General features: G+C 38.1%; 2 protein-coding genes across 12 annotated transcripts; both read right to left on the reverse strand.

Annotated features, from left to right (window-relative positions):
* Positions 1-34,802: 34,802 nt before the first annotated feature.
* aebp2 (AE binding protein 2) lies at positions 34,803-56,016 on the reverse strand. The gene is made up of 8 exons (XM_062994633.1): positions 55,306-56,016; positions 43,307-43,517; positions 40,864-40,971; positions 40,570-40,756; positions 40,355-40,479; positions 39,279-39,346; positions 38,207-38,320; positions 34,803-35,612 (listed from the first exon to the last, which is right to left on the reverse strand). The coding sequence occupies exons 1-8, from the start codon at positions 55,794-55,796 to the stop codon at positions 35,600-35,602; spliced, it is 1,317 nt and encodes a 438-aa protein (XP_062850703.1). The 5' UTR covers positions 55,797-56,016; the 3' UTR covers positions 34,803-35,599.
* Positions 56,017-58,967: 2,951 nt separating this feature from the next.
* On the reverse strand, positions 58,968-205,600 carry plekha5 (pleckstrin homology domain containing, family A member 5). Of its 11 annotated transcripts, none has more exons than XM_062994632.1 (29): positions 205,491-205,600; positions 205,303-205,379; positions 204,576-204,633; positions 119,477-119,560; positions 103,790-103,910; positions 102,539-102,643; positions 100,589-100,661; positions 97,653-97,753; positions 95,837-95,952; positions 94,234-95,151; positions 92,644-93,094; positions 87,462-87,533; positions 86,046-86,165; positions 83,097-83,150; positions 77,200-77,262; positions 75,711-75,791; positions 74,975-75,124; positions 72,628-72,729; positions 72,427-72,535; positions 72,286-72,317; positions 70,317-70,487; positions 69,234-69,354; positions 69,028-69,143; positions 67,815-68,015; positions 67,158-67,247; positions 66,895-67,016; positions 66,673-66,809; positions 64,072-64,184; positions 58,968-59,881 (listed from the first exon to the last, which is right to left on the reverse strand). In XM_062994632.1, exons 1-28 carry the CDS (start codon positions 205,580-205,582, stop codon positions 64,087-64,089), a joined length of 4,035 nt encoding a protein of 1,344 aa, XP_062850702.1. In that variant the 5' UTR covers positions 205,583-205,600; the 3' UTR covers positions 58,968-59,881; positions 64,072-64,086. The 11 variants fall into 11 exon arrangements, with proteins under 11 accessions (XP_062850702.1, XP_062850692.1, XP_062850694.1 ...); XM_062994622.1 differs by lacking the exon at positions 70,317-70,487 and adding an exon at positions 80,450-80,530; XM_062994624.1 differs by lacking the exon at positions 70,317-70,487.
* Positions 205,601-239,608: the final 34,008 nt, after the last annotated feature.

Genomic DNA, 239,608 nt, shown 5'->3' on the forward strand with positions numbered 1-239,608 from the left:
TCTATTTTTTTAAGCCAACCTCTGGATATGATGCCGAACACGTGGACTCAACTTCTTTGGTCGACCCTGGCGAAGCCTGTTCCGAGTGGAACCTGTCCTGGAAAACCGCTGTATGACCTTGGCCACCATGCTGTAGCTCAGTTTCAGGGTGTTAGCAATCTTCTTATAGCCCAGGCCATCTTTGTGGAGAGCAACAATTCTATTTCTCACATCCTCAGAGAGTTCTTTGCCATGAGGTGCCATGTTGAATATCCAGTGGCCAGTATGAGAGAATTGTACCCAAAACACCAAATTTAACAGCCCTGCTCCCCATTTACACCTGGGACCTTGACACATGACACCAGGGAGGGACAACGACACATTTGGGCACAATTTGGACATGTTCACTGTGGGGTGTACTCACTTATGTTGCCAGCTATTTAGACATTAATGGCTGTGTGTTGAGTTATTTTCAGAAGACAGTAAATCTACACTGCTATACAAGCTGTACACTGACTACTCTAAGTTATATCCAAGTTTCATGTCTATAGTGTTGTCCCATGAAAAGATATAATGAAATATTTGCAGAAATGTGAGGGGTGTACTCACTTTTGTGATACACTGTACACCGATCAACATTAAAACCACCTCCTTGTTTCTACACTCACTGTCCATTTTATGAGCTCCACTTACCATATAGAAGCACTTTGTAGTTCTACAATTACTGAATGTAGTCCATCTGTTTCTCTGCATGCTTTGTTAGCCCCCTTTCATGCTGTTCTTCAATGGTCAGGACTCTCCCAGGAATACTACAGAGCAGGTATTATTTGGGTGGTGGATCATTCTCAGCACTGCAGTGACACTGACATGGTGGTGGTGTGTTAGTGTGTGATGAAGTTTTTAAACACCTCACTGTCCCTGCTGGACTGAGAATAGTCCACCAACCAAAAATATATATCCAGCCAACAGCGCCCCGTGTGGCAGCGTCCTGTGACCACTGATGAAGATCTCAAAGAGCTGCAATAGATGAGCAATAGGTGAGCGATCGTCTATGACTTTACATCTACAAGGTGGACCAACTAGGTAGGAGTGTCTAATAGAGTGGACAGTGAGTGGACACAGTATTTAAAAACTCCAGCAGCGCTGCTGTGTCTGATCCACTCATACCAGCACAACACACCACCACCATGTTATTGTCACTGCAGTGCTGAGAGTGAACCACCACCCAAATAATACCTGCTCTGTGTTGACCTGGGAAGAACAGCATGAAAGGGGGCTAACAAAGCATGCAGAGAAACAAATGGACTACTGTCAGTAATTGTAGAACTACAAAGTGCTGCTGATAAAATGGACAGTGAGTCTAGAAACAAGGAGGTGGTTTTAATGTTATGGCTAATCGGTGTATATTCTAAACTAAATCCACAACATGATAAAGTGTGCCAAAAGTCAAGTGGTTGTAATCTTAGCTGTACCCACTGTACATATGTTATTTACACAAGTGTTAGCTTTTCAGAAATGTGTTGTATTTTGAATAATTAAAAATTATTTAGATGTAAAGCGAAATTCATTGTTCCCTTAATGTACAACAAATAACGCCACAATAAGGTGGGTTTGTGAGCTATAAACTGGGTCTTAAACAAATTGGGTCATTGATTTTACAATTCTTTTAACATTTTGTGTTGTAATTTGCTGATTGTTGTTTGACAAATGCTTTCTCATTTAATATTTTTCTATTACAAGACAATATTTACTGTTATGTGTCATGATGAATACAGCTAAAGGAGAACAAACAAAACAAAAAGTAAACAGAAGTTCTAACAATATAAAATCTATGTGCTATTCTCTTTAAACCCTCAGATGGCATTGAATACTGTCATGCTACTGTGATAAATATAGCCACATGGGAGTACCTTGGAATATGTAGGTAAACAAAAAAATTGTCACTTTTTGTCACAATTTGCTGCTGTATCAAGAAATGCAACCTGAAACACTGAAACTAGATTTCTGACCTGAAACCTATGACACAAAAAGAAAGCCATACATCAGTTCTATGCAAAAATCTCAGAGCGCATCTCAGATTGACTAAAAGACAGTGGAAACATGTGCTGTGGTTTAATAAGTCAATGTTTTATGGGTTATGCAACTCCTAATAATGAGTTCATTTAAAAACCCAAATCAAACTGTGCAAACTGTCCTTTTTAATTGTATTATTATGGGTTAGGTTGTGTAATGTGTCAGCTGCTGAAGTAGCAGTGAGTCACGCTAAGAGTCCTTCTGCATTGCCACTGCATTGACTGGCAGTAGGGACACAGAGGTGCAGATAATTGATGACCCCTGCCTTGTAAGGGTTAATTCACTCCAAGTGGAAGTTTTTCAACATATTACAGTTTCTCCCTCTCAGACTTGTCAGCTTCACTGTTGGCAAATCTGCTGTTTCTCTTTAACCATGATACCAGGATGCTAGGTCTGGTCCAGTTTTACACTGGCATGCAATGCCAGCATACTTATCACTTTCTTGTGAACTCACCTCTGAGTCGCTAAATTTTGGACTCCATAATGAAACCACCCTGGGAGAGAGAGCGGATTGCCCCAGAGGTGGTGTGACATCCTGTTTCTGGAGCTGACCCACTTGCAAAGCCGCGCTATGCCCGGGGTGCACCAATTAGTGTGATTGGGATGCCTCTCATGTAATGCTGCTCCCGGTTAGTACTAAGGGTTTTCTATCATTCCCTTTTTCTGAGAACTGAGTCATCGGATACAGCTAGAGCAGCCTGTCACATTGTGTCAACCAGTTCTCACTTCTGTGGTATCCCTGTTCTATCCACTTTCTCTGTTGTGGGCTGCAGATGTTTTTGTTACTTTTTATTCGTTATTTTGGCCACCTTATTCATTTGCGATCTTTTTGTTAGTGGCTTTTTAGCCACAGTATTTTTCTACCTTAGTTAAATATCTTGCAGTTGGGTTTTTATGTTCTTGCAGGTGTGGAGCTTTACCTTAAATAGCAAAGCTTGGCCAGTCTTATTACAGTAGTTCAATTCTTTACTTAGTTTTTTTTTTTTTTAACTTATTTACAAAATGGACACATTGTTTTCCTAATGTATTTAAGAAGTGTAAGTAAATATAACTTACCTAAGCAACAAAACCAATTATTTTTAGCATAAAATATTGTTAGTTACTAGAATGGAATGATAAGTACTTTGCTTCAGAATGTTTTACTTGTCATTAAGTGACTGGGACTTTTGGAATGCTATTGGTCCCTGGGTGATGTCTAAAGACCATAAATTTTAGTACAGGTTTTTTTCTTCTTCATACACACCATTAGTCATGTGTTTCCTCTTTCTTTGGGAGTCTTGTTTGTTTAATGATTAGCATGAAAGAGGAACATTTCAGTAGCAGACATGGACATTTCTTGCCAGAAAGAGTCATCATTTAGCCTAGAACCAATGTCAGCTCTGATGTACATACAGACTATAAATGAAGAGAAAATTCTTGAGTACAATGTTAAGGGTAACCTTAAAGAGCTTGATTAAAATTAAAACCACTCACTACCTTGTATAAAATAAGCAGAAAACAAGAATAGAAATACAATAATAAATCATAAGCCCTAGTTAATTAACATAATTGCTAAACATGAAAATTCTTAATTGAGGGTTAATAAGTAACACTTAAACCAGTCTTTAATTTTCTGTCTGTTGACCCGTAAGTACACTCCCAATGGCATTTGACCTAGACTAACTTCATATGGGCAACAGCTGTTCCCCCAACCAAATCACAATCCCAGATGCTTCAACATTGTCTATATAGCAAAGGTACACTAATGTTTTTTTCCCTTATTTCCTTTCCACCACTAATAACATAAAAAATAAAGTAACAAATGAGTGTTTTAACTCGGCTGATCTTTATGTTGCCAAACACTGCAAGGTGAACAAATAACATAATAACAAAAAAATATGTACATGAATGTCAGGACTTAAGATTATTTAGCAGAACATTGCCCTGAGCATCACACTGCATACACTTACATAATGTACAAGAAAATTCTGATTCTTACGTGCCCATTATAGGTGCTTTTGGCAATGGACGGGTTTGTGGCTATTGACAATTAACTGGATTGGTTTATGGCTATGGTGCCCCATATGCAGCAAGCTGCAATGCATTGTGTGTTTTGACACCTTTTTATTTTAGCTAGAATTTGTTTCTTCAGCTTTTTGTGCTACATTGCCTTTTAGAATCCATTCACAAAGCCAGGTCCATAAATACATGGTTTGATGAAACTTTGGTTTCTGAAACTCTACCTATAGGCCTGCAGAGCCTTAACCCAGTGAGCATCTTTGGAATTAATTGCAATGAGTCAAGCCTTTAACCAGCTTCAGTAAACTGTAATTATTTAAAAAATGGTCAAACATAAGAGCATTTCAGTGTCTTTGTTGAAATATAACATCATATTACAATCATATGGCCATTTTTGTTCTTATTGTTAATCAATTTGTGCTTGCCGTACTTTATAGAATCTGATGTGAAGTATTCAGTATTAGTGTTATTAATGTATTAACGTTAGGGGTTAATTTTTAAGCTCTCCCACTTATCAATGATGTAACTGTAACTAATCGTGTAATCTATCTTTTTAATCCTTACTTAAAAACACCTTCCTTTATGCTAGTCAGCTGAGATAATGGTGTTCAATTGAAGAGGCTGTTTGCTTTAGAGCCACATTGCACATAGTAATAAACATGATTCAATAATTCATCATTCCAACACTTCCTTTTTTGTGACCCAACAGAATGGCAATTTATTTCCATAACTTTTTCAAATAAGGCTGAATAAAGCTATAATTCATACCTGTTGGTAAAGAAAGGCTGGTATACAATGTAAGCGCTGGATGTTTGTTCAGCTATTACTTTCAGGACTGCTTTTAAACAAACACAATTAAACTGTTTTTAAGTGTATTAAGGATATAAAAGCAACCCACATTGCTGATCCAGAGACAGTTCTTAAAAACAAACTAGAACATTGATGAAAGTCTCATCAGAAGATTAATTATGTTAATATATTTGCAGCCATTGTTCACCTTGTATAAATATCACCATACCAAATACTGGTATAAAACATTCTTCTACATTTTACAAGATTCAACTTTTCACTCAGATTGTTATGTTTGTTATATGATTTTTATCTGAAATAATTGTATTTAATTTGGGCTAGTCTCTGAGTTTTGAATGAATATGAATCTTATATATTTCTAATATAAATTTTTGAATAGTCATTTTGTAGTCTACACCTAAAATGTCTTAGATCCACACTTAATCTGTTTCATGGTACATTCAGTGTAGTACATTTTCTGAAGTACCCCCGAGCCTATGTGGTTATATATATATATACTATATATATATATACAGTATATATACAGTGTATCACAAAAGTGAGTACACCCCTCACATTTCTGCAGATATTTAAGTATATCTTTTCATGGGACAACACTGACAAAATGACACTTTGACACAATGAAAAGTAGTCTGTGTGCAGCTTATATAACAGTGTAAATTTATTTAGAGGGTGAGGGTGTACTTCCCTCAAAATAACTCAATATACAGCCATTAATGTCTAAACCACCGGCAACAAAAGTGAGTACACCCCTTAGTGAAAGTTCCTGAAGTGTCAATATTTTGTGTGGCCACCATTATTTCCCAGAACTGCCTTAACTCTCCTGGGCATGGAGTTTACCAGAGCTTCACAGGTTGCCACTGGAATGCTTTTCCACTCCTCCATGACGACATCACGGAGCTGGCGGATATTCGAGACTTTGCGCTCCTCCACCTTCCGCTTGAGGATGCCCCAAAGATGTTCTATTGGGTTTAGGTCTGGAGACATGCTTGGCCAGTCCATCACCTTTACCCTCAGCCTCTTCAATAAAGCAGTGGTCATCTTAGAGGTGTGTTTGGGGTCATTATCATGCTGGAACACTGCCCTGCGACCCAGTTTCCGGAGGAAGGGGATCATGCTCTGCTTCAGTATTTCACAGTACATATTGGAGTTCATGTGTCCCTCAATGAAATGTAACTCCCCAACACCTGCTGCACCCATGCAGCCCCAGACCATGGCATTCCCACCACCATGCTTGACTGTAGGCATGACACACTTATCTTTGTACTCCTCACCTGATTGCCGCCACACATGCTTGAGACCATCTGAACCAAACAAATTAATCTTGGTCTCATCAGACCATAGGACATGGTTCCAGTAATCCATGTCCTTTGTTGACATGTCTTCAGCAAACTGTTTGCGGGCTTTCTTGTGTAGAGACTTCAGAAGAGGCTTCCTTCTGGGGTGAGAGCCATGCAGACCAATTTGATGTAGTGTGCGGCGTATGGTCTGAGCACTGACAGGCTGACCCCCCACCTTTTTAATCTCTGCAGCAATGCTGACAGCACTCCTGCGCCTATCTTTCAAAGACAGCAGTTGGATGTGACGCTGAGCACGTGCACTCAGCTTCTTTGGACGACCAACGCGAGGTCTGTTCTGAGTGGACCCTGCTCTTTTAAAACGCTGGATGATCTTGGCCACTGTGCTGCAGCTCAGTTTCAGGGTGTTGGCAATCTTCTTGTAGCCTTGGCCATCTTCATGTAGCGCAACAATTCATCTTTTAAGATCCTCAGAGAGTTCTTTGCCATGAGGTGCCATGTTGGAACTTTCAGTGACCAGTATGAGAGAGTGTGAGAGCTGTACTACTAAATTGAACACACCTGCTCCCTATGCACACCTGAGACCTAGTAACACTAACGAGTCACATGACATTTTGGAGGGAAAATGACAAGCAGTGCTCAATTTGGACATTTAGGGGTGTAGTCTCTTAGGGGTGTACTCACTTTTGTTGCCGGTGGTTTAGACATTAATGGCTGTATATTGAGTTATTTTGAGGGAAGAATAAATTTACACTGTTATATAAGCTGCACACAGACTACTTTTCATTGTGTCAAAGTGTCATTTTGTCAGTGTTGTCCCATGAAAAGATATACTTAAATATCTGCAGAAATGTGAGGGGTGTACTCACTTTTGTGATACACTGTATATACAGTGCCTTGCAAAAGTATTCGGCCCCCTTGAACTTTTCAACCTTTTGCCACATTTCAGGCTTCAAACATAACGATATGAAATTTTAATTTTTTGTGAAGAATCAACAACAAGTGGGACACAATCGTGAAGTGGAACGAAATTTATTGGATATTTTAAACTTTTTTTAGAAATAAAAAACTAAAAAGTGGGGCGTGCAATATTATTCGGCCCCTTTACTTTCAGTGCAGCAAACTCACTCCAGAAGTTCAGTCAGGATCTCTGAATGATCCAATGTTGACCTAAATGACTGATGGTGATAAATAGAATCCACCTGTGTGTAATCAAGTCTCCGTATAAATGCACCTGCTCTGTGATAGTCTCAGAGTTCTGTTTAAAGCGCAGAGAGCATCATGAAGACCAAGGAACACACCAGGCAGGTCCGAGATACTGTTGTGGAGAAGTTTAAAGCCGGATTTGGATACAAAAAGATTTCCCAAGCTTTAAACATCTTAAGGAGCACTGTGCAAGCGATCATATTGAAATGGAAGGAGTATCAGACCACTGCAAATCTACCAAGACCCGGCCGTCCCTCTAAACTTTCAGCTCAAACAAGGAGAAGACTGATCAGAGATGCAGCCAAGAGGCCCATGATCACTCTGAATGAACTGCAGAGATCTACAGTGGGAGACTCTGTCCATAGGACACAATCAGTCGTACACTGCACAAATCTGGCCTTTATGGAAGAGTGGCAAGAAGAAAGCCATTTCTCAAAGATATCCATAAAAAGTCACCTGGGAGACACACCAAACATGTGGAAGAAGGTGCTCTGGTCAGATGAAACCAAAATCAAACTTTTTGGCCACAATGCAAAACGTTATGTTTGGCGTAAAAGCAACACAGCTCATCACCCTGAACAAACCATCCCCACTGTCAAACATGGTGGTGGCAGCATCATGGTTTGGGCCTGCTTTTCTTCAGCAGGGACAGGGAAGATGGTTAAAATTGATGGGAAGATGGATGGAGCCAAATACAGGACCATTCTGGAAGAAAACCTGTTGCAGTCTGCAAAAGACCTGAGACTGGGACGGAGATTTATCTTCCAACAAGACAATGATCCAAAACATAAAGCAAAATCTACAATGGAATGGTTCACAAATAAACGTATCCAGGTGTTAGAATGGCCAAGTCAAAGTCCAGACCTGAATCCCATTGAGAATCTGTGAAAAGAGCTGAAAACTGCTGTTCACAAACGCTCTCCATCCAACCTCACTGAGCTCGAGCTGTTTTGCAAGGAAGAATGGGCAAAAATTTCTGTCTCTCGATGTGCAAAATTGATAGAGACATACCCCAAGCGACTTGCAGCTGTAATCGCAGCAAAAGGTGGCGCTACAAAGTATTAACGCAAGGGGGCCGAATAATATTGCACGCCCCACTTTTCAGTTTTTTATTTCAAACAAAAGTTTAAAATATCCAATAAATTTCGTTCCACTTCACGATTGTGTCGCACTTGTTGTTGATTCTTCACAAAAAATTTTAATTTCATATCGTTATGTTTGAAGCCTGAAATGTGGCAAAAGGTTGAAAAGTTCAAGGGGGCCGAATACTTTTGCAAGGCACTGTATATATATATATATATATATATATATAACATGATGTTTTCTCCTGTGATGCTGTCTTAGAGCTCAAAGGCAACGCACAATTAACAGTAGTTTCCGGCATTGCGCGACACATACTGAGATCTCTCCAGATTCCATGAATCTTTTCACAATAGTATGAACAGTAGATGGTGAAAGACTACATCACATTACAGACTGTTCACAGTAGACATTGTTTTAAAGCAACTTTACAGCATCCAGGACCAAAAGACCAAAAAGCCCCTGCTGAGCAAGCCAGGGGTGGCAGAGACAAGGAAAAGCTCCTTTTAAAAAGAAACCTTGGGAGGAACCGGACTCAACAGGGACTCATCCTCCTTGGGTGGCCTGAAGGTTAATTTGGAAAAATTACATTTAAACTAATCATGGATGTACAAAAATAATTTTAAACAACAGTTATAACTAGTAAAAAGAAAAAAAGAATTTGAGATTTTCATCATTCAGACCAGCCAGTGGTAAAATCTAATAGTGAGTTCTGAGCATTTTGAGTGCAGACATGGCAGATTCCTGTCATATCTAGCAGGAGTGGTATTGTTAGCATAGCAGCCTCCAATTTGCAGACTTCAACCTCAGGTGGTTAAAAAGGTTTTTGTCAAAATCACCTTGGGGTAAAAAAGAACAAAAGATTTAGCTAAAATGTGATATAGAATTATTAATAGTAATGTCAGTTTTGCAGAGAGTAGCACAAGACTCCAGCAACCCTAAATATTACATCATAACTTAAAACGAGAACTAGATGGTAACACAGCCATGAGGGCTCTCATGGGACATTAGCGCCCACCTCCCCCACCACCAACAAACCTCAGTGATCACATGAGAGAGGCATAATAACAGCAACCCAACATCCCTGATTACCACAAATCTTTATAACCTTTAACCCCTGAGCTCTGCGACTTAGTCGGGGTGAGCAGTTCCTAGAAATCAAAACCAGGCACAGTCAGATAAGCCAACATATCATAACCAGGCAAGCAATAGCAAGAGAACATGAGAGCACCAGACTGCCCAAACCCCGGACCCCCAGGATCAGAGCCACACATTCCTGGTTTGGAACGACTAATCAAAAGCTTGTTTTTAATCTGGACTTGAAAATTGAGACTGTCTGAATCACGAACAAAGGTTTTACTGTTTCATGATGCAAAATTTTGGTCCTACTGCAGCAGAAATCTGTTTTAAGATGATAAAGATAACTCTCTAGCCCTTGTCTAGCTTTGGTTGAACGGACTGACACCTAATGTGATCTTTTGCTGTGATAGCCCAGCTACCTCAAAGCTCAACATTTTTACTCACTGTACTTGTATGCATAATTTATTTCAATTACCTTAGCCTTTTTGTCAGCTTAAAACATTACAATTCTTCGATACAATACGTCTCTAATCAGCAAGGTGTTATTTTTTAAAATGAAAAATTGCTACTCACTGGAGGATTTTTATGCATCATTCATTATGAACTTCAGAGTCTGTTTATGTTAAAAAAAAATCTAAGTTTACGCAGTTGTCAGGCTTCCACATGAATTGCTGATTAGATCATTATATTAATGAGAAAGTGTACTTGTATTGCTAATAAACTGACCAGTGTAAAGAATAAATAAAGAATAAATAAAATAATCATGTAAAAGTAAAATAAAGAAATACATTCTGCTTTTATTCAAGTCCTTAAGTTGTATTTAAAAGTATGGTTAAAATCAAGTTTTTTAAATTATTTTAAAAATTACTGTTTATTTCCCAGTATGAGTTTTTATACTGTGTTTCTATGGTAGCATCTCTCCTCTGTCCCATGTAAAAACTGCCAGTTTGAAAGGGTCAAGGCTGCATGTTGCATTGAAACTGATTGGCATAGTGTTCAACAATGCTAAACCCTTGCTTATTTCTCTGGCTAAAGTATTTTTATTAAGTTTGGCAAACTTCATTGTAGCATCTTGTTTCCATGGAATAGACTCGTCCCCTGGGCACTGGCTTTCCTTTTTGTTTCCAGGCAAAAAGTTCTCAGACCAGCCAATCTGTTCCCCAATCTAATCTGTGAGTGCAGGAAGTGCATCAGAAATGTGTTATTCCAGTCTGCCCCTCCAAGCAAAAACATACTCTGTTCACTCCTCTTGTGTACAACATGAAGATAAGCCTAGACCTTTAGGAATCTCACTGAATTTTTCTATTAATTTCTAGCTTCCATTGGCCCACTGTGTCTGGGAGTTATGAAAGTACATTGCTGATATAAATGTTGGATAACAAAAAATAAAGTTCGACGGAGACAAGCAGCGAACTCCAACACAGCAGAGGTTCACATAACCTACAAAGAAGAACAAGCCTGCCAACAAGGCAAATAACAAAACCAGAAAATCAAAAACACATGTGTACAGTCTTGGAATTACTAGGCAAAGGTCTGAGAAAAAGCAAAAATCACTACTACTATTTTTTCGAAGCCTTGATTGCTTGATTTATCTAACAATATACATACTCACACATATGTTTATGTATGTATGTATACACCGATGAGGCATAACATTATGACCACCCTCCTAATATTGTGTTGGTCCCCCTTTTGCTGCCAAAACAGCCCTGACGAGGCATGGACTCCACTAGACCCCTGAAGGTGTGCTGTGGTATCTGGCACCAAGATGTTAGCATCAGATCCTTTAACTCCTGTAAGTTGTGAGGTGGGGCCTCCATGGATCGGACTTGTTTGTCCAGCACATCCCACAAATGCTCAATTGTATTGAGATCTGGGGAATTTGAAGGTTAAGTCAACACGTCAAACTCGTTGTTGTGCTCCTCAAACCATTCCTGAACCATTTTTGCTTTGTGGCAGGGCGCATTATCCTGCTGAAAGAGGCCACAGCCATCAGGGAATACTGTTTTCATGAAAGGGTGTACATGGTCTGTAACAATGCTTAGGTGGTATGTGTCAAAGTAACATCCACATGGCTGGATTGCCTTCTTCCCATAGTGCATCCTGGTGCCATGTGTTCCCCAGGTAAGCAACACACATACACCCGGCCATCCACGTGATGTAAAAGAAAATGTGATTCATCAGACCAGGACACCTCCTTCCATTGCTCCGTGGTCAAGTTTTGATGCACGTGCCCATTGTTGGCGCTTTCGGTGGTGGACAGGGGTCAGAAACTTCAATTATTAATATACATTATCAATATCCATTGTCCATAATATTATCCATAATATACAATATATACATAATATCCACTTCTGCATTTCAGGCCTGTAACACATTTCAAAAAAGTGACGTTCAAGCATTTACCACTTTATGTTGCCATTCCTTCTCACAACAGTATCGACAAAACATTTTGCAACCAAGGATACCAAGTGATGAAGTGTTTCAGTTAACCTATTTTTCCTTAACCGTGGCTTTGTAATGTGTGTAATGTGTGAAGCATGTGGTCTTGTTGAAAAATGCATGGATGTCCCTAGCTTGCACCTGTGCCGTTCAGATGACTTGAATTGTTTAATCCTGTTATGCATTGTGTAGGAAGCAATAAGCAAATCCCTTCCAATCTTTTTTTTTTTTTACATTTTTAACATTAAATTAGAGATCCTTTGTCCATCTTTGCTACTTAAAGACATTTCCACTGTGTAATGGTCCATCCCAGATACCTCTGAGCCCAGAACTCGACACAGCTTCTGAACCTGGTTTACATGTTCAGGCTTCTGTTTTGCACAGTAAAGTTTTAAGTGGCATTTAAGAATGTACATTAAAAAAGTTTGCCAAACTAATCCCTTGCCCATGTGGTTATATCAGCTATTAATGAATGATGGTTCTTGATGCAGTGCTGTGAGGTCTTGGAAATCACTGGTTTTCAGCTTAGTCTTGCACCCTTGCCCTTTATGCACTGAAATTCCTCCAGGTTTCCTGAATTATTTTATCCTATTCTGCACTGTTGAGGGAGAAAGATGCAAATTTCCTCCAATCCTTTTTTTTGGAACATTTTAGAATTTTAAACATTGCATTAATTTCTCATGCATGACAAACTAGAGATCATTTGCCCATCTTTGCTCCTGAAAGTCTTATTTCAATTATTTGTTACCTCATTACTAGCCCTAAATTGCCCTAGTCCCAACTTTTCTTGGAATGTGTTGCAGATGATATATATGAATAAATGACAATTAAGTTGACCTGACAAAACCTGAAATATCTGCAATAAAATAAAAGTCAAAGTAAATGTAAGAAACACTGCATTTTTTAAATTTGCATATTCCATACTGTCCCAACTGTCCCGATTTGCACACACATCCGACAGTTAACATGTTACTTATTTTGTGCTCCCTACACAAACGTTCCTATTTTCACACATTAGTATTTGTCATAAAAAGTCTTAATAATCAAAAGCTTTTTGGCTTTTCATTTGCTGCCTATGTCAAAATGCCTTCTATTAGACCTAATTTACAGCTATTACATGTCATTATTCTTTTCCTCTTCCCTAACTGGTTTAAAGGACTTGTAAAATACTGAGCAAAAAAGCTGTTTATAGTCAAACAAACATTTTTGCATGATCACAAAAATTTTTTGCAGCATATCACTTAAAATAAATGTCATCTTTGCTGAGTACTGGTGGCACCATATTCGACAGCAATGACTGCAACAAGGTAAACTTTCTGTAACTGTATATTAGTCTTTGCCATGAAAGAATTTAAACTAAACTTTTCAAAGACATTTTGTAGAAATGTTTTTATTCAGGAATTTTTTTTATTTCTAAATTTTATTTACTCAAAAGTTTTAATACTGTTTTCTTCAAGCCATTTAAGTGTAAACTTGCTTTTGTCTTTTGGCTTACTTTCCTACATAATGCAGTTTTGAATTAGTTTTGGCTAATGGGCAGATTATTCATTTCATTTCATCCTAATAACTGTTTAATAAAAAAAGTGAAATAGATTGATTTCTCAGTTACAGCAAGTTGTCCAGATATTATTAATGTTTCTATTGGTTACCAGTGGTTTTATTCTTTTTGCCCTCCTATGCGTCATATGTTTGCTTAGGCTCTTTGACCTCAGCTGAGTCTAGAGACATCTGTGGTTATTTAAGTATCTGGGATTCTTTGGGAATTATTAACAGGCTGGTCACTTCTGGATTAAAAAAAAACATTGTTTTTGCTTAATTTAGAAATAATGGCTCTCATTGTGGTTTGGTCGGGTCCCAAAGCATTAGGCATTGCTTGGTTAATTTATACTCTTACATTTTCTGAAGATCATGGCATAGTGTTTAGAAATTTAACTTTAGAAATTTAAAGTGACTACTTCACTTTAATAGCAATATTGTAGGAAGTGGGACTAATTCTACAGGACTAGCTGAATTCAAGCCATGCTGATCTTAGTAAGTACATTGTTAAAACTGTTTAACTAATCACTATGATTATAAACATGTTGGATAACTAAATTTAAACTTAAACAAAATTGTTATACACACTGTGTTGTGTTTCTATTTTTGTTTGTGTAATATTGTGTTTTAATTAATAAGCTCAAATTATTAAGCAAAACTATGTGACAAAATATGCAACAACAAAGGTAATCATAAAGAAGCAATGTCTCATTCTGGACTTGTATATAGTAAGGTTGCTTTTAGTCTCTGGTTATTATGAACAAAGTCTCTTCCCATGCTCTACTGAATGTCAGGTCATCCATTATTTTAGACACAAGGACACAGTACCAACTGAATAGTAGAACAACTCTCAGAAACAACCTGACAGATGTTTACAACAGGGTCATAAAATAGCAAAATCAGGAACATTCTCAAAGCATATCTCTTTTAAAACTCTAAATCTATTTGCCAGTTGGATGGACAAGTAAAATCTATTAAACATAAAAGGAGATAGATCCAAAAAAGTTAATCAGTACCTTAGTGGGTCAAAAGCTTTTTTGGTATCATGTACTACTGGCAGATGGAACAAGTAACATAGCGTTATTTGATAGTTATTTATATTGAATGAAGAAATGTTTATATCTTAAAATAGAACAAATCTTATAAAACCTCTTTCCTCCGCTAATGCTATTTCTCTTATATTCCCATCATAGTCTGCAACTTACACAGTCGAATCCATTAATCTCTCACCATGATTCATTTACTTTGTTACAAATTACTTAAGTAACTTAAGAAACATGATACATTTTTATTACTTTATACATTTATTACTTGATATTATTTTCCCACACCTACAATATTTTTATATATTTCTTGTCTATTAGAAAGCATTAGGCCTAAGGAGGGATAAACATTAGGATGGATAAGTTTATGGTCTTATTAAATGTTAGGTTGAACATGTTAAAAGTTTATATAACAACACCCACTAAGTGGCAGTCATAGTAAAACACTTAACTTTAGTTATTATAATAATAACTTTAACTTATAGGTATTTATTTAAAAAAAAATTTAAGTAGGATTTTTTACTTTTCACCTCTACTTACTGTTTAAACATCTCTTCTTTTTTCCACAGAGCATATGAGCGAGAGAGAGAAAGAGACTGAGAGCATACAAGTGTAAAAGAGAGAACAGCTGATTCAAATCTAAACATGAAGCCAGGCCAGTGTTTCCAGCACATATACAGTAGCGCTCCACACCATTAGTGAGGCTGTTGTGACGCAGGCACTCGGCTGAATTAGCCTAGGCTGATTGCATTAGGCACAGTAAACAGTGGGTTCAAACAGGGTTAGCTTTCACGCTGCTGCCAAACGTGGTGATGAAGTGTGCAATCACATCCTGGGGGAGCACATTAACTGTAACTCTGCTCAGTGTGCAGATGGAAATCAAGGTCCTTATGAGTCCTTTCAACAAAAGAAGGGAGGGGTCTGAGCTAAATATTCTCAAGACCCTCACAAAACTATCAACGAAAAAATCTTTAAGTCTAGCAGACCAGGAATCATTGTGTGATAATACGGTATTCAGTTAATATTCAAATTTGTGCCATGTATTAAACTTGCAGAACAAAAGGTTTGTAGTCCAAAACTTTTTATTTTTTTATTTTTTTATAAAATAATTCATAATTCTAAGAGAATAAAACAAATTCAATCATTTAATCTTTCTAAGAGAATAAAAAGAAACATTAAGCTAGTTAAAATCCTAAAAAGGTGCCACTGCATGGTTTTCAGACTCAGTGGTTTTGGTCACTTAAATAAAAATACAAGACTTTGAAGTGCGTTAGTGGAAATGTAATCTAAATTCTAAATTAAAAAATCTGAAAAATAAATGAGTACAGCAAGCTGCTATTCATCAAATAAGTAGTGTATACTGTATCTTTGTACTAAAAAGTTACTGGGTCGGCACAGTGGCTTGGTGGGTAGCTGTGTTGCCTCACAGTAAGAATGTCCAGGGTTTGATTCCCAGGTGAAGTGGTCTGGGTCCTCCAAAACATGCAGTCAGGTTAATTGGAGATACTACAATTACCCTGTATGAATGAGTGTGTGCCCTGTGATGGCATATTCAACCACTTGTGCATGTTATGTAATATGTTTCCATTAAATGCTTGTATGAACATAATAAAAGTGCACCTCTGTGATACAAAGGTGTTTTGCATAGGTTCAGAAAAAGAGATAATTATGTTGTAGTGCTTCTTGTTCACTATGTAACTGTTGTTCAATTCAGCCATCATGTTTGGGGTGTTTGGGGTGTTGTTTAATAATTTTGTCTGCAATAAATTAAGAAAGCCCTTTTATCTTCACTATGATTTCTACTTCCTGTATGAGAGCTTCTAAACAATGACAACCTTATAATTTAGTAATCACATGAGCTTAGAGAAAAAAATGGCCAACTGTTTAATAATTCACCCCTTTAGAGAGTTTATTCAAACCCAGTGCCAATTTTGAATGTTGCCCTGCACCCAGTGTCCACTGGGGAACGCCCTCCATCCTTACAACCACTGGTCGACCCACCCAATTCTTTGAGTCCCATTAGATAATCAGTCTGTCATAGGTTTCTGTCTCAGCCGGTTACAGTCGGTTTCCTAGCTAGTCTGTCTGTTATAGCCAGTTCTCTGTCTCGGTCTATTCCAGCCAGTACCCTAGTTAATCAGTCTGTTGTAGCCAGTTCTCTGTCTCAGCCAGTTTCTACCGGGTCCCCTAGCTAGTCTGTCTGTCATAGCCAGTTCTCTGTTTCGACTAGTTCTAGCTGGTCTCAAAGCTAATCACTCTGTCGTAGCCAGAAGAAATAGTCAACTGTTTAATAACTCATCTCTTAAGAAAGTTGCAGACACTTCCAGGCAAAGTTTTTTTGAAACTGCTGCTGTACAACAAATAACATCTGTTATCCCAGAATTAACCAACTAAAATATTGAGTGAACATACAGGGAGTGTTTTTTTGTTTGAGTGTTGTTTTGGATGTCGTTGTTTCAGATTTTTTTATGTGTTGTGTATGAATTTATGCTAAGCTTAATTGTGTGGAAAAATTGTGTTGCTCTTGCTGAATAAAGTTTTTACTTTGACTTTCACTGACAACATACAGTTCCCTCCACAAATATTAATAACACATAAACAATAGCTGCAAAAGTATTAACGTTAATTAAGCTTCTGATGAGTAGACTAAGTTTAGCCCCCCCTCTCTATTGTGTCACAATGTCGGTACCTAAAACACATGGACTCAAAGTTTTTGTTTTGGTTGCGTGCCCTTTCTGTCTCCACCCCTTCCCTCTGATTAGTCTTTGTATAATTAGTCACAGCTGTTCTTTATTTCTAACCTGATTGCCCTGTGTATATATTACCCCTTGTGTTCAGGTTTGCTTTGTTGGTCATTGTGGTTTATTCCTTCTTCCCGTCCCTGCTCCTGTCCTTGCTCCTGCCCCTCCCTAGGGACGTCACTGGTCACCTAATGCCCACAGTAGAAGTTGCTTATCTCCTAGTACCTGCTGGGTACATCAGTTGTCACCCAGTGTCCACTGTGAATGTTGTCTGGCAACCAGTGCTCGATTGGGAAGTCACCCATTGTTTAGCTCCCACTGCTTTACACCACACCCAGTGTCCACTGGGGAAGGCCCACTGACAGTCGACCCGCTGAATCATTGGGATCCCCTAGATAATCACTCTGTCATAGACAGTTCTCTGTCTCAGCCACTTCCAGCCAGTTCCTAAGCTAATTAGTTTGTCATAGCCAGTTCTTTGTCTCTTCATTGGCTCCTGCCTTGCTTTCATCTTTGCTCCTGTCCTTGCTCTGGTCTGTGATCCATTGTTTGGTTAGCTTAGATTAGTCCCCGTTTAGAATTAGCCATAAGCGTATGGTTTAGTGTGTCGTGTTTGTTCTAGTTTAGGTTAGTTTAGTTTAGGGACTGTTCCTTGTTTTTGTGATAATAGCATTAGAATTAGTGGCTTCCATAGCGAGAAATGGTAAAATCTTCTTGATGTTGTAAAGAAAAAACCGGCCCGATCTTGTCATGTTGGCTACATTAGGATGGAAAGACAGCTGGTTATCCAGGACAACACCAAGGTTTTGTACGTTATTCAATGGTTTGCTCTTTTTGGCCAAGCAAATACTCAAAGACCATTTTAATGCTAAGTCATTGCCCACTTTAATGCAAAGAATTTTAATTTCACAAAACTAAAATTTGCTCTGGTGGAGTACAGGCTCTACTAGCATATGCTAAAGGCCATACCTCACCATCCTGTTTATGTGACAGTACTGCCCCAAGGCCATTATGGATGGCATCTATTTCAACTATAAAGAGGAGATAAAATTTGGCATAGGCCAGCACTGGGGCTATTACCAACCTCCCCGCCAAATCTTGGAAACTTTGTTCATAGGCAGGGGTTATGGCTTCTTTCAGTGAAGTCTGTATGCTTGGAAGCCAAACGATGAAGGGGAGCAATCAGCTTGAAAAACCCTTTAATAATAAAACTAACAAAGCCTGGAAAAGATCTTACTTTCGTAACCCAGCTTGATACAGCAGCAATTCATATCAACTGTGTGTTTGGATATAACATGGCCTAAATATTTCACTTCAGTCTTAAAAAATTACACTTGTCTAACTTTACTTTGAGACCTTATTTCTCTAAGCAGCCCAACACCCTATATACCCTATATCCAAGTGCTCATCTACAGTGAAAAAAAATGCTTCATCATCAAGGTACAGTACAAAGTCTGAAAATGTTAAGCACCAAACATTCGCGCCATCAGTCTTTGGAAGGTGCTTGGTCTATTATCCAGAGAACATAAGGCATACAATTAAATTAAAAAAGGCCAAATGGTGTGCAGAAGGCTGTTATCCTTTTCAGCTTTAGGTACCTGTTTGAAGCCACTTGCCAAGTCCATGGTGGAAAACCACTTTGCACCAGTCAGTGCATCCAAGCATTCTTCAATGTGAGATAGAGGGAAAGCATCACTTTATGTTTAGCTGTTAAGTTGGTGGTAATCCACACACATTCTCAAGATGTTATCTTTCTTCTCATCCAACACTACCAAAGAAGCATAGGGACTGCCACTCTCACAAATTACCTGGGCATCTAAAAGTTGGTAGATATGGGTCTTAACAGCCTCATAATCTAAAGATAGGATAAAATGATGACACTGTCAAATTGGCACACCATCAAGAAACGAAAGAAATGTGAGAAGTATGCAGCATGAGAGCTTAAAACAGAGATAATACTTATGTTATTGTGACAATGATTAGCAAACTGGCCTGGCTTTTGACACCTCCTACAAATTCCATTTTGTGTAGGCTATTAATCCCTTGGAGGGTTTCTAAGAAATGAGACCTGTTCTGCTAGCTGACTTAGCTGTTCTTGCTGCTTCTTCATAATTTCTTTTCATTCTGTTATTTTAAATGAATGATGAATTGTAGATGATGGCTTGACTAAATCTGCCCTGTACTTCCTGCATAGCACACAAAGAAAATACTGAGTAGCTCCTACTTCTAACTTCAGAAGAGCAACATTCCTGCTCCGACTGTCTGGCTACATCTCTTACATCTAGAAAAGCTGGACCCTGGTGTAGTTCTAATGAACTGCTTCAACACCCCACAACATTTAATACATGCTCAACAGCACTGCAGAATCAAACATACAATCCAAGGAGCTCTTAACTATCCTCTCCATAGAAGAATAGTGCATAAGCATATTCTTGCAATGTCTCTCCATCCAGCTGCTTCATAGAAAAGAATTTCTCCTGTTATGAAAAATATGAACAATCATGTGACCCTCTTCAGGATCATCTCATTTAGCCCTGTGTCTGTACAAAATTTCATCCTTGGCCTCTCCCTCTAAATGATCATAAATAAAAAAGTATGAGTTAGTTGTCTGGCCCAATTGCAAACATGGACCTCCTGAGCCCTCTATGTTATATGCATATTACCCTGGAGGAAATGACACTTTCTCTATTTTGAAACATACAAAGGAGGTTCTGGGACAGCACTAACAGGGATAAAAGGTCTAGAGTCATTATGAGCAGCATTTCCAGTCTCTGAAACCGACACCGCAGGGGCTTGAACTTCCCGCTCCTGCTGCAGGCACTCATTATTGGCTCGCAGTTGTATTACCTAGTCTCTCAAATTTTGTAATTTACTCTCCATGGCCAACATATACTGAAAGGTAAAAGATACAGTTGATGGTGAATAAAGGAATTACTGCAAATAAAACCAATGAACAGCATTTCCACTGCTGCAGGTCCCCTCTAGACTTCATCAGGAGGACTCCAGGAACACCACTACGCTTCTGCTGTTTTATTTTCACATAAAATTATAGGTAAAGGTAAGGGCAAAGTACATCTCCTTCTTAATATTTGTAGCATTACAATGTAAATGAGCAATTGTAAAAAAAAATACACGACTTAATAGTAGGACAAGTCTCCTAAAATGATCTCCCTTCCAGGATTGGACAGGCAAATATGGTTGATTGTGAGGGAGAATAAGAATATTGATATCTCAAAATAACTCACATGTGCACACAATCAAACATCACAAAGGCAAATATGAATTAAGAGAAACCAAATTACACACAACACCATACAACCCATGCAGAAAGAACATCCTAAAATACAAGCACCCGCTGCATGACCACTGCCCACCTGACCTAGCTAGATCAGGAAAGAGAGAAAAACAACCAATTACTAATTAACTATTTCTTCTAATCATGAGAAGTTTAAAAGGGGATGAATGAAACTTGATTCATCAATAAAAAGGTGCATTAAATCTTATTGAAGAGCTACGAAGACATTCTTAATTAAACAAAGGATTGTTATTTAAAATGCAAACCCCGTCTCACAGTTTCACAGTTCACTAGTCACAATGCTGTATAATTCTCACACTGTCATGGTTTTAATTTAAAATGCAATACAACAGTTCAGGCTTTAGTGAAACAGTGAATATCATTTTCTCTCTGCCAAGTCAGTGTTATGCTTCTGACTATGTCATATAAACAATTTGTCTATTTGGTGGCGCTTTTAAAAAGTCAGCATACTGGGTCAAAGTTCAGTCAGCAGTAAACACCAGTCTTCAAGTGTTCACATTTTATAAATTCAGTTAAACATAATACCAAAATTATCAATAGGATTAGCCAAAATTTAAAATTAAAACTTTAATATAATTTAATTTATATTTGTTCACATCACTACAAAAAACACTGTCTTAAAGCTGCTTTATAAAGATCAACATCTGAAACCACAGGGTTGCGGTGGGTCTGATTAAATGGGGGAAGGTAGGAATCACCCTGGACAGGTTGCCAGTCAATCACAGGGCACACACACACACACACACACATCACATCGCATATTCACACAATTTTTAGTAAATCAAATTGGCCTGACAGCATGTCTGCAGAACTCCTGTGTAACGAAACAGGAGCACCCATACTGAAAACAAGCAGGGAGAACATGCAAACTCGACTCAGAAAGGACCCCGGCCACCCAGCCCAGGCCCTTGTTGTTGTGAGGCAAAAGCACTATTCACTGTGCCGCCCCTTTGACAATTACTAAATTTATGAAAACATTCCTTCCTTCATTCAGTTTCATTCTAATCAGGGTTGCAGTGGGTCTGAAAAACCCTGCAAGTACACTTGGAACAGAGCATCAATCCATCAAGTCACCTAGAGGGACTTTTAAAGCAAGTTAAATCTACATATTGTAATGGAGGGTTACTTACAGAAGGTTACTTATTCTGTATATGTCAAACAAGATACAAAAGACCAGCTTCATGTATGCTTCCTAACTGGCAAACAGAAAAGCCACACATGCTGTAAGTGCTGAATTTTACATGTGCATGAATCTGTAGATAATTCATGACAATTTCTAAATTTAGATATAGCTGCTAACACATAGTCACAGAAGCATCATTTAAACTAAAGGAATATGTGGCTCCACTATTTTGGAAAGCAATGTATTTTAAATAAATCTGAATCTAACAAACACAAAAAACATTGCATCTCTAATATATTGTGACAAATACCCAACGCAATAGTAAATTGCTCATATTTTATTTAATAAATAGATATACTAAAAACTGTGACAGTAACACAATGTAAAATGTGACACAGTAAGTACAAACCCTACTTGAGAAAGGTTGGGACAATAGATTTTCCAGAACAGAAATGTTTTCACAGACCAACAAATTTAAAATGTGATGTTGTCAGCACACATGCTGTCCCAAGACGTTCACTGTGTTTTCTATTAATAACACTTTTTAATGATTTGGGAACTGAGGATACTAATTGCTGCAGTAACAAGTGTAACGTTAGCCCAAATGTTTGGGTCACACAAATTCAACAGCCGTGTCCAGCATTCAGCATTAAGCTTTTTTCTGGATTTCCGGAATCATTTTACAATATTATATAAGGTAATATGTAAAGTAAAATACACAACTGTGAAGCATGGTGGAGGGTCCTTGCAGGTTTGGGGCTGCATTTCACCAAATGAAGTTGCATCATCCATCATGCAATACCATCAAGGAGGCGTCTTGGCTCAAAATTTATTTTGCAGCAGCACAACAAGCCCAAACATACAACCAATGTCATTAAGAACTACAACCCCAAATCAGAAAAAAGTTGGGACAGTATGGAAAATGCAAATAAAACAAAAATGCCTTACATTTACTTTGACTTTTATTTGATTGCAGACAGTTTGAACCTGAGATATTTCATCTTCTTCAATCCCTCAGATGGAGCTGCATCAAGAACCACCACTCAACAACAGCCGATATAACCACATGGGTGAGGGATTACTTTGGCAAACCTTTGTCAAGCACTACAATACCGAGTTACATGCACAAATTCCACTGTGCCACTGTGATAAAAAGAAGCCTTATGTTAACCATGTCCAGAAGCGGCTTCAACTTCTCTGAGCTCAGAGGCATCTAGGATGGACCATCACAGTGGAAACATGTATTGTGGTCGGATGAATCAGCATTCCAGGCCTTTTTTGGGAAAAAAATGAACACCGTGTGCTCCGGACCAAAGACAAAAAGGACCATCCTGACTGTTATTAGCAACAAGTCCAAAAGCCAGGGTCTGTCATGGTATGGGGCTGTGTCAGTGCTTTTGGCAAAGGTAATTTACACTTCTGTGATGGCAGCATTAATGCAGAAAAGTACATTGAGATCTTCGAGCAACATATGCTGCCTTCAAGACGTCATCTTTTCCAGGGACGTCCATACATTTTTCAACATGACAATGCAAAACCACATGCTGCACACATTACAAAGGCATGGCTGTGGAGGAAGAGGGTACGGATACTGGACTGGCCTGCCTGCAGTCCTGACCGGTCCCCAATAGAAAATGTGTGGAGAATTTTTAAACGAAAAATGCAATAACGACGACCCCATACTGTTTCACATCTTATAACGTGTTTGCAGGAAGAATGGGGCAAAATAAAAACTGAAATACTAAATGGCTTTGTATCCTCTGTGCCAAAACATCTTTTAAGTGTGGTGAAGAGGAATGGTAACATTACAAAGTGGTAAATGCTTTACTGTCCCAACTTTTTTTGGAATATGTTTCAGGTCTGAAATGCAGGAATGGATGTTTATTAATAAATGAAATGAAGTTGAACAGACAAAACATGAAATATCCCAGGTTCATCCTGTCTGCAATCAAATAAAAGTCAAAGTAAATGTAAGAAACTCTGTGTTTTTTATTATTTGCATTTTCCATGCTGTCCCAACTTTTTCTGATTTGGGGTTGTATATTCAGCGAAAAGAAAAACAAGGAGCCCTGGAAATCATGATATGCCCTTTTGGAGACTTTTGGAGAAAGGATGTTTGACTTTCAGTTATTCAGTGGGTAGTTAAAGAAGAACACTGTAAAGTTTCCAAGCTTATAAAACTGTGCAAAAAATTTTATTTCAAATGTTTGATCTTTACGACAAAAGATAAAAGGGTCTCATCTGTATAAAGGTTATAAATCTTACGTGGGCCTTTCTGTGTCCATGATTTGAATCTAGGGTCAAATTTACTTGGGGTAAAGAGTGTATTGCCCCAGATGGAAGAAAACTGGGATGATTTAACTGTCTCTGCTAAATATTTGTGTGTTTTATACCAAATTACAACAGTATTTATGACAAATGACATAAAAAGCACAACAGTGTATTAGGGAGCATTAAACCTCCTCTATCATGTGGAAGATATACACCGAGTTCCAAACTGCAAATGATATATCAGTAGGATTTCATTACTATGAGTATTTAGGTTTTAGTTTTTCTAATAAAGTATCCATTCATCTATCCATCCATCCCAAGAGATTGTTCCACATTAATAAACAAGGCATGAAAACAATTTATATTTCAGAAAAAACTGAAGAGAGATCACTAAACTGTGAAAAGATATGAGAGTGATTCAGAGCACAGGCAAATACGGTCAGATAAGACTTATTAAGAAAGTTTTCTGTAAGACAAATTAATCATATTATATAAAAACACTACTGTTGAGCAACAAACAGGGACTGCTGGAGTCTTCAGACTGTCAAGAACCTGTCAAGGCAGTTATGCATAATTCTGTATTTCAGCCACCCCAACCAAAGCTCACAAACAGAAGCGCTTGCAGTGGGCTTCAGTTTACATAAAGAATACTTGCCAAACAATTTTATTTACTAATAAATGCTGTGCTGCACTTAATTGTCCAGATGGATGGAGTTCTGGATAGTGGGTAACTGACCAACCATTCCAACAAGTCTGTGGCGTCAATAAGGAGGTGGCAGAGTAATTATTTGGGCCAGAAAATTGGGAAGTGAAATGGCATGTCCCTAAAGGGACCCTGAGGGTGTTAAAATTACCTCTGCAAGATATGTGGCATCCCCAACCATTTTCTGTCATGCCATTTAAAAAATTGTGCCTTCTAAATTAAATCATTTCCATGCAGGAAAATGCACCACCCCCATGCTATGGTTATAGGGATATAAGGAGAAAAGAATCATGTTTTGGCCACCATCACCTCCTGATCTCAATCCTAGTAAGAGCCTGTCAAGCATCCCTAAAAGAAAGATATATGACAGTGGCTGTCAGTATGCCTCAAAACAGCAGCTATGGGGGCAATTTTATTTGTTTCTGCAAATAAAAAACAAGCAGAAACTATACATGAACTTACAAGTGCAATTAACGAGATAGTTGTTAAAGCCATCTTAAAAAGGGCTCAAATACCAATATGTAACTTCATCTGTAAATATATTTTTTAACCTTGTGTTCATTTTAATAACCTATCTGTCCATGCAGAAAATAACAGATTTCTATTTGAAATTATATAAAAGTCTTTATATCCCATTAAATGTTTTTAAAAACTGCCTAATAATAATTATGCCTAATAATTTTGAACAACATATTTTGTGTTACCTATCCAGAGAAACCTAATGAAAAGCATTTTCATCCTACAAAAATGATGGTTGAGGAGAAAGAGAGATAGACTGAAACAGGCATAAAATTGGAGAGTACATTAATTTTGATTATATTAACGCTTCTAATTAGGGAAGAAGGGAAAGACATCCATCTAGATAAACTGTATTGTTGACATGGAGATTTTGAATGTCTTCAACCTAAGTTTATATAAACATATGACGTATGACTATAAATAAAGGTTAAAAAGAATTAACAAATTACAGATTTTTGTTTTCACTGCACTTTACAAAATGTCCCAACTTTTCTGAAAATGGGGTTTGTACATATGAAAATTAAGACTTTGCAAAGCAAAAGCTATACATTAACCACAATCAGAAACTATTCCGAATTCTCTATGCTTTAGCTCATCTGAAATGGACTGACACAAAGTGTAAATGTGTCCACACGTTAATTTATTCTTAAAAACAACCACTTCAAGATTCAAAAGGTATAAATTTCATGATATAGGGGTGTGTTAGTGCCAGTGACATAAATGGGTTAAATAAACTCAATGGTAAACATGTCCCTGTCCCAACTTATTTGGAATGTGTGGTGGTCATCAAATTTTAAATGAATGGATACAATGGATATAGTAAGTATTCATACCCCCTTGACTGAATTTATATAACTGTCTTTTTTTTTTAATTAGTATAATGTTTTATATTAGTGTAAAATTAGCAATTTACAATCTTTGCACACCTGGATTTGGGTAGTTTATCCTATTCCTTATAAAAGATCTTCTTATGGTTGAATATTGGATGAGAGTGATCTGTCTACTGCCATCTTCAGATCTCTCCACAGATTTCTGATAGGGTTGAAGCTTTGGCTAGGTCATGGACATTCAGAGACATGTCATGTTTAAAGCTGAACTGTTGTTCCTGCCATTGTGAAGTACCCCCACTGCCCAAGGAGTTACATTTTTTTTTTGTCAAATCAGATTAAAGGATCTTTTTCCTCATTCTTAACATGTCCTTTAGCATACACCACACTCAACAGTGTCTTCTTTCGTGCCACTACACTCTTATGTGGGGTACACTACTTATGCTCTTGTGGGGTAATCACTTGACTTTTCTGTATTTCTTGGTTATTGCTATGAGACAGTGACAATTGCGTGACTTTTCTTTTCCTGTGCAACTCAATGCCCCCTTCCAGCCAGCATGGACTAATCAGCCCACAGCACACATTTCATTTTTGCGCCAATCCATCTCAAATGAGTTTGAGACAAGCAACCAGGGTTTTTTGAGTCTATGTGTTTTTTATTTATTACACAAGATTGTCTTTATTTTAATAATGTTAAGGACTGTAGATGGTAAAATCTCTAAACGCTTTGGAACTGAGCATGGAAAAAACATTTTCCAAGTGGCAAAATTCTGCCTGTAGCTGCTCATAAACTAAGCCTATAATCAAATTTTTGTTTAGTAACATTTCACAGCATCCTGGTCTTAGTTTTTGTAAGTTGTCACTATGTCAACTTTCTTGGAATGTTTTGCTGGCATCAAATTAGGATTTTTTTGTATTCATACAAACAAAAATAGAAGTAATATAGCAAATTTTTTTTTGTTGTTTTTCAATTATAACCTATAAGAAAGACATTTTACCTACTGTTCCAAACAACTGTTTTTAGAATTAATTTACTTTTTCGTAAACATTTAACTAACGAGCAATTTTTTTCATATTACAATGGTCAAAGCAAGACTTTTTCATGACATTTTTGTTAGACTTCTAAGATATGTGCTGACTTCAGACCTGCTGGGAACACACACACAGTTCAAGTCATGGGTCAAAGAGCACTGCATTCTTGAATAAATCTGGGGAATGTATGGTTTGGGATCAACACCAGAGGTGTCAGGACATGACATGTGAGCACTGCATAAGCAACCATCGATCCAACCTACTCCTGAAACACAGGTGGAAATAGCTCTTTTTTTACTGATAATTCTAAAGTGCATTAATGATTTTGGAAGTGAGTATTCCATTTCTGGAAAGTTGTATAAAAATGCAATATAAACAAGAATCTATTATTTGTTTTCTTGTGCCTGCAACACAAAAAAAAGTTGTGATAACTTTATTGGTAACAGGTGAGGGTATGATTGGGCATAAAAGAAAGATCAGTCTTTGCAAACAAAAATGGGTTCTGGCTCACCAAACTTTATGAAAGAATTGATAAAAAATAAAAATTTAACTTAAAAAATAAACATATTTCAACACAAGATTGCAAATTATTTAGGCCTTTTAGCTTCTGCTATCTTTACTGCCCTACAATTCAACAATTCAATCTAAAAAATCTCAGTCTGTAAATATGATCAATTATAAGCAGTTCTCTGGGTCAACTTAGACAGTGGGAATGTGTGCTCATTTGAGATTTTTTATAAGAACACAGATGTCAAGATCTTTAAAAAAATTTTTTTGATTTTGTAGGACAACTTGTCATAATCAAATGAGTTTGTAAAATCATGTTGGTTTATGCAGCAGGACCAAACTTGAGCTTTTGGAGTGGCAAAATCATGACTTGAATCCTTTTGAGAATTTGTGGAAGGATCTTAAATGGGCAGTTCATGCTCGGAAACCCTCAAATGCAACATAAGTTGCATTTTTTGCAAAGAAGAGACGGCCAAAATTCCTCCACAGTGATGTAAAAGACTTTTTGCAAGGGGCAATGTTTTATTGCAGTTGATACTGCCAAGAGTGGCACAAGCAGTTAGTATGTTTAGGGGGCAATTACTTTTTTACATGAGGGATATAGGTTTTCAATAAATCTTCAGTAAATAGACTGATTAAGTAAAAGGAACATTTTTGTGTTTACTTGTGTTGTCTTTCTCATATATTAAAATTAGTTGTGAGATTTGAAACATTTGAAACATGTGTCAAATAAGCAAAAATAAAATAAACTGAGTAATGGGCAAATACCTTTTTACAGCACTGTATTGAAATTTTAGAGATTTATGATCCCATCAAGGTGACGTCTTTTCACAGGAAGTCCATGGTTATTTCAGCAAGACAATGCCAGGCCTGATTCTGCCCTCACTGCAACAACAGTGTATTTGAAATTTTGGACAGCACAGTTTCTCAAAGAGTAGCACTGTCGCCTTACAGCAAGAAGGTTCTGGGTTTGATTCCCAGGTGGAGCGGTCCGGGTCCTTTCTCTCTGGAGTTTGCATTTTCTTCCCGTGTCTGTGTGGGTTTACTTCGCGAGCTCCGGTTTCCTCCCACAGTCCAAAGACATGCAAGTGAGATGAACTGAAGATACAAAATTGCCCATGACTGTGTTGAATGATGAATCTTGTGTAACCAGTAACTACCTGTTCTGTCATGAATGTAACCAAAGTGTGTAAAATAAAATAATATAATAAAATCAAATAAAAAATAAATATTTGTAATTTGTAGACACAGAGTTCATGCGTTTGGCTTGCCTGTAGTCCAGATCTGTCTCCTATTGAACATTTATGATGTATCATGAAAAGTGGAATCAGTAAATGGTGACCACAGACTGTTGAGTTAAAGTCTTGTATCAAACAAAAATGAACTAAAATTCCACTTGCAAAACTGCAACAATTAGTGTCCTCAGTTACCAGTTGAATAAAAAGTTGTATTAATAGTTGTATCACAGTGATAAACATTCCTCTGTCCCTACTTATAGTGTGTTGCAGGCATCAAATTCTAAATTAGTTCATATTTACAAAATACAATGATGTTGGGTAATGATTTGGTGGGATTTTTGTACAACCCCAAATCAGGAAAAGTTGGGACAGTATGGAAAATCGTCGCTTCCGGACATGGTTAATATTAGGCTTCTTTTTTGCACAGTAAAGTTTTAATTGGCATTTGTGCATGCAAATCCGTATTGTAGTGCTTTACAAAGGTTTGCCAAAGTAATCTCTTGCCAATGTTTTTATATTAGCTATTGTTGAATGATGATTCTTGATGCAGTGCCATCTGAGGAATCAGAGGTCACAGGTGTTCAGCTTAGGCTTGCACCCTTACCCATTATGTACTGATATGCCTCCAAATTTCTTGAATCATTTAATGATGTTATGCACTGTATAGGAAGTAATATGCAAATCCCTTCCAATCTTTCTTTAAACATTGTTTTAAACACAATTTAAACTCAAGATCGTCTGCCCATCTTTGCTCCTCAAGGAACAATCCATGATTACACACATCACATAATTATTTCATTTTTTACTCATTACTAGTCTTACATTGCCCCTGTCCTGACTTTTTTGGAATGTGTTGCAGTCATACAGTGCAAAAATGGCTGTTTATTAGCAAATAAAATCACACCGAGCAGATGAAACATGAAATATATTGAGTTCATACTGTCTGGAGAAGAAACAAACTAAATCTTGACTTTTGTGTCCCATGCTATTTCTGCATTTTATTTGTTAATACAAATGCTTATAGATAACTGCATGTTTCATGTCTTGTAGATCTGTGCAGGTAAAATAGTTCATTCTATGAAGAAAGGACAATTAGTAATGAGTTGGAAAATCATTAACTAGCTAACATGTAAATCAGAGTTTTGCTAGTGCTGATGGCAAAAACAAAAACAGTGTAATGATTGTAGACTATAAAGGTATTTTCACTAACTCTTTTATTCTGTGTACAGTGTAAACACTTTATTCATGGTTAAGCATAAAATTGAGCTCAGTCCTGTTGGGGGTGTCAGGGGTTTAGTTTGTTGCTACAGGAACTGGCAGTAATGGATTCCTGGAAAATCAGGCCATTTTGAATAAGACTGTAAATGTATAACTTTTAGTGAGTAAATTGAATCTGGGTAATTATTTACTTTTCCAGCATTACAATCATCCCAGGCATACTTGGACCTTTAGGTTAACCAAAGCTTGGTTTAGTGATAGGTCTTGGAATGTCCTCAGGTGACCATCTCAGTTACCCCCAGAAAGATAATACAGAAACAAACATTGGTAAACTGAACATGTTTTACATAATAGACAAATACTTTAATAGAGATCTTGTGCATACCTCCCAAAACGTTTATGTGTGGTTATAAAGTGAAGAACAAAGTTATGTTTTCTGTTCTGGTTAAATATTTAGTAATAAACTTAGTTTTACATTTATGGCATTTAGAAGATGCTTTTATTCAAAGCAACTTACAAGCAACATAACTAATGCAAGCAAATGAGAGTTAAGAGTCTTTCCCAAGAGCAAAAGAGAGGCCACTTGACAAAGGTGGGACTTGAACCAGCAACCTGATCAATAGCCCAGTACCTTAACCACTTCCACTGCCGTTTTACATTTGCTGTGTACTATGGCCTTGCTTAAAATATTATATTCTGTTTTACTTACTAGACTTTGCATTTTGTGACAGTAAATGTATTATAGTGAATTCAAAAAGTATGAGGACACCTTGACTTATTACACATTTTGTTTTGAGTAAATTTAATTTTAAATGAACAGAATTACCAGAGCTGTATGCATTAATCCACACTTAATCAACATCAAAGTGAAAACCTTTTTTAGAATTTTTTGAAAATTAAAAAGTCAGAACTAAAATCTCTTATTTACAAATGTATTCGGACCCTTTGTTGTACTCCAAACTGTGGTCAGATATAGCCTGTTTGCTTTAATTATCCTTTAAATTTGTTAAGCACTCAACTGGACATATTAGGACCCATAATTAACGCTACATTGTGACAATGAAAAATAAGTCAAGAAGTCCAAGGAATTGTCTGTTGATCTCTTTAGTCAAACTGTTGCAAGGCACATGTCAGAGCAAGGCTATAAAACAATTTCTAAGGCTTTGAGTGTTTCTAGGACCACAGTAATCTCAATAAGTTTAAAAAGAAAGAAGCTTGGCACAACCTTCCTAGAGTTGACCAACTGGCTAAAAAATTGGGCATCCGGGCAAGAAGGGCCATGGTCAGAGAAGTAAAAAAGAACCCAAAGGGCAAAAGTCCAGTGCAAAGATGAGAAAACATGTTGGATGGAAAATCATCTCTGCAGTCCTCCATAAATCAGGCCTTTATCGCAGAGTGGCAGGACGGAAGCCACTATTGAGTAAAAAGCATATGACAGGAATCTGCTAAACAGCATCTAATGGACTCTGGCAACATGAGGAAAAAGATTCTCTGGTCTGATAAGTCTCTTTGAGCAGAACAGCAAGCACTGTGTCTCATGAATCACATCTCCTGTCTAATCCCATCCCTATGGTGAAACATGGTGGCAGCAGCATGAACCTATGGAGGTGCTTCTCAGCAGCAGGGACAGGGTATTGGTAAAAAGTAAGGGAGAGTTGAATGCAGTCAATTACAAAAACATCCTTGTAGAAAGACTTCTTTAGCGCGCACACAAACTCTGGGGTGACAGTTCACCTTTTAACATGACAATGACAAAGCATACATCTAAAAACAATACTGGCATGGCTTTGGGGCAAGACTCTGAAAGGCTTTAAGTGGCCCAACCAAAGCCCAGACAGAAAAAAGATGCTTCCACAAAGTGTTAAATAAAGGGCCTTGTGAATAGATTAGAATAGAATGCCTTTATTTGTCATATATACAGTACATATACAGGTGTACAGTACAATGACATTCTTTTTCCGCATATCCCAACTTGTTTTTGGAAGCTGGGGTCAGAGCGCAGGGTCAGCCATTGTACGGCGCCCCTGGAGCAGACAGGGTTAAGGGCCTTGCTCAAGGGCCCAACAGTGGCTGCATAGCAGAGCCTGAATTAGAACCGACAATCTTCCGATTGATAGCCCAAAGTTCTACCCACTAGGATACCACTGTCCCTAATACAAATAAACAAGAGTGGTTCATTTGTATTTCATTTTTGGAGAACTGTAAAAACATGTTTTACCTTGCCAGTAAAGGGGATTGAGTGTAGATTGATGGGTAAAATGGCAATTATACCCAGTTAAAATTAAATCCATAACAAAAATGTGCAAAAAATGCAGGGCTCATTCTGACTTGTGTACGTCATTCTGAATGTGTACGTCATTCTCCATCTAATGCACAATTAAAACTGAAACTACAAAAAATAAAAACAGCTGTTAACAATGGGAATCCATCTTTTTAATGGAGCTGAACCAGAATGATGCTATCATGTTGACACACTTATGACCAGACAGGAGAGAGACAGATCTGTGTAAAGAAATGGATATAACATCACAGGAAGCACAGTAAGTGACCTCAGTGTGAGAGTAAAACACATACAGCATAGAATATGAAGGAAGAGTAGCAACATAAAGAGAAATACTTCTTCATTCCTTCAGTCGACACTGTGCTTTGGTGGATATCAAGATAGACAGGTATATCTAGGTCAAGTTTGGTGACAGATGTGTGCTGAATATGAAGCGTTAAAGAGAAAGTAGAAGCAGTTTTATACAGTAAAAGTATATTTTCTCCCTGGTATACAGTACTGTATATATACACTCACTGGTCACTTTATTAGTAACACCTGAACATTTGCAGAAAGCATCTCAATGCACAACAAACTTAACCTTGAAGAGGATGGGTTATAATAACAAAAACCACATCAGGTTCTACTTCTCTAAAATAACTCGATGTTGATGCCAAATATTATCATCTGTATCTCACAGCAAGATTTATGATGTGGTTAACTTTTTTAACCTTTAGATTGTCCAGTTTGGTAAGCCTGTTTTACCATAACTTCCATTACTGTTCCTGGCTGACAGGAGTAAACGCCATTGTAGTCAGGTTGTAAAGTGTTAATTTGAGTGACTGTAGCTTTCCTGTCTGCTTAAACCACTTTGGTTATTTTTCTTTGACTTCTACTAATGTTTCCACACACAGAACTGTCACTTACTGGATTTTTTCCTCAGAACATTTGTGGTAAAATTTAGAGTTGTGCATAAAAAATGCTTGGTAGTTTCTGACATACTCTAACCAGGCTGTCTGACATCAACTACTCCACAAAGTCAGAAGAATATTTAAGTATTTTATTGGTTTATAAAATATGTGTATTTCCTTAGGCTACAAATTGCAAGAGTGGTAGCCTAATCAATTATGCTAAGATTAAATGTAATTTCTTATGTTTAAACCAAAATTTCCTGCAGTAACAGCATCCAGCCATGTGCATGTTTATTTGCTCAGTTTTGCCATTTCCAGCCTTCAATATAAAAACCCTACTTTTGAGCATTTTAATGGCAATTAAGAAGCTGGTTATCATAGTTTTTTTTACATTAAATACAAGAGGTGAATAACATGAAATAAAATAGCATGACTAAAGTGATTGCTTGCCAATTAACACCGTGTATACTATATAAAAGAGCCATCACCGTTGTGAGATTTTAAAAGAACAGAAGTGAACTAACAGACGAAAAAGAGTGCACAAACTGCAGGTGTATCAGTCACAACTCTCCTTAATGGTTTAAGGAAATTATTCTCAAAAGTAACTGAATTGTAAGTGAAACATAAATAAACAGCGTTAACAAAGGAAAAAACGTGAAGGAAGTTGAAGCCTATTTGTGGGGATAAATACCCTGAAAAATAATGGCTGAAAAATACCCACAGCACTGATTAGCAGATCTGTCATTTAGGGCCAGTGCATAAAGATGCATAACTTAGTATAAGGACAAAACATTTGCCACCCCAGAACAACTGTAAATGAATTTATACCTGCCAGTGAATGAGTTAACTTTAAAATGTTCATTTCCAGAATGATACTGCCATCATATACATGGCTATTGCTTTAAAATTGAGTAGAGCATCTTAAAGATTTTCTACTTTCTAAGTAGACCTCAGCATCCAACATGAAACTGTTTAGGACTAAAATGTATGTATTGCAGGTAACAGTGGCTCTGCTCCATATTAGCTTTTTGGGATGAACAGATGTTTACAGGTTTATAAATGCGTGATAACACATACACTGATCAGCCAAAACATTAAAACCACCTTCTTGTTTCTACACTCACTGTCCATTTTATCAGCTCCACTTACCATATAGGAGCACTTACAATTACTGTATGTTGTCCATCTGTTTCTCTGCATGCTTTGTTAGCCCCCTTTCATGCTGTTCTTCAATGGTCAGGACTCTCCCAGGACCACTACAGAGCAGGTATTATTTGGGTGGTGGATGATTCTCAGCACTGCAGTGACACTGACATGGTGGTGGTGTGTTAGTGTGTGTTGTGCTGGTATGAGTGAATAAGACAGAGCAGCGCTGATGGAGTTTTTAAACACCTGACAGTCACTGCTGGACTGAGAATAGTCTTCACATAGATAGTTCTTGTTTATTTTTCATGACTTTAATTGCACTTTCAAGCTCTGGTTACATGAATTATAGATTGAACAGAAATGGTGTGGGCCAAATTAGAAACATTTTCATAAAACTGTTACATTGTGGACTGATCTTGAAACAAACACACAAAAATGCATACTGTTGCATCATTTTGTTTTTACTACAAATAAAAAAGAGTGAGGATTCAACAGTAGATTGGGCTGATTTACTCCATAGACTACAGAGCACCTTTATTATTAACCAGAAAATTGTTCTACAAGTCTAAAATGCTAGTGTTAGCTGTAGCACCATTCTTTGAGATCTCTTTAGGGTCCTTAGCTTGTATAAAGATAGAATAAGGTCACAAAAATTCACACACATGAACATCATTCTCTTCTATTATTGTCAGAATACAGTAGCAGTATTTAAACACTGCAGTGAGAAGTACTCTATGTAGTCATTCAAATAATTATATACTAAACAGCTATCCCACACTACCACTCTGTGCAGTAATCATTTCCTTAAATGTGTTCAAATATTACAGGCATCTACAGTACAGTAAAATTTTGCAGTACAAAAATATATTACAAATCTCCAAGAATATTTACATGGGCTCTTTCCCAACAAATTAATCTTTAGGATTTCTACAAAGCTGAGAAAGCTGTGGACAAAGACAGAGCAATTCATCTCTAATTATACAGTAGTATAATCATAAAAAAAAAAGTATTTTAAAGTAGCACCAGTCAGAGTTTTGATATTGTGCAACTTTTTCCTCTTCAAGGGATGAAAAAACATATCAATTTCACTGCATGCTTTGGCAGACTTTGGGCACTGAAAAGGAGCAGTAAGAGCTAATGGGGGAAAAGCAGGGTTTTCTGTTACTCCTGCCTCTACAGATCCACTTGTCCACTTGAGTTTAGGAACGTCAGCAGGCAACGAGTCAAAGAACTCTCCACCTCCTAGAAAAACATCCTGAAAACAAGCAAATCTACAATTTAGTATGCAAGTCATGGAGACACTTTTACTTAACCTAAGTAAAATGCATGATTAGGGGAAGTTTAAAGACTAATAATTAACGTTAAAACACAATAAATACAATACTTGTCTTGTCCTAATACTTAAAAAATATACAGCTGCACTTGGAAATATACAACTCCATCATAACCTTCAGCTGAAATAAATAAATAAAAAAAACATCTAGTTTTCTTGACAAATGCCCTTATGCACTGTAAATCAACCCCCAGTTCTGTACCTGGTGGAATATCCTTTTGACGTTGATAACCTCTAATAAGTGACTTCAGCTTCTTAAACCTCTCACGAAATCTTTTCCCATTCTTCTTGTGAAAAAGCTTTAAGCTCATTGGGGTTTAATGACTTTCATGTAACAACTCATTTTTAAATACCATCCAAGATTTTAAATAGAATTTAAATCTGCAGATGCCAAGGGTTCATTTTCACCACAGGAGGCATAACATTCCTCAACATGCCTTAGTATTCCTGTGAATTCATGATGCCTGTCACATGGTCAATACTTTCAGTTCCTGCAGCAGAAAAGCACCCCCACATCATCAGTGACCAACCTCCATGCTTGAGTGTAAAGATATTATGCTTCTGGTTATAAGCCTCGCCAATCTAGCATCAGACAAACCACTGATTTATATGTCAAAAAAGGTCCAGGGTTGAATGATCCCTCTACAGAACTGTGTTCCAGAACTCTGCAGGCCTATCCAAATTCCTTCTAGCACATTAAGATAACCCTTCTAGGTCAAGAGTGGTGTGTGTTGTCGAGTCTGGCCATGAAGTGCATTTTGTTAAATGATCTTATTGGTAGTACCAGCCTTCATCAGGTCACCCTGTAAGTCTTAACCCAAAGTAACTTGAGAGGTTCCTTTATTGTCCTGATTTCTAAGGTGTTTGGACAAAATTTTGGGCTTTTTCCAACAGCAAGGCTGGTCTGCTGCTGTGCTATATGTTTGGAACTTCTGGACAATACTCCCAATGGCGTCTCTAGGAACGTTCAAGGTCTTATAGCCATTTGACCCTTCTGTACAATGAAATGATCTCGTCTCTCAGCTTTTGTAACAGCTCCTTAGTTTTTATAAAGATTGCAACACACCGTGAACACATCTTTGAGTGGAGTTTACATAACACATTGGACCTGAAGCACATTAAGAGCTGTCATTGTGTTCCCAATGATTTAGTCATGTTGTAACATCTGTGACAGTATTAAAATATTCTGCTACTATAAAATACTACATCATTCAAAAAGACTTGTACATACTAATAAATTCTTATATTTTCATTGTTAAAGTCACACCATTTGTTGAAGTGAGTGGAGCTAATCCTGGTTTAAATAGAAACGTTTACTGTCTGTGTGTTGCTTGGGAAGCAGGAGAACACTGTGTAAGTAAAAATCTGGTGCCATCTGGTGGAGGTTAATGGAAAGATTTTAAAATTTCCAATTGGCATCGCCTTGATTAAGTACTTGTTGGTGTGTTTGAAACAGCAGCAGTAAATGGTTTCTTAATTGTAGTAGGGTGTAGTAGTAGAGTGCCACAGAAAATAATTGTAACAAACAAAAAAATAAAATAAAAATAACACTAGCAAAGCTAGTGAAAAAAAGCTCTTTATCAATGAGATAATAAAAGAGCCAGACTGGAGTTTGCAAAAGACCAAGAGGATTGTACCGTAGAGGGCAGGAGTAAGGTTGTCATCTCTGATGAGTCAAATTTTTCACTTGGCTCAGTAACTGTTTGTCTAATGGTTAGACAGACATGGAGGGGCCTACAGACTACAGTGTAAAATTTAATGCAAGATTGTTGGTTATCAGCACGGCTAAAAAGGGCAGATCTGTCTCTATGAAGGATGCATAAATCAAGCCATGTAAAAGGCTGTTTTTGAGGAAATCTTGATACTTTCTGCCTCAACAATGTTCCCCAACTTTGAGAACAGATTTTTTTCTTGGCAGGACAACGCTCCATTCCACACAGCCAGGCCAATCTGATCAAGTTGTCATGGCCAACACAAAATCCAGACTTAGACCCAACTAAAACCCTTTGGAATGTGATCAGGAGGAAAACAAATTGTCACAATTAATGAAAGAAACCAAAGCTGCACGCTCTGGTGTCACAGCGGTAAAGCACCATAGCACACCAGAGCTGACATCTCGAACATCCCAAATTTAGCTCTGCTACAAGCTGGCCACGCACCTATACGGACAATAATTGGCTCGTTCGAAGAGTGGGAATGCTGGGGAAGAATTCTCATGACTGCTGCAGTTATGACCTCTGCTAGCTGATTCGCAATTCGGATCTTCATATGAGCCTGCCTCGTGCAGATTAAAAAGAAGCGGTCATCTGCAGCACGTGTCAGAGGGGGCAGGAAGAGAGGTCAGCAGTAACAGACGAAGCAAAATGTGACTGAATAGAACTAGAGGAAAATTGGGATTTGTTGTGTTTACTTCCTTAACGTTTACAAGGCTTTAATTAGCTGATTAGTTTCCGCTAAAATAAAGACAATAATATTCCTACATACTTAATATAAACAATGGAAATGTTGTATCTCACCTGTAGACATTGGGGATCAGTAGCACAGCTGTGTCCTGGGGCAGCTGGGATAAATGCACCACTTTAGTCTTCATCTGTGGCCGGTCACTCTCACTGACCCAAGAGTCTGGCAGACTGTACAAAAGAAAATTGTAAAAACACCAAAATTTTAGTAATGTATACAAACAGAACTTGATCATTCTCAGTACCAGAACAGAAATGCCATTAAATCTTATTTTTGAACTATATAAACAAAATTGCTGAACAATGTAAACATTTAGGCTATTTACATGACTCCTTTTGATTCACACCTAAAACAATTTGTTAAAACAGTGCTGGATCAGTGTTTTCAGCATGACGTCACTAAACCCCATTTATTAGGTTAACAGAGCAGGCAGTACCACCAAACAATTTGGCCTAGAAATAAAGAGCAATCATGTATTCTATAAAGCTCAATGTTCTAGTTTATGCAGTACATTTACATTATGGTATAATTATCATTGTTATTTGATTGAGTCTCAACATTATTTTGGTTTGGACTTTGTGTTGGTATTAGGCCAATACTGTAACTTATCACTCACTTTGATTAAGAAACATTGAGCTTATAAAACCCTATTGGAAAAAACAGCACAGCTTTCGCTTTGTCCAGAGCTGTTTGTCCAGAGGTTTAAGAAATAGTTTACATACGCTTATTTTATTTACCAAATAAAATGACAGATTTAACAACATGTACAAATGACAGGGAAAATGACAACAAATGACATCACTTTCTGTTTTATCAAGTGGTTTGTGCTAGATTAGTTAAGCATGTACAGTATGTTTATCTTACTGCATAGGAGTTTGCACTAAACAAAACCCAGATTAAATGCAAACATACTTAAGCTCCCTAATATGCCATTGTAAATAAAGATTACATTTAAAAGGCTTGGTTTGTTTGGACTATGTGCACAACACTCACAATGGATTGGAAACACAAACACACAAGTATAGGTCAGCTCTCAGAAACAAGACAAAGAAAAGAAAAAAAAGAGAAAAATAATTAATTAAATTGGCAAATATGCCAACTGGAGTAAAGGTTTCTGGGTCTACTCACATATCTTCTGGAGTCCAATGAAGCAGCACCTTTACTTTTCCAGACTCCTCCTTCCGCTTTGCAATGACCTACCAAAAAATGATCCATTATATTAAGCAAAATCTTTAAAGATAGAAGACATGGTAATATTTTGGTCAACAGTAATCTCTACATTACATTGTCAAATGTGGTCTGGGGGCTTCTGCCATTTTCTTATTTGGACAGTGTTTGGACTCAATTGTTTGGGATTATCTTTTAGGCATTATATGGTAATGCACACAATTAGATTGGTTGCTCCAATTGTTGGCCGTGCAACTAGTCATTGGGGAGTGCACTGGTAATAATCAGTTTGATGAGAACAGCACACTACAGAAGCACTTATGACAGTTAGGCAGAGTCCAGGGACCAATTGACACACTTCAAGCTGAGGGTTTGGGACTTGATCAGGAGCCGAACAGCAGCAACTTAAAAAAAGCAACCTGCTCATCACTAGTCCGACTAATCTTAACCACTAAGCTACCACTAACAGGATGCCTTTGATCTACAATGTCTGCTGCCAGCTGTACGGTAAGAGTTTCATACTTATTAAGGAATGCAAAAATGTGTGGGTTTAAACATTACTTTTTATTGCTGTAGAACAACCAACAAATATATGGTGCAAACACTCTTTTCTGATAGTGTTTCCATACTTCACAATGATAATACCTCAATAAATAATGCAAAAAATTTGGTTTATGAATGCCATAGTTTCAGCAAGCACTTACTGTGTTCCTTTCAACCATAAGATTTAAATATCATTAAACTAACCAACAAGTTCTGGAGGTTAAACTCTTTACCTTCACCTTAATAAACAAATGGTGGTTCTATGCCATATAACCTCCTTTATATGAGTAGATTTTGACATGTTTTCATTTTTTGAATTAGTTTAAATGTAAGAACATTCATAGCATTGTAAAATGTGGTATGTGAACATGTAAAACTACCCACAAACATCATTTCTCAAGATACGAGCAGAACACATGAATTATTATAGATAAGGTAGCTGTGTGTACGTGTCCTGTAATCAGCTGAAAGTATTAGTATGTGGTATGGCTCACCGTGCTATGAAACACCACGCTGTGGCCCTTGCCCTGGCTCTCAATGTGGGTTGCCAGATTAAGGCAGATGGCACGATGACGGATGGCATCCATCGTCTGTGCGTCAAAAAAGTCATGTGGGCGTGCTGAAAGGACCAAATTGGGTAAGAAAAGAGTCAGGACCCTGGAGTTTAAAAAAGCAGACAAAAAACTTCAGAAAAATCATCAACACATACGCAATGATCTCCTGTACTTGTTCTTTAGCTTTCTGCGTTTGTTGATGCCTGCTTTAGAAGGTGACTCTTCCTTTAGTTTGGCTTGGCTGGATAGTTTGGATGAATTCTGAGAGCTGAAGTGTGTAGGCACATGGCGAGCTAGCCCTCCCTGAGAAGCAAATGTGGCATTGCAACCACCCACTACACACTGGAAGAGACACATGGCAGATAAGCATCAACACATAAATGAGAAATGTATTGCTGAGTAAATATTAGTTATTAGATAGTGTGTGTCAGAATGAGAATCAGTCCTACCTTAAAAGGTTTGTCACCACTGTGGGACAGCATATGTCGTTGGAGCCAGCTCTGGCTAGTTGAGGGCGTATTATACACCTTACACCCCTTCCACAGACACACAAACACCTACATAAAAGAAAATACACACTTTGCATAATTACAGGGCATCACAGCATATTACCTATTCTGTCCCAAGTGCAGCTTTCGATTTAAAGGTGCAAATCTTTGGTGTGCACTGCATGAGGGTGTTAAGGTGTAAAGGCATTAGGGACAGAATTAGCTTTGCTGCGAGAATCAAACCCACAGCACTGACAGTGAATTACATGATCAGCTGTCACATTACCAAGCATTGTGTAAACAAATCAATAATGGATAATACACTATATGAGCAAAAGTATGTGATCAACCATAACTTTAATTGTTTCAGCCACAACCGTTAACAGGTGTATAAAAATATTTTTATATGCTTCCAGCTTTGTGGCAACAGTTAGTGAAAAAAAACACTTGACCAAGTGCACAAACCAAGGTCCATAAATACTTTGTTCGACAAGCTTGGTGTAAAGGAACTCCAGTGGCCTGCAAAGGGCCCAGAACTCAATCCCAATTAACATCTTTATGATCTGGAATGTCAACTGCAAACCAGGTCTTTTCATCAAACATCAGTGCCTGACCTCACTAATGCTGTTTTGACTAAAATGGCACAATTTTTCAAACACAGCAGCCTTCTTAAAAGAGAAAAGGCTGTTATAGCCAGAGTGGCCAGTGCATGGATGTAATGTCCATGTTTTTAAAATTAGATGTCCACCAAGTTCATTGCTAGGTTTGTTTGTTTGTTTATTAGGATTTTAACGTGATGTTTTACACTTTGGTTACATTCATGACAGGAACAGTAGTTACTCAGTAACAGTAGTTACACAAGATTCATCAGTTCACACAAGGTTATATCATAGACAATTTAGTGTCTCCAATTCACCTCACTTGCATGTCTTTGGACTGTGGGAGGAAACCGGAGCACCCGGAGGAAACCCACGCGGACACAGGGAGAACATGCAAACTCCACACAAAAAGGATCCGGACCGTGCCACCTGGGGATCGAACCCAGGACCTTCTTGCTGTGAGGCGACAATGCTACCCACTTAGCCACCGTGCCGCCCCATTGCTAGGTATTCACATACTTTTGGCCATATGGTGTATCTAATAGTTGGCTTAAAAGTGCCTGGAATCCCTCAGAAGAATCTGGATTTTCATGAAAAGTCTGCAGATGTCTTGATCTTTTCAGCCTTCTGCTATTGCAACCAACCCAAGAGAAGTAAAGATAACCATAGTGTAGAAACTGTGTTTGAATGGTTAGTTGTTTATCATACAGTGGGGCCAAAAAGTATTTAGTCAACCACTGATTGTGCAAGTTCTCTTACTTAGAAAGATGAGAGGTCTGTAATTTTCATCATAGGTACACTTCAACTATGAGAGACAAAATGAGAAAAAAAAATCCAGGAAATCACATTGTAGGATTTTTTAAAGAATTTATTTGTAAATTATGGTGGAAAATAAGTATTAGGTCACCCACAAACAAGCAAGATTTCTGGCTCTCACAGACCTGTAACTTCTTCTTTAAGAAGCTTTTCTGTCCTCCACTCGTTACCTGTATTAATGGCACCTGTTTGACCTCATTATCTGTATAAAAGACACCTGTCCACAGCCTCAAACAGTCAGACTCCAAACTCAACCATGGCCAAGACCAAAGAGCTGTCGAAGGACACCAGGAAGAAAATTGTAGACCTGCACCAGGCTGGGAAGAGTAAATCTACAATAGGCAAGCAGGTTGGTGTGAATAAGTCAACTGTGGGAGCAATTGTAAGAAAATGGAAGACATACAAGACCATTGATAATCTCCTTGGGGTCAAGATCTCATCCCCTGGGGTCAAAATGATCATGAGAACGGTGAGCAAGAACGTGGCTGGGTCTTCCAGCATGACAATGATTACCTGGTGAAGACTTACAGGAAACGTTTGACCTCTGTCATTGCCAACAAAGGTTATGTTACAAAGTATTGAGTTGAACTTTTGTTATTGACCAAATACTTATTTTCCACCATAATTTACAAATAAATTCTTTAAAAATCCTACAATGTGATTTCCTGGAATTTTTTTTCTCATTTTGTCTCTCATAGTTGAAGTGTACCTATGATGAAAATTACAGACCTCTCTCATCTTTCTAAGTAGGAGAACCTGCACAATCAGTGGCTGACTAAATACTTTTTGGCCCCACTGTAAATGTCTAGAAGACGGGTTGGGCTGATGTGCAATATGTGTAAAGTTTGTGTCACTTCATTGCTTGGCTGAGAATGAGAAAGGTACTTCACTTACTAAAGACTAATACTAAAACTAATATTTGACAGGTATCAAAGCACCAGTTTATTGCTTAATAACAACGAACACAGGATACAAGTAAGCATACTTACCCCTCCACGCTGACCATCCACATGAACTGAGCGGATGTGCTCAGCAAGGTCTGGGCTGCTGGTGAAGAGCAGTGGGCACTGGTCCCAACAACAGGGATATGATGAACCTTTGGCTGATGCTGAAGCTGCTCCTCCATGGCCGTTCATCATCGCTGGTGTGGAGCGCCCACTGGATGCTGTGCTCTCCATATCCATTAGCGTGCTGCTAATACTAACGCATAGAAATAGATAACATCAGTTGACACAACATGAAATGATCATTATAGAATACCTTCTGGACAGGGTGACAGTCTATCGTAGGGCATCACACACTCGCTGGCTATGTTAACATGCAAAAGTTTTTGTTTGTTGCACTAGAAGATTCTGATTAGACTGTTTATATGTGCAACTGTCTTGTATAATTTAATCCATACAGTATGCATATAACTAGCACCCACTAGTGTATTTTGGAAAGTGAAAAAAAATTAATGTCACCAAAAAACTGCCACGTCAATGTCCATACAGGGTGCTCGGGTGGCACAGCAGTAAATTATGCTAGCCCACTACCAATGGGATCCAGGGTTTGAATCCAGGATAAAGCCATTGTAAAACATTAAAAAAGAAATTAAAATATCCATACAAATGGACATTCACATGGTAACATGAAGAACTGAAAAGTTTGAATAATTTAAATATAAATGATTGGAACAAAAGAACTCTCGAGGTGTTTGGCTAGTAACAGAACCCTACTGTACTCCAGTTCCTTTTAAAACTACACTTGCATCACATAACTAGTACCATTATCATAGTTTTTGTAGACTATATGCATGTATAGAAGTGACGCAAGCAACAGTCGCATGTACACTTTTTGTGCATCTAAAATAATTAAAAGGCATGTAAAAACCTAAGACCATGCTTTAAATAGACAATATTAAGTAAATGTAATATTAATAGTCTCTTAACTATTTGGAGTAAACCTATTTAATAAATACTATTCAGTTTATAACAGAACCTTGTTTTTTAGTTAGGGATAATAAATCTGCCTGTGTAGTGGCATAATGAAATGTGCAGATCCTGAAAAGCTTTTTTTTAAAATATTTACTATAGTGTTAATACAGAATATGAATGCAAATTACCAGTCATCATTTGTCAATGGTTAACTGGTAAGCAACAATCTTATAGCATCACAATAAATTATAAAATGTTTATATAAAAAAATATTTAAACTACAGTATATCTAATAAAATGCATAGTTGCCATGTATCACATTAATAGGCTGATTTGTTTATTTATTTATATAGAGCAGTAGGTTTTTATAATTACATTCATTGTTATAAATATCTACAGTAATGCATGCCCTAAAACACTCTTTGGCACAATTTTCTTTAAAACACTGACAAATCTATCTGAATTCTAATGGGAGACAGTGGTTTAAAATGTGGTAATGTAGCTGGAAACACATGCTGCTTAACCTTGGTTAACAAAATAAAAATCTTTGTTAAAATGCGCCTCGAGTTGAGCCCCGCGCTCCCCTACTACTAGGGGGTCAAATCACAAATCTGCACTTTCGCATAGTTTACCCTCTTAGTCTGCCCCTTATGCCTACTGTCCAAACCTTCAAAATCATCACGAACATGAAACATCTGATAGTGTGCGCATCAACACCATCAGTGGTGTGTAATACAATCTGACAAGGAGGGGCACAGATTAGATGAGCCACCCACTGCAGCTGCATGAGCTTTTTATCAGATATTGTTCGGTCACCTGACACTAGGGTTTTTTTCCGTTAGGTATCAGACATAAACTATCCTGGACATTATTGTAACCAATATCTGGTATAGGGCAAAACCTCAGAGTTACTGACCTGAGACGTGTGTGTGTGTGTGCTGGAAGGTCGGATGACCCACCCCTCTCTGGCTATGGCCTGAAGTATTCAGTGGACTACAGCTTACGATTAACACCTCCCAACCCCCTCTTAATAAAATGCCTTTGTCCATCATTAGTTTACATTTGAATGGTCTGGCCAAAAGTAGTTCATACCATCTGTAGCCTACCACTATATAGCATTAGGCTCAGCTAAAACTAATTCCACACATGTTGAAATAGTAGAAACCACATACAACCCCACATCAGAAAAGGCTGGGACAGTATGGAAAATGCCAAAAAGTGTTTCTTAGATTAACTATGAATTGTTTTCATTGCAGACAGTATAAATCCAAGAAATATTTCATGTTTTGTCTGGTCAACTTCTTCTCATTTGTTAATACACCTCCATTTCTGCATTTCAGCCCTTCAACACATTCCAAACAAGCTGAGAAGGAAGAAGGCTGAGTCTTTGTGAAGCAAAGATGGGGAAAGGATTTTTAGTTTTTCAACAAATGTGTGGGAACATTATTGAAATGTTTAAAAACTATTTACCTCAAACACTGGGAAAAAATTGCACAATTCTTCCTCTACAGTGCATAACATCAGTAAACGATTCAAGGAATCTGAAGGAATTCCAGTGTGAAAAGAGCAAAAAAGATGGACACCTGTGATCTCCAAACCCTTGATAAAACTGCATTTATCAACAGCTGATATAACCACATGGACAAGGAATTACTTTGACAAACCTTTGTCAAGCACTACAATACAGAGTTACATGCACAGATGCCACTATAAAATTTTTTTAGTAGTGTGCAAAAAAGAAGCTTTATGTTTATCATGTCCAGAAGAGGTGTCGAGTCCACTGGGCTTAGTTGGAAGAAATAGATATATTAGTACATTCTAAGTATATTATATATAAATATAGATTACATACTTTCGTGGAAGTATATTTGGTTCATACAATGAAATAAAAGTCAAAGTAAAAGCTTTTTTAATTTGCATTTCCATTCTGTCCTAGCTTTTTCTGATATAAGACTTTAGTAAAAATGTAGGCACACTTTATAGATGAAAAACTATGGGGGTGGTGGTTAATGTAATTAGACATACTATGTATCTACTGCACCCATAACCTTTACACAAAAATATGCAAATGTGTATTACATTTTGTGTCATGTTTTAGGGTGAGAGCTAATGACATATGTACAGCATGTAGACTATGTTAAATAAGATACATGTAATTAAACTATTAAGAAATTATTTTTGTGAAATTTATTGAGGAAAAACATTTTGGAGGGAAAAAATCTTCCCTGTATGACCACATCAGCAAATCAAATGATTCATGACCAGCTCAAGTTAGGTTCCTTTTAACATAATAAAATGTGCTCAGATTATGCCCTAACATCAACCCCATCTTTAGTGCTGTTGTAGTAGGGAAACTATTTTGGGCACTTTTTAGCGCCATTACCACTTGCAACTGTCTGATACGTTGTGCTCAAGATCTTTTTTGGTTTTTGTCTAATAAATCATAAGTGTTACTTATCCAGCCCTCTGCACCTTGGTGAAAAATCTTTCAGACTGTGCCTATTTACTTAACGGCATCTTGCATCTGTTTTTATTCAATGTGCCATGGTTTTGTTTGTCAAAAGGTTGTTTCCAGTGCCAGCAAGGTGAAGAAATCGTCTGCCATTACATTTCTTCCTCTCCCCAGGAAGAGCTCCACTAGACGCATCACAATATTTTTATTGTCATTAACAAAGGTGTTACTGTATTAAATAGGTTTCCATTTGCATAATTCTTGCGAACTCTTCAAGTTGTATCATAACGCAAAACTTACTTTTGTAATGTGTATTTGTTCTATTATTCATGATTTAAATAACACAAATGCATATTTTTTTCTGTTTGGAAACTCTTCACAAACGTACCAGTGCCAAAAGGGCCAGTGATAGCTCAGTGGTTAAGGTACTGGACTAGTAAACAGAAGGTTGCCGGTTCAAGCCCCGCCACCACCAAGTTGCCACTGTTGGGTCCCTGAGCAAGGCCCTTAACCCTCAATTGCTCATCGTGTTCTGCTCATTGTGTAAGTCGCTTTGGATAAAAGCGTCTGCTAAATGCTGAAAATGTAAATGTACCCAGAAGTGCGAGTGTGTACAAAGTTAAAATTTGTGAGTAAAAGAGAGATCACTAACTCCCCTCTCAATTCAAATTTAGTGTCAGCTAATGGAAATAAAATTAAATTGCATTTTAACCACCAGCATTGAGTTCTTTGTCAGTCATCAGTTAACCCGATTGATCATTAACATCGCTAATAGAAAATTTACAGGGCTTAATGTTAAACATTAACAATTTTGTCTAAGGTTTCTATTAAAAGGTCTGTGATGTGTATATAAAGTAAAAACTACTACAACAGTTGACTTAAGGCTGCTACACGCTAACTTGCTGTAAAACAGCAGCTTGCATTAAATCCTACCAGAATGGTCTTGGTCATGTCTCATTTACTTTAAAAAAGTGCACTCAAACAGCACAATTTTACTATATTCAGTAAATTTATGTGTGTTGTTATTATAAGGAATTTTAGAAGTGTCTCTGCTTTTGTGTTGTTGAATATTTCTTTAATGATCTTTGCTGATACATTTCAGTAGTAGGTGTTAAGACTGTCATGTTATAATTTAATGCGCTCCTGCGCCTTTAAGAGACAACGTGACATCGTAGTCATGGCAACTAACTTTAACCTTCGCTAAGAAGCCATGTGACTTTTACGGCAAAAGAACGCGGGGTAGCGTAGTCAGTAATGTAAACAATAATAAATAAATACAAATAATTATATTGCAATATAATACCCAAGCATTGTCTGTAAGTAGTGGCGTTTATATTCTCAGTTGTTAGTAAAGAGTATATATAGTAAGAGTATATTACAGCGTTTTAGTTACAAATTTACCGTAATTAAATACTGTTGTTACCGTTACTATAGCAATTAGTAACTTTACACAATTTTTACTCGTTATTTTACGTTTGGTTAAATCTCATATTGTACCAGATGTAACACTTGACTACAGCTGTGTGCTTTTACTGTATTAGGTTCTTTATTGTTTTTATTGTTTGTATTTTTACTTCATTTTGATGCACACAGTGTATCACACAGCTGGGAAGCAAATAAACCGACTGTATTCTGAAGAGAGCTGTCTGTCTGTCTGTCTAGCTGAGAAAGGGGGATAAACTATTAGTGAGGACAGAATGATTGTCTTAAAAATACACTGTAAAATCCTAAATAAACTGCATCTTTCAAAATGCAGGCTTATTTTGTGACCTGCAAAGTGACACATCCCGCCAGTAGATGATGTTACACATATTTACACATGATCCTAAAATGTACAAGAAGATAATTAAGAAAATTAAGCATAAGGAGGAAATTTAATGAAAGTGAAAACAAGTTTGTGCTTCAGGAAGAGAAACCGGTGCGTCTCTTGTGTTATGAGGCTGTGTCTGTGGTAAAGTAGAACAATATAAATGCAGAATTCAGCCTCCAAGAAAAACAGCAATGTGACTGCAATCACAAAATGAGTTTGATACCCCTGGTCTAGGGTGTCTAATATGGCACCTTGTGTACACCATCTGGTCCCTGTGATTTTTGAGATGGACTTTTTTTTCCCAATAATGGGATTTACCTCATGTAGTCAGATAGTCTGCCATGCATCATACTTGATTTGCCATTTTCTCTTGACATTTAAGTTTATTATGGGTATTATTTAATGTTCTGTTTTATCCAAATCTGCCAATTGTTTGATGCAAATCCCCCCTTTACTGCTATAGAGGGATAGATGTGGGAAGACCCTTTAAGTCCTAAGTGTTTAATAAGTTGTCGGCTTGTGTCTTTTTTAAACACTTCACCAATATGCCTGGATCGCAATTTCAGAATCTTTTACTGTTTCATGGATTCCTGTGATGCCTTTCAGAATGAAAAAAAGCGAGAGCTTGGTAAGCGGCATGCACTCAAATAGGGACTCCAGTATAATACATTTCTGCCAGCTCTTATTCACCAAGGTGAAGGTAAATCTTGTCATTAGGTAATGATCCAAGTCGCTGTCAATCAATTTTTTGGGCTTTTTGCTATCCATTGATGCAGGTTTTGTAAATCACCATTCCTACTCGCCAGGCTCCTCAGAGCCTAAAAAGGGGTTGCACAGAGATGCGGATTTCCAGCGTTTGTGCAGCAGAGCTATAGTAATGTTATACACAAACAACAGATGGTATTGTTGATGATTGACCCTGAGCTAGCACCTTCTAGGGAGTTTTCTGTGAAAATACCACCCAAGGGATGTCTTGGATGACCAGACGACTGATTAAGGCTGAGTGGGCCACTCCAACCACCTGTCTATGTGAAGTATAAGCCAAAGTACTATGTTGGGGACATGGTACCACAGTCACCACAAGGTGCCCTATTGATTGACCTCCTACAAACAGCAAAGGAAAAGCTGGGGACCTATTCTACCCTGGGTCTTTACAGACTGTGAAATACAAGATAATCTGAGTGTAATCCTTAGTGTCACTGAAATTTCCTATAGATAGTCTGCTCACTTAAAACCTTTGCAACACTGTTATTTTCAACCATACAATTTAGAGTTTATTTACTTAAACCGGGAGAGGCTTTTAATGCCAAAGCTGCTCAAACCGCAGTTTTAATAACATTTAAAATGACTGTTAAAATCCTAATGTAAAGTACTATGCATGTGAAATTTCTTGGTTTTAAAGCAGGCCAAATGTCAATTATTTTTTCCACTTGTTTTGGATTTACTTCACTGGAAAGTTATTGCTCATGCATTATAGTGTTTGTGATTTTTCTACATAATGAAATTTCGTTGATCAGAATTTAAAATAATGTAAATGCATTAGCAAGTTTCTTTATTCAGGATACAACTGCAGCCCTCTACTGAGAGGATGCATGTGTCAACAAAAGAAGTGCATGCGCAAGGGCTGTTCAGGGTATGTTACAAATCAGCAGTCTGAACTGTGTGTGGAAAAATATCTGCAGCGCTGCTCTTTAGTCATATCAAGTGAGATCTGGTGAGATTTGTATACATCATAATTTGATCACCTTTAAATATCCAAATGCATAAAATCATAAAAGACAGAGATCGAGAACTGGATCAGAAAATGCAAGTCGTCTGGTATACTATCATCAATTATGCTTAATTTAAATGAGTACTTGAAACAAGGCATCTTTCTTTTCTTCTAGCAGCTATAAGCAGAAGTGTCTATCATTGTAAAGTATTCATCATCTCTACCAAGACACCCAATGCCAACAATCATAGGACTTTCACAGATTGGGCCCAGCTTATAGCAAGATACAATAAAAAAAAAGACATACAATGCTGCAAGACATGCTACAAGGTTCTGTAATGCAATTTCTAGTGGCAAAAGGACTGATCTATTTGTTTTTTTTCCCAGTTTGTTCTGTTTTATTCAAATTCAATTTAATGCCAGACTTTTCTGCGCCAGTAAAGGTTATCCAGATAACCTTTATTATTAGAGATGGAACGATCGATCGGCTATGAATCGGTATCGGCCGATTTTTAATCAAAATATGCTATCGGCGATCGGCCGATATTTCCTAAATGTAGCCGATCCGATCGTGTGATATATAAAAGATCACGTTAAGCTTAACAGCTCAGTGGATTAATCCAGACTTTGAGCTACAAAGCACCAACCATCGCATCAAAATTCGTCAACAATCGTACAGAAACCATCGTGAAAGCTCTTCATTACCTAAAATAACATCATTAACGTTGTGCATCATACATACGATGTAATTTTGCTGATTGTAATATTTACTTTAAAAAGATAATTCAACCCGGTCACATCTGAGTCGATTCTATCAGCACGTTATATAAACTCCTGGTTCACTTTGGTAAATCGTAAGTGGTTCTTGCTTGTGATGTAGATGAGAACAGAAAACGTTAGAGCCAATCGGAGGCAAAAGTTTATTCATTACCAAATTCGTTAATTCAGGATCATCTGCTGAACTTTTAGGATCATCAGAAAACTTTTAGCTGCTTAGACGGAACAAGTCTGACTCGGTTACAGATCTGTGGTAATAGCAGTTAAATTAAGCTTTTTAATTAAGCTTTTTAATGTAAGAGAGTCACACAAAATGTTCTGTATTAGTTGTTCATTTAAAACCACGACATTAATTAATAACAGTAAACACGGAGAGATGACTGAGAAGAGAAACTTACGCTTCGCGAAAAATGAATCGACTCGTGAATCACTTTAAGCGATACTGTGAACAGATCATTTGTCTTAAAGGCACAAACACACACGCACTGCTCCGGTTTATCTTCACTGTAAGGCTCTTTTTAAGTTTTTTTCAGACTGAACTGGATAACATTAAACCTGCGTGTGTGTGTGTGGTCAGTTAGACTAATGAAATATGTCTCCTGTGGGTAAAAAAAATAATTGTTTGATGTACTTCATTTACTGCTAAATTTGCAACCCCCCCCCCCCCCTCGGATCGGCTATCGGCCGATATCCCTGAAAGGAGATCGGAATCGGTGCCAAAAACCCCGATCGGTACATCTCTATTTATTATAATTCTGTATTAGTAATATCCAAGAAAAAATTTTCAATGTTGTCTTTGATTTAAATTGGAGGGACATTTTAAACACTTAATACTGCCCAGTATTACCACACTGCACCGTCAACCTCTGCCTCATGAATGACATCCATGCTGGCCAAAGAGGTCTACAGACTAGCACACACTCCCCTCTGACACATGTGAAGCCACCAGGAGCTTTTTACCAGCCAGTGGTAGATTCCCAAACAGAACCAGAACATGTGAAGACTAAATACGCTAGACTGAAGTCTACCACTTATATACACTAAAGGACAAAAGTATTAAGATAAACCTCTTAATTCGGGTGTTTTATTATAAGTGGAAGTGCTTGGAATACACAGCAACCAAGTAAAGTTACAAAGCGTGGTTGCAAAGTGCTGAGACACTGCATAACAGTCAGCAATGCTCTGCAGACTCAATAACTTGGAACTGAGTTCCAAACTTCCTTTGGCATTAACATCAGCACAAAAATGATGAGCAGGGGGCTGCATGGCATCCATGACCGAGCAGCTGCTTGCAGGACTGGTTGATGTAAATTGGATGGTGAGTAAAGCATGTCACCATGACTCTGGAGCACTAGAGGTATGTTCTGTGGAGAGTTGGAAGTCTATCAAATTGGCACAGTCTGCACTATATGCAGTTCAGCATATGCATTAGCTTTTTTTTGTAAACTTGTTTGTAAAATAGTGAGTCTGTTTAGCATTGTGGTCTTGGCTCCGTTTTAAACATGGATAACTTTCCAAAATTAGATAAAGTGTATTGCACCATCTTATAGACATTTTAAAATGATGAATATATAGAAGTAGTGAAGCTCGATGTTTGTGTATGGTTTAAAGTATATACATTGTGTGTTAGGACACAATTACAATCTGCTTTCAAAGCACTGCAGCAAGAGTGAGCTGTAGTGGCTGTAAGTCTTGTTTGTGCTCAGAGAGTGTTTCTCTCTGGTCATGACAAAGCAGCTGATTAAAAATTTTCACAATGTTTTCGTCACATGTTTTGGCAGTATGTACAAACATATTTTTGTGGGATTTGTGGGTGAGTCAATTGCACTGATTAGTACTGAAGTTTCTAAGCAATACAGTAACAAGCTGTAAGAAACTGATGCTTAATTTGATACATTTACATTTTTAGTTTTTCCAGTGTGACTTCATGTTTTCCCTACCACTGAACACTGCTACACTATATCACAAAAAACCTACATAAACACATGGCGTCAATGACATCAACCACTAGTGTGATTAATCCAGACACAAATAAAAATAACTACAATCCCAACTCCCTTCATTGTGAAGAAACTTTCACTTGCTAAACTTGAATGAGTTCCAAACCAAACCCATAAGTGGTTGCATTTTAAGAAGTGACTTTACATTAATGAATCCAAACATTAGGACCACCCACCACAAAAGTGCAAGGAAATGACTATCTGATAAAAACAGTGCATGTCACAGTCAAGGATGTGTTAACCACTGGGCTGATGATTGCTTGTACTGGATGCAACAGAAATAAGCAGGCATAAACACCTGAGTGGCTTCAAAGTGTCAAAATATTACGGCCAGATGACTGGGTTAAAATGCAAGCGGTGCTCACAGGCAACAGTGTTGAGTACTCACAAACAGTGGCCTGAGAAGGGACAAACCATAGACTGCCAACTAGTTGTTGAGAGGGCTACTGAAGCTTAAACTGCAGACATTTTTATTATAGGTGATGAGATTAATGTGTCAAAAGTTGATCCGCTGTTGATATTTTGGTACCAGATATCACAGGACTTCTTTAGAAGTCTTGTGGTGTCTATGTCTCAACAGGTCAGAGCTAATATGACAGCATATTAGGTGAGTGGCCCTTATGTTCTGGCTCACTGGCACATAAGTAACTAAGTATTAAACTAAAGGACAGGATTAACTTCTCTAATCATGTTGTATAATTGCGAAGGCACTGTTTGACCCGAAAAATGTTAAAAACTTATGAAGTCCTCTTGAACATCATGTGCCTGCTGGTTAATCCAAATTATACAGTATTATTTGTATTTTAAGCCATTTCTGTCAGTGTGGACATACATTTTATATACCTATATGTAAATACATGTATGCTATTGTTGTTTTGGTTGTTTTATTTGACAAAAAATAGGAACATTTAATTTTTTGTTAACAATTGCATTATTAATAAAGGTTATTTTGTTTGTTGTGATTTTTCTTAATATATGCTAGGTCAAAAACTAAATGAATACATACATCAACTTAGATTATTACTTTGGTAGTGTAAAGTGTAATTTTTTAAAAACTTTTTGATCTCCTAATGTTTTATTTGTCCTAATGATGACTACAGTCGATGACTTCACTGGCCATACAAATCTGACTATTTAATTGCATCTATATATATATATATATATATATATATATATATATATATATATAGATGCAATTAAATAGTCAGATTTATATAGTCAGTATATATACAGTATATATATATATCCCACTGACACTTTCTATGGATATATATAAACCAAACAGGTTTGGCATAAATTATTTGTTGCAACGTGTGAAGCCATGTTCAGGCAGCTGATAATTTTTGTGGCCTAAAATCCAGCTGTAAAAGCTTACTTTTAGCACAAGGTGACAGTCTTGAGTTTTCGTCCCATCTTTGGTGAAGGACCACTGTTCAATTTAATTTTTAATGGGTGCGGGTTTTTTAAATCTTCCTGTGGTTTAATATATATTTATATTAAAATCAAATAAACTAATAAGCTTTGGGTCTGAGCTTTTGTAGAAATGTTAATGTTCTACCCAATCAGATGGATACATTCCATGTGCAAAAAATATGAGGGAGTGGATGTAAACAAACAAGCTGCTCTGACAATTACAGACACCAAGTAAAAGAGAGATGTTTCATGTGGTCAATCAGAGACTCTCATGCAAGAGAGAGCCATGGTTCAACCTTAAATGGGCAATAGAAGCCAACTCCGAATTCTGTAGGGTGAAAAAAGACCCCCCCACTCCACCCACTTGCAATTGCAATTTCAAAGGCAAAAGTAATGGACCACATGCACCAACTATATCCACTCTTTTAAACAGGTTTCTAGCAAATTATTTTTTAGAAATGTCCACTTTTTTGATGAGTTACCGATATTTTAAAACACGTAGTTACTTTCACTGTTTCTGAGAGATCTTGAGATTATTCGGGTGATCATTCTGAAATTATTTTAACGTTTGATTAAAAGCTTTAACATTTATTTAAGTAAAAATGTTAATGTTAAATCATCTGCTATGTTTTAATTTTTGTTTGCTACATTTGGCTTTAAAAAATTAAAGATCAGCCTAGAGATGAAATCGGCCTAAAACTCTGTCCTTTAAGTTACCGGATGTAGTTTAGCACATGTATAAAGCTCTTTACGATGGAGCTGGTACAATCAGGAAATACATATTTACAGCTAAAACGAACAACTGATCACTGGCTGTTGTCATTGTTAGTGTCAGTCAGCTGAAGCTTACATGAATGTGCTGGGGAAACAGCCCACGGTTATCAGGCAGCAGCGTGTACAAGTACAAACCTGTCTTCTGAATCCATGCGACTAAGTGGTTCTCCATCAGACGATGACATCTCTACACTGGCTCTGCGTTTCAGCTCTCTGCTGTTTTTCTCAGCTCCATCTTCAACTTTACTCGTGGCGCTTTCGGGTGGTGAGGACACGTTCTCCTCTCTTTGTTCTTGCTTCAGCTCCCCCGTCACGTCTGTCGAACAATCGCTACTACTGGCGCTTTTGCGAATCGATACATCAGATTCAGTGTCCATTTCCTTTTCTCCCTGACTGTCCCCGCTCTGTGCCTTTTCGGTAGAGGGGGTTTCCTCCGATTCGTTACAAGTCGTGTGTTTGTCTTCGACGTGCTCGCCATTCTCGTCCATCTTTACAGACTCGCTCTCAGCCGGTTCCTGATCCGGAGCGCAGAGGCCCTTGTCTTTCTCGTCGCCGTTTGTAGTGCCGTTTTGTTTGCTGTGATTCGGGGAGTCTTGTTCAGACGTGTCGGAGGTCGCAAAAGCCATTCTTAGCGTCAAAAGCGCGTTATGTAAGTGGAACTAAGTTTAAGTACAAAGCCGAGCACAATTGTTCGTTCTCTTCGGGCAGCTACAGGGTGAGCATACCGCACTAGGTTGAGCTGGGACGTGAGGGGCGGAGCTAGCAGTGACGTACTGCGCTGTGCCTCCACGTGTTCGGACTACTTAAACAGTGCGGCTGTAGGAGGAGCGGCAGCAGCAACAGAGAATGGAGGTTAGTGTTAGTGTAAAGCCCCGTCAAACTCCCCGCGGAATTCCCGGGTTTACTGTTATTATGTTCAGCTTTGCGGCATTCCCACAAGCAGCCTACACCGTTATTATAACTTAGAGAAGTACTTCTCAGTCGTGTACCCATCGGATCCCCTCATTTCCGCACGTAACTGCGCAGTCTAACACGATGCACAGTCTGTAGTTTTATGCTTTTGCATGCAGAAAACCCACACTGGAACTCGGCAGGGTTTCTTGTGGTTAAAAATATTAACTCCATAACACAACGATTTGCTTCATTTAAATACACAACCCTATCCATACTTTTAAAGGTGGCTTTTAGTTAAATAAGCTGAGTTAGTGGAGTGCAGACAAAAGACAAATACATTTTGCCAGATCTAAATTATATTACGAATGAATGGATTTGCTTTTGTTATTTTTAAGACTACTGAAAGTGAAAGTGTAGAGTTTTTTTATATACCCCTGGGGTTCCACCTGCCCTAATTTGGGAAACAGGTTTGTACTTATCTGAACTGAAAGTAATACATGATTTGCATGTAAAGTAAGTCACGATAATACCACAAATACAGATAATAAAGTAGGTAATATTGGACTATTCAGCCTCCCAATCAGAAAATAAGGTATGCGTGCGCTGAAAGGTTAAAAACAGTGCACTTGGCCTTAATATACAGAATAACATAGAAACATAAAACGAACAATAAATTACTAAAATAAGTAAGACAATTTTACGGATATGTCATCAAGAGTAAACCTTGTTAAACCATGTGTTTATTTACACCTGTTAGCAACAGGTGAGGATGGATCATCTGAATGTAATTAAGAACAATGTTTACATTTGTTGACTGTATTTTTCCCGAAAAGCTCAATGTTTAAGATAATAGTTTTACTTTGCATAAATAATTTTAGTTAAACATTAATTACAAAGCTACAGTACATCAAAATATGAACTTTTTAAAAATAACATTTTATTGGATAAAATCTGTGTAGTGGTCTGAGTAAAACTTTTATTTTGATAGTCAAATGATTTTTTTAAGTAGTCGGTTTGGGCTTTTTATTGACTATTTAAAATAGATGCAACTCAAAATAAAACAGCTTGGGGGCAGTAGCAATTTGTTGGCGTACTGTGGAATTGCATTTTAATATCTATTAATTGACCTCAATTAAACTGCACAATTTAATGATAACACTGCTTTAATAAATAAGGATTTGTTTTGGGATTTAATAAACTCGGACGTTTAAAGTGTACATTCCCCTCCTAACAATCAAGTTTATTTACTACACCCTTTAATCACATTATCAAAATCTGCAAATGAATGTTTTTTAGATTGTCAATATGTCAGTAATCGTGGCATGTCTACCAGAGCTGCTATGTCTACAACCATGTTATATACTTCAGTAAATAAGTAAACTTACAGCTAACCATCTAGACATGAAAAATTTGAAGTCTCAAGGGCATTCCCTGTGAAACTCGTTGGACTGCCTAAAATTTAATGGAATTTACAGTGAAACAGATATGTAAACAGTTTTTTATTAAAAATACTTTAAGTTTTATTTAATGAAAGTCAAGTGGAATTGTTTGCATACTACAAATAATTCCAGGGACAGTAGATACAATACAAATGAAAACAGAAAATGATTTGTAAACCGTAATTTACTGGTATTTAATCTAATAAAAAAACAATAATATGGGGTAATGTTTTATCTTACTGTTATTGTTTTTTTAATTTGCAAATTTCTATTTGATGTCTGCAACACACTCCAAAAAAGTGAGATAAGGCAATGCGAGACCAGGAAGTTTGTGGAATGATATACTTTTTATAGGTAAATTGGTAATAGAGGATACTATCATTACTGAAAATGAAATGGGCATTAAAAAGGCTCAGATGTATAGAATGATGAGTTGTGTTGCATCTCCTGGCCAAAAAACTGCAACAACATAGTTATGTTAACAAATAATGTAATTTGTAAATTTGCTCAGAAAAACCTCTGTGCATAAAAAGCATGGCTTGTAACCTTCAAACACTTACTTCAATAATGTATCCACCAATTTAATTTAAGCAGAAAAAATACGACTGCATCCAAAACACTGGGTCAAGCTCAAGCTGTTTTAAATAGTTCTAGAAATTATGGACATCATGTTCTTCTGTAAAAGAAAAAGATCATTTTGATTGTTAAAACACAAGGTCTGTTAGTGCCATCAATAGCACTAAGGAGCACATATACATTTTGCAGCAACATACATACTCATCTTTTTCAGGGTCATTATAAGAGAGTGCAGGTGCTAGACCGGCCTATTTGCTGTACAGACCTCTCTGTGTTGCACTGGGACACAATGACACCTGATACACTTCATCACTTGGTATCCTCGGTGCCAAAACGTCTTTCAAAGTTTTGAGAGAGGAAGTGGCAACATTTTAAAGTGGTAAATGTTTTATGGCCCCAACTTTTTTTGGAATGGGTTGCAGGCCAGAAATGCAGGATTGGATGTTTATTAACAAATTAAATGAAACTGACCAAATAAAACATGAAATATCTTGGGTTCAAACTGCAATGAAATATAAGTCAAAGTAAATGTAAGAAAGACTACATTTCATAAATTTTTATTTTTAAAGCCAGTGGTGGCTTGAGACTTTTGCACAGTATTGTATGTATTTAAAACTATCTATTTACCTATATATATACCCACATACACAGAAGAAGCCAAAACATGCATGTATACACAGTTATACATGACATTTTATGTACCTTTGAGATGGGTATGTGTGCTATATATAATGTACTGTATATTATATATTAAACAAAGTAGTTAAATACTTTTTTTCTCTTCACTGTAAGATAGGTGTTAATATGTTTTAATGTTATTCCAATTTAAGTTCTAATTAGAGTTCTAAATAAATAAAGTGCACAATCTAAAGAAGCAAAAACCCACCATTTATAACATCAACATTTATTTCACATGGTATAAAACAGATGAGAGGTTTGCATATTGACTCCTCTGGTAACCTTTGATAGGTTTATGTTTTGCTAATTGTATGGTCTACCTTATATACAATGTGATCTTTACATCTTCTACATTTGAACACCAAACCCCTAGTTATTGCTTTTAACTTATACATGTGCTATACTCCTCTAAGTTTGGACCCTGAAATGGAAGGAGACCACAATAAAACATTTTAAATACTCTTTTAATACTTCAGTTAAATATATTTCAGCCATAGAAATATAAAACGAATGTTCATGAATATTCTGTTGAGAAACAGTGCTGGAGGATTAACAGACTATCTAGCTTTTAGAATTAAAATAATATTCTAGTATGCAGCAGTACAGCAGCACTTTATTGAAATAAACTGTCACTGTATGTGTTCTATACATAGATAATTTGTAGTCAACACAGTATAACTGTAAAAATCAATGGGATGTTATGCAGTGCAAAAGATAAGAGTGCTAAAATTGGAGTGTTAATTACACTGGTAAAACTGTAAAAGAAAAATTTAATAATGAAACAAGCAGCATGGAAGTAGCATGAATGTGTGTACATGTGAGAGTACCTAGCTGATGCTCATTTCTTCTCCTCTCTTTATACAAACGCCTACTTAAACAATTAAATAAACCGAGTTTAAGCTTTATAAACACAATTAAACCTGGAGTTAAGAACAATATAAAACAATAATATTAATAATTATAATATAATCTGGATTCTTCAGTGGCAGTTGGCAGATAGAATAATGTCTCTGGCTCAGCAACTTGGCTGTTGGTGCAGCCTCTCTTTGCAATGCAAGGCTGTATTTTGGCTGTCTGTTGGAACCTTCTTTACATGGTAGTGTTCAGTGATATCAGCGGCTGAGCTGGTCAGAAAAAGAGCAGAAAGAGCATAACAGACATAAATAGTTACACATTTTAGTGGAATTTGTTTTAAAAATTATGTAAGCCTAAATCTAACATTTATATTTCACAGTGATGGTCAAAAAAAGCAAATGTCTTTATTCTGAAATAATAAATCTGGGAATTTTGTGATTTTCTTACATGGTACATGTTCCAATATTACAAAATAAATTTAAATCCAAAATGATCCAACTTTTTTACAGTGACTTGCACACATATTTACTTGTTCGTTTTCACATTTATAACATATTCTGAAATAACCTTGACTTCAAATAAAATAGCAGAGTGTGGTAAAAAAAAGTTATAAAAATCATTCACAAATAAGATGCAATAATTAGAGGCATATTTTAAAAGAAGATCTAAAAGAAGGGTTGATATTACAAAATTTTAACATCCCAGCAAAATAAAACCCATTATTAAATTATAGTAAGAAACCAGGACCAGAGATGGTTTTGAAGAGTGTTATTTGGAAGATAACTTTGAAGCAACTAGAGAGATTTATTTGTTTATTTGGATTTTTACCATCATGTTTTACACCCATTGGTTACATCCACGACAGAAACGGAAGTTACTTGTTACACAAGGTTCATCATTTCACAAGGTTATATCGAACACAGTCATTGACAATTTTGTATCTCCAATTCACCTCACTTGCATGTCTTTGGACTGTGGCAGGAAACTGGAGCACCCGGAGTAAACCCACGCAGACACGGGGAGAACATGCAAACTCCACACAGAAAGGACCCGGACCGCCCCACCTGGGAATCGAAACTTCTTGCTGTGAGGCGACAGTGCTACCCACTGAGCCACCATCCCGCCCCGAAGCAACTAGAGAGAACATTTACATTTGCGGCATTTAGTAGACGCTTTTATCCAAAGTGACATACAATTATCACTGAGTACAATTCAAGCAATTGAGGGTTAAGGGCCTTGCTCAGTGGCAAATGACAATGGTGGGGCTTGAACCGGCAACCTTATGATTACTAGTCAAGTACCTTAACCGCTGAGCTACCGCTGCCCAGATATGCTTAAATATGAGAAGCGGTTTACAGGCCAACCATAACCCAGATACAGAAGGCATTATTAAACAGAAACATTAAAAATCCTAAAAGGCATGTTGGAGACTCAGTAAATGTGGGTAAAAACAATTTCTGGTCTAATCAGACAGTCGCTGCTCATCACGCTGAGAACACTGAAGCGTAGTTGGCATCATATTGTGGTGACTTTCTTTCTTAGCAAGGACTAAACAACTGGTCAGAGTTAAATACAAGATGGATAAAGCTAAATGCAGGGCAATCCTAGAAGAAACCTGTTCTAGTCTGCAAGAGACATAAGACTGGTGCAGAGGTTTACCTTTCAACAGAATGGCAACCCTAAGCATATAAGCAAAGGGGATGTTTGAAAACCGAAGAACCTTAATGTTTAAGAATGGCTGAGTCAAAATGCAGATCAGAACCCAGTTTGATTAAGCTTAAATTTACTGTTCCCCAACATCTTCCATTTAGTACGAGCTAATATGATCGTATCAAGAACCATATTCTAGACTTACAACTGTAATTGCATTGAATTGGTTCAATCACAATTCTTTAACAAGTCTCTTGTTTAATTAATCTTTGTGACCTAATCAGCTTAGTGGTTAAAAAACTAACTGGACTCTTGATTGAAAGGTTGCTAGTTCAAGTCGCACCAAGTTGTCACTGTTGCACTCTGGAGCAAGGCTTTAACAAGACTCTACATTGCTTGCACTGTAATGGCTTTGTCATCTTCTAAACACCATAACTGTATTAAAAAATAGTGTGCACATTTAACACGTAATAAAATCAAATCTTAACAATCCTAAAGATCTAACGCTAAAAAATGTAGATAGAATCAAGGGAAGCAAATACTTATACAAGGCACAATACATGCCTTTAAAAAAAGGTGCAATTAAAAGATTTATGAGCGGTCTGGCTGCAAATTATGAAGTTTAATCAAAAAGCTAATTACTGTTCTCTTTTAAGCATTTCCTCTAAGGTGCTGATTTACAATGCCACAAAATAAACAGCACTAATGTCTAAGTGGGTTACATGTAATTTAGTAAAACATGATTAAAAAATAATCCTCAAACATATGGAACAATGTGTAAATATGGTGTTTGCTTGTTCTTACTGAGCATGCTAGTTTTAGATCTTATTCCGAACAGGCTGTCACGTAGCCAGTGCGAGCAAAAATTTAAGCTGTTAAAAACACCAAGTGATAATACCAAGTTGTAGTTGTAATTAAGTGACAGCTTACTTACTATCTTTTTTTTATTTTTTAAACATCCTTAAAGTCGGACAAGCGCCCAGGCATTAAGAAACTGACATGCACTGACATGCTTTTCTTTCTTTTTTAAATAAATAGGACTGCATAAAATAAATTACTATAAAATTTTTAGTCCCAGTGAAAAACCTCCTCTGATACACTACACTTACCTGTATTAATATATTAATATTGCTATTTAATATGTTTTTGTGGGACATGGCACGCATGACCATGCAGTATTCAGTCTTGCACAGACCTCTAAAACATAATGGCATTGTAAGATAAGCAATGACTGTATTATTTTGGCCTTTGAATCTGTTAATATGCAGTCAAGGTACTAATTTTAATTTGTTATTTAACAGTGTAGTTGCATGAATCCTAACCTGTATTTTGCACCGTAAAGGTAAAACATTTTTTAAATTCCTTTTTTTGGAAAAAAAACCTGACATTATATACATTCACACACAGACAAGCCTGAAACAAAAATGTGAAAAAATAAAACACATGTTTACAGTTTTAACACATTTTGGCACACGTGTTAAAATACACACAAAACACACAACTGTCCAACACATGTATGTGTTGTATGTGTTAAGACATATTGCAGAATGCTGTGGTTAACTTATTGCTAACCTGTTTCTTTCACCAACACAGAAACATTAAACTAGAGGTAAATTAGACTTAAACAGGTACAGTAAAACTAATGTGCAGACAAAATGTATTGTTCCAATATTTGCTTATTAAAATTTTTTTCCTTGGAAAACTCATGATACAGGTGTCTGAACGCTGCACATTTTTCACCTGGTATTAAAGCTGTTTCTGAGATTACCAGCAGAAACCTTGGAGTGTTTTTTTCAACTTTTATCATGGCTCACAAAGCAGCTCAGTTTCCCTGTGCTGTGGCATGTAAAGTAATTTTTTTCTTAACAGTTACTGATAATTTTGCATATGATAAGTGGAGAGTATTTGTTAGTACGAATAATTCAGCGCTAGAAGGGCACATCTGGGCTTTAGGAAAGACTAGTGACAGTGAGAGAAATGCTTAGAAACAATGTTAGCAGACTCAAAGGCACTAGTACTGAGGCACTAGAGCCTTCATAGCAGGCCAACTGGGTGATGTCTCTGCGACAAGCCGTAGGGCTAAGCATCAAACCTTTCAGCGACTCACCTGCTGAGAAACCTATTAATAACACTGCTCTGGTTATAGAAGATTCTCAGCTTCAACACATGCAAAATGCTCCCCCCATAGAGACACTATCAACCAGCTGTATTTCGGGGGCCAGGGCGCCCGACGTCAGAGAAAATGAGTCCAGAGTCTGGGTTTAACATGCTGGCTAATGTTAAACGTAATAGGGTACACTAATACATGGAAAGGTATTATGGCACAGAGAAATGAATTTGAAGTAGTTCTGCAGAAAGGTTGCAGATGTCAGACCACTAGTTAAGCTATTTAACAGAGTTAAATAATCCAAGGATTTAAAAATGAAATTGTTTTAATAATGGTAATTTTAATCTATGCGATAAGAGAGAGAGAAGTTCCAATTGGCCATAACTTAATTGGGTTCAAAAAATTAAGGAAAAGCAATTTTATTGTTTAGGAATTTATTCTTTAGACTTCTAACTGCACCAAGTAGATTTAGATTTTTTTTTCCTTATTTTTATGTACTAGACTACAGTTTAACTACAAAATGTATCCTAAATAATACAAAGAATTCTTGCATGATTTATATTGATTCCTTTAGTAGAATATTTAGTAGAATTAAATGCTACCCTGTTGCTTTGCATATACTGTGAATAGATTCTGCATGAATGCATCTAGACAACGTTCAGGACAGTAGGACAGGGTCTAAGTTTGGTGATTAGGGCTTACTGTAATGTTTCGCCACTACACACACATGAAGTGAGAACCATCAGGAAGCTGCGGTGGGGAAGAAGGAAGAGATGAAGAGCTTGGAGATTGAGGCGAGCTGGAAATGTTGTTCACTGCAAACCATTTAACAAGAAACAAAACAAAAAAGCCACAATAAACAGCCAAAACATAACAAGCTGTTAATAATGCACATACATAACATGTGAGAACACACTTAACGAGCGCAACACACACAAATGGTCAAATAGACAGGGAGACAAATAGACAGGTTCAAAGACAAACTACAAAATTCAAAAAGTAACATAAAGCCGTAACACGTTTGCTGAATAAATATGCCTACGCTTTCTATTAAGCCCATACTCAGAAGTCTTGTTTAACATGTTTATAATACTTGAAAACTAATAAAACGTCCATATGAGCAATCCTTAAAGTGGGGAAAAAGTGCCAATACTCCTCTTATTCACATGTTGGCATGTGTATCAGCATTAAGCAACAATAAGCAATAATACTTAATAATAATTAAGTATTACATTCAGAATTAACAGTACTTTGACTAGCATTAACGTTATTTATCTTGTACAAGACTTGCCAAGAGAACTGGAACAAGTGAGCGTCACATACTGTCCACTGGGTAATGCAGTTTATATACAGTCATTATAAATGGCCAAGAACCTGATATGGAGAGGGCAGGAGAGGGCAAAAAAGAGCACCTGCAGCATGTGAGAAGTGATGGTACGCAAAAAAGAGTTACGGTAAACCAAAGAGTAAAGCGTAGAATTGACGGTAGTGTGTACTGGTGAGTACCAGCCCACTTTGAGTCCTATTATCAACTATTTAAATGCCTCAAAAAGCATTTATAATATTTTGTCCTGACTTCAAATCATTCTGACAACTGTGACTGCTCATTACAATGATCAGTGTTGCGGTGCACTACCTTTAAAACTAATATTAACCTGTGCATAATTACAAAGCATTGAGTGTTTTAAGTAAATGAATGATTTGCCTCTGCTGTTACTGGCAATGGAATAAATTATTAGAATAGAGACACACTATTTTCATACACTCTTTTTTATTTACACATCCTAGTCAGTTATTACACAATATATGCCTTACTGCACTTTTTATGTCTACTAAGAACCTTGCTTTAATGCTTTGTATAAAAAGGCTTGCAAAATTAAATATTAAAACCATGTAAACCTTAAAAATTTATTTATATCATATAAACATTACTAAATACCAGCTATTAAGCTCCCCTGTACTGTGCTTTAATTCAGCCACACTATGCTAATGGTATTTAAATTATATTATACTTGAATCTCATATTTCACTGCCTTAAGCAACCACTTGCTTGTAAAGTGCCATGATTATTAGCGTACATATATACTCTGGGAGCACTTAATTAGGAACTGCTGTCTTAAATGTAAATTCATTGGCCATTTTATGAGTAACACCTACCATATGGATACAATGTGTGGGTAGACATTTACTGACTGAAGTCCATCTGTTGTTCTGTTAACTTTCTCACCCCTCTCAATGAATATTGAAGGACCAATTCATGCAGCACTTCAACAATACTAACAAGTTAATGGCGTGTTAGTGTGTATTGTACTAAAATGTGTGCAACAGCTGCAACAGTCTTGATGGTATTTTTAAACACCTCACTGTCAATAATGGGAGCCTGGAATATAGAGCCTGGAAAGTGTTCACTGATAAAAGACTAGAGGAAGAATCACACACAGTATGCATAAAAAAGAAGATAGATTTAGGATTTGTTCCTACTAAGAAGCCAGTAGCAATATATAAAAATTCCAACAACACAGCTGAAACTGGTACCCTCATACTAAGAATGCTTCATCACCCAAATAATATACAATCAGTGGAAATCCTATGGGGTCCCTTTCTATTAATGGATAGGGTAGGTGGGGTTAACAGAATATACAGAACAACAGATGGGCTACAGTCAGTAATTGTATAACCACGCAGTGCATCAGTATAGTAGGTGTAGCTCATAAAATGGTTAATAGATTTACATTCAAGGCAGGTGTTCCTAATAAAGTCTTTGGTGACACCATCTACTGACATTTTAATAGGTTAAACAATTGTTTTGCAATTTTGGATGAATTACACATATTTATTTAAACCTTATTGATTTCTATTTATTGCTTTTGGATGCTGTTGGGACAACACTCCCTTATGCATTTTTTATATTGATCTAGCATACTGGGTATTTTAAATGTTTTGCTTCATCAACTTATAATGGATTGCATTTCAGTAAACAACCTATCACCATGTACAAACTCATGTTTACTCACAATTTTATTTAGAAACAGAGCTACACACAGGAAAACCTGGAAACCTGGCTGTGAGCTGAAAATAGACACGTAAATCTGAATTTAAAACTATCTTTTGTTCTTTAAAGTCATTAAATATGAATATGGTGTGTGTTTAAATAATGAGCTTAGAGTTTGAGTACACTAACTTTGCAGTTTAATTATTACAAATAGCACCTGATTAAACAAAATCATGGCATTTCATTTACTCAGCAGATACAAACGAAATTGAGCTTTAGCAAAGTAAGTGGGAAAGAATGCTTAATTTTACCTGAAACCATTGTGCTGACTCTGGAAGTTGTAATATTATGGGAGTCCTTAATGACCCGATCTTGACTCCGTTCGGAGAGATTTTCCTCCTCGTCATTTTCCTCTGTGCCCACTCGCACCAACATTGCTGTCTGCAGGCTAAAAACACACACACAAAAAAACATTAGCTGTGTACACTAGTGATATGTAGAACACAGAATAGACATCATTAGCATCCACCCACCTGTCCTCGGTGAGCAGGGTTTTATGATGGTCTGCTGAAGGTTCTTTCGGTCTCTGCTGCTCTGGGCTTCTGCTGGCTTCACAAACCTTTTCACCAGGCTCAGAGGTGGACAAACATTTATCCTGATTAGAAAGAAGGGGTGATAAAATGTTGCATTGTGGGCTGTGACAGAAGTATAAAGAAAATATGTCCAGTGGAATGTGCTATAGGGTTCAGTATGTGACCATTTTTACAAGCAAAAATGCCTTAGCATTCCAATTTACCCCATTTGTTTTGCAGGTCTCTTTAGAAGTAATTGATGCTCTCAGGTGGTCAGGTTCTCTGGCTGTCATCTCCCTCCTTTTTGTGCCAGTCTAAACATATACAACAACAATGATAGCATGCTAGTAATTACAAATCCCTTTCTGAAAAGAGCACTGTTCAATGTGCTTTCATGAGCTTTCAGCCCTCAACACGTCAACTTTCTAGGGAAACCGGACTTAGCCCATCATCAATCAGAATTATACATCATGACCTGGTGCTGCAACAGTGAAAGAATTTATGAGCAAAGTTATAGGTAAAGGTACAGAGGTCACTTTTTGACTCACAGTATATATGTGACTTTAATAATTACTCTGTGAATACTGAATTTGATGCTTAAGAAATTTATTCCTGGTTCCTTGTTCAATGTTGAATGTTGAAATCTTTTCTTTATACATTTTTCAATTAAATAAATATAAAATAAATAAATAAAGTAATAAAAGCATACGTGGTGCCTTCTATTATATGCTAAAGAGGTTTCTTAAATATTAAAAAATCAATTAGAAGAAAGAGGTGGTGAATAAACAATAACGCTACCTACAGGGTGTAGTGCTACCTGTAGATTGTTCTAATACCTGCAATCCTTTATTATTATAAATAAAGTAAGCAAAATGTGCTACCTGTAAGGTGTAGTAGAAAGGTCTGTCTTTAGTGAAGGAAAGACTGCGAGAAAGTGAGCCATCCTCCCTCCTCCTCTCCCGTTCACGCAGAGTGCCCTGCTGATGCCTCCGAATCCGCTCCATCTGCTCCTCAACACTCATGCGCTGGCGAGTTCCCTCTACACCACTGCTAATCTGATCCACTACACTGTGTGGACGGTCCTGATGAGAACAACAGAGGGAAGCAAGTTAACAAGTACACACACTTGTGTGCATACACAGATGTGGACACACATTAAGAGGTTATGTTCAAGCTTTGTTTCTTTCACACATGCAGGCTTCACACTGTAATTCATAATATTTTATTTCTTTCTTTAGTTGATCGTCTGCATCTTCTGCAAATGTAATGCTGTATTAGTATTATTTCATTCAGACTAATTCAAATATGATTAATCTATAAATCATTAAGAATTTTGCCCTGTTTGTGCAGGATAGAGACAATCAGCATATGGGAAAATTTTCCTTGGTCAATTGAAACAAAAATGAAACTTTTTAGCATAAATGCACAATGTTATATTTGGAGGAAAAAGGAAAAAAACTTTATTCAAACTCTGGAGCATGGTGCTGGGAACATCATGGTTTGGGGCTGCTTTGATTTGTGATTATTCAGGTAACAATACATTCAAGGGTGTGTTAAAATATTTATTTATTATCTTATTATTATTGAAGCTGAGTGATGCAAAAGACAGTGACTCAAAGCTCACAAGTAAATTAAAGATAATATGTGTTTTGGAATGGCCAAGTCAGAGTGCTGTAAACTGCTATGAAGATGACGTGACATGAGCTAAGAAGGGCATATCATCCTCCTGGATGATATGCAAATTATATTTACAGCTACAGGATGCGTTTGATGGAGGTGATTGCTGCTAAGGAGGTATCCACAGTTTATTAAATGCAAGGGTTCACATAATTTTTCTCCCTGCACTGTGAATGTTTACTCAGTGTGTTCAATAAAAGATAAACAGTGCAACTGTTTGTTTATTAGTTTAGTCAGATTGTGTTTGTCTATAATAATGACTTGGATGTCAGTCAGACCACATATTATTAAGACTCACAAATAGGACTTATAAAGGTTCACTTGCTTTTTCTTGCAACTGTAATTCACAGTAAAATGACATTAAAAGAATGAATGTTAGCTTAACAGTTTTAGTTAAGTGTATAAAAAGGGACTTACTGTTTTGGGTTCAGGCTTCTTGCTCTTCCTCAAAGTCACATATGAGGCGATAGTGGAGGACACTGGCATGGGCGACTTTGTCCTGGGGCTTGCTACTCTCACAGGATAGGACACACCTAGAAAAAAAAAGACAGAAATATGTGGGGTTTAGTAATGATTACAGGAGAACTGGATTTGGTTTGTTATGCAGAAAAGTGTTTAAGTACCGTTAGAACCAGAGGGCTCTTTCTCAGTAGCTTGTTCAGATTTGTCCTCTCCATTGCTCTCATCTACCTCAGTGACAGTAGTCAGTTCTGGTTCACTTTTGTACAGCCTGTAGTCTGGGCCCTGAGGGTACATTACAATTTTATAGCATTCTACACATTATAAATTTATAGAACTCTATTACTCACATATCTGGGTGTACGCACACACATACACATGTGACTAAAAATGTATGTTGGATAAAATGACCAATGACCAGATGATGTTTAAATGGTGGCCCATTCTTGGCACTGCAATGACATGAACATGGTAATGATAAGGTGGCTGTTCTGGTATGAAAGTCCTACCAAAACTGCACCTGATAGACTTATACAAGAACATCACACAGTACGATGTCATTTTGATTATAGTCATTATAATGCACAGAATGGTCAATCAACAAAATGATATCTGATTAGTCTGGGTCTTTAGGGGTCCATTTCAATTGATAAACTGGAGTAATGTGTTGGTGGCAAAGTCTGGCAATAGATGGGCTACAATCAGTAATTCCCAGTATACCCACAAAGTTCATCTGTATGGATGGTGTACCTTTTAAAGTAATCAATAAATATTGAATCTACATTACTCCTTTTTTGTTCTGGCCATCTTGTAAACTTGCTTAGTGATCATCATCTTAACCCATGGGATTTTTAGCATTTTTCTGAAGCCTGAATATACTGTGTGTGTACTATGGATTGACATCACATTGTGGATTACAATATCAGGAGCTAGTCTGAGGGCATTGGAGGAAGCTGACCCATCTGGGCAGCCGACCGCCGCAGAGCGATGACAGCATAGTGACATGACATGAATAGGCTTGTTTCGCTACCCTGTGACGCTGTGTGAGCAGCAGGACAAGTAGAGGTAGTGGAAGGCTATACATGTCTCAAAATATTTGCCCCTTAACATAATAAGCTGTTTTCAGTTAAACATTATGAACTCAAGCATGGAAAACTCAGTGGGTAGCACAGCGTAAACAGATGACGTTATGTTGGGGGCATGGGATGGAATGGAAAGTTGGGATGGAAGATTGAGCTGACTCTTACGCTATGGCTGCCATTGCGCTGGACACCTTTGCGTTCCTCTGGCTGGTGAGAGGTTGTGCGAGGTGGATGAAATTGGGCAGAGCTGGGATAAGGCTTGGGGGGCAGGCACAGGTGCTCTCTGCCCTCATACACATGTGGAAGTGGAGGGCGTGGGGGCAATAAGCCTGACGCCTATGGATCACAAAGATCACAAATCCTGGTCTAGTGATGTGTTTGAAGGTATATAGTAGAGCTTAATTAATACACTGCTATCACTACATTCATTTTACTCATCCGTCTGGTTCTTTACAGTAGTACTTTCTAAAAGGTGTCCTACAGCCAAGCGCTAAATACCCTAATCATTCCTTTCCTGAACATTGTTTACTGTACATTTTTATACTGCAATGCTTCATGCTGGTAAAATGCATTTGTACCACAGGTACCTAAACTGTATTTGTTGTTATATACTTTTTAACAAAACATGGAAATGTTTTAATCTCTATACATTTACAAGCTACATACAGTGTATCACAAAAGTGAGTACACCCCTCACATTTCTGCAAATATTTTATTATATCTTTTCATGGGACAACACTATAAAAATAAAACTTGGATATAACTTAAGAGTAGTCAGTGTACAGCTTGTATAGCAGTGTAGATTTACTGTCTTCTGAAAATAACTCAACACACAGCCATTAATGTCTAAATGGCTGGCAACATAAGTGAGTACACCCCACAGTGAACATGTCCAAATTGTGCCCAAAGTGTCAATATTTTGTGTGACCACCATTATTATCCAGCACTGCCTTAACCCTCCTGGGCATGGAATTCACCAGAGCTGCACAGGTTGCTACTGGAATCCTCTTCCACTCCTCCATGATGACATCACGGAGCTGGTGGATGTTAGACACCTTGAACTCCTCCACCTTCCACTTGAGGATGCGCCACAGGTGCTCAATTGGGTTTAGTCCATCACCTTTACCTTCAGCTTCCTCAGCGAGGCAGTTGTCATCTTGGAGGTTGTGTTTGGGGTCGTTATCCTGTTGAAAAACTGCCATGAGGCCCAGTTTTCGAAGGGAGGGGATCATGCTCTGTTTCAGAATGTCACAGTACATGTTGGAATTCATGTTTCCCTCAATGAACTGCAGCTCCCCAGTGCCAGCAACACTCATGCAGCCCAAGACCATGATGCTACCCCCACCATGCTTGACTGTAGGCAAGATACAGTTGTCTTGGTACTTCTCACCAGGGCGCCGCCACACATGCTGGACACCATCTGAGCCAAACAAGTTTATCTTGGTCTCGTCAGACCACAGGGCATTCCAGTAATCCATGTTCTTGGACTGCTTGTCTTCAGCAAACTGTTTGAAAAAAATTTGGCCACCATGCTGTAGTTCAGTTTCAGGGTGTTAGCAATCTTCTTATAGCCCAGGCCATCTTTGTGGAGAGCAACAATTCTATTTCTCACATCCTCAGAGAGTTCTTTGCCATGAGGTGCCATGTTGAATATCCAGTGGCCAGTATGAGAGAATTGTACCCAAAACACCAAATTTAACAGCCCTGCTTCCCATTTACACCTGGGACCTTGACACATGACACCAGGGAGGGACAACGACACATTTGGGCACAATTTGGACATGTTCACTGTGGGGTGTACTCACTTATGTTGCCAGCCATTTAGACATTAATGGCTGTGTGTTGAGTTATTTTCAGAAGACAGTAAATCTACACTGCTATACAAGTTGTACACTGACTACTCTAAGTTATATCCAAGTTTCATGTCTATAGTGTTGTCCCATGAAAAGATATAATGAAATATTTGCAGAAATGTGAGGGGTGTACTCACTTTTGTGATACACTGTACATACATAAGAGTAATTATCTAGACTAAAAAACAATTAATCAAGACAAAGTCCCATTAGCAATAGTTTATCCACTGGGCTTGGTTTTATAGTGCAAACTCCTGTGAAGTGTTGCGTCGTGTACATACCTCACTCTTTTGAAGACTGGAGAGTGAAGAATCTAAAAAAAAACAATGCAGTATTAGGAGAGAATTAGGAGTAAAAACATCAGAATACAATAAAATGTTGCTTGTGTTTTATTTGAAAAAGAAAAATGATGAAAGTCACACTTGTATCAGTGCTTCTCTTTGGCTTATTCTTGTACAGTGCGTCCATGACATCCTGAATTCTCCACAACTCCTTCTGAATCTGTACATGCTGCTGACTGGGGGGCTCTGTCTGTAAGCACACATACGTACATTACTCTTGTTTTTTTTAATGTTTTTATTTGTTTGGTCATTTTATGTTCAAACATTTTAAGGTTAGTGTACCTGCGGACTGCCAAGTGCCTCCAACTGTTCCAGCAGGTTCTTCTTTGCTGAAATGACATCAGCCTCTAGCTTATCATACTCCTTCCAGCTTCGATCCAGCTCCTGCAAAAATGTTTGGATCATATAAAATATGTTTCAGACTTTTGTAATCTATGTCAGCCCCAGCTGTTTAATGGGGTTTAGATCAAAACATAATTTTTGTCATTTTAGGTACTCCAGTGTTACATTCATTCATATATGCAGGCTACTTTCCACTCAGGATTGGTGGGACCCCAGTGGATAGCGAGTAGCTTCAGCAACCTCGGAGTACACATCTCTGAGGACCTGACCTGGACTCGACACGCTCTAGTTCAGGTGAAAAAAGTCAGACAACGGTTATACCACCTGAGACAGCTGAGCAAAATTAGGTTTTCCCCAGTGATTCTGAAAACTTTCCATTCAGAGGAGCTGACTGACTTATCTTGTCCTTTTCTCTTTTTCAATTAGACAACTGGACACACTAATTTATAGATCAACTGAAAAATACAACGATTAAAATGAGAAATCTGAGACAGTAAAATTAAATATAGCTCAGAGTATTTTTTTCATGGCACCAGTGTTAATTTCATTGACGAATGATTTTCGTCATAGTTTTCGTCAACGAACCTTTTTTTCATGACGAAAACGAGACGATGACTAAATAAAAACTACATAAAAGGATAAAAACTATGACGAAATGAATCGACACTTTCGTCAACGAATAAAAACGAGACGAAAATGTTTGGCAGGGATGACATCCAATCAGAACTGATTTAGTTTTGTGGAAGGTAGGGACAAGTTAGGAAGAGATCCAATCAGAACTACTTTAGCGTATGTGGAGAGGCGGGACAAGCCGGGTAGCCATCCAATCAGTACTAATCTTTTGCAGTACCGCGTCAAGACCACACTCGCACAAATTTGATCTAAACCCGGGAAGACCAGACTAGACTGTGAACTGTCTTTACTCATGGAACTAGGTCAACTCCACAATGTCAACAGGGAGAAAGAGGAGAGCCGATATATGGACACATTTCTCATTTGATGTCGTGAAAAACAAGACGATGTGTAAACCATGTGGGGCGACGATCTCGGGTAAAAACGACATCTGGCAGCAGTGCAGTATAATGGCATCATAATGGCACTGCTGCTTTTACGGTACCCAGTTTTATAAAAAATTTAATATGCAATTAGTTATAAACAATGCATATATTTTTCAGGCAGAGCAGGCCTACTGGTCATTAATATTTTGTTATTGTTATGCTCAATAAGCAGGGTCAGGTAAATAAAGATGTTGTTTGAAATAAGTTAAATCTGTTTTTGTGTGTATTGCACATTCAAACATTAATAATATTCCATAACTGGTTAAAAATGTTTCATTTTGTGTAAGTGTATATAATGACTTAAATAATTTAAGGGAACTGATGAAAAAGCATTTACATTTTACACCCTTTATATTTATTTTAGGGCGGCACGGTGGCTAAGTGGGTAACACTGTCGCCTCACAGCAAGAAGGTCCTGGGTTCGAACCCCAGGTGGGGCGGTCCGGGTCCTTTCTGTGTGGAGTTTGCATGTTCTCCCCGTGTCAGCGTGAGTTTCCTCCGGGTGCTCCGGTTTCCTCCCACAGTCCAAAGACGTGCAAGTGAGGTGAATTGAAGATACTAAATTTGTCCATGACTGTGTTCGATATAACCTTGTGTAAATGAATAACTACCGTTCCTGTCATGAATGTAACCAATGTGTAAAAACATGACGTTAAAATCCTAATAAACAAACAAACAAACATGTACGTATTTTAGTCGACTGAATCGACTGTAGATTTAGTCGACTATATTCTTATGATAATTAGTCGACTAAAACTAGACTAAAACAATTCAGATGACTAAATTATGACTAAAACTAAATTAAATTTTTGTCAAAAGACTATGACTAAAACTAAATCAAAATTTGCTGTCAAAATTAACACTGCATGGCACTAAAACTTTTCAAATAAACACATTGATTTATATTTCATTACTCTGATGAAACTCTAATAAATAACACAAACATACAAAAGAGGAAAAAGTATTTTGCTAGTAAGTTGGCATGTCTTAACACACTTAAAACTTTGTAAAATCAGGGTCTGATTAGTTAATCAAAAACAACTGCCAAGAAGAAAAAAAAAGGCCAATATGCACCAGTCTTATTCTGTTTTTCTGTGTTGTCTTAATTATTTAAAGATTCTTGGAAAACAAATCTTCACAGCAACACATTGTAATGCAGTGTGCTGGGTGCATGTCTGATAATGCTAAAGTGTATGATTGTATTCTGTGTGAGAATGCTGTTCACTCACAGTGTTGACTCGAGACACTTCTCTACAGGTGCTGAGGAGGCCGCTCTGCAGTACGTCTCTCTGCTGGATGAGGCTCTGCACAGCTGCTGGATTATTAGCACTAATCTCAATCTCTTGACTTGCTGACAGAAGGGCGGTTTCCAGAGTGTGCTATACAGGCAAAAAACACCCAGACAAACATATATACACTGTAACAATTTAAGTCTTGGGAAACCGGTTCTAATTTTTTAATTCATGTGTTTCAGCCAAAACAATAGTTAAGAGTTGTAATAAATCAATTATATAAAGGATATTATATGCTTCCAAATGTGCAGCAACAGTTTAGGGAAGGCCCTTTCCTGTTCCAACATGACTGTGACCCAGTGCAAAAAGCAAGGGCTTTCAGTCTCACTGAACAGCTTTAGAATGAACTGGAACATTAATTAAAGCTTTCTTGACCAACACCAGTGCCCAGCAATACAAATGCACTTTTGACTGAATGGGCACAAACTCCAGCAGTCATACTACAAAGTCTTGTGAGAAGTCTTTTCAAAAGAGTGGCTGTTGTTATAGCTGAAAAGATCACAGAGGCCATTCTATTTCCATTTCTAGTTTAATGTCCAGTAAACTCATGATCAGGTGTCCAAATACTTTTGGCCAAATAAGCTTGGACTTTCCACATAGTTCTTAACTTTTTTTTAGAACTAAAAAGCTAATAAAGCAAACAATTGTGAGTGGGTAAAAAGTTCAGATTTACCTTCTCTCTATGAAGCTGCTGTAGCTTTTCTTCTTGTGCCTGTACAACCTTGCCTTGTTCACACAACCTGCTAAGTTTAGTCTGAAACAACAAATTCAGATTTGATTATATAACATTCTTATTATGATGTACAGTGCTAAACAAAATGTTTAAGATATGTTTAATGCTGACTGTAGTAGTAGCAGATATGTATTAATTATATCATTAAACATTATCATATTCTTCATCATTTACAGTATATCATTCAACATTCCTATTAGACAGTAACTAAAGACAAAGTCCCCATGCCACTGGCATACAGTGCATACAGCATCCAGTGTGGCACAAGACAGCTCATTTTGTGCATTTAAATTCTCAATTAACTTGAAACAATGTTTCAAATCTAGTGATTGTGAAGACTATTTAAGTATACAGAATTGTCCTTGTGACTGTTGTATGGTGCATTATTATACTGGATGTAGCCAATATAAGATGGTAATCTGCGGCCTTAAAGGGATACACGAGATGAGAAACAATAATTAATTTTATTGTGGAATTTTAAAGAAGCTGGTATGAGGGGGTCCAATGTGTGGCAAGAAAAAATTTCCCCCACCATTACAACAGATTCTTGTGGCCAGTAAATGATAACTATGCTAACAACAAATGCATTACATCTGTTACATCATTACATCAACTTTACATCACACGATAAAAGGAACAAATTACTCAAGAATTCCACTTGTATCTATTAAAAGGTGGCAGGAGAATATGGGCTCTGTCCAGTTTTGTAGCTAGATAAAGAGATAGGTAGATTTATAGGACAACATCTTTTCCCCAGAAACCCCATGTCTGTTTCAGCAGGACAATGCCAGGCCTCATTCTACTTAAGTTTCAACAGTGTGGCTTTGTAGACAGTCTGCAGTCCAGATCTGTCTCCTACTGAAAATTTATGGTTTATCCTAAAGAGGAGAATCGGATGAAGGAAGAACGGACTCTCCAGCAGATCAAGTCTTATATACATAATTATTGCAATAACGGGCAAAAAATCTACTTGCAAAACTGCAACTATTAGTATCTTCAGTTGACAAATGCTTAAAAAGTATAATTTTAAAAAATGTGATGTGACCCAGTGGTAAACATGCCTCTATTCCAGCTTTGTGTGTGTGTGTGTGTGTGGCAGGCATCAATTTCTAAATGTATATTTAACAAATAGAATTACATTATCATTAAAAGCAGTGAACATCTTTTTTTTTGTCCTTTTGTCTGTTGAATAAAGGTTTAAGTAAATTAACAAATTACAGTTTTGTTGCATTTTTAGCAAGTGTTGCAACTTTTCTGAAAATAGGGTTTAGTACAAGAGTAAAAATAGAAGCTTCTATAGATTAAAATTTACTAAAGAAATCTTCATCCCATGTTAATTATTTATTAATTTATTTTTTAAAATAGCTAACATAGGAGAATTTTAATACCAGAGACTTTAGCAACAGTTGGAATATTATTGTGAACTTACATCAATGTCGAGTTCCTCAGTTCTGTAACCATACATGTTCTCCCGGTATCCATCAAGACCAATCTGCAACAATAAAAAAATAGTTAAATATATGGCTGGAATCACTTCATGTTTGATACAAACCTTTAGGTGGCTAGAACTACTCATAGCCTCCAGTAATAAAATCCAATTCAGTGCAGGGAAAATAAAAATAACATAATGGTACAATCATGTGGTATTGCTTCAGTTCAATCGATAAAACAGTATCTTCCCCAATTGTTTAGATTTTAAAAAGTGTTACAGAATAATGTTTAGCCACTGAATCAAATTTTATATAGTACAGATATGGGTCAATGACATAATGTGTATCTAATCGGCCATCCTTTTTCTGTTTCTGCCCCCCCAAAGGGTAAAAACGTCAGATGGTGCAACAATTCCAAATTGTCTACCAAAAATTGTAACACGCAGCATAATAGCACATCTTGATACTAGTCTAATAATTGTAAAACTTTTGTCCCTAAAGTCAGATGTTTGGGACACAACTAAATATGCCTGAAACACATACAAAAAAGTTAGGACAGGGGCAAATAAAGGTGAAAAGTTTATAGAATATCCAAGACTGTTTTGAAACATTTCATTATAAGCAGGTGGACAGGTGAGGTTGTGATTGGGTATAAAGGAAGAATCAACCAAAGTCACAGTCTTTGCAAGCAGTGGTAGCTTAGTGCTTAAGGTACTGGACTAGTAATCAAAAGGTCGTTGGTTCAAGTCCCACCAACACCAAGTTAACACTGTTGGGGCCCCTAAGCAAGGCCCTTTGTGCCAAACTTTCAAAATAACATTTCTTAACAGAAGATTGCAAATAATTAAGATGTCTGCTGTACCTATTATTGTAAAAAGATTCAGTGAAAACCAATGAAATTTCAGTCAAAGTAGGGCAAGTCCATTAATCATTGAATATGCACAACCTTCAAACCCTTAGACTGCACTGCATGAGAACCCGTTAAGCTGCCATATTAAATATAGCCACATGGTTTAAGGAGTACTTCAGGAAACCATTATCACTTAACACAGTCCACTACTGAATCAAGTAACACAACCTGAAACTCTGTTATGCAAAAGGAAGCCCTTGCATCAATGCAGAAAGGTCGGCAAGTTCTCTGGGCCCAAGCTTATCTCAGTGGAAACTTAGACAGTGGAAACTTAGACAGTGGAAACATGTGGAATTTCAGCAAATGATGCAAAAGCCAACATCTTTCATGGTATGGGGTTGCATCAGTGCTCAAGCCATGTGTGACTTGCATATGTGTAAAGGTATCATTGACAAAAAGGCAAATATTAGGATTTAAGAATGACACATGCTTCTGTAAAGGCAATGTCTTTTCCTCTGAAGTACATGCAAGAAATTTCTGCAAGAAAATGCTAGTCCTTACTGCCTATCAGCAATCCAGATCTGTTTCCTATATTATATGTATTGCACTTTATAAATAAGAAAACAGAATCACAGTGAAAATCTTGAATCAAGTTAGAAAAGGCAAACAATGCACTTGCAAAACAGCAACAAATAGTGCCCTCACTTCCCTACCCATTGAAAAGTGTAATTAATAGGAAAGGTAATGTAACACAGTGGTAAACATGTACCTGTCCCATCTTCTTTTTTAGTGTGCTGCAGGCATGAAATTATACATTTGTTAATATTTACAAAATACATTGCAGTCTTTCTTTGTACTTTTGTCTTTAGTTAAATAAAAGTTCAACAGAATTAATAAATCACAAGTTCTTGTTTTTATTACGTTTTACAAATTGTCCCAACATTTCCTGAAATGGGTTTTGTACAAAAATCAGCCAAACTTTTTGGCTACTTACATAAAACATTTGAAACAATAAATATACACTAAATATGCAAACAAAATGCATATTTTTAATACCACTGACTCACTGTATTTAAACATGCTGTATTTTAAATGCCATATTCAAACATTTCTGCGTCTATCTGTCACTGACCCATATACAAATAGTTGTAATTGTGATAATAACCAATTCTCACATACACTGATGAGAAAGAAAGTAGGGAGTGACAATGAAAGGTTGTCAGCAGCACTTTTATATACATACATGTCTTAAAAGTGGCAGAGGTGGGGCATGTCATCAGCATACACAATGTTTGTAAACTTTTGTTATAGGACACCAGAAGCACTAAGGGACATACACATTTAGACACAAGCTTCCTTATAAAAATACTACACAAACTACCACAGAATGCAGCAGACAAATTATATAAACAATAAGCATGGCTGATGTTTAGATCAACCATCTAGTTCTCAATAAACACTGGTCCTGGATGCTACTAATAGCAGCTGAAAAGTCAAGAGTAGTGAGAGTCTTCTCAGCTAGAAAGATAATGAAGCAAGATCAAATCTAACTGTTTAATGTAGTAAGTAATCTCCTCAGCCCGAATTAACATTTAAATATCTGACATGCTTGTACTGCTCAGGTTCATGGTCAATACAGTCCATTGCAAGGCATCTCACTGTAACTCATTTATTCAAACATATGGGCAAATAAGATTAGTAAATCCACCTACTGGCATGTAGGTTGGAAGACACTGGGGTAGACTGTGGCTGATCAGGTGTACCCGAACAGCCCTAGTGGCCAGATGGGAAAAAAGTAAAGCATATACTTAGTCGCTGTTCCATTAGTTAATCAGCATTTTTACATGTCTATAAACCAAAAATGCCACACACTAAAACCATATTGTTTGTGGTTCATTGCACTATTAAGAAAACTACGTAAGTAAAAAAGCCATTGCATCCAGTTCTTTAGTATCTCCATGGTTAAAATCCAAACAAAACACAAAAAACTTGCCAGACTCTACAGAGACAGTAACCAGACAGGAGGACTGAACTTGCACTTTAACTGTGCACAGCCAAACAAACCCTACCTGCTGCATGCCTGATAAAAATTCAGCTGAAATGTCACCTTCTGTTTGACCCAGCAACAGCAGTAAAAGATGGCTGCTAACATAAATGGGCAGCACGAATGATTTTGAATGGGGTGAGACTGGCAGCTGTTGAAGAGTTTGCATGGCAGTGTGGAGACCACAACACATTTAAGCCATGCTAACACCATTTGCAAACAAAAAAAGAAAAACAATGAAATGTTCTGTAATAGACCCAACATTGGGTGAGACAGTGAGGGAAAAGAACAGGACAGCAGGTCTATGATAAGTGATAGGGGGGAAGTGTAAAACCAGGGTACATCGAGACCTTACTTGCTGGTATAGTTGAGGCCTTGGTGCAGAGTTCTCAATCATTGTGTGAATCATGAAGATTATGGGCTCATTCTCCTTCATCTGGTATAGCGAGGAGGAGGAACAGCATTCAGCATATAACAGCACTACTACAGATTGCTAGAGTGCAGGTGTGAGTGTGTTTATTTACATCTGTCCTATACTATGGATGCACTTATTACCAAATTAAATTTTTTACATAGAACCACTAAATATAAAAAGAATTAATGCTATACAAAGGTTAGTGCTTTTTTTTGTAAAGTATTATGAAATAGCGAATGCAAAGGGACATCTGTTTTTATATTATTTATTTTTATATTTATAATTTGCATTTATATTGTGTTGGCTGCTGATAAAATGACCATTGGTACTTTAAACCCTACACCAATAGTTCTCATTTGTAATTTGTTCTTTTTTGGTTATAGTATACAAATAACAGACAAAAACACTAGAAAAATATTTTCCATTTATGAATTAAAAGGAGGTAAGCATCCAGTTATTTGGAACCCTTTATATATATGGTTAATTGTGGGTCTGTAAAAATTGATGGTACAAGCATTGATAGAAGCTGGCTAAGCACTTTTCAGTCTTAGATCCATGCACAGTCTTATTTAAATGACAACCCTGGACAACCAACAATTCTTAAATAATAATTATTTCAGCAATTATTCTTTAAGTGTCTGTTAATATTCTTGCTGAATATAAGAAAAACAAAGGAAACCACAATACAATATATGTATATATTAGTTTGTTACATTGTGCAATTAAACAGTTTTTTTTTTTAAAGAATTGTTCTGACTTTAAAAAAACTAAAATTTTACCGGGGGGAAGGGGGTGTCCAAACTTTTGCATTGTTAAAAATAGGCATTGCCAGGCAAATTATAGGGCATCAGTTAACCACCAAATCCAGACCAGAACCCCTACACATTACTGTGAAATCTATCATGTAGCTCATTAACAGAGTAGCATCTGAGTAAATGTTTGTTTATTAGGATTTTAACGTCATGTTTTACACTTTGGTTACATTCATGACAGGAACGGTAGTTACTGATTACACAAGATTCATCAGTTCACAAGGTTATATCGAACACAGTCATGGACAATTTAGTATCTCCAATGCACCTCACTTGTATGTCTTTGGACTGTGGGAGGAAACCGGAGCACCCGGAGTAAACCCACGCATACACGGGGAGAACATGCAAAACCACACAAAAAGGACCCAGACCACCCCACCTGGGGATCGAACCCATGACCTTCTTGCTGTGAGGCGACAGTGCTACCCACTTAGCCACCGTGCCACCCATTTGTGTAAATAAATGAGGATGATGTTTTAAAATAGGCAATTTAACTTAAAGTTAAATTACGAGGATTTAAACATTATCATGGATTCTACAGTTTTATAATTTATATTAAAAATTTATATATTTATTGTTATAAACCATGTAAGAGTTTTATTAAACACAATCTTTATGTTACTGATTTAATCCTAAATCGTGATTAAGGGTTTCATATAAAGTGAACTACCTAGGAAAAATAAATGGAACTGAATAGGTTACTGACAACAGAAAACATAATCGGTCTTGGTTTGGATACTCAACCCTGCAAACAACACTATCAGGAGCCATGTTTATGGGTACCCAAACTAAGCACCACCCCTCAAAGAGAAAATCTGGTGTAAACTGAAAAAGCTCCATGAACAACAGCGATCATAAAGGGTTTCATCCCAAACACATCTGCACACCATAGACACTGGATTAGAAATATTACGCTCTCACTTTTATTACATATCTTACAATTTAGGTGAATTAATTAGCTTTGAGATAAAGTGAAACTTACATGTTGAGCTATGCTAGCCAAATGTCTTAGCTAATAAACAGAATGCAGGCCTATCTAAATAATTTTTTCTCTAAATTTGGCAGTAAAAGCTATAAAAAATAATTTAATAACATCATGTTATTTATTATCAAAATCTAAAAATGTGACTTGTTATGCACAGACCTAATGTGGGACCTTGTTTAATATAATAGCTGTGCGAATTTAATCGATTAACACATTCGATTAAATTCCAGTTTTCCAGTAAAAATTAGGTTATGCAGTCATTTGCTGAATGGGAGTTTATTAAAGCTAAACGGAGCAGAGGAGGGCACATTCCCCTAAAATAAGTTTTAGACAAAAATAGTACTTGCAACCACTAGAGAGTGGCGTTAGATCAGTTGTCACAAAATAAATGTATCCAGTTTTACATTCTTGATTTATGTCTGCTTGTAGTTGGGTGTGCTCTGATGTTCATTTATTTAGTTATTTGTTTATGTTTTGTTTGTTTGCATAGTTCATGCTCTGATGGCTTTATAATTATTTAAACAACAGACAGAAAATTTAAAACTGCAATTCTGAAAGTCCATTAACAAAAAAGAAACCACCAGCAATAAAAATAGTAGGAAGCAGAAATAACATGCATCACTACAAGAAGAAGATAGTAAGACAAAAATGATAAGAAGAGGTAGAAGCGAAAGAGAGAGAGGTAGAAGCGAAAGAGAGAGAGAGAGAGAGAGAGAGAGAGAGAGAGAGAGAGAGAGAGAGAGAGAGAGGGAGAGAGAGGGAGAGAGAGAGAGCAGGAGAAAGCCCTCACCTGTCTGTCCAAACACATGAGATTCCTCTGGCGATGATGAGAGAGGATCTTATTCTAGAGAAGGTTGTTGAAAGGAGAAAGAAGAGAGCTAACCATAATGAAAGCAGTAGTGAGTTCATTTCTGAGAAAGAAAATAGCCTCTCCTGCAGGCAAGAAATTCCAACCAGAGAAAATATACTGAGGCTAAAAGCCTGAAAATCAGTTATTGGTGTCAGCAGTAAAAAGTACAGTCTAGGGTTTTAGCAACATCGTCATGCACTAGAGAAACTGAGAATATGCACACAAGCAGAATTAATAGAAGCACCTCAAAATACCACAGCATGGAATACAGTTAATATGAATGAGATACCAAACTATCTGGACAAATAGTTTTTGGACTGTCTCTTAAGTGAGAACAAACAAAACACATACAGAAACACTTATATTTATCACTTTGGGTTTCACACAGCCACCAGATGTGTTTTTACTCTAAAGCAAAACATGTGTTGGCAACCAGCTGATGTTAAAAGTGATTTACACACAGCTGCTATTTTATCCTCCTATCAGAGTGAGCTCTCTAAAGTTCCTTTCCCAGAGAGCTTATACTTCACTGGGGTGACAACACAGTAATGCATATACACCGATCAGCCATAACATTCAAACCACCTCCTTGTTTCTACACTCACTGCCCATTTTATCAGCTCCACTTACCATATAGATTTGTTGTAGTTCTACAATTACTGACTGTAGTCCATCTGTTTCTCTGCATGCTTTGTTAGCCCCCTTTCATGCTGTTCTTCAATGGTCATGACTCTCCCAGGACCACTACAGAGTAGGTATTATTTGGGTGGTGGGTCATTCTCAGCACTGCAGTGACACTGACATGGTGGTGGTGTGTTAGTGTGTGTTGTGCTGGTATGAGTGGATAAGACACAGCAGCGCTGATGGAGTTTTTCAGCACCTCACTATCACTGCCGGACTGAGAATAGTCCACCAACCAAAAACATCCAGCCAACAGTGCCCTGTGGGCAGCGTCCTGTGACCACTGATGAAGGTCTAGAAGATGACCACCTCAAACAGCAGTAAAAATTGAGCAATCATCTCTGACTTTACATCTACAAGGTGGACCAACTAGGTAGGAGTGTCTAATAGAGTGGACAGTAAGTGGACACAGTATTTAAAAACTCCAGCAGCGCTGCTGTGTCTGGTCCACTTATACTAGCACAACACACACTAACACACTACCACCATGTAGAGAAACAGATGGACTACAGTCAGTAATTGTAGAACTACAAGGTGCTTCCATATGGTAAGTGGAGCTGATAAAATGGACAGTAAGTGTACAAACAAGGAGGTGGTTTTAATGTTATGGCTGATCAGTGTATATTTTTTGGACGATCAGGGATGTTTGGTTTCTGTTGTTCTGCCTCTCACATACAATCACTAATGTTTGTTAACAGTATGGGAGATGGGTGCTGATGTCCTGAGAGAGCCCTCATAGCTGTCGTACCTCCTAGTTCTCCCTTTTATACAGTAGTGTGAGTCGGAGCACAACTGGCATCTTATGAATAATCTTGTCAGCTTCTATTTTTTTTTTTTACCTCAAAGTGGTTTTGACATGAACCTTTTCACCCACCTGAGGCAGCAGCCTGTAGGTTTGAGGCTGCCATGCCAACACTGCCTTCCTGCTGGATGTGATGTGAATCTGAAGTGACTGCGCTCACAATATCCAGAAACTCACTATCAGACTTAAATATACTCTAGGCGACCCAAGTATGATGGGCCCCTGTTGAGTCTGGTTCCTCTCAAGGTTTCTTCCTTATGATATTTAGGGAGATTTTTTTTGCCACTGTTGCTCTCGGCTTCCTCATTAGGGGGTTTTGCTTGTGGATTCTGTAAAGTTGCTTTGAGACAATGTCTATGGTAAAAAGTGCGATACAAATAGATCTGAACTAAATGGTCACTTCAGAATGTACTGCAACCTTTCTCTTTCTCGGTTTGTCTCTATCTCTTAAACATGCATACACACACGCACACACAAATCCAACAACAACTAAACAAAACAGTCCCTCTATTCGATGTTCCCTCTAAAGTCACATTCTCACACACTTGCATGCAAGCTGCTTAGAAAGTCTGCATGTGCTATTTGGGTAATCACTGCTTGCCATCTACCTGCCTGTTTGTTTGTTTTTTTCCCTCCTGTCCAAAGGTCCAGGGCCGACAACCACAGAAAGCCTTTTTCCCTAAACACACATTTCGTCACCGGCCCCGGGAATGTGAGAACAGATCCTCTACAACACTGTTGTACAATGTTACAAGAATGTATTTTATATACAGGCTATGCAAATATTAAAAGAATATTAGTGATAACCACAAGTATTTCACTAATCAAGCTTCTGATAAGAAAGAATCTGCTTAATTGTTTAAACATTACAACTGCAATTCTTTTATTGAATTTCTTTGAAAAATTTGGAATGTAACGTATGTAACTGCACCAAATTGCATGCTTTTATTTACTATAATGCTTGTCAATGAAAGCTTTGTTGACTATTTTTCTAATACAATTAAAGCTGAAGTATCTAAAGTAATGTTTTATGTTAAATGTTCAATTGTATTTGTGAAGTGCTTTAACTAGCTGCTTTAATATGAGGACCAAACAATTTTCAATCTACTATCTCTAAAACTATTACAAAATTCCACCATAGTGACAGAAAATAATAAAAAAAAGTCAATATGAATTGCAACAAAAACAATTAATTAATTAATAATTAGACCCTCAAAATTAGCCAGAAAAGTAATAATCCCTCAACAATCTAATATTTTTATCACTGTTAATAAGGAGGGAAGACAAATTATCCAAAACTGAAGCGCTGCACAACAGCATGCAGTAAACACAAAATAGCCACAAAAAATCTTAACATTCCTTCACTCTGCAGTGCAGACAAGCACAAAAGGTAGTCCAAGGCTGACCTTTGGATTGCTGGCATCAAGGTTAAGCTGCATTAGCTGAGCAAGAGTCTGCTCTCTGACGCTGTTGAGCTCGGCCTGTTGCCGCCGCAGCTTGATTAGCAGTAGGGTCAGCTCCTCTGGCTGGGGTTGCAGAAAACAATATAAATAGGGCATGTGGTTAAAACTGTATTAAAACATTAAACTATACTTCAAGGATGGGTGGATGGGAGCTGACAAAATATACTTTTGGCCTTCCAGTTTAGTATTGAAGATCATAATTGATAAATATTTAAAATATATTTCAATGAAATTAATACACCCAATTGATTGATACTTTCTAACCTACCATTCGGATGCCAGCACAACAAAGTTTAAAAAAGGTTTTTGCCCTGCACGTAGAATTAAACATTCTTAACATGCTGACATCTGTAGCCAGTTTATGGCCCAGTGAATTAAGTTACAGATCATTCATGTGTTTCTGAAAACGTAGAAAATTTATTCATTAATTAAGCCAAAATTATGTGAACACCTGGACATAAGCTTTTTAGACATCCTATTTAGCAATACGTCAGTTAATTGGCATTGAACAAATTTTGGCTTTGGTCTCTTTTGTTGAATGGTCAGATGTGTAACAGCACCTATGCCGCTGGGTGATGCATCACATGCCAACTATACGAGCAGAGAAGACCTGAAGTGTGTGTGGCAACATGACTGTAATAAGGCTACCTACAGTCGGTTTTTGGTGTATATAAGCAATGTAGCAACTAATAAGGAGAAAACAGCAATTAGGTCTAAACTGCTAGCCCACCACCACAGGGTTTCAAATGCCAGTGGTGCTATCAACCTGGCCGGGCATCTAAAGGGCAAAATCAACTGTGCCTGAGGGAGGGATGATTGACGGTGTTTCTCTTCACTGTCACAGCAAAATCAGTTTCTCTTTATTGTGGCCTAAAATGATTCACCCCTCTCCATATACAATATGTCTCTCTGTAAATATTCACTACTGGTGGGTAAAAAAAGTGGCTGGCTTCTGGGGCTCTTTTTAAACCTTAGTGTTGCGAAATAGCTTTAAATTGTCCTTGGAAATGGAAACCACAGAGGGGACCAAACCAACCCAAGATCATTTGGGTTAAACATTGTCTGGTGTATGTAGGTTCGGTGTATCAGTTATAACCAGTTACATCTATTGTAATTAAACTGTTTTTCCTGCTTCTATATTTATTAGTTTATAACTGTGAGGCTTGTTGATAGTAGATTGTTGAACTTCAAAACTTCAGAGAATAAACTATGTGTCAACTGGCCTTTATTTAGAACTCTGTGTTGTTCCATGTATTTACTGTGGATGGTTGAGTGTTTAAAGGTAGTAAATTATAGAAACAAAGTAAGCAAAAAGTAAGAACACAAACAGAAACAACAGAGACACAAGAAACAGCATACCGTTTTATCCTGAAGGGACTGTGGAGTGATGCTCTGGGCTGTTGAGGCCCGGCATTCAGGTGGATATGCATACTAACAGAGAGCAGAGAAAAGAAAAGAGCAAGAGAACAATAAGAAATTTAAACACATAATATACAGATCAGATAAGTGTTCATTCCAGCACTTATCTACTGCATGTACTTTCCCATTTTGCAGCTGGTATTTTATATCCCATTCATGCATGCACTGTTGCATTAATTTACTGAAAAGTGTGACACCACTGCAAAATAAAGATCATGGAAAAACTAGTTTTACCATGTCAAGACCTATTACAACAGCCTGTGATTTAATGAAATATCTCGTGTGAACATAAGCCAGAATATACCCGGATAAGATAGTGATTCAACAAAGTAAAGAAAGAGGAGCAAAGTTAAAGTCAGTTAAGACCTAGTGTGTAACTTCTTTTTCATGGGAAATGTGTGATTAATGCAACCTGGTAAATTATCTGCAGGTGCCAGGAAATTATCCAAGTTTGGAGTGTGACAGAATTTAGAGGCAAAGATGGAAGCAAAAAGTAGCTACAACATACAAACATACATACAAACCAATACTTTTATACTTTTTCTATTAAAATTTTACCAGTTTAATTTAAATCAAGGTTTAGTGACAATGATGTGGTAGTGACATGAATTATTGATACGTGTGTAATGTGCTAGAGATGGTGCTAGTCTATTACGTGCAGCAGTAAAGCAGGGTTCTTTTTTTAAATGCCCCAATGGCTGAACCTTGTTAGCCAAACAAAATTCTTTAACCGACAGCGCAGTGACGGTCCTGTGGTCAGGAACCAACTGACACAAGTCTAACAACATTACACTGATACATACACACAAACACAATGCATTCATACCAGAACCACCCACAATATAATGATACAATAATACAGCGCAACAAACACCACCATGTCAGTAAAACTACTGTGTCAATACTGTGTCCACCATCCAAATCATATCTGCTTATGGGCGGTCAAATGGTGGTACTGTTGAATTAATAGATAAATTATTAATAAATAGGTAAGGGAGGCCATTTACATTCTGCATAGATTCAGATAGATAACACTCAATAAGTATATGCTTACATTGTGCACCTATAAAGTAGGTGTTAAAAAATTATACATAATAAATTAATTTTATTTTTATCAACCACTTTATCCTGATCAGGGTTGTGGCAGGTTGCAAAACAAAATACCCTGGACAGAATTCCCTGGAAATCCAGATCTCAGCTATGGTGGGCTAGCATAAAAGACTCCTACATCACCTGAGCATGTACCATATTAAAATATGGCAAAAAATTAAAAGAAAAGCACAATTTCTAGTCAGTGCTTTTAATGTTTTGCAGTTTTGACCAAATAGGTGCCTGCTCAGCATCTAAATAATACAACTTAAAAATATTTTTTTTTAAAATAAAAATATTTTCTTACATTGATACAGTATAGGAAAACCTGTCCTGGTGACCAAAATTTATAGGATTCATTTAATTACACATAGCTTCAGCCAAACATCAAACCTTTCTGTATCTGGTGTGATTTCACATTTTGACACTCATGTTTAGACTTTAAACAAAAATGCTGAATCTTCAGGTGGCTTTCAGCAAACTGTATTAGCCAACAGCCAATCTTTTCTGGATTTTAAAAATACAATAAATAAATAGTATTGATAGGCATAGCTTTTTTATTTCAAGGTGACACTAGAAATCTTGCATACCATGGTGCAGAGGAATCTAAACCACGGTATGAACAACATACAATGCTGTCACATTATATAAGCTAACAACATATAATACTGTGTCTCAATCTGCATACTCATTCCAAAGAGTGCATCAAACGAGTACACGTGCAATAGAATTGTGACAGTTTTACAATCTGTTTTACAGCAGCTGATACTTTATTGCTACTTGTGCTTATTAGCATGTACTTAAAGCTGCATCTTTGCTGCATGAAGATTTCTCACAAAGCTTTTTTAACCTAGAGAAATAAAAACAAGAATGCCGCCTCAAGCCAACAAGCTATGTAAAATCGAGCGATGTGTTATAGATTAGTTACAATGATAAGTAGCAGCGGTAGTCCATCCATCATCCATCTGTTACACGGAGCTCTTTCTCACCTGGAGAAACCTAAGAGCACTGTGAGAATCACCTTCTTCGATTTCTCCAGTGCTTTTAACACAATACAGCCGGGGCTCCTGAAGGACAAACTGGATCATGTTGGAGTGGACAGTCACCTGTCCAATTGGATACTGGACTACCTCAGCAACCGACCACAGTATGTGAGGGCACGGGACTGTGTGTCTGATATGGTGGTCAGCAGCACAGGGGCCCCTCAGGGAACGGTCTTGGCACCATTCCTCTTCACCCTGTACACGGCTAACTTCATGTACAGATCACCGGACTGTCACCTCCAGAAGTTCTCTGATGACTCAGCGATTGTCGGACTTATAAACAATGACGAGGACAGCGAGTACAGAGGACTGATTCAGGACTTCGTGGACTGGTGTCTGCAGAATCACCTCCAGTTAAACGTGGGAAAGACCAAAGAACTGGTGGTGGATTTTCGCAGGTGCAGATCCACCTTGCCACCGGTGAACATCCAGGGAATGGACATTGAGAGAGTGGACTCTTATAAGTACCTGGGTGTTCATCTAAACAACAAACTGGACTGGTCAGTTAACACTAACGCACTTTATAAAAAAGGTCAGAGTAGACTCTACCTACTCAGGAGACTGAGGTCATTTGGAGTGCGGGTGGCACTCCTGAGGACTTTCTTTGATACAGTGGTGGCATCAGCCATCTTTTACGGAGTGGTATGCTGGGGCAGTAGCATCTCTACAGCGGACAGGAAGAGACTGAACAAACTTATTAAGAGGGCCGGCTCTGTCCTGGGGAGCCCCTTAGACCCAGTGCAGGTGGTGGGAGACAGAGGGATGTTAGCCAAGCTGGCATCCATGCTGGAGAATGACTCCCACCCCATGCATGAGACTCTGGCAGCACTGGGCAGCTCCTTCAGTGATAGACTGCTTCACCCTAAATGTGGGAAGAAGCGGTACCGCAGGTCCTTCCTTCCTGCTGCTGTTAGATTATACAACCAGCACTGCTCCAGATAGATCACACACACACTTTAAATTATTATTCATTAAAATGTGCAATTTTTTCCCCATGTGTAACTATTACAATGTGCAATATTCTCACGTGCAGTTATTTGTAAATATTTTTCAGAGTTTTTCTGACTTTTTATTATTATTGTTATACATTGTACTATTTTTATTTTTTATTGTCTATTTTTGTACTGAGTGCTGTACTATCCCTTTGCTGCTGCAACAATGTGAATTTCCCCATTGTGGGACTAATAAAGGATTATCTTATCTTATCTCTTATCTTAGTTTACTGGTTAAGGGACTAGACTTGTGATCAGAAAGTTGCTGGTTTAAGCCCCACCACTGCCAAGTTGCCATTTTTGGGATCCTGAGCAAAGCCTCTAACCATCAGGTGTTTGCATTGGAATTGCTTACAATTGTAATTTGCTTTGGATAAAAAGCCAAATACTTATAACTGTTACACTGGCTGGTCTAATAAAAGCACTTGTTGCTAACTGCTTAAATTGTATATCTGTTCCTAATATGCCACTTGTCAGTTTAATCCAAAAGATTAACTGTTGTATAAATCTTATATGCTACATTATACAAGCATAATCAAAAATTATAAAAAAAAAATGCCATTTTGGAAGAGTTACAAATGACACATATGACCCTATTAATTTGACACTTATGAACCATGATCTAAAGAGCTTGAAAGAGCAAACACTGAAATTGTGTGTATGCCCATGTTCACATCAACAGTGCAGTGAAAAAGTATTTGTCACCAAAGATAGACAAAACAAAGATAAACACAAAACACAAAATGCTCATTTTAAATGATGGTTTCATTTATTAAAAGAAAAAGGCTGTTCAACCCTACCTGGCCCTATGTGGGAAAAAGTAATTACCCTCTTAGCTACTAAATCAACCAGTTAACCAAATTCAATTGACAAGTGGGTTCAAATTTACTAGCCACACAGTGGCATGATAGCTGCCAGACCTTTTTAATTTAAACAACACTTAAATAGAACCTGTCTGGCAGTACCTGTGAAGCAGACTGGAATGTCTCAAAAAGCAGCACATGATGTCCTGTTCTAAAGAGATTCAAATACAGATGCAAATAATTAAAATCTACCAGACTGGAAATGATTACAAGGGCATTTTAAGGCTCTGTGACTCCAGCAAACCACAGTGAAAATCATTATCCACAAATGGAGAAAACCTGGAACAGTGGTAAATCTTCCCAGGAGTGGCCGTCCAATTTCAATTTTACCAATACTGCATCAACACCTCATTTAGAAAATCACAAAATAAACCAGGTAAACCTCTAAAGAACAGCAGGCCTCAGTTAAGGTTGATGTACACGATTCCACAATGATAAAGACACCGGGCAAAACTGGCATTCATAGAGGAGCAAACCACTGCTGACCAAAAAGAACACAAAGCCTTGCCTTGCAATTGACAAAAAAACATCTAGATGACCTCCAAGACTTTTGGGATAATATTCTATGGACTGATAAAAAAAATCCTGACTTAAATCCCTTTGAGATGTTGTGGCAAGACCTTAAATGGGCAGTTCATGCATGGAAAACCCTTCAGTGAAGCTGAATAATAAACAATATTTCAAAGAAGAGTTGGCCACAGTGGTCCAAATCCTCCACAGAGATATAAGACACAAGTTACTGCAAACGTTTGCAGTTGTTTCTGCTAAGGGTGGCACAACCTGTTATTGGGTTTCTGGGGACATTTACTTTACCACATGGGTGATATAGGTTTTGAATAAATCTTTATCTTCAATAAATGATATGATCATTTAAAATGTGTATTTTGTGTTTACTTGTGTTGTGTTTTTTATTTCATCTATTAAAATTAGTTGGAAGATACAAAACATAAAACATAAAACATAAAATGTGATAAAGTGGCAAAAAAAAGAAAGCAGGTGGGGGCAAATATTTGTTCACTTAAATCTGTGATTTTCACTGTTTTTACCAAATCATGAAAGGTCAATAAGCTACCAGTTATTACAGTTGAATCTGTAAATACTTTTGTGCTGGAGTTGTGCTCTGATAAATTCCTACCTTTGTAAGACGTGCCCTGTGGCGTCGGTCAAGGCTAACATCTCCACGGAACACAGGTGAGGAAACTTCCGAGCAGGTGCTGGGGTTGTAGGGCTGGTTGGGGGAGACAGGATGGTACATGGCCAGTGATCCGTGAGAGGGTGACGAGGGAATGGACTCAGCTATTTGGCTCATGGTCGAGGGGCTGGGCAGTGTGCTGTAGCCCATGCGGCTGTAGGCCTGCCTCTGTTGCCACTCGTACAGTTGCCACAATGTGTCGTCTCGCATAGAGCGCCTCTTTGCGGCTGCCGTGGGCGGCAGTGCACAGTCATACACTGAACCTGCAACGCTAGAGATGCTGTCTGGCCGCAGCATGTTACGTGGAAGCGTCCTGTAGCCCTCGGGATACTTTGGCACCACTTGCGTCCGATGGCTAGGCATGTTTCTGGGCAGTGTCTGATAAAAGGTAATGCTGAAACAGAAGATGTAAAAAAAAAAAATAATAATAATTAAGCAGTCAAAATGATCTAGCAAACTTTGTTTTCACACTGGGAGTGTCAATACATGACAAAATGTCAAAAAGTTATACATATGAATGTGAAAATCAGCTCATATGGCACCTTCCTAACCCAGGGTAACTTTATATACCCTCCAAAAATGAACCTAAATACTACACAACTTGTATTTACATTCAGATAATTATGGTTTCACTGATACCACTCCTTTAAATGACCAATGCTCACACTCCCACCTGTATGACAACCATACCTAAATTTGGGCCTTTGTATTCTATTTTGGGGGACAGTGTTAGCCTAGTGGGTAGAGCTTTGGACTGTCAATTGAAAGGTTGAGAGTTCGAATCCCAGCTCTGCTATGCAGCCACTGTTGGGTCCTTGAGCAAGGTCCTTAAACCTCTCATCTTCAGTGGCGCCATACAATGCCTGACCCTGCGTTCTGACCCCAGCTTCCAAACAAGCTAGTACAAGGGAAGAAAGAACCTCTTACTGTACACCTGTATATGTATGTATGACAAATAAAGCCATTCTATGCAAGAAGCAGCAGTGTGACAGACACTTTATGTGGCATGACTTTCGGGCTATGAAATATAAAAGACTTATAAAGAATATAATGGCCATGGTGACAACAAGGTAGCTGGGACAGGTGTTAAAATTCAGTAATTGTTTTTACCTGTATTTCCTGAAAAACATGTTAGCCATCAACATCATTACATATGTATGTTTGGTGTTTTTAAATTTTTTTTTGATGATTACAGTACAAAGCCTCTGGAAATGATAACAAATCAGAATCAGCACAATAATTTTGCGATTACCCAATTGCACTGCTAAGATTTAAACTGATCTCAGCAGTAGTGGGCTAGCATATTTTACTGTTGAGCCACCCAAGCGGCGAGCCATAATTCATGGTATAATAATGAATAATTCAGTTATAGCTAAGTTAGTGCTGCTAGTGCTACATCTACACATGCACCAGTACCGGGTGAATGAAATTATAGTAATTATTCTAAAACCTCTGACAAGCTAGTTTAAGCTAGTGTTGTGCATTGGACAACTTATATCAAAGAGAGAGCACAAAAGGAAGAGGGTACTATACCTCCTAGTATCCTCATCCTGGACCCGTGTGCGGTGTGTCCTAACCCACTGCTCAAGCTGCTGCATAGAATTGGTCCTACTTAGGCCCTTCTGAGGATCTGCAGGCTCCTGACTCTGAAGTGATGCCCTCTGTTGATCAGCATTATCCATTTCCTCTGGACTCCGCTCCTCTCCGGAGCCATTCACTTCAGGTGCTTTATAATGAGCTGAGCCAGCTCTGCTCTGTTGCTGCTGCTGCCAGGAAGACGAAACAGTGGCAGCAATGGCAGCTGTGTGTACAGGCTGCAGCTTGATGCTGTTGCTTTTGGTGAGTGAAGGCGCCATGCTCCCATCCTTCTGAAAGCCATACTTGTCTCCTTCTCGATGAAGCCTTGGCTTCTCCGTTTCTTTCAGCATAACATCCTGCGTCGATCGTCTTTCATCTTTTTGCAGATATTTTTCACAGTCTTTCTGCAAAGCCTGTATCTTGCTTTCCAGCTCTTTGTGCAGGGCGGCATTTTTCTTAAGAGTGTATCTTTGCTCATCGTGCTGCAAATATTGATCTTCGTTGTTTGAGAGGTTAAACTGTTCATGATTTTTCTGTGAAGTGTAATTATTTGTATTGTTTTTTACACAAAACTTTTCCAGTTCTTTCTGAGGCATGTATTTATCTCCATCCTTCTGAGGAGCATAGTTTTGTCCATCGTTCTCATAAGCATACTTTCTGCCTTCTTTTTGTAGTGGGTCATCCTGAATTGCATTTCTTTCTTTCTCTCTATGGATCTTGGGCTGTTTCTCTAACTGCTTTTGCTTCTTGTCCTCAATGTGAAGGTTCTCTCGATTCCTCTCATTGTTTCGGATCTCAGGCTGAGTCAGACCCCAGTGATTCATGTTGTTTATCTCCAAAGAACTGTGTGGGTCTACCTTGATCTTCTCCATTCTGATCAATAAAAAAAATGGGAAAAACTGAGATGTCAAAAATGCACAACCAATAGAACTGAGAAAGAATGTCTTATAGTATAAATGTATTACAAGAAAATGCTCTGAACATTTCACAATCTATGCTTTGTTTATTTTTTGCTGTAAGACAATACAATACGCATATACACTTTATTTCTAATAACCTGATGATCAGATATGAATTAAATTAACCTTATGTATAAAGTTCAGATGTTTTGTAAAATGCACTAAAAAGAATCTGTGATTTGTTAATTCTCTTCTGTCTTTATTTAACTAATAAAATAAAAAGAGATGATTTCTAATGTTTTCACAGATCAGCTTTATTGTATTTTGTACAAAGAAACACATTTCAAATTTGATGATTGCAACACACTCCAAAAAAGTTGTGATAGAGGCATGTTTACCCCGGTGTTCCATCACCTTTCCTATTAATGAGACTTTTTAAAAGTTTAAAAGAGGACAATATATGCACTATACACTTTAACGCTGTTAGAAGGAAAATGATGTAACACAGTGATAAATATGTCCCTGTCCAATTGTACATAATTTGTACATAAATAAATACAGACAGTGTGTAACATTCATATATGATTCATATACTGTCATCAGATATATGAGTGTGTATCACTCATTTACTAAACACTCATTTAATAAGCATCTTATACCTTTTGATTGGCTCAGTCTGAACCAGTGCAGCATCTGTCATCACTTTCATCCAAGACTCCATCTCTTTAGCCGTATCTGTGCTAAAGTAGTATGACCTCATGTTTGGGTGTGTGGCCTGCCCAAACAAAGACAAGTAAAACAATGACCTGAAAGAGAAAAAGAAAAAAAAGAAGAAAATTTAGTTTTAACACAACTGACTTTAAATGACATGATTTAAAGTCACTTACGAATGTGCTGCGTGACGCTGAGAAGCATACAAGTTTAATAATTATGAGTTAATTAACAAATAATTCAAAGTTAGAAGCAACAAGCTAATATGTAAAGGTGAATCTACCCAGCACATATTTCCAATGTCTTTGGGTCCATTTGAGATTGGCTTGGGTCTAGAGAACTCAGCAGCATTTCTGCATAGAACTGATGTATGGTTTTCTCTTTGTGTAATTTCTCTTTTCTCTTCTGTGCTTAAAGGTCTTTTGAGGTCAAAGGGCATATTCAACAGTGGTTCCAGGCCTTTCCTAGAGATTTATTTGTTGTTGATTTATTGTTTTGATAATATTACATGCTTGTTTGTTTGTTTATTAGGATTTTAACGTCATGTTTTACACTTTGGTTACATTCATGACAGAAATGGTAGTTACCCGTTACAAAAGATTCATCAGTTTACAAGTTTAATGTCAAACACAGTCATGGACAATTTTGTATCTCCAATTCATCTCACTTGCACGTCTTTGGACTGTGGGAGGAAACCGGAGCTCCCGGAGGAAACCCACACAGACACGGGGAGAACATGCAAACTCCACACAGAAAGACCCGGACCGCCCCATCTGGGGATCAAAATAATATTACATGTAGTAGATGGTAAAATACCAAAACTTTTGTAAAATACCAATCTTATGTTTAAAATATACCAAGTTTTATGCTTGCTAATAGACAGACATTTGTAGCTTAGATTGTGCTCTGTAATTTTCTTCTGAACAGCATATTATTTTATCTTAAAATAAGGGAGCGGCAATTAAATAATCTCACTCACTCACTTTCTTAACCGCTTATCCAATTAGGGTCATGGGGGGGTGCTGGAGCGTATTCCAGCTTTTCAATAGGCGCAAGGCACACAGTAACACCCTGGACGGGGCGCCAGTCCATTGCAGGGCAGACACACATAAACACACATACACACACCCATTCACCTATAGGGCAATTCAGTGTCACCAATTAACCTGCTGCATGTTTTTGGACTGTGGGAAGAAACCCACGCAGACACGGGGAGAACATACAAACTCCGCACAGAAAGGACCCTCTTTTAAATCATTTTTAATTAGGGTATATAATTCTTTTGATTTTGTAAAACTGCAATTATACATCAATAAATAATCTAAGATAACAGATTTAACATGATATTTGGTAGTTACAATGTGCAGAATTGCAGAATTACTCACCATAATACCATCTTCTCTCAGAGAACTGGTCCAGTTTTTACAGTCTCAGAAAACGGAAGCCAAAACAACATGCAACAGGGTAAAAAATATGTTAAATCTAGTTGACACAGAATTAATAGATTAAATAACTGCTACCAAAATTACAAAAGTAATTTTTGGTTATAACCACAGTAGTACAAATACTATATCAACAATGTTTCTTTATAAGTTATGTTGTGTTCTCAGAGCCCACATAAAAAAATATATTGTTATTAATAGTGTTGACTAGCTGACAAGATTATTACTCAAACAATAGTAATAGTATTCTAACTCAGGCATATTTTAAATAATGTCATAATTATTTGAGACAGTAAATAAAAGATGAATTACAGACTCAGACCTTGAAGGCATATTTCTTGCTAATGTGATCATCCACAGACAACATTGAGACATGAAAACTGGGTAAAAGGATGCTTCCAAGGATTCCTTCTTCCTTTTCATCTGGGAAGCATAAAATAAAATACATTAGAAAACTATCGGAACTATGTACAGCAACAAAGTCATGTTATTAAAGGATCTATTTACAAATTCTACACTGTAACTTTCAATACAACTACTACAACTGGAAATCCATTTATTGTGAAATAAAAAAAATGCCCAATTTGGCAGTACAGCAAAGAAGGTTTAAGATTGTGTCAAGTTTCTTCCATTCCAATGTTATTAAGTGCCACAGCAATGGCGTGAACACTTTTGTGAATAAGAGATGTCAGTTTATGTCTTTCTTAATATATTTTGAATATTCATTTTCATGGTTTACATTAGGGGTGATTAAGTGTTGACTGATGGGTAAAAATGGCAATTCTATCTGTTTAAAGTAAAGGGGTCTGAATATATTCTAAATACACTGTTACAGCACCAATAGGATAAGAAGAATGTAGGAAAAAAAATCAATATAAACAAAAAGTAGTAGTGAAATTTGTATATATTAATAAAATGTGATCCCAACCAGCAAAAAAACAAATCTTATTTGGTACTATTTGGTATTTAAAGTTTGGTGTTTTCCTAATCTACATTTAAATGATTTTAGAAAAGTATGTATTTGACAACTTGGTAAAGTTCTCAAAGGCCTAATGTGGTAACTTTTAATTTAGCAATTTTCCACAGTCAAACACAGGAGGTTCTTCATTCCAGCATGATTGTATTATAATTCAACAGAAGAAAACTGCGTGGAGCTACTGCCACACCCTACCTACTGCCATGCGCTACTGCCAAACTGATTTCATTCAGTTTAATCGATATTCTGAATTAGTCACACCCTTCTTTACGAGAAGGGGATAAACAAAATACCAATACCAATAAAAATGTAACAGCAAGAAAGTGGCAATTCAGTAGGTGGAAGAGGTGGAATAGGAGGGAAAGAAAAGTATTTTGCATGCCAGTGTGTGCAGCATTAGCAGCCAGAGCACGTCTCGCACACCTTAAAAATCCTACACTCCATCCCTAATCATGCAATAAACACTTGTTAACCTCTCAGGTCTTGGCATAAAAGTGCTGCTTGATTGCTCTAGAGAGCTGCTTAAAAGCACTAATAATGAGAATTGAGCTTTTTGATTATTCTACCTATTTTTCATTGACAACAATGTAAAATGAAATATAGTTCCAATATACACTGATCAGCCATAACATTAAAACCACCTCCTTGTTTCTACACACACTGTCCATTTTAACAGCTCTACTTACCATATAGAAGCACCTTGTAGTTCTACAATTACTGACTGTAGTCCATCTGTTTTTCTACATACTTTTTTTAGCCTGCTTTCACCCTGTTCTTCAGTGGTCAGGACCCCCACAGGACCACCACAGAGCAGGCATTATTTAGGTGGTGGATGATTCTCAGCACTGCAGTGACACTGACATGGTGTTGGTGTGTTAGTGTGTGTTGTGCTGGTATGAGTGGATCAGACACAGCAGTGCTGATGGAGTTTTAGAATACTGTGTCCACTCACTGTCCACTCTATTAGACACTTCTACCTAGTTGATTCACCTTGTAGATGTAAAGTCAGAGACAATCGCTCATCTATTGCTGCTGTTTGAGTTGGTCATCTTCTAGACCTTCATCAGTGGTCAGGACACTGCCCACGGGGCGCTGTTGGCTGAATATACTTTTGGTTGGTGGACTATTCTCAGTCCAGCAGGGATAGTGAGATGTTTAAAAGCTCCAGCAGCGCTGCTGTGTCTTATCCACTCATACCAGCACAACACACACTAACACACCACCACCATGTCAGTGTCACTGTAGTGCTAAGAATGATCCACCACCCAAATAATACCTGCTCTGTGATGGTCCTGGGAGAGTCCTGACCATTGAAGAACAGCATGAAAGGGGGCTAACAAAGCATGCAGAAAAACAGATGGACTACAGTCAGTAATTGTAGAACTACAAAGTGCTTCTATATGGTAAGTGGAGCTGATAAAATGGACAGTAAGTGTAGAAACAAGGAGGTGGTTTTAATGTTATGGCTGATCGGTGTATAATTACATTGTTTATAATATTTATGATTAAAAACGGTATAAAGGCCATGGGGAAAACAGAATTTTATTTACAATTACTTGGATGACAGTTAAGTTTACAGTTAAGTCTAAATTTTCTTAGTTTGCCAGGCTTACTTAAAGGCTTAAATGCCACTTTTATGTCAGACATGTCAGGCTAGTTTGTATACTGACATATGTATAACACTTCATTAGCAGTATATTTAAAATAAAAGCATTTAAGAATGCCTGGCAGGAAATTTATAATTTGTCTGACATTTCATTCTGATTTTAAGGTCGTTCTACCACAACCTTAAGTGCAAATGTTCATAACCTCCACAGTAACATAAGAACTCACATTAGGTAAGATCAAGGTCTGCATGTTCACACTGTGTTAACCTACTGAATACATTTTCCAGTGCTCCATACAAAGTTCTGTATTAAAATATGGCTGATGAGGGATATGCAAAACAAATCCAATTATCTTGCCATATAATACATCCAATTATTCGTTTATAAATTCTAAGGAATATCTCCACTCAATTTTGTGGAAAGTAATTCCATAAAAGCATTTACAGCAAGTTACAGGGGTATTTGATCCTTTGATATGTTTTTTCTTCACCTGGTATACTGTCAAACTGTTCTTGTATTGGTAGTGTAAACAACTGTAATTCTTTGAACAACAGTCAGACATCCGTCTTTTACAACTCCCCTTAGTGCTTAGCACCTAGCATTGCAGTTAGCATTTGTTTCGAAAGTAAAGATCTATATGACAGACAGCAGGATCAAAGCTCACTACAAGCTCACCTTTGTAGTAGAAGAGACACATGTCAGAGAGCACAAACCACCTCTTCTTCCACATCTTCATCCCTGCACTGTCCTGCAAGAGTTCATGCCATAAATGTCAATTATCATGATGAGTAGCAATTCGTAGCACATAAGGTACTGAAAACCAAGCAGCTTTTTCTGTGCCATAATTCATTGTCTTTATCCTGACAGACTACAGAAAACTGCCGTTTTATTACTTAACAAAAACTTTTTAGAAATGTATTTATCTATTCATTTTTGTCTGTCGTCCATGCAAATTATAGTGACTTTGCTATTATTTATTCATTTTTCCCCCCTCTTTTTCTCCGGTTTTCCCCAATTTTCTCCCCTAATCTAGTCGTATCCAATTACCCTGATTGCGTTACGCTTTACCGCTACCAAAACAACCCTCCACTGCTGACACACACACCCCCTCCGACACGCCTTGTGCACGGAGAGACACACCATGATCAGCATTATTCCCCAACTCTGTGCAGGCGCCATCAATCAGCCAGCAGAGGTTGTAATTGCACCAGTTATTAGGAACCCTGGTCCGGGTCATCCCACCCTGAACAACAGCCCATCACTGTTCATGTCAAGCCGGATGGCAGTTTGTTTGTTTTATTAGGATTTTAACATCATGTTTTACACACTTTGGTTACATTCATGACAGGAACGGTTGTTACTCATTACACAAGATTCATCAGTTCACAAGGTTATATCGAACACAGTCATGGACAATTTCGTATCTCCAATTCACCTCACTTGGACTGTGGGAGGAAACCGAAGCACCTGGAGGAAACCCATGCAGACAAGATGAGAACATGCAAACTCCACACAGAAAGGACCCAGTCCGCCCCCCCTGGGGGATCGAACCCAGGACCTTCTTGCTGTGAGGCAACAGTGCTAGCCGGATGGTTGAGATTTGATACGATTTATGCGAAATTCCAGCTCTGGTGTGCTAGCGTATTTTACCGCTGCACCACCTGAGTGGCCTGGCTTTGCTATTATTTTTAATCATTTTAATATTAAAATATAAGACACATTGCATTTGTTTGTCATTTTGCTGTAATCACACAATCTTGAAAAAAAGGATTTTGCATTAAAAAGTAACATGATAAACCAAACTAGAAACAGAGAATTTTATGTTTAAAAAAGCAAAAAAGGGTTAAACCAAACTAGAAACAGAAATAAAGATTTTATGTAACATAAGTATTCATTAACAAGGGGGGCAGAGCAGCTTGGTACATACATCATTACTATAATACTTAGCTAGGCTAAGAGCTAACATTTAAATGCTGTATAATGTAAGAGTTTTAAATTATAATTATATTATTTATCATTAAAAATGACCAATGAATACACTTAAAAAGCAGAGTGTAGTAACAAGATCATTCTAGCTTTCATAATAAAACAGTTTCAGCAAAACTGGTAGTTGCTCCAGATAAAAGCTTCTACCAAATCAATAAATGTAAATAATCTAAATCTTCATTGATTTTCCAGATCAAAGTATTGTAGTCTGTCTTAACATTCCATTCTAAAAGCTGCTATAACAGCCTTTTCTGGGAAGGCTTTTGTGGGTGTGTGTGTGTGTGTGTGTGCATTAACGCCCCAGTTTATCTTAAAAATGTTCATTGGGGTTGAGGTCAGGGCTAGGAGCAGGCCACTTCAATCGGTCCACACCCAATTTTTTAGACATTGACTAATATTTTATTAACATATAAACATAAATAGATGTATTAAAAGACAAAAACACAACCGTTAATGCTATGTATTACAGCATTTTTTAAAACAACATTGTACTTATCCTCATGTCTTATTGTAATTGTGTTATAAAGAGATTATCTGCAGAAAGGGGTATGCACATCATTCATTCTTCTGCACATGTAAGATTTTTCACATCCCTCATTGACTGAATAGATTTAACTTCTTTAAATATATCAGTCATACCTGTTTGTACATCCAGTTGCGCTTCACCACAAGAGCATTTGGATTTCTCCTTATAGAGTTGGATCGCTTTCCAAAATTGTGGACTTTTTTCAGAGACCTTGATTGCTATAATGAAAATAACAAACGACAAATTAAACACACTAATAAAACCATTGTATATGCTTCTTTTAATTCATTACTATTTATTTTAAGCTCAGAAGTTAAAAGCTGTCTTTGAGGTCACAGTTATCCACTGCCAAATCACCAAATAAACACAGCACATTCCTGTTAGTGTATGCTGGTGACTGCTAGTGTATTATATGTATGAATAGCTGAACTATGACTACCCAAGTCACTTTGGACATATTTTTTCAATTTGATACTTTTCTGAACTAGTTTTCTCTGTATTGTGCATCCCTGCTCCTCTTTATTATTATTTCTATAGATTTCATAATTTGTAAATGCAACATCTGTGAGGCTTTACTCTGCATTCTCATGATATGCAGCAAAACTGCTTTAGCGCTGGTAGTACCAGTGTCTCCTATAAAGTGAGGCAGTGCCACTTACCTTGCTTTGACACTTGTATTTTTACAGCTTGTTGCTGACCTGTTCAAAGCGCTGACAATGTGACAAATTGTTTATATGACATAAACAGAAGCGATTCACAGACATAGCAGTGAGAAACTTTTCTGTCATAAAACGTTGTTGTATTCAACACTAAATCTAGCATTACAATGTGATTACATTGTGGGTTTTCTATGCCTGGACTCACTTGTCATGGCTTTGTAGATCTTCAATATTTTTATTTACCCCTAGATTAACAAAACCATAAAGTTTAATAAAGCAATTTCATTCTGTTGCTAGTTTTCTTTCCCCAAAATTGTTTTATGTCTACAAATAAAGACAACTGCAGAGCTTTTCTTTCATTAAAATACATTACATACAAAACTGCATGTGAATAAACTGTCAATACTGTCAGTCAATACTGTGTTAATTATTTCAAGCTTCGCACTCAATCAGTCAGCAGAAAGTGGTTTTGTTGTGTATGATGTGAAAGGCTTAAATGCCACACTAAGCAGTAATAAGCTCTTGGCCCCAGGGTGATTGAAGTGCAAAACGTTTCATATGTGAAAGCCACCTGAACTGGCGGGAGTAACTTTGTTGGAATCTCTTTTTGGAGCTAAGCAATTAATAAAGACACCGTCTTTAGATTAAAGTGGCTGATTATTTTGATCCACAGAAAAACAGACATGCAGACAGACAGAAACTTACTCTGACTGTAGGACTGCTTTGGTGTGTTGTGTAGTCTGAGCCCCCTGTGTAGTTGGATGCCTCACTCATGATGCTTGTCGGCCGCTCCTTCTTTTCAGTGGCTGGAGCTTTGGGTGCTGGCCTGAGGAAACACAGAAGTGGAAATAGATGAAGAAAGTAAAGACCCCTTCAGCAAGTCCAAACTGTAACCTTTATTGGACATATCAGTAAAAAAGATGCAATAAGGGCTGCTATGTGTATGCTCTTGACCAGTGCAGCCACTGTCCTTCTTGAGGTGTGCCTGAACACAGGGCTAAATTATGGACAGTAAGTAAATCAGTGTATTAACTTATTTCACCCTCACTGCAACCGTCAAAATATATTCATTACAGATTTTAAAGAAAACACTGTCAAAACAGCTCTGGTTTAATGAGACATGGACTTTTACAAAACATCTGAAAGAGTCCTGTTGTATGTTGTACCAGTACATTACCAGCAGGTCCTGTGTGAAATGGACTATCCTACTGCACATTCTGGTGCCATCTCTTCAAAGGGTAAATGATGCACATTTGCCCAATCATCTACATAATCTTGGAGGAAACAACATTTATATTTGCTTTTAGCTGCATCTACTATTCAAAGAAACCTTTATAAAACAATTACAGCATTTAAGGGTATAGGGCCTTGCTCAAAGGCCCAACAGTGGCAAACTTTTGATTACTAGTCCAGTACTTTAATCACTGAGCTACCACTGTCATTAAGCAATTGGGGAGTAAGGATTAAGTCATAAGACACAAACATGGTGAATAACATTGCTAAGCAGTAAGTGAGGCATATACAGAGCCATGTTGCAAATGAACTGGAAATTAAAGCACTGTCTCAAGTCTAGATATTAACTTGTTTAGACAGGCTTTTTTCCAATGGATATGCTCCTAAGTAATGTGACAAATCTAAAGATACATGTACGTAGATTTGTGGTAAACTGGGATGTTTACCACAGGTTTACCGGTGGTGGAAAGAAGTAGGCACAGATGTCCTAGGTCACCCTCTTGTCTAGGTTTACACTAAACGCTAGGGGGTCTCTAAACCACCTGGAGGTGTAATGCACAGTCTAATGCTTCAGGCCTATTATTGCAATCTAATAATACTTGAGTGTAGCCTGATAGACCATTCTTCAAACATGCTGTGTGGCATGTTGCAGGTTTAAAGTCATTCTTAATAATTTCTAATAATTAGGTTCTTTCCTCAACCCTTAGAACATGTTCTATAAAAAAGTGGCAACTAAATCTCATTCTAACTCATCAAAGTGTAATCCACTGCCAGTGGTGTGTAGTAATGCAAAGATAGCTGAAAAAATGCTTTTAAAAAGACTTGGGAATGGTACAATTTGGGTGTAGGAGGATGACCATTACAGTGGATGACCTAGCCCAGAAAACATTGCTTAGGGATGCAACCAAGTAGCCAGTGGCACTTTGCTTAAAAAAAAAAAAAAAAAAAAAAAAAAAAAAAAAAACCTCTGAAGATTCTGACGCCAATTGTAAAATGTTTTTCAGTCAGATGAGACTAAGACTGAGCTTCAACGCCAAACACTACATTTGACAAATAACAAACACAGCACAATGGATGCCAACAGTGAGTCTGAAGCCTGACATGTTGACAGCCCAAGTGCTTTTATTTAAAGTGACTAACAAGTGAAGCTAATCCAAACTAGGGGACAATGAGAGGTTATAGGGTTCAGTGCTTAGTTTCAATCTTAGAATAACTGTTTAGGGATGAAAATTGATCTATAAAATCCTTGGACAGAAGAAATTGTATTTAATGGCTGGCCTATATTCCTCATGCTGCAGAGAAGAAATGAAGTCTGAAGGGAGCCAAGCTAACTGGAGCAAGGGAAATGAGAGAGCTGCTGTCTTGCTTCTGGGTCATTTCACAGGTGAAAATGAACTCCCATGATATATAAAACGGAAGATGAGGACCTACTGTGCAATAATTTAATAATAAATACAGAGTAAATGTATTTGTGTTCTAGGATTTGATTGGGGATGTGTGTGTGTGTGTGTGTGTGTGTGTGTGGATTTACTACTTTGCACAATGACTTAATTTTTCAGTGCAAACACAACTGACACAGCTGTATCATGCACACATGCGTAATGTACCTGACATGCACAGCCACTGTTCACAGAAGCAGATAGCTAGCCAAGAATGATCACTTTCTGTTTGTTTTCTAAATAAAGTAGACTAAGGGATCTAATGGCATAAAAGCTTGCTTAGTGCAGTCATATCAGTCAGTAGGTTGGCCAGCCAAGGTATCTCTTAGGCAGTACAATTGATTTTTAGTATGAAAGAAACAAATTGGTTTAAAAGCATGACCATACTGAATATAAGTAATTAGTTTTAAGGCTTAAATATTAAAACTGACTGAACTGACAGGTGGAAGAGAACTAAAAAGTAAACAGCATGCAGAGCATTGCCATGGGATTGGGGTTGCTTTGTTGCCTCAGGCATAGTCCAGCTTCTTTGGAAGCTGGGGTCAGAGCCAAGAGGGTTAAGGGCCTTGCCTAAAAGAGCCAGAATTCAAACCCACAACCTTCCAGTTGGTAACCCACAGCTCTTCCCACTAAGCTACCACTCTCCCTTTCATTAAAATAAATAAATAAAAAGTAATCATCTGTTCTATTCATTGTAAATAAAGAATAATGAATATAAAACACGTCTGTAGGTTCAGCTATTTTTGAGAAAAAGATGGAAGGGTAGCAGTAATTTAATCTTTAAGAATGATTTCTTCAGGGAGAATTTCTTCTGAAAAACACTAGGACAAAAAGCACCAACAACATTAGTGGAATTGTACAACAATGGCTAACAATTCACAAAGCATTTTGTTCAATGCACGTAAGCAGAGTATCAAATCAGACTAAACAAATTAGCAGACCAATTAAATCCAAATAAGCCAGCATGTTTTAGGATTGTGCAAGCAATGTTACAACCAAGTTATCTTCTCACCCTGAAACCACAACTGATCCTTAATACAGGCAAATCCTGGCTTATAGCAACCAGGACAAATATAGTATCTGTTCCTTATCAAGTAATACTATCTGCAGGGCCAGATTTATCATCTTTTACAGCATTTCCTATAAAGACAGCATCTCCTCTCCTATTGCAGGGTGTTGTGAAAGCCCTACAGATAAAGACTAGATCATTAAATATAATTCATTTGCAACTGAAACCAAACGACTGTACACCAGACTTCTCCTACTGAGCCACTTGATTGATGGAAGATTCACGTTTTATATTAGATATGCGCCACAGCAATTGGACAGCACACATAAATCATGCATCTCCCAAAGTAGCACCTCATAGCAGGCAATTAGGCAATTCACACAATGCTGTGGGTTAACGTTTGAACAGAATTAATGAGACAGAATGACAAAGCTAACAGAAAGATGAATGAGCCTAGCGATTAATTTCTTCATCAACACAAAACAACAGTGGGATCATAAAACTCTCTGTTAAAGGTTCACACAAATAAGGATAAAATACAGGGGAAACAGATTAATGATAAACAATCATAAAACAATCATACTCAAGTGTACTACAAAAATGTTCCAGTGTTGTTCCAGTTCTCTCCTGATCATTAAGATCTAATTGCCACAGTGTCTCTACTTTCTGACTCCAGACCCATTAAACCTAAATATAGTCTTAACATAAATTATGAGCCTGTACTTCAGCTCTACATTAATTAAACTGTGCATTCTTTTAAAAGTTTCTCATAGACATTTCTAGTGTATACATCCTCATATAAGCTTTAGCAATTTAATGAGATGGTCTTAAGGTAACTAAATTGATGTGCGTTTTAATGTCAGCTGAAGGAAACCAAGGTTCACTCAAGTAGAAAGTACTAGAGCACTCTAAAGAGTTAGCCAGACTTAAAAAAAAATTGGCAATAGGCTGATATCTACATGCAAACACTATATTATTAATTTAATAACATCAAGAATTACTGGCAACCTTGCTAATGACAAATGAAAAAAATAAAATAAAATGTACTTGTATATCTGGTTGTTTAAAAAAGCCTAACAAAAATATAAACTGCCGAGCCAAAACATAACGACCACCCCAAAAAATTACGCAAGACAATGCCTATTTCGCAACAGTTGTGCATGTCACGGTCAGACATGTATTAAATGTTGTGCTGATGAATGAAGCAGATATGACCAGTATAAAGACCTGAGTCACTTTAATAAGGAAAATAATCATTATAACCAGAATACTGGGTTTAAGTATTTATTCATTTGCTGCATTCAACTCATAAAAACTTTATTTAAAGCATAATCTAACTATACAGAAAAGTTTAGTTATAAATACTTTTTGTTTGCTGGGGTGGGAGTAGATAGATATATAAACAGATAGACAGACAGACAGACAGACATACATACAGATACTTTTTAATTGGGGTGGAGGGACTTGAATTGTCCAGTTCAGATACATATCATACACACCTATTAGCCATAAAATTAAAACCTCCTCCTTGTTTGTACACACACTGTCTATGTTATCAGCTCCACTTACTATATAGGAGCACTTTGTAGCTCTACATTTACTGACGATAGTCCACTTTTTTCTCTGCATGCTTTGTTAGCCCCCTTTCATGCTGTTCCTCAATGGTCAGGACCCCTACAGGACCACCACAGAGCAGGTATTATTTGGGTGGTGGGTCATTCTCAGCACTGCAGTAACATTGACATGGTGGTGGTGTGTTAGTGTGTGTTGTGCTGGTATGAGTAGATAAGACACAGCAGCTGATGAAGTTTTTAAACACCTCACTGTCCCTGCTGAACAGAAAATAGTCCACCTACTAAAAATATCCAGCCAACTGCGCCCTGTGAGCAGCGTCCTGTGACCACTGATGAAGGTCTAGAAGATGACCAACTGAAACGGCAGCAATAGATGAGCGATCGTCTCTGACTTTACATCTACAAGGTGACCCAACTAGGTAGGAGTGTCTTATTGAGTGGACAGTGAGTGGACACGGTATTTCAAAACCCCAGCAGCGCTGCTGTGTCTGATCCACGCATACCAGCACAACACACACTAACACACCACCACGATGTCATTGTCACTGCAGTGCTGAGATCATCCACCACCTAAATAATACCTACTCTGTGGTGGTCCTGGTCATTGAAGAACAGGGTGATACCGGCTAAAAAAGAACGCAGAGAAACAGATGTAGTCAGTAATTGTAGAACTACAAAGTGCTTCTATATGGTAAGTGGAGCTGATAAAATGGACAGTGAGTGAAGAAACAAGGAGGTGGTTTTAATGTTATGGCTGATCGGTGTATATACATATTTAACTAATTTACCACAATAACTTTTAATTCTACTCTTTTTTACTGAACCTTATTAAGAGTAAATAAAGCTGAATTAATGATTATCATAGCCCCTTTATTCAAGTGTTTGGGTGGGGACTTTACCATTGTGGTGAACAGAAGAGTCTGACATAATTTTGACTAACCAGCCAAAGGAAAAGCTATCACAGAACTACGGTTCAAGGCTCATTTATCAAAGATGTCTTCCAATACCAAAAAGAAAATTGGCAAAAAGAAAATTGGCAAAAAGAAAAAATGCAGTAGCTGGGCAATTTATTGAACTTCTGCAAGATCACAATTGGGCCATGAGGACATCATTGAGGAGTGTGAGTGGAACAATCTGTGCAGAGCTGTATTCTTCTGTAACCTTGTTATAGGGACACCAAGGCTTTACTGCTCCATTTATACCCATTAAGCTCCTCATTAAAAGAGTTTCACTCCACTTTTCCAAATTCTCAAAAGTTCAGTTCTGTGTCAGAAAAACAGGATGCACTCATGCCAGTGACTCAATTATTCTGCAATGCATATTATCTATATATTGCTGCATGCGCTTGTTTGACAAAAAAACACCACAATAGATTCTAAACAAATGCATCAATCATTTCCTATTTTCTACGGCAATATGTCCAAAGCATCTCCTGCACCCAAACTGGCTGAGGTAGGCTGCAGGCTAACACAAGTGAAGTAGTTGACTGGATAGTGTGATGTCTCTCACTAAATCACAGTCAAACCATCGAGTGTAGCGTTTAGTACAAGTTTCTCTTCTTTGTTTTATTTACGTATTTATCTTTTATACTTCATTAAAAAAAAATGTTTTGCCTGTTTTAGTGGCCAAAAATTATTATATTTAATCATTTAAGGGCGGTCAGTGGGTTAAAAATGAGTTCCATGGTCTTATCAGTACTCTGACTGAATGCAGTTTACTACTTCAGGACATGACAAGACACAAGTTTGGATTGTCTAGATGCTTAAGATCTTGGAAATCTTATACTCATTGCCATTTGGTAAACTGAAATCATTTTTTATCACTCAAACTATCACGAATCTCGATCTATGAAGAGTTGTTTGTGACAACTGTGACTGCTGCTGTTCTGCGGCTCTGCGTCTCCTTGTTGGGTTTTAATGTGGGTGGGAAGTAGGGGTGATGAATCGTAACTCTTAATCGTAACTGTTAACTCGTAACACTTATCCAAAATTCATTACATACAAAAGTAATCGACAACAATACAGAAAAAAAACGCAGCAACTACTTGTCCTGCAAGTGCTAAGTGAGAGCTGGCCAAGGTTTAAAGGATTAGAATCGTTATCAGCGAATAACCAAGCTCTCCCGTTTTGTCATTCAAAAACGGGTCATGAGAACTGCAGGACCTGTAAAAGAAACCAAAAACTTAGATCCAGCTATATTCAGGTTGAATGTCTGACAAAGGTGCAGGCAGGCAATCTACTATATGTGAAAGCTTTTGCAAACATCAATATGAAGTCTTTCAAGTACCCATCCCTCAACAACTGTAAAGAGTCATTGAAGAATAAGAAGACATGAATTAGACTGAGATAGCAAAGGAAATGTCAACACAAGATGGCATCAGCGTAAGACATGTTACCATCAAGAGACACAGCAGATAGTGCATGTCCCCTTCATAAACAAAATAAATGTAAGCCTCATGTGGTTTGAGAGCCTCAACAATGGGCTGTGACACTCAACCCCATAGCCATATGCCTTCAGGAATCTCAGTTAGTACCAGGTAAATGCCCATCATTGCAAGATTTCACCATCTATAACAGCAACAAGCCAAACCTGCACAGACCAACTGGTGGAACAGCAATCCTGATCAGATCCAATGTCTCAGACTGCCATATTGCAGTCAACACAAACTTGCAAGTAATGATTGTATGTTTGTCAAATGTCCTCAAGGGTGCTATTATGATCTGATCTATATACACCTACCCCCTAACTAGAATTGTACCTGGTATACCATAATTGTACCTGGTTGACCATACAGACTGGTTGACCAGTTAGCCTCCCCAGCCCCCAAATGCTTTGTTGGGGGACTTCAATAGCCATAACCCACTGGTGATGGAGAAGTTTATTGGCAACAACAACCTGAGCCTGCTAAACACCAACAAACACCTACCTCCATCCTGGCCATGGCAAGTACAGTTCCATAGACCTGTCTTGATGCAAACCAGAACTCTTGTTAAAACTTTCATTGAAGATTTGGGTCGACCACTGTGGTAGCAATCAATTTCCAATCGTCATTATACCAGAGAGACCTGTACTGCTGCAAAAAGGCCCAGCAATAAGAAGAATAAGAAGATCAATCCAGATCTGTCTCCTAATAACATTGTATAGTGCAGCATGAAGAGAATAATCAGACGATGACAACCACAGTCTGTTGAGCAACTGAAGTTTGGTATCAAGAAGCAATTAAGAAACATTTCATTTGCAAAACTGCAACAATTAGTGTCCTCAAATCTAAAACCATTAAAAAGCCTTATTAATAGGAAAGGTAATGTAACACAGGGGCAAACACACCTCTATGCCAACTTTGGGAATGTGTCACAGGTCTATTTTTTGAAATGTCCATATAATTAATAGTTAGATAATTTGTAGGATCACACTGAGACTGGGAGTTAACATTTTTCTTTCAGCTTTCTGTAAATATGGGTCTGCACAGCAGATCTGGTCCGCATACCAAACTTGACACAGGTTCCTGAAGCAACCCTCCTATTTTGATCCTGCCTGGAACCGGCCCTAAGAATGCATTGACAAGTGCGCCTCCCGATGACTAGACTGTTTTAGACAATTGCACCACTAAGATTCAAACCTTGGCTCCCCAGATCTCAGCAGTTGTGAGCTAGAGTACTTTACTGCGCCACACGAATGCCTACTGGGAGTAAATGTGATGCATTGAAAACAGATTCATCCATTCAATACTGAAAGTACAGCATGAGTCAACAGACCCAACTAATCTAAAGTGAAGGAAAAATCTAATTGCCTTAATGTTGTATTTATGAATGTTAGACTTATTTAAGTCAATTCAATTTTATTGTCATTATACAATACAGGGTTGTACAGTATAACTGTCAGGCTACATCTCCGGTGCAGACATAAAATACATTAGTGCAAAGACAATAGACAGAAAAAAAAGTACAGACAAGGTGCACAGACAAGGTCTGAGGTAGAGCTCAGGGGTTTGGTGTGCATTGACTGAGGTGTGTCACAGTTGTTATATTTACAAAAGTGTATAGTGCAGGTACATGAGTGTACACAGCTTAAGTTCAAGTAAGTAAGGGCTACAGCTCAGATATAGAGTTCCAGTTAAAGTGCAATATGCAGTGAGAAAGAATGTGTTAAAGGAGCTAGATATACAGTGTATCACAAAAGTGAGTACACCCCTCACATTTCTGCAGATATTTAAGTATATCTTTTCATGGGACAACACTGACAAAATGACACTTTGACACAATGAAAAGTAGTCTGTGTGCAGCTTATATAACAGTGTAAATTTATTCTTCCCTCAAAATAACTCAATATACAGCCATTAATGTCTAAACCACCGGCAGCAAAAGTGAGTACACCCCTAAGAGACTACACCCCTAAATGTCCAAATTGAGCACTGCTTGTAATTTTCCCTCCAAAATGTCATGTGTCTCGTTAGTGTTACTAGGTCTCAGGTGTGCATAGGGAGCAGGTGTGTTCAATTTAGTAGTACAGCTCTCACACTCTCTCATACTGGTCACTGAAAGTTCCAACATGGCACCTCACGGCAAAGAACTCTCTGAGGATCTTAAAAGACGAATTGTTGCGCTACATGAAGATGGCCAAGGCTACAAGAGGATTGCCAACACCCTGAAACTGAGCTGCAGCACAGTGGCCAAGATCATCCAGCGTTTTAAAAGAGCAGGGTCCACTCAGAACAGACCTCGCATTGGTCGTCCAAAGAAGCTGAGTGCACGTGCTCAGCGTCACATCCAACTGCTGTCTTTGAAAGATAGGCGCAGGAGTGCTGTCAGCATTGCTGCAGAGATTGAAAAGGTGGGGGGTCAGCCTGTCAGTGCTCAGACCATACGCCGCACACTACATCAAATTGGTCTGCATGGCTGTCACCCCAGAAGGAAGCCTCTTCTGAAGTCTCTACACAAGAAAGCCCGCAAACAGTTTGCTGAAGACATGTCAACAAAGGACATGGATTACTGGAACCATGTCCTATGGTCTGATGAGACCAAGATTAATTTGTTTGGTTCAGATGGTCTCAAACATGTGTGGCGGCAATCAGGTGAGGAGTACAAAGATAAGTGTGTCATGCCTACAGTCAAGCATGGTGGTGGGAATGCCATGGTCTGGGGCTGCATGAGTTCAGCAGGTGTTGGGGAGTTACATTTCATTGAGGGACACATGAACTCCAATATGTACTGTGAAATACTGAAGCAGAGCATGATCCCCTCCCTCCGGAAACTGGGTCGCAGGGCAGTGTTCCAGCATGATAATGACCCCAAACACACCTCTAAGACGACCACTGCTTTATTGAAGAGGCTGAGGGTAAAGGTGATGGACTGGCCAAGCATGTCTCCAGACCTAAACCCAATAGAACATCTTTGGGGCATCCTCAAGCGGAAGGTGGAGGAGTGCAAAGTCTCGAATATCCGCCAGCTCCGTGATGTCGTCATGGAGGAGTGGAAAAGCATTCCAGTGGCAACCTGTGAAGCTCTGGTAAACTCCATGCCCAGGAGAGTTAAGGCAGTTCTGGGAAATAATGGTGGCCACACAAAATATTGACACTTCAGGAACTTTCACTAAGGGGTGTACTCACTTTTGTTGCCGGTGGTTTAGACATTAATGGCTGTATATTGAGTTATTTTGAGGGAAGAATAAATGTACACTGTTATATAAGCTGCACACAGACTACTTTTCATTGTGTCAAAGTGTCATTTTGTCAGTGTTGTCCCATGAAAAGATATACTTAAATATCTGCAGAAATGTGAGGGGTGTACTCACTTTTGTGATACACTGTATTACTGTCCATAATGTTGAATCATGAAAAATGAGACTCAACAGTGTTTTAAAAAGACTGAACCCAAACATAAGTGTAGAACAGGGTAAAGCGTTATCTTTTTGCTCTAAATACCTTTGTGTGAAATTTTGCTGTTAATTCCACTCTATTTATAAATGCATGTCAGTATAACAATGGTTTAATGATAAGATTTATGAAACTCTCTTCTAATCAGCTAAAACAGTTTAATAGGGAAGGAAGGTCTACTCATTCTCAGCTATTTTTAGACAAAACAAAATGAAATCATTTTTTAAAACAACAAGCTAAAAGCAACTGTTTTACACTTTCATGCTGTACCGTGTAGTGTCAGTGTAATATTCTCACATGCTTTAACACCATTGAGGGTAAAAATAAAGATGTTAAGCTCACTGGCACCTGCTTTACTGCTGCATGTGTTCTCAGTTTTTTTAACCAAAGATGCCCACATCTGCTACACTTGTACGGACATGTATTTACTAACAAAACATTAAAAAGAACAATTTGTTCTTGTTTTAGACCACATAACCTTAAAAAAAACAAAGAAAATACATCTACGAATGGCCATATGCCTCTGAAAGCCAAGCTGTAATGGTCAATGCGCAATCAGGCGCAAAATGAACACAAAACTAATCATGATATATTTGAATATTCTAAAATTAAATATTAATTTTGATTATATATTTTTAAAATATTTAAAATATGATTATATCAGTGCGCTGGCTGAACTCAGTCCTAGTTTCAGGCTATCAGTCTCTCAATTACAACAGTGTATGATGTCGGCCAGATGAGGCAGAAAGGTATTTACTTGAGGTTATTTAAAACCTCCTAAACGTCTTCACTCTGCTCTTACTGATTAAGGATGTTTTTACACTTGCACTCTAGTTCTAGACCTAATTCCATTTGGACCCATAATAAGTATATCTGGCTTACTGTATAAGTAATGGTACCAATCTTTAGTCTGCCTGAAAATAGATATAGACCCAAGAAAAGACTGGACCATGTGTGAATACATCCCGCGTTAATAGGCAGACATGAAATGACATGAAGTTCTTGAAATGTGTTTCAAGTTTTTCAAGTTTTACAAAAGTAAATGAAGTAAATGAATCAAGTAAATGATGCTGTAATTACAGATAAACAAAGTCATTTAAATAAAACAAATTTTCTTTGTATATAAGTAAGCAGCTTTGACTAACAGAATTCACAGAAATAGTTAATCGCTGACAAGCAAAAATTCAGAAGTACTAAGTACAAAATTAAAATACTGAAAATATTGTTAAAACTGAATATTATTAGAATAAATCACAGTTCGATCCCAAAAGTATACACGCCTACTTTATAATCTATACATGTGTGTTTAGGACTGTAGCCAACATCTCTGAATGAGGTCACAAGAGAAAAATCCATCCGGCAGTGGCTGAATAAAAAGTAGGCTCAACGGTATAAGAACAGGGAGGATGGCTCTTCTACATACAATGCACAAAAAGCATAAAAAGTGCACAAAGCACAGATCTTTAGGGAGTTCACTGCTTTTTGGTGAAACTTCATGTTTATAAAAGAAGAAGAAAAAAAATACATTTCGAAGAAAAGAACACTATGTTTCATATGACAGGAGGTTCAGTGATGTTTGGGGTTGCTTTAGTGTCTCAGAATTACTGAAAAAACCTGTCTGTGGTCATTGCCCTTTACATTAGAGATGCATGAGTACGGATACTAGTATCGGGTATTAGCCCGATACCGCGCTCATTAACTCGTACTCGTACTCGCAAACGAGGCTCCGATACTAAACATCCGATACCTTGTGCCTAGTGCACGTTGCTGTGTTAACGCAGGGATTTTCAACCTGTGGGGCGCGAGTGCCTGACCGGGGGGGGGGGGGGGGGGGTCATTTTTCACCCACGGGAGACAGATTTAATTATTCTCACTGACCACGCTCACACGCACGTTTAATGTTATTTAGTTCCGTTTGAAAAAAAAAAAAAAAACTTCAAAATAGAGCTAACAGCGAAGATAACCGGTTACAAAAGCAGCGACCGCTGTTATAGGACGTGTTTGTGTTCAAGACTCTGTTCACAGTGTCGATACAAGTGATTCAGGAGTCGACTCATTTTAAGCTTCTTTTCTCAGTCATCTCTCCGTGTTTACTGTTATAATGAATGATGCGGTTGTAAATAAACACCAACTACTACAGAACATTTTGTGTGACTCGCTTACATTATAAAGCTCAGGCTTAATTATACTGGTTATTACCACAGAGCGGGAGCCGACTCAGAGTCGTTTACGATTTACCGAGGTGAACCACGAATGTATGTGCTGATAGAATCGGCTCAGATGGGATCGGACTGTATTATCCTTTTAAAGTAAATATTTCAATCAGCAGAATCGCATCGCATGTATGATGTGCACAACGTTAATTACGTGCGTTTATTAATGAACGTTAACGTTAGCTTGTCAGAAGCTTTCTCAATGATGTCTGTGCGGTGTTTTTTTTTTTTTTTTTTTTTTTTTACAATTAGTGATGGCAACCCAAGCAACTGTTCCACTGCACTATTTTACACTAAAAACTACACTATTCCATAATGCTCCAGATTGCATCATTCTAAATAGGTATCGGTATCGGCGAGTACTAAAATACATGTACTCGTACTCGGTTGGGAAAAAATGGTATCGATGCATCCCTACTTTACATAATTAGAAATGTCAAATTACACTTAATTAAAAACAAATAAAGGCATTCTACTGTAATTTCTGGTGTTACTGTACAAACCCCATTTTCAGAAAAGTTGGGACATTTAGTGAAATGCAGTAAAAAGATTCTGTGATTTGTTAATTTACATTTACATTTTCGGCATTTAGCAGAATCTTTTGATCTAAAGCAACTTACAGTATACAGTCTAAGCAACTGAGGGTTAAGGGCCTTGCTTAAGGGCCTAACAGAGGCAACCTGGTGGGGTTTGAACCATCAACCTTCTGCTTACTAGTCCAGTACCTTAACCACTAGGCTACAACTGCCCAATTAATTGTCTTGCATTAGGGCTGCCGTGATATTTTAAGTCAATGCATCGTTTTTAAAACTGTGCTTATAAATAGAGATGTACCGATCGGGGTTTTTGGCACCGATTCCGATCTCCTTTCAGGGATATCGGCCGATAGCCGATTCCGTTGGGGGGGGGTGTTGCAAATTTAGCAGTAAATAAAGTACATCAAACAACAACATCAGACATATTTCATTAGTCTAACTGATCAGTCTGAAAAAATCTTAAAAAGAGCCTTACAGTGAAGATAAACCGGAGCAGTGCGTGCGTGTGTGTGTGTGTGTGTGTGTGTGTGTGTGTGTGTGTTTGTGCCTTTAAGACAAATGATCTGTTCACTGTATCGCTTAAGGTGATTCACGAGTCGATTCATTTCCCGCGAAGCGTAAGTTTCTCTTCTCAGTTATCTCTCCGTGTTTACTGTTATTAATTAATGTCGTGGTTTTAAATAAACAAGAACTAATACAGAACATTTTGTGTGACTCTCTTACATTAAAAAGCTTAATTAAACTGCTATTACCACAGATCTGTAACAGAGTCAGACTCGTTCCGTCTAAGGAGCTAAAAGTTTTCTGATGATCCTAAAAGTTCAGCAGATGATCCTGAACTAACGAATTTGGTAATGAATAAACTTTTGCCTCCGATTGGCTCTAACGTTTTCTGTTCTCATCTACATCACAAGCAAGAACCACTTACGATTTACCAAAGTGAACCAGGAGTTTATATAACGTGCTGATAGAATCGACTCAGATGTGACCGGGTTGAATTATCTTTTTAAAGTAAATATTTCAATCAGCAAAATGACATCGTATGTATGATGCACAACGTTAATGATGTTATTTTAGGTCATGAAGAGCTTTCACGATGGTTTCTGTACGGTTGTTGACGAATTTTGATGCGATGGTTGGTGCTTTGTAGCTCAAAGTCTGGATCAATCCACTGAGCTGTTAAGCTTAACGTGATCTTTCATATATCACACGATCGGATCGGCTACATTTAGGAAATATCGGCCGATCGCCGATAGCATATTTTGATAAAAAATCGGCCGATACCGATTCATAGCCGATCGATCGTTCCATCTCTACTTATAAATGATCCTTTTTAATTTCTACAACGTTTCTATTCATATAACCGTTCATATGATTTTCCTCAGCACTACTTGCTGCGTGCATGACCTAAGTCGTATTTGGTCCAGTCACTGGTTGGCGGCATTAAGCACAGTCTTAGAAAATGCTGTCTGCAGCAGTCAGAGGCCGATTGTAGAGCTTTCAAGGAAAAGCTAGAAGTTTTTCAAGACCCAAATCATCAAAAGCTTTAAGAATACTTAAATCTGGCACAAAACAAAAAGGTGGTTTGTACACTGTGCAAAGCTTTGATGGTACCACAACAGCACTAGCTCCATGTTGCACATCTATATAGTTTCATTAAACTTCTTAATCGCGGAGATCCTAGAATACCGTATTTCTTAGCGAGTTCAGTTAGGGTAAATTTTTACTTCTATGTTGTTTCATTAAGCTTCTTAATCATGGAGATCTTGGAATACCGTATTTCTTAGCGAGTTCAGTTAGGGTACATTTTTACTTCTATACTGTTTCATTAGGCTTCTTAATCGCGGAGATCTTGGAACACCAAATTTCTTAGCGAGTTCAGTTAGACTGCCGCGCACTTGCTCAGTTGGGCTCGTAATTTTTGCGGTTGCCCCGGCACTTAAAAAGCTTCTCATGAGCCCTAACGCTTACCACTTTGTTTACATCACTTAGAATTTGAAGTAAGTTTTAAATTAATCTGTAGGTTAGAATCTGGGCTCATTCTGTCTTTACTGCACGTTGGACTGAATGAGACGTGCCCACCTCTATTTTGTTTCTGCTTTAAGTTTAAGCACTTTGCTTTGTGTACGGAATGCCATAAACACATGCTGCACTTTGTTTAATATGGAGCACTTGAGAATTTGATAATATGGACATAAACCCTGTTTACATTTAGTTTTGTGCCATATTATTATGCCATACAGTTTGTTGTTAAAATAGCTTAAATGAGATTCTGAATGACATTTTTTGAAGTAAAATTAATCGTTAGATTAATCGATGAAAATAGTCTATAAATTAATCGATAGAAAAATAGTCGTTAGTGGCAGCCCTATCTTGCATCTTTATTTAACTGACAAAAGTATAAAGAAAAGATTGAAACAAAAATTATCAAATGCTTTATGGTTTTCACACAAAGCACTTTTCACACAAAGCACAATTTCTATCAGCACAAGCAAAAATAAAACTAAATTACTTACTGTTCGTTGACAACAAAGATGCAGTTATCTTGTGATGGCACACCAGTGACCGGATGTTTACATGTTACTTTTCTCTCATTGTGACTGAGGGTAGAGAAAAAAGAGCACAGAAAATGTTTTAGTACAGTTAATTGTAAATCATAGCATTTCCAACCACTTATATGAGAACCAGTTAATAAAAAAAACTGATTAAAGTTGATTTTGAATACAAAGGTATTTAAATCCTATATAACCTATGTTAAATGTTATTATCCCCTAAACCTAATAACTGGTTGTGCCACCCTTGTCAGTAACAACTGCAATCAAGCGTTTGCAATAACTTGGCATGGTTCTATTTAAGTAAGGTTTAAATTCAGCAGGTCAGGCATTTTTCATTCCTGGGTTTGGCTCGTGAAATTAAACTTGAATTACATTTGGTTAACTGGTTTATTTAGTAGCTAAGGAGGCAATTACTTTTTCACATTGGGCCAGGTAGGGCTGAACAACATACTTCAATAAATAAAATTATCATTTAATATAAACATTTTGTTATTACTTGGGATATAATATTATTGTATAATATTAAAAGTAATTTAATAATCTGAAACATAAGTGTGATAAACACGCAAACATGAATACAGTGGGGGAAATAAGTATTTGATCCCCTGCTGATTTTGTAAGTTTACCCCCTTACAAAGACTTGAACAGTCTATAATTTTTATGGAAGGTTTATTTTAACAGAGAGAGACAGAATATCAACAAAAAATCCAGAAAAAAAAACATTAAATAAAAGTTATAAATTAATTTGTATTTAATTAAGGGAAATAAGTATTTGATCCCCTACCAACCAGCAAGAATTCTGACCCCCACAGACCGGTTATGTGCACAAAAGGCACACAAACTAGTCCTGTCCCTGTATAAAAGACTCCTGTCACAGAATCAGTTTCTTCCGTTCAAATCTCTCGACCACCATGGGCAAGACCCAAGGACGGATTAAGGATAGTCTGGGCCCCTGGGCAAAGAGTTGCCCAGAAACAACCCCCCCCCCCTCGCGCCCCCCCCCCCCCCCCCTCCAAAAACATAAATAAATTAATACATTAAACAACCTGTCAATAACTAACCCTAACACAAGAATCTATTTTATATAAGTTTCTTTCTACTCTTCTTTCTTGCAAAGTCATCCACTAATTCATCAAAATTAAGCTGTCTGACCAAATCTGATTCAATGGCCAGAAGTGACAGGGAGTTCAGGCGGTTTTGGCGCATCCTAATCCTGAGTTCATTCTTAATACGAGCCAGTTTGGAGAATGAACGCTCCCCTTCACAATTTGTGATAGGCACAGTCAAAAAAAGTCTAAGTGCTATGTAGACATTTGGAAAGGTTGACTGTAAATTCAAATTTATCATGGTTTTGAGCATTTTACTAGGACATTTTTCTTTTTCTATTATGAATGATTTGTATTGTATCAATTCATCTGCCAGGCTCATGTTCAGATCTGAAGGATATGCTGCAGCGAGTGAGTTAGCCTTTAAAGTGAGCTCACTGTTGGACATGTTGTCAGGCATGAAAAGAACATGAAATAGCTCAGTTAAGTGTGTGTATGCATTCAAACTAGGGCTGTCACACGATTAAAATTTTTAATCGAGATTAATCGCGATTAAAGAACAAAATTAATCGCGATTAATCTCGATTAAAAATTTTAAGCGTGTGACAGCCCTAATATATATTTATTCATCTCAATTAATCGCAAACTAATAATTAAGCAAAATTTGAACAGTTATGCACATTGTTATTGCAAGAACGTGTTTACCAATAAAACATTCATAAATGTTTGACCAAGAATGGTCTGAATGACCAAGATGGCGGCGTGTTAACACGCAGCGGCCGCTCTGCGGTCGAAAAACTGTGTTTTTTTGTTGTTTTCAGGAAAAGTTTGTAAGTTTGTTTAGGACAGTTTTGTTTATAAACGTATGGAAACCACTTTTGACTTAGTTTACAACCGCCAGACACTGCTACAATTGAGAAAACAGTCAGAAACCAACCTGCAAGATGATCTGCAGCGAACTCTGCATGAACTCTGCCTACTTCGCGAACCAGACCTGCAGTCCTCGGTGTTACCTGAAGCAGGTGATCGGGGGAGGGGGCGCCGCAAGCGGTGCTCGAGGAAGCAGAAGCGTGGAAAGCGAGCCGGGGTCCGTGCTAGGCTAAAAGCTAACCCAAGCCGGCCGGCTCTACCATCGTTATTCCTCGCAAATGCATGCTCTCTGGAGAATAAACTGGACTGTATCAGACTTCAGCGAACTACCCAATGTGAGTACAGGGACTGTTGTGTTTTAATTTTCACTGAAACATGGCTTAGCGACAACATTCCAGACAGTGCCATTCAGCTAGACGGGCTAGCATCGTATCGCGCCGATAGAAATGCAGCTCAGTCTGGTAAAACACGAGGAGGAGGCGTTTGTGTTTACATTAACACCGAATGGTGCAAGGACTCTGTGCTTGTTGTGGCGTACTGTTCTCCGATGGTGGAATTTGCTATTGTTAGATGCAGACCTTTTTATTTACCACGGGAATTCACCAGCGTGCTTATTGTCGCGGTGTATCTTCCGCCCAGCGCGAACGCGAAGGAAGCATTGAGCGAACTTTACAGAGCCATCAGCGAACTGCAGAACACTCATCCAGACGGACAGTTTATTATCGCTGGGGATTTTAATCATGCAAATCTCAAGTCTGTTCTCCATAAATTCCATCAGCATGTGGACTTTGCTACGAGAGGAGCGAACACGCTGGATAATGTTTACACGAACATTGCCGGTGCGTACCGGGCGGAGCCCCGCCCCCACCTCGGATACTCAGACCACATCTCTGTAATGCTAATTCCAGCATACAGAGCACTCGTCAGGCGCTCCAGACCTGTACAGAAACAGGTGAAAACCTGGCCAGAAGGATCCATCTCTGCTCTTCAGGACTGTTTTGAGTGCACTGACTGGGACATGTTTAGGGAGGCTGCAACATACGGCGATTACACTGATCTAGAGGAGTACACGACTTCAGTGACCTGCTACATCAGCAAATGCATTGAGGACGTCACTACCACTAGAACCATCACTTCCAGACCCAACCAGAAGCCGTGGATGACTACAGAGGTGCGTGCACTGCTGAGGGCCCGAGACTCCGCTTTTAAAGCAGGTGACCAGCCGGCTCTGAGAACAGCGAGAGCCAGACTGTCCCGGGCAATCCGAGAAGCAAAGCGCGCACATGGCCAGAACATCCACAGCCACTTCCAGAACAGCGGTGACACACGGCGCTTGTGGCAGGGCATCCAGGCCATCACCAACTACAGGACGACTCCACCCGTCTGTGACAGTGATGCCTCCCTTCCAGATGCGCTGAATGACTTCTACGCTCGGTTCGAGGCGCAGAACAACATGTTGGCGAGGAAGATGATCCCACCTTGTGACGACCAGGTGCTTCGTCTCACCACAGCGGACGTGAGGAGAACTCTGCACAGAGTCAACCCACGGAAGGCTTCTGGACCAGACAACATTCCTGGCCGAGTGCTCAAAGGATGTGCAGACCAGCTGGCAGATGTATTCACTGACATCTTCAACATCTCCCTGAGCAGCGCCATCGTTCCAACGTGCCTCAAGACGACCACCATCGTACCCGTGCCAAATAAGTCATCTGTGTCATGCTTCAATGACTATCGTCCCGTAGCACTCACGCCTATCATCATGAAGTGCTTCGAGAAACTAGTCATGAGGCATATTAAGACCCTACTGCCTCCCACCATGGACCCACTGCAGTTTGCGTACCGTCCTAACCGCTCAAAGGACGACGCCATATCCACTACACTTCACCTGGCTTCTACACACCTGGACAGAAAGAACACTTACGTCAGGATGCTGTTCATAGACTTTAGCTCAGCATTCAACACCATCATTCCTCAGCATCTAATTGGAAAGCTGAGCACGCTGGGCCTGAACACCTCTCTCTGCAACTGGATCCTGGATTTCTTGACTGGAAGACCTCAGTCCGTCCGGATCGGTAAGAACACCTCCAGCACCACCACACTGAGCACCGGCGCTCCCCAAGGCTGTGTGCTCAGTCCACTGCTGTTTACTCTGCTTACGCACGACTGTACAGCAATGCACAGCTCGAATTCCATCGTTAAGTTTGCAGACGACACAACTGTGGTGGGACTCATCAGCAACAACGATGAGTCAGCGTACAGAGAGGAGATACAACATCTAACGGACTGGTGCCAAGTCAACAACCTGTCTCTGAACGTGGATAAAACCAAAGAGATGGTCATTGACTTTAGAAAGACACTAAGGGACCACTCCCCACTGCACATCGACGGCTCATCTGTTGAGATCGTCAAGAGCACAAAATTTCTCGGTGTTCATCTGGAGGAGAATCTCACCTGGACCCTCAACACCAGTTCCATTAGCAAGAAAGCCCAGCAGCGTCTCTACTTTTTGAGAAGACTGAGGAAAGCTCATCTGCCACCCCCATTCTCACCACGTTCTACAGAGGAACAATCAAGAGCATCCTGAGCGGCTGCATCACTGTCTGGTTCGGAAATTGTACTGCGTCGGACCGCAGGACTCTCCAGCGAGTAGTGAGGACAGCTGAAAAGATCATCGGGGTCGCTCTTCCATCTCTCACGGACATTTTTAACACCCGCTGCATCCGCAAAGCTCTCAGCATTGTGGACGATCCAACCCATCCATCACATGGACTTTTTACTGTGCTCCCGTCTGGGAGACGATACCGCAGCATCCGGACTAACACAACCAGACTGTGTAACAGTTTTATCCCACAGGCAATCAGACTCCTCAACTCAGTACTGTAACAATTTCCTCCGGAAATGTTCTGCTGCCACACACTAACCTGTATTGACTATGTTACTTGCATTTTTTGCACACCTCCTGGAACTGCACAAGTAATTTCTGCACCTTACTTGTATTTTTGCACCTTATTTACTTTTTAGGCACCTTATCGGCATTGCCAATTTTACGCTGCTAATGTACAACATGTCACTACCTCATGAACCATTGTACCATCTATTCACCATCATGTACTAACACTTGTCTTTAGTCCTGTCTTCTAATTACTTGTTTAGATTAGGGATAATTAGGAATATCTTTTGTAGTTATTTATTATAGGATTTTTTGTATTTATTGTTGTATTTACACTGTTTTGTATTGTCTTGCACTTTTTGTACCGTGTTACACCGTGATCCTAGAGGAACGCTGTTTCGTTTCAATATGTACTTGTATGTAGCTGAAATGACAATAAAACCTCTCTGACTCTCTGACTGACTGATAAAATAGAATAAAATTATTAAATCAAAATTCATTGTAGAAAGCACATTATCTGACAAGAGTGAGGATCTTTTCCTGTTCATGACCCTGACACTGAAAACAGGTGCACCAACCATAATGTTTTGATCTAATATAAGGCATCAATAAAGCATCAAAACACAGATATGATTATTTCATAGATCTATTAAGAAAACCCTTTAATACTGTGTTTGTGCAGAAAGAATACTGGGAAATACTGTTCTAAATTACCATTTAAACATCTATAAATACCTGAAACAGTCAAGTTAGCAGACATTATCTATAAGTAATTGACTGTAGCTATATAAAAAAAGTGTTAATTAAAACAGTCCATGTAAACGCTTAGTCCATATAAATATCAGATACGAATGTGTTTTTAGAAAACTACAAACATCACAAATATAAATCATGTTTATAACCATGTGATAGAATGACCTGAATAAACTGTAGAGATGAAGCATTACGCAGAGTTTCACTTTTTACCGGAGGGAAGGATTCATTCATCTTTTCGTAAGTGAAAACCGCTAAAAGTAGTTTTTCATCGGACAGTTCATGCGCTTTACATCCTAATTCATCTGAAATACAGTTAATTACCACAGAGACACAAATGTATGTGGTACAAAGAGCCAAATAAATATAGTTAGATTAAAAATTTTAATCTTGAATTAAATGATTAACGACAGCCCTAATTCAAACTGCTCGAAATTGCTTGTCTTAAATTTAAATAATTGCAAAATTGCAAAATTAATTTGTGTCTCTGCGCTTAAGAGAAATTGAACATAATAATTTTGAAACAATACAAATTCAGAAACATTAAGTAAGGGCCTGAATCGCATATTTGCAACGAAACGTCTGTTATGAAATATGGTAGCTTGCCTGGCAATTTGTAGGTCCCTAGAAAGTCAAGGAGCCATGGTAAACGACTTCTATGGAAGTCAAGGGCCCCATAGCAGGGGCCCTCACGATCAAGGGCCCTCTAATGGTATGCCCTGCTCTTCTCTAGGGCCCCCTGGTAGGGGCTCTCATAACCAGGGCCCTCGAAAAATATGCCCCCCTCTTTCCTAGGACCCCTAATAGCCAGAAGTCGAAGTCAGAGCAGTGCCACAACGCCTCATCCATTTTCATAAGGGGCCCAAAAGCATGGCTAGGGCCCCCAAAAGCATGGCTAGGGCCCAAAAGCATGGCTAGGGGCCCCAAAAGCATGGCCAGGGGCCCCAAAAGCATGGCTAGGGCCCCCAAGAGACCCTGGGGTCAAAGTCCATAATAGTCAGAGGATCCTTAAAATGGAGGGCCCTCGGAAATAAAAATAAATTGTATCATAAATGTTGATAGGCATCGCAAAATGTTTTGGGCCAGGGCCCCCCCGGGGCCCCCTGACCTCAAGGGCCCCTGGGCGCTAGCCCCACTGGCCCGGTCAGTAATCCAGCCATGGCAAGACCAAAGAGCTATCAAAGGACGTCACAGGGACAAGATTGTAGACCTGCACAAGGCTGGAATGGGCTACAAGACCATCAGCAAGAAGCTTGGTGAGAAAGAGACCACTGTGGCGCCATCATTCGAAAATGGAAGAAATACAAGATCACAGTCAATCACCCTCGCTCTGGAGCTCCATGCAAGATCTCACCTCGTGGGGTAAGAATGATTCTGAGAAAGGTGAGGTCAGTCCAGAATTACACGGGAGTAGCTTGTCAATGATCTCAAGGGAGCTGGGAGCAGAGAAATGCTGGATATGACCCCAAGAACACCATCCCCACCAGGCATTTCTTTGCCTCCAAACACGGCGAGTGGAGTTGATGCCAAAGAGCTCAATTTTGGTCTCATCTGACCATATCACATTCTCCCAAGCTTTCTCTGAATCCTTCAGGTGTTCATTGGCAAACTTCAGATAGGCCTGTACATGAGCCTTCTTGAGCAAAGGGACTTTGCGGGCACTGCAGGATCTCAATCCATTACGGCGAAGTGTGTTACTAATGGTTTTCTTGGTGACTGTGCTCCCAGCTCCCTTGAGATCATTGACAAGCTCCAACCGTGTAATTCTGGACTGACCTCACCTTTCTCAGAATCATTCTTACCCCACCAGGTGAGATCTTGCATGGAGCTCCAGAGTGAGGGTGATTGACTGTGATCTTGTATTTCTTCCATTTTCGAATTATCGCACCAACAGTGGTCTTTTTCTCACCAAGCTTCTTGCTGATGGTCTTGTAGCCCATTCCAGCCTTGTGCAGGTCTACAATCTTGTCCCTGACGTCCTTTGATAGCTCTTTGGTCTTGCCCATGGTGGTCGAGAGATTTGAACGGAAGAAAATGATTCTGTGACAGGAGTCTTTTATACAGGGACAGGACTAATTTGTGTGCCTTTTGTGCACATAACCGGTCTGTGGGGGTCAGAATTCTTGCTGGTTGGTAGGGGATCAAATACTTATTTCCCTTAATTAAATACAAATTAATTTATAACTTTTATTTAATGTTTTTTTTCTGGATTTTTTGTTGATATTCTGTCTCTCTCTGTTAAAATAAACCTTCCATAAAAATTATAGACTGTTCAAGTCTTTGTAAGGGGGTAAACTTACAAAATCAGCAGGGGATCAAATGCTTATTTCCCCCACTGTACATAATAAAGGACTTGCGTGTCACATATTATATTAACACACAACATAAGGACTTGGAAATAACAGAAGAGCAGCTGATTATATAATAACCACCACTGCTTAATGAATGTAATCTTTTTTAACCATGTCCCTCAACTGTGCAGACTCGCAACCTTAAATGATTCATCAGCTACAAGTGCTGCCAGAAATCAGTGCCGCCCACTTCTAAGACCTCTGAGCCTTTAAGAGAAATAGATTTGCAGATAGCTGTCAACAAGCAAGGAGATAAACGTTTATTTTAAGGTTTACTGTGAGATGAGCAATGACTCAAGCCTAAAATGGCAGACTTGTCATGCTGTCACTGTTTTACAGACAGCTGGAAAAGCAGCCATTCATTTTAGTGGCAAGTGAGGCACCAAGCTACTACTACGGAGGTTTCAGTTAAATCAGAAAGATCTAGCGCATATTCATTTCAAGCATATTTTAATGAATCACCATTAGACCCAATCTATGTTCAATCTTTTATGCCATTCATAACCCATTAAGCTTTGGCAGTGAAACATGTTTCAGCATGAATATTTTAGATTAGAACAAGACCATAAAGAAGCAGTGGTTAAGAGCATCTGAAATATGTAATAAAACAGAATTATCAAGGCAGTGTGACTATTTACTGTATCAGTGTGATTACTTCTTGTATATCTCCAGCATGTCATTTTGTAGACACAGTCTAAGCCAGGGGTGACCAATATGTCGATTGCTATCTACCAGTCGATCGCACAGTGTATGCTGGTAGATCGCTCCTCATTCAAACAGGTCAATGTGATTGACATGAATCGTGGCAACTGTTTTCTTTTAATTTGCGGTTTGTTACCATAGCTACGCCTCAGCCCACCTAAAGCACAGCTAATCTAGAAAGTTTTCATTCATCAGTAGCCAGTTGCATTTTTCCTTTTGTAACCTACACTGTTTGAGAAAATGAGTGCGCATTCAAGCACAAAGAAACCACAAACGTTTCTATTCGGGCAGGAACACTGCAAAGAAGCTGACGGATAAATTTTAACCCTACAATCTGACATTCATATGAAGTCAAGGGCCTCTGCTGGACAATTCTGGAACTTGCTGACCGAGGAAAAATATCCAAACGTAAAAAAAAAATGTGCCACATATTTGACAGCATTTTTGGATCAACATACTTGTGTGAATTAGCCATTTTCCACATGAAAATAATTAAGTCTAAATATCGGTCCACCCTTACTGATGAATACTTAAAAGCCTGCTTGAGGACTGGCATCAGCAGCTATTGTCCAGACTACATAACCCTGGCTGATAGGGATGTCCCGATCACGTTTTTTTGTTCCCGATCCCGATCTTTAATTTTGATCCCGATCCGATACCGATTCTCAAACCGATACTTGTATTTTCTAGATATTGTCTAGATAAGAACTAGATAATACTGTTTACACAGTGCACACTTCAAGTACATTACAGTTATTCAAATTATTCCAATGTATATGTTTAACAACTGAATAGCTCTGCAGTGCTATAGGAAAAAAATTGCCTGCATCCAAGCTATTGCTTAATGTTCTTTTACAAAATAAAAGTAAACAAACCTAGTGCAGCATTGTAGTAAAAATGAAGTGAGATAATTACAGTTTCACTTTGAACTTTATATTCAAAGAACATAATTCTGTTTAATGCAGTGATACACTAAAAATGAACAAAAATCTCCACTCACAAGTGGTGTAGCAGCTTAACTTGAATATAAAAAAACAAATAAGTTACTTAACAGCATTACAGTAAATGAATACCAAAATAAAATGGAAAGTCACTCTTTTGTTATGAAGGAAAGCCAGTTCTTAAAGTGCTTGTATTGTGACAATGGTTTGATGGACGGGTCTACGCAGAGTGAGTGTGTTTTGACCCTTTGGGGCTTCCATAGTGCATGGGATAGCGTGCTCGGCTCTGGCTGTCCGCTATTCGGAACAGAATAAGTTAATAAAGTGTTTTGCTCCTGACAATTTGTGAATATACCGTGTATTTTATTTCTTTATTAAGCGAGTGAATCACTACGACGCTCGGTTACATAACTAAGCCAATCAGAGTGCTTGATACTGAGATGTCGTTCAGTCTTGTAACACGTAAACTCGTAAAAGCTGTATGTTATGGTCCTGAAGTTTTCATACTCAGATTAAAAGTTATTGTTTTGTAAACCGGAGTGATCCTCGACTCACACACCATATAAACAGTAAAATTCTACAGTAATGAACGCAGCTCTGCTCCTACCGCCTCGTGAAACACTCGCATTACAGACATTACACCGCTGTTGGACTCGTTTCACTTTCCAATTTAAGGTATTTCCACACAGCGGACATGCTGACGTAAAACAAAAGATCGGGTTATGATCAGCATTAGTAAAGCTGATTTCCGATCAGTTAAAAATGCCTTGATCGCCCCCGATCCCGATCTGTGAGATCGGATCGGGACATCCCTACTGGCTGACACCATTCAGTGCAAATAATCAGAATATGGTTAGTGTAATTTTTCAGTTGCTTGCCCTGTAATGCTGAATATCAATATAAGCAACTAAAGCGCATTTAAAAAAGCATTAAAGCTTTTTTGAAAAATGATGAGGCCAACCTTAAAAAGTGGATCGTGATGACCTGTTGACTAAAATAGTAGATCTCAAGCCACTAAGCCACTAAGTCTAAGAAATCACTTCTACCCCATCTACTGCTAATAAATGCATACTTAATGGCTAGTGACTCCAGATACTGTTGATGAAGTAAAAAATACAATATGCTGCAAAAAAAAGTGTAACAATTTCAAATAGAATAAGAGAAAAGTAAATCATATCGTGGCTATACCATATACAAATATTTTACTCTACTTAATGTAATAGCTTTGTGGAAAATTAGCGTAACCAAATTTTCACAAGGCAGAAGCACACAGCTGCTTCTAACATCACCAAAATGATAAAGTATCTAAAGACCAATTAACACTGGAAAGGCTTGTGAAATACAGACACTCTGGTTTTAGCAAGCTTTTTAGTTCACACTGAAACCAACACCTTTTCTGACACCTCGTCTCTTACTAATTTGCTCACGTATATTAGCAAGAAGTAGATACTATAGAAACTCGGTAGTCAGGTGATTATATTATATGTAAAAGGAAACAATTGGACTGGCATTACAACCCACAACAAAGTTGGGACAGTATGGAAAATGCAAATAAAATAAAAACAGTGTTCCTTACATTTACTTTGAATTTTATTTGATTGCAGACAGGTTGAACCTGAGATATTTCATGTTTTGTCTGCTCAACTTCATTTCATTTATTAAAATACACTATATTGCCAAAAGTATTCGCTCGTCTGCTTTCACACGCATATGAACTTGAGTGACGTCCCATTCTTAATCCATAGGGTTTAATACGATGTCGGCCCACCCTTTGCAGCTATAACAGCTTCAACTCTTCTGGTAAGGCTTTCCACAAGGTTTAGGAGTGTGTTTATGGGAATTTTTGACCATTCTTCCAGAAGCGCATTTGTGAGGTCAGACACTGATGTTGGACGAGAAGGCCTGGCTCGCAGTCTCCGCTCTAATTCATCCCAAATGTGTTCTACTGGGTTGAGGTCAGGACTTTGTGCAGATCAGTCAAGTTCTTCCACACCAAACTCGCTCATCCATGTCTTTATGGACCTTGCTTTGTGCACTGGTACGCAGTTGTGTTGGAACAGGAAGAGGCCGCCCGCTTCCAAGTTGGCAGCATGAAATTGTCCAAAATCTCTTGGTATGCTGAAGCATTAAGAGTTCCTTTCACTGGAACTAAGGGGCCGAGCCCAACTCCTGAAAAACAACCCCACACCATAATCCCCCCTCCACCAAACTTTTCACTTGGCACAATGCAGTCAGACAAGTACCGTTCTCCTGGCAACCGCCAAACCCAGACTCGTCCATCGGATTGCCAGACGGAGAAGCGTCACACCAGAGAACACGTCTCCACTGCTCTAGAGTCCAGTGGTGGCGTGCTTTACACCACAGCATCTGACGCTTTGCATTGCGCTTGGTGATGTAAGGCTTGTATGCAGCTGCTTGGCCATGGAAACCCGTTCCATGAAGCTCTCTACACACTGTTCTTGAGCTAATCTGAAGGCCACATGAAGTTTGGAGGTCTGTAGCGATTGACTCTGTGACCTCTGCGCACTATGTGCCTCAGCATCCGCTGACCCCGCTCTGTCATTTTACGTGGCTACCACTTCATGGCCGAGTTGCTGTCATTCCCAATCACTTCCACTTTGTTATAATAGCACTGACAGTTGACTGTGGCATTTTTAGCAGAGAGGAAATTTCACGACTGGACTTGTTGCACAGGTGGCATCACGCTAGAATTCACTGAGCTCCTGAGAGAGACCCATTCTGTCACTAATGTTTGTAGAAGCAGTCTGCATGCCTATAGGTGCTTGGTTTTATACACCTGTGGCCATGGAAGTGATTGGAACACCTGAATTCAATGATTTGGATGGGTGAGTGAATACGTTTGGCAATATAGTGTACCTCCATTCCTGCATTTCAGGCCTGCAACACATTCCAAAAAAAGTTGGGATGGGGCCAATTTAGGGCTAGTAATGAGGTGAAAAAAATAAATAATGATGTGATTCCAAACAGGTGATGTCAACAGGTGATTGTAATCATGGTTTGGTACAAAAGCAGCATCCAGGAAAGGTTGAGTCTTTGATAATCAAAGATGGCCAGAGGATCTCCAGTTTGTCAACAAATGTGTGAGAAAATTGTACCTCAAAGAAAGATTGGAAGGGGTTTACATATTTCTCCCTTTACAGTGAATAATATCATTAAACGATTCAAGGATTTAGGAGGAATTTCAGTGCGTAAAGGCCAAGTGTGCAAGCTTAAGCTGAACACCCGTGATCTTCGATCCCTCAGACGTCACTACGTCAAGAACCACCACTCAACAATAGCTGATATAACTACATGGGCAAGAGATTACTTTGGCAAACCTTTGTCAAGCACAACAATACAGAGTTACATGCACAAAGGCCACTTAAAACTTTACTGTGCAAAAAAGAAGCCTTATGTTAACCATGTTCAGAAGCGGCGTCAACTTTTCTGGGCTCGGAGATGGTCCATCTAGGATGGTCCATCACACAGTGGAAACGTGTATTGTGGTCAGATGAATCAGCATTCTAGGTATTTTATTTTGAAAAAAATGGACTCTGTGTGCTCTGGATCAAAGACAAAAAGGACCATCCAGACCAAAAGCCAGGGTCTGTCATGGTATGGGGCGGTGTCAGTGCTTTGGCTTTTTCTGATTTGGGGTTGTACTTATTACATAAAGTTTCCGATAACAATGACCCTAAGGCACCCGGGTCGCGGAACGGTCTATTACACTAGCCCTCCACAGCTGGATCTGGGTTCGAATCAGAGCTTCTATGTGCAGGCCGGGCGTCCAAACACAGCCTACATGATTGGCTGGAATCCCAGGAAAATCCCAGTATCACTGTATTAATTTTAACGTTTTATGTTTTTTTGTTTTAGACATAAAGTCTTCTCTTGAAAATATTTAGACAGATAGACAGTAGACAGATAGTAGAAACCTTGCTACATTCCAAAGCAATAAATAGAACAGAATACACTAGCTGTCTTTTAATATGATTAGTAGTGTCTGTGTGATATGATTATTATTAAAAGCTGTCTAAAAATAGCACAGCAAAAAATTAAACCAGAATGATTAGACACATTTAAAAGCTGCATGCACAGTTCATATGATTTATTTAATTTACTTATGTGTTTTAGTTTATTGTAACAGTGCTTTAGTATTTTTATATATTTTATATATTTTTTATTATTTTAGATTTCTATTTGAGTTCTAAGTGGAAGTGAGTTTAAATTGTTTAAATTTTTATTTTTTTTTCATTTTTCTATGTGTTTGTGAAATGAATGCAGGGATATGCAACTGTTTAGCAGTTGACGTTATTTTGGTAGATTTTAATTTTTATAATGGGCTTAATAAGTAAACCGAATGAAAAGACAGGACCGTTATAAAATCCATCCCTGGTGGCATACGGCTAACAGGAACATCACTAAGCTTTGTAAAGTTCTATTTCTATATTCGAATTATTAAACATTTACAGATTGATGTCTCATTCTCATGCAGAGGTCTTAGCACATCTTCAAGTTCAACATACTAGTCCACTATGCCAGCCAGAAGTTCAGAAATGCTGAGGCTAGACTGCAGTGTAGACAGCTGTGAAGTGGTGAGGTCTTGCTAGACTATATGGCACAGATGTGACTGCACTTGAGCTTGCAGTGCCATGTCACCTTTACACTGCCAGTTTGATGTTGTAAGACCTCACTATTCAAAAACAGTATGACTATATCGCTAATGCTACTGTCAAGTACTCTTGTTGTATTAAAGTTCATCTTCTAGAACAACAAAGCTGAATAAATCTGATAAACAGGTAAGCAGTGTGTGGGCATATAGTTGTTTATTCATACTTGCCCAGCAGACAAGAAACTACACCTACATAACAGATAAAAATGCCATTCCTAGGCATGTTCTCCTCAAAACAACCACATGTACCTCTTCAAATGAACAGTACAGCTTGATTTCTTCATGGCTTTGTGTATTGTACCAGAACATTTAATCAAGGTTCAATGTTTTTTCCATTTTATTAAACTTTCATTTTTTTACCACAGCTTTATCCTGGTCAGGGTGTCAGTGGGTGGCTTCCATGGAATCACTGGGCACAATGCAGTAACATACCCTAGACAGAACGCCAATCCAGGACAAATACAAATCTAAGCAGATAAATCCTTCATACCTGCTTATTTAATTTGTGCTGGAATGTAAAGGGTTAAACAAGCCCTTTTCTCTATCAGAATTTTGCCACCTGTGATTGGTGTTCCAGCTATAATTTTACAGAGGGCCAAACAGTAGTAGTTCATTGAGAATCGTATCTTTCCTCTAAATGGGTGGGCTTTGTTATCGCTAACTTTATAATAATATAATAAAGAGTGCAGTGTACAGCATGTGCAGCTTGTGTGATGCATTATTTGTAAGGAGGATTTGCATTTAGCTTCAGAAATGAGGTATTTTGTTTAGATGACACTCTTAATGCTGTTTGCTTGTTGTATTTCTAAGGCTTAACTATCATCTTAATTTTGTTTTTAATTTTTGCACTACTTTAGAAGAGGACACAGTAAACTTAGCTTGTTTTTATCTCCAGGGGCTTTCCAGAGAGCCGAGGTTTGAGGGTCACGATTTGTTACAGCGTAATTTAGTGCTGTGCCACCCGAGCACGGGTTATGTATTTCATGGATTAGGGTTAAATTCAAATTAGGAAAAATATTATTTGCACATTTGTGTGCATGTTTACTTATAATGAATGACTACTGGATCATGCCCTTAAATACAGTCATTGTACAGTATTTATTCAGTTAAAATTATTCATCTGCTAAGACATCGTGAAAAAAAATCACTAGCTACCAAATTCTAATGTGACTAAAATCAATTAAAAATTAAAACCCTAATTTTAAATAAAGATGAATTTTAAACACTGTGCAAAACAGCATTTTATGAGTGTGTGGGATACAGCAAACACTAACCCCATCTTTCCTTTCGTGAAAAAAGACAGCTGTACTCAACCACTGTAAACTAAAACTTGCCTGCAGACAGGCCTCTGTGTGTGTGTGTGTGTGTGTGTGTGTGTGTGGGAGAGAGAAAGAGAGAGAGAGAGAGAGAGAGAGAGAGAGAGAGAGAGAGAGAGAGAGAGAGAGAGAGAGAGAATGTGAAAGCATTTATGGATGGGTTTTATTTTAGGGAAAAAGAGAACATATCAATATTCCATCCTTCCCAGTGTTTTCTGTGGTTTAAGAAACCAAACTGTAGCAACAACACACACAGCTAGATGTACAAAGACGTACGCATCATAAGGTTGCCAGGCATGTTTCAAATATCTTCAAAGACTTTAAAGCTTGTGCATGACTATATGACTAAGACCCAGTTTGCATTACAAAACACTAAAGAAACATTTTAAAAACCACACCCTTTCTCTGAACCATTTAAATAACTCTCATTAATACTTTTTCATTGAGCGATTTATCCAAAATGTTGCGGGTCAAATGTTATGAGGAAACTGAGTACTGGGCAAGGATACACTCTGAACAGGACACCAATTAACCACAAAGCACCTACACCTACTGCACCCCTGTGCTGCCTAGTTCATATGTGTGTGTAATTTCATCACGTCAGTTCGTGTTTTTGTGCTGACCTTCCCCTTCACAGTTCACATGCATATGTATGAGAAAATCAAGTGCACTTTTCCAAAGAACATGATGCATAAACTGCACTTTTAGGTTTGTACACCAGCTGGTTCTATTATGCAACGTTTTTCACGCAGAACACATCCTAACTGCTCCTGAAACCAGGAGCTAAAGGAAGTAATGTGAAGTACGGTATAGCTAGTGCTGGAGTTCCACGCAGCTGCTTTGTGTCAATAAAAAGCAGCTTGTACAATGAACTTTCTGCTCTATCCAACTGTCTATCTGGCCATCTGCCACATCTTCAATACACATGCTTTATTAGAAAATACTAATAAACTGAATGTTAGCTCTGTGTTGCCAAGGTGACAAGTGAAGGCCACATTCAATAAACCCATTCTAATTTCTCACTTAGGATGACACATTTCTAGACTTGTCCAAAAGACACGTTACCTGTGGCACCATAGAAACTTTTGTCCACAGTAACAAAAGCAATATACTCAATTGAGCAGCAGAGTAAACCTGCTGGTCTACTCCAATGTTACATAACATTACATACACACAAATGTGCTTTATTTTCCTCAGTAAGCATGCAGTTCCAGTGAGACCACATTTTAAGTGCCCAACTACAGGTGCATAAGTTACAACATCTGATTTTTTTGTATTTCAAGGAAAACAGTCTCACAAGGCATAGCTGACATGGCAAACACAAACAGCAACAGCAGTAAAGCTGAAGCTCACTGACAGATATAGAAAAAACTTTACAGAAACAGTTAAATACTCCAAAAGAACAGCCACAGAAATGCCCAGAGAACTGAATGAGCGACTCTATGACCCGAATCTCAACAAAACTTTACAAGAGCTTTACTAAGCAGGAATAACTGACAGCTTATATCTTAGCTGGTATTTAAAAGCCTTTTGCATCAATATGCAATTTGTCAATGAGAGATTAAAAAGAATTTTGTATTTTACCATGTACTGTACATGATGACATGAAAAGATTCAGGGAACAAGGCCAGAAATCACTGTTAAATATGTTTGACACAGAATGAAAAATTGTCATGTTACTGTAATAAATATAATTACAAGGACTCTGGAGTATTTCGGAAAAGTTGACACTTAACACAGGCTACCACTGTTAAAAGAAAAAAGCAAACCGAATCTCTATTATGCAAAGAGAAAGCTATAAATCAATTTTGTGGAGAAACGCCACCAAAATCTATAGACCTAAAAACTGTCTGTGATGTGATCTGACCAATTTATATTTTAGCTTGTTTTTGGAAAAACGGACATCAAGTTTGCCGTGCCAAAAATGACAAAGGTTTGCTCTCAGCAAAAGGGGCAAAGACCAACATGTGTCATATTATGGGGGTGCATCAGTGCCAACAGCATGGGTACCATTGAAATTGAGGTGTATATTGGGATTTTACAGAGACATGTGCTGCCATCAAGGTGACAGCTTTTGCTTGGAAGTCCATGGTTACTTCAGCAAGACATTGTCAGACTTCATTCTGCATGCACTATAACCGCATGGCTTCGCTGACACAGTGTTCGTGCTTGACTGGTCCTGTCTGTCTACAAATAAAAATGTATGCATTATGAAGAGTAGAAACAGACAACCACAACCATGGACTGTTGAGCAGCAAACGTCTTTAAACAGGAATGGGCAAAAAAATCCCCAGCAAAACTGCAACACTTCATGTCTTCAGTTGCTGAACAATTACAAAGAATAACTAATAGAAAAGGTGATTAAAGGTAAACTAGTTGATCGGTGAGAATTGATCAACTTCTCTGGAAATGGGGTTTGTATATACTATGACTATTTAGCAGTAACTTTAAATATACTCAACTGAGCCAGCCAAAAGTAAATCATGAGAATTGCAAACAAAGCCATGTTTACAAAGTACTTAAGAGGCTTAATGAGAAGAATGTGTAAACCATTCCAAAACTGGGTGAAGGCCAATGTTAAAGAAACCAGTCATACTAACTGGACTTGTGTTTGCCATTCTTCTATTCTTCTGAGGACTTCATTTGTTCTACTGGTGACAACTCATGTATTATAAACATTATGCATTGCCCCCCTTAGTGATAATAGTTTATAAGCATACATTTTGTGTAGATTGTGTACAACACAAATCAAAAGCTTTGAAAAGTAAGTGTGACTGATAAGTGTATAAAAAAGTCGTCTGTATTATTATTATCCAGTTTGAATTATCAATGTGTATGAAGCTGATTTTTCATTGAGTCTGCATTCTACACTTTTATATAGCTCATCTCAGAAAGAAATATAATAATTTTTTTTTTGTTTTTGTTGCTTAATGCATGGATGGATAGGCTCTAAACACTTAGAACTGGTAATCCTAGCTGCATTTTTTTCTGTAAGCTCACAGCCTCATTTGCCGCAGTTGTTTTTGCAGAAAGCCAATGATCCAGATAGGGCTGCAACGATTAGTCTACATAATCGATAACGTCGACTATAAAAATTTGTCGACGTGGAATTTCATTGTCGACGCGTCGTTATTATTGCAACGCACTAAAGGAACTGCAGGGGGCGCAGCATCGCTTCCATGGTGCAGCGGGGAGTTTATGAAGACAGAGAGGCAAAGATAGAGAGACCGAAACTTTCTAAAGTATTTCAGGAGCATTTCAGCCAAAATAACCCAAAGAAACTAGCTGAACGCAGACGCTACAAAGCAGAGTTGTGGTTTCACACCAGCACTACGGTGAAACGCGAGCACCCTGCAGCCGTGATGACCAGCGTTATTCCGGACACAGCTTTGTGCTTTAACCAACGTAGTTAATGTTTGTTAATGCTAGAGTACTTGTCGGAAAACTTCCTAAGAGTTTGCTATTTTTCAGGTTTGTTAGCTAGCTAACACATTAAGTGCAATAGTTAATCAGTAATTTATATGAGTAACGTTATATAACTTAACATTATAGCCTAACGTTACCCTGTCTAAAACTGTGTGTTTACTCATGTTTTATCTAATGCAAAATTTAGTGGAAAGATCTGAAACATTTTAATGTGACAAATAAGCTTAAAAAAGCACTGTAAGTTTACCTCATGCTTCCTGTTCAGCAACATGTGTTCTAATTTAGTCATTACATATGCTGTCAGCCTAGTTTAGGAGGCTTTTCAAGATGACAAATCCTGATGTGTTATTTAAGACTTATGTTTCCTCCTGTAGAGTCTAAACAGTGAGTGCTTATTTAATTATGTTTTTGTCATTTATTTTGTGGATACCTGATATCAATGTGAAATATAATAAAAATAAATTAAAATGTTGATCTAAAAGCTGTTCTACAGTACTATACTACAGATCCATTGTTTACCAGCATCGTACCAACTTTTTAATGCCATCAGCAAAAATGTTTTTGGTTGAGCGTGTAGCCACTGATGCACCGCTGCTGTCACATCATCATCATGTAAAAATCTTCTTCCCCTTAAAGCTTCTTTGAGCGGTTCAAAAAGGTGCAAATCAGATTGCACTAAATCTGGACTATAAGTGCTCTCTCAGTCTCTCAGACACGACCAATTACTCATCCTCCCACCCTTTGCCAATGAAAATATAAAAGTGCGGAAACTTTTTGAAGATCCCTCGTATATCTCTGGTATTGCGAGATGGGTAAAAAAAAAATTCTCGTGATCCGGAATCCAGTACCATCTAATCACTGTATGTCATTATGTAAGTTATGTATGTAATGGCTTGAGACGCTCTGCACAAAAGCTTTGGACTGGGCACAATCATCTAAAACTAAACCTCTTTTTTTCTAATCCTCAATGTGTTTTTTTAGCACCTATTCTGAAAGCACTTGCAGTGAGGACCCCAACCGAAACTCAACTCATTTGCATGTGCTTTCATGGTGGACCTCACAGAATCAAGCCTAATTTTGTCATGTGTGCATATTATGGAGAGCAACTACGTCATTGTGTTGTTGAGCACAGTTAATGATATTTGAACTGAGTGTTTATTCATCACTTTTTGTGTATTATTGCAACCCTTTACAATGTCTTTAACATGAGACTCATATCACGGTATCGACTAAATGTGACTAATTATGCAGCCCTAATAAATATGTACTTTTAATGTGTGTTTAGTTTTACACTAAGTTTTATTTTACTGATGTGATTGATTTGTTGGCATGTGTGTTATTGTTATAGTGTGGCAATGCACTGTGTTCTGCAGATGCTATTTACAGCTCGTCACAGACTGTTCCTTATTCCTTACTCACTCCAAGCCCAGTAAATTCAACTAGCCAATAAAATACATCTGTTACCACAAAACAGCAAAGAGCATTTCCAGTGCTCCAATTAAAAATATTCCGTTAGGGGGTCCCACAAGGCCCTGTCAAACAAAAGGTTGAAATATGAACTGACACTAATAGCTTCATTAGGCCTATGTGTGACAACTCATTTTGCTTAGCTTTTCAGTAAATTAGGAGTGAGCCGTGTAAAGATAAGGATGTTGGGTTACTGCAACATAGCTAGTACATTCACTCTGTGATGTAATCTCTCACTGAACAGTGCAATTTACATAAAATCAACTGGAAAATACCACGTTTAGTGAGAGATCATACATAATGACAGAAATAGAATTTTTAAACTTAAAAATATCAGGATTAAAAGGTTCACTACAGTGACATAAAATGTTGATATTAAATAGAAACACTGGCTGATACCATCTCTGTGATGAAACATGGTGGTGGTAGTGTGCAGAATTACTTTTGGTTGACGTTAGCCCACCACTGCTGAGATCTCAAGCTTGAATCTAGCTATTGACCGGCCAGGTTTCCACACAAGACACGACTGGCTGTGTCTGAGGGAGAGAATGGTCAACATTTGCAGCCTCTGCTAGCTGGTCGAAGGCACCGGCAACAAGGGGTTATTGATAGACAGTATGATATTTTGCATTCTGTGAGACTAGAAGGTAAAAAGACGCATTTCGAAGAGGACGCATTTCGAAGAGGGCGCCTGGTAGTGTGCGGGATGGATGAATGCAGCCAAATACAGAAACCTCCTTCAGAGAGTACATAAACTGTGTGGTGACAGCTGATCTTTCAGCAGATAAGTAGCCTGGTTGCTTCCAATGCTATTGAGCAGTTAATTAGGATTTTTATTATCATGTTGTACATTTGGTTACATTCATGACAGGACAAGTAGTTTCAGGTTACACATGATTCATCAGTTCAAGTTCAATGTCAAACACCATTACAATTACATACTTGTTTGACAACAAAAACAAAACCTTTAATATTCCACCCAGCTGGTTGACAACAGAGCTGAGATTCGAACTCGCAACTTCAAAATGTTAGCACTGGGCACCCAGGGTTGTGTTATTTTAAAGAGCAGTCAAAGCTATTACACTCTGAGCTTTTGCCCTTTATTGACATTTGTCCTTTAGTGTGTTAGTCTTTTTTGGCATAATTACAGTGGAAAAAACGTTTGTCTAATACATGACAAATGTATAGTTCAAAAGGGTAAAAGCAATTGCACATGGGCTGGATTTATGGCTATTTTTATTTGACTTAGTTTAAAGCATTATAATTTATTAATGAAAGCAATAATTAAAGTATGTTTATTAAACAGGATCTGCATCTTTACGCCTATACTTGGGTTTCCAAATCTATTTTGACAGGTAGATTGTCTTACTCTAGATCAGTGTGCAAAGATAGAGGGACAGTGAAGTAAATTGGCTAACATTTGCCAAAGCATATTAAAGCTACAATAAATAAAGGGATTGTGCCTTTGGTAATTAAACTCCTCTGTCATTTCATGTTAACATTGTTTATGTTTCTAATTTAAAAAAAATAGAATACCTTTTCCTGTTGCTAATTTAAATGCAGTGAGTGATATTCTCTTAAGGTTATAGAACAGCCGATGGTTATGAAACAGCAGAATTCTTCGAGCACTATAGTGCCACTTACAGGTTGAATGTAATGGGGGTCATAATGCAGTACCATTTACAACTGAATCACTCATAAATCACTCTGACATTACGAGATCAGAATGTAGGCAGTTTATGGAGCTCTTATACATTAAATCCTTAATATGCAATCCTAACAGTGCATGTAAATGTATGTGTGGGTGAGTAATTTTTTTGTGTACCTGTGTGTGTGTGATGAGTGTGTGAATACAGGCAAAGGTTTGTGCATTTACATTTAGAGATGAGCTACTTATGTAATGTGAATATGACATATCCAAAAATCAAGTTAAAATGTTTTTATTAAAGAAAAAAAATCCAAGACTGCCATTACAATACATGGAATTAAACAAGTGTATGTAAACAGCTTATGTTATCAATCACATTATAAAAAATAAGTCACATTTGGCTTTTTAAATATTGAAGTGAAGAAGAATTTAAACAAAATGAAATTTATTTTTGCCCAAAAGCAATTTTGAACCAGCTAAACCAGCTAAAAAGGTTTTATGCTCAGGTCAGACTCTCTCTTAATAGCCATTGCACAAGAATAAACTTAAATAAAAAATAAATGACAATACAAACTTGAAACACTGGAAGCATACTCTTACTGATAGCCCATTTTGAAACCTATTTTTCCTTCTTTTGACTGTTCCTGTATTTAGGAGTCACAACAGAGGATCATTCTGGTTCTTGCATATATAATTTAGCAGTACATGAGTTATGCCTGATGCCCTTCTTGCCATAACCCGCCTTTTTTTTTTTCGGGCTTAAGGCCAGCAGTGAAAGCACACAGACAAGTGCATCTCCCAGTGGCTATGCTTTTTACCAAACCCACTGCCCTCTGACATAGCTGCTGATGTCTATGTAGAAACATTGCTGACTCATCTAACTCAAACTTTTTATTTTTCAAAAAACAATATCAATAAAGTGAAAGGAACTTTACTTTAATATTGGCAAGAGAAAGAAACATTTCAAATGGGGAGAGAACACACAATGATTCAAAATTTCTCCATTTTTAGCATGTCTAATTGCCCGATTGCATCATGCTTCCTCTCCACCAATGCTGATCCCTGCAGTGATTGAGGAGAATGAAGCTTACCCATGCCCCCTCCGACACGTAGGCAGCATGCCATATGCATCTTATCACCTACACTTTGACCAGTACAGTGCAGCTCAGTGTTGTGTATGGAGAGACACCCTGAGAGCACTCTTTTCTCATCTCTGTGCAGGTGCCATCAAGCCAGAGGTCTTAATTGCACCAATCATGAGAGAGAGACCCCATCCGGCTTAGTCCCGCCCATATCTGAACAACAGGCCAATTGTTGTTCATGTGGCCGCTCAGCCTTAGACGGCAGGCAGAGCTAAGATTCGATACGATGTATTCGAGATCCCAGCTCTGGTTCTAGCGTGTGTTTTTACCGCTGCGCCACCTGAGCGGCCGATTTCATTTCCATTTTATGTTTATTTACAAACAACTCTGTTTAAGCATGTGTGGACTGTCAAGAGAGAATTTTGAGTGTTGATTAGAAACAATATCGATTTTTACTCCTGACAGACCTAGTATACTAATTATTTGACATTGATTTACTTGTACTGTCAAATCTGCCAGCAAGGCCATGGAAATACAGTGTCGACAGAAAGCTCTCCAAAAGAAATAAGAAAGCTTAACACGATGCAGTGCTGAGTTAATTTGAAAAAGCAATACAGCATAATACAAAGAAATAATCAAGCAGCCCAAACTGTTCTTATTATAAACAGAGCTAAATATTGCTTTAAATTAAATCTTTATCAGTTCAATGAAGCAGCAAATGAACAATGATAATGAAAGATGTAGTATTATAGAGTAGCAGGATTTTTTATTACTGCCATGTGACAATTATTCAATCCCTACATAATGTTGCTGATCTTAAACCTACTGCTAGTCTGTATGAGTTCACCTGTCATGTACAGCAGCAGCAAACCTGCCTGGCCATGGGAGAAAGGACCACATTTTTTACCAAAGGCTTTAGAAATCGCATCAGGACAATAAAAGAAAAAACCCCAGTGTTAATGCAAAAGACTTACAAGATAATCTAAAGGCTGAAACAAAACTGTCAGGGGCAACCATAAGATAATAACCATAAGATAATAATCATAGGATATGACTTCATGACAAGACTCAATGACACTCTCTTGACCAAAAAACACAGGAAGAGTTAAATGGAATACACCAGAAGGAATTTGGATAGGCTTGCAGTATTCTGGGACACTGTTCCATAGAGTGGCGAATCAAAAGTGGAACTGACTATATGGATCAGAAGTTTGTATGTTATGCCTTCTGTGGTAAAAAATGAACCTTGGCGATTACTGAACTTTCTAGCAAGACACTGATCCCAAGCACACATCCAAGTCAACCTAAGCTTGGTTAAGGAATCAGTTCTAGAATATCATGAAGTGGCCCTTTCAGTCTCCAGTATTCCGATTATTTATCAGAGGGTATAAGGGCAAAAGAATGTTTCACCAAGTACTGATGCTGGGGGTTGAATAATAGTTTATCAGAGGGTATAAGGGCAAAAGGATGTTTCACCAAGTACTGATGCTGGGGGTTGAATAATAGTTTATCAGAGGGTATAAGGGCAAAAGGATGTTTAACCAAGTACTGATGCTGGGGGTTGAATAATAGTTTATCAGAGGGTATAAGGGCAAAAGGATGTTTCACCAAGTACTGATGCTGGGGGTTGAATAATAGTGCACATGGGCCGGTGTTAAGAAAACTAGATGTTATTTATTTCAGACGGAAATAAACAGAAACCTGTTTACCCACCCGAGGTTGAATCCTGCAAGTCGAGACTGCTGTGCCAACAATGCTGCTCCTGCTAGATGAAATGGGTACCTGGCGTGTTTGCACCAAAAATGTCAAGGACCCACTACGGACTTATCACAGACTGGACTGAACAATGAAGAACTTTAATCGTTTTCATTATTATTTTTTGCTAGTTATAACTTTTAGTTCAATTTAATTTTGTGTTTGTATGATTTTTGTGTAAATCCTATTTATTCAAATTATTCTCCAGGCCACCCAAGGAGGATGTGGGTCCCTGCTGGTTTCTTCTCAAGGTTTCTTCCTGTATTTTAAGGGAGTTTTTCCTTGCCACTGTCGCCCTCGGCTTGCTCAACAGGGGTTTTTGGTCTGTTGGTCCTGAATACTGTAAAGTTGCTTCGAGACAATGTCCATTGTAAAAAGCGCTATACAAATAAATTTGACTTGACTTGATTTATTTAAATTAAAAATAATGTTTTATTACTCAAAACCATAAATAAATATTCTTTCTTTGTTTACTGGGGCTTCTTGTTTTCATGCAATTCTATACACATTACTATAATCCCTTTTAAGGGATGAGGGGGCTTAAATATCTCTGACTGAAACTTTAGAAAGTTTACACAATTACTTTTTTATGGTTAAGGTAATTACTGCAAGTGTTCGGGGGTGTGAGTGGGTAGAAATGGGCTAAAGAGCTGAGACATGATAACAGAGAAGTAGTGCCCTGTTTTCCATTTCACATTCACCTAAAAACAGCAATCAGCAATGAGGAAAAAAAGCTAGCACTGCCTTTAAATGGTGCCCAGGTAGGAAAATAAAGAAAAATAAAGAAACTTGTGTGTTGTACTCTGTGTGCTTATTATGTAATTCCCTTTAGGCTCCTTAGGCAGGTTTGCAATGTATATAGGGCACAACTTATAAACTTCTGGTTGCATAGCATTCAATCACTATAACTTGACAGGTACTGGCAGAGTTCCAGTTTGTTTTCTCTTCAGGCTGTGTGCACTGTATTCCTTGTATCTTGTAAGGATTAGGACATATGTAAAATAAAAAATTTTTGTACACTTGTTATTGTCCACAGACAGTTCAGGCTGGATTAGGTAAGCAGGAGTTGGAAGTTAGGTTGGCAATAAACTACTCATTCTCAGTTTTAATTACTGAAGGGTATACCTGCTTTTAGGGCTGGGCGATTTTGCAAAAAAAAAAAAAATCTCGATTATTTTAAAATTATAGCCGATTGTCGATTACGATTTCGATTTTTTTTTTGGTCTTGTATAATGCAATTAAAATAAGACTCAAATTTCTTTTTTTGCATTGTAATTAAAGGCTGCAGTAGTGCAAAAATAGTAACAGCACCACCTATAATTATCCTTTTAAGGGACTCAAACTTTATAACAATAACGATATCACAATAATTAAAACAAAATAGATCTAAATGATCTATATCCTTATCTATCTATATCTAAGAATAGCTCACAAACAACTTTAATTTTAAATAATGTTCAGCAGAACCTCCTTACATTAGGAAAAAAACTACAAAAAGTTATTTACAAGTTTCTTAAAAGGAACACGAGCCTGTACTGTGCTGTTTCCACCACTGAGTGAGTCTGTATCAGTATCTACATGGGGAGGCATCAAGTGATCACTCAGCTCAGCTTTAATTTTGTCCTCTTGTGATTTGGGGGGTGGATACAACATTTTAAACATTTAAGGATGTGTAATGTGTCATTTTAGTCCCATAAAACTTTCAAACTGTATTAACCACTATTATGTGTCGTAGAATGATTCGATTCTATTGAACGGCCCTTTAAGCCAAAATAAAGGAACCGATTCGCGCATTTGGGAGTCGTTACATACATACGGCTCTTTAAAAGGAACCGAGACAAAAGATCCGACTCCCTATCGCAGAATTCACTGCAGCAGTTTCCCAGACGCGATTTTTTTACTCAGTAACGGATGTGATTTAAAATGTAGCGAATTACAATTCTTAGTACAAAACTTACTTAAGTAAAAGTAAAATTACAGGCTGTAAAATCTACTTTAAAAAGTACAAGTACACAAAAACGACTCAATTACAGTAACGCGAGTAAATGTAATTCGTTACTTTCCAGCCTGATCGCGCTCATCGGCTCCGTATTTTGATTCAGTTCAGCGGTGTTTGATTCAGTGAATCTTAATTAAACTCTTCTGTTTGTGTTTCGTTTTGCAGATCGTGTTTGCGCTCCTTATTACTGATTCTAACCGTTACCGTGTATAATCCTTGTTGTCTTCCGTTTACTGTTTTGGTTTTCGCTGGTTTTGGACACTGTTTTCACCCTTTTTATATTAAACTTTCCCTGATTTATATTCCGCGAGCGTCTGGTCAGTTTCTGCTTCGTGACATGTTGGTATTTTAATTAAAATATAAAGTATGTAAACAATCGGGATTGTCACATTCTAACATCGGGTGAAAACGTTCATTCGAATTAACCGAATTAATCGTGAAAATCGCCCAGCCCTACCTGCTTTATATATAAAGTATACAAAACTGAAATACACACTGTTGTTTTATGTATGTGTAGATGCCTGACTGATAGCACTGATCTCCAACTAGCATGTGTTGGAGATTCAGCCATAAAGTCCTTGGTTGTTGGGTGATCTTACAGTTGCTGAGACATTTGTCTTAACGACATCTGGCCATCCTGTAAGTCTTGCAGTAACAAAGGGATTTTTTTCATTCATTGTCCTGATGAGATTGCTGCACGAAATTTTAAGCTTACTCCCACAGAACTTTGGAGCTTCTAGACACCCCAATACTGTCTAGGACTGTCCTAAGATACACCGAGCAGCCATAACATTATGACCACCTCCTTTTTTTACACTCGCTGTCCATTTTATCAGCTCCATTTACCATTTAGAAGCACTCTGTAGTTCTACAATTATTGACTGTAGTCCATATAGATGTAAAGTCAGAGACGATCGCCCATCTATTGCTGCTGTTTGAGTTGGTCATCTTCTAGACCTTCATCAGTGGTCAAGTGGACACTGCCCAAGGGGTGCTGTTGGCTGGATATTTTTGGTTGGTGGACTATTCTCAGTCCAGCAGTGACAGTGAGGTGAATAAAAACTCCAGCAGCATTGCTGTGTCTGTGACACTCATACCATCACAACACACACTAACACACCAGTGTCACTGCAGTGCTGAGAATGATCCACCACCCAAATAATACCTGCTCTGTGGTGGTCCTGACCATTGAAGACCAGGGTGAAAGCAGACTAAAAAGGTATGTAGAGAAATAGATGGACTACAGTCAGTAATTGTAGAACTACAAAGTGCTTCTATATGGTAAAGAAGCTGATAAAATGGACAGTGAGTGTAGAAACAAGGAGGTGGTCATAATGTTATGCCAAATCGGTGTATATACCAATTTGCCCATACCTATTTTTGGTACCATGCAATGATCTCTTCTCTCAGCATTTGTGACAGCTTCTTAGTTTTCAGCATGGTTGCAACAAACCTTTAACACATCTCTAGTGGTGTTTATGTAACACATTAAGGATCATTATTGAGTTTCCAATGGTTTAATCATGTTGTAACCCACTTTTAGGTCATACAGACTTAGCAGTGGGTTTAAGATAGTAGCAGTATTATGTAGGGGTTGAATAATTGTTACATGGCAGCATTAACAAGATATCCAGTTACTCTGAAATACTCTATCATTCATTTGTTTGTTCTTTTCGTTTGCTGTTTCTTTATTAGATTTACATTTAAAATTAAATGTAGCTCTGCAGTATGGTTACAAGTTATAAATCCTTATTTTTATTGGGGGGTTGAATATTTCCAATTGCAACTTTACTTAGCTAGTTCAGACAGTGTCACTAAGATGCACAGTGTTTAGAAACTGAGCTTTTTTTGCTATACTTCTTATGAATCAAATGACTGAAGTCCCTGTATTTTATTTACCAATGAAATGATGTTTGCTTATTGTTTAGTAAAATCTGTATTTTTGTGGCACTAAGTAAAAATGTTTTTTTGAGGAGCAATTAAGATTTTGTAGCGCAGTTGGTTCTGACATGTTTTTCATGAACCAGAATGAATGTTGACATAAAGAAATGGAAACATAATATATAGCAGGGCTGTACACACATCACTTGTTAATGCTTAGACGAGAGACCATCTGCTGGTTCAAAGTAACCAGTTTAGCAAATATCTAAGATTGGCAACAAGTGAGAATGGAGATTGTATAAGTCATAAATTAATACAGGTTAATTATTGATATGAAAACATTGTAGCCCACGGTGCCAAGGATAAAATAACACAAAATTAACAACTAGATGTAAATAAATGTACAGTACATCAAACATGCAATACAACAGGATTGATTTGGATGGGAGCGCTGTGTCTTTAAATATCCGTAAGTTTCGTTTTCGTGTGTGCGAGTGTATCGGGCTTCACCGTAATTCGAACAGAACTGAGTGTGACTGATGGTGGAGTTTTTAACAAGACATGAACTTCCGAAGTATTTATTTACTGAAGTCAGGTGTAAAGCTGTTTAACGATCACAATTTAGGCTTTAAATCGCGGTACTAAACAGAGAAATACAACAACATGAACGATGCAGAGCGTCACACCTGAAGCCTCACTAACTAAACTGCAAAAGCACCAAGGACTTTTTATAAAGTTTAACACATCCAGATCTGAAGCAGTCAGCACCAGCTTTGTGATTTTAAAAAGAATATCCAACAATAACAAAGGACTGAAAAACAAATGAGACTCATTAGACTCAAAACAAAATAGTTTAAAAACCTGCACATTTGTTTTTTTGTTTTGCTTTTTATTTGTTTAAAAAGTAAAATAATGTTGATGTTTTTTCTCTGCCTACTTCTAATTTTCTGATTGTAACATCTAAACATTAACAGCTTATTAGAACTGTACAATTTACTGCTTCTCATAAAGAGTGGGCAGTTGTAGCCTAGTGCTTAAGGTACTGGACTAGTAAATACAAGGTCGCTGGTTCAAGCCCCTCCACTGCCAGGTTGCTGCTTTTGGGTCCTTGAGCAAGGCCCTTAACCCTCAATTGCTCAGACTGTATAGTGTAACTGTAATGTAAGTCGCTTTGGATAAAGACGTCAACGCTAAATGCTGAAAGTGTAATGGAAATGTAAATAAAGAGATAACATTTATATTGAGCAGAATTAAGTTCACCTTATTGGTCTGGCCCTCCACAACAGTCCCAGTTTCTTATGTGGCCCCTTGGAAAATTTAATTGCCCACCCCTGCTATACATCATAATATTATTTAAACCATACTGTTTAAGTCACTGCTTTGAAGCTAGCAATTTTATTGTTAACAGTGTATGCTGTCATTCATTATTAAGACTATTACATCTAAAAGCAAATAATTGTATTACCTCATGTTTTGCCAAGGAAAGTACTCATCAGTTTCTCAAAAGCATATTTACCCTGCTACAACTATTATCAATAAGGAGTAATCAGTATAACCGAATTCTAAAGTTATGTAATATCCTCTATTACATAACTCCAAATTGCAGTAATGCTATATAATACAGTATAAAAGCATTTTAAAAAAGGTTGTGCATGTAACATTTTCCTGCTTTGATGAAAGCTGGTGAGCATTTAATATAGAACGCATACTTTGCATGACCAACATTGGAAATGACAACATGGAAATCAGTTCTGCCAAGCTGGTTTATGATGACAAGCAATACAGTTTGTGCCAGTTGTGAAGCAATATTTCTACCAGTAGATGCATTTGAACTGTCAGATGGTATGTTAAAGCACTGGTAAATATAAGGTTGCTGGTTCAAGCCCGACTGCTTCCAGGTTGCCTTTGTTTAGCCCCTTATCAAGGCTCTTAACCCTCAATTGCTCAAACTGTAGTTGGTCACAACTGGCACAAAAAAGTCACTTATTGGCTTAAATGTAAACTTATATATCTTACTAAATAAGTTACCAAACCCTATCACAAATAAAAGCTCTACTAATATAGTTTTGCTTCAGAAAAATGTATCCCACTGCTTTGAATAAACAAACATTACATACATATAGCAAACCAGCAAAACACCGAAAGCAAATGATCAATAAACAATTGAATTAGGTCGAATTTGAAACATATCAATGTATTATACCTTTGTTACTTGAGCTCACCCAGAGATGTAACACTGATGGTAGATTTGACTGAAATCAGATGCATTAAGAAAGAAAAACGAAGCATCTAATTTTTTTTGTGTGTGTGTGTGTGTGTGAGAGTGTGTGCGTGTGCGTAACAATGTGTTTAAATGTCCATGGTCGTTGTCCATCAAGTCAGGTTCATCAGCCAATGAATACACAAAGAAACCAGCGATTTTTCTCTTTAGCATCTCTCAAACAAAAAGCCAGCAAACAGAAAAACAGAGTAGAGAAAAGGACTCACAGATGGAGGGAATGATAAAGATGATGCTGCCTCCACAGTGTCGGTTAAACTGCATCTCTCATGCCTCTCTGAGCTGTGGGGCTCAAACTGAGCATGCTCAGAACAGTGCACACACAGCCATCAGAGGCATCACTTAGTCACTTCAGCACAGGATGTTGACCATGCTTTTAAACATTATACACAACATCCTAACTCATTAAAGCTAAATGCATTCCTATCAAAGCAAACTTTGCTTTGCTTTATAGCTCTGATTGTTTCTGCTTGAATGTCCATGACTGAGAGGGTTGACCTGTATGTGGTGTCCTGCTTTTTAGCATCCTCTATAACAGGGCCTAGGCTTAGCCCAAAGGCTAATACAAAAAAATGTGTGCAACTAACTGGATCACAGAATGTTATCAGGGCCACTGGAAGTCAAGTGGAAATGTGTCTGTATTATTTCTATAATCCAGGTCAAAGATTATAGACTTGAGTATACGACTGTTCATTGTCTTTAGGTTAATAATAATGCTAGGAAAATACAACATCAGAGTTCAAGTTCCCTAGGTTTAAAAATGAGATAATTAAACTAAACATTTGTATAGATTTAATTGAGTAGCTGGGCTGATCAAATAAACAAATGTAGGGCTGCCACTAACAACTATTTTTTTATCTAGTAATCTATAGACTATTTTATCAATTAGTCGATAATTCTAACGATTAATTTTTTCTTCAAAAAATGTAATTCAGAATCTCATTTAAGCTTCTTTTATTTTAACAACAAACTACATGGCATAATAATATGGCACAAAACTAAATGTAAACAGGGTTTATGTCCATATTATCAAATTCTCAAGTGCTCCATATTAAACAAAGTGCAGCATGTGTTTATGGCATTCCGTACACAAAGTGCTTAAATTATAGCAGAAATAAAATTCAGGTGGGCACATCTCATTAAGTCCAACGTTCAGTAAAGACAGAATGAGCCCTTTCACTTAAAACTTTAAATTCTAAGCCATGTAAACAACGTGGTAAGTGTTTGGGCGCGGTCACATAAGAAGCTTTTTGCGCTTTGAGCGTCGCGGCAACCGCAAAAATCGCAAGCCCAACGGAGCAAGTGCGCGGTGCATGTAAATGCGCTCTAACTGAACTCACTAAGAAATTCGGTTTTCTAGGATCTCCGCGATTAAGAAGTTTAATGAAACAATATAGACGTGGTGCTAGTGCTGCTGTGGTCCCATCAAAGCCATCTTTTTGTTTTGTGCCAGTTGTAAGTATTCCCAAACTTTTGATTATTTTTGTCTTGAAAAACTTTTAGCTTTTCTTTGAAAGCTCTACAATCGGCTTCTGACTGCTGCAGACGGCATTTTTTAAGACTGCGCTTAATGCCGCCAACCAGTGACCAGACCAAATACGACTTAGGACGCAGCAAGTAGTGCTGAGGAAAATCATATGAACGCTTCTATGAATGAAAACATTGTAGAAATTAAAAAGGATAATTTACAAGCATAGTTAAAAAAATTATGCTTTGACTTCAAATATTGAAAATGCGTCAACGTCATTGACTAGGTCGACCAATCGCAGCAGTCCTAAACAAATGCTGACTTCACATAGCAACTTAGCCAGACACAGCTGTTTATTCCACAGTCACAGAACACTGCTCATAGTTTATAGCAACCATTAGCGTGTTGCTGCTCCAAACATATCATAATAACACAGTTTTTTTGGGGAAAATGACCAGACAGAGCTTCTGTTCTCATCTTGGTTTAAAGTTTTAATAAAAATGCCCTCTCAAGACAGTCACTCAAAACAAAAACAGAGATACAATTACAAATCTGCTTAGCACTATTGCTGCTGCTGCTGCTGAACAAGTTATATTTATGTCTGAAACATAAGGAGTGATGTCATTCTTTTTCTGTTGCCAAAAGTTGAAACAATTTCTCGTCCAAATGGTCAAAAAAAAAAACCTTCTTAATTATTTGCTAGTAACAATGATTGACTATAGCTAAGGACATCTGAGCCTATATAAATGAAAACCATTTGGCAGCACCTATTCAAAAGTACATGGAACAGTAGTTTTTTGCCCATGTTGAAAAGGAAGAAAGAAAACCCAGACTGTGAGGTATTTGTCTGGAAGCATTAGGGTAAAACAGGTCTGTCATTAAATAGAAGCTGCTGGAACACAGGTGTCACTGGTCACAGTCAAGTGTTTAGAGGCTGCCATGCAATAATAAAGCCCCTGCTTTAAAATCAGCACCTTATAGTTTGCTGCTGATTAAATGGACAGATAAAACAGAATAGAAACAAAGCCTTCTTTCTTACATATGTAGTTACAAACACGAAAATAAGAGGCCATGCTACAAAGGTAAATATGATAATATAATTAATAAGTAAATATGATAAGATAATCAGTCTCTCTATACTGCACACCACCAAGTATATAATCCCAAGTCTCTGTGGCAGCAGTAGCTCAGTGGTTATGATACTAAACTAGTTCAAGCCCCACCACTGCCAAGTTGCCACTGTTGGGCTCCTGTGCAAGGCCCTTAATCCTTAATTGCTCAGTTTCTACTGAGTTGCTTTGAATACAAGTGTCTGCACATACAAATGTATATAAATATATATATATATATATATTTCACATAACATTTAAGAAAAACAATCTTTCTTTAATTTTTTAATATAGAAGTGTGCTTTAATCATTTAAAGAAAAATAACAACCAGAACTGTAATCCCAGGACTGTCGTAACACATACGTATGTATATATATATATATATATATATATATATATATACACACATACAGGGGTTGGACAAAATAACTGAAACACCTGGTTTTAGACCACAATAATTTATTAGTATGGTGTAGGGCCTCCTTTTGCGGCCAATACAGCGTCAATTCATCTTGGAAATGACAAATACAAGTCCTGCACAGTGGTCAGAGGGATTTTAAGCCATTCTTCTTGCAGGATAGTGGCCAGGTCACTACGTGATGCTGGTGGAGGAAAACGTTTCCTGACTCGCTTCTCCAAAACACCCCAAAGTGGCTCAATAATATTTAGATCTGGTGACTGTGCAGGCCATGGGAGATATATATATATTATTTGTTTTTGATGTTGGTAGTGGAGAGTTTTCTTGGATATTAAATAATGTTAGTAGGGCTAGTAAATGTGGGTCATTCTTATTGCTCTATTCATTGCCCTCTAACAACCAGCAAATGGGAGGGCTGTCAATGTGGTACTGGGCGCTACCATCAGGATAGAATTGTTTCATTATATTGATCAGGTGATCAGTCCAAAAATGTTTTGAATGGTAATGAAGCAGTCTACCAATACATCACCCAGTCACTGAATGTGTACTTTAACCACTTAAAACAACTGCCAATTAAAAGACTTTGTAATTAAAGTGTTTTTAAACACAGCAAAAATCATAGCACATCACAGCAAAAATCATAGCACATCACAGCAAAAATCATAGCACATCTGGTAGGATGCTAATGCTTAACTGTATCATACAGTACGCTCTTTTTTAAAAACCGCTAAGCTCATTAGAATTGTCCACTCACTTTTGTCCTTTGATTTGTCACCCATCTATGAATTCCTTTTAGACAAACACAAGAGCAGCATTTCACAGAAGAAACTGGGCTTGTAAATATTTAAGATCATGCCAAATATGCCTGGATTAAATTACATCTGTTTGCCTACAGTTAAATGGAACACAGTGAGGTTTTTTGATTTTCTGAGATCTGTGAACAGAATAAATAGATAAGAACTAAAAGGCTGCGGTGCACCTCTTACATCATACAGAGGAAGTGATAGACAGAAAAAGCTGAAGACGACTAACAACCACCATCAATGCCATCTGCACATTAGCACTGCCTGGTTGCTATAGCTACCATCTGTCTGTAATGCGTGCACACACGCACACACACACACACACACACACACACACACACAAAACACAGCAGCAGCAGCGTTGGCAAAGGGCAGCATAGTGTAACCAAAGCACAAACTCCCCTGGTGGCATGCCCTTTCCACAATGACACAAGTCCTGCTTAAAATGCAAAAAACCTGACCACAGCAGATTATAGCCACATACACACACGCACACTTCATTTTATTATGACCCCACACAGAAGTCCACATAGTGCCAAACATCTCTTGTTCCCTTAACCTGGTCCTAAACCAGCACCTACATTGTGCTGTTCAGGCACAAACTGCATTGTACTCCTTAATGTTACAACATGACATCCTGGGTCCATTAGAAGTCTGTGGCCTAAACATGTTTGCTTCTGGATATAACCATTCATTCATTTTCATGAATTTCACGAATTATGAAACCCAGCAATACAGCCTGGAAAAGGTGTAATTTATGACTGGGTGACACATCTAAACGTCAGTAAGAAGATAACAACAACACGGCAATCACTACAACCATCTTGCTTTTTGGGAACTGAGAAATATTAAAACATTTCAAACAACGTACACATTAAAAAATTTAATAATACAGATGTAATGTTCTTTATATTTTGTAAACAGTAAATGTTTTTTAGCCTTATCTACACATTACATCAGTGACTGTATAATGTCAGTGACTGCTTTAACAATAGTGATCCCAACTTTAAAATGCATACAACTTTGTTTTAAATGACATTGACTCAAATTTAAATCTTACCTGGTCAAATGGGTGCATAATTGAGCAGGACATGAAAAGGAGACAAAGAAAGAAATGTGCAAATTATTATAGTAAAGATACAATCAGTTTTGAAACTTACAAGGATTGCCAAAGTTTAGAGAAATGTATTTATAATTTAGCTTCATTATTGACTGAAAATAATGTTAGGGGTGACCTGGGGATTCCTGAAAAATCTCACTGACATTTGCCTATTTTTTTTTTTTATGACTTTTAATACCAGAGCCTTAAAACAACAGCATTTTCATAGTATTAAAATGACTTTAACACCTTAGCAGCCTAAATATTAGGGAGCATATTGCAGAATGAGGGTAAATAACAAAGCCACTTGGAACCGAGCTTCTGTCTCTGTGTGCATACATTTCATTATAGCACTTAGGTGTTAGTAAAGCTGCATGAATTAGCAAGTGGGATGCAACTATCAGTAAAAAGTTGTAACTAAAGCACAGTAGTGCATACATGCCATGTGCTTTTGTTTCATTTTACTCCATTATGGTCCTAAAGAGCATGGTTTATACAAAGCAAACAAACAACAGGTGAACAGACTGAATGATCCAGAATAAAAGAGAAGGGACAAACCGTCACCAGACTGGAAAGAAATACAGGTCAGGACAGCTCAGTAATGAAATTAAATAAAACTGGGTGCCGCAAGAACCTTGTTTGGTTCCCTAAAAAAAAAACATTGTAGTATAGTCTGTTAACAAACTGCATGCTTAAACTAACACATGTGGATGTGTGTGTAATGTTGTGACAAAAATGATCCTAATGTCCCAATATAAAAATAGGACTACTAATCTGCTAATCGAACTGATGTTCTTGGAGCTTTAAGATACTGGCTGCATCTATTTTATTGACTAGCCTTATTTATTCTTTTCTTGTAATGGGCCTCTACTCATTTTGATTAAAAAAATAATAACACTTGAAGTGCTAAACTAGCTCTGATTAAGGTTTTATGTTTATGACTGTTTTACATTAATGCCAAATGTATTTAAATGGTTTACCATTAAATAACGGTGGTCTGCTATTAGTTTTTTTACTACATTTGCAGCCCTAGGTCTGTCCTCTACTTTCTTTTTCTATTGACAGCTTTACGTACTGATGCTAGTATTTCTATTTCAGACGTTTTGAGAACACCTAGAGCATCTATTTGGTAAAAATTCAAAACTATGTCTCTTTCAATCATTTTCCAGCTGCAACCAAATACCACACAGACATTATTTGTGTAGTTGAAAATGTACTGTATATGTCTCACATCAGAGCAGCAGGAGACAAAGAGAAAATTATGCTATGCACTGACTTGTTATTTAGCCATTGGAAAACGAGCAATGACGCTCACAAAGTAGAAGATAAATAAAGAACTAGTTCCCTCTGCTGGACTACACTTGCTAGCACATGACTAAAAGAAATTCCAGTCTAGCATGTAAACCATGTACTATTTTAGTGCGAGCGACATAGACTTAAGACTCTTAATAAAATAAAGGCTTTCTGCCAGGCTAAATACAGCATTTTTATTTTACTTAATTAAACAACACTGGCAGTATCTGTTCAATTTCAAGACCTTCAGGATTAAGACGTCAAAGACTGTAATCTGATCAAAATCAGGTTTGAGCAGTAATCTGATCATTCAAACTGTCATGTAGACACAATAATGAAATCATCAATCTGATTATGGCCATTTTCAAATTTTCACTAATCTGATTAAGATCCCTGGATATTAGCATGTAATCAGTTATTGGGGGATTATTCTGTGTGTTTTTGTAGGGGAAACTACACCATCCTGCATTAAACTGCATTCTAACAAAGTTCTGACAACAAAGTGAATATCAAATGGAAATGTGGTTACTATGCTTGCATACTTTATAGTGCACTAATGATGTAGAGCCCTGCCATTGTTAAGCAGTTTAAAGCTTTAAAAAATAAAAACATTTGAGGAACAGAGTGATTTAAAAATAAACAAATTACAAACTAGTGACGTTGGAATAAATGTGCTTTTAACCAACCTCCAAAAATAAACTAAATAAAAAAAAAACTAAAAAAAAAACTGAAAGAATATAATGCTGGTGTAGAACAATGAATGTGTGTATCAGTGCAACTTTTATTTAATTAGAACTAATTTTATTTTCATGTTTTTACCACATCTTCAACCTAGTCAGGGTCGTAGTAGACACCCGACTGGCCAATAGCATAGCTGGGGTTTAAAACCCTGGATCCAAGTGGTAATTGGCCAGTGCAATCTACTAAAGTAGAAACTACTAAATAATGCAGAGCATGTTTTTTAAACGTTACATTACATCGTGCAAGTAGTAGATAATTCGGCTCGGCTCCATAGTTAATAATTAATGGGTGTTGTTGGGTAGTTATAAATCTAACAGTTATATGTGTATATGTTTTCTGCATCTTTCCTCATATTTCTCTCAATCTAATCACTGCTATATTCCCTACTGAAATTGACTTTCTGTTTGTATGTTTGCTCAGGAAGACCATCATGCGTCACCTCAGACAGAGAGCCACGCTATGGTCGCAACTGTACATTAACAATGAGGCCCTGTCAACCTCCCTCCCTCCCTTAGATCCGGCTAATTGTGCCTGTTTGGACACATGGCAAGGTTGATAGCAGAGATTCAAACTTAAGAGCTAGAGACCTTAGCAGTGGTGTGATAGCAAATGTTTAAATAAACAGTAACCCAAACCAGGATGAGATGATTAATAAGGATACATAATGTGAACATAAAATAACATAAACACTAAACTAGTCCATCAAGAAGTAGTGACAATTCAGAAGTGATTCAGAAAGACACAATCATTTCCCAGCAGCTTCAACAACAGTGGTGGGACATTGTTGCTTAGATTCTGTCAGTTTGCTGCAACGAACTACAGAATTACATCCTTAGGGAAACACATTTCCATTATTTATGTGATTCGAATAATGCACATTTTAATTACACTGCTCTTCTAGCGATTCCATTAGCACAAGTCAATACAGAGGCCCTATCAGTAAGTGGAAGGAAACACATAGGAAACCACAGCTTTGAATTACTTCCTCAGTTTGCTGACCAAAAGGCAAACCTTCAAAGGCATGTGGGAAAAAATCACTTCGTCAGTACCAGACAGTATACTGTGGTCCCTGGTGAAAACAGTTCAGTTCAGTCAGACACTTTCTAGAGTAAAGCAGTGGCAGTAAATGTTTTAAACTAATGCTGGAACTTAATTAAAGCACAAGGTAAGTGGAAAACTGTGGAGACTTTGTTTATACTGCTAGATTTTTCAGTATGCTTTTTTTTTTTTTTTTTTTTTTATACAAATAACCATCCAAAAAAAAAAAAAATAATAATAATGTTTTAGCCTTTAAATGATTTAAATGCATAATAGTTATCTGTCTTAGAATTGAAGAATGCTTTCCCAGGAAGGATAACGCTAATGACAGGAGTGCAGAATTCAGCATAACACCTGTGATGTAAATATATGATGCATTTAACTGTTTAACTGTTTTATCCTAGTCAGTGGGTGCAAGGCAGTAATACTCTCGGTAGGGCGCTAATTCATTTATTTATTTTCTATCTTCAATTCACCTCACTTGCATGTCTTTGGACTGTGGGATGAAACCAGAGCTCCCGGAGGAAACCCACACAGACATGGGGAGACCACGCAAACTTCACACAGAAAGGACCTGAACCACTCCACCTGGGAATTGAGCTCAGGACCTTCTTGTTGTGAGGTGGGCGCCAATTTGTCGTAGGGCATTGGCCACACCTTCCTCTCCCCAGGAGACACAGCCAATCATATCTGTTTAGATGCCCAGTTGGCCGATAACACTGCTAAGATTCTAGCCCAGATCCCACCAGTACTAGGCTAGTGTAATGGACCGCTGCGCCAACAGGGTTTAGTCAGCGTTTTATTTAAATGCATGTTTTTCTCCGCTATTACTAACTGTCTGTTTGCAGCCTGTCTCAAACTTTGTGTGGCTGGCAAAAGCACTTCTTTTTAAGCATACCAAGGCTGAAGTCTTATTAGCATCTCCTTCCTTCTGTCTGACTTTCTCTTTAATTGGTCACCATGGCAGAGGTCTTGACCTCATCACTCTCATAAACACAGTGACAATGAGGTCATTCTGGTAGCTGCTGTCAAAACAGAAGGTGCTGAAGCAGCAGTAATAAATTGGTGGAAAAGTCCAGGCTCAGCAGTTTAAACACATGCTGTCTGTTCTATTTAAATTGTAGACTGGTTTTAACTGCAACCAATTGTGCTGAAATAGGGCAGTGTTGCAATGCTGTGTCTAAAAACATAGTTTATAAAAGAATTTTTACCTGAACAATTTAACCGTAAAAACGTTATTCCATTAGTTACTCAATCAACCATCATGTCATTGATAAGTGGATCTGTTTAGACTAGACACCCAGGTATATTGCCAGCCCTGTTAAACCTTCTCAGCAATGTGAACAAGCAGCAAATTTCAGAAAAGATAAGAAGCTTAGTTGATAAAAATGTGTTTCCTATGTCTGGAAAGGATTAAATTGCTATTTCTATGTCTCTGGAACTTCAGTGAACCAAAATGAATTATTTTTGGGCCTTTTTAGATTGCATCTACTGTTTCTGAAGCACTGCTGAATAATCTGATCTAACCACCAGAACCTGTTATTAACAAGCATTTACTGCCGATGATTTCATCGTTTAAACACAGCACTTAAATACAGTGCTTTAACACTGAGTGGAAAAATGGAAATAATACAGCTAGGAAAAACACATAAAAATTTAATGGAATGGTAAATGGTAGAAAGAAATAGATAATATATTCAGCCATGCCTCCTTTCTGCAAAGAAATCCTAAAGAGCTTTAGGATGGTCGAGCAAACTTAAAAGATAAAAGAGAACACTGTGAGAACAGTTCCATTCTTTCAACTATAATTTGTCTTTTTCTATTTAATTCCCATGAACTATCCCAGTTCTGTCCAAATTCTGTGAACGTTCTGATGCTGTGAAAATGTGAGGAATATTCTACAGCAGCCCTTCTTTACTGGGATGCCGTTACAAATATTCTGATGTTGCTGAAATAATAAAAGGAATTAAAATGTCAAAAATTGAGTTACACAGTTCGTCATTGTAATGCAAAGTGTTAGCTGCCTTACACATCCTTAACATTTCATACATGCCCCTTGTTGTTTTCTCCATATAGCAATGTTAGAGCTTGGTTCAGCCTATGACTATGTAAAGGCCGACGTAAAAAAGCCAAACACTACGTTTTTTATTTTCATCCCCAAACCCATGAGATACATTACGAGAGCGTTATGTGCAGCACACAAACTAGCAATTGTGAGTGGTAAAGTACATCTAGCGGTTGTGTACATCGTCTCAGGCTCAGGTTTCCCATTGATGTTAAGTCATATTTAACCCACATCCTTCTTTCAATGACCATTTGTGTGTGTGTTTGTTTGTTTGTTTGTGTGTGTGTGTGGGTGTGTGTGTGTTGGTCGTCAGAGTAATGCAGAAATGTCTTAATAAATTTTTGACTGGGGTAAGTTTGCGTACTTTTAAAGGGTGCTGTGACTAAAAGGTTGAGAAATGCTGCTCTACAGGACTCAAAACTAACGTGTGCTACCAACACCCTGATGCAGACAGAAACAGGGAGGCAGTACGACAGGAAAAAAGAGCACATGATTGGGTAAATGGTTAGGTAACATGGCTCTTGTGCAAGAGCAGTGGGGATAACAGCAAACAGTTTTTTCATCACTAAACCTATGGATGTCCCACTTTTTCTGATACAACAGTGTCATTATAGCTCCGAATAGAGTCTTACACCAACACTAATTCTATACTGAAATCCTCCCACAACCAGCCTTTTCAAAATGCCAAAGGCTTGATTACCACATGTTTTTGGGCTATTCAGATAAGAGATCTGTGCTGTATTAGCCAACATCATTACACAACACATTACAGGTCATCTGACTGGTGATTTTACAGCTAATAAAAAATACAGGAAAGGTGTATGGTGTTAGTCACACAATAAAAAAGCTAAAGCTGAATTAGTCAACATGGCTGTAGAGAAATGTAAATCTAATCAGCCATTATTAACAAACAGATTTGGGGAAATATGAAATGGGGGCTGTTACTTATACTTACCTATACTGGTGGCCACCCAGGTATAACCTGTGTTAGGGAAACCATGCAAATACATGTGAAAGCTGTAAGAAGTTGGGGAAAGACACAAGCTAACTGTAATTGAGATGAAACTACACAAGCTTGTCTAAGGAGGTCTGCTCCACCATGAATAAGTTATGGAGACAAATATTCCCACATTTACTAATGGGACAGAGAGCACAGGGGTAAAGCATTACTAGAGGGTAACACTGGTCCTGAATATATTCTCATTCAGTATTCTACTGCAGTGTTTAGTTCTTTTAAACATGCTGCAGTATCCAAAACAAGTCTTCCATGCCATACATGCATTCATCTATTATTTATATAGAGTAGGAAAAGCCTCAGTCGCTGAACTGATCTCATTTAAATTAGGGTAAGTACATGTAACAAAAAAGCTAAAGCATAGTATCGACCAAAGCTCTTAAATGCTGCCAACCAATAAAAAGAGCAACACCTTGCAGTATTTATTGCTGTGAAAATATATTTGCCTCCTTCCCTGATTTCTTCTATATCTGTTGATTTGTTACATTTAAATATTTCAGATCTTAACTAATATTAATATAAAATACAGAATACATGAGTAAACTGTAGCTTTTAAATAATCACTAAATTTAATTAAAATGTACTGTATATCACCCATGTGTAAGAGTAAATGCACCCCCCTTACCAAAACCTAACCCAAAACACTTGGGTGTGTCAGCCTTGGCAGTATCAGCAATCAAATGTTTGCGATAACTCGTGATAAGTCTTTTACATAATTTTAACCCTCTCATTGAAATATTGTTTTAATGTGGCAGCAGTGGAGAGTTGCCACAGCATCTCAATGGGGGATTTAAATTAATTAACTTCTTTTGAGCCATTCTGAGGTGAACATGCTTGTGTGCTTCAGATTATTGTCTTTATGCATAACCCAACTGCGCTTGAGCTTAGATCTCAAACTGATAGGCATACTTTCTCCTTTAGGATTCATGGTTTCATCAATTATGACAAGTTGTCCATGTTAACTTAAATTTGGTTAACTGGTTAATTTAGTAGCTAAGGGGGCAATTACTTTTTTCATATAGGACCAGGTAGGGCTAAACAGGGTGTTTAGGTTGTCTTTGTCTAATAATAAGAGTAGCTTGATGATCTGAAACATAGCAGTATGACTAATATGCAAAAATAGAAGAATTGAAGAGGGTGTTAAGTACTTTTCCACAGCACCGTAGTTACTAGACACAGCAAAAGTATGTCTGCACAAATAATCATTTATTATTTATAGGTCTATATGTAAAGCTGTTTAATATGACTGGTGCAACCCAGTTTGTACACACACGTCTTTTAAAAATGCCAGTGCCAATGTCCACCACCACACTGCTATACACATTTAAAAAGCTTTAAATGCACCAAGTCAAATACCTTTCATTAGAGGAATGTATGCGATTAACCAACCGATCATTTATGCTTAAACATAAAATCAGCAATAGACAAATGCATTGTTATACAACTGTTGAAAAAAGTGCAAATGTGCTTGTGTGTTTACAAGTACATTCCATGGCTACACTAATAATACACAATCATCACAAGTTTAATAAGAGTTTGGCATTGCAAAGTATCAAAAAACCTTTTTCCTTTAACGGCCCTTAAACACATCATTTAGGACATGTGAACCAGCATTCCATCCAGTAAGCTGTTGGAAAGATCAGGATGGAACCCTAGTTCTCAAACTGTGGCTGCATCACAGTAAAATAATGCTTTCCACACACATAGCAAATTGTTTCTAAATATAGAAGTTGTACATATTTTATTTTCGGATTAAATAAGTATTAACTCTATACAATCTTTTCAGCTATAAAATAGGCACTTCTCTGAGAAAGCTTCTCACAAGACTTTGAAGAATGTCTGTTGAAATGTGTGCCTATTCATATATATTCATATATACATGTATACATTTCCATTTTGGGCTGCAGTTCTGTCTTAATTTTATTTCATGGCTTTTTAGCCACTGTACTGTCCTGCTCTGGTTAAGCATCCTGCAAATTGAGTTCATTTTCTAAAGCTCACAGGTGCAGGGCTCCATCTGTCGCCTCTATAGCAAGGCCCACTCTGCCCAGTATAGCATAAACAGCAGAGCATAATCTCTAGCAGCAGACGTATTATTTTGGACCTTCCTGTTTCTAAACGGCAGGGCAGAATATTATAAGGCCACCTTTACATGAAAATTCTAGGCATTCTAGGCAGTTAATTTTTCCAGAATAAACCGGAAAACTCATTACTACTAAACTACATACTACATATATAACTAAAATATAGAACAGAACTGGTGATCTTAATTGTCATGTATTTAGTAGAGAATGATGTGAATTAAGATGTAGCCGGTGGTGCTGCTAACTTACAGCTACCATGTATACAGGATAAAAGAACTACAATCATATACTGTTGTAATGAACAAAATATTGATAAATTAGTGCTGGTTTGGATCGTTGATTTAAAATAATGGCCTTGATTTGGTTCACGGAACCAAATTAATAAAGGTCAGTTTTTGATTGGCTGATGCATGATTGCATTAATGTGCATTACTATTAAAGCTAAAACGTGGTACACTTTTTTACAACACATTTATACGTACAAGCCAATTCCCCAATGCACTCACTACTTCCAGTGCATGCATAACACTCATGCTGCCTAAGGGGGGTAGCAGGGTGAACCACTCTTAAAATGTGTTTTTAGCAGGCTTTTCTGAAAGTAAAACCTTAACACTGAATTTTAAACCTTTGTTGTGTTACTTTTGTCACCATATCTGCTGATATTTTCTGTTGAATGTGGTGTGGGGGTGTATTTGTTAGACAGATGAAAATGGTGTATGAGTAGAGTAAGTGTACGTGTAGAGAGGATTGGTATAGAGCACTAATAATAAAAGTCTGGCACAGAGGCCAAAACTGTTGCTCTGCTGTTAAAATTTCAATTTGTGGATTAGGGGGTTTTAAATTTTAAGCCTCTTACACTTAAATTTTTTTTTGCCTCTGGCTATCAGCCAGTTGGCAAGATACTGTTGTCAGTGTCAGGAACAAGCACAGAAAAATACATGATAAAAACCTGACAGTTCAGTTCTCAATCAAAAGTAAATGTCTCATGTCAGTGAGTGTTTGAAAATGTTTGATTTGTTAACTTTTTCAGTTAACCACGTCGCCAACATGAGGTGCATGAAAGTGAACAGTGAAAACTTGCACGGTGCTTAGCCACATGCACAACCAGACAAAACAGAATCAAAACAGCTGCTGCATTTCTTGTCACCTGGGAGCTGGCTTGTTTGGGTGATGAATTGGAAAAACACTTCATCTAAACAAGACTTTATTGTGTATGTGCGTGTGTGTGTGTGTGTTTGGGGCACAGCTTTGGAAGGGTTAGCTTTTACAAAAATGACTGATGTTCTCTTTAAATGATGTGAAATGTGTAAAGGACCCTGTCTGGGTCAATGGTAACAAGAATGGTTGCATCATTCTAATATGCACAATAAAGGACAAAAGTATGTGCACACTAGGGTTGGGCGATATTGCCGATTTTCATACCGTCATACCGTCTTCAAAAAATACCGCGGTATACGGTATTACCGCGCAGGCGGGGGCGTGTCTGTCTGTTAGTGATGGGTCGTTCGCGAACGATCCGATTCTCTTGAACGGCTCTTTGAAATGAACTAAAGGAACCCGAGTCGCGACTCTGAGAGCTGTTATATAGGGTGTGTTCGAAAAGCTAGGGAGCTCTCTACATATTTTTTTATTTTATAATGACTGATTAATTCCGTCTACTGATGCGAAGTGGAGTAGGTGAAATACAGCCGATTAAAACTGCGCAGTTATCACGGGGAGCGAGCGACACACACACACACACACACACACACACACACACACACACACACACACACTCACACACTCACACACACACACAGAGATAAAGAGAGCGCTAGTAGTATTATGACAAATAATTGAGAAAAATCTCGTTTAATGATGTTAAATCTGATTGGTTCATGGCGTGTATGTTTTAAAGCAGAAACAAACACAGGCACAAACACATCTCTGCACAAGAGAGGATTTTTATGAAACTTAATGCAATGCAACCAGTCTGTCTCTTTCCTGTAGTTTCCTTTTAAAATAAATCTTTTTTCTCATTGAAGTGTTGTTTGAATTATGCCTACATTTAAGGCAAGGTAGCAAAATGTTCGTGATCGTTCATCATTGATATTAATATCAGGGCTGTCTTATACTAAGCTAACAGTTAGCATTTTGCCATTCAAACCAATGGGATGGGATAGCACAGTGCGCAAGCATGTCAACTCACAAGCTCGATTTTTGCAAATAAAAACACATGTGCAAGTTTATACAAGTTCAATAATCATCAATAATCATTTATTTACGTTTGAAAATAATTCCGTTTCTCCGCACCGTCAGCTATGTTTTAAGCCAAGGACACTTCCGATGCTCACTCGTTCTTGAAATGTTAAGATACCGAACTACAGCTTATTAAGGCATCTAAGGTTTCAAACAGCCTCCTTCTCGGGAGCGCGCATAGGATGACGTAAAACGCGTCTATGTAGAGCGCGCACTAGTTTTTGTGTTATCACCTCAGTGATCACCTCCACAACCAATCAGCGAGCTCCAACCGCCTACCCCTCCCACCCCTCCCTTACTGTGGATGCGCGCATGTCCTAAAGTCTCCGTTTTTAAGGTAAACCTGAAGCAGAAATTTGGCGCTTCACATTTTTTTTAAAATACCGTCACCATTTTTAAATACCGTCATCATTTTTAAATACCGCGGTATACCGTAATACCGTCATACCGCCCAGCCCTAGTGCACACCTCGTTGTGGTGTTGAATTTTAAATAAAAAGACCACACAATCAATGTTCTAATTCATTCCAAATGTGTTTTAGATGGAGTTAAGGCTCTGTGCAAGCCAGTTCACACAATTCACACGAACGTACTTATAAACCTTGTTTGACGAGTTTAGTGCAATAATACTGGAACTGCCCCAAACTGCTGCACAAAGTTGGAACCATGTCATTTATTGAATATGACTGATTTTATCCATGCTATTTTTCACTTGGACTAAAAGTGAATTTTTTTCTTTCCAGCAGCTGCCAACTTCTGAAGAGGAGAGACTAAGGCTGCATTAACACGATACATGGCAACACCACTTTAGCGCTGGCTGTGCCATTGTTTCTTATGGAGAGATGCGGTGCCACTTGCGGTGCCACTTGCGGTGGCACACAATACGTACATTTAATGCTTTGACGTTTTTTACTGTTTGCTAATATGCTTAAAATTGAATCTGATTGAACTTTGACCTGGCCTTTTCAAAGCACCGCCAATGAGACAAATTGTTTATATAATGCAGTCAGAAGTGAAGCACAGACATTACAGAGAAACTGATTCTCACTATGTCACAAACAAGATTGTATTCCACTTTAAATTAAAACAATGGCAGAAAATACAGCATGGTAACTTGTGTAGTGGGACTGGGTTTGCATTTTAGATAGCAATCCCACGTTTAATAACCCTGGAAACGTTCGTGGCTTCGTAGCTCTTTAATAACATTTATTATGTCCTTTGATTGAATAATAAAATTTAATACACCTGGTTCCCCCTTTTCTTTTTTACCCAATTGCGTTATGCTTCCTTTCTACTGGTGCTGACCCGTCCCGATTGAGAGCAAAATGACACACACACCCTCCGACACGTGTGCAGTAGCCGACTGTATCTTTTCACCTGCATGAGGCGAGTTTATATGCAGATCCACCTTGTGTACGGAAAGCCACACTCTGAACGCATTATTCCTCAACTCTGTACAGACGCCATCAATCAGCTATCAGAGGTCATAATTTCATCAGTTAGGAGGTCCCTATCTGGCTCCCTCCCTGTATGAAAAACAAGCCAAACGTTGTTCATATAGCCGCCCAGCTAGATGGCAGAGCTGAGTTTCAAACCGATGAGTTCAAAATGTTAGCTTTGGTGTGCTAGCGTGTTTTTCCGCTGCGCCACCTGAGCGGCCCTCTTCCCCTTTTTAATGTTCTCATGTCTTCAAATAATGACAACTGCTTGAGCAAACATGTATCTTATACAAAACTGCATGTAAATAAACTGTTAATACTGCCAATCAATATTATGTATTGTGTAAGCTTGGCGCTCAGTGGAACAGCCAGCAGAAAGCTTTTTGTTTTATCATGTGAAAGGTGTAAATGCCACAGTAAGCAGCAATATGCACCCAAGCATGCATTGCAGCGGCCAAATGTGGCTTCAGAATCCAGGTTTTAAAAATCTCTGAAACATTTCTGTTTGATCGCTTCACGTCTGTCTGTAATTGTAAATGTATACACTGCTAGTCAGTAATATAGAGCACAAACCTGAAACCTGAATAGGGTAGGACGTCTGGCATTTGTATGATTGTTGGCAAATAAACTGCAGTTTAACAATAGAACCATTGAAACATTTTGAGTTTTGATGGTTCAAATAGCAAGCTTTTGTTGTGTCAATCTGAACCAGTTTACACGTAACACAAAGTTAAGAGTTTTGAGGATTAGGGTTAAAGCTGGATAGAGATTACAATTAAAATGCACTTTTAACTTGTAATGTGGCACATATGTACTGCAGATGAAACTAAAAACAGTGTACAAAACAAAAACTTGCAGATTTGTAAAGACTTATCACTGTCTTTTCTCCATCTATACCAACCACTATCAGCATAGTCCTGAGAACTGTCTTAAATCTTACTGTGCTTTCACCAGGTTAGGACAGCAGGGCAATGGTTGCTTAGTGGTTAACATACTGAACTAGTGATTAGAAAGTTGCTGGGTCAAGCCCAATCACTGCCAAATTGCCATTGCTGGGCCTCTGAACAAGGTCATTAACCCTTCTTGCACTGTGTTCGTGCACAAAGATAAAACGCTTCCACAAAAAAGCATCGACTACATGCCATAATTGTAAATGTAGGTTTACACCAGAGTTCTGTTTGGCACTGTATGGCACCAAGTAAAAAGACTGTTACTGTTAATGAGTGTAAAAATCCTCTAGAAATGGCGAGAACTGACGTCTAAACACTGCAAAATGTTTCCCCTTCATAGTCACCAGTAAAAGCAGTTGTCTTAAAATAGAGAGGCTAAACAACCAGGAAGTTGTTTTCATGGGGAGAGGGGTTTACAGGAATGGAAACAGGAAGTGTGTCACTACGAAATTCCTGCATGCCTGATTTAAGCTCTAGCCTGTGGCATCATGCAAAGCCCCAAAATACACAAGAGCTATAAAGCTTCATGTATACTTTCTCTCTCTCCTCTCTCTCCCTCTCTCTCCCTCTCTCTCTCCCTATGTCTCTCTCTCTCTCTCTCACACACAGTAATAAATAAAAAGAATGCTGAAAGTCCTACAACTGTTATCACGTTACAAGCGCAAGGAAATCGTTCCAAACACCCACTCATGTATACAAGCTGACGGAAGAACAATTATCTACTTCTACTTACAAGTACACACATCAACCAACAGCCTCCTTTTCTTCTTACATCTTGCTTATATATATATATATATATATACATATATATATATATATACACTACACATACACTAAATTAGCTACACAAACTTATTAGCCAACTTATTTAGACCAAAACAAAAGTTTTCACAGTCGGTGACCCCACTCAACACAAAGCACAGATTCCATTCCTGTGGTTGGGGCAGTGATTTAGAAACAGGCTTGTCCTGTTGGGTGAGGCTGACTCACTATATGTCATTGCCAGCTAACACCAGCTCAATCTTTCATATTGAAGACAACAAGCAGAGCTTAATATGCAAACAAAAACCACAACAGAAGAGGCATGAACTGTAGACTAAAGACGAGTCCTTGAGTCCTTGCTGGAAGCATTGCCAAATAATCTGTTACAATATGTTCTGTTTCTGTTTCTAAACAACATAGATATTGTATACTTTGTATAGATAATTCATAAACAAATAATAAGTAAATTAAATAATGTGTATTAACCTACACAGTTTTTCACCTAATGCATGTCATACAGTTCTGTGAAGTTTTAATGTCTGTAAATGTGTGTTACTTCTACAAATAAACACATTCAGAATGTCCTAACTCCTGGTGTTAACAGATAAAAGCCTCTGCATTTACAAGTATGACTTTAAAAAGTGTCTGGGTAACTACAGTGACCAATGTTCGCATTAAAATGGTGCAGAAACACTTGTGACATTTCTGTTGACCTTACTGGCTTACTTTTGGGGGTCCCAAAGATCCCAGTGTTGCATGGGTAAAATAAAATTACATTGAGTTAAAAATGAAGAAAAAAGTACAAATTTAAACCTGAACATCCTCCTGTGTCGACTCAACCACCTGCACGTCCTCCCTCACCGCATACATAAAGCTTTTGTTTGACCTTCCTTTCCTCTTTTTGCCTGCCGGCTCCATCCTCAGCACCCTTCTCCTGATATAGCCCCTCTTGCACATGTCTAAACCATCTCAATTCTGTGCCCATTTGTCTCAAACATCCTACCTGTTCTGTCCCTCTGCTAAACTTGTCCATGTCCATCCTTGTTACTCCCAATAAGCACTGGCATCAACCTTCAGCTTCTCTCCTGTCAGCACCACCGACTCCAAGCCACACTTGTGTTTATTTAATTGAACAGCAGTTCCTAAATTCTACTAACGAGACTGTGAAATCATTATCTAGCTGTACCATGAGATTTAATTCGGAATTAGATTACACACATACATTAAATAAATAATTAAATAAAAAGTAATTGTCACAATTGTAAAAGGACACAGAGGAGTCATTAAACCAATTGACTCATTCATATTAAGCTTTTAGTTGTAGTTTACACATTCCATTTGATAGCTCAGGTCTGTAGCCAGAATAGATATGGTGTTCATTGCAGAATTGTGTGTCCTAGTGCTCGACCAATGTTGCATTATAAGCTCTAGCTTGTTTAATTCTGATTGGCTGAATTAAAAGTATAAACCAACATTTGCTGAATGCCCCTTTTCACGTTGCATGCTGCTGATAGTGTGATAAGGCACTGGTCTAGCTAAGGCTCATCATAACGTCCCATATTTCTTTGTTACTGCTGTTTCTTCTCATAGATTATACTTTACTATGTACTTACAGTACACAAACAAAGGCCATACAATAAATAATGATAGCCTACTTGTTATTTCTTCATCGTTTGTAAACGAGGACAATCAGAGGACAATATTTATATTTATGTGGGTCTAGCTTGTGCAAGTTACCAGTGCAGCAATTCAACATTAAGGGAAGGGTCAGCATTTACAACATCTTTCGTGCATCAAACCATGTTTTGTCAAATAAAAATGTCAACGTGCATCAAAAATCACTTAGTGTTTAGCTGCACCATGCAGTTTAGCTTCACCATGCAGCTAATTCAAACCATAAGAATAAACACTGTACAACACATTATGCAGCACCTTAAGGCACTTTGCTTGCTCAGGTGGCTCTTAAGCTCTCGAGTTTAAATTTTAACTGTGCTAGCGATTGGCCAGGCGTCCAACAGGCAAAATTGGCTGTGCCTTAAGAAAAAAAGGGCCGATGAAGTTCTTCATTGCTGTCGCAATCGCAGCCTCTGCTGGCTGGTCATAGACAAAGACATAAGAGTGTAATGGCACTAAGAGCAGCATAAGGTGTCTGTCTGTTTGCGGTAGACCTCTTTGTGAGGCTCAGTATGTGAAAAAAGCAGCCAGTGAAGGGGGCGACTCTACTTTGTCAAGATGGGGATGTGCAGCAATCAAGGAAGTTGGAAACAATTGGAAACAATTAATTAAACCCTTAAAATGCTTATATCTGAGCACTAAGACTGATGGCACATTGTTGACAGAAACATTGGCAACACCACAAAGAAATGATCTGGGTTAAACTTGAAGGGACTTGCCTAAACCTTGGGAGAAATCTTAAATGCAGTTAAAAAGGAAGCCATGGCTAATTACACTGGCTTTAAGCAAACTGCCCATCCTACCAGTACACTGACTTATGGGGAGTGCAGTGTATCCCAATCTAATCCTGAAACTGTAATGGTTAATGTCTTAGTTTTTCTGTGCTAGCATTAATTTTGCGTTGTCACTGGTCCCAATGAAGGGTCTGCAATAAAGCAAGCTGATTGATGCTCAAAGCAGTTGTAGCTGTAGAGCTAATTACATGGCTCTTTTTGGCAAAGCAGGGCATGCAAATTGAGGGGAGAACCAGGGCCAGAACCAAACACATGCCACAGCATACCAGGATAAAAAGAGTAGGCACACTAACCCCAATCCAGTGCCACCACAACAAACCCTGACACAGAGACCTGTATGTATGCATGTATGCATTATAATAGCATTGCATAATACAGAGGCCATATGGTTTAAATGATACATAATTATGAGTTCAAAATGTGATGGACTTTTGTGTTTATGGAAAAAAAGATTGTCTCAGTGCCATTTGATAAGTATAGCCTTGTAATGAGGAAGGATTCATAAATCCTAAGTGTTTAATTGAGCACTTGCTTCACGGTTTTTTCTAACCAGATTCATTAGAGAAATGTGTCAACAGAAGCCTTTCTAATGTGATAAAGTGAAATGAACAGCAAGAGGCAGAAGAGAAATCCACTGGTCAGGAGTTATTAAGATGAAAGACAGCAGACAGGATTGTAGCAGCAATTTGAAAATGTAATGCTACACCAACACGTAATTAAAGAACACTAATGACAGAAAAATTCAACTAATCCAGCAAAAAACATGACATGCATTTTACCCAAAACATAATTCACACACAATTCAGGCACAAAGCATTCATGAACAGTTTTATACTAATGAGTATGTAAATGATAAATGATCTCAAAGATCAGTTAATGGATAGATAGATATAGTTTATTTGTCATATATACATATACAGATGTACATTTTGAACATCGTGTAAAAAGTAATACAGAATATATCGATATTTAGCCCTAATTGCAAGGCATTCCCCAGAAGAGTAGCAAGGCCACATTTGTTTATCTTTTTGGAAGATACCCAAAATAAATCCATGAGCATGGGCAAATTGGCAAAAAATAAATCCATGAACACACCAAACAGAGGCAAGGTTTAAACCCAGGTTCCCATCACCCTGCTGCAGTGCTGCACCCACACAACCTTCTGCATCACCATGCCACCCTAAATATTAAGTTTAGATTAGAAAATCTACACCACCTTTAAATTGTTACATTTACATTTTAGTGACAACATTCTTTTTTACTTACATTTGTATACGTTCTTTTATGTTTTAGCATACAGGCAAAGCCAAAGCTCATTGCTCCCAAAGAAATAACATCAGTAAAAGCTAAGAGGAACAACAGTGATGATAACTGTTTTACGAGTATTAATACTAATATTGCAATGATTTACTGTCGTCTTCAGAACTTCAGAGAGTTGATACATAAAAATTTTATTTCATTTCAAGTATATCATTTTCTTTCAGCACCACCTTATCCTGGTGGGTAAGGTGGGTGTTGTGGTGGGTACGGTTCCTCCAGAAAAACTGGGAGCGAGGCAGAAACACACCCAGACAGGTCGCCAATCAATAATGGGGCCCTGGCCAACCCTCCCCTTCCCACCAGACACAGCCAGTTATGTCTCTGCTTAGCCAGATCTCAGTGGTGATGGGCTAGCATTGTAGACCTGACCGCCCACTGTAATAACAGATAGATGTAACTAAACACACAACACGCCTTATCATATGTATGTCAACGATTAGGCCTGTTATAATTCTTACAAAATTACCAATCTATTTATTTTTATATTCATTATTAGAGATGTAGATTAATTAACTTTTACAACCCAACAAATTAACACGACGTATACATATTATCAAACTGCATTGCCAATATAGTTTCATGTATTTTAATGTAGCTCAGGGCCTAGGAATAATTTGTAACTGTGTTGTTTGCTGTCCTTTAGAACTAGATTTACTGTGTTGTAATCTCCTGGTACTGTATACTTTATACTCTATATATTTAAAAATCACTGCTGTGCCAAATGTCAACAGTAAATGGAATTTCATTGTACAACACATTGCAATTATATTTAGGACAATTAATCAGCAGCAGTAAAAATTTCATAATCGTGTCAGGTCTTCATAAATCTATCTCAGAAACATAAAGCACAGCTTCACTGGTACAGCTACAGTGGTAGCTTGGTGGGTAGAGCCGTGTGGGTTTAAATCATGGCTCTGCCAAGCAGCCACTGTTGGGACCTTAGCCCTCTCGGCTCCAGGGGCGCCATACAATGGCTGGCCCTGTGCTCTGACCTCAGCTTCCAAACAAGCTGTGATATGTGGAAGAAGAATTTTATTGTACTGTTTATGTGTCTTTGTATATATGACTAATAAAAGTGTTCCATCTGCCCTGGATTATCTGTTGTGCAGCCACACACACACACACACACACACACACACACACACACACACACACACACACAGACACACACACAGACACACACACACAGACACACACAAACACACACACACAGAGCCATTTAAGACCATATCACTCATGAGAAAACAGACTGGAAGAGACTTCAAGGACACTTCAAGTGATGGGAACCTCTTCTGTTATTGTTAGATTGAGTGGTACACACACCATAATCACATGCACATGGGATATAGTGCACTGCTGACTTTCACCCAGTCCAGATGAAGTGACCTTAACAGCATCCAGCATTATGGCATGTTCAATATTGAATAATAATAATAATATATTTGTATTTACTTGGGGAAATTACTTCTTTTTTTTTAAATAAATGCTGAAATATTTAGTATTGTGTCATTTTGAACTGGTTGTCCAGTAATGTGGTACAAAGCGCTGCTGCAAATGTGCCCTCTACTGCCTGGTGAAGGTGTCTGCATGAGTAGTATAGGGCGTGACTCTCTGTAAACGATACAGGTGTGAAAACACTTTGCTGGCAGGAGAAAAGAAGCGAGCAAAAACTGCACAGGTGTCAAAGGTAGCATGTGATAGTCTATGGTTGTCCTTGGTCTGTGCGAGGGTGGAACAAATGGTAAGGGAATTGCAATTGTGAAAGGACTAACCCAAATCTGATTTGTAAATCTGCATGTGCTAGAATTCAATAAGTGCAAACAACAACAACAACAATTAATTGAATTATGATTATTAAAAAATTAAAAAATACTATGCTAACATAAAGTGTGCACATTTTTGCAGTAATGCAATAAATCATGCAAATAAGGTGGGAATAGGGGTTGTTGTAAGATAACAAAAATTCAAGCCCTTAAAATCCCTGAGTCACTTAGCAATATGGTTAAAAACCTGTGCACCTGGTTTTTAAAGCTTAGTAAGAGTCCAGTGCAAAAACCAGTATGATTATGCCTAACTGTGGTCCTGCATGCTGGACTAAGGAAAACTCAAAAAAAGAGGTAAAACAGAGCGGTCAGCATGAGTTCAAAGCACCCTCAATCCTACAACAAGCAGCAAGCTTGTGATAGCTGAGGCAGGTGATAAAACTGCTAAAGCCAGCACCATTCATGTAGCAGTACAGTGTATCCATTATAACTGGTTATTAGAGAAGCAGTGGGTAACTGAAAAGGTGGAAAATAAGCACAGTGAATGAGAAATGCTGTAACTGAAGAAGATCCTGGTTCTGCTGAATGAGTCTGGCCTGCCTCTGTTGCAGCACATGATGAGGTCATTTCTTCTGATGGCTCCCCAATGGACAGTATGTCACTTACACTGACTCATGTCACGAGGAGCTTAGAGCTTAGAGGACAATGCTATAAAACAGGGCTTATCATCGAAGTCCTGATGAGCAGAGAGGGCCTAAAACTCTGCAGGACTGTGAGGTTTAAGGACTGGAGTTGGGGAAACCCTAATTTTAAGAACTAGCTTATTTAATAGAAATAAAAAAAACATATTGGTGTTTTATTTGGTTTGCTCAAACTTTTCTTGCAAGCTATTCAAAGGCAGATTTATTGCTGTACAGTGTATTTCACCAAATTCTAAACATAAACACATAAAATATTAGTACAAATGTTTCAGTAACAATTCTTTTACAGACTTATTGGTTCAGGGAAGGCAAATCTTTCCAAATTATTTTAACCTTTAATCATTCATTAATAGTTAGAATATAGCGCCTCAGCAAAACATAACACATCACTGTTTTCATATCAAAACCTCTATATGCTTTATTGACTAAAGCATGAGTGGAACTAGCTCAGCATTCAGAATGCAGATTTAAATTATAACCAAAAGCTATTCTTTACAATGCCCAATCAGATATATTTTTTTATTTTCATGTGTTACCATCACTTTATCCATGCTTATAAAATAAGAGTTTCACCTTTTATACTGCACTGGAATATTATGCAAAATGTTAATATCATTATATAAAAAAAATTATACTAACAACATTACACAATAATTCACATGTTTAACATGCTGTCAGCCTCCATACTGATGCAAAACAGCTTCATTTTTTAAACTTTTTAAATTTCATCCACCGCTTTATTGTGGCCAAGGTCTCTGCAGGTACTGGTATCAACAAAAAACACTGAGCTCAAAACAGGAATACCCTAAACAGGGGGCACTAATCCATCACATGGCTTAAACCCCAAACCCTCCTCAATCATGTCTATGTAGATGGCTGGCCGGCCTGTAATACAGCTGAGTTTTGAACCAGGATCTCAGTGGTGGGAGGCTAGCATAGTAAACCACTGTGCCACCGGAGCGCCTGTTTGTTATTTAACTGTTTAATAGTCCTGTAGTTAATGATTTAAATAATATAAATGCATAAAACATTTTTCTGTTAAGTGTTGTAAGCAAAACTGGTGCACTTAGAAATTTCCTGCAAAGGATTAATAAAGTATCTATCTATCTATCTATCTATCTATCTATCTATCTATCTATCTATCTATCTATCTATCTATCTACAGTGTATCACAAAAGTGAGTACACCCCTCACATTTCTGCAGATATTTAAGTATATCTTTTCATGGGACAACACTGACAAAATGACACTTTGACACAATGAAAAGTAGTCTGTGTGCAGCTTATATAACAGTGTAAATTTATTCTTCCCTCAAAATAACTCAATATACAGCCATTAATGTCTAAACCACCGGCAACAAAAGTGAGTACACCCCTAAGAGACTACACCCCTAAATGTCCAAATTGAGCACTGCTTGTCATTTTCCCTGCAAAATGTCATGTGATTTGTTAGTGTTACTAGGTCTCAGGTGTGCATAGGGAGCAGGTGTGTTCAATTTAGTAGTACAGCTCTCACACTCTCTCATACTGGTCACTGAAAGTTCCAACATGGCACCTCATGGCAAAGAACTCTCTGAGGATCTTAAAAGACGAATTGTTGCGCTACATGAAGATGGCCAAGGCTACAAGAAGATTGCCAACACCCTGAAACTGAGCTGCAGCACAGTGGCCAAGATCATCCAGCGTTTTGAAAGAGCAGGGTCCACTCAGAACAGACCTCGCGTTGGTCGTCCAAAGAAGCTGAGTGCACGTGCTCAGCGTCACATCCAACTGCTGTCTTTGAAAGATAGGCGCAGGAGTGCTGTCAGCATTGCTGCAGAGATTGAAAAGTTGGGGGGTCAGCCTGTCAGTGCTCAGACCATACGCCGCACACTACATCAAATTGGTCTGCATGGCTGTCACCCCAGAAGGAAGCCTCTTCTGAAGTCTCTACACAAGAAAGCCCGCAAACAGTTTGCTGAAGACATGTCAACAAAGGACATGGATTACTGGAACCATGTCCTATGGTCTGATGAGACCAAGATTAATTTGTTTGGTTCAGATGGTCTCAAGCATGTGTGGCAGCAATCAGGTGAGGAGTACAAAGATAAGTGTGTCATGCCTACAGTCAAGCATGGTGGTGGGAATGCCATGGTCTGGGGCTGCATGAGTGCAGCAGGTGTTGGGGAGTTACATTTCATTGAGGGACACATGAACTCCAATATGTACTGTGAAATACTGAAGCAGAGCATGATCCCCTCCCTCCGGAAACTGGGTCGCAGGGCAGTGTTCCAGCATGATAATGACCCCAAACACACCTCTAAGACGACCACTGCTTTATTGAAGAGGCTGAGGGTAAAGGTGATGGACTGGCCAAGCATGTCTCCAGACCTAAACCCAATAGAACATCTTTGGGGCATCCTCAAGCGGAAGGTGGAGGAGCGCAAAGTCTCGAATATCCGCCAGCTCCGTGATGTCGTCATGGAGGAGTGGAAAAGCATTCCAGTGGCAACCTGTGAAGCTCTGGTAAACTCCATGCCCAGGAGAGTTAAGGCAGTTCTGGAACTTTCACTAAGGGGTGTACTCACTTTTGTTGCCGGTGGTTTAGACATTAATGGCTGTATATTGAAATATTTTGAGGGAAGAATAAATTTACACTGTTATATAAGCTGCACACAGACTACTTTTCATTGTGTCAAAGTGTCATTTTGTCAGTGTTGTCCCATGAAAAGATATACTTAAATATCTGCAGAAATGTGAGGGGTGTACTCACTTTTGTGATACACTGTATCTATCTATCTATCTATCTATCTATCTATCTATCTATCTATCTATCTATCTATCTATCTATCTATCTATCTATGTGTGGAAGGGTACAGGTGGGTGAGTTACAATTTGGTATCATCACTCTGAGAAGATCTGTAGCTCATGTCTCAATTTAAATGGAAATACAAACGACATTAATTACAGCCTGCACTCTTTAGGGAAGGCTTAGCTCAAGTCTGGAAATTTGTACCTATTAAGTCAAAAGAGCACTTTTGGGTCAGGAACAGAAGTACAAGAAGGACTGGTTGTGATGTTCTAATTTATCCCAAATGTGCCTAATAGTGTTGAGGTCATGACTCAAAACGGTCAAAGGTTGCCTTAATAGAACTACTTTCAATTTTACAGCATTAAACAGACACTCTTATCCAGAGGCAGTTTACAGAAGTGCCTTCTCAATAAAAATCTCCTTACTCTAGCACAAATAGACATCAGTCTAGGAAAACAAATCTGCTGATGCCCTGTTAGAACGGATTAGGTAGAAACTTGTTTTTTGTAGACAGATTAGTAAATTCAGGGTTAGTTTACATTTACATTACATTTACAGCATTTAGCAGACTCCTTTATTCAAAGCGACTTACAGTACTGTGACAGTATACAATCTGAGCAATTGAGGGTTAAGGGCCTTGCTCAAGGGCCCAACAGCAGCAACCTGGCCATTGTGGGGCTTGAACCAACAACCTTCTGATTGCTAGGTACCTTAACTGCTAGGCTACAACTGCCTAGTTCAGGGGTAAGTTTAAATGCTAAGTAAAGCTGTGGGTCTTTAGTCCTTTTTTAAAGATGGCAGGAGACTCCATTAGACAAACAAGCTGGGAAAGTTCATTCCACCACCTGGGTGCTAGTATCGGGAAGAGTACTGGTTCCTTCCTTGGATTTTGACTGGTTTATCAGGATAAGCCTGACTTGTGGCTCAAAGGATAGATACAAGAATCATAGATCTACTTTATTACTGATCATTTTATTTCAGCTTTTGTGAGTTGCAGGTTCTGAAATCTGAATTTCATTGGAGAACGTGCACAATCATGCTAGAACAAGAAACACACTGTTCCCACAATGTAGGAGGCATGTTATTGAATGTGTCATCTATTAATATTCAGAAAGCTGTCTGACAGATTACATTTTAAGTTACAATTAGTTCTCATTTTTTAGGCGTAGGGTGTAGCAGATACAAATAGAACAGCAGGAATAACAGAGTAGCATCAGCTTGTCAAGCTGCTTTCTGCTGTTTTTTTCCCAAATACTGATCTACTGCTGGCTATACCTGGTTTAAGCTGAGCAGTGCTGGTTTAGTGTTAAAAACCACTGATCAGAAAACACTGCATTGACACGTTTAAAAACAACACATGCTGTTCCAATTCAGAATCTGCAGGTTAATGCTTTTTACTAACTAATTAGCTAATCAAGCATAAAGCCAAACAAGTAAGAGACCAGCTTACACCAGCAACCAGCACATGCTGCTCTGGGTTGGGTTTTTTCCAGCACAGTGATCAGCTGCATTAGAGAGCACACACCAAAATAATTATAGTTTGTCCAACTGTGATGTAAATCTGATGTAATGTGCAACTTGCAGGATGAAAGTATTACAGCGTTTTTCCTTGGGGGCTTATACAAAAAAGATTGACAGTCCATTGGCCTAAACTTGGGATCTAGAGATCTCCGTCCTGGCTCTGCTTCGTTCAGAGAGCAAGCGTGCCTGTTTTAAAAGTCTATTTTCACTCTAGTTAGGCACAGTTGATTACAAGCCTATTTAACAGTATGAAATAAGCACTGAACAATAAGGATCCACATGGGAGAGAGAAACCCAAACTGTGAAGATAAACATACTGAAAGATTAGGAAGAGCCTGATTTGGGTTGTGTATTTATCTCAAGCAGGGTTGTAACTGCAGGAAGGAATTGGTTTAAATTTAATGAGCAGTTCAGACAGGGAGACTCCCACAATCATGTCAAGACTTTTTGTTTCTGGCTTAATTTAATGTCATTTTACTTAACATGGTGCATTAGTTTCTGTGCATATTTGCCATGGGTTAAGGAAAACATTTCATTTTCATGTTTTTCACCACTTGGTCAAAGTCGTGATGGGTCCAATTTCCCCAGAATCAGTGAAGTAGGGATTTTACTAATTCGTTGATTAACTGATCACAGACAGAGAATTCTTGTTTGATTAATACTGTTTGTTAAAATTGTCTTTTAAATGTATTTCCAATAGCTGGTGGTACAGAGTGCAGAAGCATTGTTAATTTCTGATGTATCCTCACCTACCCTCAGTGTGCATGCACCAGTTGTGCAGTTCCAACCAGTATATAAAAAAATCTTTATATATGTGTATTACATATATACATACAGTTGGCACAGTTATAGCCTAGTGGGTAGAGCTTTGGGCTATCAATCGAAAGGCTGAGAATCCTGGCTCTGCCATGATGCCACTGTTGGGCCCTTGAGCAAGGCCCTTAACCCTGTCTGCTTCAGGGGCGCCGGACAATGGCTGACCCTGCGCTCTGACCCCAGCTTCCAAACAAGCTGGAATATGCAAAAAAATAATTTAGTTGTACACATGTATATGTATATATGACAAATAAAAGCATTCTATTATTAACAACTAACAATATAATTAACAATATAACTGACAGTTGTTTCTGTCAACCAAAGTTGCTTCACTGTAGTTTGGAGTCCGGCTGCATTTTAACCTCTACAAATGTGGATCTGTTTTTTACAGAAATAATTAGGACAATTTGCATCATGCACAAGTGTGAAGTAAAATTTTAGTTACCTTTTTACAGTTCAACATTACGGCCAAACTTGCTACATTATGCAATTTTTTTTGTTCTTTAAACCTAAAGCCATATTTATATGAAACTCCGGTATGTATTTTATTTTTTGATGTCACGCTACAAGTTTGCTGGTTAACCTCTGACTAATGGCGGTTGGTTACTGCAAAAATACATCGGCAAATTCACATCCCTAATGTGTTTCAATGCCAATACACTACCAGGAAACATAAACACTAATGATTTAAAGCATGAACACAAAAGAAACATGACAAAGCAAATTAAGTATTTAAGTAGATCAGTTTTCAGTGCATGTACTTGTTCTGTATCTGCAGGCACATAATGTGCAGCATACTTCCTCTTAGTGCAGGTGTTAAACCAAACTCATTGTTATCAGGTCTATGCAATCAATTATATAAAACTAATTATATACTAACAACTTATAATGCGCTAACAGTTTAAAAAAGGTACTTTTCTATTCCAGCATGACTGCGTACAAATCAAGGTCCGTTTGGTGCACAAAACATTAGTGAGGCCCAACATCAGTGTCTGACCTTACAAATCCTCTATTGACTAAATGGGCATCAAATTACACACACAGAAAATCTTGCAGAAAGCTTTACATAAAGAATGAAGGCTTTTCTAGGTTCAAGCAAAAGGGGTTGTAACTATAAATTAACGCTCATGGTTTTGGAATGCAATGTCCAACAAGCTCATAACACTGAAATTTGCAGCAGTTAGCAGACACATTTATTCAAAACTACTTAAAATTGTGACCATACTGAGCCACCACTGCCTCATAAAGTGTACGTAGCAGGAACATGACTGCGGAAACACAAGTGTCCACTTCTTATTTTTTAATACCGTCCATTGTTGAATATGGACAATATATTTTAAACACAGCCAGGTTTGATTATTTTGTCAGTTACTGGTTAAACAAAGTGATGTTTTATTGTCTTCAAAAATCAAACCTGGCTGAGTTTAAAATACAGAATAATACTAATAATAATAATAATACTAATAATAATAATAATAATAAAAATGGTCAATGCTTAAATATTAAGACTTGCTTATACTTTATTTAAATCAGTGATGTGTTACTGTAAATATTTGTACTGTTAAGAGCCATCAATATGACTCTGACTGCTTTTTTATTGTGAATAAAAAATTACAAAGAAGACCACAGTCTGGACAACACTGATCTTTGATAGGACGTTATAAAGTTATCGGTTGATAACTACATTGATAAGTTACAGGTTTAAGGAAATTAGGAAAAATTGCATCCCTAACAGTATACTAATTTTATTTCTACAGTCACAGTACTTAAACATTTTAGACATGGGCTTGCAGATCACAGAATGTAGTTTAAAAAATATTTACATAAGTTAAATGGCATTATAAAATTTGATTTGGAGCTATGATTTTTACAGTTTCTTCTTTTTCCTCCTAATCATGTTTCATCCAGTTTCCCAACTTTCTCCACTGCTGCAGACCCTCACCCTGACCAAGAAGAGCTGTAGACTATAGTATGCCCCCTCTGACAAGTACAGTCATCAGCTGCATCACATAGAGAGCATTTAGGTATGTACAGTCATGCACTACTCTTCATGAAACAGCCATTCCTCGACCAGCCAGCAGGGGTGCAATTGCAGCAGCAGTGAAAAAAACATTTATCTAATACTCCCTAACAACACAGCCAATCATGTTTGTTTGTTTGTTTCTTAGGTCTTTATAACGCCTTGTTTACTCACGAGTTATTTTCAAGGCAGGACCGGTTTTTTGTATGAAAACTTTGTATTAATTCAGTGACTTATTTGGTTTATAAGCAAGTCTTTAAGTTTGTATTTGTGAGAAAGTTTATTATCATGTTTGCATTGTTTCTGGTGAAGATATGACTTATTGAGTCTGTCATTCTTAATCTCTCTCTTTCTCTGTTGAATTTAACACATTCTGTTAAAATGTGTTTTACAGTAATTGCAGTTTGGCAAATGTTGCATATGGGGGCCTCCTCTCCCCTTATCAGATACGAATGTGTAAGTTGAGTGTGTCCGATACAGCATCTTGTATATAACGTTTATTCTGTATGTTTTTCCAGAAAGGTAGCTTGCTTAATATTTATATTAGGACAAATTTCATGCAGTTTATTGTTGGCTAGTGAGTTCCATTCTGATTTCCACTGGTTTTGTAGACAATCATGTCCTGGTTGTTAAAATAGCTAAGATTCGAACTTGAGAGTTTAAGATCTTAGCAGTGGTTGGAATACAGTAGACCATAGATAAACAATAGATAAAAGTTATGTGGGTAGCCAGTAATAAGTCTTTCATGAGGAATCGATCTTAGCAAATTATTAGTGGATCAATTGACTAATTTGTAAAAGCACTTGATCAGATTTAATTATTTTAAACTTGAATTTTAGCAAATATTTTGAATGTAGGATTATTAAACTGTATTAATTAAGGTTTACAAGGTCTCAGGTCTCTGTAAATTCTTGTATGAAGCTGTGTTGTTTCTGGAATATGTAAACTGGTGTTTTTACAGATCTGAAGTGTAAAAGATGTTAAAGAAGGCATTTGAAGCAAGCGACAAATTATTACACTGTATATAAGGTCTATGAAAAAACCAGAGGTTCCAAAATCCAGCTGGGGTGAACATACAAATAATCAACTGTGCTTATGAATAAATCCATCTACTTATCCAGTGATGTAATTCCAACCACAACACTTTAAACAGGACTGCTACAGCTGCTCTACTGTTTACCTACTTTACAATAATTACCTACTAACAATAATGTCACATGTCATATGCATTGATCATTCACATGAGGTACACAACAGCAGAATGTTTATATTCTATAAAGTTTACTCAGCTGCATGATGTCACTAATGGCACTATTTGTATCACCTTTTACATTTCCTTTTGGAAAGCAACAATGCAATAAATCCGTAATAATGGCTCCTGAAAAGCACAGCAAATTTACATTTTGTTTACCCTATCTTTTAAGGGTCGTAAATTTGATCCTTACAATGTTATACATCTTCATTGGCTAAAAATTGGGAGCTGATCGATCCTGCTCTCTGGCAGAAAGAGATGGCATTCCTGTCGTCTTTATGAATCAGTATGACAGTTCTACAATGCTCTAGGAATTGCATAAAAAAGTTAAAGTATGTAGTAGTAAAATAATTGTAGTAGTCGTAAAATACTAAACTTCTAATATGCCCGATGGTGGAAATATCGAGCTTGGGTGGAACAGCGGTCTATTTTACTAGTCTACTAGTGCTACTGACTGGCTGTTATTTACACAGACTTAATAGGCTATATCTTGATGGCCAAAACCCTGTAATAAATTTGTTTTCTGAAGGAATAAGACCTGCTGCGACCCTGACCAGGATAAAGCAGCTGATAAAATAACCAATGCCGTGTGTGCTCTGTAACACTTTCCCTCTCCTTTCTTATAAGCTGTTTAGAAATAGCTATGTGCTGATTTTATCTGAAATATGTGTCTCAGATTCATCCATGGCATGACAGCACTCCTGAAATAATTGTGAATATTTTCAGCCAGCTTGCAGAGTTAATGTGGAAATAGTGCTGCAATTTAGGGAAGAAAATGCAAGCACTGCAAGTATTTAAAGTTATTGGTTCAATTTATGTGAATTTGCAAACCCAAATTACTGGCGGGATTAATAACCACATAGACACGAAGACTGTAGGAGGATATTAAATTTGGCCATATGAGTTCAATAACAGTAATGTTGTACAAGCTTGATAAGGAGTAGTGAGCTTGTGAGCGCATGACTGGTTTGTATATCTATCAAGGGCAATGAAAGGAAACCATAAGCATTGGGAGGAGACTGAGACACAGCTATTGCAAGTCCAGCCTGCTGACCATGCTTTCACCACATACAGACCAGAAACAGATTATGTGCATTACAGTTGTGTAGTTTGTTTCTCGGGAGTACATTATTCTATCAGTGTGACTGTGTTAGTGCTAGCCTGAGAAAAAATTACAGTGTGGTGGTGGTCAGGTGACTCCACCAGTTGGAACTAAATTTAGTTCTGCTCCATTTCTGTCCATGTGTATGTTGACCACATAAGTCAACACTCACACACATGCAAACAGCAACCCAGCTGTTTATAGAACACCTTATTTCTTAAATATTCTCTCAAGGCACTTAAAGATCCTTAATCATCCTTTTTACAGACTCACTGTGTATTGCAGCTGTACTGTGACAGTCTACTAAGACTTAGTACACCATATACATCAACTATATACAACAAACTCTTTTTATTTCATAGCTGTAAAACAATCAAAATAGCTCATTACAGGTAACTACACATGTACACCTATCAAACCATCAAAGCCACCTAAAACATATGCATAGCGATGGCTATTTCACAGCAACTATTTATGTCATGGTCAAGGATACACAGTATTAAATGTTGCACTGATGTTAGTTGCTTGTAATACTCATACTAAATGCAGCTGATATGATCAGACATAAGGACCATAAAGACCTTTGATAAGGGCCAAATTATTATAGCCAGATGACTGGGTTGACATATCTTCCGAACAGCAAGAGGTGTTTACAGGCAGCTGTGGTGAGTACCCACCAAAAGTTACCTATGAAGGGACAAGCTATGAACTTCTGACAGGCTGATGGCAGCCATGGTTCATTAATGTCAGAGAACATGAAGGTTATGGTGTCTGGTACAGACAAACAAAAGGGCCACTGTGACTTAAATTGCAGATCATTTTATTACACACATGTACTGTATATATACACTATATTGCCAAAAGTATTCGCTCGTCTGCCTTCACACGCATATGAACTTGAGTGACATCCCACTCTTAATCCATAGGGTTTAATATGATTACGGCCACCCTTCGCAGCTATAACAGCTTCAACTCTTTTTGGAAGGCTTTCCACAAGGTTAAGAGGTGTGTTTTTGAGAATTGTTGACCATTCTTCCAAAAGCGCAGTTGTGAGGTCAGACACTGATGTTGGACGAGAAGGTCTGGCTCGCAGTCTCCACTCTAATTCATCCCAAAGGTGTTCTATTGGGTTGAGGTCAAGACTCAGTCAAGTGCAGGCCAGTCAAGTTCTTCCAAGCTCATCCATGTCTTTATGGACCATGCTTTGTGCACTGGTGCGCAGTCATGTTGGAACAAAAAGGGGCCATCTTCAAACTGTTCCCAAAAAGTTGGGAGCATGAAATTGTCCAAAATCTCTTGGTATGCTGAAGCATTAAGAGTTCCTTTCACTGGAACTAAGGGGCCGAGCCCAACTCCTCAAAAACAACCCCACACCGTAATCCCCCCTCCACCAAACTTTACACTTGGCACAATGCAGTCAGTCAAGTACCGTTCTCCTGGCAACCACCAAACCCAGACTCGTCCATCGGATTGCCAGATGGAGAAGTGTGATTTGTAACTCCAGAGAACATGTCTTCACTGCTCTAGAGTCCAGTAGCGGCGTGCTTTACACCACCGCATCCGACGCTTTGCATTGCGCTTGGTGATGTAAGGCTTGGATGCAGCTGCTCGGCCATGGAGACCCATTCCATTAAGCTCTCTACGCACTGTTCTTGAGCTAATCTGAAGGCCACATGAAGTTTGGAGGTCTGTAGCGATTGACTCTGCAGAAAGTTGGCGACCTCTGCACACTATGTGCCTCAGCATCCGCTGACCCCGCTCTGTCATTTTACGTGGCCTAACACATCGTGGCTGAGTTGCTGTCGTTCTTAATCGCTTCCACTTTGTTATAATACCACTGACAGTTGACTGTGGAATATTTAGTAGCAAGGAAATTTCACGACTGGACTTGTTGCACAGGTGGCATCCTATCACGGTACCACGCTAGAATTCAGCTCCTGAGAGAGACCCATTCTTTCACTAATGTTTGTAGAAGCAGTCTGCATGCCTAGGTGCTTGGTTTTATACAGCTGTGGCCATAGAAGTGATTGGAACACCTGATATCAATGATTTGGATGGGTGAGTGAATACTTTTGGCAATATAATGTATTTAATTAATGCTGATGGTTAAGCATGTCATTTACAGCGGGGAAAATAAGTATTGAACACATCAACATTTTTTCTCAGTAAATATATTTCTGATGGGACTATTGACATGAAATTTTCACCAGATGTTGGTAACAACCCAAGTAATCCACACATGTAAAGCAGCCAAAACAAATAAGTCCAAAAATTAAGTTATGTGTAATAAAGTGAAATGACACAGGGAAAAAGTATTGAACACGCTTACTGAAATTTATTTAATATTTAGTAGAAAAGCCTTTGTTGGTAATGACAGCTTCAAGACGCCTTCTGTATGGAGAAACTAGTCGCATGCATTGTTCAGGTGTGATTTTGGCCCATTCTTCCACACAAACTGTCTTCAGATCATGAAGGTTCTGGGGGCCTCTTCTATGAACTCTGATTTTCAGTTCTTTCCATAGATTTTTAATTGGATTCAAGTCGGGTGATTGACTGGGCCATTCTAGCTGCTTTATTTTCTTTCTCTGAAACCACTTGAGAGTTTCCTTGGCTGTGTGTTTGGGATCATTGTCTTGCTGAAATGTCCACCCTCGTTTCATCTTCAGCATCTTGGTAGATGGCAGCAGATTCTTATCAAGAATGTCTCGGTACATTTCTCCATTCATCCTTTCTTCAATTACATGAAGTCTGCCAGTACCATATGCTGAGAAACAGCCCCACATAATGATGTTCCCACCTCCAAACTTCACTGTTGGTATGGTGTTTTTGGGGTGATGTGCAGTGCCTTTTCTCCTCCAAACATGGTGTGTGCTATGACATCCAAATTTGGTCTCATCTGACCAGACTATATTCTCCCAGTATTTTATAGGCTTGTCCAAATGTTGTGCAGCAAACTTTAAACGAGCTTTAACATGCTTTTTCTTCAGAAATGGAGTCTTGCGCGGTGAGCGTGCATAAAGGCCATGGCAGTTGAGTGCATTACTTATACTTTTCTTTGAAACAACTGTACCTGCTAATTCCAGGTCTTTCTGAAGCTTTCCGCGAGTGGTCCTTGGCTCTTGGACAACTCTTCTGATTATTCTTTTGATTCCTCTGTCAGAAATCTTGCGAGAAGCACCTGGCCATGGCCGGTTTATGGTGAAATGATGTTCTTTCCACTTCCGGATAATGGCCCCAATGGTGCTCACTGGAACATTCAGAAGTTTAGAAATACGTCTGTAACCAATACCATCAGTATGTTTTGCAACAATAAGGTTGCGAAGGTCTTGAGAGAGCTCTTTGCTTTTACCCATCATGAGATGCTTCTTGTGTGACACCTTGGTAATAAGAAACCTTTTTGTAGGCCATCAATTAGGACTAAACCAGCTGATATTAATTTGCACTGATAGGAGCAGGATTGCTTTCTAAATACTGACAGATTTCAGCTCATGTTTTGGCTTTCCATGCCTTTTTGCACCTCCTTTTCTTCATGTGTTCAATACTTTTTCCCTGTGTCATTTCACTTTATTACACATAACTTAATTTTTGGACTTATTTGTTTTGACTGCTTTATATGTGTGGATTACTTGGGTTGTTACCAACATCTGGTTAAAATTTCATGTCAATAGTCCCATTACAAATACATTTACTGAGAAAAATGTTGATGTGTTCAATACTTACCCCGCGGTAAATTCATTTTTAACAGGTGATGCTTGATTTGAATTAAGTGACGGTGCTTTCTACACACGAGAGCTCTGACTGCAGATTTGAGGCTCATCCTTAGTGTGCATGCACCAGATTCTTTCAGAGAAAGTGTAATGCAATTCTAATCCAAGCAGAAAAAACTTTTATGATGAACAATATTAATGCCTAATATCAGAACTCTTAAACATTCACAAATGGAAGCTGTTTTGCATAAGTATGGAGTCGTACTGCATGTTAAATTCTGAAAATGTGGATCTCTGTGCAATCTTGTTTTTTATAGAGAGTTCTGTCAATATTTTACATCATGTCCCAGTATAACATTGAAAATATTAATTTTTATATGCATGTATAGTTAGAGCTTACAGTGAGTGAACTGGTCGCTACAGATCTGTCAAATAAAACCCCTGCCTCATTTAAACTGACTGTAAAGGAATGTTTGTACATGACAGCAATAAGGAAGCATAGCAGAGCAGAGTGAGATTTCACACATACAGTAAAGATAAACAGCTAGTTATTAACACAAGCATGACTTCTGCACTATGCATTTGGTTTGGTTAAAAAAAGAATCTCCACACTAAGCTGAAAAATACCACACAAGCAAACCTATTCTAACATTGTACAACAAAAGAGGTTTAGTGAAATTACAAAATCCAGAACATAGAGTTGTCTATATGACAACAAATAAGCAAAAAATGACAAAACACATTTAGGTTTGTAGTCTTAAGAAGACTGTCTGCATGACACGGCACATGATACAGTGCTCACGTGATGTACCCGATGTAAAACCAGGGTAAAGAGGACACGGTAAAGGGAAAAGCTTCATATGCACATGCTGTAGGGGGCTGGTATGCTTATATTCCTCCTGCAGTAATCTAGGTAAGTCTCGTCCCTGGTCAAGATGATCTGTAACTGAGCTGAATACTAATATTTTTGTTAAAGAAATATTCCTAACACCTCCTGGGGGGCTTGATTTGAAACAGTCTCCCTTCGGTGCTGCTGTAACCACATGATGGAACACAGTAAAGCCAGAAAAGGCAACAGAAGCTTTCTCTGATCTTAGCCAGCTCCTCTGCAGAGGCAAAGTAATAAAGTATTTTGTTGTAATCAAACACTCTAAACAATCCTTGCATAAACAAATGTCTTGTAATGAAAAGAAAATGCATTTAATTTTTGCATTATTACTTAAAAGCTCTTTCATTTATTCCAGTCTGTGATAAATGACCTGCTTAATACAGTACAAAAATTTAGCAATTTATGCTAGTTCTGCTATTTCTGTATTATACTACCCTCATGTTCCAAGATTACACTAAACCAATTGCAGAATGCCTTAAAGCTCTTCACTGCTCCAACATTGCATCATTTACAACAAAAATTTAAACATGTTGCATACTACTATGAGGCACAGTAGGTGGTATACAACACATTATATAATCATTTTACATAAAGTAATGTCACCTAAAGAAGTTTTAAGATACCTACTGCATCACTGTTACTTAATTAGACTGTTTAATTGGTTCTGTTAATTAGATCTGCTATCCCGTTTCAAAATATTAAACTAGTTCTGGTTATATATGCTACTACACCACAGTTGCAATCAGAAAGGGTTCTACAGAGCTAGATTTGCTTTAGGTTACAAGGGATCTTCAAAAAGTTTCCTCACTTTTATATTTTGGTTAGAAACGGTGAGGGCAGGAAGAGTAGTAATTGGTCGTGTCTGAGAGACCGAGAGAGAACTTATAGTCTAGATTTAATTTAACCAAAATCATTTTTTGAAGATGGCATTAAAAAGTTGGTACAAAGCTGGGGAAAATGCATCAGAAGGTGACTATGAAGAAAAGTGATGTCATTTGTTTTTGAAATTCTTAATTAAAAAATTTTTTTAAAAGGGCGGAAACTTTTCGAAGAACCCTCATAAGTCTTTATCAACTGAAGCATGCAGCAAATGAACAATGAAAATGAAAGATTGAGTGTTTCAGTGTTACTGCAAAAGACTTACAGGATAAACTGATAAAAGCTGGGAAAAAAATGTGTAATCAGTGTCAACCATAAGAACATCACTTCTCAGGGACTTGGCCAGACACCATAGCTATTGTTCATTTGCTGCCATTCCAAAAAGCCCAAGAAACACAGGAATGGTGGAATGGAATAATGTTGTCTATAACATGGAGGTTTGTTTGACCCTCAAGGATATGCGTCCCCAGACCATCACTGACCCAGCATTAAACAGGTCATGCTGGTTGATGCTACATGCAGCATAACATTCACCACGGCGTCTCCAGACTTTTTCAAGTCTGTCACATGTGCTCAGTGTGAACCTGCTCTCATCTGTGAAGAGAACAAGGTGCCACTGGCGGACCTGCCAATTCTTGTGTTTTCTGGCAAATGTCATTCAAGCTGCACATTGCTGGGCATCAGGCCCTCATGCCACCCTCTAGTTTTTGACCATTTGGCTGGAAACATGCACACCAGTAGCCCACTTGGTCATTTTATAGGGCTCTGGCAGTGCTCCTCCTGTTCCTCATTGCACAAAGAGGCAGATATCGGTCCTGCTGCTGAGTTGATGTCCATCTTTATCCCTGACTGACTTGGTGTTATTATGTGATGATTAATGTCCCCTTAATTGGTTAAGTGGTGTATTAAATCTGAGAAAATGCCAAATAAAAGCATTTTCACTGATAGTCTCAGACTTTTAACCTCCCCTGTAGCACTTCAGTTCAAAATGACATGAGTGCATTGCCACTGTAGTGATATCATATCAGCATTTAATTTCACCATGATATATTTTCATATAAAAGTCAATGGGAAAGCAGTAGCCTTAGAACACAACGCACACTATCAACAAATTTAATGATAGTCAAATTCTGCTACCATCACACATTAATTTGGAGCCTCAGCCAGGGGCTTTAGTATTGCACAAAATCAGGCGGTATGCTTCCATTACATGCCGCATTACTGTCAGTATAAGTAACCGTATAGTACATTACACACAGCTGCTTACAAACTAAATGCTACATTATGCTAATTAGAGGCATTAGAGGCCAAGCAGAAAACCAAGAGCTACAACCAAGACCATAAACATGGCCACACAAAGTGGAGCCACAATAATACACATTGATCAAAGACAAGTAAAAACTGCTCCTTAAAGCACAAACTTATTTAAACTAACTGTTATTATAGGAAAAATAACATTTGTTTCTTTAACGTTAAAAAACAAGTTTTAAATATACAAGTTTGGATTGCCAAAACAGCCTAGCCTTTGGGAGGTGCACTTGTCAGTGTGCACTCAGTGACTGTTCCAAGCCTGCATAAACAGAGGAGGCTGCGTCAGGAAAGTTATCTTGCGTAAAAACTGTGGACCCCTGAATACAGGAGCAGCAAAAAAATATATACAATTTTTGAGGAATTGTACTGCTGCATAACCCAATTACACCTCAGCTTCAGCTCCTGGACAAATAATCTTACTTTTTCTTTAAGAATTTTCTGATTAACAGTGATTTTCATTTTAATGGTTCAAATCTCGTTAGTATTACAAATACGTAACAACAGACACAGAATGATCCAAAATCTGTGTTATTAGGCAATGTGAGTTTCACCCAGCAGATGTTTAATAGTTAATCCCATCTGTTAAGCAGTTCTTCCAAAAGCACATGTTTGATTATTCCAACTATCAATCTAGCTGTGGAATGAGGCTGGAACACATTCGCATGTCCACACTTGCCACATGCAAAAATGATTAAGTGGCATTTCAAGAACAAACGAGTAATGTATCTAATGTATCAGTTCAAAATCTACTACAGTAGGATCATCTGGGTTTAACCTAAACTCTTTGCAAGATTTTCCTCCAAAGACAAATTTGAACAGAGCTTTTTTCAATCAATAGGAAAAAAGTTAAAGGTATTTTATGATAAAATGTAATAGAAACTATCCATATTCATTTTACTTTAATTCATTTTCATGTTTTACCACTGCTTTATCCAAGTTAGGATCACAGTGGTCTGGATTCCCAGGAATTACTAGGCACACTGCAGCAACAAACAATCTGATAGAAGGACTTGAACAACAGACATAGTCAATCATGTTTGTATGTACATGCCTGACAGGCAGACAGCACCACACCACTGTGGATTATCATCTGAGGGTTGTTGTCACTTGGTTGACATGTTGTTAAAAAGCATAGACCCTCGAGCCAGCAGTCATTATAATTTCATTACAATCATCATAGAATAAATGAAACTTTTGTTGTTGTATTGAGGTCAGACACTGGTGGATGTTTGTGCTGAACATGTTGGTTATCACCAGTACACTCTTCCACCTACACAACAGGCACAGCTACACTTGGAGGAGTCCAAATTAAGAGACCAGAACTCAGATTGACTACATCCTGATCAGTCAGCAGTGGAAACAGACGGTAATACTGCACGCACATGCCTCAGTGCAGACTATGACTCTGATCATAATCTTGAAGATGATAATGGTTGCTAATGAAGCTCAGATTTAAAAGGAAAGCAATCAGGAAGCCACTGCCATTGAACCTTGAAAACACAGAAATGACCAGTTTAAACAGCAAAAAAAAGTAAGGATTGCCAACAGAATTAAAGAGCTACAGAGACTTGAGGAACCACACAGACCAGATGGACTGTGGCAGCAGATAAAAAATGTAATGCTGAAAGCATCTAAGGAAACAGTACAAAAGAACTGCAACAAAGAAAAAACAAACCTTTGTTTTTAAAAGTGATGACAAACACTTAAGAACTACTTGATATTACAGTGGAAGATAAAAGACTGAAACAGGTGGGCTTCTCATTATATTTGGGAGTGTCAAATACTGCAATACTTAACAATGTGCTGGTAAAGTGAAGTCAAGAATGGCAATGGGCATGGTGGTGATGTTCAAATTGACACGGATATATAAAGGGAAGCTACGATTGATGAAAACCTTGATCTTGATAGTAGCCACATATGAATGTAAAGCCTGGACACTGAGGAAAAAGGAAGTGCATCAGAATGGTCAAAATGGCCAGAACAGAAAAAGACCTACCAAACCACATTAGGCACCCACATGACAACATTAATGTCCCAGGACCACTACAGAGTAGGTATTATTTGGGTGGTGGGTCATTCTCAGCATTGCAGTGACACTGACATGGTGGTGGTGTGTTAGCGTGTGAGTGGATGAGTTACAGCAATGCTGATGGAGAATTGTCTGAGAATAGTCCACCAACCAAAAAGTATATCCAGCCAACAGCGTCCCGTGGGCAACGTCCTGTGACCGCTGATGAAGGTCTAGAAGATGACCAACTCAAACAGCAGCAATAGATAAGCGATCGCCTCTGACTTTACATCTACAAGGTAAACCAACCTTGGTTTAGTGGCAGGAGTGTCTAAGAGTGGACAGTGAGTGGACATGGTATTTAAAAACTCCAGCAGTGCTGCTGTGTCTGATCTACTTATACCAGCACAACACACACTAACACACCACCACCATGTTATTGTCACTGCAGTGCTGAGAATCATCCACCACCTGAATAATGCCTGCTCTGTGGTGGTCCTGTGGGGGTCCTGTCCATTGAAGAACAGGGTGAAAGCAGGCTAAAAAAGTATGTAGAGAAACAGATGGACTACAGTCAGTAATCGTAGAACTACAAAGTACTTTTAAATGGACAGTAAGTGCAGAAACAAGGAGGTGGTCATAATGTTATGGCTGATCAGTGTAAGCTGGATTGACAACATCACAGCATTGATTGCATTAACAGGGGCTAGTCTGCTACAAGCAACATTAGACAGAGGGCACTGGAGAAAGCTGACTCACCTGTGCAGCCGACCATTGCTAAGCAATGATGGCATAGTGACATATCAGTAAAACCTTTATGTAAGAGTAGGAGTGGGAGAGGAAGTACTGATTTGGTGAATTAAAAACATTTATCATATTTACTTCTATAATTACACAAATGTAAAAGAATAATTTCTGCTGCAAAAAGCAAGGCTACCTATTACACAGATAGTGATCAATGCACTGCCATCCTCAGCAGTTTTTTTACCCTGTTATTTGTTATCCTGTTATTTACAGCAATCGCACCCCACACTTTTACACGTGTCCCAGGCTAAGAAAAAGCAGTACTAATAATTTGCATGCATTGCTGGCTAAGATGGTGAGAAGGAATCTGAACAACACTATTATTTCAGTCAGTGTCAGTGTTCTTTCCTTTACTTTCTGCTTACACTTTGCCTCCTGATACATTATGTTCCTGTGTTCTTAACAAAGGGGCAGAGAGTTTTAAACTGACATCCGGGTTAGAATATCAGCGGTGCTATCAGCCGGCCGTACGCTTACATAAACTTGATTGGCTATGTCTATAGGTGGCTGATTGGCATCTTGTCCAGTGTTTTCCCAGTGAAACCGGACCGGCTCAGACCCTGTTTGTGTTGTGACTGTACTACACCTCACTGTCATTGCTGGGAGGAGAACAGTGTTCCAGGCAAAAATATAAAGCCAGCAGCACCCTTTAATCAGAAGTTGTGCACTGATATAGACTAGAGCTATTTTTTCATGCACAGTGTGTATTAATCTTCTATTTTTTAAACTGTACACCTAGTGAGGATTGCTAACATGATGTGTGTTCCTAATAAAGAGGCCATTTAAAAATCCCGGCAAAATTTTTCATAGTTTAAATCATTCCAAAATGTTCAGTTCTTTCCATTCTGATGATGAAGTAGTCTAATACAAAATACATCCACACCACAGTGTCACCGGTGCCACCCAGAAACACTTAAAACAGAGAAACAATACATTGTGGACAGGGCATCAATTATTTGCAGGGCAACAAGCAAACACACATTTACTCACACCTGGGAGCAATTTTAATAGTCATTCCACCACCAGCACAAAAAAGTCTTATACACCGATCAGCCATAACATTAAAACTACCTCCTTGTTTCTACACTCACTGTACATATTTGTACACAAATGTAAAGTGCATTACAAATTAAATGTATTATTATTATTATTATATTATCAGCTCCACTTACCATATAGAAGCACTTTGTAGTTCTAAAATTACTGACTGTAGTCCATCTGTTTCTCTGCATGCTTTGTTAGCCCCCACTCATGCTGTTCTTCAATGGACAGGACCCCCACAGGACCACTACAGAGTAGGTATTATTTGGGTGGTGGATCATTCTCAGATAGAAGGTCTAGAAAATGACCAACTCAAACAGTAGCAATAGATGAATGAGAGATTGTCTCTGACTTTACATCTACAAGGTGGACCAACCAGGTAGGTGTGTTTAATAGAGTGGACAGTGAGTGGACATGGTATTTTAAAACTCCAGCAGCATTGCTGTGTCTGATCCACTTATACCAGCACAACACACACTAACACACCACTACCATGTCAGTGTCATTGCAGTGCTGAGAATGATCCACCACCTAAATTATACCTGCTCTGTGGTGGTCCTGTGGGGGTCCTGACCATTGAAGAACAGGGTGAAAGCAGGCTAACAAAGCAGGCAGAGAAACAGACAGACGACAAACAGTAATTGTAGAACTACAAAGTACTTCCATATGGTAAGTGGAGCTGAAAAAATGGACAGTAAGTGATGTTATTGCTGATCAGTGTATAGTCTTGACTATGTTTCATCCACAGACACTACTTAGTGCAGTAGTATTTCTGTGACACAGTTTAGCATTGTAGAGATGCCACAGTGGTGCAACTGAGAGAGTGGGTGTCACACAGAAACATGAGTTCTGAGGAAATGGGTTCAAACCTTGCCCCGTTAGTGTCTGTGTGGAGTTTTGAATGTTTTCTCAGTGTCCATGTGGGGACTCTGATTTCAATCCCACCTTCCAAAAACATGTCAGTAGTTGGAATGACTGATTTAAATGCCTTCTAGGTGTAAAAAAAAAAAGTGGTGGCCTGTGACAACTTGATGTCCATTTCCAGTTGTAGTCCTACCTTAAGCTTAGAGTTCCTGGGATGACATAAATGAAGATTTTTTATGTCTTTGAGACTACAAAGTGTAATAGCTGTCAAATGTGTCTCAACTACCAAAAAAGGAACTCTCTTATAAATAATCTTGATTCACTTTTATTGGTTTTGCACACTTTTGTTTCTTTAGTCTAAGAACAGAAGTGTCTATTTCACAAAATAAGAAAGAGTTTTCCATGTTATGGTGACCACAATGCCTGACATGTAAAAACAAATATGCAGACACCGATACAGCGAAACCAATTGCTTTTACTGCTACTTATGAAAGGTTGCTAGAGCAAGAAAGAGGTATGTCAACTTAGGATTCACCTTTTGGCCTCATCTCCAATTCCATAGCAGCTTGTCAGTCAGTGGGGGGAAGCTAAAGACTAACACCAGCTGCTTCCCTAGATGTTTACATTGATCTTTAAACAATACAATAGTCAGCAGTCAGCTTTAAAGCTTCAATACTATCCAGGTTCTGTGAAGATCCAAAATGGTCTAAATTAACTCACTACTATTTATTCCAAATACAGACTCTATGAGATTTAGCTATAAAGACAAGCGCTATCACAATGAAATGTGCCTGGCAGCCACTCATGTGCTCATGACTAATAGCTAAATCCACTGATAGGAAGTATTTATCTGTGAGTGTGTAGGTTATATCCTACAGACACACACATTTGTTCTGTATTAATTGACAACTGTGCACGGTTCATAAACACAGTGCTGAATGTTTGTGCAGTGTCCCAGTTTAAACTGACAAGTAACAGTAAGCAGTATCTACCAAAGAAGAAATGAACCAAAGTTCATTGTGTACTTGTAGGATTGTTGATCTTCGGTTGATCTTCAAAAAGGCATGCACATATTAGTGCCACTTTACAAGAAGCGTCTATTGTAAACACAAACACGGCTAGCTCACCAACAATGAGCTGTGTCTGAGGGAGAGACGGCCAGATAAGAATTCTCTGGCTTGCTGCTGTAACACTGCCTCCATATGCCTGGTTTAAGCACTGTCAGAATTAATGAAGGGAACACAGAGTATACCTACCTATTATGTGTTATAGCTCTAGCCACTGTAAAGCTACGATTACGCTAGCCCACCACTGCTGAGGCCTCTAGAGTTTGAATCTCAATGATGCTTTCATCCCAGACAGACAGCTAACAGGCCTAATTGCCATTGCCTGATGGGGTGAGGTTCACAGGGTTTTTTCTTTGATGCTGCAAATGTGACTTCTGCTGTCTGGTCGAGCACTTGCATGAGTGGATAAATTGCAGTGGGCATAGTGTGGCTCTAACACTCTGTCTCTGCCAGGTCAAAGCAAGGGTGGTGTGAGAGGCAGAGAAGGTGCAACCAGGAATTTAAAACAACTACCTTGTGAGAAATGGGAAGGGGGTCCAGAATGCAATAGACATATAAATAATCCAAATGCAGTTCAGACTCTCATCTGTATATGCCAGAAATGATTTAAATGTGTAAAACCTGTGAACCTGCTTCTTCGTTAGATTTAATCCCAGGTCACATATAGTGGATATAAAGTGTACACATCCCTGTTACAATGTCAGGTTTTTGTAATGTAAAATAATTAGACCAAGATTAATCATTTCAGAACTTTTATCATTCCAGTCTATTATCATGGCACATCTTGACTTGGTAATCTTGGAAGCAAGAAATTCCTGCAGCTTCTTTAATGTTGCTGTAGGCCTCTTGGCAGCATCCTAGACCATATTTCTTCTTTTATTTTCAAAATATTTGCTGAGATATCCAGTTCTTGGTAATGTCACTGTTTTGCCATATTTTATTAACTTGTTAATGGCCGTCTTCACTGTGTTCCATGGTATATGTAATCCCTTGGATTTTTTTGTAACCTTTTCTTGACTGATACCTTTCAACAATGAGATGCCTCTGTAAGCTCTTTGTGGACCATGGCTTTTGCTGTACGATGCAGGAAAATCCTACTAGAAGAGCTGAACTTTAATTAATGGCAGGTCTATACTACTGACTACTGTTTATTATAAGTTTGAATGTGATTGGCTAATTCTGAACACAGCCACATTCCAAATTTATTTTCATTTTTTCATTTTTTCCCTCTGAACTTACGCAACCACTTTATTTTAGTTTTTTCATTTTTTCCCTCTGAACGATTTCACTTTCGTTTTTTAACTGAATTGCACAAATAATAGATTACAGGTGGAGATAAATCTGAAATTATTTATTTTGATATTATTTTATTTTTTACATCAGAAAAACCTGCCATTTTAACAGGGGTGTGTAGATGTTTACATCCACTGTATACAAACCCTATTTTTGAAAACTTGGGACTTTGTCCCTGTCCTAAGCTTTTTGGAGTGTGTTTAAGGCATTAAATTCTAAATGTGTTTATATTTGCAAAATACAATGAAGTTGATTATTAAAACATTGGAAATCATTCTTCAACTTGATAATGGGGTTTGTACTTTAATCAAGTATCTCTATGTGAATAGTAATACTGCTTTAACGGACATAAATAAAGCAATCTTTAGACTGCAGTATTTGCATTTGCATCTGTAGTGTACTTTTAAAAAGAATATTAGACAGAGAGCTTGTGTCTATAACAGCCCATTAAAGAGCTGTTATAAGTACGCCCAAATAATACAAATCAAACTCCAAAGGCACATGTGAGTTTTATCAGGTTTAAAAGTTACATTTATTTATTAACAGGGTTTCTGGTGAATTAAAATACTGGATGTCACTTGTTGATCTTTTTTTCTATCCGTCTCTTAAACAGCCTTATGCTTGAGCAATGAATGACCCCATATCATGCTTAATCTCTGGCTGCCCGCCATCTGTCCCTGCTGGAACAGAAGGATTTCTGCTGTGCACAGAGTCACTGGTCAGAGGGTGTTGGCAGGCACTGGTCTTTTATGTTGAGCTAAATTCGGTCTTGTCATTTCTCTTGTCATGAATAGTAGGGGGTTTAAGAGGATGTGAGAACAGTATAAAGGGCTCTTTACATGGACACATCACAATGCCTGATTTCTTGAGCAACAACTTCAGACCTCCAGGAAGCAAGAGTTTAGCAGACAGACTAGTGAATTCAGTACATGCTTTGTGGTCAGGCATTCACTGATAATCCACAGAGGAAAAAAAAAACAAATAAAAACTTGTCAATCAAAAGGTCTCACACTGCACAGCCTAGTGCTTGGAAACACTTTACACTGTATGAAGTGATATCTTGGTAACACATATGTGTTAGGATAATTTTAATTGCTTGTGCTCTGCTGATTGTTTACTGTTATACTGTTCAGTTTCATATTTACTTGTCATGTGCAATGAGCTGGAGGACTGGGTAATGCAAAGCAATATGGATCCTGGTACCTGGACTCAACCTTTACATCAAGTCATTCTTTCTGCAGAGTCTGAGAGGTTCTCCCCACATGTGTGTGGGTTGTCTTTAGATACTCCAGTTTGCTCCCACATTGCAAAAACATGCAGACTGGCTACACTGCATTCTTTTAGGTGTTGCTCTGTGATGGACTGGTGGCTTGTCCAAGGTGATTTTCTGCCTTGTGGCCAATGTTTTCAGCATGGGCTTTACCAGAATAAAGCCATTTGCAAAAAATTATAATTAAATGAATACTTTGGTTTCCTCCAATCTTGTGCAAAAAAAAAGAGCTGGCTACTTTAAACTGCCCCTGGGTACAAGCATGTCAATGAATCAGTGACTGTCTGATGCCTTGTGAGCCACCTTGACCCTGATCAAGGAAAAGCAGATACTACAGATACATAAATTAAGGAGTGAACAAATTTCAAGTATAAAAAATACTGTTCAATTAAACAATGTTTTATTTTGAACTTAATCCTAATGCTTTTTTCACCTCATTTAATTAAAAATCTGTTTCGTACAGCTGTTTAATTAAAGTTATACAACAATTCAGGCTCTGTAATACATGCAGTTTTATGTGGTAATTAAGTGGATATATTCACCAATTATCCATGTTAGGAACAATCAACATACATTCTGTTTTTAAATATTTTAAAAGAATCAAAATCAGCTTTTTAACTTCAAGTGTGAGAAGCTTTCTCAGACGAGTGGCTGTTGTTAAAGCTAAAAACATCACATAGTGGTCATTCTATTTTAATACCATTTGTTTTTGAAATGGATGTCCATTTAGTACAGTCAATTTTAGATAAGCTGCACTAATTTAAGTTTACACAAGCAGTAGACTGTCAGACAATAGTCATAGAGCCAAGCCCTGTAAAGACAGTAACAATTAACCGTCACACAGCAATCTACCAGGATGACACCTAGTCCAATTTCCAAAACAATGATCAGTGTGACTCAGATAAAAAAAAAGTATAAAGTCAAAACATTAATTAAAAAATAAAACGTTATATTTAATATGCTCATTTTTCCTTCAGCTGCTACCAGAAATGGCACGGTTTTCACACCTTCTTGGGACAGGCACAGAGAGTGTACTGACAACAAGTGCACCTTGCAATGGCTAGGTTGCTTCAGCACCCCACCCCCCCCAATTATACAATCATGCCGGTGCAGACACCCAACCAGTTAATAGCACTGCTGAGATTCAAACCCCTAGTAGATCCCCGAATCTCAGAAGTAACAGGCTAGTGTACTTTACCACTGCGCCACCTGAGCGCCCAAAAAGCCTTCATTCATTATTGTGTATTTAATAAAATGCCTCAGTATGGGATGCTATAATTCACCAGCCAACCACAAGCCAACCACCAGCAGACTCAGATAAAAACTGCAGATATCAAATGTACCTGAAAATCAGTTTACATTATTGAGCATAATTTCCACAAACTGATTACAACATCACATCCAGCGTAAAGACTTTCCACAGCAAAAATGGCTGGGTGCATCTCATTAAAAGAGAGTTTAAAATTTGCATGTCTGAAAATGCAAAAAACCAAACATTAGCAGTAAGATACTGAGTGGACTGAGTGATAAAGAGACACTAATACAGCATCTGCAGACTTCAGGTCAGTCTTTTAAATGCTCCCTGTCATCTCTCAGCCACTAAAAGGATGAGAATACCGCCTGTGTCCGGTGTCTGACCCAAGGTAGCACATTTAAGCGCTTCTGGTCTGACACCAGCAGTAAACAATCATTCCAGTAAAACCATTTAGTACTAGACAGCGGATATGGGAGGAAAGCCCACAAATCAAACCGGTATTAGCAAATCACTTATTGATTGGAAAACATGAGGGCATTTAAACCCACTACTCCACATAGGTTTCGGTTTAATATTTAGCAAGTTACACGTGCTGATCCCAGTTTTTCTTTGAGCATGATAGTAACAGTAAAGCTAGCAAATGAACAGTAAATAATGTATAATGTAAATGAAATTTTTACAGCAACCAAGCTTCCTTTAAAAATGTGAAAAATGACAGGCATGATGGTTGTGTGCTAAATGACAATGTCCTACGTTCGTATGCATGACTGGCGTCACAGTCAACCTCACAAACACAGTTACAACATACTATTCTAGTTTTCTGAAAAGCTTCTGTCACCCTATCTACATCTCAGATTACACCATATGGTATCCCAACCCCACAATTCAAACTGGTCTAATGATGCATTGTAGCATATAGCCAGCAGCCTCTTACTATTAAATTAGCACTTTGTTCGATTAACTTATGTACACAATCAACTGATTTATAGTTCACTATTGTGAAAAGCCAGTTTGGCCTGTTGAAGAACTTCCTATAATAAACTGTACTAATAAGTGTTGTAAGATGTTAATTTGGCACACAAAAAAATTCAAAAAAATAGTGCATTTAGCCCTGAAATATGCATATTTTGCTACAGTATAGACTGAGATTCTACAATGCAAAGCATCAAAATAAAAAGGAGTGACATTCAAAGGAGAAATGCATATTAAAAATAGTGTAAACACAGTTAGAAATGTCAAAGCCTTGCAGCTGTCACATGTGTACTGTGTTCGTTCTTAATTAAGACCAGATCATTCTACAATAATGTTTGGCTTGAAGCAGAATGCAAATTTATTTTAACTGTTACTGACCATCATTAGCAGACTATTAACCGATAACTGACAAGCTGGCAAGTGTCCCATCAGAATATAAAGCACATCACAGAGTGATCAACAATTAACACCTATGGAAAGGAATTAGCGCCAAATTGAAATGCAGTCACTACAGTGGAAAAACATAAATGCAATACACACTGCTTCTCCATAAACATGACAAAAATGAAAGATACATTGCACTGATCTGACACTGGTCAACCTCTTCACAAAAAACACAATACATGTAGGTTTGTATTTAAAAGAAATGCTGAATTTGTGTCAGAATTGAATACAAATCATCCTGAAATAAAATTAACTCGTACATTTCCCTGTGTGGCTTTGAATGTGCCAAAACAAAAAGCAGTACAAGCATCGTATTTAAATCCATGATAAAGAATAATCACTGTCCAGTTGTGGCTTGGGCGTGGCCGATAACAGACAGAAGTAATCACTTGGAGCTGTAACTTTTGGGACAGAGTAAAAAGAGGAAACAAACACTTAAATTCAACAATTCGAGACTGGTTTAGTTACAGACAACTTTTGTAGGAGATTACAGTGGAGAAGTGATTACTTTTCATTGAGGCACGAGTACCGCACTGCTTGGACTAAAATACAATGCTTGTATTGTGTTTTGTTTTGGCACATTAAAAACATTTAAATGTTCCTAGTGTGTTTTCCTACAGTACTGCAGAAATACTGCAAAAATGCATCCAGCAAACAGCAGTTATCATATAAACATTTCTTAAGCAAAATAAAAACCCGCCATACAAATAATCGCATCAACACACTAGCTATAGTACACTGCACACACTGTTTTACTCTGTTCTCTTATTTAATATTACTTTAATACAGAACAGCAGATCTATTACATTATTACATTAAACTCATGAACATGCTGATCTGCGTTTAATGTTTGTGTGCATGTGTGTGTGTGTGTGTAAAATGTCAATAATATAAACACATTAGCTGGCGTATTCACACAAATCAAGCATCAGCTGTAGAAAATATATTTAAATGACTCATTTAATCAACAGCATTAATCCAACAATGACTTCTTTGTCAGTTATTGACATCCCAACCTTAAAGTAATTTATTCTTGCAAACTTCACATACTCAATTACTGCAAGAAGGAAGGTGAGTCAAACAAATATCAGCCTGACTGACTGCAAGCACAAGAGTTGCACAAGAGGCCAATTTAACTATTAAAAAACACAGAAAGGGGAAAGTCGTTTCATTATTTCTGTTAGTTCATGTGTGACATCTAAACAGTCTTTAAATGACATATTTTGATTGCTGTTACGTGATCAAACTGTTGTGTTGGGACCACGGTTATGATTAGATTAGATCTAGATTAAAGCATTCCATGCTGTTATTGGGAAATTATCAACGCTTTGCATGAAAGAGCATCACACCATTCCTCGATTATTTTTTTATACTTTTTTTTAACAAAGCAAGCCAAAAGAGTGCTCATGACTGAAATTAATTTTCCTTTTAACCCATAAATATAATCAATCACATGGCGGCAACCTTAGATGTGGAGGCAGAAAGCATGAAATCTGCTGCAGGGTGAAACAGCTTCTGGAGTCGACTCCAGAAACATTCAAATAAGATTTTGAGACACACACACACACACACACACACACACACACACACACACACACACACACACACACAAATAACGTCTAGGTCCTCAGGGAGTGGAGTGCCAACAAGTAGAGCCTGTTCATCCCCAGCCAAACCCAGATCTGAGTCAACCGGAACTGAATTGCATGGGCTTTGAATCAGCAATGTATAAGCCAGTTCTCTTCTGAGTGCTTCCACTGGGAAACGATTGAGCAACAAGAGGGTGGATAGACATAGCGCTCTGTCTGAGCGCGTGCGTGCGTGTGTACAGCCATCTGAAATCTCCGCCTCTATAGATACAAATCAACAGAAAAAAACACGAAAATCATGAGATTTAAACTCACTCGATGAAGCACCGTGCTCCCTCAAATGTATATCCTTCTTCCCATCCGGTTGGTAAATCTAAGGGGTTAAAACAACAAATTAGCCATTTTGTTTTGGGGAAAGCTTTATTTGGTGCATAGCCTGTCGTTTCTAGATCATCTAGATGTGCTAGAACCTGGAGGAATAAAGCAACATGCAGTGCTTCGGATGTAAAGCAATGGCTTTTAGGCAACAATTGGCACATACATGTATCGTACTGGCGATAATAGTCATTTCTGTCAAGTTCCTATAAGCTGTCACTGAAATAATGGTGCTCTGTGGATGACGGCAGGATATGGAAATGACTGTGGAGTCTGCGTAGGATACAAGGAGTGTGCCAGCAATCTTGAGGGGTTTTTACATTTCAAACCTGACAAAAGGCATTATCGCATTCACAGCGCACAGTAACACACCAGTCAATTTCACTGCCGACTGTCAACTGAGCTCTGACGACGATTCAGTTAAACCTTACACACATGCAGTGTCTGTAGCGATGATAAAAATGGCTGGGACCGAAGCGGACTTTGGACTACTGTAACTCAGTGTCCAGATGCAATTCCCACCAGCTGATATTGCAGCTTTGCGTGGTGGCACAGCCACTGCTGCGACTACTGCAATATTCCGTCGTGACTTTTCTAGCTGCGTCTGTCCATACCAAATAACCAGCGCGTCGCAAAACCTAAACAAAGCAAGCGAATATGAATGTACCTGAAGTCTTCCTATGTCCTGTATTGACCGCTTCTCCAGTGACTGGATGCAGCCAAGTCGTACTCTTCGCTTCTTCACTGTTGGGTGAAAAAAGGACAATGTAAAAAAAGCAACACTAGTACGTTACCCCGTGAGACGCCATTTCAAGCCAAGACAATCCAAAGATTTTATAATCCCATCATATTTACTTTATAAAGAACACTCGTCCGTCTTGAATCACCCCGTAACTCCAAAAAGAAGGTAAGCAAGACACCCAGTCGGGGTTTGGATCCGCCGCCATGTCTAGCACTGAGCAGGAGCAGTGCAATAGCTGCGCGCCTCCGCTACGCTCGCGCGGGCACGAGAAGGCTAACCAATGGAGCTACGGTCGCTCAAGCCGCTAGGGGGCGCGTGCACAGGACGAACTGTATACCTGTATTTCTTACCTTTTTCACACAAAAATCTTTTTTTTTTTTTTTTACAAATAGTTACTTTAAATAGGCAAATCAGCTATGTTAACGTGGGGCACTTTGTAAAATGCAATACAAACAAGATGAGATTTGTTCATTCTCCTAAACCTGTATTTCACTGAGATAACCAACTAAATCGAATTTTGTAAAGAAATATACATATAATTAAACAGTCTGTAATCATTTTGGAACTCATTTGTAACTGTAAAAGAGGAATTCTTCACATCCTCCTACTGAAATGTTCCATACATTTTTAATAGGAGACATACAGTACTTGAACTGTTGGCAGACCAGGCAAGCATGTGCACTCTGTGTCTACAAAGCCACACTGTTGTTCACATGCAGAATGAGATCTGGAATTGACTTACTGGAATAAACATGGACTTTCTATGGAATGTCTCCTCAAAATCTCAATATACACATCCGTGTAAGTATATGCAAGTCACCTAGGCTGTGAGCACTGATGATCCCCGATACCATGACAAATGCTGGTTTTTGCACTTTTTGTTGCTAACAGTCTGGATGGTCCTTTGCGTCTTTTGCACCAAGAACTCAATGTTTTTGCAAAAGACAAGCTCAAACGTGGACTTATCGGACCACAGCTCTGTCTTTTGGTCCATCTGAGATCATCAGAAACTCGGCAGCATTTCTCTACAAAATTAATTGCATTTTTTGATGTAGCGGTAGACTGTGTTAAGTGACAACTTTTTTTGGAAGTACTCCCAAGCCAGTGGGGCTATATTTATTGCTGTAGCATGATGTTTTCTAATGTAGTGCCATCTGAGGGCTAAAGATCACATATTTAACTGAAGCTTCGGGAGTTGTCCTATACAGACTAATATTTATTCTAATGATATTATGTGCAGTAGATGGTGAAAGTAAATTATTTGCAATTATTTGCAATCATACATTAAATAATGTTCTTTTTGATACATTATAATACCCTCACACCCCAGTTTAACTGCTTATAGTGGAATGTTTAAAAACAGTGTAACTTGAATATTCTATAAACCTTTTATTCATATTCTGCCACGGTCCAAAAAATATTATTATAAATACAATTGAATTTGTAAGCGAAAACATTAAATGGAATTTCTTTGCACTTTTGGCAGTTAAATAAAAGTTTAAGAGATTAACAAATCACAAATACTTATTGCAATTTACAACTATCCCAGATTTTCTATAAAAAAAAGGTGGTGTGTATTTTAAAGATAGTATGACTGGGGTTCTAAAATAAACTGTTTTTGTAGATATTGTGTTAAATCTTATATCAGATGAACCAAAAGACATTGGAAATGTGTGCTGCGGTCAGATAAGATCACAAACGAACATCGAGTTCTGCTGTAGGATAGCTGAGAGGTGGTTAAAAACTGACTCAGGATTAGATAAATGCAAAGCTATGTTGGTGATTTATTTCACCACAGGTCCAGTGACAGGTGCACAGTGCAGTAGAAAAAAAAAACCAATAAACCAATTTAAACTAAACAACTAACTTAATCTAAAGAGCTTTTCGACTATAGCACTGTAATTGAGTCTTAAACGCAGCCAACCCTGAGAGGGCTGAGGTCTGCTTTTTAAATACTATATGGTATTAGACTGGACCAGTTACAGGTAACCTAGTATTTCAAGAGGTATTATCAACCATACCAACCATTATCTAGGTTAAACCAACCATTTACATTGGTTCCATCTACACCCGCTCTCTTGCTAAGATAATTTTCTCCTGTGGCTTCTTTTACCACTCCTATCCAGATGATACTCAGCTAATTCTGCCATTCCTTTCTTCAGACACACTGGTGTCTCATCTCAGCATGTCTGGCAGATATCTAATAATGGATGTCAGCTCATCTCCTAAAACTTCACCCCAGCAAGACTAAGCTGATATATATCCCTGGAGATCAGTCTTCATGCCAAGACCTAGTAATTTCTTACAATGACTCTCAGATCAAACCATCTTATAATGTATGAAACCTCAGTTGTCCTGTGTAGCCACCTGTCCCTCTCTGCTCGTGTAGCTTACATGACAAGATCATGCGGTTCCTCTTCTGTAACATCAAAAGATTTAACCATCTCTCTCTATAAAAGCTACGTAGATTCTTGTCCAATCACACATCATCTCAATGCTGGACTACTACAACTCCCTCCTGGCTTGTTCTCCCATGTAGACTATTAAAGACCTGCAACTGATTTAAAATGCAGCTGCCCGCCTGGTTTTCAACCAACCCAAACACTGCCACATCACCACACTGATGCACTCTCTTCATTGGCTTTCTGTAGCTGCTCGCATTCAGTTTGAAACAATGATGCATGCCTACAGAGCCAAAAATGGACCAGCCCCAAGCTACCTTAGAGAACTTATTAAACCCTGTTCTGTATTACACAATCTTCAAACCACAAGTCTTGCTCATCTTAAACAACCACTAAGAACTCAAGGAAGACAGGCGTTCAGACGAGGCCATTCTCTATCTTAACACCTAAGTGGTGGAATAAGCTTCCCCATTCTGTTCAAATATCTAAGAGCCTTGCCATCTTTAAAAAACTATTGAAGACCCACTTCTTTATTAAGCACTTAACTTAAAACTAACATGCACTTACTAATCTCCTTCACTATTATTAAAAACATGTCTACCTAAACTTATATTTCTAAGTGTTTCAGCAATTTTTTCTACTTGATTTAGAGTGAGGAAATGTTTACAGAGGAAGCAAAATGCCAAAAATGTAAAATTTAAATGTATAATAATGAATTTAGTATACTTCTTAGTTATAATAAAAAATACTGCTAATTTAAACATGTAAGAACATAAAATGTGGTGCAGCGGTAAAAACACATGCTGGAACCAGAGCTGGGATCTCGAATACATCGTATCAGATCTCAGCTCTGCCTGCAGGCTAAGGTTGAGCGGCCACACGAACAACGATTGGCCTGATGTTCAGATATGGGTGGGACTAAGCCAGATGTGGTCTCTCTCTTATGACTGGTGCAATTTTGACCTCTGCTGGCTGATTGATGGCGCCTGCACAGAGATGAGAAAAGAGTGCTTTCAGGGTGTGTCTCTCCATACACAACGCTGAGCTGCTCTGCACTCGTCAAAGTGTAGGTGATAAGATGCATACGGCACGCTGCCCACGTGTCGGATGGGGCGTGGGTTTGCTTTATTCTCCTCAATCAGAGCAGGGATCGGCATTGGTGGAGAGGAAGCATGATGCAATCGGGCAATTGGACGCCCTAAAAAGGGAGAAAAAGGGGGAGAAAGTGCATAAACAAAATATATTTTTTTTAAAAGGACATAAAATACAAAATGTAACCCAACCCTATCTTCATTCAATGTGGACAATTAACGTTTATCCCCAGTGCTTGGGTCCTTTGACCTCTAGCACAACTACCTGCTTGCCAGATAAAAAAAAGGTAAGCAAAATCTCTTAAACAAAACACTATTATTACAGTTAAAATGCATATACAGTAATCATAGCGCTTTAGATCGTCTACATGTCAATTTGGCCAGCCCGAATAATAATTATATAAGGTAATTATAACAGTTTGTATTTGTTTTGCAAAGTTCCTGACACAGATGCAGCAGTGATGATCTATCTATTTGTAAATGTTCATAACATGAAACAGACGTGACAGAAGTTCAAAGATAAAAAGAACTATCCAGACCTTTTTTAGCAAAGAGTGTGAAAGCCAACGTTTGTCATGGCATGGGTGTGCATCAGTGCCCACATAATAAGTGACTGCCATATGTGTGAAGGTACCACTAATGTGGAATTGTATACTGGGATTTTAGAAAGACAAAGTTTGTGGTTATTTCAGAAACACAAAGCCAGGCCTCATTCTGCACATTCTACAACTGTGGTTTTGTAGACACAGAGTGCATCTAAAAAAAAAATCCCATCATTCCTGTAAGTGGGATTTGTAGAAATCTGTGTTGGGGCAGAATGAATGAAGGGGATTCCCATCCCTCAGAAGTTTTGCAAATTGGCAGAAGCCATGCCAGAGAGCGCATGACTTTGATGAAGAAGCACTGGATCTACAGAGCTTTGTGTCACCTGTCCAGGTGTGTAAAGCTGGGCATGAAGCCACTACCGGTTAGCAAAAGGCAGATATGTGCGATATGTGCTTTTGAAATTGTTTTCACAACAGGAAAAGGTTTTTTCATAATAATTCAAAGTAAGCTAAATTCAAGCCACTAAGAAGATTGTTTAATTCTTTGCCTCAATATCAACATGCTTTATTGACTGTTAGGATGAGGGTAGCCCATAAGTGTGTCCAAAAGAAACAGCATTAAAAGGAATAAAACACAAAAGATTGGAGCGTATTTTTGACTCCCAAACATAAGGATTTAGTCATACAAGAAAATAATGTAGGCAGCTAACCTGTTCTGTAGTTTTAGCTGACTAGAAGGACTTCAATTGCTGAGGCTTAGAAATGTTGCTTTTAATTTTTGAAACACTACAAGCCAATACTCTAGATTGAATAATATGAAGTGTCAAAGATCAAACTAGCAGGCCTTGCTTGTGTGTAACCTTTCAGTTGATCAAAAACTAAAAACAACCCTTCTACCATTTGAAGTTTAATGAGGTGAGCATGGTACATGCAAAAGGATTTTTCACTTTAAGGGTGTTTACTGTATTAGCTAGTGTACCAGTAACTACTGGCTCACGCAGATACCCTCAAAGAATAATGATGAGGCCACTTAGGTGGCGCAGCGGTAAAAACACACGCTGGAACCAGAGCTGGGATCTCGAATACATCGTATCGAATCTCAACTCTGCCTGCCGGCTAAGGCTGAGCGGCCACATGAACAACGATTGGCCTGATGTTCAGATATGGGCAGTACTAAGCCGGATGTGGTCTCTCTCTCATGACTGGTGCAATTACAACCTCTGCTGGCTGATTGATGGCGCCTGCACTTAGATGAGAAAAGAGTGCTCTCAGGGCGTGTCTCTCCATACACAATGCTGAGCTGCACTGCACTCATCAAAGTGTAGGTGATAAGATGCATACGGCATGCTGCCCACGTGTCGGAGAGGGAGTGGGTTAGCTTCATTCTCCTCAATCAGAGCAGGGATAGGCATTGGTGGAGAGGAAGCATGATGCAATCAGGCAATTGGACGCCCTAAAAGGGAGAAAAAGGGAAGAAAATGCATAAAGAAAATTAAAAAAAAGAATACAAAACGAGTACAAAACGAGAAACAGTAATGAGAGTAAAACATTTGCTTAACATTTTAAATTTGACCTACATATTTGAGAATAATCTAAAAAGACAACAGTCTTTTTAATTGAATGTTAAGGTCCTTCATAGTCAGCCAGACCTGGTCCATAGGTGAGAACTTGGGAGGTTCATGTTTTTGTTGATAGGTTTGTTGCTTGGCCTGTGAAGAGCTTGTTAAATGCAAGTGTAAACCTGCTTTGTTACCTGTTTGGCATTCCTGTACCACTCATTCACAGCAGTGGCCTAAGCCTCAGTTCACACTAGTGGGCGACATGTTGCTCGTGTCACTGCAGGTTTTATCTTTTGTGGGTGTGTAGCGAATCATTAACTGTTCTCTTTAGTTCATATGCAACGTTCAGCTTAAAGGTTCATGTTTTTTTTCCTTTAATAAAGTCTTTAATTTGTGCACTCCAAAAACTGTTAAATGGGGAAAAATACAGGTAAGACATAAACATACAGGAGACGATTTTAGGGATGTCTGATGTCACATTATAGGACCCATGTGCAGAAATTGGATTTGCCACTGTACCACATAAAAATATAAAAACATGTATCACAGACTTTTGTGGGTAATTAATCATCATCTGTGGCCTTGACAACAGTGCAAGTTCACATTAAGTTTCACAACAAAAGCGTAGCTGGATACCCATGATTAACTGAAATGGAGTGAGACCTTTGAAGGTATGTTGTTTGTGCATATACATCTCATTGAAGAAAATGGGCCTTCTTGTAATAGATTATTTGTTCAATTTTCCTCCATGTTTCCATGTTTGAGTTGCACTATGGTATGAAAATGGTGTGGTAATTTGTTTGTAAAGTCCTCTAATGTGGAGTTTCCCACACAGGTTTATGAAGGTGCAAATACACTGATCAGCCATAACATTAAAACCACCTCCTTGTTTCTACACTCACTGTCCATTTTATCAGCTCCACTTACCATAGAGAAGCACTTTGTAGTTCTACAATTACTGACTGTAGTCCATTTATTTCTCTATATACTTTTTTTTAGCCTGCTTTCACCCTGTACTTCAATGGTCAGGACCCCAACAGGACCACCACAGAGCAGGTATTATTTAAGTGGTGGATCATTCTAAGGACTGCAGTGACAATGACATGGTGGTGGTGTGTTAGTGTGTGTTGTGCTGATATGAGTGGATTAGACACAGCAGTGCTGCTGGAGTTTTTAAATACTGTGTCCGCTCACTGTCCACTCTATTAGACACTCCTACCTAGTTGGTCCACCTTGTAGTCAGAGACGATCGCTCATCTATTGCTGCTGTTTGAGTTGGTCATCTTCTAGACCTTCATCAGTGGTCATAAGACGCTGCCAATGGGGTGCTGTTGGCTTGATATTTTTGGTTGGTGGACTATTGACAGTGAGGTGTTTAAAAACTCCATCAGCATTGCTGTGTCTTATCCACTCACACCAGCACAACACACACCAACATACAACCACCATGTCAGTGTCACTGCAGTGCTGAGAATGATCCACTACCCAAATAATACCTACTCTGTAGTGGTCATGTGGGGGTCCTGACCATTGAAGAACAGTATGAAAGGCAGCTAACAAAGCATGCAGAGAAACAGATGGACTACAGTCAGTAATTGTAGAACTACAAAGTGCTTCTATATGGTAAGTGGAGCTGATAAAATGGACAATGTGTGTAGAAGTGGTGGTTTAAATGTTATGGGCTGATCGGTGTATTTTAACACTATATTTTGTCCCATTTAATTTTCACATTTAATTCACATAACATTTTAGCTTTGATATATCTGACCTTTTTTGCCCTTATTCTACCTCCAGAGTTCTAAGATCTTCTGATCAGTTGCATTTCACACTCTCTAATGAGGTCTAAAGGTGACCAGGCTTTTTCTGTGGCCGCCCCAAAGTTTAGGAACAGCTTACTCATTTTTATTTAGGGATACCCCAAATCGAATAGTTTTAAATCCAACTTGAAGACCTATTTATTTTCCCAGGGCTTTTGGCTTTAGTTTGGTTTTATTTATACTGTTATATTTAATGTGCCAATAACCACATATTATTATCACTTATTTATTTTATCGTTGTCTCAATTTTATTGCACAGCACCTTGGCTGACACTCAATGTCTTTGAAGATGCTTTATAAATAAATATGACTTGCCATGACTTAATTTAGTGTTGCATTATAACAATAGCACAATGGGGATGATTTAAATTGCCATTATGCAATATGAGTAGAAATACTGTTAAATTTTAGTACATGCCCTGCTTTTGTCTTGTTAGTAATGTACAACTGGTAACCTTTTAGTGACCCATATGCAATACTTGGATTTGCCACATATATACAGAGAGGGACAAAAAGTGTATACATACTTCAAAAAAAAAGATGAACCTGTATAAGTCGTACTACTAAATTTATACAGACATCAAGGAATAAATATAAATCACCTTTGACTTCTTCAGTTGTAACAAGTGCTTAAAGTCATTACCACAGACACTTCTGATTATGGCAAACAACTGCTTGAGCAATGTTGGCCAAAGTGTCCAGTGTAATTAATGTACATGCCATTTCAATTTCTTCCTGAAGCACTGGTATTGTAGTTGGTTTTCTATTTAGGGTCCACCACAGGTAGAAGTCCATGGCTGTTAAATCAGGAGAACATGGAGAGATCATCTGTTAAAGTGTGTATACATCTTTGGCTCTTTCTGTATACTGTACATGCGATTTCACAATAAGAAAACACTGGCCATAAATGGCATCCATGGGAGAGGTGCAAGGCACAACCCGCTGCTGACCAAAAAGAACAGAAAGGCTTGTCTTGCATCTAGAGATGACCCTCAAGACTTTAGGGATAATATTTTGTGGACTGATAAGTGAAGGGTTGAAAAACAAAAGGTGGTACTGCTGAATCTGGTGTAAAGCCAAGGTAGTGTGATGAGCTGAGGCTGCTTTGCTATCGCAAGACCTGGATGACTTAACTAATGAATTCTGAATTCTAAAACTAACATTCATGAATTCTGCTTTCTGAAAGAAAATCCTGAAAGTCCATCCAGCAGTTTGAAACCTAAAGCTCAAGCACGGCAGGTAAATGATATGTAGCACACAACGAAGTCCACCTCTACAAAACTAAGATCAACTCCTTTTTATGGAAGCCAGGGTTGTCTCTTGCTGGTTGACATTGGTGACAACACAGTACATATTCTGTCTCTTTTATCTATCCTTTCCTGCTTTTCTGTGTGGTTTTGCATTTTGCTGGGGACTGTATCCATAATGTCCCTGTGGGCTGAGTACTTAGCCACCTGCATTTTCTTTACATATGTTGGGAAAACAAACATTTTCTACACTAATGACAACATTTCTTAAAAAAAAAAAAAACCCATTATTGCAGAAAATGACAACTAAAATAAAAAATATGCAGTTTTTTCAGACCTTAAATAATACAAGGAAAACAAGATCATTAACCCAATACTAATGTTTTAACTTACTAAAAGTTCAATATTTGGTGGAATACATTTTCAGTAAAATATTTCATGCGTATTGGCTTGCACCTCACCAGTCTTTCACATTGCTGTTGGGTGACTATGTGATGCTTGTTTACCATCCATCTTCCATTGTTTACATTCCAAAGGTTTTCAAATGGGTTCAGGTCTGGAGATTAAGATCGTCATGACAGGATTTTGGATTTGGTTCATGGCAAACATTATTCTTTATTTTTGCTTCTCATTAATGAAGGGCTTTTCTTTTCTTTTTTAGCTTTTAACAAGCCCCTAGGAGCCTCTTTCAAACTGTCCACACCATGCATTTTGTCCCAGCTTCATTCTGTCATTCTTTTTGTAGGTCAATTTATAACATGCTACAGTTATTGAGTGACATTTAAATGAGTTTGTGGTCATCCCTCTGCCATTTTCGCCCATTGCTGGTCTGTTGCTTCGTTGTCTCCAATGTCTGCTTCTTGGTACTGATCTCATGAACTGCATTCTTTGAAATTTTAAGGACACATGCACATTCCTGACATGATAATTTAATGATAAAAAACTCTTGTTTTGGAAATTTACACGGGTATACAGGTATATGAAGGAACACCTGATGTTATCATAATTTAGAGTAACAAAGTACCCTCTAAAGCTAATTCATGAGCAACAACAGGTCGAGGTTTGTCACACACCAAACTGGGTGAGCAAATAGTTCAACAGTTTATATTTCTATTTCTAAATGTTTATATTTCTAAATGTTTATATTTCTAAATGTACAATTGCAGGAACTTAAGGATATACAGTCCAGCTACATTTTTAAAAAGTTACAGAGAATCCAGACAAATCTCTCTACAAAAACACCAAGGACACTGTTACTTCAGGAAACCATTGTCAGTTAACACAGCTTGTTGAAGCAAATCTGAGAAGTGCAGTGTGTGCTGTGCTGTGGTCTGACAAGTCCTTTTTTTTAAATAATGAATTTTGTGTTCCAGGTTAAAGAGAAGATGCACCATTCAGATGGGTCTGTTTGTTTCCCTAGGTGAAGTAATTCTTTGTTTTTCATCCACCCTTCTTTTTGCCCCAAGTTTGTTTTTGTAAAATAAGAGTGTGTTTGTTTTGGGCTTTGAGCACATAACGCTTTCTCTCAAACTGACCTGTGGGTGCTGTGGTGCTGTGTGGATGTAGTCGAAAGGACCAGTAAAAAACACATGAAATTGTTTTTGTTTTTTTTACATATTGACCACAGAAATAAAATTATCATGCAAATTATCATGGGCGATGGGATTTCTCAGTACTGCTGCAATTACAACCTCTGCGCTGCCTGCACATGGAAGGGGAAGAATAGGTATGAGTGCAAGGCTGTCTGTAAACAACACTGCTCTCTGTGTGAACCCATCTTGGGTAGGTGAAAAGAAGTAGTTGGAAGTAGTTACACGTGTCGATGCATGTGTGAGGTACAGCACTACTTAGTCGGAGTATATATATATATATACAGTATATACTCCGACTAAGTAGTGCTGTACCTCACACACGCATCGACACGTGTATATATATATATAGTAATTTATAGTAATATATAGTAATTTAAAGAGTTTTTTAATTATTAGGTTATTTTTTACAAATTGTTAACCTTTAAAAAATGACTCTACATACGATAAATAGACACAAATCATCCATTTTCAGATGATGAATACATTTTTTAAAACTTGCCATAATGTTGAAGGTGCTGTGGAAATCTGACAAGTATAGGTTCTGGTAGAACTCAATTTGTTTGGTATATACTGTTTAACTCCTCTGCTATCTTTAAGAGATTGAATTACTTTGGACTTTGTCCTTGGCCAAGAATCCCTGGCTTATTATCTGATTTAAATAGTTGTTGCTCTGCATTAAAATGAGCAGGGTCTACTCTCTGTGGAGTGGCATTATTTGTAACACATATTTAGGCCAGATTCGTCACTGTTGCAGTATCAAGGGTTCTAGTTTTAGTACCACAGGACCATGTTTTTCATTCTTTGGTGCAGGGATATCCTGGTAATTTTTCATTTAGTTTTGTGATACAAACCCCATTTCCAAAAATGTAAAACACAATAAAAAAATGAATCTGTGATTTGTTAATTCTCTTAAACCTTAAATACTGACAAAAGTAGAAAGGAAAGATTTCCAATGTTTTCACTGATCAGCTTCATTGTATTTTATATATATAAACACACTTAGAATTTAATGCCTGCAGCACACTCAAAAAAGATGGGACAGGGCAAAATAAAAGAGAAAAGTTAATAGAATATTCAAGATAGTGTTTGGAAACATTCCACAATAAGCAGGTGAATTGGTAGTAGGAGAGGGAAGCAGTCTGTACAAGCAATCATGAGTCATAGCTTACCACTGTGTTTCAATATTTATGAGAGAATTGTCAATTAATTTCCGCAATACAAAATTATACAAAATATAAAAAATAAAAAAAAAAGAAGAAATATGGAGAAATCTCAGTGTCCACAGCATGGGTGACTTGCATATGTGTGATGGTACCACTGATGCAGAGTCAAAACTGCAACAACTAGTATCCTTAGTTTCCAAATCATTAAAAACTCTAATTAATAGAAAAGCTAATGGAACACAGTGCTAAACATGCATTTGTCCCAACTTTTCTTTATTTAGTTTGTTGCAGGCATCAAATTCTAAATGTGTTTATATTCACACAATACCATTAAGTTAATCAGTAAAATTAAAGTGATCAAGAATCACTTGAAATCTTTTTTCTACTTTTATTAGTTAAAAAAAAATATTTAAGAGGATTAATAAATCACAGATTCTTCTTTTTACTGCATTTTACAAAATATCCCAACCTTTTTTAAAAATGGGGTTTGTACTTTAATCAACCCTGATTGTGGTTACAGTGTGTCCAAAGCTTATGCTGGAAAGATTGGTCACAAGGGCAGAATACAATCTGGACAGATCTCTAATTTCATTACAGGCCACCACATACTTAACCACAAAATGAGAAATTAAGGGTTACTAAACCGAACAGTGTTCAGCCACCCCTGATGTGAGAGTGATTCATCAGAGGGTCAATAGCTCTACACTACTGTCTGGTGGGCCAGTTTTTTAAACATGTTTAAACTATATTTAAAACTCATAAAGAAAGAATCAGTTCTGGAGCATTTACCATGCGTTTAAAAGAAAGAAATGAAAAATATATTAAGGATTCAGTGTCTCTATATTAAGTAGGTTAAGGTCACTGCAACACTGCAGCTCCAAATATTTTACACCTGGTCTCTCGCGTTTTTTTAAACAAACCCTGAATTCAAACAGCATTTATAGTCCCATGCTATGCTAGACTATAAAGATGCCACAAGTGCCTTGTTTACCTCCTACAGTCAGACATTCTCTATATAGAAAACCAGTATTTCTTGCCTTCTCTCTTTTAATGTATTTGTCTAGTCTAAAATGTAGTTTTATGAACTAAATTATATACCTCTTAGCTTCTAAAGTTAAAAGTGTAAATAATGAAAAAAGTGCTCAAACCATCTAAGTGAGAGGATTTTGTGTCTCTCTAGCACAAGATTGACACACTTGTCATTTTTAGTCATTTTTTGTGATATGCATTCTCAGCCAGTTAGCATAAGCATGTTTGGAAATTTTCATGACACGTGTTATTAGTCCAACAGAAAACAAACCCATGCCATCCAGGTTAATACAGAGAGTCACAGTGAAGTCATACAGTGCTGTGAAAAAGTATTTGCTCCTCACCCAATTTCTTCCTTTTTTTTGCTTATTTGTCACTTGTAAATACTTAAGATCTACCAACAAATTTTAATAAGGTACACAACACAAATTCACATACAATGCTGCTTTCAATTTATTGAAGATAAAGATGAATTTAAAACCTTTAACACCCATGTAAAAATATAGTTGCCCCCCCAAATCTAATAAGTGTTTGCACCACCCTCGGTTTTAACAACTGGCCTGCAGTTCTTTAAATGTTTGTTTGGGTTTTTTTGTGACCTGCTGTAAGAGTCGTCAGTGCATTCCTGATTTATTAGAGGGTTATGAGGGCATGTTTCAACTATATATAAATATAAAGAAGCCTCAATTGCACTGGCCTCCTTAAGTCAGACATTCTCTGTAAAGAAAAACAGTCATTTATACCTATTTGTCTACTAAAATATGTAGTATTTATGAAGTAAATCATATCTTTTCAGCTTCTAGAGTTAAATAAATCCAAACCATCTAAGTGAGAGTATTTTATGGCTTTTTATTACATGATTGACACACTTTACATTAATGTTGTAATGTGTAGAGCTGATACTTATAAAATCAAAGAAAGTATGAATATATGAGTATATGACAATATTCTTGACATCTGTTGTATCATTAGACCACAAAAATAAACACCTGCCACGCAGGTCAATACAGAGAACCATTTTGCCCAGTGTCTTTCTCATTGTGGAATTATGCAAGTTGACCTTAGCTGAGGCAATCTGCAGTTCTTTAGATGTTAATCTGGGTTCTTTTGTGACTTTCTAGATGAGCTTTTGATGTGTTCATGGGAGTATTTTGATAGGCTGGCCACTCCTTGGAAGGTTTGCCACTGTTTCAAGTTTGTTTGTTCATTAGGATTTTAACATGATGTTTTACAGGTTACATTCATGACAGGACAGGCAGTTACAGGTTTCACATGATTCATCAGTTCAAGTTTAGTGTCAAACATCATCACAAGCAATTTTGAATCTCCAGTTCAATTCAAAAATTACTTTTGTCTTTGTGCTGTGGGAGAAAATCGGAGCTCCTGGAGGAAACCCTCACAGACACGGTAAGAACATGCAAACTCAACACGGACAGAGCACACATGCTCCACCTGGGATTGAACCCAGGACTTTCTTGCTGTGAGGCAACAGTGCAACTCGCCGAGCCAACATGAAAGCCCCTACTGTGGTTTGCTGGAGTTCCAGAGACTTAGCAAATATTTCATAACCATTGTATTTAAATGTGTTATAATGTGGCATTATGTACTGCTTTAAATATTTTCTAGCCTGCTTTACATTGCCAGAAAGATTTTATTTAAGTGATGTTTAGGTTCTACAGGTCTGGCAGTAATAATGGTGTGGCAAGTGAAAGCAAACCAAGCTGAATTTGGTTAAGTGATTGATTTAGAAACTGAGGAGGCAATTACTAAACAGCATAAATAAGTAAATGAAATAAGTAAAGCAATAATGTACAATTACATGTTGTCTTTACTTGGCCTACCTTTAATGATAAAAGTAGTATGATGATAAACATATGTGTTAAAAAAAATTGGGAAGGGGAAAATACTTTTTCACAGCACTACAGCACACAGTCTTTCTGATTGTGGTTAGGCTTTAGGACTTTAAAAGGACTATTGATTACTCATTGTCTAATAGTATGGGACACCAGTAAGTCAGAGATTGATCAAGGCAGTCGATATTTTAATGAAAGTCAATTGGAAGTGTTCATTAGCATTCGGATGTGCTTGCAGAAAAGCACATATTATTAGCGAAATACTGTAGAGCAAACGTCTACCTGAGGACATCTGCATGACACATTTGGTATATGAATACTGATACTTAATAGCCGTGGAAATTACTTCTAAAACAACTCTCTACATAACTCCAGATTCAAATTTAAGTTTAATAAAGTAATGTTTACAACTAGTGGATAGACAATATGAGCTGCAGGTTTTATAAGCTTTTACATTTACATTTTCAGCATTTAGCAGACGCTTTTATCCAAAGCGACTTACACAATGAGCGGAACACGATGAGCAATTGAGGGTTAAGGGCCTTGCTCAGGGACCCAACAGTGGCAACTTGGTGGTGGCGGGGCTTGAACCAGCAACCTTCTGTTTACTAGTCCAGTACCTTAACCACTGAGCTATCACTGAGCTTTTCACGGTTAGGTACATTTTGTTATTTATTACAAACATAAATAAGAAAAACAGTATGTATTCCAGTCTGTTACTTTAGATTGTGGTTTTGTTTCTGTTTTAAGTTCTGTTGAACCTGAGTGTACTGTCTGGCCATCTTGTCTGGAAAGAAAAGACAAATAAAAAAAAAAGCTTCAGACAGACACGATTGCTTTATTAGGACTTTATTTCATAGTTACTTCAAAGAACTGTTGTCATTTAACACAGTCAGCTACTGCATCAAGATGTGCAGCCTGAAACTATATTATGCAAACAGAAAGACATACATCAATTACAGTGTATCACAAAAGTGAGTACACCCCTCACATTTCTGCAAATATTTCATTATATCTTTTCATGGGACAACACTATAGACATGAAACTTGGATATAATTTAGAGTAGTCAGTGTACAGCTTGTATAGCAGTGTAGATTTACTGTCTTCTGAAAATAACTCAACACACAGCCATTAATGTCTAAATAGCTGGCAACATAAGTGAGTACACCCCACAGTGAACATGTCCAAATTGTGCCCAAATGTGTTGTTGTCCCTCCCTGGTGTCATGTGTCAAGGTCCCAGGTGTAAATGGGGAGCAGGGCTGTTAAATTTGGTGTTTTGGGTACAATTCTCTCATACTGGCCACTGGATATTCAACATGGCACCTCATGGCAAAGAACTCTCTGAGGATGTGAGAAATAGAATTGTTGCTCTCCACAAAGATGGCCTGGGCTATAAGAAGATTGCTAACACCCTGAAACTGAGCTACAGCATGGTGGCCAAGGTCATACAGCCGTTTTCCAGGACAGGTTCCACTCGGAACAGGCTTCGCCAGGGTCGACCAAAGAAGTTGAGTCCACGTGTTCGGCGTCATATCCAGAGGTTGGCTTTAAAAAATAGACACATGAGTGCTGCCAGCATTGCTGCAGAGGTTGAAGACGTGGGAGGTCAGCCTGTCAGTGCTCAGACCATACACCGCACACTGCATCAACTCGGTCTGCATGGTCGTCATCCCAGAAGGAAGCTGACGCACAAGAAAGCCAGCAAACAGTTTGCTGAAGACAAGCAGTCCAAGAACATGGATTACTGGAATGCCCTGTGGTCTGACGAGACCAAGATAAACTTGTTTGGCTCAGATGGTGTCCAGCATGTGTGGCGGCGCCCTGGTGAGAAGTACCAAGACAACTGTATCTTGCCTACAGTCAAGCATGGTGGTGGTAGCATCATGGTCTTGGGCTGCATGAGTGTTGCTGGCACTGGGGAGCTGCAGTTCATTGAGGGAAACATGAATTCCAACATGTACTGTGACATTCTGAAACAGAGCATGATCCCCTCCCTTCGAAAACTGGGCCTCATGGCAGTTTTCCAACAGGATAACGACCCCAAACACAACCTCCAAGATGACAACTGCCTTGCTGAGGAAGCTGAAGGTAAAGGTGATGGACTAAACCCAATTGAGCACCTGTGGCGCATCCTCAAGTGGAAGGTGGAGGAGTTCAAGGTGTCTAACATCCACCAGCTCCGTGATGTCATCATGGAGGAGTGGAAGAGGATTCCAGTAGCAACCTGTGCAGCTCTGGTGAATTCCATGCCCAGGAGGGTTAAGGCAGTGCTGGATAATAATGGTGGTCACACAAAATATTGACACTTTGGGCACAATTTGGACATGTTCACTGTGGGGTGTACTCACTTATGTTGCCAGCTATTTAGACATTAATGGCTGTGTGTTGAGTTATTTTCAGAAGACAGTAAATCTACACTGCTATACAAGTTGTACACTGACTACTCTAAGTTATATCCAAGTTTCATTTCTATAGTGTTGTCCCATGAAAAGATATAATAAAATATTTGCAGAAATGTGAGGGGTGTACTCACTTTTGTGATACACTGTATATGCAAAAAAGCTGAAGAGCTCTCTGGGCTTCTCAGATAGAGTGAAGAGTCCACATTTCAGCCTGTGTTTAGATAAACCAGAAGTCAAGTTTTTTGTGTCAAAGAACAAAAGGACCCTCCAGACTGTTATCAGCGACACAGTGTAAAATAACAACTGTCATGATATGGGGGTGCATTAGTGCCCACAACATGGGTGGGCATATGTGCAAAGGTATCATTGATGTGGAGGAATATGTTGAGATTTCTGTGGTTATCTCAGCAAGACAATGTCAGGCTTTATTCTGTATGCTCAGAACATAGCACAACAGCATAGCTTTATAGAGTGTGTATACTTGAATTTCCTGCCTATAGTCCAGGTCTGTCTTTTGTTTAAAATATGTGGTGCATCATGAAAAGAAAAATCGACAACAATGACCATGGACTGTTGAGCAGCTGAAGTTTTGTATTAAGTAAAAATGTACAAAACTTGCAAAATTACAACAGTTACTGTCCTTAGTTCCCAAACTATTAAAACATCTTAACAATAACAAAGTTGGTCTAACACTTGCCCTTGTCCCAATATGGGAATATTTTGCAGGCATTACTATGTTCCAGGCATCAAATTCTAATTTTGTTTATGTTTATAAAACACAAATGCAGCTGTAAAACATGCTAGCACACCAGAGCTGACATCTTAAACTCATGAGTCTAAATCTCACCTTTGCTTCCGGCAGGCTGGGCACCTATACGGACAATGATTGGCTCGCCTGTCAGGTTGAATGCCGGAGTGGATTCCTCATAACTGATGCAAATATGACCTCTGCTGGCTCATCGATGGTGGCTCCACAGAGACGGGATATTGCGTGACTCTCCGTACGGGAGTCTAAGTTCCATAATAAACCCACCTCGTGCAGGTGAAAAGAAATGTTCGGCTACTGCACACGTGTCAGAGAGTATGTTAGTCACGGCTCTTCTTGGTCAGGAGTGGAAGCCAACAGCAGTAGAGAGGAAACAAAATGCAATCAGGTAATTGGATATGACTAGATTTGGAGAACAATTGGAAAAAAACACAATTAAGATGGTCAGTAAAAAAAATGGAAATTTTTTCTTTGTACTTTTGTACAATCACAGATTTTCCACATAATGCTTGTTTATTTGAAACAGCAGAAATATGATTAGAATGTATAAGAATGTTGAAGTTCTTGATTGTACATTGTTTTATTATTGTGCTTACGTTTTATTAATTAAATATGGTTTAGATGCAGAATAATTAATGTCTTTCTTTACATTTTGTATAACTGATAGCACACATTTTTTACACTTTCCTTTTAGGAAGGGAGGGCTTCTGTGGAAGATTTGCTGGCATGCTGTATCAGGGTCATGCATTTGTCACCAGACAATGCTCTGGAATACGGCCATTGTTCCTAGCAGATGGGTGCATGATATCTGCTGACTATTGGCTGAAGTTTACCTCTTCAAGGAAAGGAGACACAGTAGGGCAAAGTGTACACAAAAGAGGTGTGAATTAAGAATTAAATCTGTAATACATATTCAGCATGGATACAGTATGCCTCCCTCTTCTCTCTCCATGAGGCTTTGTAGGCTGGCAGATGCTTTATGCCATCTTGCGTCTCTTTGCTTTAGAACTTATGCCAAATAGAACTGGCAGTGGTAATAATCCACCAGGGGCCTGCAGTGAACACTGTGAGCATTTAACACATATACACACCAACGCAGTGGGGTGTATCTCACAATTACTAGGTACATACTGTTTTAACACTTTTGCGCACTGCCTGATCAGCTGCCAGCACCAAGGGTCTTTATTTAACACTTCATACTACTATTTTAGCTGTACTTTAATCACCTAGATGCAATCTGCTAAATAGGTGCCCTTCTTAATAGAGCACCAGGCAGCATCACACAGAGCAGTGATCAAGTTATTTTGCTTTGACAAAGAAGTGTTGTGTAAAGTCATGGTTTTATTCAGACAGACCAGCTTAAAGTTGTATTATATGGACACATACGTAGCTTTATCAAATAAAGCAACATTGAATACTGAATTCATGACAGAATTCTTGCTGTGTTAGGCCTTGTAGATCTAGCCTTAAGCTTTCCACAGCAAGTACACAGAAACTACCTTGCTTCTTAATCTTCTTCCCATCTCGTAAATCAAATGTAGTCATGTTTTCAAAGCTCAGATGAACAGATCTGTCTAGATAAAAGAACACAGACCTTTACAATCACAGGGGTAGCTAATACAATAAATATTGATAGGCAGCACAGAACTAGCTGTAATGAAGTTTTAAGATAACAGTGTTAAATTACTCTGAGAAAGAATGTGGAACAGCAATAAGGACTGTCTTGTGCAATCAAACTGATGCAAGAAAGCAATTTACACTTTAAACAGTATGTACATTTTACACTGACCAAAACATTGATTTTAAAATAAACTTTTCATACTGATTTTAAACATGATAATACGAATGTAATAACATTTAAATAATAAGTATCTATATTCTCCAAATATGCTATTACTGTATATAAAAATACAATTCATTTTGTACTTGTTAGCTGGTCTGTGGGGAGGAGATCAGAGGCTCCAAATTTCTTTAGAGGGAGTCTGGTCCCTTCCAGCCAGTGCCTCCACTCCTTGAGAACAAGCTTGACTGCTAGAAGCTCTTAGTTCATACACATCATAATTTCTTTTACTAGGTGACAGGCGGTGAGAGAAATATGCGTAGGGGTGTAGTCTGTTGTTGGCGCCTACGTGTTAAGTAGAATCTGCGCCAACAACTATGTTGAAGGCATTTACCTCAATGATGGAAGGGACCTTGGGGCTGTGCCATAAATTCAAGCTTTGTGAAGTTCCTAGAGTACCGTTTTTAAAGCTGCTGTTAATTATTTTATGCAGTCACCTTTGTGGCTGCAGTTCTGGAGCATTTAGCTGCTCTCCTGTAAATTACCATCTATGCCTGTGAGTGAGCCACAATTCTTCTTTGCTGATGAAGTCTGTCCATGATTGACTTTTACTGGCATTGCTTTTTCATGTGTTTGTTCTATTATTTTTTACTTGCATGTTGGCTTTGGTTCTACAACCCCAAATCAAAAAAAGTTGGGACAGCATGGAAAATGCTAATAAAATAAAAATGCAGTGTTCCTTACACTTTACTTTGACTTTAATTTGATTGCAGACAGTTTGAACCCAAGATATTTCATGTTTTGTCTGCTCAACTTCATTTCATTTGTTAATATACCTCCATTGCTGCATTTCAGGCCTGCAACACATTCCAAAAAAAGTTGGGACGGGGCAATTTAGGGCTAGTAATGAGGTGAAAATACTAAATAATGATGCAATTCCAAACAGGTGGTGTCAACAGGTGATTGTAATCATGGTTTGGTACAAAAGCAGCATCCAGGAAAGGGAAAGAGTCTTTGATGAGCAAAGATGATCAGAGGATCTCCAGTTTGTCAACAAATGTGTGAGAAAATTATTGAAATGTTTAAAATCAATGAACCTCAAAGAACCTCTACAGTGCATAATATCATTAAACAATTTAAGGAATCGGGAGGAATTTCAGTGCATAATAGCCAAGGGTGCAAGCTTAAGCTAAACGCCCGTGATCTTCGATCCCTCAGACAGCTCTGCATCAAGAACCGCCACTCAACAATAGCTGATATAACTACATGGGCAAGGGATTACTTTGGCAAACCTTTGTCAAGCACTACAATACAGAGTTACATGCACAAATGCCACTTAAAACTTTACTGTGCAAAAAGAAGCCTTATGTTAACCATGTTCAGAAGCGATGTCGACTTCTCTGGGCTCTGAGGCATCTAGGATGGACCATCACACAGTATTGTTGTCAGATGAATCAGCATTCTGGGTCTTTTTTTTTTAGAAAAAATGGACGTTGTGTGCTCCGGTGCTCCAAAGATGAAAAAGGACCATACAGACTGTTATCAGCAAGAAGTCCAAAAGCCAGGGTCTGTCATGGTATGGGGCTGTGTCAGTGCCCTTGGCAAAGGTCATTTACAATTCTGTGATGCAGCATTAATGCAGAAAAGTACATTGAGATCTTAGAGCAACTTAGGCGGAAGAAGAGGGTACGGGTACTGGAGTGGCCTGCCTGCAGTACTGACCTGCCCCCATAGAGAATGTGTGGAAAATTTTGAAATGGAAAATGTGACAACAACGACCGCGTACTGTTGCACATCTTAAGACGTGTTTGAAGGAGGAATGGGACAAAATAAAAGTTGAAATACTAAATCGCTTTGTATCCTTGGTGCCAAAACGTCTATTAAGGAATGGCAACATTACAAAGTGGTAAATGCTTTACTGTCCCAACTTTTTTTGGTATGTGTTGTAGGCCTGAAATGCAGGAATGGATGTTTGTTAATAAATAAAATGAAGTTGACCAGACAAAACATGAAATATCTCAGGTTCATACTGTCTGCAATGAAATGCTGTTTCTGATTTGGGGTTGTATAAAGTCTTAAATATAAAGGTGTTACAATGTGTTGTTTGGCAAATTGAAAGGCTGCAATTACACACAGTCACCTGGAACCAAAATAATGATATAACTTTACCACTTGAAACCATTGGAAGATTTTAACCCCCCACACACACATACACATAAATAGATATAAAGAGTGGTGAACAGTAAAGTGAAACAGTTATTAGTTGAGCTGCAAGATGGTATAGGAGCAGTCATAAAGAGATTGTGGGAGTTCCTAAAGTTCAGGATCAGGATCACAGTAAGACCTGCCGCCCACTGATGCAAGTCTTGTGTGTAGGGCTGCCAAAAGAGTATCCAAAATAACATTTACACTATCTGTGTAACTAAGAGAATAGAAAAAAAATATAAAGAGTTTGATCACTACAGTCATAAAGTTTGTTTAGAAGACAGTTAATTGTAACAATAACAAGAGTAATGCAACACTGACCATCTACCTTACTGGCTTGGTGGAGCTCAAGGCAAAAGACACCACTTTAAACTACAGATGCTGTTTCATAGCGCTGAGCTCAGAGATGGTTTAATTAGTGCAGCAGCACCTGGGAATTGTAGTTTGTTGCAATTGCAGATTGACGTGTTACACTTTGCCAAGGTCACCACAGAGCTGAATCCCCCAAAAGCCTTTGGTGCAAGGCAGGAATACACCATAGACATTTCACATGCAGAATGCACACACACACATACATCTAGGGGTAATGTAGTGTAGCCAGAGATGAAAGAAAAGTGAAGTACCAAAAGGAAGCCCACTGACAGTTCTTACTGACATTGACCAGAGATAAGAATCAAACCCAGGTCCCTTGTACTCCCTACACCAGCTGTGTCACAGTGTCATAACTCTTGTTCTCCTAAATGCATGAAAATGTGACAGAGGCTTGGTATGCCTGCTAACAGCCCAGGAGCATCAAGCTGGCATTTGCAGAGGGCCGCTTTCCTGTCTTAAATTAGCATGTATTGACTGTCTTGTACCAAATGGGATATGAAGCATGAAGTGCATGCAGATTCACTTAACATCAGTGGCAAAGTGAGATCCTCTTATAAAGTATAAAGAAATTCATTTGTTGTTATATAATCAAGATTGTTACTAGCCATGTAAAACAAACAAGTATCTGCAGTCAAAGTGCACTAGAGGTATTGTTGAAATTATTCTTAGGGAAAGCCAATAGCCAGGTCATGCATTAAGATGTTTTTTTGAGTGAACAATGCTTATGGTTTGAAAGACAAGGAAGGTCAGAACTTTATTCTGCATTCACCATGGTCTCTGTCTAACCTGTCTGCACAGTGGTGCAAACAATGCATTGTATCAATGAATGCTGCAAAGTTATTTGTCTTTTATTTTGTAACCACATTATACATGTTAGTTTCGATTGTACTATCACGGTATTTAAACTGCTATATATAAACAATAATAGCAGTCAGTTTACATAATTTGTCAAACAAACCTAATGATAAGCATGTGCTGGTCAATAAACAATACACAAAATCTAACCAAATTAAAAATGTGAATAAAAAATATTTCACCAGAACAGTACTCGATTTTTACATACTACCTTTTACACAGAATCTTCATACTGCTGTTATTTAATTCAAAATCAACTACATTCATATATTTATGTTTCTTCTTGCTTTTTAGGGATCTTCTTTTAAATGTTAACACGCTAGCACACCAGAGCTGACATCTCAAACTCGTGAGTTCAAATCTTAGCTTTGCTATTGACAGGCTGGGTGCCTACACAAACAATAATTAGCTTGTTCATAGGGAGGGGATTCCACATAATTGATGCAATTACGGCCTCTGCTGGTGGATCGATGGCGCCTGCATTAGAGTCAGGGGATAATGAGATCACTTCATGACTATCCGTGAGCGAATCTGATTAACATATGAACTCGGCTCGTGCAGGTGAAAAGATGCAGTTGGCTACTGCACACGTGTTGGAGGGGCTAGTCACGGATATTCTTGGTCAGGAGTGGAAGTCAGCATCGGTAGAGAAGATTGCAGATGCAGTTAAGAAGCATGGATATGGAATAATCAATGTTAATAACTCCAGATAAAAGCTGGTAGGCATGGACTTCCATTTACATTCTCGGCATTTAGCAGACGCTTTTACCCAAAGCGACTTACAGTACTGTGATAGTATACAATCTAAGCAACTGAGGGTTAAGGGCCTTGCTCAAGGGCCCAGCAGAGGCAACATGGTGGGGCTTGAACCGACAACTTTTTGGTTACTAGTCAAGTACCTTAAACACTAGGCTACAGCTAGTGGACTTGTGATATAAAAGTGAAGCATCACATCTGGGACAGCTTTGCTACCTTGGGGTTTGGAGAGCTAGCAATACATTTAAAACTGCATCAAGAACCAGTAGCAAACCTAAGGTTTTCTCTTAAACCTCGTTCCTCTGAACCCCTATTTTCTTGTCAAAAAAAACCCCAGCCTAGTTTACAATTTTTTCTTAAAAGTTAAGAAACAAAAAATAAGAATAATTTAGCCTTAAAAATGCAACAAGCAAACAGCAAGGAGGTTATCACCTAAACACAATAGCTAATTTCTTTAGAAAAATGCAAATCCTTTTAACATATAATGTCATCATTATACAAGTTCCATGTGCAGTACACTGCACCCGTTTATTTGTTTAAATGTTTAATGTAAAATTATTAGTAGATGAAATAAAATTTAAACTGCTCACTTATAAAATATACAAGGGTTCTTCAAAAAGTTTTCGCACCTTTTTAAACTCTATTTATTAAGAATTTCAAAAACAGATTACATCACTTTTCTACAGTCAACTTCCGATGCATTTTTCCCCAGAGTCGTACTAACTTTTTAATGCCAGCATTAGCTACTGATGTAGCCACTGATGCACCGCTGCTTTCACATCAGCATCACATGAAAATCTTCTTCCCCTTAAAGATTCTTTGAGCATCCAAAAAGGTGGAAATTAGATGGCTAAATCCAGACTATAAGCTCTCTCTCAATCTCTCAGACACGACCAATTACTACTCCTCCCACCTTCACCGTTTCCAATTAAAATATAAAAGTGCGGAAACTTTTTGAGGATCCCTCGTAATTTTAAGAAAATATTAAGCCCTCTTTGAGGGTGTAGATTGCCAAGATTATTCCTCTCTGATCAAGAGAATTTGCAAAAGATGTGCTTTGACCTAAAGCATAATAGTAATGTAAGGAGGCAGGCCACGCCTCGCCACTGAGGCATCAGGTGTAGTCCCGCACCTGCAAGAATTGAAAAAGAATGCAGTTTGCAGACTGTTTAACCAAGGCAGAACAATACTGTGTCTAAAGTCTATAATCTAAAGGGTAATGAGAAAATAAAATAATAATAGTAATAATTGAAAGACATGACTACATTTGCAGCCTGCAACAGAGAAAGGGAATAGAAAAGGGATAGTGCAAAAAAAAATTCAGAGTGCTAACGTTAATTCAGTTGAGACAATTTACCATCATTGAAATAGCACTGTTTACACAGGAAGTTCCAGAATGGCCCTACCAGTTACAGAAACACAGACAGATATGTGCATAGTTTCTGCTAATGTTTTCAGTTGCTTTAGTGTAAAAGAAAATTAAATGAAGTCACTGTGAAACAATGTTGGTACTATAGGCTATATTCTGGGACAAATAAGTGCATGTTAGATCTTTTTCAGAACAGCAAAGTGATAGATCACTTTGGGCTACTATTTTAATGAGGGCACAATCCAACCCATTTCTGTGGTAACAAAGTTGTGGTGTGTGTGTGTGACTGGGGTATTTTTAGAGCAGTCCACATGCAAAGTAATCTTTGCAATACATGTGGTAAGCAAAGGGCGGATCTTTTTGGTCAGTCATACTTCCCTTCAATGCTTTTTAAAGATGGTAAGCAATGTTAATACCAATTGTACTGCAGGACAACTAATACAAATCATTTTGTGACAGAGCGGTTTTAAATCAACACTCTATTTCATTGTCATCTGCATAGTTTACATTTACATTTACATTTTCAGCATTTAGCAGACGCTTTTATCCAAAGCGACTTACAGTACTGTGACATTATACAGTCTGAGCAACTGAGGGTTAAGGGCCTTGCTCAAGGGCCCAACAGCAGTAACCTGGCAGTAGTGAGACTCGAACCAGCGACCTTCTGAGTACTAGTCCAGTACCTTAACCGCTAGGCTACAACTGCCCTACAAACTGCTACAACAGTTTACAGTACAACTTGTTATGCCACTGCAGATTTGTAAAACAGCAATGCTAACTCTAAATTAGAAGTGACTGGACTAAGGAGAGGAATCAATCAGATGGATTGTTTGTGAGACAAGGAACTGACCTGAATTAAAAAGAGATAAACAGTGTTGGTGGAGAAAGACAATGTGCTTTGAGACAGATTTTTACTCGTGTTACCCTTCACTTGTTTCATTTGTTTATTATTTTTATAAATGATGCCTCTTGCTGCAATTATCAAGCCTCATTAAGGCATTATTAAACTAGGATTAAATGAGTTTGAGTCTGAACCATTACTGTAAATTACTGCAAAGGATAATTAAATCTGATCAAGAACAGGGTTTCTTTAGCTTTTCCATGTTAAGGCCCACTTACACAGTGCAGAGAAAAGCATTTGCACCCTCCTAATGTTCTCTATTTTTATATATTTTCAGCACTAAAAGATTTACTAAATGTAAATTTCAAGGGAGAATATAGGGGTATAAGAGAAGCACCCTTTTGAGTGAAGTGGAGTGCATCAGTGGTGGGTTGACTGCTGCATAATTGCTGGTTCCCCTCTCTTTTATTTGAAAGCATGGGTTATCATACACTGTATTCCCCTGAATGCACAGCTTATCATACACTGATGGACTCAGAAGGATGGACTTTCTTTTCTAATTTTCCTACCTTTTCTTCTTTCTTCTGTGGTTGTGCATTTCCCTGGGGGCTTATGTCCCTGTGAGGCAAGTGCAAGGGCACAAGGCCATCTAATTTTTTGCACATTCACTGGGGACAGCACTGTCTTATGTCCATGTTGGGCAAAAGGTTACTTCATTTTTCTCGGCAAGTGTGATACCCCCTACTCCACTAATGCACTCTTCAATCTGTTCTTTTGTCACTGTGCTTTGGATTGTGTGTTTTATTTTATTTTATTGGCTTCTCTTTTTTTCATAATCTCTGTAAATTTGGCCACATTTTTATACATATTGCATTTTGCATCGAACATACTGGGTTAAGTGTTCCAGTCTTGCAAGTACGGCCACTACACCTGCCACTTCAGTGGCAGGGTGCAACCTGCCCTTTTACAGAATTAGCCCTATTCAAGCAGCTCTTTCTTCTTTGTTGTTGTTGTTTTTTTTCTTTTTGCTTCAATTCACTGTTTTTTTTCTTACAGCCCAAATCACTCAAATAGGCATTTGTTTTCTCCCTTCTTCTTTATCCTGGCAATAGGTGCTTGTCCCTCCCCTTCTACCCCACCTTGGAATGGTTAGTAGTTTAGATTCTACATTAATTCTGAATGGTTTGTGAAAAGAACTGGGAACTTTGGAAGCTGTTAGGGCAAGGGGCTTGGGTTGCAGAATCATGCCCACCTGCTATGCCATTATGGCCGGCAGGGGACATGGAAGTGCAGAGGCCTGTCAGCAGCATTTTTTTCAATTAGACAATCTCTGTGTCTCATCAGCATTAATTTGCTTAAGCTAAAAGTGCATTTTATATGCCAACTTCATTGGTCTTGTTGTGACTGGCTCATTGGCATTATGCTGTATGGTGCCTCTTCAACACCTGCATGCTCTGCAAGGCTGGTTAATCCCTGTTCACATGCTGACATTATCTAATCTTCATTCTCAGGAACTCAGTCAGTATTATGGCCGAGCTGGATGGCCGAACTACCCCCAGAGGAGGCATGATGGCACCCCAGCAAAGAGGTGCAAAGCCCTGCAGATTAATCCACACAGGCTACTTCAGTGGTGGAGTGGCTGCTCCGCTCTTTTTCAATTGCTGGCTCAGATTGTAGTTCCTCTTAATTTCATCTTTTTTTTTAAGCTTGGATTATCATGCGCTGATAAACTGAGTAGCTATTAATGTGATGTAACTATTAATGTTTTTTATCTAAATTTTCTGTTTCCTACTGTGGTCATGCATTTTGCTCTAGGCTTATCGTTAATACCCTTGTGAAGCGAGCGCATGACCACCTGACAGCTTTTTTGACAGCATAGGTTTATGTTTCTGTGGGGCAAAAATTCCTTTTTTCCTTACTGGACAAGCCTGTGGACTGTAATACCTGCTACTTCACTAACGCTCTTGTCTTCCTGTTTATTCATCTCTTTGCTTTAGGCTAGTTTTTTGTTTCTTTTTCATTTTGTTTCTGTTATTTTGGCCATTGAAAAGTAAAAAAATTGCAAAGAAAAGAGCTTTCTAGCATAAACTACCCGTTTAGGTCCTGCCACAATATTCAAACAATGGTTTAAGTAAGTCTACTTCAAACCGTTAATTGCGCTTCTTTTGAGCTTTTAAAGGTCTAATTGCTCTTGTACTTTAGAAGATTTTGTGCCTGCATAATTGCATTTGACTCTAGATCATGGACTGATTCTCTTACAGGATTTTCTGCTAAAGCAGAATTTGAGATTACATTAATTATGCCTAGTGGCCAGAGCCATAAAACAGCATAACATCCCCACCCCATCACACTACCATCTGCAAGGATGGTTGCGATGTGATGGTGTGCTGGTTGGTATGTTCTTATTGTGTAATCTGGTGTTAGTTTTACATCAGATGTAAAAGTTTCACATACAATGCATATGTGAGAAGAGCATCTTTGAACCTCAGAGTTAACACTAACCATTAATATCAATTTTTCCAAGGATTATTGTAAAGGGAGAATCACTTACCTTATTAATGTAAAGAAGGCCTGCTGCTCCTCAGTTTTTTTTTAGGATATGCTCTTTGACTTCTTTGAGAAATAAAATTTCAGGTTTATTCACCACTGGATCATTTTTCTTTTTTTCTTCAACAATTTCAGTCAACTGCTTTATCCTGGTCAGGGTCGCAGCAGGTTCAGTTTCACAGTTGCACTAAGAAACACTGGGCGTGAGGTAGGAATACCCTGGACAAGGCAACAATCCATCATAGGGTTTCAGCCATCCCAAAACCCTATTTCTCCACCCTTAGACACAACCAATTACATGTGTGTAAATGCCCCAGTGGCTGATAGCACTGCTAAAATTTGAACCTGGGTTTCAGGTTTAAACATTTAAGCATAACACAAAGAAGTATGTGTTGTATTTATAATAATGATTATAATAACAATTGTGAATGCTTATTCATCTTGTCTCTTAGCTCAGAAAGTCCAGTCTTTGGTAAAAATAAACATGATTATGTTAAATTTTTTTGTTGTTTTTTTTATCTTCACATAAAATTTGACTGACTTTACCAGGGTATACGTCCTACCCTCTGCCACCCACATGTAATCCTAGGTCCAGTGGTTAAGAAAGCCTGCTGCAGACTATCACACAAAATAAATGAACTTTTTGCCAAATGTTTTGTGATTTTCTCATTTTTTAAAATTAGTTTTCAAAAGTTTTTTATTATTACTTGAATGTTACCTTTTGATCATTATGTGTCAACTGGAGGGCAGGGCTTAACCTGGTATAAAGTGAGTGTAGCGGTCTGACCTAAACAATCATTAGATTACTTTTTACTTCGACATTTATTTCATTGCAGACAGTATGAACCTAAGATATCTGATGATTTGTCTGCTGATCCCTCAGACAGGACTGCATCAAGAACCATCATTCACACAACAATACAGAGTTACATTCACAAATGCCACTTAAAACTTTTCTGTGCAAAAAAGCCTTATATTAACTATGTCTGAGCTTAGTGGCCTCTGGAATGGACCATCACACAGTGGAAACGTGTATTGTTGTCAGACTTTTGGAAGAAATGGATGCCAAGTGCTCCAGACTAAAAATGAAAAGGACCATTCAGACTGTTATAAACAAGACGTCAAAATGCCAGAGTCTGTCATGATATGGGGTTGTGTCAGTGCCCTTGGCAAAAATAATTTGCACTTCTGTGATGGCAGCATTAATGCAGAAAAGTACATTGAGATTTTAGAACATGCAAGACAGTGCAAAATCACAAAACATGGCTGTGGTAGAAGAGGGTACGGGTACTGGACTGTCCTGCCTGCAGTCCTGACCTGTCCTCAATAGTGAATATGTAGAATTTTTGAAATAACAAATGTGACAATGGCAACCCAGTACTGTTGCACATCTTAAGCTGTATTTACAGAAAGAATGAGACAAAACTACACATGAAACACTTCATTGCTTGGTATATTTTTCTGTTGCCGAGTCACTTGCTGTCTTTAAAAGACAACTACAAACTCATATCTTTACTTAAATGGAATCTAAGTTTGCCTTTCTCATCTCTGTATTAAAATGTTTACTGAGTAACCATGCTTTACAGTGAAGATTAAGTACTTTTTGCATTGCTATCTTATTTTCTTGTGTCAGCACCAAACCCATCTCTAGTGTCTGGTAAAGAGGTAAAGAGGTCTATTCTGGTCTCATCTGACCATGGAACATTGCCTCACTAAAAGTTCCAGTAATGTCTGGCAAACTCTAGACACTTACATTTGTTGGGCCTTTTGCAACAGAAGTTTTCTTCTGGCAACCATTCAAACAGCCTGTCATTTCATTTTGGCACCTGTTTGTTGTTAGAGAGGTGTTGTGACCAAAGACCTAACCCATGTCTGCAATTTCTAGTAATTTGTTGCATTCAGAAATTATTTAGACCCCTCGACTGCTGTGGATCCCTAATTGCGTTCGAGGGGGGTATATTTGCTGCTCACATGCCCTCCGGCGCACGTGCAGTCCTAGCAGACCTAGCGCCTCAGTTTGCTAACCAGGGTCCTTGCCCAGCATTTTGAAGACCCCACCCACATAGTCCAGTCATTTCCCCAACCCAGCAGACATGGTGGCCAATTTGTGTCTGCTGCAGACACTGCCAATTGTGCCGGCTAGATGGCGCCCAGCCTACCGGTAGCGGAGCTGAGACCAATTGCTGTGGTTTAAATTTGTGGTCAGATGCATTTTGTATGTTTTATTTATGGTTAAGATGTGTGTAGAAATAAAATAGAATAATCCACCCTGAATTTAAACTAATTGTACATAGTACAATAGGGCATCTTACACAACTGGGTGTTAAGTTTACATAATGCATACTAAGCTGCATTAATTTTAACTTGTTTAATGTTGTTAGTTCCTGACATTTAATACTCATACACATTTCCTGTTTTAGTTCAGTTAGGATCACTACAATATTTTAAGAATGTGAAATGTCAAAATAATTTTATAGACATTGATATTGATTTGAACTTTTGTTTTCTTTCATCACATTCCCAGTGGCTCAGAAGTTTACACGTAGTTAATATATGGTAGCACTGTCTTTCAATTGTTTAATTTGGGTCAAATGTTACTAATAGCCTTTTACAAGCTTCTCACAATAAGTTGCTGATTTTGGCCCATTCCTCTTGACAGAACTGGTGTAACTGAGTCAGGTTTGTAGGTCTCCTTGCTCACACACGTTTTTTCAGTTCTGCCCATACATTTTCTATGACATTGAGGTCAGGGCTTTGTGATAGCCACTAAGTCACCTTTACATTGTTTACCTTAAGCCATTTTGCCACAACTTTGGAAATATGCATGGGGCCTTGTTTCTTTAATATCACCAAGTAATGTCTCTTCCTAATAATGCCATCTACAGTCATGTGAAAAAGTTTGGACACCCTGTGAGAACCTTTGTCTTTTTGAACATATTTCAACATATGAACATTTTAGCTTCATTTGAACAGTATTGAGCTTATATTGGAGCTTATATAATCAAACAAATAAAACTGAAAAAAATTACTTTTAAACTTAAGTTGTAAAATGTAATGAACAAGAATGGAAATTGATAGTGAGGACAAAAAGTTAGGACACCCTATGTCCTAATAGCTGGTATTTCCCCCTTTGGCTGAAATAACCTCAACTAGACGTGTCCTATAACCATCTATCAGTCTCTGACATTGACTGGGAGAAAGTTTTTCCCACTCCTCCATGCAGAATTTCTTCAGCTGTGTGAGGTTTGAGGGGTTTCTTGCATGCACAGCCCGTTTCAAATCACCCCACCATTTCTTTTTTTGAGCCATTCCTTGGTGGATTTACTGGAATGTTTTGGGTCGTTGTCATGTTGCATGGTCCACCATCAGTTCAGCTTCAGTTTTTGGACAAATGGTATTACATTTTCCTCAAGCAGCCTCTGATACAGTGAGAAATTTATTGTGGATTCTATAATGGAGAGCTTGCCAGGCCCTGCTGCTGCAAAGCAGCCCCAAATGACATGACATTTCCACCTCCATGTTTCACAGTTGGTATGATGTTCTTGTGCTCAAATGCTGTGTTTGGTTTGCACCAAACATGTCTTCTGTTACTGTGCCCAAATAATTAAACTTTGGATTCATTTGTCCAAAGCACATTGTTCCAGAACAGAATCTTCCCAGACTCATATGCATCTACAACCTTCTTTCTGAAGGCCTCAGAGAGCTCTTTAGATCTCACCATGGTGATAACACTCACTTCAACAATCAAGAGCAAAACAAACTAATGTCTGAGGTTTAAATAAAACTCCAATGTCCTCTAACGATGGTCTAATCATTGCAGCTGATGTGGTGCACCGGATTCTAATTTTAGACATTATAAGTAGTAATAAATGTGGGGGTGTCCTAACTTTTTCCTCACAATAAATTTCCACTTTTGCTCATTATATTTTACAACTTGTGTTTAAAAGTAATTTTTAACATTTATTTTGTTTAGTTATATAAGCTCCATCTCTCAGTACTCAGTAAATGAAGCTCACATGTCCATATGTTTAAATATGTTCAAAAAGACAAAGGTTTTCATGGTGTGTCCTAACTTTTTCACATGACTGTATTTCGCACAAGTCTCTCCTGCAGCAAAGCACTCCTAACACATGATGCTGCCACTGTCATGCTTTACAGTTGGGATGGTGGTGTTCTTTGGCTTGCAAGCCTCCCCCTTTTCCTCCATACATAATGATGGTCACTATGGCTAAACAGTTCCATTTTTTTGTATCATCAGACAAGAAGACATTTCTCCGAAAAGTAAGATCTTTGTCCAGTTTGTCCATGTGCAGTTACAAACTGTAAAATTACTTTTTATATTGGTTTTGGAGCAGTGGCTTTTTCCTTGTTGAGCAGCCTTTCAGGTCATGTCGATATAGTACAGGTTTTACTGTTGATAAAGATTTTTTTTACCTGTTTCCTGCAGCATCTTCACAAGCAGGTTATCTTGGATTCATTTGTAGTTTTATTACCAAAGTACGTTTATCTCTAGGAGAAGGAATGTGTCTCCTTTCTAAACGGTATGATGGCTGTGTGGTCTCATGGTGTGTAAACTTGCATATTATCAAACAGATGAACATGCTACCTTCATGTGTTTGGAAATTGCTCCCAAGGATGTACCAGAATTGTGGAGGTTCACAATTCTTTTTTTTTTTATTTCTTATCTAATTACTTAAAATCAGTAGGCTTTAAAATACTGCCACAGGTACACCTCCAATGAACTCAAATGATGTCAGTTAGTGCCTCTAATTAAAGCTTCAAAAGCCATGATATCTTTTCTGTAATTTTTCAAGATATTTAGAGTTTTAATGACTTAATATGACATACAACCTAAGTATATGTAAACTTATGACTATACACTAACTGAATAAGGGCCATTAATTTACACTGTGTGTGACATGGTGGCTTGGTGGGTAGCACTGTTGCCTCACAGCAAGAAGGTCCTGGGTTCAATTTCAAGACAGAGCAGCCCAGGTCCTTTCTGTGTGGAGATTCTGTATGAATCTTCTCCCTGTGTTTGCGTGGGTCTTCTCCAGGAGCAAGAATATTAAACAATATCTAAGGCTTTGGCCTTCCCCAGGACCACAGTGGCCTCAATAATTTTGAAATAGAAGAAGCCTGGCAAAACCTGAACCTTATCAAAAGTTGCTATCCTGCAAATTTGGCATCCAGAAAAAAAGGGCTAGGTCAGAATTACCTCAACAGGACCTTACAAAATCCTGAGCAGAGATAAGAGAACCTGTTCAATGGACTACCATCTCTGCAGCACTCCATAAATCAGTGACAAGGTGGAGGCCACTCTATAAATCATCCAAGACAGAAGCCACAGTTAAGTAAAAAGACAGCCCATAAATGGCTGTGGAAACATGAGAAAAACAGATCAGCTACATTTACAGCATTTAGCAGACGCTTTTATCCAAAGCGACTTACACAATGAGCTGAACACAATGAGCAATTGAGGGTTAAGGGCCTTGCTCAGGGACCCAACAGTGGCAACTTGGTGGTGGCAGGGCTTGAACCGGCAACCTTTTGTGTACTAGTCCAGTACCTTAACCACTGAGCTATCACTGGCCCTGCCAGGCTGTTGAGACGAATATTGAACAAACACTGCCATCACCTGGCTAAATCATCCAGATAAATGCAGCCGGAGAAGAACATTCTTAAATATAACCTTCTTGAATAAAAACTTCATTCCCTCAACATGACAGCGAGGCATACTTTAAGCTTCAAGCCAAGTGTTTGAATGTCATTAAGTGGCCCAGCCGAAGTCGAGACTCAAATCCCATCAAGCATCTGTATAGAGACCTTATTGTAGTTTTTAATTTTAGATTCATTAAAAACTGTAGAAAGAAACATGGTTTTACTCCATGATTATGTGTGATTTTGATTGTACACAATAAAATCGAAAGTCAAAGGGTGTCAATACTTTCTAAAACCACTGTACATTCGCTTCCAGCCAGATGTTTAACATCTTCAGCTCTAACTCATTGGTTTAAACATCTCTGACAGTGGAAAT

Source organism: Trichomycterus rosablanca, chromosome 1, assembly GCF_030014385.1.
Source record: "Trichomycterus rosablanca isolate fTriRos1 chromosome 1, fTriRos1.hap1, whole genome shotgun sequence".
Lineage (NCBI taxonomy): Eukaryota > Metazoa > Chordata > Actinopteri > Siluriformes > Trichomycteridae > Trichomycterus > Trichomycterus rosablanca.

Coding starts and splice junctions, on each gene's coding strand:
- aebp2 (XM_062994633.1), bottom strand. CDS start 55,796: ATGGCTTTTGCGACCTCCGACACGTCTGAACAAGACTCCCCGAATCAC. Junction 40,757..40,863: donor GTGGTGACAAACCTTTTAAG/GTAGGACTGATT, acceptor TGTCTCTTCCAG/TGTGTAGTGGGTGGTTGCAA. Junction 39,347..40,354: donor GCGTGGTGTTTCATAGCACG/GTGAGCCATACC, acceptor ATTTTTTGGTAG/GTCATTGCAAAGCGGAAGGA.
- plekha5 (XM_062994632.1), bottom strand. CDS start 205,582: ATGGCGGCGGATCCAAACCCCGACTGGGTGTCTTGCTTACCTTCTTTT. Junction 119,561..204,575: donor GGAGCACGGTGCTTCATCGA/GTGAGTTTAAAT, acceptor CTCTACCCTCAG/TCACAATGAGAGAAAAGTAA. Junction 95,953..97,652: donor GCAAGAAATATGCCTTCAAG/GTCTGAGTCTGT, acceptor TTGTTTGGGCAG/GCCACACACCCAAACATGAG.